Consider the following 288358-nt stretch of genomic DNA (forward strand, 5'->3'; position numbering starts at 1 on the left):
TTCAAATTGTGGCAGTACTGTAATAAACTACAAGTCTCCCAAAAGTCTCTTCAGGATACCCAGATTGTCTCAGGATCTTTGGCACGCTTTCCTGTAAGAGTCCAAATGGAGATGAAGGATTTTTCCTTGAATCCATATTAACTTCTTGTAGAACACAAACTGACAGGGTTTCTACCCACATGGGCTTTTCCTTTGATGATGATGTGTGAGGAATGCATTTAATCCTTTGACCTCCAACCATAATACATAATGGCCACTTGCTTTGAAATTAACATTTTCTGTTAAAGTCCTTAAATACTTCATTAGCATTTCACAAGATTTCCTTGAGTTATTTAGTTACATGGTATACACAATTTAAATTCTATTACATCGTAACATGAACAGATAAGTGAAAACAATGCATGTAACATCCCATTAGTTTTCATGAAGTTTAAACACCCAAACTTTGATCTGTACTAAGACACAAATGAATTTACCTGAATACACTCTGGTCTGCCAGAGTCACGTTTGGGTTCACAGCGCTGCTGAGGAAAGTTTATTTCAACATCATTGAAATTGAAGTCATGGAAATACTGTTATGGATATGAGGTTTAATAGAATTCTTTGAGAATCTAAATTTGGGAAATAAAACTAGTTATGTTCTCCCTTTATTTTCATTGTATGATCTGTGCTGGACTCACCCCTCTCGGAAACGGCTATAAATGAAGTCTCAAATCCATATATGGACAGTTTTGAACTACTTACAACGTTACCTGAATAAGTGTTTGCCTTCTGACACTGGAAAACAAGTCAGTCAGTGATGTATGCATGCGTGTGAGCCAGTGATTCTCAAACTGTGGGTCAGGACCCCAAAGTGAGTCGTGACCCAGTTTTAATGGGGTCACATGGGCTGGCTTAGACTTGATAGGGCTTTGGGCCAAAGCTAAAGCTTCAGCCTCACGGCGAGAGGTGCCACCCCCCAGTGGCTCGGCTGCTGGGGCCCACGATCCCACTTCCGCCTCTCTCCCCGACCTTGCTCCTGACCTCTGCCCTGCCCCTGATGCCAACTCCAGTCCCCTCCCGTGCTGCTACTGCTGCCCCTGGGGCCATCTCCTTCCCCTTCCCGGAAGACGACCTCCAGGGAGCGGCCTTAGTGTTCCCCTGCCTGACTGCCTAGGGCAGGGGATCTCAAACTGGGGGTCAGGACTCTTCAGGGGGTTGTGAGGTTACTACATGGGAGGTTCTGAGCTGTCAGCCTCCACCCCAAACCCTGCTTTGCATCCAAGATTTATAATGGTGTTAAGAATATTAAAAAGTGTTTCTAATTTATAAGGGGGACCGCACTCAGAGGTTTGCTATGTGAAAGGGTCACCAGTACACAAGTTTGAGAATTACTGTCCTAGGGGCTGCTATTTCCCTCTGCCACCCCCTACTGAGCCGGGGTCTGAGGCTGGCTGCGTGGCACGAGCACATCGGGGGCCATGCCAGGGCTTTGACAGGGGCCCATCTAGAGAAAGCCCAGAAGCCTGTAACCCTGCCCCCCCCCCAGTAGGCTGCAAGAGTTTCTCCAGGATGCCTGTGGATCCCAGAGCAAGGTGCAGCTTGCTCTCCAGCTCTGGGGAAACTTTTATCAAATTCTCCGGACCATAAGGGCCATTCGGCCTACCAGCAGGCCCGTGGCTTCCGTGACTCTTTGCTCACCTACAGGGTAGGTCATGGTTTGCTGTGCAGCCCAACAGGGGCCGTAAGTGTCCCTGCTGGTGAGAATTGCCCCAGCCCTCCCCATGGCATCCATCATCTTCGCAACATTAAACACCTGGGGCTGTAGGATGGGTCTCCGAGGTGCCAGGTCCTCTCCTTCCTTTGGGAGGTGAGTACTCTGTGGTTTTCTTGCAGGAGACCCATACGGATCCAGCCGCTGAAGCAAGTTGGCGACTGGAGTGCGGGGCAGGGTCTATTTTAGCCACCTTGCAGTTCGTACGGCTGGAGTGGCTACCCTCTTCTCCCCCGACCTATGACCTGAGGTGCTGCGGGTTGCTGAGGCTGTTTCAGGCCGCCTTCTGCACCTCCGGGTCTGAACAGAGAGGCTAGTGGTCAACCTTATCAACGTTTATACCCTGACATCAGGCCCAGAGAGGCTGTGCTTTTATCAGCAGGCATCTGCCTTCCTCGGCGGGGACTTTAACACCACCCTCGAGGAGTGAGGACCGAGCAGATGTCCTCCGGGAGATTGTTGTCCACCATGGAGTGACGGTCGACAATCTGGCACAATCGCCACCCAGATGATGTCTCGATGTTCACCTTCGTCCAGGTGGAGGCCCATTGGTTGCGCCACTCCCGGTTGGACCGCATTTACTTCTCATGCTGTCACCTTTCACAGGCCCACTCCTCCAGCATCTGGCCAGCCCCATTCTGAGATTACCACTTAGTGACCGTGACAGCCTCTCTCTGCACAGAGAGGCAGGGGCCAGACTATTGGCACTTTAATAACAACTTTTTGGAGGATGTGGACTTCATGGTGTCCTTCTGGGAGTTCTGGCTGGCTGGCGAGGGCAGCAGCATGCCTTTCCCTCGGCGGCGGCGGTGGTGGTGGGACATGGGGAAGGTGCGCGCCTGGCTCTTCTACCACGACTACACCTGGAGCGCCAGCCGATGGAGAGATGTGATAATAGAGCAATTGGAACGGGGAGGTCTTAGACCTGGAGAGGCGCCTGGCTGCCAGCCCCAAGGATCCATCCCTCTGTGGAGCGTGCTGGGAGGAGCTCCTGGACCTCGAGGACCATCAGGCCTGGGGTGCCTTTATTTGATCCCGCATCTGCCTCCTTCGGGAGATGGATCCCACTTCTTCTATGCCCTGGAGAAAAAGAGAGGGGCCAAGACGCACATCACCTGCTTCCTGGAAGAGGATGGCACCCCCCTCACGGATCCAGTGGAGATGTGCGGGAGGGCTGGGGACTTCTACTCGGACCTTTTCTCCCCAGATCTGACTGATCCTGACACTTGCAGAGTGCTCTGGGATGGATTCCTGATGGTCAGCGAGGGCAACTGAGACCAGCTTGAGCTGCCTCTTACTCTGGTCAAGTTCTCGGAAGCCCTCCACCGCATGCCCACCAATAAATCTCCGGGCATGGATAGGCTGACCGTGGAGTTCTACCACATGTTCTGGGACATCCTCGGCCCAGATGGTGACAAGGTCTGGGCCGAGTCCTTGGAGAATGGGGTCCTTCCCCTGTCATGCAGGCGAGCTATGCGAGCCATGCTTCCAAAAAAGGGGGACCCCCGTGACCTTTGGAATTGGCGTCCTGTCTCGCTCCTCAGCATGGGCTACAAAGTCGTAGCAAAGGCCATCTCACTCCAGCTGGGGTCCATGCTGGCGGATGTGATCCACCCTGACCAGGCCTACGCCATCCCGGGACATACCATCTTTGATAATCTGTATTTGGTCCAGGATCTCTTGGAGCTTGGGTGTAGGGATGGTCTGTCGTTCGCCCTTCCTGTTCCTGGATCACGGGTATCTTCTGGGCACTCTGCGAGTATTTGATTTTGGATCCCAGTTTGTGGGTTTTCTCCAGGTGCTGTACACATCTGCGGAGTGTCTGATCAGGCTCAACTGGACCCTGACCGAGCCGGTCAGCTTCGGGCAGGGAGTACGGCAGGGTGCCCCCTCTTGGGCCAGCTGTACACTCTGGTGATTGAGCCCTTCCTCTGTCTCCTCCACTGGAGGCTGATGGGGTTGGCGCTGCGGGAGCCGGAGCTGCAGCTGGTCCTGTCGGTGTACACCGATGACGTGCTCCTTGTGGTACAGGACACTGGTGACTTGGTGCATGTGGAGGCCTGCCAGGCCATCTACTTGGTGGCCTCCTCCACCTGGGTCAAGAGTTCTGGCCTGGTGGTCAGGGATGGGTGGCAGGTGAGCTCCCTCTCACCTGTGCTTTAGGCCATCCAGTGGACCATGGGTCCACTGCTCTATCTTGGCGTTTACCTTTCTGCTACGCATCCGTCTCCATTGGAGACCTGGCAAGGTTTAGAGGGCAAGGTGGTAGAGTGGCTCTGGAGATGGACAGGACTACTCTGGTGCCTCTCCCTCCAAGGGAAGGCACTGATGCTCAATCAGCTAGTCCTGTCCATGCTCTGGCACCGGCTCAACACCCTGGTCCCGGACCCGGATTTCCTGGCCACCCTCCAGACATCAGTTCTGGTGGTCTTCTGGCCAGGACCACACTGGGTCTCTGCAAGGGTCCTCCACCTTCCCCTGGAGGAGGGAAGATAGAGCCTGAAGTGCCTGCGCACTCAGGTCCACATCTTCCACCTCCAGGCCCTGCAGAGGCTTCTCTATGGTGCAGGTAGTCTGGCATGGAGCGTACTGGCGCATGCCTTCCTGCGCCACTTCTAAGGGATCCAATCAAACCCCTGGGTCAAAGTAAGTTAGAGGACTTGCCGGTACACCGGAGTCCTGAGCAGGGGCCATGGCCTCAACCAGAAGAGGTGGGGCCTCAACTGGAAGAGGCAGGGTCTTAAATCCCTGGGCCCTTTAAATCTTGATTTAAAGGGCCAGGGCTCCAGCTGTGGTAATGGTGGCTGGGAGCCCGGGGCCCTTTAAATCACCCCTGAGCTACCAGCTGCAGAGGCGGCTGGGAGCCCCGGGGCTCGGGGGCGATTTAAATGGCCCAGGGCTCCAGCTGCTGCTACTGTGAGGGAGATCCTGGCGCATGTGTACCTGGAGTGCACCAGGTTGCAGCCCGTATTCCAGCTTCTCTTGGATATACCATTACATTTTTGCACTTTTCCCCTCACCTGGTCATCTACGCACTCCCTATCCATGGCCCCACAAAGTTGTAGGACCTCCTTGTCAACCTCCTCTGAGCCCTGGCCAAAATGGCCATCTACAAAACCAGGGAGAGGAGGCTGGCCGATGGGGTTTCCTGTGACTGTTGGGCCTCTTTCCACTCCTCGGTCCATTCATGAATCCAGGCAGAGTTCTTCTGGGCGGCGTCCGCTGGCTCCCTTGACACCTTAAAGAAGCAGTGGACACTGTCCGGGGTTCTCTGCTCGGTGTCCCCATCAGGTTCCCTTCGTTTAGCCCTCTGACCTCACTCCCGTTCTCTCATTAGTTCTCCCCTGCAATTATTTGGAATCCCAGACCTGTGGATCCTCCCCTGGGGGAGGTCCTTTACTAGTGGGCGGGTGAAGCGACCCACCCACTTTGGATCCCAGCAGGACTACTCTGCTGTGCCCAACTGGCCTGTGTCTATCACAATAGTGTTAGGGGATCAAATCTTATCCTTGACATGGCTTGTACAAACATTACTACAATAGCTTGTAGGGTGTGGACACGGGTATATTCATTCACACTTTGCAAACAGGCTTTCTGAGGTATCATTTAAAAACTCATAATATGCTGATCAATAATATGGCAAAATGCGTATAGCAGCAGCATATGCGAAGTTATAAACATAAGCTAAAATCAGGACTAAAATATGTTTTTTTTCCAGGTAAGTCTGGGGAGTGGTCAGACCAGTTTCTCAGAGACAAAGGGTAAATTGATACCTCAGCTGACGGACAATTACCAGGTAAGTGGCCATTCTTTGGCAGGAAAGGAGGCACGGGCAAAAAAATCTACATCTTGCTAAAGAAACAGTTTCCTTTCATGTAGTCTGCTTGCCACCCAGCTGAAAATGCTTCTCAAAGGGGGACAGGACTATAAAAAGAAGCAAATACCTCAATGGACCCCTCTCTCTCTTGCCCTGTCCATCACATTCAGCGCACCTGAAGAGACAAAGGAAACAGCCATTGGAGTTTGGGGGCAGGGTCCTGATCTAAAGCGTTTGGTCAGTAAGACTGCTGAGAGCATGTGGTGAGAACTTTTCTTTGAATCTTAGTTTATATAAAGTTAGGAGCAGTAAGCATTTTATCTTTATTTTTCTTGTATCCATTTCTGACTTATGACTCTTACTTATACTCACTTAACATCTCCCTTTGTAGTTAATTAACTTGTTTTACTGTTTTATCTCATCCAGTGTGTTCAAGTTGAATTGTCCAGGTAACCCTATTTGGGATAGCAAGTTTTGTACATAGTATTCCCTTAAAGGAATAACAGACTCAATAGATCTGTCCTGTCCAGGAGAGGGCTGGGCAGTACAGGACAGTGTTTCTGGTGGGAAATCTGGGAGTGTATTGGGGTCACCCTGTGGTAATTTTTAAGGCTGGTAAGAGCTAAGGTAGTGACTGGCTGGCTGCAGCACACACAGACATAGCTGGAAGTGACTTACACGCTGGAGGCTACAGAAGCAAGGCAACACAAAGGGCATCCCCACGTCACAAGGCAGGGGTGACACAGCTACTCATAGGTCTGAATTGTACCCTGGTATGTCACACTAAGTGGGTTGTGTGTTGAGACTTTTCTTTCCTTCAGGCTGTGAAGCATTTTGCATCTCCTTTGCAGTGCTCTGCACCCTTCTGTATATCCCTTTTCTGGGCAGTAAATCACCAGTGGAACTGTATCTTCTTTTCCTAACTGTCCCCTGACTCCTAAAAAGGTCCCTGAGTACTGCTTTGCAGGGAACCGGGGCAGTGCTGTCCTGTGATCTGCATAGAGTATAAACCAGCGGAATGAGCTTCCTCTCTCTCTACTCCCCATGTCGCAGTGGGTGGACTGCATGTCTGTGACTATAATCTAGGGGATGGCTACTCTAAGTCAGCATAGTTGCACACTGGTGCTGTGTTGATTTACAGCAGCTGAGGATCTGGCTCTTAATCTTTTGCTCTTCTAAAAGGGTAGGAGTCCTCAAGGCTAGGCACCAGAATAATAAAAGCACATATTTAGACTGAAAAGGTGAGCTTATATTCTGCTCTTAGCTGCCTGTCATGTACCTTAGCAAGCTGGAACAAGTTATGCATCAGCAGCCTTTACATCTGGGTGCAAGGATGTGTTTGGCTTTCTTGTAACATCAGCTGATTTGCAGATCCAGGAAACTGCAAAGTCCCAGGTTTGATGTTGACGGTTTGCACCAAACTCTGAAAACCATTCTGTGACACTGGCTGAAACACGATATTCCATGCGTATCACTGATAACCTCAGCAAGAATAATTATAGACATGCAGCCTCTTAAATGTTAGCTAACAGGAAGTTATCTGGCTGCATGGGGTGGTGTTACAAGTAAATAAGAGATTTAAGTATATCAGCCAGAAATTGGGGATATTAAGTGGATTTGTGACACTTCCTGGAGGAATTCTGGGCTAAGACCAATGAATGAATGACACTCATTCATATAATTTCTTATCTATAGTGCATACATTATAATGATTTTAATATTTCATAATGTGAAATTAACAATCACAATATAAACACTAATTGCCACTACAAACACACTATATTCATTTTATGTAATTGTTTCAAAACTCAGTAGAAGAGACATTTCCTGTCCAAGATGACACAATACAATACTGGGTAAGTAAAGGGTAATATTGGGGCTGTGCTTGTGTCACTATAGTATTTGTATTTCCTACATGTGCATGTATTGGTTACCTGGGCCCCTGCAGTTTCGGCTGAAAATTTATTCCTTATCTAATAGCAGCCTCGGTTGCTATAGATTGTAGCTCTGTGTTGTGTCTGATAGATAAATGACTAGGAAGCTCATGTTGGATTATAAAGTCCAAACAAAGCTTGGGAGTTAGGACAGATACCGAGAGAGTGAAATGAATACCCAGAGATAGGCACAAGCAGCATTACACCATAGATATACTACACCCTTAGAGCCTTAAAAAAAAAAAAATCAAAGGGCAGAATCTAGTATAATTTTCTACTGTGGGTTTTTCTGTGTATGAAATTCCCCCCTGTTCAAAAGGGCAGATTTTTAACCACCACTCTGTAAATTTCTGCCTCCATCTTTTATTAGTGATGATTTGCAGAATTGGTCCTACTGAACAATAAGACACTGGAATATGTTCTCCAGTTTAACTGAATCACAAGACCGATTTAGAAGCTCTGGGTTCATTTTGTGGTAAACCACTACTTCCTGTATGACCTTAGGCAGAGAGTTTAATCTCTTGCTCTGCCTCAATTCCCCATTGTTGAAATGGGGATAACTGTTCCTTTCTCCCTCCATTTGTCTCTTTTATCTATTCAGTATATAAGCAGGTGATTATTATCTACAGTACAAATCCAACAACTGAGATCAAATGAATTAATTTGGAGTGGTCCATCTGTGACTGATATGGCCCATAATTGCTGTTCTTTCTAGAGGCCAAACCTGATTTCCTTACCCTGCAAAATGTAAACCATACATAGACTTGTAAGGGGCTCAGATGTCTCAAGGATGGGTACTAAATACATGCACCCATGTTATGCATAATGTGATAAGATTTGATTGAGTCCTGATCTGAAACATGTGGCAGATCCCAGCACCTGTGTGGAACCCCACTGATTTCAGAGATTACACACAAGCATGCATGTAACTTTACTCAAGAACTCACAGGATCAGGGTCATTCCTTTGAACTGAAATGGCAGACAAGCGGGTGAATTCATACTTCAGTTTTATTATCTTTTAGGCATGGATTGAAATATTCTTTTTTTTTTTTTTGCACTGTTGGTTCCCGAATCATGCCTGAAGTGAACGCTGAACAGGGAAAAATCTGTCTCCTGCGGCTGAAGAGTAAAACTGGATGGGAGATGTAGCAGAAATTCAAAAGGTGAGGTTTTTATTCCTTATTCACAATTTTGGATGTAGAAACTGAATGATTACTTTTTAAAATCTTCCTTGTTTTTTTTCAAGTATAGGGAATGGGTCAAAAATATTTACCAATGTCTTATCAGTCTTGAAGATTTCTTCTCAAACTATAGAGAATTACAATAAACTTCTGTCATTTATCACATACTTAAAGCCATTTTTTTCTAGTCACTCCCACTGCATTTCAGTTAGCAGTGGTGTTCTCACACCCCTAAAAAAAAAAATGGTATATAAAGTACTTTTGTGTGTTCACGTTTTATTTTGGAAAACAGGTGTTTAAAAATTTTAGAATTTTTTTAACAAAATTCTAAAAAAAAAAGGAAAAAAATCACAGTATTTACAGAGATAACAATGGCTTAGCCATGCAAAACAAACAACTTTGGTTTTTCCCCCAACCCTTTTACTTTGGTTTAAATGTTGACCAAGATTTTTCTTTCCCCTTTGCTAAATAAAACATTAACAAATCAAAGTTTAGAGGCAAACAACAGGATTTTCCCCTTAATATTTTATACAGCATATAGTTTATAAGACATTTTATGTATTTAATCCATGCCAATGCACTACAGGAAGCTTTTATTAAGACATCAGTCACTACCGCCCAGACATTTAACATTTTACAAATTTACAAGTAAGTGTTTTTTCTAAATAATGTAGAAGTGGCAAAATGTTTCCTAATTTCCATTTCTTTAACTAACTTTTTTGCCTACCAGTCTATAAAAAATTACTTTCCCCCTGGATCATAGATTTAAAAATGGAAACCTGATGTTTTGCTTACTCTATGTACTTATTTTCCTCCCATGATCAGAATTGTCTATTACATTCTCCCAGAAACTACACTTCCGTTTAAGAGTAAAAACTCTGAAGTTCCATCTCAATACAGTTTTCTATTGGCCATCTACCCAAAAAATGTTTCCTTTTACATAATCATTCTAAAAATTTCCTCAAGCATAAAACACGTTTATAAAGTTAAACTTGAATGTAACTAAAGATACATAGGCATTTCATTGTTACAATTATATGCACTGTTTGATAAATTATGTACCAGGTAAAAACACTAAAATTATCTCAAGGTGCATTCAATATCTGTAGCGGAGTTAACAAAAACACACAAAAAATATATATATATATATTCTATTTTTGTGGAAAAATGCAGCTTTGATATGACCACTGTTTTAAAAAAAAATCCAATTCTGACTGTTATCTTGTTGAAACAAAGAAAAGGTACAGTACTTTAAGGCAGTGAATAACCAAAAGGACGTCAAACCAATTCAAAATTAGTGTCGCTCTCTATCTACCATAAGACTGTGAGGACAATCAATAACTTTTTTCCAACCTGTTAATACATTTGTGATTCACTCACTGAGAAAAGGATTAGCAGCAGCAATCTGAACACAGGCTAACAAGAATTTTGTGGTAAATTCTTTGCTAGACTCCCAAGCTTATTTTTGGAAACTGTCTATGCCCTTTTCTGGTCAGTTAGATGTTTGTTTTTATTTTCATGAACCCTTTAGCGCACTTTTGTCATTCCTGGCTCCATCTCGCTCTACTGTGATTTCAAGAATAGAAAAAGGAGCTTGCTCTATCCCCATAACACAACCTTACATTTTAGATCTCTGCTCTACAAAATCAGGGGTTTTACAGATAGCAATCAGAATTAGAAATGTACCTGCTCAAAGGGTGTCCTAAAAACAAAATGAAATAAAAACATTACACCATACATCAGATTAACAGCAACTCCCAGAACAAAGCTTTACAGTGTATAAAAATAGCTACGTAAAAAATTTACATAAAGGCAAACAAAAAGAAATCTTCAGTGCAGACATTTACAAAAACAAACAGAACACAACATGGTGACCTATTATCTTGGCTAATGCCAAATTAGTTTTTTTTTTTAAACTTGAGATAATTGCATCTAAAATCCTTTGAAAACTTGGTAGAATGATCTGTTCAATACTTGAACCATGAATAACTGTCACTTTGTATATGTTTTGAATACAATCCGCGTTCATGCTTCTATATGTATTCTCTGAAAATGTGAAAAATAAAAAGTCAGTTAAACTAGGTAACTGGCACAATTATCATAATTAGACATGTTTTAATAGCCTTTATTTAACTGCAAAATAAATGTCACCAGAAAATATTACAAACTTAAGTTATAAATTACATCACAAAAAGATATGTCCATTGCTGATGAATCAAATTCATTCTCCAAATCATGAATGTAATGATAAGGAGCTCATGTTTATATAACACTTCGGATTTGAAGGCACCCAAAACAATACACAAATATTATCCAGAGCTAATTTCATTCATCACTAACATAGTCACCTCTGTAGATGTGGGAGCTACTACAATGTCCAACACCATTACACAAAACATTAGGGCAGGAAGTGAACCATGTCTTTCCCATGTGAAATTGCAGTGGAAATTTTAGGGATTCAAATTTCACCATTTTACATAATAGCCATAGTGGGTCAAATGGCCTATCTAGCCCACTATCCTGTCTTCCAACAGTGGTCAATGCCAGGTGCTTCAGTGGGAATGAGCAGAACAGGCAGTCATCGAGTGATCCATCCCTTGTCATCCACTCCTGGCAAACTGAAGCTAGGGACACTGGGAGCATTTTCCTAGAAATTTGTAAATTAAGTTTAGGGACTAATTTTTTGACATTTTTACAAGGAAAATGGAGAAATGTCCTTCTTGGACAAAATGAATTCAATTGTGCAAAATTCATTTCACCAGAGCCCTCTCTTCTCTTTTCCCACAAAGTCTAGGCCTGATGAACTTCTAAAACTAAGTATGTCTACACTGCAATCAGGAGGTATGACTGCAGCTGCTGTAGGCATACCTAATCTAGCTAGATGGAAGCTAGCTCAAGATCCTGGGTGGGGTTGTACTGGGGGAGGCCACCTGTACCACTGCTGTGGCTCCAGCCTGAGCTTGCTTTGATCTAGCTCAGGTATGCCTGCAGGAGCTGCAACCATACCTTCTGATTGCAGTGTTAGACATTCTCTAAGGCTGAGGGAAACAGGACCACTCTACCACCTCTGAAGGCCTTAAATCCCTTACACTCAGAATTCTAATGTGTTCTTCTAAAGCCTTCACATCCATAGCAGATTAACAAAGTACCACAGTATCTTTTGGGCTCGCGTTTGCAGCCAGCAAAATGATCACTTAAAATATAACCCCAAGCAATCACTTAACGGAGGGTGGAATGCCACCCTGTGTCATTGTGAGGAATCCATAGAGGGGCTCTCTTCCTTCCCATTTTACTTTGGGTCCAGATATCTGCAATATGAGAGGGCATCTTTCTTAAGACTGTCAGCAGGGCAAAGGTAGGTAGGAGTAATTTTGCAGCTGGGCACTCGGGGGGTGGGGTGAGAGCAGATTTTTCAAGCTAGTTCCGGGGCAGTTGGAAGTGAAGGTGCTTGCTATTTGCAGGTGAAGGCAGGAGAGATCAGTAGCTGGAAGTGGGAAGGAGAGGGTGACTGCTTGTAGTTTTCTCCCATCGCTCAACCTCCTGGTGTTGGACATTCCTTTCCTCCCACCAGTGTACTCTAGGACTGCAGAATTTCAAGGGTATGCACAATTAAAAGGGCAGAGCAATAGTCTTCCCCCGCTTCCCCCCCCACGAAAGTTGAAAGCAACCTCCCATCCCACACACTCCCTACCTGAATGATGAACTCTGGCACAGCAAACTCTATGGAGGACTTTTGCAACATAAACTTTAATTACAATATCAATGACTAGAATACTATTGCACAATAAATAGGGACATTCCTGACAATAATAGTAGTAGAGGTTTATATGGACTGTCTGATCACCCTTCCTTGGTGTGTCTCAGATCTTTGAATTGTTCGGATATTCGTGGCAAGAAAAGTTGTCTGGTGGTTTATGCTAAATTTAGAGGCAAGACTGTATGAATAACAAACATTCAACCCAGACTTTTTCAAGATCTTAGATTTTTTCCTTAAAGTACCTTTCTATCCCCATCTTACTGAAACAAGAAACCTGGTGTAATAAATTTACAATCTCTACACCAAATTTTCAAGTGACCAATGATTTTGTTCCCCCCCCCCCCAATTTTTGGCTTTGCAACTTGACACTTCAAAGAGGGCTGATAAAGGATGGGTGCACAGCACTTTCTGAACCAGGGCTTTCTAAAGTTTCTCAAATTGAAGGCTCAAAAGTGGAGACACAAATTTAAAAAAAATAATTTAGAAACTGAGTAAATTTGATAATTTGATATGAAAGCTTATCTTTTGACTGTTTACATCCATAATTTGAAGAACATTGGAAACTGATTTCTATTCCCTTTAACCCTGGCCTTTCACAATGTGTGTGCTAAATGACATCACTGTTCAAACGGTGTAAGACCCAGCCTGTGACATTAAAAGAAGACAGAGGCAGCAGTGGTGGCTGCATCTGACCACTGGATGATGCTGTTGGTTTGTTGTACCACCACTGTATTCATTGCCATTTGGATTCCATGGGTCCTCCTGCAGCTTCTGTTTTATAAAGAAGAGGAATCTCCACTTCTCTTGCACAGTCATGGCACAATGACTACCTCCAGCATGAGGCTAGTAATAGTATGTGGTTTTACGGTAAGAACTTATCTCATCTCTTGAACATGCATTGTTTTGAGCTCACCAAAAACTTTAATTTTTACTATAGTGAATAAAACTAAACGTTCTCCTTTGAGTATACATCATTAATTATTATTTATAACTAAATTTCCCTAAGTGCATGAGCTCAAATGCATGTGATCATTTATTTCTGAATGTCAGAATCCTTTTGCATTTCTTTTAATTTGTGTACACACGTTCTATTAAAAATCCATAGTTGCCATGGGTCTTGCTCCCCCAAAAAACACAAATAATTCCTATTGTCTTTAGTAAGAGTATTTATATTCTGAAAGGGGAGAACAAGACTTCATAATTTCCCATAGTTTTCACCAGGCCATATCTCAACTCTGAAGTCCTAGGTTGACTAAAAATAAATATTGGATCATCTTACTCCAGAAGCAAAGGCTCTCTAGCTCTTGAACTGAAAGAGAACCTCCTTTTGCTGTACAGGATATATGATACCCAGGTAAACAGTTCTGATTCTATTTTCCAAAGGGTGGACACCCTGGTACTACGCTTTTCAGTTCACATCGCTTACCTGGAATGACTGACATTTGTCTTAAGCTTCAGATTTGTGATTGTTTTCTTCTAGCTTTTTATTTTCCTCTATATTGCCAAGGTCTTTGTCTACGTGTTTTGATGGTGTCCTACAGGAAAAAAGTTATCTGTCTCATTTGCATTGCCTGTAGCATTTTGTTCATATTACTATATAGTGTCTCTCTCCCTCTCTGCAAAGAAAAAAATTCTTAAAAGAGTTCAATTACCAACACTAGAAACATTTGCATAGGACTATGAATATATCAATAAGCACTGCAGTAGGACTACATATGCACACAGTAGTAACAATGAAACTTATACATTGCAAAAGAGCCCAGGAGAATTCTGTTTACTGAGGCTAAGCTGGCTGTACACATGTGTATTTTTTTTTTGACAATTCCCTAAGTTTTCTGCATGTTTCATTAAGGGTTTTGTCTACAGGCACATTAAATGCCGAAGTGTGGCTAAGACATCTTTATCAACACAACAATCTTTGTGTGTGTCCACATAAAATAGCTTTTGGAGCTTGTGCTGAGCAGAAGTCAATGATCACTTCTTAGATTGAAAACCATTTTGGGTACCACCTAGATTCTACTTGTTTCAGTGCCCAAAGCATTTTTTCTGGATCTCTGACCATTTTTGGATAGAGAAGAGACTGTAAATGTTGTTGAGGAGAGTGGCGGGAGAGAAAGAGGTATACTTTTATACCTCAAGTCTGCTTTAATGTAAGTAGTGAAGATGAATTAGAGAGTTAAGTGCTTAGTTTAGTTTAGCAGAATAACCCCACAAGCCATACATTTAATGTGAGAAATCTCACCATCAGCCAAGGTGAAAGATTACTGCAATAGTGTGATAACATTTTAAAAGCCGTGAGCCATTAAATCTCGTGTCAAAGCAGTTTATCATATACACTTTCTCTGTGATAATTTGTTTCCTTGATAGAAGTATCTGTTGTGACAGATTTATGCATATGCTCACCACAGCTTCAGGGTAAAGGACTGAAGTGACATTCACTTGCAAAATACAATGATGGCACAAGTTAGCAGAATAATATGACATGGCACATTGGTGCTAGTCAGCATATAGCCCTCTAAAATCAATGGTTTTATTTTTGCTAGTGAGGTGTGCCTGTGCAAAGACATTAGCTTTATCTAGCAGCGTAGGTAAACACTGCCAACGGCCTTAGTTTAAGTGACCTCAAAGTATAAAGGGCTATGGTTTAGTCAAGTCCTGATCCAAATGAGTCAGGGGGAAACATTTCCCAGGGGCTTACAACTGTATCCCAAATCTCAGCCATGGCTGAAGTGCTACTACTGGAAGTGCCAATTCCCCAGCATGGAAAGTGGGCATCAGGTCAAGCAAGAGGGCCAAAGGATGATGGACCTGAGGTCTAAATAGATGATTGGACATTTGAAATTGCAATAGCTGCCTCTCTGTTTTAAAGTAGAATATTACATTGGCGAGTATATTTTTAATGCTTGAAGTTACTTTAGTCTTTTTACCACTTTCTTTCAACTATGGTTGTTTAATGGTATTGCTGATGTGGCCTCTCTCTGCATGAATTCGCTCTGTTAGTTCAAAGATCCAAGTCTCTGCTTCATGATCACTAGTTATGCTGAAACTGAACAGTTAACCAGCGTGATTAGTACCTGGATCTGAGCATTTCCACAATAAAGCCCTACCCATGTTACTGGGTCCTCACTGTTTCAGCACAAGCCTGTGTGTATCTTGGGGCATATCCCACTGTTTGTTCTCAGATGCTTTAGGGTTCTTTGCTTATCAAGTATGGAAGAACTTGTCAATCCTTGTGGGGTTAGGAGGGGAGGAGGAAGAGCAGTGGAAGAATACTGGAAGACTATCAGTACTTGAGTGATTTTGTCTGGCTTCCAAACCCAGATCAGAGGGTTTTCTTTGTGGATGATACTGAAAGGTAGAAATTAAGGCTAAAATTTAAGATCCTGGGTTAACTATGCAGCATAGACGTACCTGTAGACAACTGTCATTTAAACGGTAGGATTATATCACAAAGTAACTTGTTACACCCATTGTAAGTCTCTGCTGGGCAGTTATTTTCATTCTCTCTTTGAATATCTCAAAGCCAGAGAAGACTGATCCGCACAGAGGAAAATGAGAGAGTGAAAGAAACCAAACGAAGAAAAATCAATATTGACAGTGGTTGAATTTCTCATGTGATCCTAAAATATTTTTGCAAATCTCTCTAAGCCACAGTAAGAGAAAAAAGCCAATTTGTTCTCTTTGGATGGATCATATGGATTTTGCTTGTCATCTGAACAACAACTCATGAGCATGTCTCCTTTCCAAACACTGGGTTACAAAAATAGAGAGACAGAGTAGGGATGAGGGACAAAGAATTTGGAGTCTCATGGGAGAAGAATGTGCTGAGCAATCATTATAGGTGATATCACTGAAAAGGCCCTCAGGGGTTGAGACCAGGCTCTCTCAAAAGGGATACCAACAAATGCAGAGAATGACAAGTTGAAAGGGGATGATAGGGAAACTACTGTTTCTGCCAGGGAATGGGACTGTGACAGAGAGGCCTATTTTTCCATTGGATATTAAAATTTGAACAATTCAAGAGCTGTATTTCAAATGTGATATGTTAGACTTGAGAGAACGAACCACAGCAACAGAGAGAGAGGAGAGATGCATCCGATGAAGTGAGCTGTAGCTCACGAAAGCTTATGCTCAAATAAATGTTAGTCTCTAAGGTGCCACAAGTACTCCTTTTCTTTTTGCGAATACAGACTAACACGGCTGCTACTCTGAAACCAGAATTACTATAAAACCCCTAAACTACTGTCCCTACTTGCACAGAATTTACAGAGCCCAAAACAGATTGGCTCTCCTGTGAGTTGCTACTTAAGGCTGAAGGGCTTTGTATCTGGCATTATCATCTACTTAGGTTAAAGTTGTTCTATTGTAAAAATCACAGAAGTTGCTGTAATGGTCCAACTGGTGTTACACACAAGTTTTAAACAAAATTATCCTATGTAAGGATTGAATATCACAATCCTCTTCCTCAACCCTTCAGGCCTTCTAATTTGGGTGACTATGCCACCTGTACTAGTGGCCAGATTTTCAGAGGGGCTGAGTATCCATCCCCTTCACAGAAGTTAAGATATGGCCCACATCAATGCAATGAGAACTGCATGTGCTCAGCCCCTCTGAGAACCAGGCCACTTAGTTAGATGTTTACACCTGGATTTAGAACACTTAAATTTGAAGACTTAACTATGTTGTTGTAGCCATGTTGGTTCCAGGATATGGTAGACCACAGCGGTCTGTGGAGCTTGAAAGCTTCTCTTTCACCAACAGAAGTTGGTCCAATAAAACATTACCTCACTCACTTTGTCAAGACTTAACTATGACAATGTTGGCAGAGGCTGACTTCTCAGTGGTCTCACTACAACATTTGCTCAACACTAGGGATTTTAGTATAAAATTTCCATTGGTAGCCCTAAAGCAGGCAATGCTTGTGTAACTGCCAGCATTTTTAACACTATTTAAATGACCTTGTTAAAACGCAGGAGCCTTGTTGCACGGAGACTCCCAGCAGTATGATGAGGGTTGGACCTGCAGCCCTAGGAAACTTCTGCATGCTAACCCTCCTAGCCTAGACACAGCATGATTGTATAACCAGTTCATGACACAGTGTACATCTACATGGCAAAAACCAACAACCCAGCAGCAGCCTGCCTGAGAGCAGGTCAACTGATTTAGGCTCATGCTTTGGCCCTGAAATTCAGAGTGTAGCTGTTCCAGGTCAGCCTGGGCTCTGAAATCTGGGAAGGGCATTAGAGCCCAACTGGAACAGCTACACTGCTATTTTCAGTCCTGTAGCACAAAGTAGAATCAGCTGACCCAGAATCTGAGACTCACTACCACAGGTTTTATTTTTCCCCAGTGTAGTTGACATGAAACAATTTATAATCTAGTCAATACTATTAGTCACCATGGTAGCTAACTGCATTGCCTTTGCTAGCTTCCTTGGAGAGCATAAAATTGTCTTTTTTGCAACCATGTTGTACCTCTTATTTTTGCAATGTAGACCGAACCCCTTATAGTAATGTATGTAGAAGACTCGCTAGTCCTCTACAGCGGAGTTTGAGTCTCCATTACCCTAAGTGCTGCTGTCTCCCCCTTCTGGGCAGTCTATCCCCTGCTGGAGCAGTAGGGGACATAGATATGCACACTTTCCCAGAATTAATTCATAACAGTTGAGCAGCATGGATGCACAAATAGAGATGACACGTTAATATATTGTGAAAAAACAGCTGTGACTACTTGTCTGAACCAAACTTGTAACCAAGTCAAGAGTGTCAAATTGGTTATAAAAATACTGTTTTACTTAATTTTATAGATGGTGTGCCTGCCTCCTGTACTTCTCTCTTTCTCCACTCAGAATGTATGTATCCTTTTAATAAAGTTTAATTCCTCATTTGGACATTTCAAGCTTTCTCTTCAGAAGTCCTCAAAGTCCTGCCTTCAAGAAAATGATCATCATAGGGGTTCACGACTCAAAGGCTCTCTAAAATGGTGCTAAAGGATTTACAGGTTCACTTGTTTTTGGCTGGGGGAAGATTGCTTTCAAACTTTTTTAATTTAGAGATCACTGTGGAATAAGTATCAATTAGTGAAAAAATTTCCAATGTTATTCTCTGATTTAGATTATACTGATTAAATATAGAGCACAACCAGCTCACTCCCAGTTTGTCTTCCCCATTTACAATAATGTGAACTTTGTAGTTGTAAGTATATGAGACACATGCACTTGTGAGTGTTCTGTAACATACTGTGCAACTTTTGGTTTTAACATACTAACCATCTACAAAATAGCAAAAAAGTAATTTTTTTTAAATTATTCAATGACATATTTCAGTCTGGGAAGAGGTTAGCAATTAGCTCAGAATGATTGATGATGCTGACTGGTTCCAATAATTGTGCGTGCATCTGATCACTGTAAAAATTGCTGCAGTTTAATTTTCAGCCAAATTTCAGTTTTTTCCCTTCATTTTAAATCAGCAATAAATCAGTGGAAACTCGTTCTAGCATAACATTACCTGGAATTTGTGTATTCCCAATCCCAGATAATGAAAGTAGGACAAAAGATTTAATTAATTAATTTAGAAATGCACATTCTCCATCAGGATTTCTATTTCAGAGTGAAGGGAAACAGAGGTACTACTTGGATTTCTTTTTCTAAATGATACAACATTCCCTAGAGAGTTAAAAAAAATATATGAGAAGACAAGAATATTTAGACTTTGCCTAGCTGAGGGTTGCACTGGCAATTTACTCAGATTGCTAATTAATTTGCATTGAACTGGTGCAGAGGATGTGGCAATAATCAGCTTTTGTATTAAGTGAAGCTGAGGTGATGAATAGCTACAGAAGCTAGTTACTGCGAATACACTCCAAGGCCGCGAGTACAATTCCTACGATCCTGTATCACAAGACAATAGAAAATTCTACAAACCACAACATACATTAATGGGAAAAAAAAACATTTTTCTTGCCTCACGAGGGTTTGAAAGTTCTGTGCTGCTGCCTTCTCAGATTTTCCATTGACGTCACTTTGGGGGCAGAGATTAGGTGAATAACTGTTCGAGGGTGGGTTCAAAAAGTGACTAACTGTTCGAGGGAGTGGCCTGCGTGGAAACGGAGGGTTGTGATTGGACACACACAGTGTCAATAAGTATTGCAATGGTGTTTTTGAGAGGACAGCATTTGAAATTTATGGGCTGTAATTTGTGCTGAAATCCTCTGTTTCACACGTACTGATGCTCTGCGGAAGTACTGCATGCAGAAAACAGGGACACTGATTCCCAAGGGAGAGGAGACCAGGTTAATATAAATGTATACTAAAAGTGAAAGCTTGTCAGTGATATGATTCACTTAATCAGTCTGTCTGACAGTCACTAGTTTCAAACAAATATTTAGTCCCCAATGAACCTATCTACTCACTGCTAATTTAATTTTCTACTTTAAGTATAAATATGATTTTCCCATTTCTCCTATGCCTTTTGTTTCATGTTTAATATTCTGTAATTTCTCCTATTTCTGAAATGGTCAAGTTTGGAAAACAAAGTTTAACACCATAAAGCATAGAAACATCACAGCAAGGGACACACCACATTCTAAGAATCATCACATATTCCCCTCCCCTGCCCCAAATGAGTCATTACCTCATGCTTTGGATTCCCCATTGACAGAGAGAAGAAAAATTCTGGACATTTTGTTATAGTAATAACTGAAGGTGGTGGGCAAGATTAATTTTTTTTAATTTCCTGTAGCTTTATAAATAGCACATGCTTAATATTTCTGTGCTCAGTCATATGTTTATAAAGCTTCCTTATTCAGGAAATTCCAAAAATCCCCTGCACAGCTATGTTTGTGGTATTGTATTAAAGTAAAATCTAAAGACTTCATTGGAACACTTTATAATGCCAGAAAGAGATGAGGGAAGCCCTTGTAAGTATGGCAACTGAATGAGAAAATTCTTCACATCAAAACTCAGAATATGTACATCATATAGCTACTGCAAATCAATGTGCAAAGTTTTAGGGAAATACAAGTAAACTTTAAAACTGCATGTCTGTCTATATAAATATGTATACAACATACATAACTGCCTTCACTTTCAGAACACTTTACAAATGATCTTGGTGCTGTGTAGGCCAGATCCTCAGCTGCTGTAAATCAGATAGCTCCTCTGAATCTCTGAGAAGGCATGGGGGTAGGAAAAGAGTTTAATACTACACTGAGCAGAACCAGATGCAAGCTGGATATGGTTAGGGGACCTGATAACCATGAGGATGAGGGGGAAGATATTTTAAAGACTTCTTTCAGAGAAAGTCCAGTGTATTCCAGATAGTTTCATTAGTACAGAAATACAGCTAACTGAAAATGAGCAGAGCTAATAGGCACAACATACACTCTACCTTCTGGATCTAGATGTTTAGTCAGCCCTGGCAATGTCTAGTTTTCAAGCAATACAACTTCCCTCATTAGTATCTCAAAGCACTATATGAATGATTTAATCGAGTTTCACATACTCCTGTGAAGTTGGCATCTGTTTCAGATAATTATAGAGCTGGCCACCTTCTCCTACACTAAGAACTCACCTGACCATCCATGAAGTTGCAGATGTGACAGCCCATCATTTGACTCAGAAATTGAAATACCACATCCCACTTAAGTCAAATAGGAAAAGCGTCACTAACTTAAATGGAAATGCAATCTGTCACTAAATGACCTGCCTAAGGCCACACAGCTGAATCAGGGGCAGATTTAAGGAGTCCTAGCTCCCAGGCCTGTGCTCTAACCCCCTAGATGATACACTGCCTCCATATTAAGATATCCATTTTAACTTCAGATGCAAGATAAGATTTATAAATGAGGATAACTTCTCACCCCTAGATTTTCAGAATACTGTAGGGAGCTAAACAGGTAGATGCTCTTAACTTTTTAAAATTAAAATAATGTGTAAGCTTCTATATTAAGTCTTACTTTGATTTCTTCATGTATACCCAGTAGATGATACCAGCAACCAGAGCTGCTAGCAGAAGACCAACCACAATTCCTACTATTAGCTTTGCCTGGTCATTAACCTTTTCTCTGTTGTCACCTAAAACAAAGAAGAAAAGTTCTTAAGGTGTCTAACAATAATACACAGCATTAAACGTTTTCTATACAAGTAATCTCCCGAGCAAGAAAGGTGGTCAAAACTATTAGAGCATTGTGATAACATGTACAATTTTATTGCTATTAAGCAAAGTTTTTAACAGGGTCTAATACTTAGTGCCTCTGAGACCTGGCAATTTCAACTGAACTCTGAAGGCAGAGGACTGTGGAAATTACTCATTTAATGACACTTCATAAAGCTAGAGCAGATAGTCAAGAAAGAAGGTTCTGTAGCACTTACATACCATTCCTTTCATCTGGCTCATCATATTCTGGGATACTTACTGAAATAAAAAAAAAACATTTCAATTAAAACCAAAAACTTGATACCTGAAAGTCACCTTCACCCTGACATTATGCTGCAATATTTAACAATATAATGAGCTATTTTACAGCTAGACCTGAAATGCTCATACTTAATGCTGCATCAGCCACACAACAAAATAATTAATCTTATTTTTTTAGGCAGCAATCCTTGCTTTATATCCATAATGCATCATGTAAAAGTGTTTTATTCCAAAAAAGGACAAGTTTAATCTTACGAATACTTCTAAGCATTTATATGTTAGCATTCATGATAGGGTAACTTTTTACCACTTTATCATTACTGTAATCCATTAAATCCTAGCACCTATGAATGGATTCTGTTCTGAAATCACATAAAAAGTTAATAAAAAACCACAAAACTAGAGGCTCAGAAAAGATGATATCTCAATAATAAAGTAATTTTATAATATGTGTATGAATGAGAAGGATAGCATATAGAGAGTCTGAATTACTATCCCCAGAGCAGATGCATCATGAGCCATGGCAGTGCATGGCCTATTTCCCCTTGACAATGTGCCATAACCCTAACCTGCAGAGTTCAAGTATAGGTGTTTGAAGGGGGATTTCTGCTAAAAGAAGGGAGCTAGTTAGCACTGCTGTGATTTTTGTGATATGCACACTGGTCCACTTTGAACTGTATTGAAATCATAACTCATTTTCACATACCGTAGGCCACTGAACAGCCATTCGCTAGTAACAAATTTCTTTCACTACCAACCTCGGCTGGGTTGGAGGACTAAGTCAGTTGTTAATACAGGAGATGTGGAACTTGAGGGAAAAAAACAACCCTCTAATACTACTGCAACTCCGATCAGCATCTCACATTATTTAGAGAGAAAAGCTGGCAAAAGGTATTTGAAACTTTAAGGAAACAGCTTCTCTTGCTCATTTTTGAAATGCTTCTAACTGAAGACACTCACTGGCAGAGACGTTCATCGAGGTGACAGTTCTTTCTAGTTGGTTTTCAGCAATACAAGTTAATGTAACATTCTCTTCAGGAGAAATTACAATTTTACTGGAAAATCTTCCATTAACATAGTTGGTCTCCTCTGTCTGGAAAGGAAAGAAGAAATCAGTCGAACAAAAAAATGTATACTGTAATGTCTTATACTAGAATTGTTCATAAGGAAAGTTCTAGAAGTAAATACCTTTCAAAAATAAATCTTCCAGTTTTGAAAGGGAACCATTTAAAATAATAAACTAAAACTTATAATTCAAATAATTGATTAATATTTTACTTTTAAACATGAAAAGCACTTCATTTATACTTCCACCACTTGACAATCGCTTTCCTTCTTTAGTGTTTGCACTCTTCAGATACGTCTCTCTCCCATCAACCACCATTTGACCAAGCTACATATTTATTTTAATTTTACCTTAAACATCCCAGTCTCATAAAAATTGGTATAGCTGTATCCTGAATTTGGTGCCATTTATCATCTTTCTTCTTCTAAGAGCACCCAAAATTAATAGTCGGTTATTTATATATCTCCAAGACATGATCCACTTCCTGAAGCTGCAAGCTAAGGGACAAATTCTGCCCTTATATACGTCTAGTGCAACCTCCTTTACTTCAGTAAGACTGTGAAGGTATAACTGAAGGTAATATTTGACCATAAGAAATTAATGCAAACTGCTCGTGCATGCTGTCCAACCTATGCTATGCAGAGGACTATCACTGCCAATCTCCGTGCATGCATATTTGTTTTCTTTAATCCCCCAAAGTCAGCCAGGTTTTCCAGACCTCAAACGCTACTACTTGTGCATAAATGAATGAGAAAAATACTTGCTTTATTTATGATGCTTCCACTACCAGTAATTGTCCATTGCACAGCTGGTTTGGGGAAACCCTCCACATGGCAGACTATTGTTTTAGATTTATTTGACTCTGTTTTCTTTGTCATTCTGATCTGAGGTTTTCCTAAAAGATTATATTTAAACATTATGGTAAAATAATTGTGAACTGTACAATTTATAGTATTAACAAAGCATAACTAACTACTCCATTACCTTCCACAATAAGTGTAAGTGTTTTACTTTTCTTTAACCCTTCAACCTCTTGTAGAGTAGTTTCACAGATGTAGTTTCCAGCATCCTGGTACTGTAGACTTGAAAATGATGGACTTGTCTGCATTCTGGTATTGTCCTGAAAGTAAGAAGTTAGTCCACATAATTTCCAATTTAGGCCCCAATCCAAATAAGCATATGCTTAAAGTTAAGTGTGTGAGTCTCTCATCAACGTCATTATAAATAAGCACGGCAATTGATTTCAATGGAACTCCTCACATGCTTTGTGGGATTAGGGCCTTAATCATAGAAACATAAGGCTGAAAGGGTCATCAAGAGATCTAGTCTATCCTCTACACCAAGGCAAGTAAACCTAGACCATCCATGACAGGTGTGTAACCTTTTTTTAAATCTCAAAGACCAGGCATTCCACAACTTCCTCCCTTGGGAACCTATTCCAATACCCAACTATCCTTTATAGTTACAATTTTTTTTCTCCAATACTGAACCTAAATTCCCCTTGCTGCAGATTAAGCAGATTCCTATCTTCAGTGGACATGAGAACAATCGCTCACAGTCTTCTTTACAATAGCCCTTAACATACTTGAAGACTTATCAGGTCCCGCCCCCTTCATAATTTTTTCCTCAAGATTCAGGTTTTCTAAACCTTTTATTTTTGTTGCTCTCCTCTGGACTCTCTCCAAAATTTGTCCACATCTTTCCCAAAGCATGGTGCCCAAAACTAGATACTCCAGCCAAGGCCTCACCATAGAGCTGAATAGAGGGGACAATTACTTCCCTTATCTTAAATACAACACTCCTGTTAATACACCCCAGAATGTTGCTTGCCTTTTTCACAATTGCATCATATTATTGGCTCATATTCAATTTGTGATCTAGTGCAACCCTGAGATCCTTTTCTGCAGTATTACCATCTAGCCAAATAGTTATTCCCTATTTTGTATTTGTGCACTTGATTTTTTCTTCCTAATGTTTAACTGTCCATCCAATAACTAAAACCCAGCATTTGACAATATAATTAGCAACAGCTGTGCCAAGTATGAAAAAAAGAGGTTTCCAATTTCTAAACAGTGCTGCATGGAGAGCTCAGCAGGCTTTAGTGATCTACTTGTATACAAAACAGGGACAGCATGGCAAGCTTACCAATGCCACCTCCCCTTGCCCACCACAATAGGTCCCAGCTTTGAAGGAGAGGATCAGAAGATAGTTTGGTGTCTATAGTCTATTCTGTCCTTGGCCTCCCTAGTAAGATGGCCAACAAGGCTGCCAGTTTTGGTAACAGTGGTGATAAACGGACACTTTCTTTTAACACAAGCCACTGACCAGTCATTAGGTGGTGGTCTATCAATCAGGGTCAGATCTGAACACTCTCTGACAAACTTTCTCACTTACCAATGCCCTGAAACATCCCGTCATCCCCCACCCCCAAACATATGCTGTCCTTTTAGTATGTTTATGGGAAACATGACAAAAACATAATTTCTGAAGATTTAGGCTGTTTAGTGTGTCTGGCACTGAAAATATTGAGGTTACTAAAGTGGGGCATCTTAAAAGGGAATGATTTTCAGGCACTTGCTAAAGTTTTTAAAACTTTGGGGCAAACCAAAAAAGTGACACATCCAAAAATGTACAGTATTAAATGTCCATGTTAATATTTTAGTTGGTCATTGCTTATAAAAGATCAATTTTAAAAAAGATTCTTCCCAAAACACTGAGGGAGAAATCTTAACAGGTAACCAAATAAAGTGAGTAGGCGTTAACAAGAATTACTACTAACCTTTATCCAAACCACAGTTGCATTTCTACTGGAAGAGATGGTGCATGATACCGGCAGATCTTCTCCAATCTGCTTAATAACTTCTCCACTAGGAATAAGTGTCAAATCCAAATCTATGATAAAAGAAACATTGTTAAAAGATAAATACCAGACGAGTGAACCATTCTGAGGGTTTACAGAAAAAAGAAATCAGTGGACTTATTGCACTGCTAAAATGTAGATTTTGTTTGCTCAAAAAAGGAATCTAAATCAGTTCTTTAAGTGAGACAGATAAAAAGAATGATTCTGAAAAAACACAGTGCAGAATATTTGCATATCTACTATAATTATAGTCTAACAAAGTGAAACATGGCACAGATCAGCTAACAAACAGATGTTTTCCCATCTTGTGCAGCTGGAAAAATGATCCAGGAGGGTTCATGAAACTGGAAATGTTGTCCAGGTAGGGGGGAGAGATTTTAGCAAAAGAGAATAGCAGAGTGGAATGAGGAGGATTTTTGTTAGGAGTAGGGTGGAAATCTGATTAGAGGACTTGTCTTGATGGAGAGAGAAGAATTTTAGAAGCTGCTTGTAGGGATATCAGGCAGAGGAGGACAAGGGAGAGAATTCTTGAAATTGGTAGAAAGGACAGGTTGATTCTCTTAAGAGATGTGGAAGAGCCGCCCCAGTTTGGGGAGGTAGGGTGAGGGGATGGTGCAGGAAGGTTTGGCAATTTAGTGGGAGGAGTGGGTTAGGGCCTTTGTCACAGAGATAGGGAGGCAGCATATATTTTGTTAAGAAGAAATCTGGAAAAACAAGAATCAACTAACACACTCATTCATCAACTACTATGTAGCTTTCCAATGCACCATTTGCCTTTTTTACTTCTTATATGATTATATATGCCATAAGGTCTCAGACATTCCAAATGCTAGGCAACTCAGGATGCTACTGTTTGTTTTTTGCATACAGAATCCTATCTTGAGAGAATAGGAAAGTCACCCAATTAAACATCTGCTTTCATCCACACCTCCTAGTATCTTACTATGCAAATCCAAAAACCTAGTCCTCCTAAATATTGCATGTATGGAAATCAGTGGCTGGTGAAGCTCTGAACCACAGTAGATTATAATCCCATCATGGCACAGCATTTTCTGGAAAAGCACTGCAACATATCCTACCATTTTAACAACAGCTGGGGAAAAAAAAGCCAGGCTAGACACAAGAGGGTGAACCTCAAAAGAAGGGTTTAAATGTTTGTTTGTTTTCCTAGGGCCAGAGCCCTAAAGTCTCACTTTGTTCTTTCTAGGGCAGGAGACTCACAAGATGAGAAATATTTTTGCCCAGCTCTGTAGTACTATATAAGTATTCTCATGAAAATGGTGGTATTGAATTTACTGGATTTTGTTGTTATGTTAAAGGGTTTAAAATACCCTACCACATTCAGGCAACTAAAGGAGTTCTAATTAAATTGTCACCTACTTTTTCTTTATCCATTTCCCTATCATTACAGATAATCAAGAAATCTATATAAGAAATGCCCCCTTTATTATCCGCTTGTTTTGCCTTCCTGATCCTAAATCCTCAGACACTACAGCAACAGTCATCTTAGAAATACCTGAGACACAGCTGATGATGCAGATAGAAATTCTCTATCTGTATATTCTCAAGTACTAAAGATCTTAGAATTGCTTAAACCTGTGAAATTGTGGTTCATTGCAAATTCACTCAACAGAAGAGTCAACTTTTCTGCTGCTTTCATTCACCAATTTCACTAGAAAGAGCATTATATAGTAATTAAGGGATGCAGGCATCAAAGAGAAGACTGGGCCCATTTCACAATAATAATGAATATTGTCAAATGTTGTTAATATTGGTATTATTACTAATATAGGCCTAATTTCTACCATCCGTGGTTACATGAACTCTTTCTCTGTTGGTTCATTGCTACTTCAGACAGCAGGCACACCTACAAAGACCTAACCAAAGAGAGACAACTGCCTGATCAGTATCATTTAGTTTCCCTCTTCCAGAGAGCATGTCCCCAAAAGCAAAACCATCAAGATTCAGTAAGATATATCAGGAGATCATCTATTCTCCCCACAATGACTCAGACAAAGATCAATTGCATAGATTGCTGCTTCTCCTGGGTGAGGGAGGATTAGTTCTCACTCAACTTGTTTCCTCCCATTCTCTGAGCACATGCTTAATATAGGGTAGAGAGGCTATGGAATTTTCTTCCTCGGGGTGATTCCCCTTCAATGTCTACTCAAACCTTTATTTCTTTGAAGCAGGATATTGACTCAGACTCAAGAGATCATAGAAGATCACTCAGGAAGGAATCCTGTCACAGGAAGCAAGAACTCATTACATTCTTGGCCTTCATCTCAGGCAAGACTGACACTCTGACCAGAGCAGTTTTTAAACACAGACCTCCTCATGCTAGGTCCTCTCCCTTTTCAGTGAAAGAACTGAGGCCACCACTCTTCTCACATATTGCTATGAATAATTCAAAGTTAGGGGAAAAACTGCAGTGAACATGAGACTTAAGATCTTACTTCTGAACTGCAAAGCCCTGAGAGGTGTTTATAGAATGGGCTGGGAGACAAGCTCACATTTGGCAGAGGATTCTCCCTCGGAAATCATTGTGGGCATCTGGGTAAACAGTTTCTCTGCATACACGAGTTTTCCTTATGTACCATGACACTTACTTTTCATCTGTTGGCACAGATGTTACTGAGCAGGTCAGTATGAAAAAGGTTTGCATACACTTGCCTCTCTAGAGGGGAAAAAATTACTAATACACTATTTTTACACTGACTCGCTTCAGGTTTCTCTTTTCTGCCTTTAAAACTTCCTTCATTAATTTGTCATTAAAAACAAACTCCACAGTAGGCGCCATGTTTAATACACACCAACTTTTAATTTAGTGTAAACTGGAAGACTTGGATCAATAGCAGTACTGGCTTTGCATAGGAAGTAGCATGGTAAAGATGTGAGGATTACATCCCACGTCATTACACCACCATACAGCACCTGAAGATGTAAAAGCCATTTAACTAATGTGGGAAATACTAGAGAGATGTTCCACCGTCACTACAGAATGGGAGACTTCAAGTCAGAAAACTAAGAAGTGCAAGACTAGATTTGAACTCTGTGTGGTAATCAGGCGGGTTAAGTGCAGTACGTCATGTAATTCTGGCATCCTGAATATTTTAACACTCCAATGTGAACTCCTTCTGGTCTACTGGGAATTGAAGGTTGCCATATATCATTTGAAAGATAATTTCCCTTAGATTTTTAATAATGTTTGACTTGGCATCTCTTATAAAAAACTAATGATCTTCTTGCAATCTCGAAGCCTAAGATTGATTATAGATTTCCTAGAATCATGTTGGTTTACAAGGATAAATTCAATTAGCAGAACTCCTTGATTTCTAAAGTTAGATTTAGCTTGAGCACATATTCCACAGCAGAAAAGAGAATCCTTTAAGTCTGACATAAGAGACTGGACAGAGGTAAGCAACCCCAAGAGGAGCGCAGGGATATGTTGTGTTCCAAGTGGGAACAGTGTCTCCTGGAACTCCACAGAGCAGTGAGGACACTTGACTAGCCTGTGACAGGGTACAACATGCACTCTCCGCTGCCCCATTAAGCTGTGTTGGGGACCATGGATCCACAAATTTGCCTTGAGAAGGCAAATACCATTGTTGGTGCTAACTTCATGCAGTCCTTGTGGTCAGTGGGTGAGGAGGCTTCTTCTGTGTTGTCCCCCACTTCCTGGCACACTTACTGTATGGACATAATATACCCCTAAATTTGGTGCGTAACCGAAATTAAGGTGTTTTAATGTCAATATTCAGCTCTATATGGCTCTCAATGTACTTTCCACTTAATGTTTTTGTGTTTGCAGGAAATCATGATTCTCTATGGAAAAGTAGTAATGTAATGTATTTTAGTGTCAGCAAGAAGTTTTCCAAAACCCAGCACCTGCAAGACACCAATACAGTCAAATTACCCAATAAAAAGTGTTTGGCACCCACTATTATGAATGAAATATAGATATATTTAAAAAAACCAAATAATCTGGTGTATTTAGATTCATGGATGGAAATAAAGCATTTTCTACTAATTGTTCCTTAAGATTATAACGTCAAAAGTGAGTAAATAAATCCTTAACCTCAGCAGTAAGACTACTTAAGTATGCCATAATTGAATCACAAAGGAATGCACACCCCTGCAATGACAGGAGAAACAAAAAAAGGTATAGTTGAATGGACAGGTGGAAGAATTTGAGCCATACAAGTATTCTTTAAAAAAATGAAACCAACATTAGAGATTGAAGTGTCAAAAGAATAGATACAGTAATTTAATGTAATCAGTTTGTTCAAGAGGAAAAACAGGACCTGATGCTATACATCCAAGAATTCTGAAGGAAGTGACTGCTGACAACAATACGTGCTCATTAACATCAGCTACTATATTGAAACTCAAAGGTGGTAAATGTTGTGCCTATCTTTAAAGATGATGATCGGGTGATTCTGGGAGTTAGACAAGTAAGCCTTACTAAGTACCAGGAAATTGGATGAAATAATATCTGAACAGCAGCATTATAAAACACCAAGATGAACATTTAATGATAGTAATAAACCAAAATCAGCACAACTTCTCCCATCCATTAGAATTCTTTCAGCCTGTAAACAAAACAGTGGATAAAAAGAACTGGCTGATAAAAATGATTTGGATTTTTAAAAAAAAGCCTTTGGAAAAAAAATCTCTCTTGTAAAAGATTATTGAGGAAATTAAGTAGACACAGAATGAGAAATACTGTCATGGATCAGGAACTCACTAAAAGTCACAAAACAAATTGGTAGTTTTCACCATGGTAAAAGGCTGACAGTGGGTTATACTAAACACCAGCACTGATGTATGTTTAAATAATCTGGAAAAGGGTATGAATAGAGACATGGAAAAAACTGCTGGTGACGAGAAATTTTACACGTTAGACAACCCTTTAATATTTTAGAACTTCAGAGGGACCCTGCAAAGTTCAGTGAATGGACAACATAATGGCAGATACTGAAAGTCCTTCTTAAATGTATGATAATGTTCATCAGAAGAATAGTTTGAATTACTCATACAGATAAGTAATTTCTAAATTAACTGTAGTCTCTCTGGGAAAAGAGCTAGGCATCCCTGGAGGTAATTAATGAAAACCTCTGTCCACTATGCATTAGCACTAAAAAGAAAAAAAAGGCAAAACATATTAAAATACGTAAATAATAGGGATGGAGAAGAATAATGAAATTGTGGCGATGCCATTATATAAATTATTATACCATCTCCTGGAATACGGTGTTCAACTCCAGTTACATTATCTAAAAAAAGATGGAGCAAAAATGGAAGGGATGCAAAGTGTGTGTGGAGAAGGGCGGGAGGAAGAGCACAGGGATACTTTAGCATGAAGACAGATTGAAAATATATGAGACAGTTTAGAGAAGAGACAAATAAGAGTGGTATGACAATAGTATATAAAATAATAAATGTTGTAAAGAATGCAAACTAGGTGCTCCTCTTTATCCTTACACATAATACAAGAACAAGTGGATAGTAAATGAAATTGAAAAGTAACATTTAAAACTAATAAATACTTATTTTTTTTTTAAAAGCCTACTTTGCCAGTATAATTTATTGCCACAAGAATTTGAGGTCAAGTTTACAGGATTCAAAAAAATGGTTACACGTTTTTTATGGATAACGAGAAAATCCACAGGGATATAAACTCTCTTATGCTTTAGGTAATAAGTCAAACACTAAATGACTGCTTTAAGGAGAAATTTCCACTATGGATATAGTTAATCCTTTATTGTCCACCTACAAGTTTCCTAGCACATCCCTCTCAAGTAAGTGGTACTTGCCCTTGTCTGAGATAGGATATTGGACTAGTATGATCTAGAATGGAAATCCCTGTGAATTGTGGTTTTGATTGACATAATAATGGACCAAATGATGTTTCTGTAAATTTAAATAGATTCGGAGACTGTGCCTTCATACAATAATTTGTGTATTAAAATACACAAGACATCACTGATAGCAAACGTATTTTTGACAAGTTGCAGAGTGTCAGCACAGATTGCAGGTCTGTTTTAATCCATTAAATTACAGTGATATTAAAAGGTATCAAGTTAATAAAAATGCACTTCGAAAAAAGTAAGACAAAGGATCAAATAGTGTTTGCAATTATTCCATGCTCAGTTCTGCTGTAGGTGAAAATACAGTATTTTCCACTGAATGCATCCGATGAAGTGAGCTGTAGCTCACGAAAGCTTATGCTCAAATAAATTTGTTAGTCTCTAAGGTGCCACAAGTACTCCTTTTCTTTTTTTAGTTCTAATATGGTCATTAGAACTAATCACATGAGTAAAAGGAAGGAGGGATTAGCCCAGAATTTGTAAGATGTCTGAATCGTTTCTGGAAATGAAAAATACGACTTACAATGAACGGTGATGGTGGTTGAATCCTCCATGCTTCTGTCAATCAGTGAGCATTTGTATTTTCCTGTTGCATTTCGTCTCACATCTGTCATTATGTAAGTATCTGAGCTTCTTATACCTTCGGGTTCTCCCTGTGGGTGGAAGTATTACACTTATGGATTATAGAGAGTTGCTAAAAACAGGACAGTCGCATGTTCTTTGAACAATATTTTACAAAGCAACTTTCATCCTGAAGTGCTTCACAATCTATATACATTCAGCACCAGTGAAATCCAACTACGTTGGAGAACAGTACAGATTTAATTTTGTTGCATGACTGCAGGCATTGCACAGTTGCAAAGTCACTAACAAAAAAAGTTTTACTTTAAACATTCAACTTAAATGATGATTTTCAGAAATATTAGAAAAATACAAAATCTGAGACATTTAACAACAAGATTGGAAGGGAAGATTACATACAGACAGAACAAAATGTATAATAATCATAACATTGCGAAGAGAAACTATGATGGGGGAACAATATCTTATCCAAAATGCTACAAGTTCCAGGAAACATTAACTACTGAAGTGCATCACAAACATTGTTAGATCCATAACACAGGCCGCCTAAGCAAACAGCACTAATTTTAGCTCCCCTCAAACGAGAGAATGCTGTAGATGTAATTAGGAAGCTGAAGTCCATGTCAAGTGGGGCCCTTAGCTCACCCATGTTCATCACAGAACAGGTGGAGTTCTGGTACACTTACGGTTCTTCCCCCAATCCTGGCCCCCTTGCTAAAACTGCTGCTTAGAGTGGCTTAAAAGGGGGTTGATTGGGCTCTCACTCAGCTTCACCTTCAGCTTGAGATAGAGGAGTGGCTTCAGACCCTGCCTCCCCTCACAGTTCTGCAGCAATGCAAGCTGCAAAAGGAGAGGAATCCAAAGTGGCTGCGGGTTATTAAGCAAAGCAACTGGTGGTCTGGAGCTACTTGGAAGCACACAGTCTTCCTGTCCTGAAGGTAAATTGGTTCTTGTGGTGTAGTGTGAGCAGAAAACACAGGAAGAGTGCAAGAAACAAAGAAAGGAGGAATCAAAGGTCAGCCTACAGATAACCACATTTCTATCTGAAAATATTTAATCTATTATTGCAAGATTACTATAACTAATATATACTATAATATAAATGTTGTGAACTTCATTTTCAATTTTTACTTTCTGCATTTGACAGCAGGTTGTTTATGATTTGTTCCACTGTTTCCCTTGTATTGTCAGTCAACCCTTGTTTGTGTTGGTATTTCATACAGCAATAGAGTAAAGATCAAATAAATTCAAGATGATGTGATTGTGAAACCACAAAAAATGGCAGGTGTAATACCTGAAATTACTTTAAACTCATGTGAAAAGAATGTTTGTCCCTTTAACACTTAGTTGTTAATTTTCATATTCTTTATAAATCTTGTTCCCTAATTTAAAAAAAAATTCTATTAATAAATTGTCTATTTTTCACCATATAATTCTAATGTTCTTCTGAAGGCTGTCACTACAGGAATTAATTACTCAATATACTTTACAGAGAAAGGTCTAAATCTTGGATAGGATTTTGCCACCTTAACTGCTACATTTATTTGATTTTTCTCATGGGATTACTCTCTTCATATTTGAGTAAATTAAACTGTTTTCCTCTGGTCCTTTTTCACCATTGCATTTCTATGAACACCACTGCATTATATATTTCATGTAAAAAGATTGTTAATCTGTGAAGAGGGTAAAAAAAAATCTTCACTAAATTTTGACAGATTCTCTGCAGGCTGCAGACTGGTATCCTCTCAGCGAGTTTCCTGAGCTTGCCAAGGTCAGCTTTTCACTTTGTTAATAGCATCAGATGTTCATTTGTTATATAAGCATTTATAAATTCCATCCAGAGATAAACTAGTGTTGAACAGCATCACCCACAGCCATATGCATTTTACGCATGATGCCTACCATTGGCAGGGCTGGAAATAAGGTATAGGCAACCTATGCAGATGCCTAGGGCATCATCTGTTGAGGGGAGGGGCAACCTGAGTTCTGGCTGGACTGATTTGAGTACTGGTGCAGGAGCCATCCCAATAGCATGGACCAGGAGGAGCAGCACTGGCCACACCCACATGGAGCAACACCTGCATGGGCAGTGAGGTGGACCTGCACAGCTCCTCCTGGCCACTGCCATGGGTCCAGCTCCTGAATCCGGGCTCCCTGCGGGGGCGTACCCAGCCTCGCTCCAGTTCCAGCATCTCATGTCTCCTCTACTCTGCTCACAGGACTTGCTCAGCAGCAGCAGCTCATGACCTGCTAGAAGTACGGGGAGCTCCATGAGTGCCTGCATGGGGGAGCTGACTAGGAGAGGGGCAGAGGGGAGGACACGAGGGGGTTTTGCCTAGTGTAAAATAAAGTATGTTTTGGTGTCATGGTAAGGTAAAGTTAGATTGGTTCAGTGTGGGTGCCTCTGGTGTCAAATAATAGGAAGAAATAGTACAGACTATTATAGCTAAGTAACAACAGTAAGGTAATACTTACTGGAATATAAAATAGAAACTCCTGTGGAGGGGGGTTACCATTTCCTGAGCACTTTAGAGTGATGTTATCACCTTCTTTGATGGTATTTCTTTGTGACAGCACTTTAATTGTCACCTTCTCTGTAGGATCTGTGAAAATAATGGACACAAGTTAATAGTTTTTGTCAAGTACCAAGATAACTATGCATACAAGGTAAATGTCCAAAGTATACACAATTTTCTCCAGAAGCAGGTGAGGGTAATTGCATTTTTTTTTTAATAGAAGGAATGAAGTTTACAGGTACTCGTCCATACTGAGTACTAATCCTATTAGAATGAATTACATAGAAACCCGGTATAAAAATCAAGTTTTCCTTAGTAAAATGTCTATAACTGAAGCAGGAGTGACCATAATTATTTCATGTAAAAAAAGACTAGTAGGAACAATTTCACAGTATGATTTCATTACAAGAGACTTAATGGCACTATATGCAGGTTGCTGTTTGAAGGGACTGCAGCATCTACAAAAATAACTAAAGCTATCAGCCCACTGCACTAATTAGATAATAGTATCTTGTATTAAATAAAAAGAAATATTAGCCAAGCAACTATAGCAAGGCTCCTTTATATGCTGATCAGTGTAGTAGGTTGCAGAAAGATTAATTTGGTGAACTTAAGACTCAACACATCAACAAAGCTGTAAATGTAATATTTCTGTCATGTTCAATAGGATTGAGTAACAACATATTGTACTGTGGTCATTTTTTAAAATCTTATCTTTACTTTTTAAGAGTATTCTCTAAAATAGGTTACTCCTCCTATGCAGGATATTAAATATACTTTTCAAAAGCAGAGTAAAATTAATTAAAATTAATTAATTAATTAAAAAATTAAGATTAATGAAAGGAAAATAATGGATAGATAACTTTTTGTATTAATTTAAATAATATTTTGTATTCTAATCTTGTGCCGCACTTGCCTTAGGATAGGCAGACCTCCACTGCCTTCATTAGGACTCCCTAGGGTCCATGCTGGTGGATCTCTTTTCAGCACTGGGGCTGTTGCACCTACCTTTTAGTTGACAAAATTGGAAATGGATTTAGATAAATCGGAGCAATTCCCTTGCAAGGTCCCTTTTTAATTTAGGGGTACCTTGTATCGATTTAGCTAGTTAGGCTGGCAGCAGACAAAAAGATTACTGCTACGTTAAAGTAAGTCCACACAAGGGGATTGCACCAGTTTAACTAAATCTATTTCTCTAACTGATTTAGTTAAATCATTGTGTAGACAAAGCCTAAGATAACATGCAAAGGTGATGTGTAGGTAAATGCTTCCCTCCTTAACAGTAAGGGTAGTTACCCAGCTTACCAAGGGGGCTGAATTGGATTCTCAGTCACTGATAATTTTTAAACCAAGAGTGTATGTTTTTACACAAGGTATGCTTTAGTTCAAATAGGAATTAATTCAGGGAAGTCCTGTATTATACAGGAGGTCAGACTAGATCAGTGGTTCTCAACTTATTCACCATCTTGGGCCGCATATGCACATTTCTCGGTGTTGTGTGGGCTACATCCATACAATATGTGTGTTACCTATATGGCCTTGAGGATGACATATGGGCCACAGCTGTGTGATGATTGAGCCGCAAGCAGACCGCAGATTGAGAACCAATGGATTAGATAATTGCCAATGGTCCCTTCTAAATTATGAATCCTTGACCCTAACTTGCTGGCCACACATTATCCCTCTCACTAGGTCAGGATCCCCTTCTCCCTGTCGTCCTTACCTTGTGCAAGTAACACTCTGCACCTGCATTTGGAAGGTCCAACGTCTGAAAATGGATACTGATAGCCAAACATTTCACACGGCCATTCAGTAACCTATCCTGATCATTCTATCACAAAACCACCCCCCCACCCAACCCTGACACTTTTTTGGTATCTTTAAAAGAGGCCGAGTGAACAGACAGGGAGTCTGAACCACCCTTTCAAACCTAGAGATACAGTTCTTCCATAACAAGTCTGATGGATGCTGGTGAGGCAGTGCAGGAAAGTTTGTATGTCCAACTGGTGAGTCTTCTGTGACTCTCCACTTCTGAGTTCAAGTCAATGTCTATGAAGCCCTAAACTATTTAGTCATCCGAGCGATCACATCTCGACTGCTCTTCTTTTGCGGGAGTTATCATTTAAGTCATTCTTCCTATTGTTTTCTGGAACTTGCTCCCTACAGCAGCAGCACACTGGATACTGAATGTAAAGAACTTCAGAGCTCTGCATTACATTTATCCATATGGTCAGGGCTTTGAAAGATTTGGGGTCTCATTTTAATGGAGGAGTTTTTGTTGGTGGTGGGTTTTTTGACAAAATTGGGTCTTTTTTGTTATGGAGTTGAGTTGGGAGTGGGATTCTTCTTCTGGCATATAGCTTATGGCAGCACGAAGAATGAATCAGATGTCAGGTACATGAGGTAACCACTCTATCACAGCATCAAGTGGAGATGTTGAGCACATCCATCCCACATCAAGATGGTAAAGAGGGCAGTCCATAGCCAGATGGCATGCTGCTTGTTCTTGAAGTCTACAGAGACGGAATGGTGAGATCAAGAAGCCCCAAACAGTAAAGATACAAGTTAAAATACCCATTATCACAACATATCCCGTTGTAACAAAGAAGACTCTTTCATTTCATCTGGTTGTTCTGAGGAGAATGCAAGAGCTCCTCTAAAGAAATAAGTAGATACAGATCTGAGTTGTCTATCTGCCAAGATATCCAAAATATAGTCCCGCACAGTCTGCTGCCCCAATTCCTTAGAAATGTAATTTCTGATGTATTGTCTGAGAGGCTCAACTATTTCAGAAAAGGGGCATCTTGACTTCAGCCAGCATACTTGGTGCAGCTTTGAGATGAAATTGTGAAGTAAGCTGCGCTGTTGGTTTGCTGCATGGCTCATTGCTGGGGGAGCAACGCCAGCCAGGACCAGAAAATTGGAGCCTCGAGTTGTCCAGGCTGCACCAGTGATGATATGAAGGGCAGAGTAGATCACTGAGTCCTACTTGCTGCAGTGACTACTAGAGCCCCAGGCTGCTGCATGGTATTCAGCAGGTGCAATAATTAGGGCATTGGTAGATATCCAGCAGGTTACAGCACTAGTGGCCAATGATAAGCCTGCGGAGGAGTGGATTTTTGCATGTCTTCTCCCTGTGTTGTTGAAAGGACACAGCAGTCAAGCTTTATCACCAAATAAATAGGATACAATTAAAAAACAACTGGCTGATTATTCAGGAGGACCCTGCAGTTGATGAGTGGGATTCATCACTGATTTTAAAGTGAACAGCTGGTATTGTGTTATTTTCTGATTAGTTGTCTTTTAGAAATTTAAGGAATGACAGAGCTTGATGATGCAGCAGAATGCAAATGATTAGTGCAGGTTAAAAAAAAGACAGATTACAGCCCCAAGAAATGTAAATCTATTTTTTACCTAAATTCAGCTAAAGAAATTATTAAGAAGAAGGAGATAGAAACTAATTAAGATTACTGACACATTTGAAAAAACACTTGTATCTCATCATCAACAACTTCACCTAACAGCAGTGGAGAAATCTGTTCAAAGCAATTCTGGACACCTATTCAAATGAGATTATAAGGATGTCGGTTTAGAGATCCATTTGAAAAGAACAAGGGACTGAACTTATGTTAAATGACTAAAGGTATTTTCAGAAGGAAACTAGTAATGCTTCATTCTGAGGGTGATGCGGCTTCATGCCATGTACTCCTCTTCACTAATCAAGGATATGCCCAATTCCCATTGTTAGTTAATTAGCAGTGCAAATGAATGTCTCTATAGGAAGCTAGAGATGGGTGCATGAAGAAGTTATCTTAATTAAATTGTCTGCGGAGAGAACAGGATAAAATATGCTTGCTAGCCATGATTTCTTCAGTGCAGATGTTGTTGCCATTGGGAACAGCACTCTTCTTCACATTGGGCCATAATTGCAACAGGCTGGGGTACATACATTCCAAAAGTCTGGGCAAACCAGATCCACAGTGAGTAGGTTGGCCTGGGGTCTAAGTGGTCATGGCGATGGGGACAGCATAACTGCTTAACCGGCAGTAGCTATGGAGCAATTTGAAGAGACAGATTCATGCAAATTAGCTCACTACCAGACCTCCTTTCAATCAGACTCCACTGTATCCTGGATCCTCCAGTGAGCCTGTGGAGGCAGTGAGAATTACTGCTATCTTGGGGTTGCAGCAATTCCTTTGTCTTGTAGGAGAGTGGGGTGAGAGAGAATGAGATTAGGTCTCCCCTCTTTAGACACCAAAAATTAAAGCAAACTGAATTTTATTGGTATGGAGCGGATGCTTGTGGACATGGGATCTCTTAATGACTTCCAAGAGTAATGGGTGATATTCCCAATGGTCGTCTTCCTTGTCATTTTCTCTGGCTGTTTTGGAAGAGTCAGTCTGTGGAACAGAGCTCTGAATCTCTTACTCAGGTGAGAATCAGAAATAACTCCATTAAAACGCATTGATGCATCGTGAATGGAAGGCAAGAACTGGGTCCCCTTTCTAAATCTCTCCACAGACTTTGCCCCAGCAGGGACTAGAAGCTAGGAAGCCAAGCCAGCCATAGATGGTTGCCTCAGTCGGGGGCTTTCCTCTTCTCTGCATAATGGGTCATTGTCCCTGACAATGTCTCTGCCCCTTTGCTAACAGAATGTTAGGAATAATTTAGGAAAGGGATAGATAAAAAGACAGAAAATATCATAATGCCTCTATATAAATCCACGGTACCCCCACATCTTGAAATACTGCATGCAGATCTAGTTACCCCATCTCAAAAAAGATATACTAGAATTGGAAACGGTACAGAAAAGGGCAACAAAAATGATTAGGGGTATGGAACAGCTCCCATATGAGCAGAGATTAATAGGACTGGGACTTTTCAGCTTAGAAAAGAGACGACTAAGGGGGGGATATGATAGAGGTGTATAAAATCATGAATGGTGTAGAGAAAGTGAATACGGAAGTGTTATTCACTCCTTCTCATAACAAGAACTAGGGGGTCACCCAATGAAATTAACAGGCAGCAAGGAAGTACTTCTTCACAGAATGCACAGTCAACCTGTGGAACTCTTTTTCAGAGGATGTTGTGAAGGCCAAGACTATAACAGGATTCAAAAAAGAACAAGGTAAGTTCATGGAGGATAGGTCCATCAATGGCTATTAGCATTGCTCTGGTTGCCAGAAGCTGGGAGTGAACGACAGGGTATGGATCACTCAATAATTACCTGTTCTGTTCATTCCCTCTGAAGCATCTGGCATTGACCACTACTGGAAGACAGGATACTGGGCTAGATGGACCATTTGTCTGACCCAGTATGGCTGTTCTTATGACTGCAGAGAGCAGCTGTGCATTGCAGCTGCTCTAGGTTTCACATGGTGGAAGTTCTTGTGGCCAGGACTGGACCTCAGCATATGGACAATGATTTGATCCTGGGAAGTGCTGAGCTTCAGCAACATTAAAAGCTTTTAGCACCTTGAATTTTTGGGCCCTAAAGTTGGTACAGAGTTTTAAGTTGCTATCTATATTTTGCAAATTTAGAAAGATCTTAGTATGTTCCAGAAATGCCAGCTGCACAAGGCTGCTTTACCCAGTCTGAAAAGGGAATCCTTATTCGTTGTAGGCCAAGCAACTGAACTTAATCTGTTTTGTATTTCATCTTTTCTTTGTTGCAACATATTCACGAGATGGATTTGAAGAAAAATTTAAGATTTTTATTTTTTCTAGTAGCAGCAAACAGCATCAATATCATACTAAATTATACAGCACCTGAAGAATTCTAGTCAATTTTTTTCTCTTTTTTGGTATTCATTTTACTGGGTTCAGTGATCATTTTCTCTCAGCGGCAGTCATTGTAACTCATGAAAATAATACAAATGCATTCTTCACATAAACTTATGTAGTTGAAGCCACATAAAACAGACAGATGCCTGGACAGAAGAAGCATTCCCAAACCAGAAGGGTTTTATTTAGGACTTGAGCTTTCATTTAAGGTATACAGGAAAAGAGAGTTTTGTCTGTAAATGTTCTTTTCTCCTCAATTCTCTACTAAGATCTGGTACCTTCTATGCTCATTGAGCAGTTTCTCTTCACTTCTTTGACATGGCCTGCCATGCGCTCTACAGTTGCTACCATCTTCCTCACTACTTCCTGGTCTATTGCCTGCTTTCTTTGCTCAATGAGGGTTCTATTGTACCGCAAGATGCAAGTACATTTTGTATTTCGATGAGTTGGATATTATTAGCTATATAAATTTCTCCTTTATTAAAAAAAGCAATAAAAATGCATTTGAAGTGTAAAACTCAATTCAGCATTAACTACAGAGCTGATTGGGCACTGTTATATTAGAAAAGCAATGACATTGCACTGCTTGTTTAGATACATGTTTTTATGCTCAAGAAGTACTCAACATTTGGGTACCTTAATATACCAGTCTTGAGGTGAGCTAGTTTATATTTACTGCATATTTCACTGGGCAGACAGAGATGAGAAGACAATCTTTAATTCTCACACAATATTTTTGAACTCTAGTCAGCTACTACGAAAACTTCTTATTCAGCTTATTTAGTAATAGTTTGTTATGAGGACTTGAAATTCCCATTTCATTATAAGATTCTGTTAGCTGCTACTCTTTTCCTCCTGAAACAGTAATCTTGATATTCAGAAATCTAATGTCACTGAAAAAAGAAAATAAAACTCATAATCCTGAAATGGATACGGTGTATGCTTGACTTAAATCTTTCCACTGCAAATCAACTTTGAAAAAGTATTAATCCTATTATCAAAAAGAGCATCATTCTTCTGATTTATCTCACAGTTTTAGTAAAGGGTTTTGCTACCAATGAAAGTCCGTGACCCTGCAATTTCGCTGGTAAACTGATTTTTTTCCCCAGAAAGATCATATTTATGAACATAGTTCTGCAACCCAGTTTTTCACAACTTACAGTGAACATCAAAGACCATTGGTTCAGATGATATTTTTTCCTGTCCAGATGGTCCGTAATAGGTCATGCTACAGGCAAACTGTGCATTTGCATCTTTCTTTGTCGGCATGTACTGGAGAGAAGATGTCGTGGTGAAGAGTCCAGTTGACTGGTCCACGACCTTTTGTAAGCTCATGACAACAACTGAAAAGAAGACATTGTTTCAGTGTCATTCTCAAGTATATACAACCTTTCCTAATTTGGGTTTTTTTTCTTATTTTGTATATTAATGATTTTTATGCACCTATTGCTCAGCATCTAAGCAGAAGACATGAATTTTAAAGCAAGCAATACAATAAACAAAATTCACCACAGACTGCATCCTCTGGTCCTGACATTTTGGCCCACAAAGAAAAAACACCCCAACAAAGATTCCCGGTCAAATAATACTGTCCTAAAATGCCATAAGCATTTAAAAAAAAAAAAGACAAAAACAAACCAAACACTTTCTAATTAATTTTCTAGTTACTTTTTAAAAAAATCCTTAACTCAGAAAGATACAGCTAACATTTTGGCAATAATAAGACAATATTTAAACCCACAATTTTAAGCCTCAATCCTGCAAACCTTTCCCCATGTGCATAGCTTGTGTCATGGAATAACCCTTTTAAATAGGATTACTCATATGCGTAAAGTTACTGACATGTGCAGGTTGTTATAGGATCAGGTTCATTACTGAAACATACCTCCTTCAACGGGCTGCAAAATATTTCCATTTTTGTACCATGTAATGTTGCCATCTGGATAACTATCTCTTGCAATACATTCCCCGAGCTGCAGAACACATACAATTTATCAAACTATTTTGTTCTGATATTTTGATAGAATTACTTCTTCATTTATGCTTATGTGGTTACTCTTGGTTACATGATTAGTTAAAGTCTCAGGAAAGTACAAACAATCCAAAAATTTTTTTTTTTTGAAGGATAAATGACAAATGATGCTTGGGTATTTTGGGGCGGGGGGGGGGGACACAGAATAGAGCTGGACCCATTCTTCTGGATATGGGGAGGGCTAGTTGTAACTTTCTAGCATGTTGCTGTTATTCCTGATTCAGCTGAAAACTGGTTTTTCGAGAAATGGTTTCAGAAATTCTATAGTCTCATACTAGGTCCTGTGCAATCCTCCCCATATCTCACTATTGCTAGCTCAGAAAAACACACACAGAACATTCCATCTTGCTGACAGCACAGCTCCAAACTCACCTCCAGGTACAAGAGTTTAAATTAAGAAAAACGCTCTTACCAATTTCAACTTTTCCGCTTCTAGGAAGTTTGCTGGATGTATAATTTCTGGTTGAGATGGTTGTTCTATAAACAAAAAATATGTATAAGAGAAAGGAGAGCAGGAATTTCAATTTGTTGTATAAAGGACTAACGTTCTCCAGCAACAAAGACAGAACATTCAGCAACATGGCATCAGCAGCTACATTAGAACTATTTGGTGAGCTGCAGAGTTATGCTTTTCATTTGAAACCTTGTCTGTTGGGGGTTTACACCCTCCTTGGCTGTTAAAAAAAATTGCTCCTAACAAAATATTGACAAATGGACTTTGGAGGGGAAAAAAAATCTCATGAGATTTAACAGGAGAGAGAATCATGTTACTGGTTTCACTTTACATATGTCATTTTACATGATAAATAAAACTAGTGTAAATTCATGCTATACATATTGGCATGCTATATTTTGGCCAGGAATGCTACAACCTAGATTGAGAGAGAGCCTACTGATGAACATGATACATTTCCAGAAGAAGGAAAATATATATGGTATAGAAAATATAGTGGCACAAAAGAAGTTTTAACACAATATTAGTTTAGCTTTAATATTTCAAACTGAGAAACTCAACTTAATCCCACTTCTCATTTTTTCCCCATACTATTGTTATATTTAAGTAACACCTGGGATTAGTATAACAGAAGCAAATGTAGTATCTGAAATTACTTTATTTTTCAAAACTCACTAGATTTTGAATCGATTGCATCTCTTTAAAAGCAAACTTTATATTCAGTAGTAATATACATCATCCTATTTATGGTAGCTGCACCCTTCCCTGTTAGAGTTGAGGCTCCATCAGTGTTTCCATTATAAAACACTATTTTCTAGAGACTATATAACTAGTATGTTAAAATTCATTCTGGCCTAAAGCCTGGAATGCAAATTTTTAATCTCCTACAAGATTAAAAGTTTGAAGGAAACAAAGTCTGTATATTTACAGAGTCAAAGAAAGTCTCTGCACTCCAGCTGTGCTTCTAAATAAGCAGACATTTATATACACATATACAAACTGAAACTTTCTCCAAATTTTCACATTTCAACTTACAGATACTTTTTCAAATCAAATGTATCAAACAATGCTAGTAATCTGGAAAGTTACCAAGTGCCCTGCTATCCTGTTCCAAGTTCTTGTCACACAATTTAAAAATATAAAATAAAGAAAAAACAGAATAAAAAGTTTATTCATTTACATTTGGGTAGTCACACTTGTCATGCCTACTACAGCAGTAGCTAAGTTTGCACAAGTTTCCATTCAAAGTCTCTTTCTTCATATATTGAGACACAATTTCCTGCATTTTAGAAGATTTGTCCAAGCAGACGATCAAAAAGAAAAAAAACAAAAGCAATAAAGTAAACTATTTATTTGGAATTCTCAAACAACTTGCTGGTGGCAAATAAAATACCAAAGCCATGCACCAAAAACCCTGGGCTCAAAAAGCCTCATGTTGTTCTCAAGCAGAAAACAGAACAGAAGAGACTGTATTTTAGAAGCATAAACACTGTTTGTGTGTTGTTTTAAAACAAACAGATTAACCCATTTTCCAAACACACTTGCAGGGACAATAAGTTTTCATGCCTATCACCTGAACCACAATCACTTCTCCTAAACTGCCCTCATCCCATGCAGACAGGTCCCATCAACAAAAATGGCTGTTTTTATATCATTTTGCCAGCCATCTGATAAACTGAACAAATTTGAAGTTTGCTGTGTCTTTCTGTTTTTCCTTTCTTTCTATGTTTTTTCCCCCCATGACTGCACTTGGTTGTTCTTTAAGGAAGGCTATCCACCCCTTATTGAGCTCTCTCCCCTCTGAGTTCAGTAAGAGACAATGAACCATCTATCCTGCTCCCTTTGGGGTTACCCACTATCTGGAATGGGAGCAGTGAGCCAGAGCAAGCGCTCTGTCCACCCACATGTGAGGAGGCGGGAGGCAGCGAAAGGAGGTGCTGCTGAGCAGATGCAGTGGAGAAGGCACAGAAGAGCTGCTTAGAGCTCTCCTGCCCACTCAGGGTACATCTACACCACAGTTAAAAACTTACAGCTGACCCATGCCAGCTGACTTGGGCTCAGACTAAAGAGCTGTTTAATTGCAGTGCAGACATCGAGGCTTGGGCTGGAGCCTGGGCTCTAGGATCTTGTGAGGTGGGAGGATCCCAGAACTCGGGCTGCAGCCTGAGCTGGAATGTCCACACTGCAATTAAACAGCCTCACAGCCCGAGTCTGCTGGCACAGACCAGTTGCAGATGTCTAATTGCAGTGTAGACCATGTTTAATTTGTGCCAGGGCTGAGTCCTGGCACCCCCACGGTTGGCAGTTCAAAGCCCCGGCACCTTTAGGTCTGATGCATCAGTTAAGTAAAAAAATTGCTTGAGCCCCAGCACCTCTCTCATTGCAAATTAAGCAGTGACTGCACACACAGGTTGGTGCAGATGAAGAGGAACAGCAACAGGCTTGAACCTGTGCAAACAGATTAATTTACTGTGCTTACACTTCTTGGGTGCCAGACATCTAGAAGATCATCTGCTGAAGTAGAAGGAAATTTTAAGCTCAAGAGTTTAATAGCATCAGAACATAGGTTGGTGGGGCTTGTAACGTCAGCAAACTGCTTATCTCTGGATGCAGGGTCTTAGAATAGCGACTTTACAGCTCTGTAAGCACATTAACTTCGCTTGCTAGCTGTAGAGTCCAAATCGCTGTGCAAGGAGATAGGAGCTAATGTACGTGGAGCCAGTATGCCCTGGACATTTTGGCTATCTACATCCTGATGAAGATGCTGAAAAGATCCATCAGGAAAGCTGGCAGAGGTTGTTACTTGAACAATCCAATGAGGGCTATTAGCCGGTGTTATCTGAGCAATGAGCCAATACACCTTGTTAGCTGCACCAGCTGATTAAATCAGGATTAAGGATGCAACAAGCTCCACAGAAACTTAACTTCAGTCAAACCTCAAGGGACAGATCCGAGTTTCAGATAACCAAGAATTTTGGTTACTTGGTATTCATACAGCTGCAGTTCAGTCGTTTGAAGAATTTAAAAAAAAAAAAAAAACTTTACTGGCTGAACCTGTGCAACTTGCCAACAAATCTTAATTTTTCCTTAATATAAACCAACCAGGGAAATTAAATGCTAAAATGTGTTAACAGAACTTTAAAATTGTAAAATCACTCAAAATTCTGAAGTAAAGGTTTTTCTGGTAATATTAACTCAGCAACATTACCCATTCAGCATTTTCTATTCTTATTTTCCTTGCTAAATGTAAGCTTAATTAATTAATGCCATAAAACAGGGGAGGGCAAACTACAGCCCGTGGGCCGAATCCGGCCCATCAGGGCTTTCAATCCAGCCTGCGGGATTGCCGGCCCCGTGATGCAGCAGGGCTAAGGCCCTGTGCCGCTCCCAGAAGCGGCAGGCACCACATCCTGCGGGGGTGGGGTGGGCGTGGGGGATGGGGGAAAGAGGGCTCCATGCAATGGGGAACTGTGGCCAATGGGAGCTTCAGGGCTGGTACCTGCAGGCTAGGCCAGCACGCAGCAGAGCCGCCCGCCCCCCCCCAGGAGCCACTGTTGGACATGCTGGCCACTTTCATGAGTGGCGTGGGGCCAGGAGCAGGGAGGCTGCATACCACTGCTCGAGGTAAGTGGCACCAGGCCGGAGGCCACACCCTGTACCCCTACCCCCTGCTGCACCTTGCATCCCAACCCTCTGCCCTGAGCCCCTTCTTGCACACCGTACCCCCTGCCACACCCTGCACTTCCTCCTGCACCGTAACCCCCTGCCCCAGCCTGCAATTTCACCACCAAGATGTGGCCCTCGGGCCAAGAAGTTTGCTCACCCCTGCCATAAAAGGTATAGGATGTGGATCATGGCTGAACAAACATAATTTAGTCTTTAGAAATAGAACTACATACAGTAATTCAACCACTTGGTATTCAACCACTTGGTAACCACTCTATAATACAGTCTTATCTACATATTTACTTCTTCATGATAAATAACCAGGATAATTCTTTATCACTTCATTTCAAGCACTCTGCACACTTATCCCTACTGTCCTTCGTTTAACTGTTCTTGCAGTCAAACAACAAAATTAAACAATGGAAGTCAATTACTGTTGACTTCCAATCTCCCTTCACACTGACTGGGACACTGACACCATTGTGCTACGAAATACCAGGACAACAACAATGAAGACTCTCACACCTTCTTCCTGCTTGAGTTATAAGATCATCATTAAATTTGGTGGATTATGTATTTTCTTTGAGCCAAAATTTAATCTTTGATAACTTTTCAACTTTTCCTGACAACAGAGTTACTTTGTGTAAACTTTATTTAAACATGCATCTTGAGTGCACAAAGGCAAGGAAGCAAAAGAAAATTTTGAGGTTGGGTATGGAGGAGAAACCCACTGTTTTCTGTGGGTCTATTCACAGTAGGAAATGCTATAGACAAGATTTTCAGTAGTGATTAGTCATGCTGACTGTCAAGTTTTATGTGTTTTATGTCAAAAATCCTAAAGGGGCCTTAATTTAACAGATTACCAAGCAACTTGTCTGTGAAAGTCCTGGACTCTGAAAACTTTAGCAACCCAGAATCACTAGTTACTTTTGAAAATCTTAGATAGATGTGTTCAGTAGTAAGGTTTATGGTGTCAAGCCTTAAATCATAATGCTAATACACCTTTGTTGCTGACATTTCAAGAGAGGAGAAAAATATGACTTTTGGCTAGTATCCTGTTTTTAAGCCTTTATTTTAAGTTTTGTTATCTGCGTGCGCCAGGTTCTTGAGGACATTTAAATACATTTCTTTAAACTCACATACTACCATCAAACATTTCCAACATATCACTTAACACTTCCCCCACTCCCAGAAAAGTTCACTAACAGAGTAAGTGAAAATTTTCCCATCAGTCTTATTTTTACATTTTTCATTTTAGGGGCAAAATGATGTAGTTTATGCATACAATTGATTCATTATCAAGCCCTGAAATTCCTCTTTTTCAGAGCTGACATACTAAGACGACAGAGAATCCTGTTACACAAATGCTACAGACAGATTAGGATTTTTTATTGCAGAAAACTGGCTAATGTTAGTCATTGATTCTGCTTAACATTTTTTTACTCTTTTTGCTTTCATCTTTCTTTTAACAGCAATTCCCTAATTGGAGATCCATATTAGTAGCTATGCTAGCTGTTACTTACTGAACACCTTGACTACTGTAGGCTCTTCATACACATTGTCCACGGTTACTAGCATACACACAAATCTTTTTTCATCACTGATCCTTGCATTTTTGATGGATAAGGTATAATTTTCTGAGAGACTCAATCTGCCTTTGTATTCGGGTACGTCATCATATTGTACACCTTTTTTTGTTGTTGACCTGAAGGCAATAAAGACTGGAGAGGTGTCTGCCATTTCCTAAAATAAAGTAAAATAAATAAATAAATAAATAAATAAATGCTTCATCTTCCATAAACACAGACTTATTTAGAAGTGCTCCAAGATCTGCAATGGGTGCCTGCTATTCAGCCAATATGTTAGTTTAAAATGATGCGAACAGACATAATTCAGAGGATTAGGATTTTTGTTTAGATTGGGGGGGGGCAGGGGAAGAGGATAGGGTATTCTCCAGTTACTGTGCAATCAATTGATCCAGTGCTATAGAAGTACATAGAGTGATGATAAGATCTGTCATTTGAAGGGCAGTCTGTTGTGCTACATAGCATACTGGGTGCTGGACTGGATGCTCTGGAATGGATTACCATGATATGGGGTACAATACTGACACGGAATGAGGAAGAACCTTCTCTGACAAAGGCTGGTGGCTGTGGAATAAGCTGCATTTCCGCATACCAGAGGTATATGAAATATCAGAGGCATGCAAATTTAGACTCGATTTCAGTTTCTTTTTTAGTCTCGTTTTTATGTATTTTGTATTGTTTGTCAGGGATGTTCAAATATAATTTAATATGGGATTTAATCAGGCAAAAATGACCATTTTATTCTAAATTAGTTTTTAGTTTCTTTTTGTTAAAGCATCCAGAGGTCTCTAAACATGGGAATACATCAACAATAAAAGATTTGTGCGTTTCAGAATAACCTGCAAAATAGTTTCTAGACATTCTCCTCACTTTAATCAGTATGCAGTTGCTATCAAAAAATGGAAAATATCAAAGGAAAACTTTACATGGAGCTGCCATAGAGAAAGTTAATATTTGTAAGAGGCAGAATTGCAGGCTGTATTTTGCAAGATTTTTTTCCCCTCCCCTCCTTTACATAAAAGCAAAGGGAAAGACTATTCTTCATGTTATGTTCCAGGAAACAGAGATCTCCTTAAATCAAAGAACCAAGAATTGGTAGCATAGTGCTTGTGAGCTTTGTTGTTCCTGTTTGTAATTCACACGTTACAAATATTCTGCCCTAGCATGCACCAAAGTCAATATAAAATCTCCAGTAGATTCTCTGGAGACTCCTCTCTGAGTGTTTCGAAATCTATACCAGGGACCTGGAAGGGCCACCCCGAGAATATTACAGTAGAAACTGAAATCTCCTCTCAGTCTATAAAATAAGAAGTCTATGGCATGACCAGAAACTGACAAGGCTGTTCTTGCTTCCAAAGAAAGGAAATGTCTTACAAACGATGAAAAACAAACAGAAAATCATTGGCATGCTAGGAGGGCAGGAACAGGTGGTTACATGGAATACATTTTGTCTGTACTTAGCAGATTAAAAATCTTAGCTGATTACGGTTGTACAAATTATACACAACGTATGTCACCTCCCCCTGGACCCTTGGTGGTGGTGGTTTAGGAAAGGTGTGACAGATCTACAGCAATCAGCAACTTCTAAATTTTTTTTGCACTGTTGATTAGTAACTATCCCTAGTGCAGTGGGATTGGGCATTGGGGGAAGAGAGCCCGATTTCTCTCTCAAAATAGTTTTGCAAGTTCAAGTGCAGCAACTGCCTTTCTAGAAAAAAGCGCAGAAGGAAGGAAGGAGTTTTCAACAAAATTATGGCCATCTTTTGTAGGCTTATTTGAAGTGTTTTAACCCTCTCTTCTAAGCAAACATGCTCCACAGGACTCTGCAATTTACATCCCAAAATGCAGAGGTGGCTTTGAAAATTCTGGAGCTCTTGAGATCCCTCGCTTCTTCCTGCAAGAATTGTTAACCTCACAGAAATGACGGGATCTTGTACGGAAGATGCAATTTCACAATATTGCAGTTCACTCAAAGTCCTTTTAAATTTTAAAGTGGCAGATTTGTTGCACAAGGATTGGCCGCCACCAAAAGAAGAGAGAATTAGATTAATGAGGAGCAGGCAAAACTTGGAAGTAGAAATTCCCTGCCAGATCAAGAGATAGATTCATAGATACTAAGGTCAGAAGGGACCATTCTGATCATCTAGTCCGACCTCCTGCACAGCGCAGGCCACAGAATCTCACCCACCCACTCCTATGAAAAACCTCACCCATGTCTGAGCTATTGAAGTCCTTAAATCATGGTTCAAAGACTTCAAGGAGCAGAGAAGCCTCCCTCAAGTCAACCATGCCCCATGCTACAGAGGAAGGCGAAAAACCTCCAGGGCCTCTCCAATCTGCCCTGGAGGAAAATTCCTTCCCGACCCCAAATATGGCAATCAGCTAAACCCTGAGCATATGGGCAAGATTCACCAGCCAGATACCCAGGAAAGAATTTTCTATAGTAACTCAGATCCCATCCATCTAATATCCCATCTCAGGGGATTTGGCCTATTTACCTTGAATATTTAAAGATCAATTACTTACCAAAATCCCATTATCCCATCATACCATCTGGGAACCAAGTCAGCCCTCCACTCCTCAAAACAGTTAGCATTTTGGTTTTGAGGAGTGAGAGGACAGCTTTGGAAATGGAGATCATAAATCAGGGGAGATGTTTAAACAGGCTTTTCAGAAATATGGAAAATGTTAATTTTGACTTCACTTAGAGAGAGCTGAAAGGGGATAATGCTTATCATAACTGGTTTGCCCATCCATATTCATTAATTACTGCATACAGTTCCAGTGCTGCTATGTACTCTTGCTGTTTATTTTTTTAAGTTTACAGTGGTGCATGAACTACAAAGTGACATTTACTAATACTGAAGTTCACTGTGTATTCTGCGGTGTTTCCAATAGAAATCCATGGAGTGAGTCAAGGCAGCATTAGTTTTTTTCTACTGTGCCTCTGGCACATTTTTTGCATGCCATTAGCTGCACAGGGAAACAGAACCCGGGTCTCCAGTAAGGCTCACTTTGCCCTCTGCAGCATGGAAAAATACAGTGAAGCATGAAACAGCATGGAGTAGTTGTCAACTTGGGGATCCTTTTCATGAGGATAAAACTTCCTGCTTTAGGAAGATGCAAATGTGTAAAGATTGGCTTTTTAAAACCAATAAGAGTTAGGCAATCTGGTATGTTTTTAATGTGGCTTGACAGAATGCCCTAATTAATAATTATTTCTCTTGCACATTTGAAACTAATTCTACCTACCTTCAACTGTACTTGACAGCAGAATAGTGGAATTATGTACATTTGAATCTGCACTTTTATTCACCAAAAAATCTACTTATACTGGCAATAATTAAGTTCAAGATAAGCCATACTCACATATTTCCATTTTCCAAACATCAGATCATTAGGTACTTCCTGAGGACAAGGCATAACAATGGTATCTCCATATACTGCATTTACTGTGTACAATCCAAGGCCTATGAGAGAGAAAGGAAAGGTAATTGTTTTACTGGAATTCTAAGGTGCTAGTTACTGTTTGGTTTAAGGTTAAAAAAGAGTGCGTCTTACTGCATTGTGCTATTTTCTAGCATAGGGATTCATCCTTGAATGTTTTAAGCAAAATAGGATTCAGTACATTAAGTATGTTTTCTCAGATTTCCTACTGCAGTTAATGGAAGCCATGTGAAAGCTTATGCTCAAATAAATTTGTTAGTCTCTAAGGTGCCACAAGTACTCCTTTTCTTTTTTTTCCACATATTTCAAGGGACCATTCAAGGTAACACCCCTCCAGTCACAAGGAGGAAAGGAGGAAGAAAGCAGCTGGGGCAGGGTTGTTATAGATTGTGAGTAGGTTATGGAGATTGTTGTAATAATCTGGACGGGTAATAATATTACTTCACCCACCCTAGAAATCTCTAGGAGGAGGGGTATGAAAGTTCATCTACTCCAGTTATGCAAGAACTAACCTTTTGAAGCTTTGCCCTGAGGGAGTGACCTTTTGTCTGCTGATCACCTGTTATAAAAGAGGACAGATCTAACCCCCCCCCCCCAAAATGTATATAGAAGGAACTCTCAGATTCATGACTGTTCTTGTTCTGAGCAAAACGAGTTATGAAATTGTAGCCTCAGGAAAACCCCTGGGTGGGGTTTGATAAACTGTTCCCTGGCCATAGTCCTTGTTGGCATCAGGGAGTGTAGTTTTTATTTTTATTATTATTATTATTGTTTAATTAGCTTTTCCCATAAGACTTTTACTTAAGAATAAATGTGATCAGTTAGAAAGAGCACTGTGTAACTTAACTGTGACAATTTCACTATTTAATGTTTCGGAGGAGAATACTAAAGCAGGCCTGCTTAGGTGTATTCCCTTCCTGGGGAATTCACATTATAGGCAGGGAGCTGTGCAGCCGGAAAATATTTTGGTCAAGATGGAGGGAGTCGACAACTGGGGAGGAGGAAGCCTGATCGCAGTTACCCTGGCTGGACCTAGATTCATAGATATTAAGGTCAGAAGGGACCATTCTGATCATCTAGTCGGACCTCCTGCACAACGCAGGCCACAGAATCTCACTCACCCACTCCTATGAAAAACCTCACCTATGTCCTCAGAGGAGTAATACAGGTGCAGTTGCCCTGAAATGTGACATCCACCACACCTATGGATTTGGGGCTTCTGCCAGAGATCACAGCCATTGGAGTATGGTCCTGTGCCTGCACACAGGCCTGGGGGACCCCTTGCTGCCCTTCTCCAAGCCAGCATGGCTTCACAATACAGACTTCCCCCAACTTGCTGCTGAACCAGGAACCTTATTTAAGGAGCAAGAGAGAGTTGATCCGGGGCTGTACAAGAAGGTCATAATCCACCAGCTGCATTAATTTTTCAGTATATTCATCATGCCTCGCCAAAGTCAGATGATGCTCATGGTGTACTTGTCCCTTGACTTACCCTCTCCCAAAGTTCAGCTCTCTGGGCCAAAAAGTACTCTCCAGGGGTCTGGAATGGTACTTGGAATTGGCAGACACACCGTCTGCCATGTGTACATCTTGCTTAGGGATGCCCTCACCTCAGGAAGGTGGATAGTTAGATAAAATAAAATATATATATTCTCAACGGTCAAATACTGAAGTTCTTACCCAGTGTTTACTCAGGCAGACACTGACTGTTTTTATGAGGATTTTGCCTGAGTTTATTACTCCTACTGTTGCTAGTACTGAACATTTATATTTTGGTAACTCCTAAAAGCCAGAGTCAGATTGGACCCCGGTTGTGACAGGTGCATCTCACAGATGTGGTTGAGCTCTCCTTTAGGACACTCACCAGACTGCTCTGAGGGGACCCAAATGCTCAATATCCCAAATGCTTTAGCTTGCTGGGGCTGGGCAGAGTTTAGGCACTGTTCCTGGCTTTGGGCCTCTAGGTGCACACTCCAGGTTCACGCCTCATGTCTGACACCCCTCTTGGCAGCAGGGACATCCTCGATCCAATTGCCTCAGCCCTGAAACAAATGTCTCTCAAGGCTCCTCAGCAGCACTTGCACATTCACCAGAAACCCACCAGAAGTGTGTGCCTTCTGGTTTATAGTGAAAGCCAACACAGACACAGACAAACTTTGCACAGGATTTTAGATACAATATTCTCTTTACTTAGCACGCAGATATGCATACATCTAGATAAATTAACACACACAGTGATGTACGTTTTCCCTACCTCTGTTTCCTCACCATTCTGGAAAGTTCTTCACACATAGGCCAGAATACTCTGTGCAGCCCAATATCCCATCCTCTCCCCACTGTGCACCTGCAGTCTCATCCAGGACATGGAATCTCTGCTCTCTTCTTAACCTCTCTCTGTAAAACGATTGCTGAGGGATCCTCTCTTTTATAACTTCTAGCCCTCTTATCAGGTGATTCCCTTAACAGCCTCATCAGGTGATCAAAATCCCCTACTTGGTGACCAGTTACTGACTTACCAGCCCACCTGGGATGACTGGTTCTTCTGTGCAAGGCTGAGCCTATTGTCTAGGGGGTTCCATTTCAATGGTAGACCATTTATGTTAATTGTTATCCCTATGCTGCTCCCCTTTGGAATTTCTTTCCAAGATGGAGGTAAAAGGACAATGGAGAAAGCAAACCAGCCCATTCAAAATGGAGTCTGGAATCTGACAAAGTGCACCCCTCACTATCCAACAGAATTTAAAAGCTGTACATATATTCCCCACCTCATCACAGTGCTATACAAAAATACTGTATGTGAAAATCCCTTCTCCAAAATGCTTACAATGTAAACAACAAGACATAACAGATTGATTCTATTCTATCAGGCTGGGATTGAAAGCCTGGGGGGAGGAGGAGGGAAGTGTTTAAGATAAATATAATAGGCTGTTATATATTTTCGCATCCTAAGAGTTATAGCTTAACAATATTCCTTTTTAACCAAGCTGTTGCTAATCATCTGTTTCTGTTATATACCTCATACTCAAATACATTGTTTTTTATTTTAAAATATGACCAAACAGTCATCTTAGAGCATGTTGTAATCTGCTATACAGTTTGATTACATTAAAGTGATATTTTTTTAAATTAAGAGAGAGCATTTGATCCACTAGATGGTGCTAAAGAAATGTAAACTTAAAAGTTACAAAAAATATCAAACTCTGTTAATTTACAAACAAGATGACCAATATTTCATGCATTCAGAAATATTGTTGGAAATAATAATCAAAAGTAGAAAGGGGAGGGGACCCTAAATTCCCTTTATCCTGCTCTGAAGAATTGGTTTGGGGGTGGGTGGAAGGATAGTGTAGTTTTAATTTTATATTTATAATTCTAATCCTAGTTTCTGTTAAACAGCAAGAAAACTCCCCTTTAAGTTCTCTTCCTCATGAATAAAAAGGAACAAAAGAGCCTTGCTCTTATGTAAATAAGAAGCAAACTATATGGTATATAAACTAGTTCAAGCTCAAGTCAAACAGGCCTTTTAAATTATTAGACATGACAGCATTTTACACCAGATAGAAAAGATGGAGATTTGCCTGTTCTGCTAATGTATACTTAGTGCCATCATGGGAAAAAAATATCCCTGTGGGACTCTCATTGTTGTTCCTTTTTTGTTCACCCTGAGACAATTATATCAATTTCTTTAAGTTGCTATGGTAACAAGCATATACTATCAAACATTCAACAAGCAGCTTCGGGGTGTGACTGAAAATGGTTATGGAGACTATTTAGGTTTACAAAATTCAGAGTATGTAATCAATGAATGGTCTGCTAAAATGAAAGTTTGGACAATTTTGTCTGAAATCAGAAGCCACATACCAGTTTCCCTTGAGATGGCTAAAATAAGATAGTTTGAAGACTAAGGCAATCTCTTGTACAGCAAATTCAGACTAAACACAAATTATCCAGTTTTGTAGACAATTGTGCATAACAAAAATACATTTGTGTTTAAACACAGAGAAACTGCAATTACACAAAATATAAGAGAACCTCCTGCAAAATTCTCAAACGCCCCCCACACCTCTCCAAAAAAAATTGCAGCAAGGAATCCAGGATGCATAAAAGAAGTCTACACTGCAAACCAGCAAAATCACTACAAACACTCATAACAGGAATTAAAGAATTCCCTGCAAAACTATTTTAGAAAACTACATATGAAAAAAAGACATATTTTGAAGTTTCTCTTCTGTGTTATTGGCTATATTTGTAAGATGCACGGGGGACCAAAAAAACCCCAAACCCTAATAAATATAATCAAATGACACTTTGCAGTATAAAAATCACCCTTACCATTTCTCCAGGGAACTTTCCAGTTTACTTAAGGAGGAAAAAAAAAATCTATCCAAATATGTAGCAAATTGCTCTACAGCCTGGTATGGTGTGGTATGAGGCGTGGCCAAGGCCCTGCCACCGCTTCACCTTCGGGGGGTGGAGGGAGGAGAAGCAAGAGCAAGCAGAAGTAGGATTGTAAGGAGCCTTTTTACAGCCACATAAGGTACTTCTTAAACACCCCTCTGCAGTCATGCAAGGGCTCTACAAGATAACTGGAACGTGTTCTTTAAGTGAGGACTTATATAGTGGAACATTTGGTGACAATGTATACCTTCAAGTCAGCGGCACTGCGATGGGTACCCGCATGGCCCCACAGTATGCCAACGTTTTTATGGCTGACTTAGAACAACGCTTCCTCAGCTCTCGTCCCCTAATGCCCCTACTCTACTTGCGCTACATTGATGACATCTTCATCATCTGGACCCATGGAAAAGAAGCTCTTGAGGAATTCCACCATGATTTCAACAATTTCCATCCCACCATCAACCTCAGCCTGGACCAGTCCACACAAGAGATCCACTTCCTGGACACTACGGTGCTAATAAGCGATGGTCACATAAACACCACCCTATATCGGAAACCTACTGACCGCTATTCCTACCTACATGCCTCTAGCTTTCATCCAGATCATAACACTCGATCCATTGTCTACAGCCAAGCGCTACGATATAACCGCATTTGCTCCAACCCCTCAGACAGAGACAAACACCTACAAGATCTCTATCATGCATTCCTACAACTACAATACCCACTTGCTGAAGTGAAGAAACAGATTGACAGAGCCAGAAGAGTACCCAGAAGTCACCTACTACAGGACAGGCCCAACAAAGAAAACAACAGAACGCCACTAGCCATCACCTTCAGCCCCCAACTAAAACCTCTCCAACGCATCATCAAGGATCTACAACCTATCCTGAAGGACGAGCCATCACTCTCACAGATCTTGGGAGACAGACCAGTCCTTGCTTACAGACAGCCCCCCAATCTGAAGCAAATACTCACCAGCAACCACACACCACACAACAGAACCACTAACCCAGGAACCTATCCTTGCAACAAAGCCCGTTGCCAACTCTGTCCACATATGTATTCAGGGGATACCATCAAAGGGCCTAATCACATCAGCCACACTATCAGAGGCTCGTTCACCTGCGCATCTACCAATGTGATATATGCCATCATGTGCCAGCAATGCCCCTCTGCCATGTACATTGGCCAAACTGGACAGTCTCTACGTAAAAGAATGAATGGACACAAATCAGACGTCAAGAATTATAACATTCAAAAACCAGTTGGAGAACACTTCAATCTCTCTGGTCACTTGATCACAGACCTAAGAGTGGCTATCCTTCAACAAAAAAGCTTCAAAAACAGACTCCAATGAGAGACTGCTGAATTGGAATTAATTTGCAACCTGGATACAATTAACTTAGGCTTGAATAGAGACTGGGAATGGATGAGTCATTACACAAAGTAAAACTATTTCCCCATGGTATTTCTCCCTCCCACCCCACCCCCCACTGTTCCTCTGATATTCTTGTTAACTGCTGGAATTAGCCTACCTTGCTTGTCACCATGAAAGGTTTTCCTCCTTTCCCCCCCCCGCTGCTGGTGATGGCTTATCTTAAGTGATCACTCTCCTTACAGTGTGTATGATAAACCCATTGTTTCATGTTCTCTGTGTGCGTATATCAATCTCCCCTCTGTTTTTTCCACCAAATGCATCCGATGAAGTGAGCTGTAGCTCACGAAAGCTTATGCTCTAATAAATTTGTTAGTCTCTAAGGTGCCACAAGTACTCCTTTTCTTTTTGCGAATACAGACTAACACGGCTGCTACTCTGAAACCTGTCATAGTGGAACTAACATTTAAAAATAATGCAACTGGCATATTCTGATCAGATTTGTTGGTGCAAGTTGGGAGTATCTCCACTGAACTCATGGAGTTATACCTGTACTGTATAACTAAGATCTAAATCTAGCTTAAAGTGCTTACTTAGCCTACTTTGACTAAATCATTACAAGTAGATTTAAACAAACCTAGTGTCTCCTAGGTCAGTTTTTTTCCTCTATGATATCGCAGTGAAGTCACCATGCTTTGGCTGGGACAATACAGTCAGGTTAGTTTGTGTCAGGCTAGTCAGCCTTTCTACACTGGCCTGGATAAGGGAGAAAAGGAGTAGCCTCAGGAGGTATTGTCAGAGGGGTGTCTCAAAGCACAATCTCTTCCCTTCTTCCTGCTTCATAAATAAAGGTGGCAATCAGCTGCCAATTTAACAAGTTATGACACCTTCTGTATCAGCTCGGCTGCACCTGCTAGCATGTGGGAATAGCAGAGCATCTATTCCTTGTCTCTCACCAACTACCAGCTCTAGTGAAAGGCAAGTGGCAACGTGGCACCCATTTATTTCTCTGTGACAGGGGCTGGGAGATTATTACTCTTCTAGTTTCTTGTGTGGACACTAGCACTTGCAAATCTGTCATAAATATAAAGGGAAGGATAAACACCTTTAAAATCCCTCCTGGCCAGAGGAAAAATCCTTTCACCTGTAAAGGGTTAAGAAGTTAGGATAACTTTGCTGGCACCTGACCAAAATGACCAATGAGGAGACAAGATACTTTCAAAGCTGGAGGGGTCGGGGAGAAACAAGGGTTCTCTCTGTCTGTGAGATGCTTTTGCCGGGAACAGAACAGGAATGGAGTCTTAGAACTTAGTAAGTAATCTAGCTAGATATGCGTTAGATTCTGTTTTCTTTAAATGGCTGAGAAAATAAGCTGTGCTGAATGGAATGTAGATTGCTGTTTTTGTGTCTTTTTGTAACTTAAGGTTTTGCCTAGAGGGATTCTCTATGTTTTGAATCCGATTACCTTGTAAGGTATTTACCATCTTGATTTTACAGAGGTGATTCTTTTACCTTTTCTTCTATTAAAATTCTTCTTTTAAGAATCTGATTGCTTTTTCATTGTTCTTAAGATTCAAGGGTTTGGGTCTGTGTTCACCTATGCAAATTGGTAAACATTTTTTATCAAACCTTCCCCAGGAAAGGGGGTGTAGGGTTTGGGAGGATTTTGGGGGGGAAAGACGTTTCCAACGGCTCTTCCCCCGTTATATATCTGTTAGACGTTTGGTGGTGGCAGCGATAAAGTCCAAGGGTAAAAGGTAAAATAGTGTGTACTTGGGGAAGATTTAACCTGAGCTGGTAAAAAGAAGCATAGGAGGTTTTCATGCAGGTCCCCACATCTGTAGCCTAAAGTTCAGAGTGGGGAAGGAACCTTGACAATAGCCCTAGTCAAAATCTAGACTACAGCAATTATGATTTCACAAGTTCAGCAGCGACTTCACTGCAGGTCATGTTGCGGGCACAGTCAGAATGTTAGACTTCAAAAACATATATTTGATACACATTAAAGAAAACTATGGAAAATTATGACAACAGAAATTATGGAAAGCGTGTGAATTGTGGCCATCATTTCCCCCCCTCAGTTTGAAGTCTTGAGTATTTTTGCATCAAAATCCTATTTTTTAGTATCTAAGAGAAACAACTTTTGTGAGGTTTCAGAGTAGCAGCCGTGTTAGTCTGTATCCGCAAAAAGAAAAGGAGTACTTGTGGCACCTTAGAGACTAACAAATTTGAGCATAAGCTTTCATGAGCTACAGCTCACTTTATCGGATGCATGCAGTGGAAAATACAGTGGAGAGATTTATATACACAGAGAACATGAAACAATGGGCGTTACCATACACACTGTAACGAAGATGGGGGACCTTTTGTAGTGATAATCAAGGTGAGCCATTTCTAGCAGTTGACAAGAACATGTGCGGAACAGTTGGGGAGCAGGAAATAAACATGGGGAAATAGTTTTACTTTGTGTAATGACACATCCACTCCCAGTCTTTATTCAAGACTAAGTTAATTGTATCCAATTTGCAAATTAATTCCAATTCAGCAGTCTCTCATTGGAGTCTGTTTTTGAAGTTTGTTTTTTGTTGTTGTTGAAGAATTGCCACTTTTAGGTCTGTAATCAGACATCAAGAATTTTAACATTCAAAAACCAGTCGGAGAACACTTCAATCTTTTTGGTCACTCGATTACAGACCTAAAAGTGGCAATTCAACAAAAAACAGACTCCAAGAGAGACTGCTGAATTGGAATTAATTTGCAAACTGGATACAATTAACTGAGGCTTGAATAGAGACTGGGAGTAGATGGGTCATTACACAAAGTAAAACTATTTCCCCATGTTTATTCCCTCCCGCTGTTCCTCAGGCGTTCTTGTCAACTGCTGGAAATGGCCCATCTTGATTATCACTACAAAAGGTCCCCCCCTCCCTGCTCTCCTGCTGGTAATAGCTCACCTTACCTGATAGCTCTCATTACAGTGTGTATGGTAATGCCCATTGTTTCACGTTCTCTGTGTATATAAATCTCCCCACTGTATTTTCCACTGAATGCATCCGATGAAGTGAGCTTTAGCTCATGAAAGCTTACGCTCAAATAAATTTGTTAGTCTGAGGTGCCACAAGTCCTCAATTTTTGTGAGAAAATTTTAACAGAAATATATCATTTGCATGCATTTTAAAGTGTAACGCGTTCGAAATCACGAATACAGTCATAGATTCATAGATACTAAGGTCAGAAGGGACCATTCTGATCATCTAGTCCGACCTCCTGCACAGCGCAGGCCACAGAATCTCACCCACCCACTCCTATGAAAAACCTCACCCATGTCTGAGCTATTGAAGTCCTCAAATCATGGTTCAAAACTTCAAGGAGCAGAGAAGCCTCCCTCCAGTCAACCATGCCCCATGCTACAGAGGAAGGCAAAAAAGCCTCCAGGGCCTCTCCAACCTGCCCTGGAGGAAAATTCCTTCCCGACCCCAAATATGGCAATCAGCTAAACCCTGAGCACATGGGCAAGATTCACCAGCCAGATACCCAGGAAAGAATTTTCTATAGTAAATCAGATCCCATCCATCTAATATCCCATCTCAGGGGATTTGGCCTATTTACCCTGAATATTTAAAGATCAATTACTTACCAAAATCCCATTATCCCATCATACCATCTCCTCCATAAACTTATCGAGTAGAATCTTAAAACCAGATAGATCTTTTGCCCCCACTGCTTCCCTTGGAAGGTTATTCCAAAACTTCACTCCTCTGATGGTTAAAAACCTTCGTCTGATTTCAAGTCTAAACTTCCTGGTGGCCAGTTTATACCCATTTGTTCTTGTGTCCACAATAACACAGTCAAGTTATTTTGCCTAAAATAGCAACTGCGCAGTGCTCAGGAACACACTCATCAGCATTGCAGGCTCACTACCTCACTTCACAATATTGCTTTAATTGTATGAAGTTAGGGTGATCACATGTCCGGTTTTCGACCGGAATACCTGGTCAAAAAAGGACCCTGGCGGCTCCGGTCGGTGGTGCTGCGGATCTAAGGCAGGCACCACGCTGCACCCACGAAACACAGGTCTGGATCCTAGGCAAGGGGCATGGGACTCCGCATGCTGCCCTCATCCTGAGTACCGGCTCCACACTCCCATTGGCTGGGAGCTGGGGGGAGATGCCTGTTGGCAAGAACAGCACACAGAGCCTCCTGCTCCCCCAGACCTGCTAGCTGCTTCTGGGGTGCACGCAGTGTGGTTCCAGGTCAGGCAGGCTACAGCTCACAGTCTGCACCCCCCGGCCCAAGCCTGAGCCCCCGCCAAACCTGGATGCCCCTCCGGCACACCAAACCCCGCATTCCCTGCCCCACCCCAGAGCCAGCACCCGCAGCCCAGAGCCCTCACCGTCTTCCACAACCCGCAGCCCCCTCCTGCACTCCGAATCCCTCGGCCTCACCTCCAGCCTGGAGCCCCCTCCTGTCCCCTAAACCCCTCATCCCCACCCCCTCCCACACCTCAAGCCTCTGCCCAGTGAAAGTGATGAGGGTGGGAGTAAGCTACTAAGGGAGGGGAAATTTAGTGAGCAGGGCTTGGGGAAGGGGTGGGGCTAGGGAGTTTGGTTTTGTGCAATTAGAAAGTTGGCAGTCCTAACTGAAGCAATGGAAACTTTTGGCAGTGACAGCCTGCCTTAACAATACAAAGTTTACAGATACTATGCTACCACTCAGATTTGCTGTCACAGAGATTTTTTTTTTTTTAAAATACCATGGTACTAAATTAACAAGAAAACCCCATGTTGTGAACCTGAAATAAAGAGAGCACAAGTAACTGGAGGTAGTAGTTATCAGTGGTTCACAGTCAAGCTGGAAGGGCATAATGAGTGGGGGCCCGCAGGGATCAATTCTGAGTTTGGTTCTATTCAATATCTTCATCAGTGATTTAGATAATGGCATAGAGAATACACTTACAGAGTCTGCAGACAATACCAAGTTGGGAGGGGTTGCAAGTGCTTTGGAGGATAGGATTAAAATTCAAAATGATCTGGACAAACTGGAGAAATAGTCTGAAGTAAATAGAATGAAATTCGATAATGACAAATGCAAAGTACTCCACTTAACAAGGAACAATCAGTTTCACACACAGAAAATGGGAAATGACTGCTTAGGAAGGATACTACAGAAAGGGATCTGGGAGTCATAGTGAATCACAAGCTAAATATGAGTGAACAGTTCCAAAAAAAGCAAACATCATTCTGGAATGTATTAGCAGGAGTGTTGTAAGCAAGACACAAGAAGTAATTCTTCTGCTGTACTCCACTCCACTGGAGTACTGTGTCTAGTTCTGGGTGCCACATTTCAGGAAAGATGTGGACAAATTGAAGAAAGTCTGGAGAAGAACAACAAAAATGATTAAAGGTCTAGAAAACATGACCTATGAGGGAATATTGAAAAAATTGGGTTTGTTTAGTCTGGAAAAGAGAAGACAGAGGGGACATAACGGTTTTGAAGTACATAAAAGATAATTACAAGGAGGAGGGAGGAAAATTGTTCTCCTTAACCTCTGAGGACAAGACATGAAGCAATGGGCTTAAATTGAGCAATGGCAGTTTAGTTTGGGCATTAGGAAAAACTTCCTGTCAGGGTGGTTAAACACTGGAATAAATTGCCTGGGGAGGTTGTGGAATCTCCATCACTGGATATTTTTAAGAGCAGGTTAGACAAACACCCGTCGGGGATGGTCTAGATAATACTTAGTCTTGCCATGAGTGCAGGGGACTGAACTAAATGACCTCTTAAGGTCCCTTCCAGACCTACGATTCTATGTATATACACGTCCTCCTACGCCTTCATTTGGTGGTCAGTCTAGAAAATGTGAGTGTTTTAATGATAACAGCTACCTCTTGCTAAGATTGTGAACTCACTTTTTTGTATTAATAGTGTATTTTTAGGGCAAAGCAGCACGAGTGACAGCTGAGTCGGGATTTCCTGATATAATACAAAAAGCGTTGGCACAAATGTAAAAGCTTTCAGCCTATAATACAGAGGGCACTAAATTTAAGGGACTGGGGTCTTTTGGGGGTCACATATTAGGGATTGAGATGTCTGAGGATGATGGGCTTTCTGGTAGTGTTACTACTGAAATGTGCTTATTTAACTGCAAACTATATTCTGAAGCTACTTGAAGGGAAAAAAAAAATCAGTCAGAGAGAGGTGGATTCTCATCTGCAAAATTTCTCTATTATGACTTAATTACTTGACTTTCAATAAGGATGAAACAGTACAATGTGTGTCAGAGGTCCTCACACATTTATCTAGCTCCCAATCTAAAGCTAATTGAAATCAATGGAAAGACTCCCATGTACTTCAGAGGTCTTTAAATCAGGCCCCGGTAGATCACCCTCATTTCCAAACCACACGCTTTGGGGACCCAAGTGTCAGCTTATGCTCCTTTATGCTCCTGGGTCTGCAGGCAGAGGAGATGTGCATCCCCGGACTCCTTACCTTACCGCCCACCAGGTCAATCAGCAAGTCTGCCATAGCTACCCATCCCACCCTGCCAAAAGCAAGCATCTCCTCATTTGAGCCACAACAAGCCACTTTCCAAGCTTTTGGCTCTCAGATACTGTCTATCGTCTTCAGTGTTTGCTTTCCATAGGGTTGTTCCATTCTCTGCTTGCATTGATCTTAACCAATTCAAACAGTCAATCATCAGGCAGATCAAGAGCAATCTGATATTTTCTGATGGTTTGATGTTAATCTTCTGGTATGATACAGAAAACCCTAGACAGTTTTAAGTGTCCAAGGAACAGGCTACCATCTGCATAAAAAAAAGGGGGAGCTCGCAATCAAAATCCATTGACAATTCTATTTTCAATACAGTGGGCATACTTAACTCCTCCTATAAAGAGTATTTACCTGGTTAAAAAAAAAATCAGTTAGGAAGTGACAAAAATAAGGATGAACACACATCCTTAACTATTATCCTTTCTGTACATGCATTACAATAGAAGGCCAAATTCTGCTCTTAAGGTATTTCTAAACAGAAAAGAAAAACCAGTGGCTGGCCTGTGCCAGCTGAATCAGGCTTGCAGGGCTGTTTCATTGTTGTGTAGTCTTCTAAACTTGGGCTGGAACCGGAGCCTGGGGACCCTACAAGCATGCAGGGTCCTAGAGCCTGAGCTTCTTCTTGAGCCCAGAAGTTTATACAGCAATAGAACAGCTCTGAAACCTGAGCCCCTTAAGGCCAAGTCAGCAGGCAAGGGCCAGCTGCGGGTTTTTCTTTGCTGTGTAGACATACCCTTTGTTACTCTGCATTTAAACAAAATGCAAAATTTAGGCCACAGATTGTACTTAAAGGATCACAAGCTATTCCTCACTGCAAAATGCTGACATATGTTTAATGGACTGTATAGACCTTTAAGCATTTACAACAAAAAACAAACCTTAATATGGCCTAATTCTGTATCACCCTGATAATCTAGTATTCCGTGTTCATGTTCATTTACACTCAGATTCTTTGTTTTAATCAAAAGCATTTTTTAAAAAGACTATTTTTAATATTTATGAAGAAGACTGGATTCTATTCATATTTTGCATTCTATTTCACAGAGTTAAAATAATTTGCATATCTTCCTTATCTACTTAATATTAACTGACCTTCCAATACAGTACTGGTTTTGGGTTTTTTTGTTTTTTTAAAGTTAGACATCAAAATAGAAAAAAAATGTGGGAATATTTTAAAACTTGAAAGGTTAAACACCTACATCCATGCTTAGGCATATGAAAGTGCCATAAAACAACTTTCTGGACAAGTGATTTGATAGAGACAGAGATAGGCAATAGAGAGGGTATATCAAATTTATATCTATACCTTGTTTAAAGAAAGAAAACAGTAAATCTATAATTTGGTGATTAACTAGGGACTGATTGTTAAACGATATCTGGGTCATTGTGAATCTATTCAATCATGCACATTTTTTCCTGTTCAACTTGACAAACCAAAAAGAAATGAACTTTGAAGTTGAGGCTGACATGCTGTACTCATCTTATCCTGCTGTGCCAACACAGGTGAATATATAGCATCATGCGCTGATCACAGACATCTGTAAGGTGGTATAATAAGGCTATTTAAGGAGTGTCAACTCAACTTTTTTTTTGTTCTTTGTCAGTTTGTCTGAAGCCAAACATTCCTTCAATTGCTTTTTTAAAAATGGTAATTTCCCTTGTGGCAATTTTTAAGAGTAATCTTAAAAGGAATAAGAAAATACTCTTCATACGTTTTTAAGAACTGATACAATGGACAATGATGATTCCTTTGGAATCTTTACTGATAATATAATAACCTCTTTAAAAGGGCCAAAAGAACTGGTTCCATGTAGACAAAAAGGTCTTTACATGTGGATTCCTTTGCAAGACCCAAACTCAAAATATAGGCTTGACCCTGCAAGGTACTACAGCAAATCCCTCAAGCAACTGCTTAACTTTTAAGCATGTAGGTAGTCTATGTACTTGAAATTAAGTAGGTCTGTAAGTACTTAGCTTGAGTAGGAACATAGTACTCAGCACCTTCCAGGATCAAGCCCCAAGTGACTGTACTTTTTTCTAAACATTCAATAAGAATATGTAATGCAAAAAAGTTAGTTGAAAACAACAAGGCCAAAGAGAATGTGTTAAAACTCAGTAAGGGAAGAAGACAAAGCTGTTATCTCACAAAGCAATAAGCACGAACAAATCATCAGACTTTCTTCTAAATGGAAAAAATGAACCAAACACATTAACAGCTCTGTGAGTATGGAAACAAGTAGAATGGTATTATTATGAAAAAGGAAGTGCTAACCAATACATTGCCATAAAGATACTACACATGGCAGGTCCTGACCCTACAATGAAGCTGGCATCCTTTGCTATGCACCACAGAGTTAATCATACAATGAGGATGTTGTATTGGGAAATAAAAAAACAGCCCAGCATAACTTGTGTAGAAAAATGATGGGGGTAGGGGACATGTAAAAAACAAAGGAAATTTACTCTCCAGGACTCTCAACTACTGCTGCCTTGCAAAAGATTGGCAACAACACATGGAAATTCCATCGTTACTATTATCTATTTACCACCACTGGAATCCCCTGTCCCAAACAGCTTAGAAAATCCCCTCTTCTGTGAAATTTAGGAGTTGTGCAGCTCCTCCCATCTTCCAACTATACAATATGGGCAGCAGTTTCCCCTAATCCCTTTGGATCTTGGACGGAGCCAAAAGCTCTTGTGGCACTCTTCATTCAGCTCCTGTGCACTTTACACAAGGTGTACCTCAGGCCCAGCCTAATTCCTTTATAAATTATGAAGAAGGGCAGGACTGAGTCAAGGCCTCCACAACTAGTGCACATGTCCACTAGGAATTTAATTCTGTAGCTAAGCTATCCATGCACACACATGCAGCACAGCCTTCCCTAGCTGTACACTTTGGCCTAGATCCTCAAATAACTTTGCTCACCTACCTATATCCAACGGGGAGTTCAATGTGAGTACTTTTGGGTAAAGACACTCCTGTGCATAAATGTCTTCAGAATTGGGACCTTTATGAGTTTAGGGAGAGAATTCATACAAAACCTATAGCACATAGGCAACACAATTTCAATGTCTCATAACCTGATAAAATCAAAATTATGTTTTTTATGAGAGAACTCAAATTAAACTTCTCAGTGAGGGCTACCTCTAATTTCAAAATTTTCAAATTTCAAAATTCTACTACTAGCCAGTTCAGCATCAAAGTCGTTAAAAATTAGTTGTAAGAAAGCTTTCATAACTGCATCTCTCACGCCCCCACACTCACAGTTTGTTCTTAAAACAGGTGAACCATTTTTGTGTGAGCCTTTTAGAAAAATTCCCTGTCCTGGAAAATTTCTGCACAAAAGATGAAAGTTTTTGAAAGTTAAGAGGCACTGAAAACAGGAGGCTTAGAATGGAAACCATTATTCAAAATTAATTGCCATGGATTCTTCAGCTATAATTCCATATACATGAAAAAATATATTTCTTCCATGTTAATATAGTCTTCAAATTTAGATTAACTGCTAAGTAACTCTGAGAACATATGAACAGCAAAATAGTCTTTTGGACTAAGCTCAGTTTGAACTTTTCTAAAACAGTGAAGTTATTTCCAGACAATTATGTTTAAAGACTCATTTCAACAGTTTTAATTGTGTGAAGTCCAAAAATGGTTATGTCCCTTGAAATTTTTGATAGAGTGCCAAAGAAGTGGAGTTTTCTTTTTTAAAATTTTGCATAGTATTACCCCTGAAGAATTCACATTTCCTCCATCAACTGAATGTAATAGTTCATTTGGAGTGCAGCAAATTCTGTGCTTTGAATCAAATCAAACTTTCAAGTTACAAAGAAGCTGCTTTGTGTGTTAGCTTCTGCACACTAAATGAGTAGCAAATACTGTCTTAACTCAGGAGTAAATTTTCCAGATACAATGTGCTAATGCAAAAAGAAGAATTAATGCCAACATAGGGTGGGGAGAGGGAGAGTTTCTATCCCTTTTTCATAGGGTACATCAACACAGCAGCGGGGAGCAAGCCTCCCAGCCTAGGTAGACAGACTCACATTAGCTGGGCTCAAGCTAGCATGCTAAAAATAGCAATGTGGACACTGCGGTTTGGGTGGCAGCTCAGGTGCTCAAGCCCACCTGGACCCCTTCGTTTGAGCTCAGGTGGCTAGCCCATATCTCTGCCACAGCCACCACATCCACACTGCTAATTTTTGTGTGTTAGCTCAAGCCCTGCTAGTGTGAGTCATCTACCCAGCCTGGGAAGCTCACTCCCAGCTGCAGTGCAGATATACCCGGAAGGCCCAACTAAAAAAAGATAAAGGAAAATGCCAAGATTGATAGTCCTGAAAACAGATCAGCAACAATTTGTTTGTAGTCATGAGTGCATATCGGTCATTTAATCCACTCCATGTTGACCAGGAATGACAGTGAAACCTACAAAAGCACAGGTGCTGGAACTAGGGGTGCCGGGAGTGTTGCCGCATCCCCTGACTTGAAGTGGTTTCCATTAAATACAAGGTTTCCAGTTTGCTTCAGTGGCTCCCAGCATCCCCACTATACAAGTTGTTCCAGCGCCCCTGTTCAAAAGAGAAAACAGAAGGCAGTCATTGTTGCTATGTCTACACTACGAACTAGGGGCGATTCCCAGCTCATATACACATACTTGCGCAAGCTGGATGACAGCTAGCACAAGTGATGCCACAGACACTTCTGTGCTATTGCAAGTATGTGTATGTGGGCAGGGAATCACAACAGTCACTTGTAGTGTGGTGGTAATTTGTGAAAGACACGAACTTGTGTGTCACATGGGCAGTAAGGTAACAACTTTCAAAGAAAAAACCAAAGGCCACAAGAAGTAAAAATGTTATTCTTAATGGGTTTTTCCCAAAGAACATTGACATCAACGGATAGACTCACCTATGGATTTCAATGAACTTTGGATCAGATCCTATAAAATAGGAAACCTAGTTTATACCCAAACTCTAAAAACCAAACCTCCTGTTCTAGGTTTAGTGGGGACTGGTTACCCAGCTTCAAATTTCTGTATTGCAGCTTTTGTTTTGGAGAGTTAGCTTTCCTCCTCATCAATGGAATATTTACATCTGAGGGGACAGAAGAAAGTTTTGCATTGGAATCTTGATGGCGCTCCTTTAAGAAAAATTTTAATTAAGTTTGCATTTTATACAAAGTCTCCTGGCACTATCATACAATCACACAAAATCTCAAACACATTGCTAGTACAATCTTGTTGCTGTTTGAGCATGTAGATTAGTCTTCATGGAATGAAGGTGAAATTTTAAATTTGAAAGCTCTTCAGGATAGGAACCTTCTTATCTTATGTGTTTTGCAAAGCCCCATATATTTATAGCATTATAGGTAGCAAAGTTTAGTGTAATTCCAAATTATCTGAACTAGTTTACTAAATCAAGGTCTTGAATTTCTGGAAGTCCTGCAAAAACAATGTTCCAGAAGAACTGGGTGGAACTATTTGAAGTGATAGCATTGGAAATTCATGGTCAGTATCATAAAAAGTAATGCATATCTTATAAGAGGTGTGAAATGGAAAAGTTCTCTTTCCCACAATTGACTTTTGAAGATCATTATCAGTAAACGTTTTCCGCTCATCCATTTCTTACTTATCTACTATGTTTCAGAGGAAAGACCAAATTTTTGTTTATGGTATACTTTGAGTAATTTTTCAGAAGCTTTTTCCAAAGAGTGTGTCTATTACTGTTGAAACTATCACAAATATCAAAGATAATAAAGCTCTGTTGGGTCTACTACTCTATCTGCCAAAGGACATATCCTTTGTCAGATTGTTGATGGAAGTAACTGTGCTTTACTTAAAAAAAAATAAACTGTACAGATATTGTATGATTTTACAAGTGTTCCATTTGTAAAATAAGTGAATTTAAATGATCAAATAAAAGTCTGATACAAGCAATAATGGAAGTCTCCTGCCAGGTGGGAAGCAATGGGGAAATGGTGGACGAAGAAAGAGAGACTACTGAGACAATACTGCAATAGAGTTTCAGCTTCAAAATATATCTAATCAGGCAGAATGAAAATTCGCTTTGAAGTCTAGTATGAAGAATTCTGAGGACTGACCTTTTAGAGTTATGCTTCTGACCACAGTAACATCACTCTTTTGCTTTTACAGGGAAGCTGTAAAATCTATTTTTTCCATACACTAACGAACTGTTCCAATTACATTTTCATCTCCTTTCTGCCTCCACCCCACCTTGATGCACTCAGGCATCAGAGTGTGGTTGCTATTTCTGCTTTCTCCTCTTGGCTAAAATGACTCCACAGTTCACCTCCCAGAATATATTTTATTTTTAAGTGACTCAAAATCACTCCCATTTTATTTTTTAAATGACTCAAACTATGAGTAACCAATATTTTAATGTTTTCAAAGGATTGAATATTTTTAAGTTAAATAAAACTTTGTATCTCAGAAATAGTAACTGAAAATCCCTGTAGATTCTTCACTAGATTAGTTTTTGAAAAAATATTCTGTATTACAATAAATAAGAAAAACAATCCTGTATTTGCTTTTTCATAAATTTGATACTGAGATGATTGATCAATACATCCACATGATAGCATTTATGCATAAATGCTATATAAATAGCATATATTTTTCATATTGGACTTGTGAAATTTTATTTTGAAGCCATATGGCTAATTACCCTGTCATCATAGATTTGAAGTCAATATAGAGTTGGCCAGTTTCCAAGAAAATCTAATCTCTTGAAAGAGGTGGAGACCAGACTTCTTGCCAGTTTTTCCACTTTCTGCACATGTACAGAGAAAAGCTTCAGAGATGTGGATGAACCATGATCTTGCTAATGTAGGGATGAGAGGACAGATGGCAGGAGTAGGTGGGGTTTGCTCAGTGCCAGCTGGACTGCTCTTCAGATCAGGCCATTGAATGCAGCTGGGAGAGAGATGTCAGTTTTCCCCAAAGTGAACATCCCTGTTTTTCTCGGGTGACGGAAGGCTGCAGGTTTCTTTTCTCCCAACTCTTGAGTTTTTGTCTTTACTTCACTCTTTGTTGCACTCAACTGTCAAGTCTTCAGAGCTGGTGTCCTGATTTTTGCTGCCCTGGCGACCAAAACATTCAGAAGTGGAGCATAGGAGGAGGATTCAAGAGCGTTATGAGACAAGTCTTTCCACCCCCTAACCCTTAGAGAATGTATTACTCTTAAAGTAAAAACTCCAACCATTGAAAGAATGAGTGAAAACAAAAATCTTTGTTTCTTTCTTTAGTATGTACTGAAACATTTTCAGCACTTTATTAAAAGCTTTCTTTAGTTGATGATTAAAATAGACTTATGAAAATTAAATGTTGCTCCACGAAATGTGCCATTTTGTTGCATGCAAAATAGCATAGCCTCATCATAAGTCCTAATAATTTATAATGCAGTACTGCTTAGGGGCCTCACTCATACTGAGACCCTATTATGCTAAGCATTTCACAAAAAAAACAACAAAAAACAAAGCCATACTAAATGAGAGTCCCTGCCTCAAAGAGCTGTAAGTGAAACAACCGGGAAACGTCTCCTTTCATATATGACAGTTCACACACATTTGTAACATATATAACATGTTGTCTATGTATACGATATAGGTCCCTTCCATATGGATCCTTTGGGATTTTGTTGATTTCTGGAGGTTTTGTGAAGGTCATGGGGGGTAGGGGATGAGAGGTCAAAATACCACTCTGACCTAAAACAATCTTCTCCTGGGAGCTGTGCCATAATCTAGAGAATGCACATCCTGTTGGTCCTAGGTTCCCCTCTTTCATTAAAACATACAAAAGAAAAATATACTAATTCAAAAGGGCTACAGCTTTTGAGATTGGCATAATTTTGTCTTCCAGGAAAGCAGTAAGGATATTGTGGGGGCTAGAATGCATATGGAGCTAGCAATTTTATGGATCCTGGATCCCTAAATCCGCATATTCCCAGCCAAATACATGGAGGGGCTCCTTCTTCATGTTCTCCCAGCCAACAACAGCAACATAGCTATATCCTGTTTTCCCCCGCTCTCTCTGCTTCTTCCATACGCTACGACTGATGTGGAAGAAAAGCATGGGAATTGAATAGGTAAAAAAAGGTTAATATTTATATTCACTGACCTACACGCAAGACATCTCAAATTCTTTCAATAAAGAATATAGTAAAGGTTTCATAATCCCGTAACAAAAAAGAATTTTGAGTTTCAGTGACTGAGTGAGCTATACCTTCAAAAGTGTAGATGCACAAATACTCTAGAAAGGTTAAAACATAAGTAATTGGCACCTCAAATGAGAAGAGAAAGAAAAGAGAAAAGAGTATATTTTTACAATCCCTTTCCTGTAGTTTTATATCAACTGAAAATAAAATAAAAAGAAAAGGAGTACTTGTGGCACCTTAGAAAATTTGTTAGTCTCTAAGGTGCCACAAGTACTCCTTTTCTTTTTGCGAATACAGACTAACACGGCTGCTACTCTGAAACCTGTGAAAATAAAATATATCAGAAAATAAGGGCAAAGGATTATTTTGCCAAACATCTGAAATCACAGAACATTCTCATTAATGAACAAGCACCACAATGGAGGCGAGTGAATTGTAGAAAACAAGATTTAAAAAAAAAAACCCAAACCCCCAAAGAGGTGACAGAAGTTAATTTGTAAAGTCATATGCTGTTGTAGTCTCTAATAAGAGAAGTCTCAACATAAGAATGGCCATATTGGGTCAGACCAATGGTCCATCTAGCCCAGAATCCTGTCTGGTAGTAGCTAGTGCCATATGCTTAAGAGGAAACAAACAGAATAGGGCAATTTATTGAGTGATCCATCCTTTGCCATCCAATCCCAGCTTCTGGCAGTCAGAAGTTTAGGGACATCTAAAGCATGGGGTTGTATCCCAGCCCATCTTGGCTAATAGCCATAGATGGATCTATCCTCCATGAACTTATCTAATTCTTCTTTAAACCCAGTTATACTTTTGGCCTGCACAACAACATCCCCTAGCAATGAGTTCCACAGGTTGATTGTACACTGTGTGAAGCGATACTTCCTTATGTTTGTTTTACACCTGCTGCCTATTAATTTCATTGGATGTTATAATTCTTGATGTCTGATTTGTGTCTATTTATTCTTTTACATAGAGACTGTCCAGTTTGACCAATGTACATGGCAGAGGGGCATTGCTGGCACATGATGGCATACATCACATTGGTAGATGCGCAAGTGAACGAGCCTCTGATAGTGTGGCTGATGTGATTTGGCCCTATGATGGTGTCCCCTGAATAGATATGTGGACAGAGTTGGCAACGGGCTTTGTTGCAAGGATAGGTTCCTGGGTTAGTGGTTCTGTTGTGTGGTTGCTGGTGAGTATTTGCTTCTGATTGGGGGCTGTCTGTAAGCAAGGACTGGCCTGTCTCCCAAGATCTGTGAGAGTGATGGGTCGTCCTTCAGGATAGGTTGTAGATCCTTGATGATGCGTTGGAGAGGTTTTAGTTGGGGGCTGAAGGTGATGGCTAGTGGCATTCTGTTGTTTTCTTTGTTGGGCCTGTCCTGTAATAGGTGACTTCTGGGTACTCTTCTGGCTCTGTCAATCTGTTTCTTCACTTCAGCAGGTGGGTATTGTAGTTGTAGGAATGCATGATAGAGATCTTGTAGGTGTTTGTCTCTATCTGAGGGGGTTGGAGCAAATGCGGTTATATCGTAAAGCTTGGCTGTAGACAATGGATCGTGTGGTGTGATCTGGGTGAAAGCTAGAGGCATGTAGGTAGGAATAGTGGTCAGTAGGTTTCCGATACAAGGTGATGTTTATGTGACCATCGCTTACTAGCACTGTAGTGTCCAGGAAGTGGATCTCTTGTGTACGTAAAAGAATAAATGGACACAAATCAGACATCAAGAATTATAACATTCAAAAACCAGTTGGAGAACACTTCAATCTCTCCAGTCACTCGATTACAGACCTGAGAGTGGCTATCCTTCAACAAAAAAAAGACTTCAAAAACAGACTCCAGCGAGAGACGGCTGAATTGGAATTAATTTGCAAACTGGATACAATTAACTTGGGCTTGAATAGAGACTGGGAGTGGATGAGTCATTACACAAAGTAAAAAACTATTTCCCCACGTTATTTCTCCCCCCCACCCTACCCCCCACTGTTCCTCAGCTGGAAATGGCCCACTTTGCTTGTCACCATGAAAGGTTTTCCTCCTTCCCCCTGCCCTCCTGCTGGTGATGGCTCATCTTAAATGATCACTCTCCTTACAATGTGTATGGTAAAACCCATTCTCTCTCTCTCTCTCTCTCTCTCTCTCTCTCTCTCTCTCTCTCTCTGTGTGTGTGTGTGTGTGTGTGTGTGTGTGTGTGTGTGTGTGTGTGTGTGTGTGTGTGTGTGTGTGTGTGTGTGTGTGTGTGTGTGTGTGTGTGTGTGTGTGTGTGTGTGTAAAAATCTCCACACTGTATTTTCCACCGAATGCATCCGATGAAGTGAGCTGTAGCTCACGAAAGCTTATGCTCAAATAAATTTGTTAGTTAGTCTCTAAGGTGCCACAAGTACTCCTTTTCTTTTTACGAATACAGACTAACACGGCTGCTACTCTGAAACCTCTAAATCAACTGGATCATCCTTGTCGACACAAAAGAATTTTAATAGATCGATGAGGTATGACTTCTCTTTACAAAAGCCGCGTTGTCTCTTCCCCAACATATTGGGCTTATATGTGTGTGTGTGTGTGTGTGTGTTAATTCTGTTCATTACTATAGTTTCAACCAATTTACCTGGCATTTAAATTAGGCTTACTGGCCTGTAATTGCCAGGATCGCCTCTGGAGACTTTTCTCTTAAAAAAAATATCAATGTTATATTAGCTTCCCTGGAGTCATATGGTACAGATGAAACACGAAGTATTTTTCAATATCATTTTTAACATTTTATCACTCACTAAGCTGTGACATGATCTACGTTTTCTATAACTGACTTGTTATCCCCATCAAAAACACACAATTTCTTCCATTAACCACCAATGCAGCCTTGAACCACTGAAAATAAAGTGTGTGTCAAAATACAGAAGGTGTGCAATAATAAATTCCCTGTGAAAACAATATCCCCCAAGATAAAGACGAGTCTGTCAAAGTTAAATAAAAATGCTCACTAAATTACAAGACAACTGGCCAGGTGAAAAGAATGTCACTTAACGGATGGTGATACCATTAACTTTTAGCATTTTAAATCAGTTTTACTAAATATAATATTCAGCTCCATTCTATACTGGCAGTGCACTCCATTTGGCCTAATCTTACCATGAGTTTCACACAGCTGGAACTCCACATCCATGTAGAGTTTACTGTGAGATCAGAGCCTTAGTAGTTACAGAGATGAATCAGTTATAACGCTGTAACTTATAACACTTCCCAATCTGACTCCTTTCCATCCTGTCAAATGTTGTTTAGGCCATGATCAAGGCTCCGTCATCCCTATCTATCCCCTGAGGTGATCTTTGTACATCCTTTATGTTAAGTCACTTAATGAACTGTTTTGTTGTCCACCATGTCCCATTTTTTCCTAGCACTTCCCACTTTCTTGATCCTAGGCCTTTCTTCTTCCAGCTCTTCTGTTGCCTCTCCTTAAGTCCTCCCCAGCTCTCTCAGCCTTTTGGCTGTCTAGGATCCTTTTCCTCATCTTCCTCTTCTGGATGACTATCACTGCTTTTCAATAGGATTATTTTATACCATGCTCATCAGACCTCAGCTACTTCAGATCAACTGACAGACCTGCAAGTTCCCAGAGATCTGAGAATCAGGCAGGACGTTTTTCCTTCTCTATGCAACGCCGCCAAAAACAAAGATGCTGCAGGCCAAATTTGGCCCTCAGTAGAGTTCCACAGTTGTAAGTAGTTGTCCTTGGCAAAAACGAATTGCCCTCAGAGGTCTGCTCCCTTTGTGTGGCAGACATGAGTACAATATGCAGAAAGGACAGATGGTGCCATTTTTATATAGTCTCTTTTCAAAGAAGAACTTTGAAACCTAAAGTTCCAAAAGGTTTATTTTAATATACCATAAATGAGAGTCATCTTTGGTCAACAACCATCAAAAATACCACCTATGAGTAGTATATCTTCTATTCTTGACAAGTGTGCTACTTCCATGAACACTCCAATGGGATTTAATCACCTCAAAGCAAAAGAACACACTCATTCCTATCTACCCTGTCAGCAAGGTAAGAGCAAAAGTAAGAGGTAAGTGTCCTGTCAAGTACATTTCTATCATACATTCCATTCGTTCTACCTATTTCTCACATACACTCCAGTCACACTTATTTCAACTCCCAACCTTAAAAAGGCCCTGAATACCATAGAAATAGGAAACTTGCACCTGCTAAATAAGCAATGTGCAAAGAATATGGTCTTCCAGAAATAAATGCAATTGACTCAGTTAAAAAAGTGAAAAACATGAAATACAGAATAAATTCAAAAAAGCCTTATAAAAAAATCAGAACAGTAAACAGAATGCGTGAAGTATAGATTGAGCTTTCTATCATTCTAAGCAGGCTGAATCAGCTCTATATGCTTTAAATAGAAAATGTTTATCCTCTCTGTGTCCAAGCAAATGGAAATTTCACTTTTCTATGTCATGGGGTGGTTCTGCTAGCAATGGGGGTCAGGCTGATGCTGGCAGGCTTCTGGTTGCTATGACTGTTTTCCAACTACATTTTTTACTGATAAAAGGATATGACACAAAGATGTAGATTATATTAATATAGTCCAATCAGAATAATCAACAGTTCTTTGCTACCTGGAGACCAACCTCATCATTATACTGAGAATATAACAACACAGGTAAAGAGAACGCAAAAAAAGCTCACTGAAAGTATAATGATGCGAGTCAGGCTTGAATCCGTATGATTTTATGTTAAATAAATGACAGATTGTTCCTTTGAGGGCCTCTTTAGATTTAAGGGGCCCTCACAGACAACGTTTTTCAAATTTCACAAATGCCTGGAGCTGGCCTGGTATTGGCAACTGTCTCCAACTGAATGATGATGAACTGAAACAGATGTGTTGTCAGTGATGGGAGAAAAAACACAATTTCACCTTTTATTGCTGAAATTTCTACTTTGCCTTTCTTTTTCAGATCTGAACTAACAAGACGAACAGAGAGGTGTGCTGTGGTTCAGGGCAACTGTATCTGCATTTCCACTCAGTGGTTCAACCGGGGTACCCACTGCCAGTTTCCAGCCTCCCCAGCTGTTACCCTTCTGGGTGGAGACCCGCATCTCGCTCTCATCTGGCCAGGGTATGTCCAGCCTGAACAGTTCCCTGCCTCTACCGTGGTATTCCCAGCAAAGGCAAACTGTCTAAACAGACCTGCTTGCTTTCTCTTCTGAGACTGATAACAGAGTGATTGCCACGGATATAAATTACCACACAGTTCTTTCTAAGCAAACCTGCTTTATTCTTAAGATAAAAGCACTACAAACATGAAACATGAAAAACAATAAAAAGAACCTACGTGCATGCTAACGAGCTTACCAGGCATGTCCCCAACCTGGGGGTTTCTTTGTGATTACAAGTTGCCAGAGCTTCTCTCAGAACCACCACACCGTCTCAAGGCCTCAGTAGACCAAGACCTTCCAATCATCCCCATGGGGCTCTCCATGAACCAGGGATCCTGTCTGTTTGCCGAATCAGGAAGAAAGCCCCGAGTCAGGTTAAAACCCAGGCTTTTATCTAAAAGTCTTTTCTTTTATCTGTTGGCATCTGGAGAATCCAGTTTGAACTAGTATACGCATATTGCCCCGGAAGATGGCTTCAAAGGCTGATAATGGTTGAAGTACATTAGCATCTCCCTGCCCTACTAGAGAAGGTACATACAAAGCCACAACATTTACAATTGCATTTTTAATACAGTGTACCCCAAATGTATTGATCCTAATTCAATAAGGTTTAATTTTATTCAATCAAGTTTATCTTAATTCCATATGGGTTTGTTCAGGATATTGTTGGTCTGTCAGCAGGTGCCAACAGCATATAACTATAGTACTATGATAAAATGGGTTAGGTAAATTATAAGAAGGCACACTTTTGATTTGCTGCTGACCTTTCCTGTGTGTGTGAATTCATTATAAAAAAATTGATAGCAATGAAAAAGGCAAAACAAATAACAAATAAGAACACAATACCAATTATCAGCATGCCAGGAAAAAATAAGCAAAGTTATAGATTATAGCTTCTTATTCATTGTTACTAATGTACTATTTATAGTCTTTAATTAAAACTAATTTTATATCCAATGATACTGCCAGTATCACATCGATAACTAGTATTTTCAAAGTAGATTATAACGGAGATGCATCAATACGAAACAATTTTATTAAGCTGTTCTAAAAGCAATACTATAAGTTATGGGATAGAGTACAGTGATACATAAAGGCATAACAGATAATTTAAAAAAACAAAACAAAACAATCCTGCAAATGTTTATGCACATGCTTAAACTTTCAGCCCGAGTGGTCACATTAACTTCAAGACTGGGGCGTTAGTTTTACTAGCATATGCCATCACACCTTGAAATGGCATGCTTCACAATCTATATTACTCTTATTTGTATGGCTGTAGCTCCGAAGGACTCCAGTCATAGTTCAGGACCCCATTGCATGCCTTGATTCTGTGGATAACTGGAGGGGGCAATTCTCCAGAGCTGTCATTCTGGTACCCTTCAGAAGCACTAAACTAGTAATTTTTTTTAATAAAGTACAAAATACTAGCTTTTAATCTATTTTCAAATATCACTAACACATTCAAGAATATGAATTATGCTGTAACAGCACTGCAGGCCATGAGTCTTGCAGTACAACTATGTATGTCCTCAATACACACCACCACCAATTTCTTATATTATATTACTTAAGGTGATATGCACAAAATTTAATTTACCTGAGAAGCGATACATCCGAGGATCTCATTAATCTGCCCCTTATAACTTACTACTACACTGCTGTCTCTCCCATCAACACCTCAGCTAAGATTTCACAGTACAGCAGTTCTCATATATTACTAATATTTCAGTACTCTTGTGTTGTGCGACCCACATGTTGGCCTCCCTAAAACACCAAGGCTAGGGTATTATTCATATGGACTTTGACCATGTTTGAACAGATCTGGAAATTCTGTACATTTTTATGCCTTGATACTGACAAGCCTTTTTACAGTAATTCAGTGGGAAACCAATGCCATGCAGCCAAGATAAAAATGACTTTCCAAAGTTATACTCCTCAGTTGTCATTTTAAGAGACCAAGATCCTTGTAAAAATTTCAGTACCAGATTGCTTGAAAGAAAAGAATAGAGGGATGGCATGAGGGGCACATGTGCTATTGAATCACGTATATATTCTACTCCTGGGGGAATTCTGCGCCACTGCACATGCACAGAGTTCATGTCTCCTGCAGATTTCTTTGCTTCCCTGCAGAAAAATGACTTACAGGGAAGCAAAGGGACACTGCAAGAGCAGTCACACACCACTCCTTAGCTGCGCAGGTACAGTGTTTCTGGCACACAGAGCATCCAGCAGAGAGGTAAATCACCACAGGGCTGCGGACACCCCAGCCAGTGGCTCCTACCCTGAGCCAGGATCAGCTGTTACTCCTGGCGGGGCTGGAGGCAGGAGAGGACTGACTTCCTCTTTCCTTGCAAGTGGCTGTGTCAGACCCAACCCAGAGATCTCCCCCAGCTGTAGGAAGCTCACCATCCTCCCCTGCTTCCTGCCCCCCTCACTACTCAGCTGCAAGGGACAGGTCACTGTACAGGGAACTGCTCCCCCATCCACCCAAACCCTGTGCATCTGGATCTGCCATATCCAGACACCCCGCCAAGCCTGACCCTCACTCAGGCCCTCTAGCCCGCCATACCCAAACCTCATCTCACTGAACCTCAACCCCGCCCCTTGCCTCCAGACCCCCATGCCTGCACCCAGACCACCCCCCCACCAAGCCCCCCACATCCAGACCCCCATCCCACCAAGACCCACTCCCCCAGAACCCAGACTCCCCTGCTGAGACCCCCATACCCAGGCCCCTTTGTTGAGCCCCAAGCACTTTCACCTGGAAGCCCCTGCAGAGTCCCATTGCCCCTGCACCTGGAACCTCCCCAACGAGCCTCTGTGCATTCAGATCCCCCAACACCTACATTCCCCCCCGTCCCCGCACTGAGCTGCTTGCACCCAGATCGTCCCACACAAAATCCTCTCACCCCTCACTGATGCCCTCCACACTTGATCCTGCCAGATTGAGCCTGCCTGCCCTACACCCCATGCACCTGGGGCAGAGGGGCAGGGCCCCAGGGTGTTTCAGAGGCAGGCCCAGGCCTTATGCTGTGTCAGGGTCAGGTGCAGCCTCACAGAGTCCATGTCCCAGGGCTGGGGAAGCTGCAGGATGATCTCCCACCTTCGTACAGCCAGTGGCCTGTGCTCCCCACCGCCATGCTGGAGCCTCTGCATTTATTTATTGACAAATAAAACTTGCAGAATTTTGAAATATTGTGCACAGAATTTTTAAATTTTTGGTTCAGAATGCACTCGGGAGTAACATTCCCAAACCTAAATATCATTTGTTACAAGACATCTACTTTTTGGTCTGCGTTTAATTGGGCCTCCTTTTTTAACCAATAATTTGGCTGACTTGTTATTTACAGCTGCAATTTAGGCCTTTCAGATATGTAAGTAGTTACAGGTTCAGTCAGGTACATAGATGTCATTGGTCTAAACTGCACCCATAAATATCTGCAAGCACTAAAAGGGAGGCCAGGTTTTGGAAATCTAGCCCCTTAAGCACCAATCTAGAAAAGGTCCTGAGAAGCATCTGTGCTATGACAAGCAACCATGTTGCAGAGTTCTTCGGTTATGCTTCACTGTTGGGTCAGTAATTTGTAGGTAGAACATAAGAATGGCTATACTGGGTCAGATCAAAGGTCCATCCAGCCCAGTGTCCTGTCTACCGACAGTGGCCAATGCCAGGTGCCCTAACAGGTAATGATCAAGTGATCTCTCTCCTGCCATCCATCTCCACCCTCAGACAGACAGAGGCTGGGGACACCATTCCTTACCCATCCTGGCTAATAGCCATTAATGTACTTAACCTCCATGAATTTATCCAGTTCTCTTTTAAATCCTGTTATAGTCCTCGCCGTCACAACCTCCTCAGGCAAGAAGTTCCACAGGTTGACTGTGCGCTGAGTGAAGAACTTCCTTTTATTTGTTTTAAACTTGCTGCCCATTAATTTCATTTGGTGGCCCCTAGTTCTTATATTATGGGAACAAGTAAATAACTTTTCCTTATTCACTTTCTCCACACCACTCATGATTTTATATACCTTTATTATATCCCCCCTTAGTCTCCTCTTTTCCAAGGTATTAAAACATATTTCATTCTCATGACTAAAATGTAATCAAGGCTCAACTAAATAATTCCCTAGCCTTGATCTCTTCAGGAAAGCACCATATGGCTCACATGAATCCCTCAGCAAGAGAGTTCCAGAATTTCAAGACTAATTTGATTTGGGGATTCATCTTTAGAAAAATTAAATTCCCATACACATTTTAAAATTGTATTCTAACAAATATTTTTTCTAGTTATGAATACAAATCAGGCTTTACATTTATTTCATGTGGAATTACAAATCTGTAAAATAAGCCCTTAAGCTCTCAGAACTGGCGTTAGTATTACTTTGAAATAGGCACCTTTGCCCATTATTATTATTTACTTGGATTGCAGTAGTCTTTGGAGGCCCCAGCTGAGATCATTGAGCCCACCATACAAGGTATTGTACAGAGTAAGAAGCAGTCCTTGTCTTGAAGAGTTTACAATGCAAACAGGTAAGATAGGCAAAGGGTGGGAGAAGCAGTATTACTACTTCCATCTTACTGATGAGGATGCTGATGCACAGTTTAAGTGACTTGCCTGATGTCAGACAGTCTATGACAAAATGGGGAATAAGAACTCAGGAGAGCGGAGTTCAAGCCCATCTCCACAAAGACCATATTTCCTCTCTAAAAATAGGACAGTCCTATCAGAGATAAAAAACCAACAATTAAGCCTTTTCTGCAGAAAGAAAGCTATGCATATTCCCATGAAATATGGCAAATACTCCAGTTATTGAATTTCAATGGCAGGGATGAAATAATTTCATAACCTCTATAAGGCGGAGAGATACAAGATCTCTGACTGAAATTGCAATTTAGCTGTACTGTACTACAGAGGTGGTTTCTCTCTGGATAGCTAGTTGTATAACTAGTCAGGGACAATGTTTCTTAAAAAACTGGTATGAGCAGAGGGGCTTTTTTTTTTTTTTAAACCAACCAACCAAACCAAAAAAAAAAACCAAAAAACCTTACTGCACCTCTGTTTCCAGTAATTTCAACTGCAAAATACATTCTTCCACAGATAATGAGAATCTGGTGCACCATGCCTATCATATTGTGGAGGTAGGACTAGAGAGCAATATCTGCACCTAGTAATGAAAAGGTCACAAAGCAGATATTATTACATTAATATTGGTTGGAAACTTGTGACAGTATCCAAAGCTCATGCAAAACCATAGGAAAATGTACCCAGGCTCTTCAGATCAATATAGAGTGACCAGATGTCCTGATAAAATTGGGACTGTCCCGATTTTTAGTTCTTTGTCCTGCGTCCCGACCGATGCCTGGTCGGGATGCCATTTGTCCCGATATTTCAGCTTTGGGGTTTTTTTTGTTTTTGTTTTGTTTTGGATGCTATGGCAACTCTGCTCCGGCTGCCCCCCCCCCTTTTTTTTGGTGCTTCCCCTATGTGTCCCGATATTTTTTCCGTTTCATCTGGTCATCCTAGATCAATATGCCAGAATATCACAAAGATTCATCACACAGCAGGAAGGCACTGAAAAACAGCAGTAAAAGTACTTGGCATCTGAAATTGCACACTATTCAAGGGCTAAATTGGAAGAGTGGTTTGCTAACCATGCTGAGGCACTAAATTGGAAAACTAATCTACTAACCACATAGTTCAACACCAGGTATGCAGGAGTCTCACATAATTACATTGTACCAGCCCAAATGTTACAGACAGACAGTACTTTTTCAAAATAATATATTTTATGCCATGGTACACATCTAACATCTTTAAAAAAAACCCTGAAATTCTAGAGAAAAATGGAACCACGAGCAACAAACAGCATGGATTTAAGAAGAACGACCATGCCAGAGGAACTTGATTGCTTTTTCAAAAGGATATTTTAAAATCAATGGGTGAAAGGAATTCAGTACTTGTAATGACTTTGATATTCAGAACACCCATATAATTTTGAAAAAAATTCAAATTGACCAGTAGATGACCAATGTTACAATGTCTCAAACTGACTGAAAGACATCATACAGAGAGTAGCGATAAATAGTACTGTAGTAACTTCATTGACAATCAGAATTTATTGATCTTATCTATTGGTTTCTTGACCTAATTTTAAAGTTGTTCAAGCAAGAGGCCACAAAATAAAAAAAGATCAATGTTACAAAAAAAAGTGAGTAAACAACTCTAAGCCGAAGTATATGGTGGAGGATTTTAAGAAAAATTGTTTAATTTATAAACTTTACACTTGTGTTAGAGCTGTTCACACTTAAGATGAAAACATAATATTTTCTGTTCTCTTCTGTTACTGGAATAGGCTTCCAAGGGAGGTTGTGGAATCCACATCATTGGAGGCTTTTCAGAACAGCTTAGAGAAACACCCATCAGAAATGGTCTAGGGTTTACTTGGTTCTGACTCGGCGTAGGGGGCTGGACTAGATGACCACTCCAGCCCTACATTTTTATGGCTCTATGTTGTGTGGAGATGCCTAGGGCCTGAGCTTTGGATCATGTCCCTGATTAGCTCTTCTGTTCATTCCTTCTGGGCACCTGGCATTGGCCACTGTCAGAAGACAGGACAGTGGGCTAGATGAACCTTTGGTCTGACCCAGTAAGGCCATTCTTATGAACAGCAAATTACATTTTGTACCCTGGAACTTGCAATGTGGTACAGCATCCACATCACAAAATGAAGACAAATTAGTAGGAATTCAGGGAGATACTCAAAATCATTAAGGAGTTCCTTAGTAGCATACATTATACACATATTCCATGAACTAATGAACATTGCTACTGAGCCCCACCACGGTAAATAGGCTCTTTTGTTCCATTTTGCTTACTCTTCTCTGACCTAGGGAATGGTCAGAGATCAAAGCTGTCAGCATACCAGAGAATATCCTTTTTGTTCCTATTACATCAAACATAAGTACCTGTACAGAATGGTGCAAAGCTTTTCTGCTATGAGGCTGCCCAAGTGAAAAAGATATAGGTGCATACAATTTGAAGTTTCTTGTTTAATTTTTATTGCATATACAAGTGAACATTTTGCTGGCCCATATTAAGTAAATATTCTTGGAAAATGTATTTCAAGAAAGAATTACTGCTTGATTCCATCAGGATATTTTAAAGTGTGATTCTGCTAAAAATGCCTGTAAAAATAACACCACCTTACTCACCAATCCTGCTTCCACTATGCATTTGGAGTCATAGCTGTTCACTTTAGTGACAATATTTTTAATCTTATTTCTTTACTCTTGTTAGCTCTGTAGAGCTAAGGGAGAGGGAGTCGGATTCAAGAATCTGGCTCACATAAAATCAAAAGAATTTTTAACAGTATTTGATTTGCTGGGCCAAAATCTGCCTTCGTTTATACATTTGAAATCTCTGAGCTGCAGAATCTTTCACTGATGATAATCATGGAGTAAGAAAGAATCCAGCTTGATTCTCAGATCCCAGGCTAAGTTTGCAATACTAATAGTTTACAAGTAAAAAGGCAGGGGTTTTGTTAACACAGCAAATTTGATCTGCAAGTCAAATGGTAAATAATCAGTTACCTGCACAAGACAAGTGTAATCTTTCTATTAAATAATTTTAAAGAGATGGAGAAAAACATTAAAACAAAAATCAATCTGAAAGTATACAACTAATAAAATAGCAAAATCAGTAAAAACATGCAGAAGAACCAATAAAGGCAGTGATACACAAGAAGTATATAATAAAAGCATTATGCTTCTGGTTTACAGCCTACAATTGTTAAATAATAGCATAGTTTATGCATTAAGGCTTAATTCCATCAATTCTGACAGAACATCAGTTTGCTTGGCTTTGTATACTTGCTTGGAAGATAATTTTCTGGGGGCCAAAATACTTAACAATCCACTCACTAGCAAAATTCTAGGCAATTAAAGATGTCTACTCCCATCTCTAAAGAACTAATAAAAGATGGTTGCAATATTTATGCTTCCAGTAATGCTGAACTGGTAAGCTGGACATGGTGGAATAATGCAACAGAAAAGCTTTGCAACCCTGCGTACAGGTTCATGTGTTTTGTATAATAGGAATGCTCACTCTCTGAAATCATGAAAATCTTGATCTCAGACAGTGCTCTAGGTAAGAGCAAAAAGGAAGCAATATAGAATAAAATGGGGGTCGGCAACCTTTCAGAAATGGTGTGCCGAGTCTTCATTTATTCACTCTAACTTAAGGTTTTGCGTGCCAGTAATACATTTTAACCTTTTTAGAAGGTCTCTCTCTCTGTCTATATTATATAATTAAACTATTGTTGTATGTAAAGTAAACAAGATTTTTAAAATGTTTAAGAAGCTTCATTTAAAATTAAATTAAAATGCAGATCTGATCAGTTTAGTGCAGTGGTTCTTAACATGGGGTGTAGGCACCCCATGGGTGCGAGACATGAGAGATTTTTTTAGAAGGTAAATCATCAAAAACAAGCACAGGCACACAAGTACAACTACTTTGTTTCATCAAACCTATGTATTTATTAACTTTATATATATTTTTAACGATTACTGTAATGTACAAAGTTTTTAAGTTTTCAAGTTTTTAAGATAATTGTACTGTAATTTTTGATAAGGGCTGCAGAGCCCTGGGCTGGCTGCCGGTACCCAGGCCAGCAGGAGGGCTGAGCAGGACCGGAGGCCCAGACCCCGGCTGGCAGGGGGCCAGATGGCTGGAACTCCAGACCAGCAGCGAGGTGAGTGGGGCCAGCGGCTGGTATCCCAGGCCAGCAGCAGGCTGAGCGAGGCCGATGGCCAGGACCCCGGCGGGGCAGGGGCCGGCAGCCAGAACCCCAGACTGGCAGCAACTCACCTGCTGCCGGTCTGGGGTTCCACCGGCTCCTGTCAGCCGGGGTCCCGGCCGCCAGCCCCGCTCAGCCTGCTGCCGGCTGAGGGTTCCGGCAGCGGGCTGAGCAGGGCCAGCCGCTGGGACCCCGGCTGGCAAGAGGCCAGTGGCCAGAACCCCAGACCGGCAGCGGGCTGGGCTGCTCAGCCTGCTGCCGGTCTGGGGTTCTGGCCGCTGGCTCTTGCCAGCTGGGGTCCCAGCCGCTGTCCCTGCTCAGCCCGCTGTCGGCCAAGGATTCCATTCACTCAGACTGGCAGCGGGCTGAGCAGGGCTGGCGGCTGGGACCCGTGGCTAGCAGCAGCGTGCCAGTAAAAATCCGCTCGCGTTCTGCCTTTGGCATGCATGCCACAGGCGGCCAACCCCTGGTGTATAAGCACTTTTGAAAATCCCACCCATCATTAGGAATCTTCACTTATTGTACTTTCAGAGGGGGATAATATTTACTACTAATGCCTGGTTCTCACGGTATTCCTCCATGCATTTAACATGAACCATATATTATCTTGACCTTCACAACTTCTATAGAATACACTGATCCTTCTACAAAAAGAAAGAAAGAGAAAGAAAGAGAGAGAAAGAAAGGAAGGAAGGAAGGGTCCACTCCCTTGACAGATGTGTTTGCATACATCCTGTATGAATCTTAGTACAGTATGTACAGATCCCCCAGCCAGAGAGATAGCAGAAGAATTATATACTTAATGTACTTAATGTATTTGTTCATTGTAAAAACTACTGAGCTCTGAATCTGCAGACTATAATTTATCTGTTTCAAGCAAGCAGGGCCTTCTAGTAGCCAATATGAAAATGGGAAAGTCAAAAGATAAATAGCAGCAATTGAGTGAAGTAATAGCTATTCCAGATGTATTTTTGGCACACCTTACTCTTGGCACTTAGGTTAACAGAATGGATCATGTCAGACATGTGAAGACTATTGTATCAGGAGTTCTAAATAATATTTTCCTTTATTGATCATGAACAATTGTGCCATAAATTGTAACCTACCACAATGAGAACACATACCTAAGAATTCTGATTAAATAAAAAGCATACACTTTTACATTAATTAACCAAATATTACTTTTGGATTATAATAAAGATGACATGCATATTTATATTAAACTATTACTTAAACCAGCTTCCGTCAGTGAAGACACCCCATCAATAATACAATATTCCTTTTGTCCCCATTATATTTCTTATCTTTATATTTTATTCTGTCAAGGATTCCTGCCCGATTGAAAAAGTGAGGGAAGAGGAATGCAGAGTTAAGATGGCAGAAGCCTTTCAATTTGGTGTCATATCCAAAGCAGCAGCATACCCAAAGCATTTAAATATGTTAACATTAAGTTCCTCTAGTTTTAATGAAACATTTTTGTTTTCTACCTAATAATCCTTTTGTAGTTTTACTGACTAACATGTTACAGAGGTTTCAACTGCCTGAGATTATTGAAGAGCAACAGTGCTTCCCGCTTTCCTCCCAAAAAAGAATCTGTAAACATTCAGCTGTCAAACCCAGTTTCCTGACCAAACTACAGCTCAAAATTACATTTTTTCCCCTCACCAAGGTTTCTGCTTTAGCTTCCACTGAATGTAGAATTCTTTTCTTAACCTAATCCTGTAGTGAGGATACGTGAATATCTTAGACAGCTCCCATATTCCACTTCACCAGTGGTTGTATTTCACAGGTGGGCCGAATGATCTCTTTATACCTGGTTTCATGGGTAAAAAGCTTTGGGATTTTTCCAGTTGAAAGGACCTATATAAATGTAAGATATTATTTAAACAATCATGCTTACTATATTTTGAATGGAAACTGTTTTGCATCTTCAGCTACCTGTTTTCATACACTAACATTCGCTCTGAAATTTCCCATTATTGATTTTTGCCTAAAAAGGTAAATCTTTTTGTTGCAAAAAGATTAAGCATTCAGTCATTTTAGAACTGAGAAGGTAAATTCTCTCCCCGCTCCACATCTTGAAATAAATTCTAACCACTTCTTTTTATGGATAACTTTAAAAACAGCTGAACATTAAAATTTAAATCTGCTACACAAATGGCCTTAATGAGCAATTCATTCTTCATTAAGTTTGAATAAATTGGTTTTAAAATAAAAGTTAAAAAACATTAATGAGTGAAAATTCAAAATTGAGCATGCCCATTAGAAAATGATGCTAAGCGGTTTGCTGATGATTTAGAAATGGTGGTATTACACAGGCTATTCAAATATGCTCCTTCCTACTTGTTTACAGGAATTTAGAAGCTCAGCTGCTGAAATAGGAAGGAACTGCAAGCTTGAAAGACAACAGTTATCAAGTAAGGGGTGATGGATCTTGTAAGTGAAGTCACTTAGCTCCAAACTAAAAAACTTACAGCACTCTTGTCTCCCCTTGAGCCCCTTAGTCACAGAAAAAGGAATTTACAAGCTGCACTGGTGATTAGCTCTGGATTTTTGTTACCCCTCCCCCTCTTTAAAAAAAAAAGACAAAACAGTTGGATTGGGCTCTTTGTTGCAAGAGCTCAAGTGTGACCATTTAAAATTCTGATTTATCCAGAATTCTGGTTCTTCATCTACTACATACAACTAGACTTGCTTAATGCCTACATTTTTGCAGTACTAGTTCTTTAGACACCTATATTTCTGCCTCTGAGCGTGTGAACTGCAGCCCCACACCAGGCAACTGGACGCCTAGGCCCCAGAACGACGCACAAACCAGGAAAAATAGGAGTTCCTCCACCTAACCGACCTGCAGGGTTGCTCTGGTAAGTGTGATTGGAATTCATCTATTGGACTGGGCCTGTATAGGTGAGCTTTAACAAAACAGCAGCATCTCCTGTTAAAGCTGTTCCACTGTGGATAGATAATTTAAAAACAAAAAACAAAAAAGTTATTGGAGCAGGAGGATTGGATTCTGGGTCTTCTACCTCCAAGGTGAGTGCTCTGACCACCAGGCTAGAGTCATTCTCATGCTTGCTCCTCTCTGTCTCTCTGGAACCATGATTCTTTCATTATTTATTCAAAATGAAACTGCTTCAACAGGAGAGATGGAGGCAGCCCCACATCAGAATATCACATAGCCCAGCAACTGAGAGATCCCTGTTCAAACCCCTTCTCCCCATCACGTGGAGGAGGGACTTGAACCGGGGGTCTCCCACATTCCAGATGAGTACCCGAACCACTGGACTAAAAGTGAGAAGGGAGCTCAAGCTCTTCTTCCCCACAAGCTTCTTGCTAAAATGTCATCAGTGCCTAACTCCAAGAGAGGGTTTGCATGTGAGAAACCCCAGCAGAGGCAGGTGCCTCCCTGCAGCCTGGATTTAGCCACTTATCTCGGAGAGAGGAATGGGGTTTAGCACACACCTCTTGGTTTGGCATCTCCCACTGGCTAATTTAGGTGAAGAGCCACCTAAAAAGCTGCCTTTTGTCAATCTCATTTATCTCTCCTCATTCATTGTATCGGGAATGTAAGCGCTCAACTCTGGCTTTGTGAATCCTAGTGATTTTCTAGGCACCTGAAACTTAGGTGTGGCAATGCTCAGTGTCACAATGCCCAAGTTCTGTTGTGAACCTAGCCCCTTGATGGGAAGGTTTCAGAGTAGCAGCCGTGTTAGTCTGTATTCGCAAAAAGAAAAGGAGTACTTGTGGCACCTTAGAGACTAACAAATTTATTTGAGCATAAGCTTTCGTGAGCTACAGATGAAGTGAGCTGTAGCTCACGAAAGCTTATGCTCAAATTTGTTAGTCTCTAAGGTGCCACAAGTACTCCTTTTCTTTTTGATGGGAAGGAAATGTATAAATATATAGTTGTTATAAAATTACTTAAAAAGAGAAATAATGGTGTTATGTTCTGTCTAATTTTAAACTCCGCTATGCAGACAGCTGCAGTTGCATATTCAAAATCAAACTATTGACTAGCAAAGTTCATTCTGTTCTAATGCTCAGTTTACTGACAAAAAAGATTTGCTCTTAATTAGTAATAAAATGCAGTTAACATTTTTAGTTTGATTGAAAGCTGCAATATAAAGGATAGTGCAAGTATTATTAGTATTAAATCATTTAATGTGAGTAGTCCCATTGAAGCCAACATGCAAAAGAACCACACAAGTGTTTTAGAATAATTTAGTTACTGTGATTTGCAAGGAGAGAAACGTTTCAGGCAGTTTTTTGCAACTACAAAATGACTATAGCATATTTGCATGACATACTATATAGCTGATCACTTTTAGTTTAATTTCTTATTTTTTAACTGCATGTTTTATATGAAAGGTTACAGGTAACTACACAGCTACAATTTTAGATGTAGTATTTGCATATACGGATAATTCCATAAGTACTCATCTGGTGAGGACAATGCTAGGTGTATGTACTGTGCCTTTAAGAGCAGAGCATAGGCTAGAGGGAACTGGATTGGGGGAAGTTTAGTGGCAGACTCACGAAAGACACACAGGGAGGAGCTCATGGCTCTTTTAGCTTTTGAAACTGTTTTAGTTCTAATAAAGCCTTACTTCTAAGAATCCAGACTGTTTCTCCTTTTTATGAGTTCACAAGACAACAGGCATTTTCCTTTAAAACCTATGTACTACACCTACATAGTATATATTACCTGCATATATTTCTATGAAAGAACAGCTTAAAAATATTAAGCAATTTAACAGAAACTGAACAAATGTAGATCATGAAGTATTTTTTTAAACAGAACTAAAGAACCAATACCCAGCTACACTGAAAACAGTATCTGTAAAACTTAAGTGAGATTAAAAAAAGACCTTTCTGTAAAACTCCATGCTATTTTATTGCCAATAATTATGTTTTCCTTTGAGATGTATATACACATTTCAGTTTTGCTTCCTATTGTTTTTGCCCTAAAGCCCTAAGCCGCCTGGAACTTGTCCTGCATGTAAACTCTCCCATGCCGTATATCAAGGGCTCCCAACAGTAATGGAGTCAGGTTTTGAGCAGTGGCAGAGCTTGAGGGGGTGGGAGTGCAATGGGGTCATTGGTGGTGTCACCTTCAGTAAGTACTTATTGCCTTGAAAAGGCATTACACATGTGCCTAATGGCCACAGAGGGATGGGGTAGGAGGGATTTTGCCTGCCCTCCTGTTATCTCCATCACTGGCACCCAGAGCTTTGGATGTGCACCCTTTGTTTTGGAGTTTGTATTAGCCTGAAATCTTAAAGTGCCCTGGTAATACCTACAAGCTTCATCTATAAAAGGCTATGCAACTACAACTTCTTAGACCAAATGTCCAAGACTAGAGCCTTATGCATTCTCCATAACCAATTACACATCCACTCAAATCTCTCCCCTGGCCTTTTTCTAAACAGAAAACCTGGAAGAGGAGATACAATTTGCAGTGGTACTTGAAGGTAGTCATTAGATCTAGGAGTAGTATTGAACAGTACAGGAAGTGACTTCAAAAGTTCAGGACCTCTACTGAAAAATTCCTACCCCCAAGTCCTTCACTATTAGACTATTGTACAGTAAGCTGAGTGCCTTGGCTGATCTGAATTGCCATTGCAGTAATGTACAAGGAAAGAGATGGTCTCAAATCTATTTAACCCAACTCATACAGATATTGTAAAATAATCTTTAAATACCTTCGGCTGTTGATGCAAAATTTAGTGATTTCTGAAGAAAAATATAAACTTCTGCTGCCAATACCCCATTGAAATCTTTTAAAACAAAAAGGATCTTCATTTAATTTATGGAGAAATACCAAAAACTGAATAAATGGAGAAACGTTTGAGGAAAAAATGCTTTTTATAAGTCAACTACTACATATGTTAGTTGAAATATTAAATTATAATCTGCCAAGAAATGGTGACCTCTATCTTCATCACTATCAACAAAACAAATGACTACAATTTGCTGTTCCATTTTAAAAGGAGAGAGCACATAACCTTTTTCAGTTCTGGAAAATTAAAAAACACTTTTTTCTTTCTTTCAGCTAATATTTTTCATAAAATAGAAAAAAAGCTTAAATCTGCAGGTTTACATTTGTCACTGAAAGCACAGCTACTTAGTAAATTAAACCCATTATACATTACATTATATATGCATGGTGCAAGTCTCCTAGGTGTTAACCTCACGTTCTAAGGACAATTTAATCTGACTGGACAACCTGTCACGGAACTAGGAAAAGCAAATTCTCATAAGTTTCCTGTGTAACACATTGATCAGTTCTTCTAATGACCGTCTGGTATTCCATATACAAACGGTTTTTTTGTGAATATTAGCAGTCCTGTTTGGTGACTGATTACACTTTCAGCTCAAAATTATGTGAGGGCAAACAGCAGCCAGCTTCTAAGTGTAAAATATACACCTAATCTACTTGACTGTACAAGGACTCCTACATTTTTTATCTATTACAATAAATGAGAGAACACTTGCAAATGATCATACAGCTCAATTAAATGAAAGCAGTACAAACATACTGCATTTCAAAACACGATCAGTACCCTAGCTGCTGTTGTTTTTAGAACTAATGTTACAGTAGTATGAAGAGACTCCAACCAAGATTATAGCTCCACTGTCCTAGCCACTATATCAAAACACATTATATCAAGTCCCTGCTCCAAGGAACTTGCAAGGTAAACAGACAAGAAACAAAGGGTGGAGTAAAATACGTTCCCATTTTTATAGCCAAGGAACTGAAGCACAGCAAGAATGAATGTCTTTCTCAAGCGTACTCAGTAATTATATGGACCTGAAGAAGAATTCAGTGTACCCTGAAAGCTTGTCTCTCTCACCAACAGAAATTGGTCCAACAAAAGATATTACCTCCCCCACTTTGATTCTACAATAATTCCATGGCAGAATCAGAAACTGAACCCAGATCTTCAGTCCCATAAGACCATCTTTCATCTCTAGGATCTAGGTCCACAGTGTGTTTTTCTGAATCATTTGTAACAATCATTTTATTTATTTAGCTTCTGCCCAATTAAAAATGTGCTTGAGTCTCAGTAATACAGAGCAAAAGTAAATACAATTTAAAATACCCTCTAAGAAATTGAAGTGATGGGATCCAAAGGGGAAAAAAAAATTATTGAAAATTAAGGTAAAAGGTCATGTCACTGTATAAGCAGGGAGTAGAGTTTGGTTGTTTTCAAGCGAGGAGGGACAAAATGAGAGGGGTTTCTGAGGGTAGGAAGGAACACCTGGTAGAGACCACTACAGCAATATGCAATTATTCCTGCCTTCAGATACAATGGTGGAAATCCCAAATATCAGCTGGTGTGCAAGTGCAGGTGGCACATGTGGCTCAAAGGGCAGGCCTCATATCCAAGGCCAACATGGTTAAAGGGTTTATAAAATCTATAGTTCTAATATAAGTCAACCTGACTTTTTAGGGTATCAGTGCAAAGAATGCACGAGAGGCATAAGAAGATTGTGTCTCCTTTCCACATTCTCTCCCCTCCGAGTCCTTTTTGTTCCATGCCTCTCATTCTCTTCTCCCAGGCTGTACCCTTGCATGGAACAATATCCTGAAATTCACCACTCCTTGTTAAAGTCTCTCTTAGAAACTCACTTCTATCACATCAACTACAAGTAGCATTTAAAAAAAATACTGATTTAACAGAACTATTAAAATGGATACGTGTGTTATTGAGATGCAACATTCTTACTACACTTTGTCTTTCCTCTGGACGTTCTCACCATTTATTCCAGCATGCCATGCCTGAATTTAGATTTGCAAGCTCTTCAAGGTAGGAACCTTGTTTATGTCAGTAGCTTTGCCTAATTTTGGGCACTCAAAAATTACTCTGAATAATTAAACGGTATGTCAAACAAGTGTGCCGTCATACTGCCACATCCTGAAAAAGCTGCAAGCACTGGAGCAATTTTATTCTATGCTTTACAAACAAAGAATTGCAATAAAAGGGCCTTTTTGTCTCAAGGCCGTACATTGTTATTGTATGGTATTCATGGGACAAAGGTGAAACCATCACAGCACATGCAAATGAAAGAAAAAACAAAAAACACTTTCATGATACCTCCAACTCCACCCTAGAGAGTTTCTATGAAAAGTTTATGGTTACAAGGGATGACAAGATCTTTTACAAGCCTAAGTCATGAGGACATGAAAGCAAGCAAAATACAGATGAACTCTATAAAGTAGAGCCACATCTGTCTTCCCAGAGCTGAGGGAAAGACCCTGTCTAATGCACACAGCTGGCAACATCAAATAAAGTATTGTTCCAGAAAAGGGACTGAACTTCTAGGGTTCACAAGGCAAGAGATGACAAGGCTGATGACACACCGTTGTATATTGGTGACACTCCGTTTACAAGTGAACACACCAAAAGGCCTTTAGACTCAGTAAGTTATGATGATTGACAAGGACATTAGACAGACAAGCTTGTCTCTCTTACAAACAGAAGCTGGTCCAATACAAGTTATTACTTCACCTGCCTTGCCTCTCTAATACCCTGGGACTGACACAGCTACAACTACTCAGCATCTGACAAGGACATTCATCTCCATAATGGAACCTACCCCAGAGATCACTGTTTAAGCATTCAGTCACCTAAAAGCAGGAGGTTTGAGACATGAAGATGGCGCAGACATCTACATCTTCATAGGTATTCAAAGGGAAGGAGACCAATACTATTTTCTCCAATGGAGTTCATGCAATGGGTAGTTTCCCCATCTGTGCCAAGAAACAGCAGTACTCCTTTACAGGGGAAAGCCTCCTTAGAAAGGTGTCTTAGACTGAACTGAGGAAGAGGGAATACTCAAGTTAATCTTTATATACAGTGGCAGCATATTTCCTAGATCAGGGAGCTCTCCACTGAGAACACACTGTCTGCAATCCCAGAGAGTTTTAACAAAGGAACCATCAGCTAGAGTGTGTCTGCAAATCAGACATTCTGTGGAATTGGGGATAGATTGGTTCTAACTCATTAAGGAGTTTGTGTCCTAGTTCTTATCTTTAAATCAATCCAGAATCAGACAGGGACTCAGCGTAAAGTGAACGCATCATAACAGAGGCTTACATCGGCTAGCCCTGCTTAGCTGACAGGCTTCAGCGTGTTGAGTCAGGTATCGCTTTCACGGTCAGCACGTTTCAGTAATCTAGCCCGATAGCAGCATGAGTAGTGAGTATCCTGACTAGCTCCACACCTGAGCAGGGAAGGGGGTGGCAATCCCCTTGGCGACTGAAGTTGAAAGATGACATTCTGGCCATTATTGCTATTAGGCTGTCCAGAGGCAGCGATACAGCTAACAGGACCTAGCATTGTGCACTACCTTGACAATCTAGGAACTGATGCCCCCAATAGACAGTGAGAACATAGCTCCTACTAGTTCATCAACATGGTTTCCTTTTCCCACCATTTTTTGTCCGGTCTTACCCAGATGAAATTTGAGCCAATTTTCCAAGACATTAGGGTATCCGAGAAACAGCACTGTCTGTGCTTATCAAGATTGTGTGCCGCATGTTAATGGGCATTGCAGCCCATAGAGTCACATGATTTCTCCAAGAGATTCACCAAATGTTGAATATGATTAGCAATAGGCGTGAGCCCTGGGGGATTCCACAAGTGAGTGCTTGTTGGGAGATGCAGCAGCTTTCCATCCTGACCATCTGGTATATATCGGAGAGGAATGAGCAAAGCAATTTTTGTGTAACTTAAGGTCTCATGTTAGCAGCACCTCATGGATGACTGTGTCAGAGGTTGTTATAAGATCTATCATCATTAGCATGGATGCCAAGTCTCTGGAATGCATCCATCAGTGTAAAAAGATCAGCCATAAGTAGATTATCTATCAGAGCAACCTGTGTCGTCTCTGTTTTACATCCAGGCCTGTTGCCTCATCCAAAGTATCTATGGTGTTATAAAGGTCAGGTGCAACTAGAGCTGGCTCACCTACCTCTTCAATCAGGAAAGCTCAGAAATAGGTTAATGGTTGGTAAAGCTGGGAGCAGTCAGTGATTATTTTAAAAAAATAGTATATTTTTTAAAAAGATAGAAACATTATAAAAGCAGTTATCCGTGATTATCATTAGAAATGCTTCATCACAATTAAAAAAAAGAAAACTCTCTCAATCAAATGTCTCCTGGGAAAAGTTAGTGAAAGTCTCAATTTCAAAAGATCTTGTCAGAACAGTCTCTGGCCTAACTTTTCAAAAGGTGACTAGTGATTTTGAGCTCCTCCAGTTTTGGATGGCTGAACTGAGATACGTTAGAGTGCTGATTTCCAGAAAGTGTTCAGTACCCCTCCCACCCTCTGAAAATTAGACCCATTTAAAGGTGTGTCAGATGGGGCATCCAAAAATTGAGACATCCCTATCACCAGTCACTTTGACAATTTAGGCTTTTACATTTCACATGCTCACAAAAATTACTTGGCAAAGGAAAGTAGAATTTTGCAAAACTACACTAAACCATTTAATCCCATGGCATCTCTTGCCTCTAAGTATACAGCAGTGGATTTACACACAGTGAAGAAGAAGAAGAAGAAGGGCACCTGCTTGTATATTTGTCACAATTCAGAAAAGTTACATGTTTTCCAAGTGTATTTTTAAGCCATGATTTTGTTACAAATAACTTTTTATATATTCACTGAGGACTTCTCATGTACAGAGAGATTTAACGATTCATAGTGGAAAGGTTTCTCAATCTATAACACCAGCCTTTTAAGTCAAACATTTTAAACAAGGTATTCTTATGTTATTTACGAGTGGCTTAATCTTAGTTGCGGCAAGGTGAAGCTTTCTGCAGCTTGCTTAGAAGATTTGCTATCTTTAGGATTGTGATCTTAACAAGAAAACAGAGAGAACAGCAGAGTACAGGGCACTTTAGTGCACCTGTGCAACACAATGCATTGTAAATTAAGCACCTTCTCCTCAATATTTGCAAGACTAATTCTTTTGCTATAGGTGCTACAGGACAATTGTTAATGTCAACAGTCTCTTACTTTTCCTTATTTCCTGCATTAAATTAACTGGTCAATTGCATAGAATTTTAAAACTATTTTCTCTCTTTTCCCTTATTGTTAATGGAGGCTCTAACCCAGACTGCGTCACCAAAATCTGTCCCCTTTCAACAGAATGAGAAAACACTTTTAACAAAAGTTTGGCTCTGAATGGAAAACTTCAGAAGAGTCGTTTTAGACATTAGGAGAAATACACGAGACTTATAAGCCTCATCCATTTGAGTGCCAAGTCTCTGTTTTACATAGGTACTTGTTTAAATCAAAGGACATAGAAGGAACACCATATAAACTTTTGTCCTGTAAACTACTCTGGCAGTGCTATCTAGCAACTGACACCGTGTTAAGGTCTGAGGATTGTCATGCAAAGCTTAAAGGAGCAAATATGTATATTTATATATCCTACTGCTCTGCTGTACTTGTTTTCTGTTGTCTACCTGTCTGCAGCATCATAATATTCCCAGTGCTCCTTTGATCTACAACCTGTTACCTTCTGGCCTCAGACAACAGTAATGCACCCTCAAAAAAGCTACTTCCTGTCAGTTACAGAAGCAGCATTCAAGGTCTTCTGATGTGTACCCCTAGAAGCATGCAAAATAAAATGCTTGGGAATCTTTTGTGGAAAAATAGGAGATCCAGATTCAAAGGCACTGAAAGATAGGAAAATTCTTTTATGAAAAAGTTATTATGAACAATAGGAAGAAGAAGAGGCATGGACAATTGCTCCAAGTTGCTTCCTAAAAATGAGCATTTTCTTTTAGAAATGGCTGATTTATAGCTAAATAAATTATGCTTATCCTCCTTGTTAGAGATTAAACCTAAGAAACACCTTTAAATAGCGTTCTCTGAAACACCAAATATACTGATACAAGTTGAAAATTTAGAGTAAAACAAATTCATTTACTAGCCTTTTTTATTGCTTAAAAATCTAGTTATTTCAAGACTTGTGTTAAAAATAGTCCCTCTGCCTTGTAGATTTACAATCTCATTTTCCCATTGGTTCAAACCCCACACTAAGATTTTGCCTATTACTTGAAGAGTAGCCGTTAATGGCATTTAGGGTATATCTATACTGCAATTGGAGGAGTGGCTGCAGCTCAGATAGATTAAAGATTGCACTGGTATGGCTAAAAATAGCTGGGAACACACAACAGCAGAGGTTTCAGTGCAAGTTGTACAAGTCTGTCCGGGACCCTAGTATATATTCGTGTTGCAAGTCTGCACCAGGGTCCATGCTCTCACATCTTCACTATTTTTAGCCATAATAGTTAGATTAAAGCTAGCCTGGGTACGCCTACACGAGCCACAATCATCCCTCCAATTGCAGTGTAGACATACCCTAAGAAGCAAGGAATTGCAGTGCTTCTAAAATAGGCGAGCACGTTAGCGGAATAGATTCTGTACAGATTTTTGAATCTGAGCGAAGGCCTCAATAAAGCCCATTAAAATCACAGGAAGACTCCAATAGGTTTTGGACGAGGCCCCAATCTAAGTTTTAATTAAGGGTTTGACAGTCTCCCACTGTTCACGTAGAAGTTACCCTTTTGAAAATGGTTAGAATTTCCTTTTAAGCTTGTAAACCTTTTTCCCTGAAGGACCAAAATAAACTGCTCGGCCTTAATTTCTGGGAAAGATTAAAATAGGTTTTATCTTTTTCTAAAGGGCCAGTGTATACAGTGTACTGTTCTTTGTGTTCTAATTATTGGCAATAAAGAAGGCAGAATATACATTTGATTAATTGAAGAGCAAAAGAACTTTTCAGCTGAATCCTGGAACACTAAAAAGGAAGACCTCAGGAAGAACACCACCAGCCCCCAAGGAATATGAAAAGATCTGAAACTAACTCTCTGAAAACGAATAACTACAAGAAAGACAGTTGGAAAAAGAGGAATTACAACAAACCAAGAGTGGGAAGCTCAAAAAGGTGGTTCCATTAAGGAACTCAGCACCAGATTAAGACTCCAGGAAGGAAAGACTTTCTGAATGTCAATCTTATTAACAGAGGAACACTTTTCAAAAATTGTGATTTAAAAAGTGTTTTTTCCCCCCTGAACTCTGCCCCCAAACTGCTGAAATAGCTGCTATTTGCACTAGAGTCACCTCTAGAGATTTATCAAGTCCATTTATCAAGTCCAATCTAGGATCACCAGCCACTCGTTAGGAGGAATTGTGCCAATGGGTACCAGAGACATGTAGACCGGTCATGTTCACATCATGTGAGCAATGGCTATGGGACCACTTTGTCTGCTGAGTTTGTGATTAACCACTCTGAAGGTAATGCTGGGGCATAAGCAGCTGGAGGACGAGGACTTGTAGTCAGAGGAGTGGAACTCCAAAAATCTGTTACTTAAAAAGAAAACTGTCCCCAATGCATTTGGCATAGTGTTCCAAGAGCAGATAGAGATAAAGAAACCACAAAGATGTTTCTGAAAACAAAGTGCTTAATTAAAATAGACATTTCTTATCCTAATGCTTGCAATCGTGACCATCTTGCTAAAAAGTGGCATGCTTTTCACCATGCTTGACAGATCAATGAAAGTTATAGAGTTTTAAAGAGTAAATCACAAATGAGAAGAATTGTACTAATTTCTATTTAAATAAAATGTTTAAATAGAACCATCAGTGAAACAGGAATGACATGTGTTACTTGGTGATGCCAGGCTCTTCTCTTAAGTATCACTGGAATGAGGGGACATGTCATCAGTGGCAAGAAAAGACCCACATGTGAGATGAAGTAGCAGCAGCAATTACATAATTTCCTCAAATGTAGTACATATGGCAGGATGTCAGATATTGACACACAGAGCAGACCCCATGAGAAGTGTTTCACATTATGAGAAAAATTTTTAGAATGCTGTGCTGAGCAAAATGGATTCTAGATTCTTTTGACTGTATTAAGTCAATATTTAGATTTAAAGCCTCATTCTGGAGAAAGAATGACTATTTGCATACAAAGGAACCTGAGAACTTCCTTCAACAGTAGGCTTCCTTAACACTCCAGTCTGGTTAGGTGTTGATACCATAACATTTGTTTTTGTGAATTCTGGTGCTTTGGGATTTGTTTTTGGGCAGTGATGGTGGTATTTTTTGTTTTAGACAGATCCTTTCTTTTTTTCTTTTAACATGTAGATTATGTTTCATTTATGTAACAACATTAATAGATCTGTTTCCCCATTCAACTGCACACGCAACTTTTGCATGCACTAACATTTGGAGTGAATGGAAGCCAAGACTTAAAATGAAGCAGGACAAATGGTATCTAGTTATTCTACCCTATACATTAACTCTGCCATTTAAACCATTCACTTTTCACTGAACATACACCTTCACTTTTTAAAATAACGTATTCCATAATATTTGAAGAGCTTCACTATGGGAGTGACACAGAGTTAGTTTATCAGTTAGAAAATTTGCTATGAAAACAGACACAGCCACCAAACGAAAACATAAGATACTTACAGTACAGCCATTTTCCATTCCAGTGTAATGGGAATGTTCCCTTTCCTCATCCTACAGCCAACTTTTCACTACAGTTACCCCCCATGACTCCTCTACTCAGAAACCCATACACAAACAAAAACAAAAAAAACCAAAATTCCCTGCCAGAGCAACAGGTCACTTTTCCTATTGTAAACTAATGACATATGTTCTAGGAAGCCAAACATTCTATTCATGCAGGACTCCATTTGCCACAGTAGACAACGTAACAAATCTACATTATGGACTAAAATTTTTTTCGCAGTTATAAAGCTATTTTTGATTTAAAGTAGTGTAAAAAGAGCATCTTAATCCTACTTTGTATGGACTCCTTTAAAAGCACAAACAGATTTTGCGTATTTATTCATTCATAAGAGATCACAAATATATGGATTCAGAACAGTCTTTTTTATAGCTGAGTTATGAATATGAGCTCTTGAAAGAAGAGTTTTCAAGTGAAAATGCTGACAAACTTGCTGCAAGTGTCACCATTACCTTTTAACACTGTACAACTGGAAAAAAATTCTTTGCCAGATCATTTAATAGATCACAGTTGCTTGTACTACTTAGCACAGATAAGGTAACTGATATATCTGATGATTTTTTTAGGGAAGAAATCTTTCACAGGCACTGAAAGTGACAGAAAAGGCTGCACATAGCCTTTGCAATGGTATAATTTGCTGTAGTGAAACCAAATCAATGCATTTTGAAAATTTAATGAAAGATACATGTTCCGAAAACTGAAAATCATCTAAATAAAAAAGTAAAGAGAGTCAGTGAACAACAGCTTTTCCCATTAATTTAATAACTTGAAGCAGAAATTGTACTGTTAAACACAGCAAATAAGATTCACTGAACAATTTTCTTTCTACGGCACTGAAGTCTTGGTGGTAATATTCAGTAAGCTTCATTATATATTCAACCTGGAAAATGCAGAAAATGCGCAGTCTTACTTTTAAGACAGCCAGAATTATTAATATTGGATTCCTTGAAAACAGCATACATCTTTCAAAAGAAAGAAAGAGTCTGGTCTTGTGAGGCAGATGGGACTTATTCAAATAATCCTCTTTTCTGTGATCTGGCCTTCTCAGCACAGAACATGGGTGTCTTCTCCTCTCAAGTTCATAGGCAGATTACTGTCATTGAAGACGACTCTCTATTCCCCCAGCCAGCTCCCTTCCTTCCACTTTCAAAGGAATATCCCCAATTTTCTTCCTATCTTGCGAGACAATGTATCTAAAAAATTATTGACTTTAGTAGTCTGAAGTACATAGCTCAATATTTCTTTGAAGTTTTCACACAACATCCTCATTGCTTCCATTGTAGCCTGCAGGGCTATTCGGGTTCAGCCATGGGTTAGGGATATTTCAAATTATTGCTGTCTTTCCTTTTCAGAGTTGTTCTAGATTCAAACCGTTTGACCTCTTGGAAAAGCCCTCCCCATATTAGCAACTCAGTCCATCTGAAGGCTTCCAACTCCTCCTGGTGTTCTGCCAAGAATTAGTCTTCCTTCTTTACTTGACTAAAGTTCTGTCAACGATAGGACCAATTTCAAAGTGGAAGTGAAATTGTTTTTTTTTTTACTACATCTAATGAGTCCTCCCAGCTCTTCCACACATAGTCTGAATGCACTCTCTCTTCCCCTGGCAGACATGGGTCTGTGTGGAAAGTCACACTGGATTTCCATTATATCGAAGTAATATTTTCTCTCTAGTAAAAAAAGGGATTACTTTATGGAATTCATTCTTTTTTTCAGTCCCCTCAAATGGTAGCACTCCTGTCTAATTGCCAATAAAGGATATCATAGCACACAAATCTCTTCTCTGCCTAAAAAGCAGAACCAGTTTATCAAACAGCAGGAAATTTGAATGGAGATGCTGTCCACTAATGAACAAGATCAGCTGATATCCACTGATCTGAAGAATGGTTACAGTTACTTTATGGTCGCAAGTGTCTGTGCGGATTCATTTGGATAGGTCTGCTGTCTCTGATACTACTGAGCACAGTTTTGTTTACAGGTCCTGTAGTCCCTCGGGGGAGAAATGAACATATCTGCTCTTTTTCTTTAGAAAGATCACAAAAGGGAGATTTAGGATGATTTCTCCTCTTCCCACAGGGAATTATATGACCAACCAGCATCTTCAATCATGGGGAGGATTAGTGAGGGGACATGAGTTTTGGTGTTATTATCTGTGTCTCCATCATATCTGACCCCGTCAACACAATGAAATGAACAACAAGGTCTTCGAGGATTGGGTCTCATCCACTTTGTGAAACCCAGTCCCCAGAATCAAACTCAAAATACTGGTAGGTTGGAGGAAGCAGTTAGACTTGATCAAGATGGTATCAACACACTATATTGAGCAAGTACGCTTGCTATGCACAACAGATTCACAATCTAGGGGTCTTGTTCTCTTATGCAGTCTTTTACACCAGTGCAGAGTGATTGCAAACTGGCTGTAAACCACTCCCATTTTGATTTGGTAGCATTTTACGTCCATTTTGCATGGTATAAAATGTCTGTGCAAGGTGAAGGGCCATGGAGGATTATGCCCCCTGGGTTACACTACATTCTAGGCTGCTGCTGGTTATCAGGTAGCAGCTGTGGCCACCACACACCGCGGCACCTCAAAATTGAAGTATTTATTACAATAAGTTCTACATGGGGCTGTTCCTGGAAGCCATTTGGAATTTGAAGCTAGTGCTGCAAGTGTGGCCACCAGTTTTTAGGCAGAGATTCACACAGATTACACTTTATACTTGTGCTCCATGACCTGTAGAGGCTAACAAATTTTGGAGTTCAAGCTATTCTATATATCCCTCGATAGTTTGGGTCCTAGTTATGAAGTGCCTCTCTCTCTATGCAATATTTCCAGAGTTTAGATCAATGGAAGGGGGTTGAGAGCTAAGAAGGGAGGAGTCTCTACTCAAACTCATTTCTGTCCCTTGGCAGTCAGGGCCAGACTGTTAACCTTCCAACTGTGCTCAATTCCAATGGATTGATAGGTCGATAGATACAATGAGGATTCAGGGCAGCTGTGGGGGAATTTTTTTGGTGGGTTAATTGTAGAACTGGCCATACAACAAGGATATTGAAATTTCATAATTATACATATTTTAGGTTAAGATATGTGCTACAGATTATGAAATAAATAACAACAACCTAGTGCCTAAAAACTGCCCCTTCGATTATCCTCATCTGGAAGGTGCTCTGAAAAACCAGGAGAGTCCGAACATCAGTCATTCTATTCAGTCTTAAATGGCAGAGGCAAATTTGGTACGTCACGCTCTTTACTTCTTTTGGGGAAATTGTTTCCTCCTCCTATCCCCAGATCTCCTGGCTAATGACTCAATTTTACATTCTGATCTAAACCCATTAAATATTTTTGGATGGTTCATGACAATCGTTGCTAAGAGAACTAGGCATCTTTGACAGAGTAGCTAAGATCACACCGCAAGCAAGTAAAAGATAGTGATTCACTGGCTTACTTTTTGAACTGGTCCACATTAATTTTCTAGTGTAAGGGGCCCATTTGGGGGCTATTCTGTGAGATCTTCCCGTCTGGACGACTGCCTTGTACAAAGCTTATCCTGGACCTTTGTGGAGTCTGGTTTCCAAAGAACCTAGAGGCCAACAGGTGCTGCTGCACATGCTGATGTGTTTTAGCACACAGTGCTTTACAAATATTAACAGTCATAATCCTATGTGAAGTAGGCAAGTATTGTCCTCCCTATTTTACAGATGAGAAACACTAAGACAAAGACACATGATATAGCTTGACCAACACCACAGAAGGGTGAGGAGTTGGGATTAGAATGCTTTAGTCCCCTAAACCATGTTGTTTCCCATACTACCCCTTTTGGCCAGAGGTTAACTGCAGACAAATGCCCCTTCAAAAGCACAAATTAATTTAGGGTGCTCCTAACTGTCCAGTGGCCTGTGACTGTCATTTTCATGGACCTAAGTAGTCAGCTATCTGTGGCTATTAAGAGGAGACCATCAATAAACTGCAGTTTATGCAAAATCAGCGACAAACTTTCAACATGAACAGCAGATTTATGTTTTCAAGGCCATGGCTGGAAGGAAAAACAACTAGATGCTTTAAAAAAAAAAAAAAAGCAGAGATTCTCCTTTAGTTGTCTTGGTCTCCCAAAGTCAAAAAGGAACACATGACCATTGGCTCCACCTGATCTAGAAGTTAGCTCTAGGCAGAGATTCATCTTTGATTTGTTGCATCCTGCTTTGTAACTCAGGGGAAATGACATATGATCAGTATTAGTTTCCCCATACCAAGAAAGCAAATTATTCGGGCAAAAGTAAAAATTGTCTTTTCACTACTTTTCCAGTTCAAATTAATTGCAAAATGTATACCAACGTACCATGAAAATGCCAAAATTGATATGTTTTGCATCTGTAAGGACCCCCACAGTATCTGATTTATATATTTGAATCATTTTTGTCAAAAAAAAAAGTTGCCTAATTTTGAAACAGGCCTACTTACAAACACTTTTCACAACATCCATGTGAGCTAGGTAGCCACAAAAGTAATACTATCCCTATTTTAGTGACTGAAAAGCCAAAACAGATCAAACAGCAAAGCAATGGTGAAGCAGAGATTAGAGCTCAAGAAATCTGGACATCCAATTCATTAGACTGAATGGGCAATAGCATATTAGCCATTTAGGGCTAGATTGTGCCTTCAGGTAAAGCTCCCTACAGTCCAGAGTAGTCAAGGCTCTACACACTTCCCTTCCATTTGCTTGCAATAGGAAGTAGCGACTGCATGGACTTTCCCTCACCTGGTGCTGAGAGACTGAGAAGCCACGTGTTAAGTGAAAGCATGTGTGTGTAGGAAACAGGAGGTGCAGACTTTATTCTCCCATACAGGGCTGCATTAGAGCCAGTGATGATATAACCCTAACTTAGTCTTTTTTTAATTAAATAGGTCATTAGTTTTTGTGCTGTAAACAGGCAAAATAGCTAGACCACAATGAAGACCAATATTGTGTGACATTTCATTTAAAAGAAGAAAGGTGATTTTAGAGTAACAGAGGTACAAAAAAAAACCCCCAGCATTTGTAATTCATTGTAGCTGTGGAATGTGATCTGTAGAAGCAATCCCAAGGGATTAGAGTGGCTTGATTGTGTTTACTGCCAATTCTATGTCTTTGAAGACAAGACTGGTAGAAGGCTCTCTTTACAATACGTTTCAGAGTAGCAGCCGTGTTAGTCTGTATTCGCAAAAAGAAAAGGAGTACTTGTGGCACCTTAGAGACTAACAAATTTATTAGAGCTACAGTTCACGAAAGCTTATGCTCTAATAAATTTGTTAGTCTCTAAGGTGCCACAAGTACTCCTTTTCTTTTTACAATATGTATGTGTAGTTTGACAGCAGACCCATGCTTATTTTAGCAGGTTTGGTTTCTCCAATTTAGGAGGCTGACCTTGTAACTGGAACACCTATATGCAGGGCTAGTGATGTACGATGAGAAAACGCAGCTCCAGTTCAAAAATATGCATTTTGACTATATTGAATAACTAGTAGTAATGTGTGAGACTACCTTGTGACAGCATCTTCCGTGTATGCCATTTGCCATAATACAACATATTCCTGCTTCTGTGTTCCTGTGCTCTGGCAATAGGGCAAAATGCTGTGATCATATTAACAGGTCCACTGAGTTGTACTCAATCCTTTATGGTAACATTTCAATCACAAGTGACTGCTCATGAAAATCTCAGAAGTAACAGAAAATCTTCTAAAGTATGAACCTAGCAATTAAATTACAAAAATACTTCACAAACATTAGAAATGACTTATCAGGTTCCCTAGTCCCGAGGTTCCCAAGCTGTGATCTGTGGACCACAGCTGTCAGAAGGCAAGTTGTCTGGTCAGATGTTGGTTTTGCTCCTTAACTGTAGTTAGAAGAAAGAGAACTTATGGGAAGGGGAAATACAATGAAGCACAAGTAGATAGTATGATTCACTTTTTTCCAATAAGGACAAAACATAGGACCTGACTGACTATCTAATGACTGAAACCAGGAGAACTATCTGGATGAATAACTGCTTGCCAGTGAGAACAAGGGGTTTGCAATCTGATCTTTACCATTAAATACACCTAAAAATGCACGTATTTACCCAATATTCCTTTTCCATGTATGCAATTGGTGGAGTTGCCACAGGAATATTTTGTGACTGTGACAGGAGGCATCCATATGAGTAAATATATTTATATTTAAATGTGTCCCATGCTCTAAAAAGCTTGACAAGCCCTGATGTAGCAATGCTCCGCCTGCCAGTGATAGGATTTTATCCTACAATATACTCAAGCGCTTTGTGCAGTCTAGTTTAAAATGTTTCAAGTGATCTAGCTTCAAATCATTCCTCCTTTAAAAATCTCAGTGCTGAGAAATGGCTCCTGATAAACTGAAGAGATTTGAATTTAAGTTGTAGTGCTCTATTTTCTCATTCATAGTAAATAATTCCTTTCACCTTTTTATGAGAGTGGACTTGTTTGTACTGAAAATTATAGACGCCAGTTATGGCACTTCTTATAGAGTGCACTACCCTGAGGTTTGATTTCAAAAGCCAGGCACTGTACAGTATATTCATTGCTGACAAAAAAAATTCATTTAGAGCATATTACATCATTCTTCAAGAAGTCTGCAAGAGAAGTTAGAGTCAATGAAGGGAAACCTGAAGTGATCTCTGATGAATGATTGTGTTAATCATTTTGGCATCAGTATGTCTGGTGTCTAATGCTTATGACATGCAGCTTATCAAACAGCACAGTACTAAATTCCTGATATATTGTGTAAACAAAAGATGTATGCAGCAATACATGCCTTTGTAGTGAATTATGGAAGCAGAAAACTAGTTAAGGCGGGAGGGGGGGGGGAATAAGTCAACTCCTCCTCACCACCCCGACACACACCACATTATAAATACATAAATAAGCCAGAAGGGGGTTCCTGGTGCAATTCAGTGCCCATTCCCAACATTAGAAAGAAGATAAAAGGGTACTGTCATGGCTGTTAGGCTTAACTATAGACCTACTGCACTATACCAGGTTTGTTTGGTGTTCAGACACGATGTACCTGTATGGACGCACATGCATTTAGAGTTGTATTCTCTTCTCAGAGCAGGTTTTATACACATTCAATACCTAGCCTAATGATAAGAATCAAGAAAGGAAGGAAAGCAGAAAGGTAGAACGTGCAGCCGACAAATCTATTCTCTGTGTTTGTTAAGAAGTCACACCTCTGAAAAGCTAGGATTTTATGTATAGTTCATTATCACTTCCATTTTGTGAGGGGGCGGGGAAGGAGAGAGTGGTGAAATAGGACTTTTGAGACCAAAAGTTAAAGAAACTGATGTACTTTACAAGTAAAAAAAACAAATGGTCCCATACCGCATGCAAGACATCCCAACCAGCAATCCTGAATTGCAGGAAACATGGTAAGAGAGAATGGCACAGCTGTAATATGCTGCCCTTCTCTTCAGAACTTGCTGAAGCACCTCTTTGCAGGTGCTTTTTGGGTTCTAGTTCTGTGGGTGGCGAGGTTGTGGACTAGGGCCCCCACCTTGTTCGGTTGCATTCTCCAACTCTCAAAATGTGAGGGACAAACCAGCATAAACGAGTATTAAACTGCATGGCTTCCTCACAACAAAGTAAAGCTCCTCTGGGGGAGTTTGGGGGCACCTACTGGAAGGGCAATCTTTGGGTGCAAAGGCTGGAGACACAAGGTCTCAGATGACCTCCCGAGATATAAACATTATGAAGGATCAAGTCTCTCCTTCCAACAATAGGAGAGTTAAAGAGGAAACAGAATACAAACTACCACCACTAAGTGAGTGATTGTCATGAAGGGGAGCATGGAGCCAAGTGCTTGCTTACAATCATGTGTCAGGACTTGAGGGGGTTGGAGATGATGCCTTATAAATAATTTTGTACAATTTTAGCGAAACTAGAGGCATTAGTTCAAGGATTTATTTTTAATCAACATGAATAAAAAAGGAATAAAACAATAATTGGGAGGGAAAACCCTCCCAGAAAGGTATGCATTAAAACAGGAAAGGACTCATGGTTATCCAAGGCAGCAATCTGCCTGAGATAAGAGCTGTAAGCCACTCTCATAGTGATGAAAGGGAAAATCATCAAAGAAAACACCTAGTCATTATAAGTCCCAAATACCACCTTCTCTCAGGTCACTTTCTGCTAGGATTGTCATGAGCCAGTCATCATATTCCCCTCCCTTTCAATGCATATTCATGGGGGGGGGATTCTACCTGTCCTTTGACATGTGGATAGACAGGAAAACCTCTGCCATGCCAATCTTAGCTGACAAAGAGGCTTAAGCTTCTCAATAGGCTCTTTGATCAATAGCCTTATTCATCTCATATTTAAGGAAGCCTCTGAAGTGCACTCCTGAAATGACTCCAGACCAGCAAGTACTCAGGAAATTTCTAGTAAATAGTGGTAACAGACTATGCCACAGCAAAATTTTTGCTTCTGTCCACATTAAATGTCCCTTGACATTACATTAGTAAAAATTTAATTTTCAATTGACTAATGTATAAAATAGTTTATAAATAACTGTTCAAATACTAAATCTTTGCTGAATGTGAAAATATATATGACGACACTTCAAAGCCTGGAGGAATTTTAAAAAATATTCTAGAAGATTTAAAATATATATTTTAACTACCATTCTGTGAATGGTCAATGTAGACGAGAGATTGCATGTGTAACAAATAGTCATATATACACCCGATTCATGTACGCAACTCCTACTAATAGAAATGGCCACTGTACACGGACACAGTGTAGTAATTAGGCACTTACTGTCTCAAGATTTGACCAAATATTATTAAAATATTTTGTTTAATATTTAAGGGTTAAGTAGTATTTCAGTATTTGATATTCTGAAGCTCACTCCAGTGGTGGTAAAAGGAGGGGAGTTTAAAATATGCTAGAGTTAATCAATATTTCAACTTCTGCATCTTTCTTTTACTCAGTTAACTTAAGCAACCAAGTATGTGCAATGAATAAAAATGCCATCTTTGCAGCATGTGAATGAGTGTTCAAAAAATATATACTTGAATGAAGAATTTAATTATTGGTAGAGGGAATTCCTCTTTTGAGCTTATAGTAGTTTTGTAAACTTTTGAATGATCAAATATAAGGAGGAAAATGCTTTATGCTTGGTAAAATCATTCAATCATCCATGTTAGCGTTTGCAAAAGGTACCAGATTGTGTCTAGAGGGAACAAAGGTACAGCTATGGCAATGCAAACATCTCTGCTCTACTCCACCCCATGTGCCTCAAACCCTGACCTGGAGAGACCTAGGAGTCAGGATGGTCTTCAGACCTATTCAGCTCTTTGCTTTTATGATGAGACGTCCATTTAATGTCAACTGTTATTTAATAATGTCAGTTGTATCTCAAATAGACACCTGTCCATTAAGAATTGGACAGAGGTCACTGCTTTGTGTCAGCTTGAGTTATCTGTGTTGGAGGTTATATCCATCTTACAAGCCCAACATTTCATGCTTTCAATTCAGGATCTGGCACTTACTGTTCATTTGTAAAAAGAAAAGGAGTACTTGTGGCACCTTAGAGACTAACAAATTTATTAGAGCATAAGCTTTCGTGAGCTACAGCTCAAGTGAGCTGTAGCTCACGAAAGCTTATGCTCTAATAAATTTGTTAGTCTCTAAGGTGCCACAAGTACTCCTTTTCTTTTTGCGAATACAGACTAACACGGCTGCTACTCTGAAACCTGTTCATTTGTGTCAGCTCTATCACTTTTTTCTCATTGTTTCTTTTCAGAGTCCCATCCCCAATCCCAAAGCTATACACCAGATGATATCTGGTGACAGTTATACAACGTGCAATTTCCCCTCCACTATTACCTTACAGGATTTTTGTGTAATAATTGATGCGAAATAATCACAACTCATTTGGAAGTTAGTCCGCTTTGAAGTCAGTAATAATTACATTTTTGATTCTTTGGCATACTTTGATATACATTCTTTGACCTTCTTGTAATTTTAATGGGCACTTGGGACCTTGAAAACCCTTAGAAACAAGCCTACATCACCATTATCTTCCAGATATCCCCTAAACAGGGCTGAAAAGCTCCTTTAGAACAGAACGGAACATTGTACTTAAAGCGATCATATATAGAAAATGTTTTAACAGCTGCATTTATGGTAATCACTTGAAGATGAAAGTTCTACATGCTTATCAGTCTTCAGGATCACTTTTCTGCATTAAAGAAAGGTTAAAATGATCCTTACCTTGTCAATGTTAATGGAATATGCAGCACTGTACCTATCATAGTATAAAGGCTCAATTCATATCAATTTAGTCTTTGTATTGCACTAGCATTTCACAAATCATTGTATGCGATACTGAATATGCTCCAAAACGTCCTAGGGATTGAAGGGACATATTATAAACTTAAAGATGCACAACATTTCCAGCATTCACTTGATGTGAACAGTTCCCTCTCCCCCCGGCAATATGCCTCATTAAAAACTGCCTCTAGAACTTGTATCTAAACCCTATAAGGCAGATTACTTTTTCTTCTTTATTAGGCCAATCAAACTAAAGTACATTTCAACCTTCACCTGATATTGACAAAGCCTTTACATGGCATGGTTCCTGGCTTTCTTAGCCGACAGAGTTTTCAACACAACCAGTTAATTGAACACAGTTCTGAAGAGTTACACTGAAGTTTACTGATTAATTTTATTTTGGAGCCATCTAATCAAGTACCTGAGACAATAAATAAATTTCTTCAAAGAAACTATAGCCCAATTAATGCAATTTATATATAGTTACATTTTTAACTCTGACACACCAGGCCTCAACATTTTACTTTGAGATAGTCAGGAATTTTTATCCAAAATGATTTTCTGATTAAAAATGCCCTTGTCGCAAACAAAGTTTTTCCATGAGAAAATTTCAATTTTGCCACAAAAATTCAATGTTTTGTTCACAGCTCCCCAGCTGTCTGCCTGGAAGGGTTCTTTCAGGCAGAAAGCGAAACTGTCATGAACCTTCCAGAAGGGCTACCAAAGCTGAGCTCTCTGCCTCTGCCTCCTTGGCTCTGAGCCTCCCTGCCCAGCCGCCTCCCTGCTCCCTATCCCCTACCGCTTAGACTCCAGGAATGGAGAGGCAGAGATCCCAGGCACTCAACCTTCCCAGCCCCACAGCTGTGGGGAAAGTGGGGAGGCCGAGCAGCCTGACTCTCTTCTTCACTGGCATCCAAAGCTTGGTGCAGGAGGAGGTGCGCTGTGAAAGAGTGTTTCCTGGCACTCTCTTTTCCTTTAAATCCCTTTCTTTAATAAGTTTCATAATTTTCACTTTTTCTCCCAGTTTGGGGAAAAAAATTTTTCCTCCAAAACTGAAATTTTTCACAGGAAGCAAGTTCCATTTTCTGGCTAGCTCCATTTTAAAGCCCATAACTGAAGAAAGAAAAATAGGATCATATACAGCAAATTTTCCTGCTCGACTGTTACGGCTGCTTGTGCTCCCTAAAAATGAAACATACAATTTTTATGTTTATAAAAATGTATTTCTATATAATATACATGCATCACACATGGATGTCTTAATTGAGGCGACATAAAATAAATGCATTTATCATGCACCTTTGACCATCTTATTGCGGCCACTAGTCCATCTCCAATATTTTATCTGACATTTCAAATAGATGCCTTTATTTAAAAAAAGCCACCTAGCAAATAAAAGTATTTCTCTCTTTACACAAATATGGAATTTTCCCACATAATATCTTGACTCAGAATGGGCAAGATTCAGACCTACAACATAGGTGTCACTGTCATGGCTTTAAAGTCTGTTATTTCATGATCCCGTAAAGGATAGAAGTAGGAGTTATATACCATTGGAAAGAAAAAAAAGATTTCCAGCCTCCTAGGGGACCCTTGTATCTAGCTTTGGAAGGGCCCAAGATACTGGACCTTAACATCATGACAGTTTGAGAAGTTTTTATGCGTTCCCCTGAGGAAAGCATGGTGGGACTCCAAATAACTAATCCCTCCATCTGAAGATACAAGTACATGGATACCAAAAATAGTCCCAATAGGTTTTATGTATTCTATGCATGCCACAGGTTACAGAGTGTGCTATTTTTATTAGTCTGAATTCAGGATAGGCTCTTTTAGATGCGATGGGCCTGACTGCCTCTTCACAAGGAAAATACTTGTGGGAGGGGTTCTGGGAGAGGAAAAAAATCAGCATCATCTCATGAGGTTTGTGCTAAATCATGAGAGGAAGAACAGAAGTTTGCTGCCCAAGAGCAGCAATGCCATTCCTAAAATCGCTTTCTCAGGAGGCCAAGGCTGTTCATGTGGAAGCCCGATGCCTCTACCCTAGCTGGAATCTCCTCTGCCTCAGCTCTAATGGAGCCATGTTGCCAGGTGTTCTCATTGTTGTCTGTGGGAGCTCCCAGCCTCTCCTCAGAAGGTATTTCACCAACATAAAGAATCATGGAACAATTAATGCGCCCTAAGATTACATTATTATACTAGGGGCTTTCCCTGCCAGCATCAAGGAGAAAAGAGGTAACAGGAGAAGGAGGAAGAGGATGAAAGGGGTCTGCTAGAATATGTTGACACCCCATTCCACCCTCTGTCACTCATCCACCTTCTCATCCCTTACAGACACTGTACTTCATGAAGAGACAGCAGTTACTGACTGTGACTGATGGGAAAGCTACTTTGGAATGACCCCATAGTGCAACTGTACAACTGTCTAATGGAGAAGAAAAAAAAATAAAACTAATGACTTTTTGAACTATATTTTGGTTTCGCTTAATCTCTCTTGTTGGAGCTGCTCCACTTTGTATTAATAATTAAGTATTCATTGGGTCAGAGATATTGAGAAAGACTTGGTAGTCTGGTGGTTAGGGCAGTCACTTGGGAGACTCAGGTTCATAGAATCATAGACATGTATCGCTGGAAAGGATCTCAAGAGGTCATATAGTTCAGCCTCTGAGCTAAAACAGCAACAAATATCCCCAGACCATCCCGGACACATGTTTAAACTGTTTTTAAAAACCTACAAAGATGGGGATTCCGTACCCTCAGTTGGAAGCCTATTTCAGTGCTTAACAATCTTTAATGTTAGACAGTTTTCCCTAATATCTAACCTAAATTTCCCTTGCTGCAAAATAAACTCATCACTTATCCTACTTCCAGTGGACACAGAACAACTGATCACAAGTTCTCTTTATAATAGCCCTTAACATCACTGAAGACTTATCAGGTGCCCCCCCCACCAACTTCTTTTCTCAAAAATTTTAACTTTTTCCTCATAGGTCAGGTTTTCTAAACCTCTTATCAGGAAAATGCTGCCTCTATGGAACTGTTCACACACCTCCCCCCCCCCCCGACACACATTTGCGAAGTGTGAGGGTCAATGCTTGGGGAACCCTTTAAGGTTTTGATTCTGCTCTTTTTCTACATTATCTTTTTCCGCACCCATATTTTTCCAATCTGGAATGACCTAAGGAATTTGAGAGTATATTTAGTATTATCATTCAAGTGGTTTCCCAAGTGGTAAACACAATACTATGCTATCTGGTTAACTATTGAGCCAGCCCTTGGCTTTTGGAGATCCAGGAACACACTTGCAAATTATCTCAACACTATTCTGTCATCTGTTCTATGAAACAATTAAGATATTACTTGAAAGTGGATGTTTTTGTTCCAGCAGAATTATGTGGGATTCACTCACACAGACCCTATACCAGGGGTGGAAAACTCCCATTGGCAAGTGTAGGAGCTGGAGTGGGGCTATGCTGCAGCTTCCGGGAGCCATGTGGCACGGCCCTGACCTTGTGCCCTAGCCAGAGCACTGAAGCAGGGCCGAGCTGCATGGTGTGGCCCCCAAACCAGCGCTCCGGCCGGAGTGGGACCAAGCTGCATGGTGCAGCTTGCGGGCTGGCTTACAACAGCCCGCGGGCTGTAGTTTGCCCAGCCCTGCCCTATACACTGGTCTGGAGCCCAGATAAAGTCAGTTGGACTCCTGGGCTGGTTCCTTTGCAATATCGATCAGGGCTTTAAATTAGTAAATCTGATTGCAGAATACTGGACAAGTTACTTCATGTTTACCTCATAAGCCAGCACAAATTCTTTTCCCAAAGAACTATTGACAATGATAATTATCAGCATAAAATCTGTGATAAGTAGAAAGTCTTAAATTAAATCCTTGAGATCTGCATATATCCAATGAAATAGCAGCAGCATCTAGATCTGAATATATTTTACTCATAAGGATAATTCATTGATAAAAAACTACATTGTAGACATGGATTCAAAGTTTTATAGCAAAAATGATTACTCACCCTTGTTATGACAACACAGGATGATGTAGCAATTTATGAAGAAGAAAAATTGTCAGTGACTGTTTACCTGCCCTCCACTTCACTCATCCCTTCCCGGAGTGGCACTGATTGTCTGACAGAAGGGCATTGCAATAAACATTGCCTTTCTAAGGAGAAGCATGGAACTACAACGGTTGCACCCAAGTGTTTTGTCAGTTTTGAAAAAAAAAAAATACTATAATGGCATATCAGTTTTTCAGTCTTTTTTAATCTTCATCCTTCAGGTCAAGAATACAATTAATAGGACTAAACGTACTTATGTTTACGCACAGCTCTAGTTTCCTCGCCTACTTTGTTTGGGCTAATATTCTAGAAGACTGAAGAAATAATCTTGTATTGTAAAGGCTAACTGACCCATCTCCATTTCAATTCAGTACATGAAGATAAACCAATCAAAATACTTACTGCTTATTTTTCATGACCACTTTTAAGAATCATATTCAAGCTGGCTGTGCTTTAAACAAGGTTTCATTGTGCCCTCAAATCATCATTGCAAATTTCCATGGTTAGGAATAATTTTTCATAAAAAATGCTGCCAGAAGCCTCTGTTTTTCTGCTGCACCAGCCTGATTTTCATCCTTTGATCCATTGAGTTTGAAGTGGCAGATCTCCAGAAAAAGGGGTGAAGGGTGGCTAAGAGTAAGTGGATTTAGATAATCACACAAGTTGCTTGAAATACCTGAATCACACAGATTTGAATCCCATATCAATATAAATTGCAGGGGATTTAATTCATAACCGTCTACAACTGTCTAGCATAACTGTTATGACTTCATAACTGTCTAGCAAACAGGCAACTGTTTGGATACAATTGGTCAAGTCCCCATTCAAGGTATTAACAAATGAATTAGACGAAGTGTGTTACCAAAATACCAAGTGTTGTACAGGTATTGGCAGAAATTCACAACCGATTTATTTCCTCTATACCCATCGTTGCAAATTTAAAAGCCTGAGACAACGGCTCATTTCAATTTCAAAGTCCTGATGATATTCAAAACTTTCTTTTAGCATCAATATAGTTCATGAAAATAATCTGTAAGCTGTAAGACAATGCCAGTTTTGTGCTAGAGTTAAGAAGTTGTGTGCCACCCCTTAACCATGTATTTATAGAGATGATCCTGTCGACTAACAAATCACAGGAACATGAATAAACTTCAAAGAATGCAACTGCTTGCTGATGTATTCATTTTCAAAAATAGGTAGAGAACCGATTTGGTGTTTAGAAATCAAAATGCAGCACAAAGCATAAGCACACATGCACATGCACCATTTAAGGCTGTTTAAATTTGATATTTGTCTGTCCGCAAAGTCAATGCAATTAAGAGTCCTGAATGCTTTTCAGCATAGCACTTCATTTTAAAATAGCCTTAATGTTAAGGATGCATATAGCTTAAACATCCATCTTGTTTGGAAATACTACATTTGATAAGCCCACAGAATAATGAAATTCACAAGACTCTAGCAGCAGAATCTTGTATAAGATCTGCTCCCCAGATTGTGTTAAAAAAGCCACACACTTGCTTTTGAGGTTGCCATGTAGTAACTTCTGAACAGCAGAACTGAGGATGTTAGTGATGGATTTTGTAATACAACCAGCTGGCAGAAGCTGAGTTCAAGCACTGTTCTTTTAACTGATTAAAAAAAGCAGAAACATCATATGAATTGTGTGATACTGCACTGTAAGCAAACTGTCAATATCCATTGAAGCTTTCTTCTTGTATATTAGACTAGATCTGCTTATATACCCTGCTCTGAAATTTAATTTTTTTAAAAGATTCCGAACATAAAATTAGCTGTTACTACTGTACCATCGTTAAAGGCCACCTGTACATATATGTTTAAATGCACAAATTTTAGGATGATGTGATGAATGCCTCAGTAAGCAAGCTCAACTATATAGGGCTCATTAGGTTGTTTAGGCTGATGAAGGAAATTCAGCACAACTTTAAAACCATACTTCCCCCGCCTATTTGTTTGGTACTAGGTTGCTTAAGTTGCCTACCACTGGCCATTCTGATTTGAGATCACATTAATCTTACAGCTCCCATTAAATCTTGTTACTGGAGCACGAAGTCTGCCTAATAGTCAGATAAATGGCATTGTCCCATATAAAAATGCTAAGAAAAAAATAGCAAAGTATATTTTATAATAGATCATTGGGACTGTATATTATACAGTTATATTTTAGTGGCATGTGGGCAGCCAACTCTCTGGAGACCACCACTGGTCCACAAGTCCACACACTGAGAACCTCTCTATCATACAACAGCATATTTTGGGGCCTTGCTCTGCAGCCAAAGATTGTTATCCATGGCTTCTAAAACAAGAAAAAAAGATTGATGACACATATATACTAAGTGGCTCTTTAAGCTTTCTGTTTGAAGCATTCAGGAAATCACCTTACAATTTGGCTTTAAAAGCCCGTACATTTCTAAAGGTGACAAGTAAGTAAGCTGTAAAAAGTTCAAATGTATTCTTTCCTCACTTGTAATACAATAGTAAGCTAAAATGCTGCACTCTTACAAGGCAACAACATCCTCACAAATTAGCAGCTTGATCTTGCAAACTAGTAGCGAGTCTCCTACTTGCTTTTAAAAATCAGTGGGAGTCCTTACACTGGCTACATTGGGCATTGCATTATACACTAACAGAAAATGAATGAAAGAGGAGGGGACACATCTAACTGGACATATTTATTTGTTCAAACTAAGAATAAAGTGGCATTTTTAGCAACCACAAGTTTTCAGGCACTTTCTTTTATATTTGTATTTTATTAAGACTAAGCTTTACTAGAACAATTTTAAAGTCATTTGCAAAGAAAATTATCTTTTTACTGTTGAATCATAACCAATTAATGCGTTTTGGATATTTAGTTCCATTGGCACAAATCTGAAGAAACAAATTTAAAAGAAAAAAAAAATCAATTGGCTTCATTTGTAAGCTTCCCAAAGACAAAAAATAAGGAGACTAAAAATGGTTACCTACCTTTTCGTAACTGTTCTTCTTCAAGATGTGTTGCTCATGTCCATTCCATTCTAGGTGTGTGCGTGCCCATGTGCATAATTGTTGGAGATTTTTGTGTTAGCAGTATCCGGAGGGTCGGCTGTCATGCCCTCCTGAGTGCCACACTCATGTGTTGGTATATTAAGTGCTGCTGATCATACATCCTCTCAGTTCCTTCTTGCCGGCAACTCCAACAGAGGGGTAGGAGGGCAAGTAATAGAATGCACATGAGCAACACATCTCAAAGAACAACAATTATGAAAAGGTAGGTAACAGTTTTTTTTCCTCTGGGCGCTTGCTCATGTTGATTCCTTTCTAGATGACTCACAAGCAGTATACTCAGCGGTGGGATCAAAATTCACACTCTATCAAAGCCAGCATCGTCCAGGCCTGCTGGATAAGTGCGTAAAGGGACGTGAATGTGTGGACTGACGACCAGGTGGCCACCCTACAGATTTCCTTGATAGGCACCTGGGCTAGGAAAGCTGCCGAAGAGGCTTGTGCCCTGGTTGAGTGTGTGGGGGGGAGGGTCGCAATTGCCGGAGGTGACACCTTCGCCTGATTGTAGCAGCAGCGAATGCAAGCAGTGATCCAAAAAGAAATTGTTTGAGCAGATACTGGATGACCTTTCATCCTGTCTGTCGGCCACTGCAAAGAACAACTGCGGAACAGCTTGGTCCTTTCAACATAGGAGACTAGTAACCTCCTGACATCTAGGAAATGCAATCTAAGCTCCTCCTCCGACTTATGCGGCTTTGGAAAAAAGACGGGCAAGTAAGTATCCTGGCCCTTATGAAACTGTGAGACTACCTTAGGCAGGAAGGCTGGGTGTGACCACAGCTAGACCTTGTCTTTGTAGACCGTATAGTGTGGGTCCGAGGTAAGCACTCTGATCTCAGAGACCTGGTGGGCAGATGTTATCGCAGCTAGGAACACGACCTTTCAGGACAGGAGGAGAGAGCAGGAATCACAGAATCATAGGACTGGAAGGGACCTTGAGAGAGCATCTAGTCCAGTCCCCTGCACTCGCTGCAGGACTAAGCATTATCTAGACCATCTTTGACAGGTGTTTGTCTAACCTGCTCTTAAAAATCTCCAATGATGGAGATTCCACAACCTCCCCCTATGCAATTTATTCCAGTGCTTAACCACTCTGACAGTTAGGAGGTTTTTCCTAATGTCCAACCTAAACCTCCCTTGCTGCAATTTAAGCCCATTGCTTCTTGTCCTATTGTCACAGGTTAAGAATAAAAAAAAAAAAAAGTTTCCCTCCTCCGTGTAACAACCTATGTCATGTCCCCTCTTAGTCTCCTCTTTTCCAGACTAAACAAACACATTTTTCAATCTTTCCTCAGAGAGGTCATATGTTTTATAGACCTTTAATAATTTTTGTTGCTCTTCTCTGGACTTTCTCCTGTTTGTCCACATCTTTCCTGAAATGTGGCGCCCAGAACTGGACACAATACTCCAGCTGAGGCTTAATCAGCGCAGAGTGGAGTGGAAGAATTACTTTTCATGTCTTGCTTACAACACTCCTGCTAATACATCCCAGAATGATATTTGCTTTTTTTTGCAACAGTGTTACACTGTTGACTCGTATTTAGCTCGTGTAAAGCCTGTAGCTCGGGGAAGCCAGAGGCTCGAAGGGAGATCCCTGACATTGATGTATAGGGAGTGATCGTGACTCAACCAATGACCTTACGTGAGGAGATTGCCCAGGTCGTCTTCCACTCCACAAACTGCAGGGTGTGGCCCTAAGGTATTATGTCGAGCACCCAGTGGTCTAAGGTTAGCCACAACCAGGCCGATCAGAAGGGGGATAGGCGATTGAGGAAAGAGCAGGGGAAGTAGATCCTGGGAAGTGACTGGGGCATCGTCCTCGGGGGCATCCTCAAAATGCCTGCTTCCAGCTTCCTTGGCCTCTGGAAGAACCAGACTGGGCAGAGGAATGGGAAGACAAAGTGTGACATCGTTTAAATCCATGTCTTTGTCCTTTTTCCTGTAGGAGCTGGACTGGGGACATCCCAGGGCCCTGTGAACTTCAACTGCTTTTTAGGCACCGGGGAGAGGGAACAGTGCCGGGTGGATTCTGATGCCAGTGTTGCACTGCGTGCCGGTGCTGAGGTGCCAGGCATAGAATCCGATTGAGAGGGCTACAAGGTGGACGACATGCAGGCTCCATAAGGAGGGCCTTCAAGCGGATATCCTGGTCCTTCCGAGTTTGAGGGTGAACATTTTTGCAGACCCTGCACTTGTCCTTTCTATGGGACTCCCCCAAACACTTTAAACAGCTCTTGTGTGGGTCACTAGTGGGCATCGACCGGCTACACAATGAACATATCTTAAAGCTTTGGGAACGGGGCATGCCCCACTCCGAGGCCAAGTCCCTCTAACTAATAAACTACTACTCTAACACTTAAAGGTCTAACTACCTATCAACTAGCAACAAAGGAGACAGAACAATGGTCTGTAAGAATGCTCTTGTGATGCAAGACAAGGCACTCTGACCAACAGTCACAGGTGGTAAGAAGGAACAGAGGGCAGCGCCTAACATACCAATGCATGAAAGTGGCACTCCTGAGCGCACTACAGCCAACCCTATGGATACCGCTAAGATAAAAATCTCTGATGACCATGCACGTGGGTGCACACACACTCTAAGATGATCAATTGTTTCTAGAACTATTAACACTGGTTAATAGTGCAATGGTGTAGTTTTGTCTTCCTAGTCAAAATGTCAATTAGTAGCATCATAAAGGCTTGTTTCAATGCAAAAATAACCTGGTAATAGGAGTTATAGAAAAAACCCAAAATAGGGTAGATAACCTACTTTGCTGAGGACAAAAATATCATTACTTTTGATTAAGCCTGTGCTTAACTCCAGTTAAAGCCAATGGCACGTAAACACATGCTTTAAATGGGACTGAATCACATGCTCATGCATTCCTGCTGCCCTGAATTGTGGCCTTGCCGCTTTACTAAATTTAAATAAAATAATGTAAAAATATTTTGTATTTAAAGTCATTCCAATATTTTAAACATTTTTTTATGATGGAATATAATACTAGCTGACAAAACTATCTGACTGGAACACTGTCCTGGATGGGTATAAACTGTTCAAGAAGGACAGGCAGAGGAGAAAAGGTGGAGGAGTTGCACTGTATGTAAGAGAGCAGTATGATTGCCCAGAGCTTCATTATGAAACTGGAGAAAAGCCCACTGAGAGTCTTTGGGTTAAGTTTAGAGATGAGAGCAACAAGGGTGATGTTGTGGTGGGTGTCTGCTATAGACCACCAGACAAGGAGGATGAGGTAGATGAGGCTTTCTTTGGACAACTAAAAAGTTTCCAGATCACAGACCCTGGTTCTCATGGGGTACTTCAATTACCTTGACACCTGCTGGGAGAGCAAGACAGCAATGCATAGACAATCCAGGAAGTTTTTGGAGAGTGTTGGGGACAACTTTCTGGTGCAAGTCCTGGCGGAACCAACCAGGGGCCATGCTCCTCTTGATCTGCTACTCTCAAACAGGGAAGAATTGCTTGGAGAAGTAGAAGTGGGTAGCAACCTGAGCAGCAGTGACCATGAGATGGTCAAGTTCAGGATCCTGACAAAAGGAAGAAAGGAGAGCAGCAAAATATGGACTCTGGACTTCTGAAAAGCAGACTGACTCCCTCAGGGAATGCGTGGGACGGATCCCCTGGGAGGCTAATATGAGGGGGAAGAGTCCAGGAGAGCTGGCTGTATTTTAAAGAAGTCTTATTGAGGGCACAGGAACAAACCATCCTGACGTGCAGAAATAATAGCAAATATGGCAGGTGACCAGCTTGGCTTAACAGAGAAATCTTCGGTGAGCTTAAACGCAAAAAGGAAATTTACAGGAAGTGGAAACTTGGACAGATGACTAGGGAGGAGTATTAAAATATTGCTCGAGCATGCAGGGGTGTAATCAGGAAGGCCAAAGCACAACTGGAGTTTCAGCTAGCAAGGGATGTGAAGGATAACAAGATACGTTAGGAACAAGGTGGTGGTCAGGGAAAGTGTGCTTCCCCAGTCAGTAAGGGTCCCAATCAAGTGACAGCTGATGTGGAAAAAAAACACTGAAGTACTCAATGCTTTTTTTGCCTCAGTCTTCACAGACAAGGTCAGCTCCCAGAATGCTGCACTGGTAAGCACAGTGTGGGGAGGAGGTGGTGAGCAGCCCTCAGGGGTAAAAGAACAAGTTAAGGACTATTTAGAAAATCTGGACATTCACAAGTCCATGGGTCTGGATCCAATGCATCCAAGGATGCTGAGGGAGGTGGCTGATGTGATTGCAGAGCTATTGGCCATTATCTTAGAAAATGCGTGGCAATCAGGGGAGGTCCCGGATGACTGGAAAAGGGCAAATATAGTGCCCATCTTTAAAAAAGGGAAGAAAGAGAATCCGGGGAACTAAAGACCGGTCAGCCTCACCTCAGCCTCTGGAAAAAATCATGGAGCTGGTCCTCAAGGAATCCATTTTGAAGCACTTGGAGGAGAGAAAGGTGATCAGAAACAGTTGACAGGGATACAACAAGGGCAAGTCATGCCTGACCAACCTGATTGCCTTCTATGATGAGATAACTGGCTCTGTGGATATGGGGAAAGTGGTGCACATGATATACCTTGACTTTAGAAAAGCTTTTGATATGGTCTCCCACAGTATTCTTGCAAGCAAGTTAAAAAAAGTATGGATTGGATGAATGGACTATAAGGTGGCTAGAAAGCTGGCTAGGTCGTCGGGCTCAACAGGTAGCGATCAACGGCTCAATGTCTAGTTGGTAGCCGGTATCAAGTGGAGTGCCCCAGGGGTCGGTCCTGGAGCCAGTTTTGGTTCAACATCTTCATTAATGATCTGGATGATGGGATAGATTGCATCCTCAGCAAGTTCGCAGATGACTCTCAGCTGTGGGGAGAGAAGTAGATATGCTGGTGGGTAGGGATAGGGTCCAGAATGACCTAGGCAAATTGGAGGATTGGGCCAAAAGAAATATGATGAGGTTCAACAAGGACAAGTGCAGCATCTTGCATTTCGGATGGAAGAATCCCATGCACTGCTACAGGCTGGGGACCTACTGGCTAAGTGGCAGTTCTGCAGAAAAGGACCTGGGGATTACAAGAAGAAAAGGAGTACTTGTGGCACCTTACAGACTAACAAATTTATTAGAGCATAAGCTTTCGTGAGCTACAGCTCACTTCATCGGATGCATTCGGTGGAAAAAACAGAGGAGAGATTGATATACACACACACAGAGAACATGAAACAATGGGTTTATCACACACTCTGTAAGGAGAGTGATCACTTAAGATAAGCCATCACCAGCAGCAGGAGGGGGAAAGGAGGAAAACCTTTCATGGTGACAAGCAAGGTAAGCTAATTCCAGCAGTTAACAAGAATATCAGATTTCAGAGTAGCAGCCGTGTTAGTCTGTATTCGCAAAAAGAAAAGGAGTACTTGTGGCACCTTAGAGACTAACAAATTTATTAGAGCATAAGCTTTCGTGAGCTACAGCTCACTTCATCGGATGCATTCGGTGGAAAAAACAGAGGAGAGATTGATATACACACACACAGAGAACATGAAACAATGGGTTTATCACACACTCTGTAAGGAGAGTGATCACTTAAGATAAGCCATCACCAGCAGCAGGAGGGGGAAAGGAGGAAAACCTTTCATGGTGACAAGCAAGGTAAGCTAATTCCAGCAGTTAACAAGAATATCAGATTTCAGAGTAGCAGCCGTGTTAGTCTGTATTCGCAAAAAGAAAAGGAGTACTTGTGGCACCTTAGAGACTAACAAATTTATTAGAGCATAAGCTTTCGTGAGCTACAGCTCACTTCATCGGACGCGTTTTTCCACCAAATGCATCCGATGAAGTGAGCTGTAGCTCACGAAAGCTTATGCTCTAATAAATTTGTTAGTCTCTAAGGTGCCACAAGTACTCCTTTTCTTTTTGCGAATACAGACTAACACGGCTGCTACTCTGAAACCTATCGTTATGCTGGGGATTACAGTGGATGAGAAGCTGTATATGAGTCAGTAGTGTGCCCTTGTTGCCAAGAAGACTAATGGCATATTGGTCTGCATTAATAGGAGCACTGCCAGCAGATCCAGGGAAGTGATTATTTCCAGCTGTTTGGCACTGGTGAGGCCACATCTGGAGTACTGCGTCCAGAAAGGATGTGGACAATTGGAGAGAGTCCAGCGGAGGCAATAAAAATGACTAGGGGGCTGGGACACATGACTTATGAGGAGAGACTGAGGGAACTGGGCTTATTTATTCTTCAGAAGAGGAGTGTGAGAGGGGATTTGATAGCAGCCTTCAACTACCTGAAGGGGGTTCCAAAGAGGATGGAGTTAGGCTGTTCTCAGTGGTGGCAGATGACAGAACAAGAAACAATGGTCTCAAGTTGCGGTGGGGGAGGTCTAGGTTGGATATTAGGAACAACAGGGTGGTGAAGCACTGGAATGCGTTACCTAGGGAGGTGGCGGAATCTCCATCCTTCGAGGTTTTTAAGGCCTGGCTTGACAAAGCCCTGGCTGGGATGATTTAGTTGGGGTTGTTCCTGCTTTGAGCAGGGGGTTGGACTAGATGACCTCCTGAGGTCTCTTCCAACCCTAATCTTCTATGATTCTATGAAAACATTTTGATTTTTTTAAATCTATTCCTTTGCATCATGAAACCCTTACAATGAAGTTTCCCTGCTAAGAATCAAGAGACTTTTCAAACTGTAATATGGTCCATCGTAAATTAATGCCAAGTTATCATGCCATGACAAGCAATATGTATGAACTGACTTTTTTTGTACAACAGAGTAAGACAGATCTTGCCAATACACACAGGAGTAAACTTTACATATGGGAGCCGTCACACTGAAACCAGTGGGATTAATCATGTAAATGAAGTTACTCACACGTGTAAGAATTTGCAGGATGCCACTGTAAACCTCTTTACAACTGAAAAGGTTAATATTTTTGGGGGGAAGAAGGAGATTTTTTTTTTAAACAGACAAAAGAATTCTTCTGGTTGTGTTGCTAGATTTTTAAGTATATTGTACATTTTCAGATACCCTGCAGAGCTTGAGGTTATGCTTTCCTGGATTCCAGTAAAATACATTTTGTATGGCAGCTGTACCAAATTATGTGGTTTATACCAGTCTATATGACAAAAGTAAAAACTCCAACTCCCTTTTACCCCACTCTGCCAAACAGAAGGCCACATAACTCCTGCTCTCCTGCTAAATTTACTGCTTCACAAACTCATCAGTAAAGGGAATTTGCCTTCCCCTCCCACTGCTCCTTTTTAGTTGAGATAGATTAAGTCTGTAATATGAACCCTACGCTGTTCTTCCAATATTTCACAATAAACTTGGTCTTAATTCTCTACTTGCTCACAGTACCAAAATTTACACTAGTGTAATGCTACAGAATTAAATTAATTTCTCCAAATTTAACACCAATTCAGAAATCATTTAAGTGATCGTTAACTTTAAACATATATTTAAGTCACTGAAGTCAGAGAGAAAGAGCAGGATTTCACCTTTTTAGAAAGCAAACTGACTTTCTTTTTTAAAGAAAGTTCCTTTAACCTATAAAATAAAAGATGATGCATCTTAGAATGTGGAAACTGACATTTTCCTGTCTCTTGAGAAGTTTTCACACGACAGAACCGACTCTGCATTAGGGTACTTTGAACACTGTCTTAAGTTCAAACTTTCTTCTATATAGAGCTTTGTTTTTCTTTAGCTTTATCTTTTTTTCATAGGCAGTTGATGAGCAGAAGCTTTTTTTAAAAACAAGAACACAGAACAGACTTGCTATTCTTTAAATCACTCTTCCTATTACTCTCCTTCTCCTTGTGCCAGGTTCTCTACCCAAGTCCTCCCAAGCCCCACCCACCATGCATTCACAGGAATTCACCAGCTTCCTCTCCTTTTCATCAGCCATCCATTCAGAAATTAATGCCACCCCATTCTAACCACTGGCAAGAGCTACACCTTAAGCCTCTGTCTCTCTACAGCCCTCTTATTACCAGTCATGGACCCCCTCCTGATATGAAAGAAAAAAATGCCTAGGGGAGATTTGATAGTGTGTTAGAAGTGTTATTTCCAGGGGAATTCTGCACCAAAAAATTAGAAATTCTGCAAACAATATTTTAAAGTTCTGTAAAATTCTGCACATTTTATTTCTCAAAACAACACAAAACAAACATGCCAGTTTCAATTATTTTGGTAATTTCAAACTGTCAGCAAGCGTGTCTGTAACAATACAGACAAATAAAAAGATTATTAGTTAAAAAACAGATTCCCTACTAGGCATATTAGTACAGAACTCTGAGTAATTCATTTTAATTACAGTACAGAACTGTATTTTCTGCACCCATCAGAAGCAGTGCAATGGCTTGGGGCTATCAGAACTAACAGAGGAACTGAGGGAGAGGGAAGGAACCTGGAGTGAACCTGGAGGGCTGTTGGGTGTGGGCAGGAGAAGTATGAAATAGGCTTTTTGGGGAAAGGGCAGGATTGTTAGGGAGCCTCCCGTATGCAGATCCTGGCTGACCCCAAACCATTCCCATTCAGTCAGACACATCTGCCCGTCCTTGCACCTCCATACCGATGCCTCTCTGCAGCCTCCTCCAACATTGCCATGTGTCCATTGCCCCCCTTCCTGGTCCCCATGTGGCCTTCCACTTCCCCTCCCATTCAGCCCCTGCCTCAACGCTATCACCCCATTAGCTCCTGAGCCCACCCACCCCGTCTGTCCCTCCCACTAGTCATTTTGAACCCCCAGAAGCTCTATGTGCCCCACTCTATCTGTCCTAACCTGGCTCTGCAGACAGGGTGCTGTGATGAACTTCTATTCCTAGGGGAATTCTGTGCCACTGCACGCACAGAGAACACTTCCCCCCACGCCCACTCCCCCCAGAAAATACACTCTGCCCTAGAAATGCTGCAGTTCTGCCTTTTCCCCAGAACAGCCAGCTGCATCCATGCTGTTGGCTATTCTATCACCAGCACTTCTTGGGCAGAATGTATTTTCTGCTGGAAAAAAAAAATTCGGTGGGACACATGAATCCTGTTTCCATTTTTTAAATTTTGATGAAAACATTAAAAATTCACCCCCACCCATTTTCAACCAGCTCTAGAGTGTGGTATGTCGGACTCAGTCAGGTCAGAATCACGTTGAAAACACTTAAAAAGAAAGCATAAAAAGTGATTCTCATTGCATTGTATTGCAGTGAGTGGAACATTAACAAAAGACATGAAAGTGAAGAGTCAGAGGAACTTCGTAAAAAAGAAAATGAATGGTTCTGAAAGCCTCATTAGTTGAGGGTTGTTGTGAATTCTTGTTGGTCTGAACAATTAAAAGATTTCACAATGACCGTCCTTCATCTGAAGGATAGCAGTGGAATCTGGTATACATAACCTTAGCAAAGGCAAAACATGAATGTCTGGCATTTTAAAAACTACTTCTAACCACTTCCCAAAACAACAAATCTAAGAACTCTGAAGTTGTTTAACAAGACCTCTGTTAGTTTGCAGACTCAGATTGATTAGCAAATTATAGGCATAGTGTAAAATATATAGTCTTTGTCCCATCTCTTCATGATGTCAGCATGTCTGAACAGCTTCCAACAAACAACTGGAGGGGAGAGGAACATCACAGTTTATCTAGAAAGTCAAATGCTCTTCCCCATCCTGTCTCATTTGATAAGGAATCAGGGTAGCTTAGTGGTTTAAAGCTTATGGAATCAGGGATATCTAGACTCACTGGAATAAAAGGTTCAAATTCCAGTCGAGTTTCATCCTTCCATGCTAGACTAGTTGAGTTACAAGTGAAACCAAGGGCCTGTTTGCTCAGTATTGACATTGAGGATCCATGGGTATTTTAGCTGAGGTAGATATTTAACTCCAGTGTCCTTGGACAAAATTTCTCTCATGTTTTGCATGGGAAGTTTGCCAAGTATAGCTGTTCTCTCCCACTTCAATAGAGAGGGTGCAGAAATTCCTAAATGAATTTTTTTTAAATGTTTTATGAATCTTGAGGATGAAAGATGCTATATAAATGTGAGACATCATCATCGCAGCCATCCACTTTCAGATGAACATGAAAGAACTGTTGGTTTGGTTCAGATTTTTTTTAAATAGAAAATGAGGATCTGAAATGCAAGAGAGTTGTTAAACTACAGTTTTGTTTTTCTTGTTTGCAAAAGAAAACTGCATATTTTGCTATTACAGATTATTATTTCACATAGTACAACAGTGAAGACTTCTTTAAAGGACTGATTTATCCTTCAAGTATTCACTTAAGCAGGTTTTAAGAAGATTCTAAATTGGGCATAAATTAATGTGGAGAAGATTTAGGAGCTTTAGAGATGTTTCTACTTTACGGACTTGATAATTATTGTACTTCACCTTTAGTACATTTTCATTCACTTAGTTTCTTACGAAGAACTTCAAAAATATTGAAAAGACAACACACTTTATCAGCTGAATTGTACTTGGCAACCTCAGAAAAGAGATGCCATTGAGCACATCCATCAGAAATGCCAAAACATTAACAAGTATGTAAGTTACAAGTAAGGTCACATATGGAACTTGACATCAACCATAACAATCAATTCACGCATTCATACTATTAAAATTAAACGTTTTAAGGTTAAGAAATAAGGTTGTTTGGGTAAAAGTTAAAGATTTTTAGTACTTTAGTATTTTGGTTAGAGGCAGTTAACTACTAAGTCTAAATGATTGAACCAAATGATACTTTGACAACGTAGCTTTCTCTTATAGCAGGGATGGGGAACCTATGGCCACAGGCCGGATCCAGCCTGATGCTTAATTTCATCTGGCCCGCAGCAAGTCTCCATGCTGTGACCCGGAAGCCCCAAGCCTTGGCTCGCTCCGCTGTGGGCGGAAGCTAGGGTTGCCAAGCTGTTAAAGTTCGATCAGCTCTGCATAGTTCCCGGAAGCAATCAGCATGTCCCTGTGGCTCTTAGGTGGAGGGGCAATCAGGGAAATTCTGCATGCTGCCCCTGCCCCCCCCAGCGCCAGCTCTACAGCTCCCATTGGCCACACCAGCCGCCTCTGAGAGCAACGCGGATCCAGCATTAGCCCTGCTGTGCCGCCAACTAGGAGCTGCTTGAGGTAAGTGCCACTGGGCCAGAGCTCACACCTCGAACCCCCTGCCCCAGGTTGGAATCCCCTCCCACACCCTAACTTCCTCCAAAACTCTGCACCCCCATCTGCAACCTCTTGCCCCACCCGACCCCCTCCCTCACCTAAACTCCCTACTGGAGCCCACACCCCAAACCTTCTCCTGCACCCCAACCCTCCTACCCCAACCCTGAGCCTGCTCCCGCACTCCAAGCCCCTTGGCCCTAGCCCCACCCCAGAGGCTGTACCCTCATCTTACACCCCAACCTGGAGCCCCCTCCCAAACCCTGACCTCTCATTTCTGGCCCCACCCCAGAGCCTAGGAGAAGCCCCGAGCCTCCATGCCCCCCCCCCCGCAGGGCTGCGTGTGGCCTGCAATGGATTTTTTTTGTGGGTCAATGGCCCCTGATAGAAAAAAGGCTCCCCACCAGTCTTAGAACTATATGTAAAAACATCCATACTTACTGTTATTTAAACCATACACAAACTACAAAATTAACCAAAATAAAAAGCCCAAAACACACAAAATCATCAGTTCAGCACTAGTTGACTATCTTTTTTCACAAAATAATTTCACATACCTGCAACTAAGCAAGCATCGTTACAGAAAGAACTATGATCTGACTAAACTAGAGATTTATTTACAGATGTATAGCTGAAACTTTTTCTTTACCTTGGTTTCATTATTAGCCATGTTATAATGAAATATTCCTTGTCTTTAGATAGTCTTTGTAAAGATACTTGGAATCCTTCTGGCATGAGCATATTATAAATATGTAATAAAATTATAAGAAATTACCTTTACTATACTATTTATGTAAAGCTGTATATTAAGGAGCATAAGCAGTACTGTCATGTGCAAAATAAAATTTGGACTGTATCCTACATTATAAAATGTAATCCCAAACATTTTTTGCTCTATCCAGCACATAATGTTTTTATTACGATGATAAACATAAAAGGTTCAGTAGAACACAGTTAATCTTCCAGATTTTGCCTACATCTATAAAATGTGTGTTAACAGTTCTTTAGAGTGGGTGACACCACAGCCAGGAAGTAGATCAATATTAAAAACAGACACCAGCTGTTTAAATATATTTTTTTTACAGTGGTTTCTACCTAGTTTAATAAAACAGTCTCTCAGCAGAAAGTCTTCCAGAATATCACCTGCATATGGAGCATTTTAAAATGTTTTTTAAAAATGTGAAGTACAGTTCCTTAATATTCAATAAAAATACTTTAAACATTGAACAGCAGAGTTTCAGGATGTAAAGACAGTATTCTAACACACTGAAACCTGGGTTACAGTCTAACTGGACTTCCATACTTCTAGTGTCACAAATGATATCCCTTTTCAATAAAAGCTTGTTCAAGTCAAATTGACTTAGTGATAGTAAGAAATTTATGACTGGTTAGGGCTTCGCAACAGAGAAGCTACTCCTTATTCCAAGAGGGGATAACCCCATTGGTTATGTCCACATAAGGCCAGCCTCACGATATGAGGCCATCTGGTCATGCCCTGATTTTAGGAGGAGAATGACCCATCGCTCTTTCACTTCCCTATATCACTCGCTCACCACACTGAGCACTCTCCTTCTCCCTCCTATATTGGAAATCATCCTTCTAACAGCTGACTCTGCTGTTCTACATGGTATACATCAGGACAATAAAATGAAACTTTGTGAAGAAAAGAATGGAGCAATATAGAACTACTGATGGAAGGAGTGGATTAGAGGGTGAAATTAGTAGGAAAGGAAACTAATTAGATTAAACATCTATCCATATAATTGGTTTAAAAAACCTGATCTTTTAATCATTTGCTCTGTGAATAAACATGGTTTATTCTTAGGGGTTCTCTTTGGGTTGGGGGGTGGGGGGAAGATGGCATTTGCATAGTCTTAGAGCAATGAAGCTATGAGCAGTTCTCTATAAGTTTCAATTGTTCTTCCTTTTATCATTAAATGTTTTCAAGGTTGTTAACAGCTACTACTGCACATGCTGTTTTTTTTCCTAGAGTTCTGATGGCTTTAGATGCATTTGCTTCTAAATAATTGATGTCAGTTTCTTTATTTCTCTTTTCATCTGCTCCAGATTTGTAAAAAATTTCAAAAATATTAAATAAAGGAATACTGATAGTTGTCAAATGCCTAGCATCAGATGAGTTTTTTTTAAAATGTATATCCAAGATGTTTAGGGCGTAATAGAAAAATCTAGCCATGTTCAAAGTTGTTTGCTTTGTAAAATAGGAGCTAAGATTATGCCAGTCAGAACTCCTTTACTGTATCCAAAGTCACAGCTAGATCCCCAAGGAAACTTCTCTGAAAGAACATACAATGACATCTCACAAGCAGAACGAACAAGAAACTGCTGAGATATGTGAAGGTCTTCTTTGAAACCTTGCTTGCCAGCTGTTATATGCCTTCCCTCATCTCCTGCCAATTCTAAAAGTAATTCAGAAGATACTACAGCGCAATGCAATCACCGTTCAGTCTGATACAGATGTCAAGGGATCAGCTCCATATCCTTTGAAAGGCTTCAAGCATATTAAACAACCTTACTGTTTTCTCTCCTTGATATTGTTCAATCTCCGGATTTTATTAAGACTCCAGGTGTTTTCAGTTACAAAGTAGAAAATGTTTTGTCCATTTCTACAAGAAAATCCATTTTATGTATTCAAAATACATATTTGCTTTTTATACTATAAAACCTGGAAAGCTCCAGTTGTTGGAGGAATGTATTTCAAGCCTTTTCAGTTAAGGATGACTCAGACAAAGACCTAAATCCAATATTGTTTAAAACATCAATGTTTGAGAGATGCTGAGGTAGGGCTCAAAATATGTTTTGTTACATGACTAACGTTCAGCCTTGGAGGAAGAGTGTTTCAATTTAATCTTTTCTGGTATATGAAGCATTTTTACACACACAAAAAATTGTTTAAAACTAGCTGTAAAAAGTTCACATTTAAGTTTCAAGATCCTAACACTCTGGTCTGACATTTTGTTTCATGCCTGGATTATCCCTCAATCTCCATTTTGGGTACGAAAATGGTTGAATTTTTTTTTTTTTTTTTTTAAAGGGGGGAGGAATTCCTTTGACTTTTTAAAGTGAGCTGAGAGATTGTCAAAAAGCCCCAGAAGTTGAAACACTTCACACAACTGGAACCAGGCCAACACACACACACTGCCAGTGCAAGCTTTCCGATCCATCATGTCAATGCGCCTTTACTTGGACAAAAGAGGAAGTAACTAAGTATTGTATTATGTTAAACGGATCATATCCGATCATCGTTTGGACTGGCACAATGTGGTGGGGAGAATTAGCTTTATTATGGATTTTTGTTTATGATATTATATGCACATATACAAAAGTAAAAAGGAAAGGAGTACTTGTGGCACCTTAGACACTAACAAATTTATTTGAGCATAAGCTTTCGTGAGCTACAGCTCACTTATACAGAAGTGTAATTCACCTTCGCGCCAGATAGTGGCAAAAGAGGGGGAAAATTTGCCACTGCCATATAATTTGAGACCTGAGGTTTCTGTAAACCTACTATATGTAATAGAATATCAGGGTTGGACCTCAAGAGGTCATTGAGTCCAACCCGTTGCTCAAAGCGGGACCAATCCCCAGTTTTTGGCCCAGATCCCTAAATGGCCCCCTCAAGCATTGAACTCACAACCCTGGGTTTAGCAGGCCAATGCTCAAGCCACTGAGCTATCCCTCCCCCCTAAACAGTAGTTCTGTGTAGTCAATTATTTGTCTTATTCTCTCATGCATTCCATCCCTACTATAACAACTTCAAAGTAACCACTGTAATATTTTATTATAAGTATATACAAGAATACAAGTATCAGGACTTTAAAATACAAACTAGGCAGCCATAATCCTTTTAAAAATATATCTTTGCACATGTATGAACATTTTGTCCTCTTCGTCTTCATTGGCTAGATAGAATTCTAATATTCACAGTGGTGATTGTGATCTACATCACAAACTGTACCAACTAACAAGCTTTGGTACACTCCCTGATGACTAAAGTGTCATTTTCAGATGATTTCTCCACTCCACAGTTCCAGATATTTTTTTACATCTGCAGAATTTCAAGACTTTAACCGCTTGAGTTTGTTCAAAAGGGTCTAACTTTAAAGATCTAAAATAAGAGAAAACACTGCAAGACAACTTTACATTAAAAAAATCGAGACAATATTTTGCACAAGACTTCTAGTCAAAGCTACCTTAAAATTAGCCTTTGATGTTAAAAGAAAATTAAGTGTAAAGCAAGCAATCACAATACAATGTTTGGGTCCAGGATTTAAAGCCAATGATAGTTATTCTGCAGGTTCTCGTGCTGTGTATCAGAGTACAAGACACTGTATGTTTAAATCCACAGTTAAAAGCATATGAATGAAGTTACTTTATATTCAGATTTCCTAACAAAAAATGTGGAGCTATCATTTACAAATAGAATGTGAGGGAAGCACTCTTACTGACAAACTGCCCTAGCTGCCATTGACTAAATACAGACCTTTGTTCTGAAATGAAAGACACTCCTGGCAGAGAGCACAACACAAACACAGTGTAATAAGTCTTCAGATATACCCGATTAAGATTTTTTGCTGGCAACATTGTAGATAGCATGAATACAAATACAAAAACAATCCTACATATGTGATTTGATATAGTGTACGGTTAAAGAGTCATTCAACACAGACAGGTTCTTAGGTCCCCTAACGTCATTATCGTACCACTACTTGTGTTTGTCCTTCCACTGTAAAGAAATGAGTACAAAAACCAGACTTTATATACAAAGCTTACAGTGATTTGCCATACTGCTTTGTTTTTTTCCTGGCTTAGAGAAAATTAGGAGCTTTATTGCTCACTTCATTCCTTACTTCAAAGTCAAAGAGATCAGATTCTGAGGAATGAAGTGTTCCAATTACTATAATTGTTACTTTAAAAATATGGTAGAATTCTGTTATTTTCTAGATGGTAAAACCTTATAAAATAAGCTAGCATGAATCTTTTACTTTTGAACAATGGCAACCTACAATAGTCCAGCTGTGTGTTACCTCCCAAGGTAAGTTAGCACATTCACTCTTTAAATCTATTAGTGGTTTTTTCCATTTGATCATTCTGTTCCCACTAACTATGAGGGAAGTGGTGAGAACAGATGCCCATAAACAAAGGAAAGCCATTAGGTATCATTTTATAAATTATAAGAGGGCTTGTCCCAGGCTGTTTGAGAATCAGCTCCTCATATTGGTACATGAGAGCACAAAATGAACAAGTTTTTTTCCAGTGAAATGCAAAATAGCAGGGTGTTGCTTTTTTGGTACTCAGAAAATTAACTGACTGCTTATTTTCAGTAATGCTGGGTACAAAGTAGTAGATGAGCAGACAATATTTAGAAACAAAATTTATATACAAGGTCACTGTGCTCATAGGATGCTGTTTTGGAAGTTATTTTCATTGAGTTCCTTTTATACACAATTTTTGAAAATTTATTTAGGAAAATAAAAAGCCACATATTGCAGCTGATATTGTAGCTTCTAACTGATGAAGAAAGAAGTTAAGAAATCACACATCCTTCAATTCTGCCACATGACAGTTTTCATGTGGACAAGCATCTAACCCTCACATTACCCTTGTCAAACCCTCTGTCTCCTGACAGTGATAAGAATTACCCCATCTTACAAAATTTCACAGCTATTACATTTCCCAAAAGCTTAGTGGTGTATGATATTCCAGGGTGCAATCCATACTAGTGAGGGGGTGTGTCACTCCAAGCCTGCAAGGTTGGTGTCTCACAACGCTTTGCTGTTGCCACTTCTAACCTGTGTTGCTCACAAACAGCCTACCAGAATGCAGGTCACACCCCAAGTGTCTGTGTACAGCTTACAGTCATAGATTCATAGATATTAAGGTCAGAAAGGACCATTCTGATCATCTAGTCCAACCTCCTGCACAGCGCAGGCCACAGAATCTCATCCACCCACTCCTATGAAAAATCTCACCCATGTCTGAGCTACTGAAGTCCTTAAATCATGGTTTAAAGTCTTCAAGGAGCAGAGAAGCCTCCCTCAAGTCAACCATGCCCCATGCTACAGAGGAAGGCGAACAACCTCCAGAGCCTCTCCAATCTGCCCTGGAGGAAAATTCCTTCCCGACCCCAAATATGGCAATCAGCTAAACCCTGAGCATATGGGCAAGATTCACCAGCCAGATATTACAGAAAATTCTTTCCTGGGTAACTCAGATCCCATCCATCTAATATCCCATCTCAGGGGATTTGGCCTATTTACCCTGAATATTTAAAGATCAATTACTTACCAAAATCCCATTATCCCATCATACCATCTCCTCCATAAACTTATCGAGTAGAATCTTAAAAGCAGATAGATCTTTTGCCCCCACTGCTTCCCTTGGAAGGCTATTCCAAAACTTAACTCCTCTGATGGTTAAAAACCTTCGTCTAATTTCAAGTCTAAACTTCCTGGTGGCCAGTTTATACCCATTTGTTCTTGTGTCCACATTGGTGCTGAACTTAAATAATTCCTCTCCCTCTCCTGTATTTATCCCTCTGATATCTTTAAAGAGAGCAATCATATCTCCCCTCAACCTTCTTGTAGTTAGGCTAAACAAGCCAAGCTCCTTAAGTCTCCTTTCATAAGACAAGTTTTCCATTCCTCGGATCATCCTAGTAGCCCTTCTCTGTACCTGTTCCAGTTTGAATTCATCCTTCTTTAACATGGGAGACCAGAACTGCACACAGTATTCTAGGTGAGGTCTCACCAGTGCCTTGTATAACGGTACTAAAACCTCTTTATCCCTACTGGAAATATCTCTTCTGATGCATCTCAAGACCACATTAGCTTTTTTCACAACCATATCACGTTGGCAGCTCATAGTCATCCTATGATCAACCAATACTCCAAGGTCCTTCTCCTCCTCCGTTATTTCTAATTGATGCGTCCCCAACTTATAACTAAAATTCTTGTTATTAATCCCTAAATGCTTAACCTTACACTTCTCACTATTAAATTTCATCCTATTACTATTACTCCAGTTTACAAGGTCATCCAGATCCTCCTGTATGATATCCCGGTCCTTCTCTAAATTGGCAATACCTCCCAGCTTTGTATCATCTGCAAACTTTATTAGCACACCCCCACTTTTTGTGCCAAGGTCAGTAATAAAATGATTAAATAAGACTGGTCCCAAAACCGATCCCTGAGGAACTCCACTGGTAACCTCCCTCCAACCTGACAGTTTGCCTTTCAGTAGGACCCGTTGCAGTCTCCCCTTTAACCAATTCCTTATCCACCTTTCAATGTTCATATTGATCCCCATCTTCTCCAATTTAACTAATAATTCCCCATGTGGCACAGTATCAAATGCCTTACTGAAATCTAGGTAAATTAGATCCACTGCATTTCCTTTATCTAAAAAATCTGTTACTTTTTCAAAAAAGGAGATTAGGTTGGTTTGGCACGATCTACCTTTTGTAAAACAATGTTGTATTTTGTCCCATTTACCATTGACTTCAATGTCCTTAACTAATTTCTCCTTCAAAATTTTTTCCAGGACCTTGCATACTACAGATGTCAAACTAACTGGCCTGTAGTTACCCGGATCACTTTTTTTTCCTTTCTTAAAAATAGGAACTATATTAGCAATTCTCCAATCATTCGGTACTACTCCTGAGTTTACAGATTCATTAAAAATTCTTGCTAATGGGCTTGCAATTTCAGGTGCCAATTCCTTTAATATTCTTGGATGAAGATTATCTGGGCCCCCCGATTTAGTCCCATTAAGCTGTTTCAGTTTCGCTTCTACCTCAGATATGGTAATATCTACCTCCATATCCTCATTCCCATTTGTCATGCTACCATTATCCCCAAGATCCTCTTTAGCCTTATTAAAGACTGAGGCAAAAGTATTTGTTTAGATATTGGGCCATGCCTAGATTATCTTTAACCTCCACTCCATCCTCAGTGTTGTTAAGCGGCCCCACTTCTTAGTTTTCTTCTTATTTATATGGCTATAGAACCTTTTACTATTGGTTTTAATTCCCTTTGCAAGGTCCAACTCAACTCGACTTTTAGCCTGTCTCACTTTATCCCTACATGTTCTGACCTCAATTAGGTAGCTTTCCTTGCTGATCCCTCCCATCTTCCACTCCCTGTACGCTTTCTGCTTCTTCTTAATCACCTCTCTAAGATGCTTGCTCATCCAGCTTGGTCTACAACTCTCATTGCTGGTGGAAGCCAGAGTGGCTGATGTGTGCTGACATATGGCTGAGGTCAGAGCTTCTGGACCAGGACTTTGATGACACCTGGCTAGAGTGCCCTTTGTCTTTGAGAAGCAGGTTCATACGCACTTCCCAGACTTGTCTGGTAGACACACAACTGTCAGGATTTATAAAGTTCATAACTTATGAAGTTATTACCTACATTTCACCATGATGCTATTGACTAGCAAGTTATTAATTTTCAAATCATACGCCACAAGTCATATTTTATACAAGGATTACTACAATAGTGTGTAGGGTGTGAATACAGGGATGCATTCCATCATGCATCATGCACTGGAAAGAACATCCACCAATCTTAAAATGCAAATAAAAGTTAGTCTCTACTTTCATTGGGGGGCAGCGGAAAAGTGGCCTAGACCTTTTCTTGTAGTCCTGGAAGATGCTGCAAGACATCGCCATGCCATAACACATTTATTGAGCACCATCGGACATACGCTACTGGATCCTCACTTGATACTACCCTCCACCTCTATAATTTCCTTTCCTTGTGTGTCTCAATCTCTTCTCCAGTTCCATCTTATTCTTCCTTCTCCTCCCCAGTTTACATTACATAAAATCAGTAAGTTTAACTGTTTATCACTATCCAACACAGTCTGACCTATAATTTTCTGTTTTTTTGTTTTGGCCTGAACAATGGATCTATTTCCCCTACTTTTGAAGTGTAGTTCTGCTGTGTAAAGTGACCGAGTGTTAACATTTTTTTTAAATTGTTTAACAATTTCTCTTCCTGTCCAGGTTCTCTTCCTGTCCATCCCTCTCTTTTTCACCTACGATGACAAAAGTAGCCATTAGACCTTGGGGGGCAGATCCTGACCTGAAACTTGGTACGCAAAGCTACTGAAAATCTGTGATAAGAACTCACCTTGAACCAAGTCTAGCTTAAGTTTGGTACTAGGAAGCATTTTCTCTTTATTTTGCTTGTATGCATTTCTGATTTTAATGCCTTAGTACTTGTTAAACAGAGCATAATTGATATGGAGTACAGGTAATTTCCCCACCCTTCTAACTAGCAGGCCTGGAAACGCAGCTCTAATTCTGAGTGCCAAGATTGGTTCATTTAATTATTACAGACATCACCAATAATTTAGGCTGAAAGCCAAACTGTGCCCGCAGGTGTCATGTGTGCAATCTTCATGGTCTTCAATTGGTTTGCGTACACATAACTGATTCAAATTCCAATTTGGTGAGGATACACAAAAAGAAAATAAATCCAACTTAATCCCTATTAGTTGGATTGATTCTGCAGAGGAAAGAAGGAAAAAGCAGTAAAATAAAGTTATTCTGTCACTAAGGTAAGCTGATATGACTGAACACAAACAGGAATACATCTGTTGAGTAGGAATGGCACCATTTTCACTCACTTTACAAAGACCTGCACCTTGGAATTTCTTGATTATTGTTACATATGCATATATTGATTTATACCGACTATCCAATTTGCTCTCTCTGTATATTGTTGTAATGTGTTGGGGAAAAGATAAATAAAGCAGATTTAATTTAAAAAGACGGATGGTCAGATATCCTGAAAGGCATTACTCGTGCTATAAAGTTAAGTGCGGACTACAGGGTTTGTGGCATTCACAAAAACAATAGCTCCTGTAAAGCATTGGAATCATGCCACTATTCATCAGCTAAAGTAATAGCTATTAAGTGAAGTCTTTTAAACTTATAAACTTGTACAAGTGCTTATCTGTGATAAGCAAAGGATGATAAAACACCGGTTGTGTTTGTTTTGCCTTTAAGACCAACTCTAAAATGAATGACAAGGCAAAGCAAGAAAATTTTATCACTCAAAAGCTAAGAGAGTCTTCTTATTAATTTTCCTCATTTTCCTTATTGCAAGACAGGGTCTCTTTGCATGGTATAGTAAGGTACACACCAGTGCATACTGCCAGTGCAGTTCAGCAGGATTTGGTAAAACAAAAACTGCACCACTAGAATTCTAGTGAATTAAGATTTTTAAGAGCAGGGGTTTTTATAACGTATTTTTAAACACATTTTTATTCCAAATCAACTTTTGTCACACACAGAAGAGCACATCTCTTCAAAAACACGTGGTTTTCTTTTTCATTAGTATCACTAAAATTCTTCCCAAAGGAAATTCAATTTATTTATAACTACTTGCTTATGTTGACCACAATATACTATCTAGTCTCAGATTATCAGTAGATATTTTAACTGGAAAAATAAGACTCAGGTGAGACCACTTCCATTTTCTAGCCTACAACAATTTTTAAGAAATTCCCTCTGGGAGACATTTTATTTTTTAATGCCTTCCACCTTATCCTCTACAACAGATTTAACAAAAATTGTTTTGCAGGTCACTGTTCTCTCCCTTGTCGCTAATTTTTTCCTTGCTTAAAATGCCTGTTGGTGCTCTCTAAATTGATCACGTCTACCACAACATGCTCTAGTCTAACGCTACAGGTAGAACCATTAGAGACCATCAGGAGCACATTGCATGTCTTCTACCTCCCATTTCAGAACTCAGTGTTGTGGATTTGTTATCATTCTGAGCAGGTGTGGATTTATTTTAGGTTACCTTTCCATACTTTTCCTTTCCCCCCCTCCACCTCTAATCCCTGTTGTGCTTAAAAAGTTTTCCTTTCAGAGACATCCTGCAATCGATTGGCTTAGTGGTCAGATCTTTTTCTAGCTCCACCATCTGCAATTGGATATTTTAGTGCCACTGCTGCTTTTAGGCAGTGAGGTATCTTTCTAAAATCATCACTGACAATGGCAAAATATTCACAGAACCCATATCTATGCTTAGATTCCACATTTAAAAATATTTTAGCTGTGTATTTTTCTTCTAAACCTCATTAAAATGTAGATTAATGTCCTCTGCTTCTGCTCGGTTGATAATACAATGAATTACATTTATTTTTCCTATATGGATCAGTGCACATCACTATCACCTTCACTTTCAACCTTCACCTGTCCCTACTGTTTTTAATAGTTTTTTCCCCAATGAGAATTCATCACATCATATTACAAAATCGTGCATTATGCAGCTTTTTTTTTTGCACCTAACATGTTCACATATAAGCCTACTACTTTCTGTAGCAATTTTAGAACAAAAAATAATGCACTCTAACTAGGAGAAATCTAACTCCACAATAGTGGAAATTCCAGATCTGAGAGACTGAGGATTTTAATATAAAATTCTTTTGTTCAACATGCAAACTTTAATAAAATCTGCTGATCCTACTATTGGTTGCATAGGTGCCAATCTTTTCTCTTGATGCTGCATGCAAGTGGAATGAAAGTGCAGAACCTTAACTGAATATCAGCTTAAATGACTATCAACTTCAAAGTTTCTTCTGGTGCATTTAAGTGCTAACAGAATTAACTAAAGCACAAATGTCCAGCTTGACAAACAAATTTAATTACAAAACAGGACAGCTGGTGAAGTTTTAATTTGGACTTGTTCTTTCTGTGAAACACCACACATACACCTATGAAAACTACATTCAAATGTTAAAATAATAATTTAAGATAAAACTAGACTAGTTGTTGCTGACATAAATTGTAGATTAAAACAGCCAATCAAAAAGGAAGGTAGGGGAGTGTGTTTGTGTGGGGGAGGTGAAGGAGGGGCAGCAGCAGGGGAAGTTGGGGGCTTTTTTTGTATTTTAAGATTGAAAATAGTCCCAATACCTTTTATGTTTTAAGCAGATAAAAGCTGGGTGTCTTTAAATGTTCATTACCTAGTACAGTTGAGCCCATCAATTTCAAAGGCTCACTGCCGGCACAAAATTGAGCTGCCCCGGCAATGGCCCTTTGAAGAGAAAATGCCACCAGCAGGACAACAGACAATATGACTGTGCTCAAACAGCCCTTAGCGTGCTAGCAAGCAGCTGAGCAAACATAATGGAAAAGGTGAAAGATTATTATTTACCAAAATGAAGCACACACCACCTGAAAAAGTTTCTTATTTAAAATAACAATTTATCATCAATATTTCATTTCAAATAGCCTTCCTCTCAGCACCACTCCTCTTTATTGGATGATCCCAAGCAGGTGCTTCCACAGCTGGTGTCACTGCCACTCTTCTGCTGGTCAGCAGGAGGCACCTCCTCCTTCCGTTTCAATGGGCAGATGATATACCTGTTTGTATTTTACTTGTTCTCTGCTGGTCTGTTTGGAAGCCTAGGTGAGTAACAGACTACATACATCTTTCACAAGTCAATGTCATGTGCAGACAGTCTTGTGATGGGCTTTTATTTCTGAGGTTATTACAGGGCCTTGCTTTTTAGATTTTTAAGGCCAGAAGGAGCCATTGGATCATTTAGTCTGATACCAAGGGCTGATAAATTTCACCTGTTACCGCAGGACAGAGCACAATAATGTGTGTTTGGATAAACCACACCTTCCAGAAAGGCATCCCATCTTGATTTGAAGACATCAAGAGATGGAGAATGCCCTTCTTTCCTTGGTCGTTTTTTTCCCCAACAGTTACTCACCCTCACTGTTTAAAAATGCGTGCCTTACTTCCACTTGTTATGTTATTTGAAGATTAAATTCAAAGATAGATTATTGACATCCTACCTCAACTGATTTCTCTCTCAAAAACAGGCGAGGTTATAGGAAAGAAAAGCTTTCAGGGAACTGGTGTCACACACCACTTTTCCAAACTTCCAAAGCCAACAATAAGGACTATATCCTACTCCGACATACAGGCAATAAATCTGCACTTCAGTCAAATGACAGATACTCATCCTTGCATCCAAAGCCTAAATTCAGCTTTAGACAAGTACCAGCTAGGTAATTCTGGTTATGTTAAACAGTGTTATATATAAGAATTTAACTTGGGCAAGAGGTTGGATTATATTGACATTACAAAGAAAAAAAAAAAAAAGATACTTTCCTCTAAACATTTCTATACGGAATAAGTGCTCCCATGTAAAGACACTTTATTGTAGTCCACAAACTACTTAAAGGTATTCACACTAAATTCATTTTAACAAAACTGGGAATTTCAATATGGGTTGTGAGTCAAGCACATGCTATGGACAAATTCAGGCCTGGCGTAAGCAGAACTCGACACCTGCTTATGCCTGGGCTGAATCTGATCTTACATAGGCCAAATGTTGCCCTTGGATCAGAAGAAACATGGGCTTCTGGATCTTACACACCAGGATGGCCAAACTTACTGACCCTCAGAGCTGCATACGATAATCTTCAGAAGTTTGAGAGCTGGGCATGCCGGCTAGGGCTTGGAGCTTCTGCCCTGCAGTGGGGTGGTGGGGCTAGGGGCTTCTGCCCTGCAGGAGGTGCCTGCCAAGCTCAGGCAGAAGTCCTGAGTTCCAACAGGTGCGTGCTAGAGGACAGAAGCCCAGAGACCCCCCCCCCACCCTGCAGGGCAGAAGCCCTGAGCTGCCCCCTCCCCCACCATGTGCTAGATGGAAATGAGAGGCGTGGGGCTCCACGAGTTTTTTTTTTTTTCCCCCCAGTTTAAAGGAGCCCCATGCAGCTCATGGGACATGGTTTGGCCACCCCTGTTCTACACTGTTCATGTGCTGACAAAGGCAAATATAATTCACAACTTTTGACTTAGTGACAAAACTGCTAATTGTGTTGTAAAATGAATACTGCTTGAAATACTACGATACTCTTTTCCTCTCCATATTTTACTTACAAACTCACATCTACAGTATGGAATTGGATAATAAAGAAAAATATCTAAGTCTCATGTCATCTTCCCTATTTGTGGGATTTCACAAATCTTCACACAAATATTGTTGCCACATGTTATCTACCCAAACAATTCATTTTCCTTTTGAAGAAGACCCACAACTTGCCACCACCACCTTTTAAAAGAAAATTAAAAATAGGAGAAAGGTCTCAGATGCCCTGGTATATGTAATTTTAAAGAGAAAACAACACAAAGATGAAGTAATCCACAAGAGTTCAATGCATTATATCTTCTGCTTTGGGTGTTATTTGATAAATTAAGATGCATAAGCTAACTTGTACATAACATTTCTGAAAGGATACAATTATTTATGAGATTTCTAGCTGTAACATTATTTGAAGTTTTCTTCTAATTATGCCTGCCATAGCTTGTAAACATCAATAAAGAATGTGCATTAATAAAACACAGCATTTAGGGCTGGAAATCATGCCCTGCATGAGTGGCAATACAGCACTTTAAGAATTAGCATGGTAGAATTTATCAAACACAAAACTAGAACAAGTTCGCAGGAATGCACAAGTGCCAGCTGATAAAAGTGTGGCTATCAGTCTTGTGAAAATATACTGTCGCTGAAACGTTTATCATAAAGGTATTAGAGCAAATTGTTTTTAACTCTCAGCACTAAAACTTCAGTGCTTAGATACAATGGGGACAGGTGCTACATAAAACCTCAGACAGGACAAATTATAGTGCATTTCACACTTTGAAAATGGTGGTTAAAACAGCCGTACCGATATAAACCAAGGATATGGATCATGTACGTAAACAATATTTGACAAAAAAAAGTTTCAGTAATTTGCTGGTTTAATAATTTTGGTAGAATAGTCACACATGACATGCAGGATACCATTTTATCATAGTAATTTCATGGCAATGAAGTGTTGACAGTTAGTCCTCCACCACATTAGCTCATTGGGCTTCCGTGTTTGTTTAGAATCTGATGTGATAAAGAAAGTTTTTGTTTTTTGTTTTTTTTGTTTTTTTAAAAAGAAGCATTTCTAAAGGTGAAACTTAATTCACTGTATGTCAGCATCAATGTAAAGAAGATTTTCAATGAACTGAAGAAGATTCAATTAGAAATCAGAACGTTTCAAAATTTAGCTCCTCAAGCCAGGGTGAAAAATGTATTTATATATGTAACACTGCAGATAGGCACTTCTTATAAATCCCATTGGGTGCCTAAGTAGGTTACGTACTTAACTTCCATTGAAGTCAATGGACATTAAGAGCTGTACATTTTTAACTGTATTATTTAAAGTGCCACCAACAAAAACTGCAATTTTATTTCGGTGAATATTTATGAAGAAAATTATATTAAGGAAACTTACTATTTCTATTCTATTTCTTTGAATTTTAGAAAGTTCAGGATGACTCAGATTATAGACGGATAACCTGAAACTAAAATTCTTTCATAAAAATAATAAAAATCGTTATTATATACTGAAAAGACCCCACATTTCCCATTTTATTGAGAGAGACAGTTGTTAATTGGAAGGGGCTGATGAGTCAAAAATATCTCCCAACACTTGCTGGGACTTCTTCCCTTCGAATGTGGTGTTTTACTGGGGGCCATTTTTATAAACATAATGGGGAAAGTTTAAAAAACAGCAACAAAATTTTACTCCTAAAAGTCAAAACATAATTTACCTAAAAATAAAAAGTGAAAGTTAGAACCAACACCTAAAACTATGCACCTTACACCGTTTTACACAATTCACCATATACCACTTTGAGTACCCAGGCTCTTTCTGTGTAGCGGTTGCAAGAAATACTGTAGCAGTTGTAAAAAGAAAAGGAGTACTTGTGACACCTTAGAGACTAACAAATTTATTAGAGCATAAGCTTTCGTGAGCTACAGCTCACTTCATCGGATGCATTTGGTGGAAAAAACAGAGGGGAGATTGATATACACACACAGAGAACATGAAACAATGGGTTTATCATACACACTATAAGGAGAGTGATCACTTAAGATAAGCCATCACCAGCAGCGGGGGTGGGGGGAGGAGGAAAACCTTTCATGGTGACAAGCAAGGTAGGCTATTTCCAGCAGTTAACAAGAATATCCGAGGAACAGTGGGGGGTGCGGTGGGGGGGGAGAAATAACATGGGGAAATAGTTTTACTTTGTGTAATGACTCATCCATTCCCAGTCTCTATTCAAGCCTAAGTTAATTGTATCCAGTTTGCAAATTAATTCCAATTCAGCAGTCTCTCGTTGGAGTCTGTTTTTGAAGCTTTTTTGTTGAAGGATAGCCACTCTTAGGTCTGTGATCAAGTGACCAGAGAGATTGAAGTGTTCTCCAACTGGTTTTTGAATGTTATAATTCTTGACATCTGATTTGTGTCCATTCATTCTTTTATGTAGAGACTGTCCAGTTTGACCAATGTACATGGCAGAGGGGCATTGCTGGCACATGATGGCATATATCACATTGGTAGATGCGCAGGTGAACAAGCCTCTGATAGTGTGGCTGATGTGATTAGGCCCTATGATGGTGTCCCCTGAATAGATATAGGAATCCTATTTTCGACGTCTCCGACTCAAGGAATATTTCCAACACACCTCTGACCAACATATTAACCCACAGAGACCTTCCTACCAACACTACAAAAAGAAGGATTCTGGGTGGACTCCTCCTGAAGGTCGAAACAGCAGCCTGGACTTTTTCGCCGACGTGCACGAGCTGAAATTGTGGAAAAGCAGCATCACTTGCCCCATAACCTCAGCCATGCAGAACACAATGCCATCCACAGCCTCAGAAACAACTCTGACATCATAATCAAAAAGGCTGACAAAGGAGGTGCTGTCGTCATCATGAATAGGTCGGAGTATGAACAAGAAGCTACTAGGCAGCTCTCCAACACCACTTTCTACAAGCCATTACCCTCTGATCCCACTGAGAGTTACCAAAAGAAACTACAGCATTTGCTCAAGAAACTCCCTGAAAAAGCACAAGAACAAATCCGCACAGACACACCCCTAGAACCCCGACCTGGGGTATTCTGCTACCCAAGATCCACAAACCTGGAAGTCCTGGACGCCCCATCATCTCAGGCATTGGCACCGTGACAGCAGGATTGTCTGGCTATGTAGACTCCCTCCTCAGGCCCTACGTTACCAGCATCCCAGCTATCTTCGAGACACCACTGACTTCCTGAGGAAACTACAGTCCATCGGTGATCTTCTTGAAAACACCATCCTGGCTACTATGGATGTAGAAGCCCTCTACACCAACATTCCACACAAAGATGGACTACAAGCCGTCAGGAATAATATCCCCGATAATGTCACTGCTAACCTGGTGGCTGAACTTTGTGACTTTGTCCTCGCCCATAACTATTTCACATTTGGGGACAATGTATACCTTCAAATCAGCGGCACTGTGATGGGTACCCGCATGGCCCCACAGTATGCCAACATTTTTATGGCTGACTTAGAACAACGCTTCCTCAGCTCTCGTCCCCTAATGCCCCTACTCTACTTGCGCTACATTGATAAGATCTTCATCATCTGGACCCATGGAAAAGAAGCCCTTGAGGAATTCCACCATGATTTCAACAATTTCCATCCCACCATCAACCTCAGCCTGGACCAGTCCACACAAGAGATCCACTTCCTGGACACTACAGTGCTAATAAGCGATGGTCACATAAACACCACCCTATATCGGAAACCTACTAACCGCTATTCCTACCTACATGCCTCTAGCTTTCATCCAGATCATACCACTCGATCCATTGTCTACAGCCAAGCTCTGCGATATAACCGCATTTGCTCCAACCCCTCAGACAGAGACAAACACCTACAAGATCTCTATCATGCATTCCTACAACTACAATACCCACCTGCTGAAGTGAAGAAACAGACTGACAGAGCCAGAAGAGTACCCAGAAGTCACCTACTACAGGACAGGCCCAACAAAGAAAATAACAGAACGCCACTACACATCACCTTCAGCCCCCAACTAAAACCTCTCCAATGCATCATCAAGGATCTACAACCTATCCTGAAGGACGATCCATCACTCTCACAGATCTTGGGAGACAGGCCAGTCCTTGCATACAGACAGCCCCCCAATCAGAAGCAAATACTCACCAGCAACCACACACCACACAACAGAACCACTAACCCAGGAACCTATCCTTGCAACAAAGCCCGTTGCCAACTCTGTCCACATATCTATTCAGGGGACACCATCATAGGGCCTAATCACATCAGCCACACTATCAGAGGCTCGTTCACCTGCGCATCTACCAATGTGATATATGCCATCATGTGCCAGCAATGCCCCTCTGCCATGTACATTGGCCAAACTGGACAGTCTCTACGTAAAAGAATGAATGGACACAAATCAGACGTCAAGAATTATAACATTCAAAAACCAGTTGGAGAACACTTCAATCTCTTTGGTCCCTCGCTTACAGACCTAAAAGTGGCTATCCTTCAACAAAAAAGCTTCAAAAACAGACTCCAACAAGAGACTGCTGAATTGGAATTAATTTGCAAACTGGATACAATTAACTTAGGCTTGTATAGAGACTGGGAATGGATGGGTCATTACAAAAAAGAAACTATTTCCCCATGTTTATCCTCCCTCCCCCCACTGTTCCTCAGACGTTCTTGTCAACTGCTGGAAATGGCCCACCTTGATCATCATTACAAAAGGTCCCCCCGCCCCCCCCGCACTCTCCTGCTGGTAATAGCTCACCTTAAGCGATCACTCTGGTTACAGTGTGTATGGGAATACCCATTGTTTCATGTTCTCTGTGTATATAAATCTCCCCACTGTATTTTCCACTGAATGCATCCGATGAAGTGAGCTATAGTTCACGAAAGCTTATGCTCAAATAAATTTGTTAGTCTCTACGGTGCCACAAGTACTCCTTTTCTTTTTGCGAATACAGACTAATACGGCTGCTACTCTGAAACCTGGATACTTTTATCTTATTCATTCAAATGGAGAGAAGACTCCTGGTGACACTGATTATGATTTTTTTTCCTAAGCAATACCAATTGTAACTCAGGCCTGTAAGAGTGATAGATTACATTAATATGGCAAGGGCATATTGCCTATGCCCCATTAAAGCTTGTGAAAGTATTAGATTGTCAATATGGGGGAAAGGTCACTTACTTTATGTTGATGTTTTGTGACTAAACTTGAATAGCAGCCCATAATCAAATACTTTCCAGAGTAACATGACACGATCCATTAGATGGCAATATGAACAGCAAAAATTAATATATTTTCAACTGCCCACCCGGTATACATTTATGGAAAATTTCTTAATTAAAATCCAGTAATTACAACTGTTGTCTTCAATTTTCTTTACCCCAAGTGAGAAAAGTGCGAGTGAAAGATTACCTCTGCTATGCACGTAAAAGGTACATGCATAGTTAAAATCTGAAATACAGCTGAGGCCCTTTTGCTGGCTTCTGATGGAAAGATTCAATCTGGGATGTTTTTCTGTACTTAACAGCCCACGACAAATGAGTACCAAATTTCAAGATTCCAGCTCAATGGGAAAATTGGGTCCGCCAGTCATTTGTTACAAGCGTCTGCAATATTCAGATGCAAAGAGATGATCACGATGACAAATAACTTTAGATGCTTAAAAAGCTCTCCCAACCTAATCAAATGAATTTCTGTATCCAGAAGGTTAAAGCTCCCACAAAACACTAACTCCAGTAGCTGCACAAGGCTTCTCCCTCATCCCCCGTCAAAAAAAATGAAACCCAAGAATTAGAAATCTAATAAGATTTTCTTCAAAGTATCCTTGAAAGAGTATACACCTCTGGGTTTTGCTTTAGCCCAGAAATGTGTAGAATTCTTTAATCACCAATTAAAAATGTTCATACATTCACAAATTAAACAAGACCCCATACGTATAGCATCTAAAATGTAGAGAAAGTATTTTCTGCATTGTTGACATGACATTAAGAAATATTTGAGGTCTATACTGAATGTGTTCTCATCAGATACTTGATAGCCTTCAATGACAGTCAAAACAGGAGTTTGGTCTTACTTTGCCTTAAGTTTGCTTAAGGGTCTCAGATGAGATTGTAGTTGGGGCTAGTCTGTCCTGCCACTTGTACCACCGTAGCTATACTTCTATTTTTACACCTTCCAGCTTCAATGTAGACATATCCTCAGTCAAAAAGACAATCTTTTATCCAGGCAAGGGTCCATTACCACACCACACCAAACATGAAAGACACCACAACAACTTTGGCTGAGAGTGCTGTGTCTGCGTAAAGGAAAGGACAGTAAAACCACACAGTCTCCTACTTTTCCATATCAAGGTGTAGGGTGACCTGATTGACTGGATTTCAGTCAATTAGATAATGCCAAGCATTACTGAGTTGTTCATTTTGTCCAAAGATGACCAGTAAGCCACTGAGATCTTCCAAGAGCCCAGCTTCATTCCACAGACTTGCCACTTGCTTCTGACCAACTTGTTAGACAATGAATGGCTGTCCTACTTAACTACTGCGAAGAGTCCATTTATGTAAGAATCATTTTACTTTTTGTGAGCTACCCTGACACAAGCTATTAGAAAATAAGGACTAAGAGAAAGCTAGAGTGAGACTGGACCTAAAGAAACCTAAGGCGAGGTCTACACTACAGACTTTACAGTGGCACAGCTGTAAGGTCTCCCGTGTAGCCATCTGTGCTAATAGGAGAGAGCTCTCCTGCCGGCATAATTAAACCACCCCCACGGAGCGGTGTTTGCTATTTTGCAGGAGAGCCTCTCCTGCTGACATATTGCTGTCCACACCAGCACTTTTGTAGGTGAAACTTATGTCAGTCAGGGTTCCCCCCCCCACACCCTTGACCAACAAAAGTGCTAGTGTAGACAAAACTTAAAAATCAGACAAGAAAAGATGTTGCCAGATAGGTCACATCCAATCTATGGTCTTGTCCATACAAGGAAGAGGTTATGGATATAGCTAAACCAGTAAACCCTCCTAGTGGTTTGTACAGGCACTACACCAGCAAAGGGGCTTTTTTGATGGTGTAACAGCAACTACGCTAGGGCTTTTATAGCATAGCTATGTCTGGTAAGGGTGTAATTTTTCCTACAGTCCTAATGGATACAGCTCTGCTGGCAAAACTTTAATGCACAGACCAGGCCTACAAGTAGAACACAGCGAGTGTGACCAGAACACTCAGGAGTGCTGAATAGGTTTAAGGGTAAAGTTTTGTGTTGTAACATGTTAATATCTACAACTGACCCCATCTACCAAGCACACCTTGTCCCTTGCTGTAACTGGAGAGCTATTTCAGCACAAATTACAATGGAAATTTACACCGAAACCTTTTAAATTATATGTAAAATCACTTATACTGCAGTAGTGCCCAAAAAGCCCAGCCAGGATCAGGGCTGCAACGTGCCAAAAAAACTTGAACACAGCTAGCTGCGAGAATTAATGTGAATTGCAGGACACATTGATCATCAACACTTTGAATGCCTGTCTGAGTGACGCTTGAAGGTCAATCGTTCCCGCAGATGCAGCCCTCCTCCCGTGGTGGTGGTGGTGGGGCCTGTGACACCCCATCTGCTGGAGGTGCGGCTGGGGTGTCACAGGCACTGGGATCAGTCTGTCACCCCACTTTCCGGCCTTGGGAAGGGGATCCCATGGCTCTCCCCAACATCTTCGTCCCCCTAAGGTCAGACCCAATGCCCCGGAGCTTCGGGAAGCTTGTCCCTTTCGTGGAGGAGCGGTGTCATAGCAGGTGGTCCCGGACGCCCCATCCACTCATACAGTCCCTGCCCAGGGAATTCCTACCACTACTTATTTGCACCTTCTTTCTGTAATTGTTGTAGCTTTCACAGCAGTGTGGTTTAGAAAGAAACAAATGAACAAAAGGTGTTAGCTTGATTATTGCTGCCAGACCACAAGCCTATTTCTCTTGTCAAGAGAGTGGATATTTTCCTAGTAATCTGAAAACAGTTATACTTCAGAAACCTGTCCCATAAACTCAAAAAATAAGAGAAATTATTGTAAGGAAAAAACGTGGACCCCAAATGGTATTGTTAAAGTAAATTCAGTAATTCATGTCCTCCTATGTATGAGGGCAAAGAAAGGCCAGAATTAGCTGGAAAACTCTGTACTAATGGCCAGAGTTTCTACTGAATCATCCCAATAAGAGTGGATAAGTTTGTCTCCCCCTGCAGCAGGGTTGTCCCTCCAAAATGCATGGACATCATGAAAATGGGATCTCAGAGCATCCATCAGGAGATATGCTTCAATGGATTCCCCAGATACAACTAGGCTACACCTATTCCCAAAGAGGGCTGGGGTTAACATTTCATGTTGATGTCTGGATAAACTCACAGTTAGTATTAACTTATGCAAACTCCCAGCAAATCTGGAGGGGGAATAATTCCACAGAAAGTGGTTCTGACCCATCTCTACTTTTTCCTGGTCCTATTTTACCCTTCAAAAGCTATGGAGTCCCAAATGCATATTCATCCTGCTCAACCCAACTTTTAAGTAAAGAACTGTGGTTTTTCCCTCTTTTTACCTTACTGCTGCAAACAGAGGGGAAGATATAGGATTTGGGAACATCATCATATACATTACATTATTCTCTCATCTCTGAATTCTGAATAAATTGAACTGCCAATAAAATATTTTATGCCATCGATTTTAAATTAAAAATAGCTTGCATAACTGATCAGTAGCAGAAATTCATAAAGAAAAAATGAATTTAATAATATTGACTACACATTGAACCACATAAGGTTTACTAGTAATAAAACACCTAATTATCACTGGACATAACTGTACTTCATTTTTATGCTATTTTTGTAAGCAGTGCAAAACAAACTGCTTACAAAAGCGAAGAAAGCACTGACATTTTTCACTTCCTCTAGAGATGGCCTCTGGAACCCCCCAAAGAGAAACTTTGACTTCTAATTTAAAACCCCAAGTTTCAGACATAAGCCTAGAACAATATGCTTTTGCTACTTTACTGGCCTTGGACACCTCACTGTTATCAGTTATCTTATTTCATGAAGATTCTCTCAAAGCTTTATTTTTATGTAAATTTCTAGATCTTTCATTTTGAATTTGTTATTCAGTGTCCCCGTCATACTCTCTCAATAGATAGATCAAGACTGTTGTGGTTATATTAATACTAAATATTTATAGAGTGATGTTTATCATCAAAGTGCTTTGAGAACAATAAGTAATCCAAAACTCTGTGAGGGTCTCATCCCCATTTCACAGATGGGGAAACAGAGGCAAAGACTTGCCTGTGGCCAAAGAGATACATTGGGTACGAGATCACAACTTGTGAGCTACCACTCCTGTGCTAAATCATTGGACTAAATTCTTATGAATTATGCTGGACTAACCAAAAATTCTTACTTTTATGTACTTACATGAGCCAATGAATCATGTAAGTGTCCTGAAGAACAGAGTAATGGGTGCTTTTATGAATTATTTAAGCCAGTGATTTTCAACCTCTCTCATTTGAGGACCTCTAAAAAATTTTGAATGGAGGCGCAGGCCCCTTTGGAAATCTTAGGCATACAGTTGAACCTCAAGAGTTATGAACACCAGCGTTACGAATTGACCAGTCAACCACACACCTCATTTGGAACGGGAAGTATGCAATCAGGCAGCGGCAGAGATTAAAAAAAGGAGGGGGGGGCAAATACAGTACAGAACTGTGTTAAATGTAAACTATTGAAAAAATAAGGAAAAGCTTGTTTAAAAAAGATCTGACAAGGTAAGGAAACTGTTTCAGGGCTTATTTCATTTAAATTAAGACAGTTAAAAGCATTTTTTTCTGCACAGTAAAGTTTCAAATCTGTTTTAAGTCAATGTTCAATTGTGAACTTTTGAAAGAACATACATAACGTTTTGTTCAGAGTTACGAACCACCCTTATTCCCGAGGTGTTCGGAACTGAGGTTCTACTGTAGTCTGCAGACCCCCAGCTTGAAAACCACTGATTAGCACCAAGAAAAATGAATCTGGATAGCTCATTCGCTTAAACTGAGCTTGTCTAACACAACTTGGAGACTGTGCTACATACAAGAAGTGAGAATATTCAAGACTTTAATATAGGTTATTGGAAAGAGAGAGAAAGTAGATCCAATATATCAGTATGTTCCTCTGTCCCAGCCGGTTTCCCCTCTTCCATTCTACATCTTTCCTCCCACATTTGACATATCATGTCCTCCATTTCTTCACCCTCATGCATCCAACAGTTATCAACATAGTCACTGCTACATTTTTTCCCCACTGAGTAACAAGTTCCTTGGCCTTTCCCCCATTCCTTCCAGTAAATCAGCAACACCTACTTCGGTCTTATCCTCACTGGCAGAAGTTGGGGGGAAGGGAGAATCTTGCCCTTTCCAAGAAGTATGCTCCCTTCCCTGCAAGGCCTTTTTCTCCTCTGCTAAAAACTACCCAGCTATTCAAATAACTCCCTCTCATAACACTGCTGATGTAGTAATAGTGAGAGGCAGCTCTGAGCAGTGATTGCAGAGGCACTGAATAGAAGATTGGTTGAGCTGGCAGGAGAGGGAGTTTACTCCCTGTAAAGGCCAGACAGCCTCCCACAGAATGCAAGGAATTCACAGGGGCCACGTCATCAAGAGAATCTCTCCATCTACATGGACTCTCTGAAGGAGGGAGAGTCTCAAAAGAGACTCTCCCCAGGCCTCAAAGGGGCCACCAGCGGAAGTGAAGATTTTTTTTTTCCCCTCCCCACACACAGTAATGACGTTGCCAATGCAGCAATACAGAACAGAATTTCTCCACACGTGGTTTGAAGAACACATGGTGACAATCTGAGAAGTGCCTGACCCCTGAGAGTGAATAAAAATAGTGGTCTAAATACCCTTCAGATAGTTTGGCTGAAGCTAATTTTGAATCCTGAATGAGATTCAAGCCAGACTGTTATAAAGTAAAGTAACTAACTATTTTTCATTGTTAAATTAAGATATCAAACATACCCAGAAAAATACTTTCATTTTCACTTCTGTTATAGTCTGCTGCAGTGCGATTTAAGAATGGGAACCACAAACTTGAAATGAATGACTAATCATTGCTGTACAGATCAAAATACAAGCCTGCACCAGAAAATGAAGTTCTGTTTAGGAAACAGAATGAGAATGTCATTTAAGGCTTGTGAGAGAATAAGGTCAGCAAAAGAGAAGAACATAATGTTAGCCAAAGTGCCTCAGGTGAATGAGAAGGGCTTTTACAAAAATATCAAGGGGTATAATAATAGGAAGTAGTAAGCTTGCCCTTTAAAAATCAGTCTTTAAAAAGAAAAAAATTATGTTTATAATTATGGAATAATATAAAAGGTGACAATATAACTGTTGATCAAAAGCATATAACAGCAAAAAAAAACTTGGAAGAGATTAACACTAAATTATCAGGCCTGAATAATATTCACCCTAGGATCTTAGGGTAATGAGCTAATAAACATTACCGAATCGCTATTTATCAAAATCACGGTAAAAGAACTGGGAAAAAAAGCACAAATATAAATTAGTCACTTTCTTTTTAGTAGAGATCAATATCCTGCCATATCTGGCAAGTAACGTAGCTGAATATATATAAATAAATATGATACAGGATCCTGGAGAAATAAGCAGCATGGGCTTATAAAGCACAAATATGCAGACTTTTCAGAATGTAAATACAAAAATCACTGGATGATGGAATGCGTTAGATGGATGCATTACTTGGAACTTTTGAAATTTTTCACAAAGTATTACTTGAAAAGTTAATTCAAAATAGAACAGATAATATGAAATGTCACATGAAACAGGGACTGGAGGACTGCAAACATACTTATTTAAGATAGCTGTCAACATGATACATCAGGGATCAGCTTTCATCTGGTTTTATGTGGCATCTTTATTTAAAGACCACACTAAAGAATGATACCAAAGATACTAACCTTGGCATAGGACTGCAATCATTAACAAGGACAGAAGCAATGTGAAAGAGCCTAAAAATGTCAGAAAATTCATCAAGAAATAAAGAATCAACTAGAGGAAAATTATGCTAAGATTCCCAAACAAAAACAAAACAGATTCTATAGGAAGGAGATACTTCAGAAATAAGGCCGATAAAGACTGAGTGACAGTGAATAGAAAATTAGATATGATCCTACAGTGTGATAGTCAGGGTAGGAAGACCTACATTTTTCTGGTTTCAGAGTAGCAGCCGTGTTAGTCTGTATTCGCAAAAAGAAAAGGAGTACTTGGGGCACCTTAGAGACTAACGAATTTGAGCATAAGCTTTTGTGAGCTACAGCTCACTTCATCGGATGCATCTGGTGGAAAAAACAGAGGAGAGATTTATATACACACACACAGAGAACATGAAACAATGGGTTTATCATACACACTGTAAGGAGAGTGATCACTTAAGATAAGCCATCACCAGCAGCAGGGGGGAAGGAGGAAAACCTTTCATGGTGACAAGCAAGGTAGGCTAATTCCAGCAGTTAACAAGAATATCAGAGGAACAGTGGGAGGGAGAAATACCATGGGGAAATAGTTTTACTTTGTGTAATGACTCATCCATTCCCAGTCTCTATTCAAGCCTAAGTTAATTGTATCCAGTTTGCAAATTAATTCCAATTCAGCAGTCTCTTGTTGGAGTCTGTTTTTGAAGCTTTTTTGTTGAAGGATAGCCACTCTTAGGTCTGTGATCGAGTGACCAGAGAGATTGAAGTGTTCTCCAACTGGTTTTTGAATGTTATAATTCTTGACGTCTGATTTGTGTCCATTCATTCTTTTACGTAGAGACTGTCCAGTTTGGCCAATGTACATGGCAGAGGGGCATTGCTGGCACATGATGGCATATATCACATTGGTAGATGCGCAGGTGAACGAGCCTCTGATTGTGTGGCTGATGTGATTAGGCCCTATGATGGTATCCCCTGAATAGATATGTGGACAGAGTTGGCAACGGGCTTTGTTGCAAGGATAGGTTCCTGGGTTACAGAGTAGCAGCCGTGTTAGTCTGTATTCGCAAAAAGAAAAGGAGTACTTGTGGCACCTTAGAGACTAAAATTTATTAGAGCATAAGCTTTCGTGAGCTACAGCTCACTTCATCTAATACCATATCTAATACCAAATGCATCCGATGAAGCGAGCTGTAGCTCACGAAAGCTTATGCTCTAATAAATTTGTTAGTCTCTAAGGTGCCACAAGTACTCCGTTCCTGGGTTAGTGGTTCTGTTGTGTGGTGTGTGGTTGCTGGTGAGTATTTGCTTCTGATTGGGGGGCTGTCTGTAAGCAAGGACTGGCCTGTCTCCCAAGATCTGTGAGAGTGATGGGTCGTCCTTCAGGATAGGTTGTAGATCCTTGATGATGCGTTGGAGAGGTTTTAGTTGAGGGCTGAAGGTGATGGGTAGTGGCGTTCTGTTGTTTTCTTTGTTGGGCCTGTGCTGTGGTAGGTGACTTCTGGGTACTCTTCTGGCTCTGTCAATCTGTTTCTTCACTTCAGCAGGTGGGTACTGTAGTTGTAGGAATGCATGATAGAGATCTTGTAGGTGTTTGTCTCTGTCTGAGGGGTTGGAGCAAATGCGGTTATATCGTAGAGCTTGGCTGTAGACAATGGATCGAGTGGTATGATCTGGATGAAAGCTAGAGGCATGTAGGTAGGAATAGCGGTCAGTAGGTTTCCTCGCTTACCCCATAACCTCAGCCATGCAGAACACAGTGCCATCCACAGCCTCAGAAACAACTCTGACATCATAATCAAAAAGGCTGACAAAGGAGGTGCTGTCGTCATCATGAATAGTTCGGAGTATGAACAAGACGCAACTAGGCAGCTCTCTAACACCACTTTCTACAAGCCATTACCCTCTGATCCCACTGAGAGTTACCAAAATAAACTACAGCATTTGCTCAAGAAACTCCCTGGATACAATTAACTTAGGCTTGAATAGAGACTGGGAATGGATGAGTCATTACACAAAGTAAAACTATTTCCCCATGGTATTTCTCCCCCCCACCCCACCCCCACTGTTCCTCTGATATTCTTGTTAACTGCTGGAATTAGCCTACCTTGCTTGTCACCATGAAAGGTTTTCCTCCTTCCCCCCCCCTGCTGCTGGTGATGGCTTATCTTAAGTGATCATTCTCCTTACAGTGTGTATGATAAACCCATTGTTTCATGTTCTGTGTGTGTATATAAATCTCCCCTCTGTTTTTTCCACCAAATGCATCCGATGAAGTGAGCTGTAGCTCACGAAAGCTTATGCTCTAATAAATTTGTTAGTCTCTAAGGTGCCACAAGTACTCCTTTTCTTTCTACATTTTTCTGATGCAGACACATCAGCCTAGTCCATGGAGGCTACTGTCACCAGCAATGCAGAAACAAGACCTCCCACCTATAGTCACTAGTGAATTCCAGGACCCCAATGAGAAAAATTGTGGTAATAGGAGGATGACTTTTTCCTCCCTCTTTCTTGTCAAACCTGCTATGTCTATGCGGGTGTGGATGAAGGAATTTTGGGGAGGCGGGGTGAGCAGCAAGATCATGCAGCTGAAAGGGAGCTATTGTGGTGAGCAAACATATATTTAATTCATGAGAAAATAGCCCAGAATGAATATGATGGGTGCGACCAAAGAGCATACTGGAAATTAAGGGCTCAATCCTGACCGCATGAAAGTCAGTTTTGACAGACTTTGAAGACTCAGACTCATAGATTTTAAGGCCAGAAGGGACCATCATGATCTAGTTTGACCTGCACATTCCAGGCCACAGAGCCTCACCCATCCACTCCTGTAATAGATCCCTAACCTCTGGCTGAGTTACTGAAGTTCTCAAATCATGATTTAAAGATTTCAAGTTACAGAGAATCCATCATTTACACTAGTTTAAATCTGCAAGTGTCCCCTGTCCCATGCTACAGAGAAAGGTGAAAACCCACCAGGGTCTCTGCCAATCTGATTCAGGGGAAAATTTCTTCCCAACCCCAAATATGGCTATCAGTTAGACCCTGAGCATGAGGGCAAGACCCAGACATCTGGGAAAGAATTGTCCCATCACCAGCCATTGGAAATATAAAAAGAGCAGGATAATGCCCCAATAGAGAATCCTAGAGCACCACACTAAATCACTGCAAGTATTTACCAAGAATTATAATAGCTTATACTCTGTGGTAATAAATTGTAAGATTGGACATCTGATTAGAAAAAGTAAATTCAATTTGCCATTTGCTAACTTCTGATAATAGATGGCTATAATTGATTCATGATATTACCATGCATCCAACTGCATTGTTATTAAAGGCTATATATAAAACATAGATGTTTTATCTGTTGTATCTGTTTCACTGGCTACTTGCTTTTTGAATGAAAAATGGACTAAACATTGAAAGATAACCTTACTGTTATTTACTTTTTATGGTCTCTTTCCTTCACCCACTTATTCCCTAAAAGTCTCAATCTTTAATATCCTCACACATTCCCCCGCTCTGCCCCCCAAAAAACCCCAAAGCCCCACCTCTCAATTTTAACTCTCCTTTTCTCCTCTAGTTAAAAAAAAAAAAACCCACCAAGGACAGCAGTTCCAGCCACTCTAGGCAATGCTCTTTACAGGAGGGGAGGAATAGACTCCTGTGCTCTCTGGTTTCCCTTTCCTTCCTGTGTGAAGGAATACAGCTCTGAGGCCTAATCTACCAGTTCCCTGAAAGAAATAAGATACAGCAACAAAAGCACATTTTTGCCATTATAACTGTGCTTACACTAAAGCTTTCGCAGCATAGAAATGTCATAATAAAGTCACACTCCAACTAACATTACTATACTGGCAAAAGTTTCTAGGATAGACCTGATCCAAGTTACTCTGCTAACTACTTTGCAGATGCATAAAGGAGCCCTACCAGTTTTGCATATTCAGCAGAAAGAAAACAAGCTTTCTGTTTCTTTCTGGGCTTATCTACACTACGGAATTGGGTCAACTAAAATTCGGTGGCTGTAGGTCAACCTAACTGTTGGTGTCTATACTGTCCTCTTTCTGCCAGTGGTGCATTTCCTCACTAGGAGCACTTGCACTGACTGAAGTGGGGCCTTATGAGACTGACAGCCCGAGTGCAGAGTATCAACAGCTACGCAGGCTCACAGCAGGTGCCCACTCTCCCTCTCTCTCCCGCCCTGCCCCCGGCCTCTAAGCCAGAGCACCCAGCCCTGGGGTTGACAGAGAGAGCCAAAAATGTGAAATAATAGCAGCCATGAAACTGACAAGAATGTCAATTTTACTGCTGGTAGGCTCCCTGCTGTGAAATTGAGCTCTGTGCCAGGCTGAGAGCTCCTGCTGTCAGTCCTTGGAAAGGTGTATGTGTGGGGGTGTCCAGCTGTGAGCTCCTTGTGGGGCTGACAGCCAACAGACAAGTAAGTAATGCAGTGTCTACATGAACACTGCATCACCCTAATCACGTTGACCTAAGCACTATACCTCTCACAGAGGTGGAGTTATTAAGCTGATGTAGTGGACAACTTACATCGGTGGGAGCACCATTGTGGTGTAGATAATGACAGTCAGGTCAATATAAGGCAGCTTATGCAGTGTAGACCAGGCCTCTGTGAGGTTATACGTGGTATAATACACACATAGAAGAAGATCTTGTTTTACACAATCAAGATGCTACCATGGCACAGAGAAGAATGATGCTTTTTGTCAAAGGTCAGAACTGAGTCAGAAACACACCTCACTTCTTAACAGCAACACACCTCCTTTTTGATATAAAGCAGGTCACTTAACTTCTTTAGGTATGTCTACACTGCAGCTGGGAGTGAGCCACCCAGCTCACCCTAGCACACTAAGAAGTAGCGGTGTGGACATTGCAGCTCAGGCAAGCTCACTTGATCCCCATGGCTTGAGAGTCTAAGCTTCAGCCTGAGCGCAACGTCCACATTGCTATTTCTTGCACAGCAGTTTGAGCGTCACTGTCATGAGTCGTTCTGCACAGGCTGGGAGCTGCAGTGTAGATATATCCTTTGGTGTCCCAGTTTTTATGGAACTAGAAAACCTGCAAACAGTATTGTTTGAGGTGACCAACTACATCCTATCAGTATTATCAAAGTTTAAACACAACATATTGGTGGTTAGAACAAGCACAAAAATCAACTATTTGCTTCAAATAAAAAAAAAACAAAAAAAAGTTTAACCTAGTATGGATCTTTGCTTTCATTCTTCCATTCCAACTGAGCAAGACCTCACAAGTATAAGGTACCACATCTAACTCTAGCCAAACCTTGAATCTTTTCTTGGCCAAATGTAACACCCTTTTAATGTCCAAGACCATTACACCAAGAATAGAGGTGACACTATTCATTGACACTTGCAACAATGCATCATTTTTAGTTAGTTCCATTTTCCCTAGTAAATTTTGCAGAGATCATGCTTCCTATCACAATTTCACTCCATGTGAGCCAAGATTTTATAGTTTTCCCCAGATAAATTTGTGATTTAAATCTCCTTTAGCTACTCATGGTAATCTCTCATTATCTTGTATTCTGTAGATTTACAGTCCCTGTGTCTGAAAAGGACTCCCAAAAAAAGGTGGAACATACATGATAGTTACTCACAGCAAGCTAACAAAAAATATGCTTCACTGAAAATTAGTCACCAAGAATAAATTTCAATGAAAATAAACTCCCAGGATAGGTTTTAGTGCTTAGTCTTTAGTACACAAAAGAAACACAACTACCTCACTTCGGGTGGAAAACAGGCATGCAGCACATATGAACGGGACCATAACTGTATTAATTATAACTGCAGCCACAAATGGACAAACATACATTTCTGGATTTAATAGCCATACATTTAATTAAATATATCCTGATCTCAAAACTAATAAAGAAGAATATCTATAAAGATAGATCTTTCACTAAGTCTCATTAAAATAGTTACGAGAGCAAAAATCTGTTTTAAAGGATTTCCTTGCCTTTTAGTTAGCAATCAGAAAAACTGTGATAGATAATTGAAGGGTGTGGTATTTTAGTACCTACATGGTATTTTAGTTCTCACCAGAGGGATGTAAATTCCAGTGCACACTAGTGTGTCACACATTAACTGGCCCATGTGGGCCCTGGCTGGAGCACACTAAAAGTTTCCTAGTGAACATTAATGTAATTCCATTTCAAACAGTACTACATGAACACACACTAGGGAACTTTCAGTGTGTCCATCTGGCCGATTAGTGCATAGCATGCTAGCATGCACTAGAATTTACACCCCTCTGGTGAAGAGCAACGAACCATGTAGACAAACCCTTAGAAGTCTGTATAGACCCATTTTCTCTCCAAGTTACGTTCACAGCCAAAACCTTAATAAACTCTCCCTACTCCTGGCTGATAGAGTCAAAGCGTGATTGTCCCTGTATCTTGCATATTATATTGCCACATGCGCAAGTGCGAATGCAATATAAAAAATACTCTGAAAACCTCAACTGATGAAATGAACCACTGCTTGCAACATGCATTGAGAATATGTCAGAGTCCGAATGGAAACTGATGAGAATCCTATGCCTGAAATTCTTATTAAAGGCACCCACAAAGGGAGCAGAGGGACAGTACAACTCATTATACAACATGCCCATGATCCCAACAGCAACCTGAATTTATTTTTATTTCCTACACAGGTCATCAGCTGCAAGACTACTTCAGCCCTCACTGATATAGTGAACACGATCAATGGGAGAGGAGATATACACTAAACAAATAAGTTTAAGGTGATGATCAAATGTGAAATCCAATAATCGACCATTAAATTTATAAACCAAGACAACAATTACGCAATGTACATAAGCACCTGGAGTAGACCCGTTGAAGTCACATGCCCAAGTACCTGCTGGAACAGGGCTGAAAATTGTTACAAGTTAAAAATTGACACCAAAATGCAAGTACGTCATGTGACTTCTCTCCTACAATTACATTTTATTTTAAAATAAACTTTTGTGTCATATCAAGCTAATATAGCCAAAGGGGTTTGTAATGTTCATTTTTGCAGTGATTTGACAAGGTGCAAGTTAAGGAAGGAAGACTGGTTAACCCTGATAAGTGAATTACTTTTGCATTAGTGGGACAGACAGTTATATATTTACACTAATGTTTGTATTAAACTACTCCTACAAAAAAAATCTATTTAAAAGTTACTATACAATCATAGGTTTATTTACCCAAGAGACTAAAGCTTGAAACTCATGTTGCTAATTAAGAAAAAATTAAGATGTATGTTGCTTCAGAGAAAGTTTGACGCTCGGATAAATATTTAATTACATATTTTTGTTAAAATGAGCGATTATGCTCAGCGTATTGCCTTTCCCACTGCCGCCTCACCTCATACACACTTACATAAATGAAGTAAATGAAACAATTATAGGTCTCTAGAAAAATGCATAGAATAGTATATAGGCAATTTTTAAGTTATCTGTAATGGTGACCCAAGAACATGAAAGAAAAGTTTCTTCAGATAAATTATTCTGAGTAAATGGTAACACAAATTGAAGACCAATGATGAAAGACAATATAGTTGAAACATAGGAGCAGTGCAACCTTGAGGCAGCACTTCAAGAAGGTGGATGACTTGCTGTGGCAGTCAAGAAAACTGACACATTTGATGTGGTGGAGGAGAGTAAAAAAACTGAAGCTGTTGTAGCGTGGCGGTAAATAGAGCAGTGACAAAATCAGGTAGTTATTGTAATTCTAGAGATGAGGTAAGAATGGGGACACCTAGATAGAAAGTGAGAGTGGTAGCCTGATTATCCAGTGAGATTGAGAATGCATGTGATCACATGGGAAGATAAGATATAAATAGTGCCCTCTACTTTATCTCTTGACTTTCAGTACTCCCTTCTCTGTTCTTCTCCAGTGCCTCTCATTGCTCCATCAGCATGTCCTTTGAAGGGTCCTTCTCATTCTCTCCCCGCCTCCCCTTCTGCAGGGATTCCAGAGAGCTATGTACTTGGTCACTTCTCTTCTCCCGCTATACCATCATTTCATTCTCAACCTTTCCCCAGAGTCCCCTCTCCTTTCTTGATCACTGTGGACAACACCACAATCCTGTCTTGTCACTCAGATCTGTGACCTGGGAGTCGTCGTCGACTCGGATCTCTCTCTCTAGACCCTCACGTCCAGGAGTGTCTACATCTTGCAGATCATTTCTGCATAACACCTTTAAGGTGAGCCTTTCCTATGCATCCACACTGCTAAAAAACTCTGGTCAAACTCTCATGTCAACATCCTCCTTCCTAGCTTGACAAATACAGTCCAGACCACTCATATCTCATGCTGCTGCAAAGATCATTTTCCTACTCCTTTGCTTTGACCACATCACCCCTCTTCTTCTATGTATCCATTGGCTTCCCTTTCTCTATTGCATCAAACAAACTGCTTGTCTTTGCTGCTTTCAAGGCCCTCCACAGCTTAACATCTCTCAATCACTACGGAGATGTTGATTCCTGCCTTTGATTGGTTCATGATGCCAACCTTCAACATACACTTGTTAAATTTCCAAACAAACAATTATCCTCCTTCAGAGCCCTCCTTCAAAAAAAAAAAAGTCACTCTTATTATATATAAATAAATAAGAGAGAGGTTAGACTGCTGGTGTGCTGATACTGCTATCTATCATGCTGACTCACCAATACTGCCACATCATTTCTTTGAGCTCCCCCCATCTCTCTGTATTCATTTGTCTTTTACTCAGATTGTGAGCCCTTTTAGGTAAGGACTCTCTTTGTTCTGTTTGTCCTAGTCCATAATTAGGAATCCTACACACTACAGCAGGGGTGGCCCAGATCCAGCCTGCCAGCCATTTTAAGCCAGCCCTTGAGCTCCCACAGGGGAGCGGGATCTGGGGCTTGCCCTGCTCTGGCGCTCCAGCCAGGGAGCAGGGTTGGGGGCTGCTCCACGCAGCTCCCGGAAACCGCGGCATGGCCTCACTCTGGCTCCTACGCTCTCTAATGCCCTCGCTCCAATTGTCCCCTCTGGTACTCCAATGGGAGCTGCAGGGGCGGTGCCTGCAGACGGGGCAGCGTGCAGAGCTGCCTGGCTGCACCTCCGCGTAGGACCTGGAGAAGGGACATGCTGCTGCTTCTGGGAGCCTCTTGAGGTAAGCACCGCCCAGGGCCTGCACCCCTGAACCTCTCCCCCACACCCCAACCCTCTGCCCCAGCCCTGATCCCACTCCCATGCTCTGAGCCCCTCAATCCTAGCCCAGAGCACTCTCCTACACCCCAAACTCATCCCCAGCCCCACCCCAAAGGCTGCACCCCCAGCTGAAGCCTTTACCCCACCCCACCCCACCCCAGCCCGGAGCCCCCTCCCACACCCTGAACTCATTTCTGGCCCCACCCTCTAGCCCACTCCCCCAACCAGAGCCCTCACCCCCTCCCACACCCCAATTCCAATTTTGTGAGCATTCATGGCCCACCATACAATTTCTATTCCCAGACGTGATCCTCAGGTCAAGAAGTTTGCCCACCCCTGAGCTACAGTAATACAAGTAAGTTGAGTACTGCATTCCCGTATTTATGGAGAGGATGAACTAGATTTTTACTAGTGCTTGTAAATTTTCTTAATTTTTCAAGACTGATTTAAAGAAAATTATCTGCATGTGCACCATAAACTATTTCAGGGTCTTAAATAGTTATTTCTCCTTGCGTGTCCACATTTCTTTGGTTTCGTCATACCTCTAAGAGAGATATTTGGCAAATTCTTACCTCAAATGCACAAGTGTAACAAAATAGGATCTCTCCACCCCCATCTTAGGCGTTTCACAACAAAACTGATATACTAAACGCTGGGGCAAAAGCCACTTTTGTCCCTTGTGCTGACGAAGAATTACTCTGAGTGGTTATGCTACTGTAAATTGTACTTTGAGATATTTACACTTTCTTCCCTAATCTTGCCTCCTTTCCACATACCTCTACATAGCAGCAGCACATTTCAATATGTAGAGATTTCCCAAAGGGTGAATAGTTTGCATATTCTGAGTGAGCAGCAATGGTTTTAAGTGTCTGTCTCATTTAAATTACATGAATGTCACAGATACATGGTGTGGAGTTGGGAGAAGGAATGCATAATCTTTAGCCAGAATTAACCAAAGCTTTCTGTCCTAGAAAGGGGTCAATTGAGACAGAGTAGCTGCAATTCCAAGTTTCCAGAGCACAGCGAAGTGGATGCTAGCTAACTTTGTAGACTACCTAGTTTTAGAGAAAGGTTAACGGGCCCTTTTTTATTCCAGCTAGTCTACAAAGCCAACCACTGTCCACTTCAGTATGTTTTGAGCTTTGCAGGACCCAGAGGGCCCCTTAACTCCTCCAATTTTCCAAACTTCCATTTAACCAAATGTTTTGAATGTCTTCATCCCTGAAACAAAGGTATCTTTTTTTCTTATACTTAGGTGTCTGTAAAAGTTATTCATATTTTGAACTTGCCATTGAACATAATTCACTGAAGCACCACCCAACAAGTGATACTATTGAAAAAACCTAGGAAACCACATCCAACTTTTAAACACAAAGCCATCTTTCCTTATTTTGTTTAAATGTGCCTTGTCACAAAAGAAAACAGAAAAACATTCATGACACTGGAGTGTACACAACAGATATTTTTGTAGTTTCCAAGTTCCTCAGTTTTGCTTAATCATGTAATTCCCTACATGGCACTTTTGCCTCTATTGTTCTTTAAGATTACAAAAAAATGGATACAGATTATGACATTGCTCATTTGTTAAATTTCACTAGTTAATAAGGAATATTTTATCTTCTATTCTCCTACAATAAAAGGAAATGTTGAGGATGAGGTTTAACCCACATTTTACAAGTTAAATTACAGTACATAGGTAGCTTGAAAAAAAAAAAAAGCCTTATATTTTAGGATTTCTCAGTTGCCAACTCTTGCAATTTTATCACAACTCTTGCAATATTTGGTGTATTTTTCTTACCACACAAGCTCCTGAAGTCAAATAATGAGGTGAAAATTTCAGCTTTCATTTTAAAAAAAATGTTTTGTCCTTCTTATGATTGTGGTTGAAAATGTGATCCAAGTGTACCCTAAATACTCAAAAAAAAAATCAAATAAAAAGAACCTGACATTCTTTTTAAGGTCTCATGATATTGAGGGACCCAACTCATTTTTAAATACTTGTGGTTGGTAATACCATGTTTTGAAGTTTGTTACTAAGCTTGCTGGAATAATATAGACAAGCCCTAGTGGCAACAGCAAAGAGCACACAGACTACTCATTAGGACTCAATGCAACTAAAGTTATCTGCATTTTCAGATAGTCTGCCTCCAGTGGCAACTACCAGAGACAGGTACATCCGATGCAGAAGCAGCACACCTAGTCCTTTGCCATTTGCATGGCTTGAAAGGTTGCAAGCATTTTTAGCAGCACTGGGGCCTGAAAAGTTCTCTGTATGCTGTCTCTCACTCTATACCAGGAATGTTCCATTCTGTATTCTAACAAGTCTGATGAAATGAGAAGCCTGATTATTTTTTTAGTTACCTGGTAATGCAGTTTGCAATTTAGACTGTTCAAATATACTCAGTAGATGTTTATGGCTCTTGAGGAAATCTCCATCCTCACCCCAGCTTCATGATTGGGAGTTTCTGATCTGCTAGAGGGAAAAACAAAATGACCTCCACACCCCTGCATCAGTCTTGATTCTCAAGAGTTTTCTATCTATGAACAGCCACTGATGGGAAATGGGATTGGCTCTGGGACTGGCCTCCGCATAGAAGGGCTACAAATATGCTACTGTTACTTCATAGATAGACATAGCCTTTTACTCTTCCTTCTCCCTTCAAACAACATCCAGCCGCCACTCTTCCCCGAGCAGAGGCGAGTAAATGAACTCAGACATCTCAGAATCTGCTATGTTGCTAGGGCATTGGGGAACTCATTTGGGGACCGAACTGCTGAAGGGTTTAAGTATTTCATTGGGAATTGTAGAAATGGGACTAGAACCCATGTCTTCCAAGTGATGTGCTGTGCATCTTTGGACAAATCTTTTAACCTCCCTGTGCCTCAGTGACCACCTCTGTAAAGTAAATGATGCCTACCTCACTGAGGGTGGAGGAGGATTAGGGTGTGTGTGTGTTAAGTATTATGGAGTTTTTTCATTTTATCTGGTGTTTATCCAGAATTTTAAGTATCTCTAAAAATTTAACATAATTAGAAAATCTGATGTTTACAATGCAGTTGTCTTGATTATTAATTGGAAAAAACTTTTAAATGGACACTTGGAGACTACCACAAAAACAGAAGGCAATACCCACGTCACAAAACATGCTCCAAATCCTCCTTCAAATGCCAGGCCTCATTCGATGAATCCCTGACATCCCTCAAGGTCTTAAGAAAAGTTGGGTTGCGTGGTATGTCCTGAAGGTTAACAAATGCAGATTCTGGCAGATCAAGGAGGGAACAGAATTCTAGAGAACAGGAACCCTCATGGAGAACATCCTGCCCCCTTGCCTCTAACTGAAAGAGCATCCACCTTGAGCATCTCTGCTATTAAAACTGGCAGCGTCTCACAGGATGAGAAGCAACCATTCAGGTGACCACCTCAAACTATTTAGGGCTTTATAAGATAAAACAAACAACTTAAATTTCATTCAGCCATCAACAGCCTGCATAGTGGCAGGAGTGCTGGTGTTATCTGCTCTTTTCTAATGTACTGCTCAATAACCAGGTGACCACTTTCTGCACAAACTTTACCTTGTATGTGGTCTTAATGTGCAGCCCATACAAAACATATTACAAAAGTATAGTCTCAACAGCCAAATGTACACATGATGGTAGCAAGAATCACTTCTAACCAGACAGACTGAAAAAACAAGCCTTCTGGTTACATTTAAAGCAGCCCTGAATCTAATAAAACAAGATTGTGAAGCTGAGTTGCCAATGATGGATGCTCTTCATCTACTAGGGGTGCAGATATCACCCTTGATAGCATTCCTGGATACTTTCCCCAACAAACCAACCAACACTTCAGTCCTGACTGAATTAAGACTCTGCCAGATCACTCATTTCATGGGGGGGGGGGGGGGGGGAAATCACAGTGGGTTATTCTTTCCACTGCAACAGCCGGCTCTGATGTAATGGAAACAGGGAGCTGTGTATCATCAGCATACTACTATGCTGCAACCCATGCTTACTAACTCTAGCAACCTCATGTACACAAACAGGAAGGGTGACAAGAGGATCCCTGCAGCACTCCATGTAACACCCCCCTTCGGACAGAAGAGCAATTGCTCAGAAATCACCTTTGGAAACTTCCAGAGAAGGATGTACGCTGCTCAAAAAAGCCCTCCAATAGTCCCAGGAGCTGTACTGCAAGAATACTTCAGAGAATCACTAACTCCCTCCACTAGAAAGGGTGCATTGGTCAAAATGCAACATTCCATGGAGACTACAGATGGAAAATTTCCTTTCACAATCCTCTCTATGGCAGCACAGGACTCTCTAGAACTCACACGACTGTCAGAGGAAGAGGCAATCATGATATGGAGACCATTTTCTTTTAGAGCAGATAGATATTATTAGTTTTTGAAGTTTGTTCTCCCTCTCTTAAGTGGGAAAATTTTAAATAATCATAGGATGAAAGGAACACAGAGGGATCTCACGTCTAAAATCATCTATATAAACACTGACATTTTTACTTTGTTACTTAACTTCAATCCTGCATACACAAAAGCTCCAAGTCAAACCAGCTCTGCATGGGCATGGAGTCTGCTAGTGCAGAGTACTGTACACTGTCTGACTCGGGGCTAGATGTCTATAGGAAAGCGAGGACTGTCATTTCCTATCATTCAAGGCTACCAGAGTGAGTGAAGTTAAGGTAAATCAGCTGGCAGTTATCCTAAAGAAAATAATGGCCTCTGTAACAGGGGCTATTATGAGAACTTGGTAAGTAATTCCTATTGAATCTTTAAACCACTTGAAAGAAAAAGGAAGGGGGAAAAAAGGCAACCTATATAAAATAGTAAAAAGAAAAGCAGTACTTGTGGCACCTTAGAGACTAACAAATTTATTAGAGCATAAGCTTTCGTGAGCTACAGCTCACTTATATATCCGATGAAGTGAGCTGTAGCTCACGAAAGCTTATGCTCTAATAAATTTGTTAGTCTCTAAGGTGCCACAAGTACTCCTTTTCTTTTTATAAAATAGTGTGTTAGGTAACCTAAATATCCATAATGGAAGAATGTATTTCTGCTAATTTAATGCTCAAATAAACTAGTACATATTCTTTGCTTAGATAACAATGTATATTTAAACTGTAAAGAGTACCTGCAGAATAAACTTTATATTCCAGAAAATTTCTTCTATTATTTATGCAACAAAACTATGGTTTGGAACGTGGCTAGATGGTACAAACTGGTACTGTCATGAGTCAATATTATGGTAGCTACTGTATCACCCCAGACAGTCTAAGATTAAAAACTATTATGCAATAGTCTGAGAACTGAACATTTCAGTCAAATAGAAAAAACCTCAGTAGTGCACACAAATTTGAGAGATTATTCCCCTTGTATGATTTGCAAGCTATCACCTGGGAGTGGCAAATGTTTTTCATTCTCTCTTCCAGCCTGCCTGTTCTTTTGTCTTCACCAACGAAGTGGGACAATGTTAGCAGGGACTGAATGAAGACTCCAGTTTAGTAACGGGGAAGCAAGTTGCATAATATTGTATTCAGATTCATTTGAACTTAAACAGTAGATAGGCTAACTGTTTTATCTTACCACTTTTCTTCATATATGCATGCAGTTATTCAACTTAAAAAGCTGGCATTCAGCATCAAGACTGAGGAATCCAAGGATTTAAAGTTGCTCATTTGGGATCCACCTCATGGATTCAACTGTAAAAAAGCTGGTGTAAATAGTCAGTGTGTTTTCTCCAATTATAAAATGACAGACTGTACGCCCATTGGTAAAGGCCATTAAGATTCTCTCTAGTCTCAAAATCAATTAGAATTTACCAATAGAAAATTCTATCTTCATTTGGAATAACTGATATAGAGCCCAGAAGAAGAAAAAAAAAATGCTGTTTCTGGCTACCATGAAAGTCTATAAAAAGCTTTCTGACACGGCAAGGCATTTTGTTCATTGGGAATAATGTAAAAAAAGATCAACCAAAACCAAACACTGGGGTGGGGGTGGGGAGCAACCCACCACCCAACCCCACACTTCGATCTTGATTTTGGATCTTCAGATATCAGAATGAGACATCTTCTCTAAACAACAAAAATCCCAAATGCTTTTTCTAATATGAATTATTACCTAACCATTAGTTTTTACTAGGCTGAACTGCACCACCTAACCTCCTTTTTCATTTCTCAAGGTCTCAAGCTTCATGCAGTCCTGGAGCCTTAGAATTTCACCTGCCCTGCAGGATGAATTCTAACACTGTCTTCCTGGAAAATAATAAATCACTTGTTGCCTATGGGATAGATGGAATTTTAAGTCTCCACACCCACATATTTCCAGCTTTAAAATTCTAAAAGTCTTGGAAGCAATGGTGCTTTACACTTTCCCATCCTTATTTAAGCATTCCAAGCACCGAAAGGAATAAGTATTTAATATGATATGGTTATATACATGAAAAATGATTTAATTCTAGTTGTCTGTAGGTTACAGGAAGTTATAATATTTTAAACACAAATACAGTTACTTCCATTTTTGTTCAATTGAAAAATTAAAAAACACAGCAAATTATTATTGAATAACTGGAAAAGACACTTGGCCAGCATTCACTAATAGCATGCTATTCTTAGAACACAAACAGAGAAACATTGAGTTCACTAGTGAATTTACTCCAAATACACAATTTAATAAGACACCCTGAATTAAAAGAAAATTTTATTAAAGAGGGGTGATCCCTAACAACTCTCCATAATTAGCCCAAAGATGCTATGGTGATGAACACTCTAAAAATCTCTTGTACAGAAGTTCTTCTTAGCTCCTATATCTGGATTTGCAGGGTAATTACCTGTTTCTTGTATTTAATACAAGACTTTAGAATACATATCTATTTCCAAATTAAACAGGCAGATCTTATTAGTATGAAAAACAAAGTAAAATTTTGCCTAATCACTTCTTAAACAGAATTGGGATTCTCAATAGCATATCCATTTTAATTTCCCTTTGTAATCTAAAAGAAGTAACTGCAAAATTGTTAAAAAGTTAAAACTTTGTTTGATAAAGCAGAACAAGCTTATTTCTAATCTCTTTGTGCCCCAACAAAAAATCCTGTGTAATCACTCCCATGTTATTCTTCAACCACCAATACTCTTTGTACCTTACTTCTTGCAACAACCTGCACCTGGTGTTCCATTTCCATTCTAGTGTAGAGGGAACCACCACTTCTTCAATGAAATCCCTCCTTAAAACTCTTTTCATCCATAAAGTCCACTCAGGCAGATCCAATTCAGTAAAAAGGGCCACTTCCTATCCATCAAGAAAAAAAAAAAAAACACACATTCTCTGCATCTCTCAGAGGACTGGGTTTGTTTCTCAGTTTAGACTGCACTGGTAAACTCCTTGACGTGGAGATTATCGTCTTCCTCTGTGTCTTGTACCGCGCACCAGGCAAACTGTTGATGCCTACCAATACTGCTGGCCGTCCAAGCAGTATCTTGAAGCATGAATTTGCTCCCATAAAACTTTTCACTCTTAAAAAAAATTGTGGATGTTTAATGTAATTTTCACATGGAAACTAGAGGTCTGATGCAGAAGTACAAACATACAAATAATGCAGCTTTTAACAATAAGGTAGTGGAGCTCCCTCTATTGAATTAACTGGCAAAAATCTCATGTTTAAAAATCATGTTGTTGTCAGAACCACTGTATATATGTTTTATAAAACTTTCTAATCAAGATTTCTCAGGTTATTCCTGATTATTAGAGGTATGAGCGCCCATAGCTTTTGCTGAAACTAATGGAAGTAGCAGGTATTCAGAGCTATGATGCTCTCTAGAATTCCTGTGATAATTCTTTAAAGACCTGATTCAGGAAAGGTTCTGTATTCAGGAAAGTTTTCAAGCCACTGGGAGCTAAATACATGTTTAAGTGCTTTTCATAGTAAGGGCCAAACTTAAGTAACATCCTTATTTAGCTAGCAAAAACTACAAATTGAATTAAAACAATGCAGTTTACAAAACTCATTTGTAGTTAGTAAGGGTTTTCCTTATGCAAAAATATTTACCGTATTAGTATGAACAAACTGAGAATAGTTAACATGGATATAAAGATTGTTTCAGCAATCCTTGACTGTTTAATGAAATGAAGTAAACAAAATACAAGTTTTTACTTGTTAACATGAGAGCAGTTTACTATTCTTTTAGCTAAATCTACTGAAGACATTTCAAATACTTTTAAACTAAACATTACAGAATGTTATAAAACTATGATAACCCCCAAATCAGACCCTGCAGCTCCACCAGTCTCTTCACCAATATATCACTTCCTTTACAAAAAAGGAGGCATGTTTCTTATCAGTGAAGGAAATACCAGCTGCACAGATGTGGGGCTTGTTTAAATAAATAGATATCGATGTGCTGTTCTGGAAACTTATATGTATGATAAGAAAAGCAACTTAATCTCAGACTAGGCGGACATTCCTCAAAGAACCACCACATCAGAGTACTAGATCCATCCAACCAAAGTAGAGTTGAGTGTGGATTAAGCCACTCTCAGTGAAATTAACATTCATTATTATCTGGTTGTTGGTATGTGTGCTAATAGTACGGCTATGTATTCAGGATAGCCAATTTACTACCATCCCTTGTCCCAGGGAAGCATCAAACTCATTTGCAAGTTTATACTATACATTTCAGAAAGATTTTACCATTAAAATACATATTTTTTAAATACAAGTAGTGTGACAAGTTAGAATATTTAAAAAAGTTGAAGCCTGATTTTCAGAGGCACTAAGTGCCCAATAATTCACCGGGAGTTAATAGGAGGCACAGGTGCTCGCTCACCCGTCCACATGACGAAGCCCTTTTTTTTTTTTGACTTAAAGGGCTCTTAAAATCGATTTCCTTACTCCACCCCCGACAAGGGGATTAGCGCTGAAATCGGTTTTGCTGGGTCGAATTTGGGGTACTGTGGACGCAATTAGACGGTATTGGCCTCCGGGAGCTATCCCAGAGTGCTCTGTTGCGACCGTTCTGGACAGCGCTCTCAACTCAGATGCACTGACCAGGTAGACAGGAAAAGGCCCGCGAACTTCTGAATTTCAATTTCCTGTTTGGCCATGTGGCAAGCTGCAGTGACCATGCAGAGCTCATCAGCAGAGGTGACCATGATGGAGTCCCAGAATCACAAAAGAGCTCCAGAATGGACCGAACGGGAGGTACGGGATCCGATCGCTGTATGGGGAGAGGATCCGTGCTACCAGAACTACATTCCAGTTTTCGAAATGCCAAAACATTTGTGAAAATCTCCCAGGGCATGAAGGACAGAGGCCGTAACAGGGACCCGAAGCAGTGCCATGTGAAACTTAAGGATCTGAGGCAAGCCTACCAGAAAACCAGAGAGGTGAACGGCCGCTCCGGGTCAGAGCCCCAAACATGCTGCTTCTATGATGAGCTGCATGCCATTTTAGGGGGTTTAGCCACCACTACCCCAGCTGTGTTGTTTGACTCCTTCAATGGAGATGGAAGCAACGTGGAAGCAGGTTTTGGGGACGAGGAAGACGATGATGAGGTTGTAGACAGCTCACAGCAAACAAGCGGAGAAACCGGTTTTCCCGACAGCCAGGAACTGTTTCTCACCCTGGACCTGGAGCTAGTACCCCCCGAACCCACCCAAGGCTGCCTCCCGGACCCGCCAGGTGAAGAAGGGACCTCTGGTGAGTGTACCTTTTAAAATACTATACAAGGTTTAAAAGCCAGCATGTTTAATGATTAATTTGCCCTGGCATTCATTGCTCTCCTGGATATACTGCCAAAGCCTTTGCAAAAGGTTTCTGGGGAGGGCAGCCTTATTCCACATCCACCATGGTAGGACGCTTTACCACTCCAGGCCAATAGCACGTACTCAGGAATCATTGTAGAACAAAGCATTGCAGTTTATGTTTGCTGGCGTTCAAACAATATCCGTTCTTTCTCTCTCAGTGTTATCCTCAGGAGAGTGATATCATTCATAGTCACCTGGATGAAATAGGGTGCTTTTCTTAAGGGGACATTCAGAGGTGCCCATTCCTGCTGGGCTGTTTGCCTATGGCTGAACAGAAATGTTCCTCACTGTTAGTCACGCGGTGGGGGGAGGCAAAATGCGACCTTGTAACGAAAGCACATGTGCTACGTATGTAATGTTAACAGCAAGGTTTACCGTGAAAGAGTGTACCCATTGTTCTATAAAAATGTGTCTTTAAATACCACTGTCCCTTTTTTTTTTCGTCCAAATGCACTTTCTGCCACCATTCTGCACTTGCTCAGCCTGTAGTTGAACAGCTCCTGACTACTCTCCAGGCTGCCTATGTATGGCTTCATGAGCCATGGCATTAAGGAGTAGGCTGGGTCCCCAAGGATAACTATAGGCATTTCAACATCCCCAACGGTTATTTTCTGGTCTGGGAAGAAAGTTACTTCCTGCAGCTTTTGAAACAGACCAGAGTTCCTGAAGATGCGAGCATCATGTACCTTTCCTGGCCATCCCACGTTGATGTTGGTGGGACGTCCCTTGTGATCCACCAGTGCTTGAAGCACTATTGAAAAGTACTCCTTGCGGTTTATGTACTCGCTGGCTTGGTGCTCTGGTGCCAAGATAGGGATATGGGTTCCGTCTATAGCCCCACCACAGTTAAGGAATCCCATTGCAGCAAAGCCATCCACTATGACTTGCACATTTCCCAGGGTCACTACCCTTGATATCAGCAGATCTTTGATTGCATTGGCTACTTGCATCACAGCAGCCCCCACAGTAGATTTGCCCACTCCAAATTGATTCCTGACTTACCGGTAGCTGTCTGGCGTTGCAAGCTTCCACAGGGCTATTGCCACTCGCCACTCAACTGTGAGGGCTGCTTTCATCTTGGAATGCTTGCGCCTCAGGGCAGGGGAAAGCAAGTCACAAAGTTCCATGAAAGTGCCTTTACGCATGCAAAAGTTTCGCAGCCACTGGGAATCGTCCCAGACCTGCAACACTATGCGGTCCCACCAGTCTGTGCTTGTTTCCCGGGCCCAGAATCGGCGTTCCACCGCATGAGCCTGCCCCATTAGCACCATGATGCCCACATTGGTAGGGCCTGTGCTTTGAGAGAAGTCTGTGTCCATGTCTTCATAACTCTCGTAACCGTGCTGATGTCACCTATTCGCCCGGTTTCGCTTTGACAGGTTCTGGTGCTGCATATACTGCTAGATAATGCGTGTGGTGTTTAACGTGCTCTTAATTGTCAAAGTGATCTGAGCGGGCTCCACACTTGCCGTAGTATTGCGTCTGCACAGAAAAAAGATGCGGAACAATTGTCTGCTGTTGCCCTGAAGGAGGGAGGGGCGACTGACGACATGGCTTACAGGGTTGGCTTATAGGGAATTAAAATCAACAAAGGGGGTGGCTTTGCGAGACACTGAATGGCTGCCTCAAGGCTAGAGCTCAAAACCTCAAGGATAGAACTCAAAACTGGGTTTAGCAGGCCGTTGATTTCACAGAGGGAGGAGAAAACGAATACAAAACAAATCTGGTCTATTTCTTGTTTTGAGCCACTTCATCTATCTTTATACATCTTGCTGGCAGCAGACTGTGCAGTACGACCGCTAGCCATCGTCACCTCCTGGGTGCTCGGCAGAAGACGGTGCAGTATGACTGCTGGTCATCATCTTCTGCTGGCTGCAGATTAAAAAAAAAAAAAAAAAGACACTGCACTGCCAGTAGGACTCAATCGCCATGAGACGAAACAAGAGAAATGACCTGGCTGAGTCACTCCCATGTTTGCCCAGGTGCCCGGTTAAAAGAGCGCCCAGGACTACAACGACGACGGCTACCAGTCATACTGCACTGTCTGCTGCCAAAAGGCAATAAACTGCTGCTGTGTAGCAATGCAGTACCACGTCTGCCAGCACCCAGGAGACATTCAGTGACTGTTAGCTGAACGGGCTTCCATGCTTGCCATGGTATGGCATCTGCACAGGTAACTCAAGAAAAAGGGCGTAAAACGATTGTCTGCCCTTGCTTTTACGGAGGGAGGGAGGGAGGGAACGGGGGCCTGATGATATGTTCACAGAACCACCCGCAACAATGTTTTAGCCCCATCAGGCACTGGGATTTTTACCCAGAATTCAAGTGGACGGTGGTGACTGCGGGAACTGTGGGATAGCTACCCACAGTGCAGAGCTCCGGAAGTCGACGGTTGCCTCAGTGCTGTAGACACAATCCGCCGACTACATGCACTTAGAGCATTTGTGTGGTGACACACACACTCGACTGTATAAAAACACTTTCTACAAAACCAACGTCTATAAATTCGACCCAATTTTGTAGTGTAGACATACCCAAAGAGAGGTAAGGACACTTGGCAACTCACTTGTGATGCTCAGTTTTCTCACAGGATTGGGCTCATGGTTTACATATACACTACAATTTGTTAAAAATAGTCCTATCACCACAATAAATACCCCGTGTTAACCCTGATGATGAAGATTCAAAACAGTATGTTTCTAGAAACAATGTTGGTACCTTTCTAATCCCACTAAAGACAGGAGTTAGCCATACAATAAAATGGCTGCAATATGATTTATAAAACTATAGAAGATGCAAGATACCACATACACAAAAAAGGCTATATGTTAGGGAATCCAATCACAACATTTTAGCTTCTAACACAATTAACACTATTCAATCTGGTAATGTTGATGGGACTTAAGTGCTGTTTAACTGTGTGCCTGGATTGTGCACTAGTATGATTGGTGAGCAAAACTAACTTTTTTTCAGTGCTGTCTACACTACAAGAACAAGATTTATTTTAACCATGTTGGAAACTTCTGTTCTATATTGTAACCAGATCTGGCAACATGGTCACTTCTTGCAGCATCTAACACAGGTGAGCTGCAAAAACCATTCAACCCATATTAAGACATTGTTTTTGAAAATGTTTCATCTTCATGATAAAATAGAAAGGATATAAATCACTCTTGAAACACTGTCGCCTATGTAAGGTGCAAAATATTTAAATTGTTTTTCCTTTCATATATATCATGTTAAAGTGTTCAGAGGTTTCTCCCAAATTTTAGGATGAGAAAAGCCAATCAATACTCTTGATGCAAACCACAGACAGCTTATGGTATTACTGTGGACCAAGTTTAAATGTGAGTGAAGACTTTCGGGCAAAAGGAATATGAGGTGTTAAAAAATAAAAGCTGCTATTCTTTAGGGGATTTGGGGGGGAGGGGAGAAATTATGTACCCTGGAAGTAGCTGAGATGTGTCAAGAAAATTATTAATATGGATATAATGTAGTTTTTCCTGCAATAGAACAAAAGCAAAGGTTGGGTCTGAAATGCCATACACAACGGAAAGAGGTACTTTGTTTTCCCCTCAATCACAAAGTTCATAGATGAAGTGAGCTGTAGCTCACGAAAGCTTATGCTCTAATAAATTTGTTAGTCTCTAAGGTGCCACAAGTACTCCTTTTCTTTTTGCAAAGTTCATAGGTTGCTCTGATTAAATGAGTGATTTCTATTGTCATCTCCTATCCTATCAAACAAAAACCCTCAAAAGGAGAATCCCCAAAGTTACTGCCAAACCCTTCTAAAAAGAGCCTCCCAAGATTTTTATCAAGAGATTTTCTAGCTTGCTCTTCTTGTCATCCCAAAGCATAAAAATAATTATGAGTTTTTAAGCCAGGCAAACAGTTTCCAAATTTAATGAGCAACTGCTAATTTTTGATGAGCTAGTTAGATGTGTGTATTCAGCTAAAATAAAAATAAATACACCCCCCACCCCACACACACACACTCACACACACAGTGCATAAAACTGAATCTCTACAGCACTGGGAGTTTGTGACTTCAGTCCTAAAATCTGAAGTTCATACTGGCCTAGTAAAAGAAAAGGAAAATACACTGTAGAAGAATAAGATCAGCAATTAATTTTGGAATAATCATATGAGCAGGAACTCATACAATGTAATAATATCAAACGCATTTTGTTAACAGACCATAATTTCTACAGAATCCAGCCTTAAACAAACCAACCACATTATCATCTGCCAGAAAAAAAAAGAAAGGACTGTGAAGACTGAAGTGAACTCAAATTATGGGACCTATGTCACTTAAAAAAAAAACAAACAAACAAAAACAAAAAGAGCCCACATCCCAATATTTTCATTTAAATTGCAACACAAAAATGCCATTTCAGATTAGAAAACTTACTCTAACAAACATCAGGTAGACAGGACCAAGCAGAAATATTAATTTAAATAATTAGTGTTTGGTAAAGAAGGAAGCAGTCTGTCCCATAACACAGTTTATTCCATAAAGAATGAAGTTTAAATACTGATAAGGATCAGCATTAAGTTTAAAATATTCATGGAAGGTTTATAAACACCACGTATACCAGATAGGGTTTTTTAATCTTACACATCCGCATATTTACACTAATGCATGTGCCAACTTGATTTGGGAGCTTTCAAGAGTCAGATTACTTTGAGGGTGCAGTACACAATAACTGAACCATGCAGGGTAATTTTTTGTTGGGAATAGTAAAACAATAAAATGGTTGAGGATAACAAATAGAAATACCAAAATGCTAGCAACAATGGCAAAGCAATTTTACAGTTATAACAGCTTTTTAAAAAAAAAAAAGTGTTCAAACTAAGTTACTGTTTTAAAAATAAACTAGAAATTAAATACATTTACTAGGTTTTTCCTCCCTGTATTTCAATCCTGAAAGAAGGGGAGCTAAGCTTTTTCCTACCAATTTTGATCCCATCTCCCCCCCACCACAAACCCACATGTATCTACTTGTGTTTCAAACTGAGTTAAAGTGAACTGGGGGGGGGGGGGAGAAAGAGAGGCAGAAAAGCACAGCAAACTAGAGAAGTGGATAACAGCTTTAACCTGTTTAGACAGCACTTGGTCATTTTCCATCCAGCATTAGTATAATTCTGCAGGTACCGTATCTGCAGGTTAATTGACGTTATGAGACAAGAGAAGAGGGAATAAGAATAGCACAAAGTATTATTAGGGCAATTTAAAAAATTCTTACTGATGGCATGATGTACTTTTTCTTAAAACACCAGAAAAGACCATTCTGAACTAAAAGTTTTCCCAACAGGATGATATGAAGCACCTCCATGTTAGGGACAAACACCTGTCTCTGTCCCTTTCAGAGAGTTTTAGCCTACTCTCCAATAAAGCACAAGAGACAAGGTGAGCATCATTCTCAATCATGCCTGGAGAGTCTCTCTTAATCAAAGAGTAATTGGTTTCCCAGTAAGCTTTATACCATTGCTACTTAAAGACTGGCAATCATTAAATACAGTGTTTAATGATTTACTAAGGCAGAAAACTGCAATATAGTTCAAGATTTTGTTTTCGAAGGATAGCTTGCTACACTCGTTTAAAAACAGAACTTCTACTAAGATTATACATTGCTGCCTCTGTTTAGCTACTTGTTTCACCTTAGGAAATTAACAGTAGACAAATATGAAAATAATGCAAGAGAAATAATATTATACTGAAGTGTATTATTCTTGTTTTCCACTTCCTGTATGGAGTAGTAGGCGTAAATAGGTAACTAGAGAGCGAAGCGTAGAGCCAAAGTGTAGAGCCTAGTCCTGAAAACACAGTGATTCCACGGCAACGCTTCCCTAATCTCTTGACTGCTGTAAATGCAAGTACACAAAAGAAAGACTGTTTCTTAAAGCAATACAAAATGTGACCACAGGCTGACGCTCTTTCTACAAGAATAATGAGACACTCTCTACCTTTCAGGTTTCAGAGTAGCAGCCGTGTTAGTTTGTATCCGCAAAACGAAAAGGAGTACTCACAAACGCTTATGCTCAAATAAATCTGTTAGTCTCCTAGATGCCACAAGTCCTCCTTTTCTTTTTACGCGCTATCTTGAATGCGGAACACACACTTGACAGCTTTTCCTTAGACTTCAGTTTTCATGTTTAATATTGACAAAAAAAAGAACAAACACCTCCCAGCCAAGACAGTTAAAGCGAATCTTAATGTTTCCCATGTGTTCCTACTTCCCTAATGCCTAAAAAAAAAAAAAAAAAAAAGCGCTCAGAAGGGAAATTTACACACATGAAACTGATTTGTCATCTCAATCTAATCAAACACCTGTTAAACACTACCCAGCCGGAATACCCGGACTTTGAACTGACTCTACTGTGGCAGTCCCTCAACCTCATTCACACAGCCAGGTCCGATCAAAGTATTTAGCTGCTATGGAAGTTTAGATCCGGACTCTGACACTGGACTATCCTCCTGGGTTTCGATCGCGCCTTTGAAAAAAAGAGATGCAAAGAACAGACCGCATACAATGTATCCCCCTGTATAATCGCGTCCCTTGTTTCCCTATTTCAAGCCGGCAACATTTAAAGAGAAGCCATCCGAAGGCGACGGCGGGTTACTCGCTGGTGGCCTATTTGTTAATGTTGATATTATTAATCAGTGGCATTCGTTCGGAGTTGCATATTCTGCTACTAATGCATCCCCTCCTAAGAGGAGGAAACAGACCCAATGACACGTTGTTTTTTAAGGGGCGAGCTACCGCGGTTGGAAAGTTTAAGGCTGTCGCTCAGGCAGACGTGCAATGAAAACGGAAAGCGTAACCCGCTACACGCCAAGCCCGACGGTTTTTCTTTTGCATTCTTCCCCATCCGACTGCATCTCTCGCTTTTAGGAAGACGTAATGGTGTGGACAGAATGGCACCGGCCTCCCCCCCCCGCCAAGAAACCGGCTCGTCGCCGTTTACCCTCATCTCTTTAGCCTCCCTTATAACTGCCGGCGAGGTCACCTCCTCCCACTAGCTCAGGCGCGACCAGAAACGCGACTTCGCAAGGAAGGTGGGAGCCCACCCCAGTCACCGCCTCCCTTCTCCCCCGGGGGGCTTCTCATGCAGCTACCCCGGGCCGAGGGCTCGCTCTGGAGTGGCGCGGGCTGGGCTGCTCCTCACGGGACAACCCACCGGACCATGCTCCGCGAGGGCCCAGCGTTAGAGAAGCCGGGGGGGCGAGGGGGGGGGGGCCCGCTCTTTGTCATCGCTTTCCTCCCCCCGGGCACCGACGCGCGCGGCTGTCACCGCGGAAGGGGCAGATGTAACGCTCGCAAGCCAAGAGAGCCGACGTGACAAGAGCCAGGGGGCACACGTGCGCCGGGGCGGGGGGGGAACAGCCCTACACAGCCATTTGGTAAAGAGGGGACAACGCAACAGACACTGTAAAAAGGCCAGTGATCGCCCCCCCCCCCCCCGCCCAGGCAGGAGAGGGGGAGGACACACCGACACCTCCCCCACCCCCCTTCCCTACGCCAGCACCCCACGCCCTCCCCCGAGGAGGAGGGGGGGGGGCTGGAAAAGAGGAAGAAGCAGCGGGACAGAGCCGCGCCGGGGGGAAGCGCTGCGCTCACCCTCCCCGGCTGCTCCCTAAAGTTGGGCGCGATGAGGGCAGCGCTGCACCCCGGGAGAGGCGGGCGGGCGGGTGACTGACAGCCGCCCGGCCCCGGCCCCCGGCCCCCGGCCCCGGCGCGCCCTCCCCCGCCTTGCGCGCCGCGCTCACCTGGCCGCAGGCAGAGGGCAGCGAGCAGCAGCAGGCAGAGCAGCGGGAGGCCGGAGCCGGAGGCCACCGGGGTCTCCATCATCCCGCCTGGCCGCGGGGCTCTGCTCCTCCCGGCGGCGGCGGGTTCCCCGCGCGGGCGGCTCGGTAACTTTCCAGGCAGGCGCGCGCGGCGGCTCGGCGAGCAGCTCTGCGCCGGGCAGGTGGCTGCTTCCCTCTGGCAGCCGAGCGGCGCTCCAGGACTGAGAGCGGGGAGGGGGCGGGGCCGGGCCAGAAGACACGCCCCCCCCCCGTCTACTCACCCTTCCCCCCCCCTTCCGCCTCGCGCGCTGTGGCCGTTAGAACCCGGGAGCGGCGCGTGTCGCGGGGGAGGGGGAGCTCGTTTAGCACCTGCGCCCGGCGGGGGCTCGTTCTGCGCGGGGCTTTAGACCCTGAGCCCGGGAGCGGCGCGTGCTCCGGCGGGAGTGTCAATCCCGTAGAAGCTGAGCGGGGCTGGGAGCTCTCTGTGCATTACGATACAGATCCAGAATAGGCCCCTGCAACTGAACTTGTGTTGGGGAACCTTGCACCAAATATCTGTCTAAACATCGACTCCCGCGGCATAGGCCCTGAAACGAATTAAAATCATGGATTTTTTTTTTTAATGATTAGGATTATTTTTAAAAAGGAAAGAAAATGACAGGTACCTAAAACCACCTTCGGGGCTACTTCACAATGCCAGTGGCAGACCTATTCCAGCTAGCCTCTTGCAAACGCTCATAGTTACTTACAGCTTCCCTTTGTGTCAGTTTGTTTATAAGTGAAAAATGTAATGTAAATACTTCTCAAAGTAAATAAACAATCCCCAGAGGAGGAATTGCCTGTTCTGTCAACCACCGGTTTTCAAACAGTAATAGGTCAACGTTAACCCTCTCCCCCCAAACAAAATTAAAGCAAAAAAGTATACAAAAATCACTCAAAATAATGTAGGGGTGACTCTGCAAGGGACTCCACACATTTTCATTGCAAAAAGTGACAAAGAAAGTATTACCATCATTTCTGATGAGTCAGCTGACCTGAATCTAAAGTTAAAAAAAAAAAGACTCCTGTTCAAAGTTATGAAATGCAAGAAGAGCGATTTCTGCTATGTCCTTTTTAATGGACTAAGCAAGCAGTGATTCTGTTTCACAATGGGAAACATAAACCTACATTATTATTGCAGGGCTCATGATAAACATGATCATCATCATAGTTCAAAACAAGCCTCTTTAATTCCTTCAAAATAAAAGTTTGCATAATTCACACCATGTGCTTACCCCAGTGGGACTTTCTAATAGTGAAATATAAACCAGCAACGGTCATATATATCTTTTCATCACAAGGAAGTGATCAGCAAAAATTGAACTCTACAAAAACTCCCACAACCAATATACACAGACTCATCCAATTTATTCCATAAATGCTTTCAATATCCACAGAACAATTTTCACAGTGACAAAATAAGGTAGACATATTTAAAATATAGTTACCACATACAGAGACGCCTTGAATTTCAAGTAGGATAAAATTGATGCCTCTTGTTTTTTTCTTTCCAAACTGCAGGACGCTGAGACACCCTGGATTGTGAAAAAGAAATGTATAACCAGTGATTTCAGTCAAACCACAGAAACACAGGTTGAGGAACTTTACATCTTGTCCTTGAGGTATTCTGTAGCTATTTTATTCTGAAGTCTATGCAACTTGTGTCATAGAATCATAGAATATCAGGGTTGGAAGGGACCTCAGGAGGTCCTCTAGTCCAACCCCCTGCTCAAAGCAGGATCAATCCCCAACTAAATCATCCCAGCCAGGGCTTTGTCAAGCCTGACCTTAAAAACTTCTAAGGAAGGAGATTCCACCACCTCCCTAGGTAACGCATTCCAGTGTTTCACCACCCTCCTAATGAAAAAGTTTTTCCTAATATCCAACCTAAACCTCCCCCACTGCAATTTGAGACCATTACTCCTCATTCTGTCATCTGCTACCACTGAAAACAGTCTAGATCCATCCTCTTTGGAACCTCCTTTCAGGTAGTTGAAAGCAGCTATCAAATCCCCCCTCATTCTTCTCTTCCGCAGACTAAACAATCCCAGTTCCCTCATCCTCTCCTCATAAGTCATGTGTTCCAGTCCCCTAATCATTTTTGTTGCTCTCCGCTGGACGTTTTCAAATTTTTCCACATCCTTCTTGTAGCGTGGGGCCCAAAACCTGACCCGGTACTCCAGATGAGGCCTCACCAATGTCAAATAGAGTGGAACGATCACGTCCCTTGATCTGCTGGCAATGCTCCTACTTATACAGCCCAAAATGCCATTGGCCGTCTTGACAACAAGGGCACACTGTTGACTCATATCCAGCTTCTCGTCCACTGTAACCCCAGGTCCTTTTCTGCAGAACTGCTGCCTAGCCATTTGGTCCCTAGTCTGTAGCGGTGCATGGGATTCTTCTGTTCTAAATGCAGGTCTCTGCACTTGTCCTTGTTGAACCTCATCAGATTTCTTTTGGCCCAATCCTCTAACTTGCCTAGATCCCTCTGTGTCGTATCCCTACCCAGCATATCTACCACTCCTCCCAGTTTAGTGTCATCTGCAAACTTGCTGAAGGTGCAGTCCACGCCATCCTCCAGATCATTAATGAAGATATTGAACAAAACTGGCCCGAGGACCGACCCTGGGGGCACTCCGCTTGATACCGGCTGCCAACTAGACATGGAGCCATTGATCACTACCTGTCAAAAATACTCAAGATATGTAATCACTTATGGTTATGATTTTTATTAAGGGCCCAAAATTTAATACAGAAGCATGCTTTGTTCTGGATTTCCCTCACTATTTGGGCTTTTCTCTTCAAAGGTCATTGTGTGTTTTCAACTTTCATGTGAAAGAAGTTGTTATAGGTTTGAGTAAATAGAAAATGACTCAAAGTGGGATTACTCAAATGTTTTTATACCTTAAAAGAAACTTAAATGTGATTAAATGTTGTCAAGATTATGCTTAGAAATATCTTTATTTGGTTTGATATTCTAAATATCCTTGATTTTTGTGGTTGATAATGAATTCCTATATTGAATACAGTGGTGGCAGATAATAGACTTGTGAAAAAATAAGTTATATACTTGGGGCATACTCCTGTTCCCATTGAAGTTAATGGAAGCAGAATTGAATCCTTGATCTAGTGAAAAAATAGCAAACTGCATGTTTTAATGTTCTCAAATAAAATCTGTCCAAAACCAGACTAATTACTATTTTAAAATTTTTCTGTTGTGAGAAATAGTTATATGTAGAACAAACAGAGAAAATTCTTTGATAGATATTTAATCTGATCAAACCATGCCTTTTGCAGTTATGTGATGAAACGGATTAATGATGTAATCCATTCATGATGAATTATGCAACATAAAGTAGTTTGTTAATCTGAAATATCACTTTCAGTTTATAAGTGAATAAAACACTGACTTTTGACAAGCAAATTTCTAGTAATAATAATAGAGAATATTGTTGGGGAGAGCACCACACAACCCTATTAATCCATTAAATTCTAATCAAGTCCATTGTCTACACTGTTTTTAGTGGGAATAAACTTTAGGACTCTATAATAAATGTAATGTCAGTGAAACAGTGCATGCCATTATGGTTCAGTATTCCCAAAGGTGGTATGCAGAATATGTTTTCCATTGCTAAGACTGTAAGTAGATTATAGGGCAAATATTTAATTTTCAGTACTGTAGAACATTGTTATGTTTATTTTTCACTATGCATTGAGTAATCATGTTGGATTTTACTTTTACAAGTTAAGGATTTAATTGTTTCTAGATGCCTTTTTGTACATCTACCTCAGCTACTTTATCTAAAGGTGATAATTCAGGAGGTTCATGAAATATTATTGTAAATACTCAGTATGAAATTCTCCATAGCAAGGGTTAACATAAATGGGATCCATGATGGCTGATTATAGCAGCTGCACTCACAAGGCCCTTAGGGGGGTTGTGTGGGTTAAACACTTTGTTTTGTTTGGATAAGGACTAGGGGGCAGATTTTAAAAGGTATTGGGAGTTTGGCACCCAGGCTGTCTTGAAAATGCCACTAGGCACCTGCCTGAATCTTTAGGTGCCTACATACCTTTAAAAAATTGGCCTTAGGAGCCTGACCCACAGCACACTATAATCAATGGAAGTCTTTCCATTCTCTTCAATGGGTTTTGGATCAAACCCAGGCAGAAGGGAGCCAGCTGCACTGAACACTGAGTATATAGTCAGATTAATCTGAGATTGCTTTGCGCTGAATAGCAGCTGCACAAAGGGGAGAGTTAATGCCCAGGTCTGCCTGAATTAGTCCATTAGATATAGGAATACAAGTTGTGTGTGACCAAGGGAGAGTGACTGTGGGTTAAAGGATATCTCAGGTGAAAAGTATTGAACTCAAGCAGGAGAGAGATGAACAGACAACTTGCTAAAAACAGAGACTGGGCCAAGTGTGAGAGAGAATGGAGCGGTTTCTTGGCAACAGGACTGACTCACTGGTATCTTAGCTGGAGTTTCTGCAAGTGCCTGCGGTTCTGGCTACCCTTGTTCAAAGTAAATGGGACACTTACATACATTTGGCAAATAATTAAATCACACTAGAAAATACCCTGAGTCTCTGTTACCAATTTCTCCTCCAATGAAGAAAGTGACCTACTAAAAATCCTCAGCAGAAGGATGACGGTATTTATACTAAACTCATCAATATGGTATCTGAGCTCCTAAAACAAATTTATTTTCTTGTCAGTCATGTCCAATACACTTTTTTTTTGATGAGTTAAATGAAGAACCTATGCTTTACAACTGTCTCTTGAAAATGACATGACATTTGCATTATATTCAAAATATGCAGAATGCCTCCAGATGAGAGTAAGTTTACACAAAGCATGAGGGGGGGAGGAAGGAGGATACCCAAAGATAAATTGCGGACGACTAAAAGAGTTTGCAACTTACCTCAGAAAAGGAAGATACAAGAGTACAAGTACATACTGCAATAGAAAATAACCCAATGGGGCCTGGTGTGGATAAACATCTTAACAAAGAAGTATGCAAAAGCAAAGTGCCAAGCCTAGCAAACTCTTCTTTTAGGCTCTGCTGTGAATTTGCCTGTCTTGTTAGCCACCTGTCAATCATTTGTCAAATCTCAAATGTAATTTCCCTGAATTTCTGTAAAGCAATTGCCAAAGAGGTAAAACATAAGCAGAGTTTCTAGAGCTGATACATATGACTTTGTCTAAATGTCTTCTTCCATTATCTAGGGGGTATACAAGGAAGGGGGCAGCTATTTTTTTTATATAAAAGCCTATGTGATGCAAGAGGGCAGAGATGAAAGAAGGAATTGGCTATAAGAAAAGGAGTACTTGTGGCACCTTAGAGACTAACAAATTTATTAGAGCATAAGCTTTCGTGAGCTACAGCTCACTTCATCGGATGCATTTGGTGGAAAAAACAGAGGAGAGATTTATATACACACACACAGAGAACATGAAACAATGGGTTTATCCAATGGAAACCCATTGTTTCATGTTCTCTGTGTGTGTATATAAATCTCTCCTCTGTTTTTTCCACCAAATGCATCCGATGACGTGAGCTGTAGCTCACGAAAGCTTATGCTCTAATAAATTTGTTAGTCTCTAAGGTGCCACAAGTACTCCTTTTCTTTTTGCGAATACAGACTAACACGGCTGCTACTCTGAAACCTGGAATTGGCTATATATTGCTTTCCCAAATCAAAGATTTTGGGGATACAAAGGATAAGATACCTGGCTTAGTAATGTTAAACCATTGTGATTTTACATCTAAATAATACCATTTTTCCCCTCAATCAATCTGACCTTGTCCTGCATTGCTAAATGTGATTCATAACTAATGAATTACATTTGGATAGATTTAAATAACTGTTTCCTTTTAAATCACTCTGTTAAACTTATTTTAAAGAACTTTTTGACAGAGGCTACTCCAGATTTTGGTCTAAAGTTTGACTTATATCTCTGATTTCTCTTCTGGTGAGGAAAAACATGTTGGTTGTCACGCTTTAAAGGTAACAGTGTGGTACACATACCTTCAGTGATGACCACTGTAATTTTAAAAATCTCCTTCATCAACTCTAATCAGAATACTTGTATAGCAACTGACCCAGGGTGACTGGCCCCTGTAATTAAAGTCAGTCCAGTGCCCCTGTGCAGAGCCGGTGCTCACAGTTGGGCCAATTAAGGGGGCAGGGCTGCACCTGGGCTATAAAGGCTTCAAAGGCATTTCAAGGAGGGACAGAACTAACTTGGAGAAGGCTAGGAAGCTGTAGGAGTAGTAGAATTGCTAAAGCCCTTGGGGGCGGGGGGGAGACAGTGGGAGCCTAAAATGTAAAGGGTTAGCTGAGGAACATTTTTGTTTGCATGTTTGGACAAAAACCTTGCCTAGAAGAAATTCTGCATGTAGCAGTGGATCATTTTCAAGTTTGGGAGAAGCCCTGCCTTGTGATAGCAAACTTTTGTCTAACAGAATCCAGAGTTCCTGACTCTGTCTTCTGCTCTAATGACTTAATATGCTGCTTGATAATGTGTCTAAACTTTATTAGCAAGACAGAGGTAATGAAGAACGGGAATATTATAGACTGAGGTGGCATGGGGGGGCTGTGTATGGGGTCAGGTCCCCCCTTAGATTTGCTGCTTGGCTTATACTGCCGAAGCCAGCAGCCCTCACTCAGCCCTCTCCCCACCATTAGCAGGCATGGGTCATCTGTAGTTCTAGAGTAAGGGTATGTCTGGACTATGTAGGCAGAGCTAGGTCAATGTACCTATGCCACCATAACTCTCTCTTATAGCTGTAGCCTATGCTGATGGAAGGGGCTTTCCTTTCAGTGTAGGAAAACTACCTCCCCAAGCAATGGTAGCAGCATCAATGGAAGCATTCTTCTGTCTGTACAGCTGTGTCTACAATGGGTGTTAGGTTGGTATTGCTAAGGCACTCAGAGGGTGTAGACTAGATATAAGTTGTATACAGGGGTTAGTACAAAATCACTGGTACTTAGTGCCCTCATTATTAATTTTAGAAACTAATCGGGGGTTCATGCAGAAAAAGCCAGGTATCCATGTGATGTAGACATTGCATTTAGCATTGTGAAAAGACACAGGGAATGAGAGAGAGGATGGATTGGAGGAGGGGGGCTGTAAAGTACAGGACATGGAGAGTAAGGCAAGGGAATAGGGTGTGGTTCATAGCCCACAGAAGTCAATAGAAAGACTCTCACCAAGTCCACAGAGGAAAGCAGGAGAAGCATTAAAACAAAGACTACATGAAAGGACAGGAAATGTGAATTGTGAATAAAGAGGAAACTGAAGATAGAAGATAAAATTGGAAGATTAGGATTAGAAGTACAAAATGGCAACCAGGAAAATGAAGCGGGGACAAGAAGAAGGAAAGGGCAGGTTGTAAAAAGGAAATAAAAATGTTCAGGGCAATATTCTGTCACCTTTTCTCATGTTGTTCCCTTGCTTTACTTAAACCAATGGGACTACTTATGGAATAAGGGATTATACCATGTAAGGGCGGCAGAAGCCACTTGGGCCAAATCCTCATGTGCACCGAGCTCATACGTTGGATTGCTGAGGAGAGGAGTTGGTGGCTTTAAGCCTGGGATTGCTGAAGGCTGAAATGCCCTTTTGTTTAATTTAGAGCATCTTAAGGGCTGCAAAAACCAAAGATAAGGTGAAACTCTGGGTTCTGCTCTCCTCCCACTTTTCATGCCAATGCATCCTATGTGGAGTGTGGCACACATACCTTAAGTGATGACCACTGTAATTATAATAATGTCCTTCATCAACTCTAATCAGAATACTTAGAGCAACTGACATAAGGAGGCTGGTCCCTTTAATTAAAGTAGGTCCAGTGCCCCTGTGCCAGAGCACCTATTTGGAGGAGGTGGAGCCAATTATACCTATTGTACACCACTTGAGGCTTCCCCTGTGTCAGGGGGAGTCCATGGTGGCACCTTTAGAACAGATTTCTGACCTTTGCATTGCCTGAGTGACACAAAGTAGTTGGGCTAGAGATCCAAGATTGAGCCCTTAGTGTTTAATACCACCGGTATCTTGGCTGTACCACAGTGCAGAGTTCAGCTTCTTTGAAGAGAAGAATTTCCTGTCAGTGATTGAAAGAAGGTCCTTCTTCTGATGCAGCACAATAAGAACTAATAGGCTGAGGCTTAGTCTACACATAGAACTTAAATTGGCATAGCTACGTTGGTCAGGGGTGTGAAAAAATCCACACGCCTGACAGATGTGGTTATGCTGAAAATCTCTCCAGTGTAAATGCAGCTATGCTGAGAGTTATGATGGCATAAGCTAATGTCCTCCACCGGGTCAGCCCTAGACCAAATGGTGCCCCAAGCAAGGAGCGTCTTGAGTGCCCCCCCTCCATTTGTTAAACTTTTGAATACCGTTTTTTATTGTATTTGTAGCCCATTTCACGACTTTGATGCATGATTTGCATGCATGCATGATCTCTGTCATATAAGATAAATTTGCATGCTAGGATCTGTAAATCTGTATTTATTCCTACCATATATAAACAAATAAAATTCATTTCCTCTAAGCTTATAGAAACTTTTTAATATTAAGAATAACTGAAACATATTAACATCAAGAAATTGAACTGTGCACCAACATTGGGTGGACCAGTATTAAATGGTGTTACAGCAGGAGACAGCCTTCAAATGTTAACCACAGTCCTTTAGATCAAAAGGTCGCTTTTCTCACCTTTGCTCTTATGAACGGAAGCACAGCGTCGGAGAGATCCAAAGACTAGCCAGTGGCATTTTCAAGTGATAAAATAGCAAGTGATGTCAGTCTCTCATCAGCCATCATCGATGGAAGATGAGCCTGAGCTTCAAAAAGCTGCACTCACCACTCGCAACTGTGACTGGCAGCATGAACTATCCACACGTTAGGAAAAGTGTCCTTAAGCTCTGCATCATGAATGAATTGGAGAGCTTGGAGTTGAGAGTGCTTCCTGTGTAGCAAAATGTGATGAATGTTGTCCAATTCAACATAGAGGTCTTTATCACTGATGTCCAAACATTCCCCAGGGTGTCAGTGTCCGGTGAAGGGCCGTATAATTGTTCAAGAATGTTTTCCTGTCTGACTGCAATTTATTAATGTCATGCAAAAGCCCCCAGGTCTTTTCATGGTGCTTCGTATGTCTGAACCTTTCTTCGATGGACACTCAAGCAATAACAGCAAGCGAGCAAAAAAAAAACCTCCCTCTTGAATTTTTCTTCCAAGCTGCCCATCTCCTCATCTCTGCCCTTGTAACCAAACTATCTCTTCTCCTGATGAATACGAATTTTCTTGAAGACAGACTCAACTCCTAAGTTTTCCCCCGTTTCTTTGGCAGCAGTGATGGCATCTTCAAATCCGTTGTTTCTGTGGGCCACAAAGAAATCAAGGCAGCTTCTCATCAAAGTAGTAGCGGTCGCGATGATTGAGTTTGTAATGCCTTGCTTACAACATTTACTTGGAACAGGATATTGTGCCAAACCACAATTGAGACCAGAAATTTGAAGTCAGTGATCTGGTTTGCAAGTCTTTGCACCTTGTGTTTTATTCCAGCCTAGCTATACTTGATTGCGCCAGTTCCATCAGAGTGTTGTGAACCTCAGTCACTTGGAACCTCACTGGCCTGATGCTGTGAATGCAGCTCTCCCAGCAAGTGTCACTTAGCAAATTCGTGGTCAGATTTGTAACATTATCCATGAGGCTCTTCCAATGGATACTTGATGCTGACAACTGGATGTACCTCCTTTGCAGTGCTCCAAAGAGAGATACTGAATCTAAAGAAGATGATGCTGCATCTGACACAACCAGGTTGAGGCAATGGGAGCCACAAGGCATGAAAGAAGTTCTTAGATTCAGCACAAGAATCCTTGCCTGGACACCGTTTCTTCTCTTCATGTTTGTGCCATTTTCGTAGCTTTGGCCACATCAATCCTGAAGCTTTATTTTATTCTCATTGAAAACTTTCATAAACAGTTCTGTTCGGACTTTTCCAGTAGAGTCATCCACAGACCAGAAACAAATAAAGTGTTCCTTTACTTGGATACAGCCATCCTCGTTGTCACCAAATCTTACTATAAATGTCCTCTTTTCACTGTGATTAATGTCAGGAGTGCAGCCCATTATTATGGCGTAGTACTTCGCTTTGCCAAGTTGCATCAATATGTTGTCATATTGGTCAATCAATTTGTTTTGAATTGTTTTGTGTTTTCCTTGCCATAAGGTCAATCAATTTGTTTTGAATTGTTTTGTGCAGTAATGATCCATAGCTTCTTTACAAACTACTTGACTTCGTCATGTTTCCCAAGGAGTTCTACCAAACTGAGGAAATTACTGTTAGGTTCAGTGAACAACTTAATGAATGACCCCGGAAAGCCAAATTATTCTTTGCAAGGAAGGGGGTAATTGAGATCAGACGCTTGAGCAGCTTCCTCCAATACTGGGTTTCTACATTAATAATGAGTTGGATTTCTGCATCTATGCATTTATTGAGTTTGAGCGTTGACTCGTCCTCCATCCATTTGGAGTAGGCCGTAAAATGGCTGGGTGACTTTTCCTGTTGCTTCTGAGCATCAACTAAATTGTGCCAATAATTGTACCCAGAAAGCACAAGCAATGATTTGACATTCTTGTCAAATATTTTGCAACAAAAACAGAACATTTTGTCAGTTGATTTTGAGTAAACTAGCCAATATCAATTCAGTTTCTCACCATTATTAAGTACTCTTTCACAGTATGACTTTGAGAAGTATCACTTTTTTGCTCATTTAGTGGAAATGTCACATCCTCAACTTTGCCTGGTCCATTCAAAATTGTATGATCAATATCGGCAGAGTTCAGGATTGCTGGCCATAAAGCAGCATCTGATGTATCAATCTGTGGTGTGCAATTTTTCTCACTGCTGTTTCTGTCATCATGCAAGGCTGATTCCTCTTTATCATTTCTCTCTCTTTCATGTAAACCAGATTTTTTTCTTTGTCATCACTCTCCTTTACTCCACCATGAAAACTGGATGATTCTCTATCACTTTCCTCACATTTCCATTCCTTGTCTTCAGGTAAATCTGCTAATTCCTTAGTAATAAGACTACCATACACTTACACTTGTCTCCTCAGTTTCTTCTACACTGTAACAGTTGCTATTGCCTATGGCCCGGTCTATGTTACTCTGTTTCAGATATTTTTCCATCAGATTCACCTCTTGCTGTAAACTAGATTGCAACTGATCTTTTTGCTTTCTATACTGAGCTCCTGAAGTCTTCTTCGTTGGCATCTTTTATTTCTACAGGGAAAACAGACCGTATGAGAGAGAGAGCAAAAGTCTATGTTCTGCAGTCTTAGAAAGTCATCAAACATTACACGTCAAGTATGGCAAAAGAAGTAACTATTTCTTTTATATTGTTGGGTAGATAGGGGTAAATATCTCCACTGTCTCATTAAATATGTCCTTTATTAGTCATTAATTACAGTCTTCAAGTCTTAAAACACAAGTACACTTTCACAATTATACAATAAAACAAGATTCACAATATCGCAGCTGGGCTCTCACTTCACTTCACTTTGTTCTTATATCTCACTGACTGACTGGCACCATCCCACCCCTTATACCCGCAAGGGCATGGCTAACAACATTCTAGGAGGTTTGAGGAAAATGTAATTCTCAGAAAGTCTGGAAAATTCCACAAGATTCTACAAAAGTCCAGAACATTCTAGGAGGTTAGTGAAAAATGAATCCACATGCGGAATACCTGAAACACTTCAAACATTCTGTTTTCCCTTTTGTCGCTAACAACAAAAACAGCACCTTGAAATAAGCGCCTCCCAAGCCCGGCTCCCAAGGTGGCCACCTGCCCCTAAATCCAGCCCTGATCATCTACCTGCTGGCATAGGCTCTGTAGTGTAGACATATCCTAAGTAGTGTCATCAATGCTAATAGGGAGCATTAAGAAAAAGGTATGACACCAGATTTCCACTAATATGTAGTGCTACTAGCATAAATTTGATACTATACATCCTAAATCAGTATGGTTGGCAATTATGATTGGAGTCACCTCAAATCCTGCCATTTGTCCTGCTTAGCAGTTTCTTCCCTGCTACACTGATGGAAAAAGCAAATCTTTTGATGCAGCCATTTCTTTTAAGATGAGGAGATTTAATTCATTAACTGGGGGGGGAGGGGAATCAGCAGGAAAGCAATGTTGCTTTTTCAATCTAGCCTCATGCAGAACTATGTAAATGAATCCAGTGACTAATGTTCCAGCATTATAATTTCTGCCTTACAAACTTTGTTGTAGATCTGTCTACCCCTGACTCTGCTACATTAGCACTTTCAGATTAGAAAGACCTGCTGCTATCTACGTAAAAGGAGCTGCTTATTTCCAATGTGTCCATTATATCCAAGGTGAGAGGAGGCCTGCTAGAAGGGGCCAGCAGTACGCATGACCAGTTGGGGCATCAGATAGATAGAGGCACCTTCCTAAACAACTATCATACTCCTCATTGAAAAATGTACAAGATCTTTCATTGTTTAACTGGTTTTTTGTGCCCATGCTGAAGTTATAACCCAAATCTAAATTCTGAATGCTTGGAAACTGAAAGGTTTCTAAGGGAAAGTATTGGAACATACCTCTTGTTTTTCTGGAGTGGACTTCTCTGAAGCTACAACTAGACCTTGATAAGAAGGATATATTTATTAGAAATGTTGAAAATGTAGGTTTTATTATTAAATAAATGGCAATGTGCCAATAGGATTGAAGGCAAAATGGGATGTGGTTAAGGATTTTGAGAGAGCAATTATATTGTATTACAGTAGCACATTAGCAACCACAAAAGTGATTGTGATCCCATTGTACGAGGCTCTGTGGGAATGTACAGTGAGAGAAACACCCTGCCTTGAAGAGCTTACAATCTAAATAGACAAGGCAGACAAAGGATGGTTGAAATAATTATCCTAATTTTACAGATGGGTAACTGAAGCAGAGAGAGATTGATGTGATTTAGGTAGAGATGGGAATTCTTGACCTTAAACTGCTTTACACTGTGTTTTTACCTATGTCAAGAATCATAGGGATTATACTTTATAAATAAGAATTTGCTGAATAATTCTGTGAATTAAGTAAGAAAAACAAAATCTTTAGGATACATCTGAAAGGATTATTTAATCTGTGCCATTCCAGTTGTGGTAATATTTCAATATATTATTTTTAAAATGTATCTACATTAAAGAGTCAGCCAATAAAATAGAATCCCAGTTCATACTGTTAGGTTACAGTATTCTGCAGCTGAGATTTCAGGTGTGAAATTTATTAAAATAAATAAAATACTGTAGGAGGAGTAAAATCAAAGTAGCTGAAAATTTTATTTGCAATACTAAAAGTAGGTTTGAAGGAGATGAATTCCAGTGAAAATGGCCCTTTCGTTACATTCAGGCAGCTATCATGACTCTTGTGGAAAGTACTGGAAAGGAGATTTCACATGCTAGATATATTGGCAGAACATGTTGACATGACCTCTTGGTTGGTGGACTAGTGATAGTTTGAGAGAGAATATCATAGAGAATGATAATCCATGGGTGGCTCATCTTTACTAAATAGGTAGGCAGACTGGGTTGGTAGCAGTGTCATATGTTCGCAGTGGTCAAAATGTTCATCCCAATAAAAGGAGCAGTGCTGAAGCAGCATTCATCTCACAGAGGACTGAGAATGACACAATTGATGAATATAGAGATAAAGGAATAACTGACTCCACTGCATGGTATCATCATAAGTGTTGTGATACCCAGTCCCTTCTGGTAGCACTCTGTATACCAGAGGCAAGTGCTGTAAACTCTCCAAGGCCTAGGTTCTATGGTCTGTAGCCAGCTGCAGTTAAAATTCGTGACTGACATACAGATTTATCTCATTTACATCCAGCCCATACAGGGTGTATCTACACCGCACAAATCTTATGCCAGGGTGTAAAGAAAATATATTGCACACCCACCAGCAGTGTAGATAGGGAGGCACTGCTTAGGCAAGTTAAAATACACTAGAAACTTATGATATATATCCTACAGGGATCTCTACACATCCAAGCCAGGTCTCCCTGATCTATGCTATTTTTAGTAGCATAGTGTCCTTCTTCCTTCCCACTGCTGGAGTCTTTCCCTGCCACAGAAAAGGCTCTGGCATCAAGGAAGCAGAGGAGAAAGGATCTTGCAGCAGAGAGCCACCAGAGCCTTTCCACGCTGCTTTTCTCCTGCCAGAGCCTTTCACTGACACATGTAACTATGCACCACTGTGTGGAGATAGTCTGGCTTTTACTGCGGCGTCTGGCTATGCATATAGGGCTTGTACCCTGTACGCCACCGCAGGTGTAGACAAGGCTTAAATGTGGTCGTTCTCCTATCTCAGTGCCTACCAAAGAGGTGGGATCTGAATGATGGTGAACTGTCTGAAGCTCATTCCAGTTAAGACAGCGATAATGTGAATATGTTTGAAGAAGCACCTCTAGTGTGGATGGTTCATTACTCCATCATTAAGGATGTCTTACCCCTTGTCCTTATTTGTCAAAGTGGTACACAATTTGGAGAGGCAATTTAGTGTCTTAGGTAGTACTGGTGGTTAAATATAACTTTTTAATTTGAGTCTGGTTAAAATTTATTGTTTCTTTAAGATAAGGACCTTATCACAATTATACTTGTCTTTGTTGCCTCCAGAGTGGATTATTGCAAAACATATGAGCAAGGCTAAGTGGAAGTCACAGGTAGGGCAGAATGATACAGACAATTTATTTGATAGTTTCACCATCATATTCAGATATTAGCTAACTGAATAATAAGTGGTATGCATTATAATTATATTATCTAGCACATCTCGTCAGTAGATCTCAGAGTGCCTTTCAAATGAGGTCAACATCATTATGCACATTTTACAGATGGGAAAATTGTGCTGGTTTCTGAGTACAATTAAAGTTGCTTACATTGTTCCATAATTAAGTTTGGATTCTAGCTATGTGAAAGACTACCTCTTTCTCCAAGCAGAGCAATTGCTAGTGTTGAGGTCAGCTGGACTTTGAATGTATGGGACTGTAGTGGCAAAATTTATAATGACAGGGTGGGGGAGAGAGGAAATTTTAACTTTGGAACCCCCTCCCCTACTGGTTGATGGAAGAAGAACTATGAACTTCAATACAAAAATGATCAGTTATTAATAAAAACAATGATTTATTTAGAATTGATATCATCCCATTTATTGCCTTCACCTCTAATGAGTTTTAAGAGGAGCACACATTCATATATTCTTACATCTTATGCTCATGTGTTTTGTTCGCTGATGTTCTTTTTTCGGGGGAGGGAGTATATTTAATTAAATAAAATTACATTCAAAAAGGGCAAATCCTGCTATTAAACATCAGGCTTCAATTGGTGAGATAAAGTTTAGCATAAACTCTGCTAGGGGTTAGGTTAATTGAAATTGACTCCAATGGTATATTGAAATGTTATTGTAATTTAAGGCTTATTAACATTCCTGGAGAGCAAATGGAAACCGATTATGGTGAAACAGAGATATAGTGGGATATACTTTGAAATGAAGATTTTTAATTTTCATTAATCTGCCTATATCAAAACACTCTTTAAGGGAATTCGGTGCTCAAAGACAAGCTGCAATTTTGTATACAGATAGACCCTGATTCAACAAAGCATTTAATCACACTCTTAATTTAAGAACTGTGCTTAAATCCATCCCATTCATCTTAAATTTAACATATGCTTAAATGCTTAGCTGAATCCAGGGACATTTTCTTTGAGAGGCTTCTTTAAGTAATCAAATTAAAACTCTCCTCCTTTTACTGAATTTTATAAGGCTTACAAGATCACTTACAATTGTTCATTTATAAACTGTTTTTAGTTTATCTATAATAGGAAAACCAGGATTCACCTACCTTAAATAAACTTCCCTTTACCATTAGTAAGTGTCTGCAGTGGCCATGAAGTTATTCAGCAGGTTCTAGATTACCTCAGATCTGGATTACATGGTTACCAAGGTGTTATATTAATAATACATAGTGGGACAAATGCTGTGGTCCTTACCCAAGCAAAACTCCCATTAAATGAGACTATTGCTCAATTAAGGATCACAACATTTGGCCCAATATTTATTTTCATAGCATCGTTGCTTTCCTATCATGTCCACTTTTGCGACATGTTTGAAATAAGGTAATACAAAGAAAGTAAAGCAAAAGTAAAGACTAAGATTCTCTAATAATGTACATCTCTGTAATTGGATAAAATCTTAAATTTCCATTCAGACTGAAACTTTATTTGAACTCTTCACTGTCTCTAAATCCATAGTTATCAAACTGTGCTACTTTACTGTGGGCGTGGATGAGGCAACTATGTTTTTGAGATATTGCTTATATTACTGGAAGATATAAGAATATTAGTACCAATATTCATATGATTTGTAGCTCCTTGCTAGTGCATGGTGAAGAAAGTGCTGAGAGTTCTCTGTTATGAGGTCTATGAATTAATATAGTCATCCATAATTTATTATTCTTTCCTATGCTTCTACTCTACATTTAGGGTGTGTTTACACTACTGCGCTACATTGGCACAGTTGCACCGATTCAACTGCACTGCTGTAGTGTGTCTGGTGAAGACGCGCTATGCCGATGGGAGAATGTCTCCTGCCGACATAGCATGGTGTGAATAGCACTTTAAGTGGATGTAACTTATGTCTCTTGGGGGGTGTTTTTTTCACTCCCATGAGTGACGTAAGTGACATCTACTTAGGCAGTAGTGCAGATAAGCCCTAAGTTGATAAAAAGTTGAAAGGTGTAGAGACAAAGAGGAAGATGGAATAACAGTGAAATTATAAGACTTGATTCATATAATTATAATCCTCTCCACACCAACTGAAAACAAATACTAGGTTCTTTTGTTATTTAAATGCTATTTTGCTGTCTTGTTTTAAAAAGTGACCACTCATTAGCTAAAATATAAAAATTCCAATAGCTCTATCTTACTATTTCTCCTGCACCCAAAGTGGGACTCCAGTGGGAGAGAGTTCAAAAGGCTGGATACAACTGTTAGTTTAAGGTGGTTACTTTCCCATCTTTTTACCATGTGTTTACATGCATTTTTCAGGAAAAACAATCTTCAGATTTGCTAGTATTTGTCAGCATTTGGTTCTATATGCATCCATTAACCATTACTTTAAATACAATATTCACACTTATTTAAAATCTATTAGATATGATCAACTGTTAAAAATTGAGGCAGATATTATTGGTTTACTAAATATAACTTTTCCAGCAAAGCAGTAGCATATTTGACTTATTAATTTACATTTTTTAAAAAGCTGTTGCAGCACTTTGAAGATGTAAATCCACTCACACCCACACACAAAGTATTATTACTGTATTCTAGGTTGGGCCTGGGGAAAAGAACTTTAAAAAAAACCCTAAACTGAGTTCATGTGAAGTTCGTGAACTTGACTAGCAGATGATTAACTGAAGTTCACCCCACTTGGGGCTCAATCCTGTAGATATTATTCTAGGCAAACTCCAACTGAATGCAAATACCCCTCTTATTTCCCCAAATTTTGCATCTGAGGAGTGATTTTTCTGACCAAGAGAGAAGTTTCTTTCCTATGTCTGTCTTTTCATTCATGTTCCCAAATCAGTTTCTGGGCACCTATAAATATAACCTAAGGGTCCAATCCTGCAAATACTTATACACATGAGTAATTTTATTCACATGCATACATATTTAACAGATCAGGCCTTAATTTTGTTGGTGATCAAGATTTCAATAGATTATGATGTTTCATTAGAGTCCGCCTGTTCCAAATGAGCCTTGACATTTTTATAAATACACATAAAATAATCATGATTTGATATTTTATGAGCGGGAAATATTTTGGTTGATATGTGTTTCTTATTTATTCATTCTTTAGATTTATCAAATAACAAGAGGTGCCTATCTAAACAGGAGGCACCTGCCTTAGACAAACACCTAAAAATGCAATAAATGTGAGAAAGAAACAGCAGCCCCATAATACATAACACTAAAAACCAGGCAGTCCCCAAATAAACCAAATGACTCATTTTTCTTTAAGTATTATTCCCAGCAATGTCTGGTTCAGCAACTCTTCTAACAAGATGTGCTTTGCAGCATGCCCTGAAGAACAGCAGTTAGGGGCTGTTTCAAGGATGGTGGTGGTGATCTCTTTTCAAAGCAGAGCCTGCCAACCACCCACTCTCTTGTATACCAAGGGTTGTCCCCCTATAAATATAATTACCTGGGTAAATCTCAGCTGTTTCACAGTATGCCATAGGAAGAGAGGCGGTCTCTCAGATAGGAATGCCTTACGCCATTTAGGACTTTATAGATCAATGCCAACACTTTAAACTCCATCCAGAAACCCACCTGCAGTTAGGCAGATCACAGAGCACTGGCTGGATATGCTTACAGTGAAACATTTCGTTGACCAAGTGGCCTGCCACATTCTGCCCTAACTTTGGGTTCCAAATAAATTTAAGGTGTAACCCTAATTAGACGCAATCAGTGTAATCTCAAGGTAACAAAGGATCAGAATAGTGATAACCACATCAGGTCCACCCTCCAAGCTGGGTACAAATAATAAAAAGTAGTTCTGTTACTGCTGAGACATAATCATCCAGCAACAGCTGGGAATTATATATCATACTAATCATATATCTCCATAAAAGGACAAGCCGCTACAGGACACTGTGCATTGTCTTTGTTGTCATATGTGACTCTTTCCAACCTGCCAGATCTGACAACTCCCAGGTCTGAGGATATGTCTGATGCAGAGGTGGACTTTCAGGGTTAAAACAATAACCTCTTTGAAAACATCAGTCCCCTTTAAAATGAATGAATAAAACAAGAGGTGTTACAATAGATTATTTTTTTCAGTCTTTCTGGTTGCAGAGAAAAGCAAGACAGCCGTGCTCATTACAAACACTAAGAGAAGAAAAACTGGGTTATGAGGGCTTTTATCTAATTAATAAATTTTTAGATTTGGAAGAACATAACAAAACCTGTGGAAAGGCAGGAAGTTTCTGTAAGATAATATCTTGATACATTATTTGAAAAAAGGGCTTCTAATTTATAAGACATTATGTACTGATGTCTTTTTGACATCTTGCGATTTTTATAAATATTAAAAAAAGCATTCTTCATAGTGAAGGCCAGAAAAATAAATTGTATTAATTAGTACAATATGATGTATGTTTATATTACACCTTCACAATAGTCTGCTTCCACTTTGCAACCCAAAACATGAACCAAACCCCACAAACCTGCATGTTTTTGATCAACATTTTAAAATGAGAATAGATACATAGTTTTTTGAATTTGAACAGAAGCCGATTCTACAGCTGTAGAGAATAATTATTATAAAGACTTTAGCCCCAGTTGTTTTTGAGTTGATATTGAAACGATACTGGAACAGATATTCAACAGATGCAGTCCTAAGTGAGTGACTAGGAACATACGGTGAGACAGAATCTGAAAGCTGTGCTAGATAGCTATCATTAAAGCATTTGTAAGTGAGGGGAAAAAATCTTTAAATCAGCATGGACTTTTAAAGGAAGACAGAAAAGAGATTATGGAATAGAGAAGATAGAGTGATACTATTTGGAATTACTGAAAATATGACCTGCTGCATTTTGTCCTAATTAAAGGATGTTTATGGTGAACTTTGCTAGACCTTCAAATAAGACTATACAATAGTGGAGCCTTAAGATTGTTATGCTCTGACGAAAGATTCCATGTCTTTCTCACGATAGCAATATTTCCAAGAAGGCAGAATGAAGCTCCAAATGGTGGAACTCCAAAAAAGATATATTATTAACCCAGCATGCCATGACACAGTTTCTGCCTTTTGAAAATTAATTAACTCCATTCCATTTCAGGAAATTATTCTTTGGGGGAAATAACTCACCCTTAGCCACCTTGTCTGATTGGAACTGTCAATATCTCATTTCTAGGAATATATTATTGAAATATAATCATCCATCTATTTTATTGTAAACATCACAGTGCAAAAGTTGTAAAGATTATCATATGGATCTTCGAAATGCTGTAAGGAATTATACTTTTAAAAATAAAATGATAAACCACCTTCTATATGCATCATGCCTTAGTTTAAACTGATAACATTTTTATATGACTGAAACAAGTGTTTAGATCTCCAACGATAAGATACATCCCAATCAAAGACATTTCACATTGAAAAAATAATTTGTTGTCAGATGGGGAACTATTAGATATTAGGGATGACAAAAATGGCTCCATCTATCTTCTAACTGAGCAGAGGAAAAGAACAGAACACAGTAGAGAATGCTAATATGGAATGCCAGAAATGATTACAACATTCTGTGAATGCATGTAATTGAAGTGAAAGGCACATCACACCTGCCATTCAGTTGAGGGATATGCCACCAGATAGCAATGACATGGCAGAGCTTGATGGCACACCACAGCTGAAAAGCAGTCATGTGACATGCTTTTACTTCAGAATGCTGCAGTCCCTACTGCTCTCTCTGTAACCTCTTGGTGACAGAAAACACAAGCTGATACAGGAATTACATAACCTTTAACATGCTTGAGTTATGTGACATTTTCTGGAGGATCTTGGAGGAATCACTCAGATATCCTGTTAAGATCCTGTGTTTTTCAGCTGAAATACAAATGTACTTCAGCAAATTCTGTTTCAGTTAGGAAGAGATGATCATTACAATTTTAGGTAATAAAACGATTAAGGACCTGTTCTGTATTTAATGGAATCAAGACAAGACAGTTTGGGCTAAGTAAAAATGCTTAAATACTTATAATTCATTTATTTAAAGCCCCCTTCATGTGTATCTGGGTGCTGTACGATCTCAATTTCAAAATGAAGCACGCAGTACGGAATGAAAAGTAGCCAAAGAAAAGAAACTGGTTTCCCCTAAAAAGAAAAGGAGTACTTGTGGCAATTTAGAGACTAACAAATTTATTTGAGCATAAGCTTTCGTGAGGTACAGCTCACTCCACTGAATGCATCTGATGAAGTGAGCTATAGCTCACGAAAGCTTATGCTCAAATAAATGTGTTAGTCTCTAAGGTGCCACAAGTACTCCTTTTCTTTTTGCGAATACAGACTAACACAGCTGCTACCTTGAAACCTGGTTTCCCCTAGTTTGAGACAGGTCAGAGGAAATCCTGGACATGGAAGTTCCACAGTATACAGATGCCATGTCCAGAGAAGAATCAAGTCCAGTGCATAAACTTACACATGAAACTGGATCAAGTCAGACTGGAAATTGTTGCTCTAGACATTGCACTTGCTGTGATTAAAAACTGACTAGATATGGGCTAACGGCAAAAACCTGAATAGAAGCGTTTCCCAATGTTGGGCCTTTGAAATCTACATCTGGAGCTGAATTTGAGCTATGAGTGCACCTCCAGCCTTAGTGATGTGTTTCTGAAGTGCTGATTTGTATCCTTCTTCTGCATTCCAGTTACAGATACATCATCAGTAGAAAGAAGGTGCTTTCCAATAGGCCTAAGGCCCCAATCCTGCAAACGCTCATTAATTTTATGTACATCTGGGCCTGATCCATGGACCATTTAAGTACATGGAAAGACTCTCATTGACTTCAGTGGGTTTTTGGGTAATGCCCAGGAGTAGTCCCACTGAAGTAATATTAAGCACTTATATAAATGTTTGAAGGATTAGTGCAGAAACCTGTTAGGTGCTGTGCTCATGTAGACATTATATGAAAATTCAGAGTTAAGAGTGGAGTCAACTTTTCTCTGAAAACTCTGCATTCAGACTGGCTTAGAGAACAACCTTCTTCTGGATGTCAGCCAATCATAAATGAAGTTATTATTTGATATTGAATAAATAAACTGTTATATTATAAATACATGAAACAATACATTTCAGCCAATCTGCTTTCAAGTGAACAGGATCTTTTTCATTTACATATAAGTTATTTATTTGTTAATTGTGCTATTGACCTCATTCGGATCAAGAAGATATAGCCTGGTAGCCTAGGCCTCATTCACACTGAAAAAGTTCTTACATTCTTTGTAACATTATACTTCAAGTAAACAACATACCTTGCAATATTACTAGTTCAGGGATTGTGAAGTTCATAAATCATCCAAAGATGGTGGCAAAAAGTCTTGAATTTTCTAAAGGGAAACATTGCTTAGAAGAATAATGATTAAGTGAGATGAAAGTAGAAAAGGAGTACTTGTGGCACCTTAGAGACTAACAAATTTATTTGAGCATAAGCTTTCATGTGAGTCTCCAAGGTGCCACAAGTACTCCTTCTCTTTTTGCAAATACAGACTAACATGGCTGCTACTCTGAAACCTGAGATGAAAATGTTATTCTTAACAAAACAATTTACTGAACCACTTGGTAAATGGAAATGCCCGCAGGCAATTTGTTTTGTTTTGAAGGGTTTCAATATTGCCTTCCACCAGCTTGATGGGGATAAATATATATATATCATACATGTGTGAGAGAGAGAGTAATGTTTTAGTTTGTAGTACTGAATAATTGCTTTAATTTCATAAATTTCACACTCCTATTAACATCTCTGTATTAATGTTTCTTGCTAATTGATTAATGGAAGTAAATAAGGTACCTGTTAGAAAAATGGTAAAAAGTAAAAATATACATGAAGAGCCTTCAGTATTAATGAGAGGTCATTATCTGCTTGCAAAAAAAAAGTAACATTTTTACTACATACAGAGAAGATCAAGCAAATAGCAACAACAAACAAAAAAATTTTTTAGCACAGATTGGATTGTAGTGATTATTCTGGATTTGAGTAAAAAAAATCTAATGAATTCATTAATGGTTGGGGGGACAGGACAGGACAGGGAGAGGGAATGAAAACCATACAGCATTTTCATGGAATACTTGGAGTTTCAGATGGAAAATACCAGTTATGTAGTCTGTATCACTGTTAGGACAGGATTATTCTCTACAGTTTTTTGACTCAGTTAATTTATTATAGAGAACTAGTAGTGGGGTACTCTCATGCTTCAAATGTCTTCCTAGCCTGACAGATTATATACAATATGGCAGTTGGGCTCTTGAGAAACACAGCATGAATAATATATACCCCACACTTTCTAAATTCTAAAGGGTTCTCCATGGGACCAGATCTTCTGTCCTCTTCCAGAAAAGTTGGTAAAAATATGTTCACTGGTAAGTCTAAGTATCATCTAGATAAGGTACTTACATGGTCTCCATTTCCATAGCATCTGAGTACTTCCCTGTGTGACGGGTTGGATCACAGAAACCCCCTTGGGGTTGCACCTGATGTACCAAAACTACTTCTGCCCCTGCTTTTCCTGCCAGCTTGGGACTCCAGCACCTTGTCTTGTTGAGCCAGACACACCCGTCTGCTCCAACACAGACCCAGGGTCTGAACCACATGCCCCAAAGTTGCAGACTTAACTGAAAGAAATTTACAGAAGTGTCCCTGTCTTTAACACTCAGATGCCCAACTCCCAGTGGGGTCCAAACCCTAAATAAATCTGTTTTACTCTGTATAAAGCTTATACAGGGTAAACTCATAAATTGTTCACCCTCTATAACACTGATAGAGAGGTATGCACAGCTGATTACCCCCTCCCAGGTATTAATACATACTCTGGGTTAATTAATAAGTAGAAAGTGATTTTATTAAATACGGAAAGTAGGATTTAAGTGGTTCCAAGTAGTAATAGACAGAACAAAGTGAATTACCAAGCAAAATAAAATAAAACACCCAAGTCTATGTCTAATCAAACTGAATACAGATAAAACCTCACCCTTAGAGATGTTTCAATAAGTTTCTTTCACAGATTGGACACCTTCCTAGTCTGGGCACAATCCTTTCCCCTGGAACAGCCCTTGTTCAAGCTCTAATGGTAGCTAGGGGAATTCTCATGATGGCTCCCATCTTTGGTCTGTTCCACCTACTTATTTATCTTTTGCATAAGGTGGGAATCCTTTGTCCCTCCGGGTTCCCACCTCTCCTTCTCAATGGAAAAACACTAGCTTAAAGATGGATTCCAGTTCAGGTGACATGATTACATGTCCTGTGAGACCCCAAGCCTTTATTCATCCCAGCCTGACTTACAGGAAGGCCTGCCTGCAAACAGAGCCATCCACAGTCAATTGTCCTGGTTGATGGGAGCCATCAAGATTCCAAACTACCATTAGTGGCCCACACTTTGCATAATTACAATAGGCCCTGAGTTATATTTCATATTTCTAGTTTCACATACAAGAGTGATACATTTATACAAATAGGATGATCACACTCAGTAGATTATAAGCTTTGTAATGATACCTGACAAGAGACCTTTTGCATGAAGCATATTGTAGTTACATTATATTCACATTCATCAGCATACTTTCATAAAATCATATCAAGTGCAACATCACACCCTGCCTCACAGGGATGTTATCAAGTGTTTTCATTCCACTGAGGCACAGATAGGAAATCATTTGAGCAAGGTTACACAGGAAGACTGTGGTAGAGCATAGACTTGAACCCATATCTCCCCGTCCTTGGCTGCTGGTTTAACTCCTGAACCTATCCGTCTCTTTAACAAAGAGTTATAATTAAGTCACTTCTTCAATAGGGGTAACTGTTACCAATCAGGAAGTTTACCTAAAAGGACATGAGAAATATGGCAGAGAAAAACGTATACTCTGGGCTAGAGAGAAAGCAAAATTGTGTGCACAAAGCCTTAAATACATCTGAAGAAGTGGCTTTTTTACCCACGAAAGCTTATGCCCAAATAAATCTGTTAGTGTTTAAGGTGCCACCAGACTCCTCGTTGTTTTTGTGGATACAGACTAACATGGCTACCCCTGTGATACTTAACTATTAATAACATTTCAAAAACCATTTCTATCACCTAAATAATCCTCAGATACTTTTATCACCAGAAAAATCAATAGCATTTATATTTGTCTACTATTTGTAAATAAATATTGCAGAATACTTGGTGACTAATAATTTAAGATTTGGTTCTCATTTACACTATGGCTCCTTTATACTGGTCTTGTAGTGTAAAAGGGCCTTTAAAAGGATGTACATTATGTTTACTCCCTTTTAAAGGCCACTTTACATTGCCAGAGTGGTAATGTAAATGAGAATCAGGCCCCTATGGACATATCAAACAAAATCTATACTAGACAATGATATATCCTCAGATGTAATAATAAATTATACCATATTGAAATACATGGTGAGCACTGACTTCTGTAAGTGGAAAAGAATATATTAAAAACTTCATTGCTTATTCAGAAAAGAAGACACATTTTGTTTCTAGATTAGTGGAAGCTCTGAGGGCTTGATCCAAAGCCCATGGAAGTCTTCGGAAAGACTTTCATTGACATTAATGTGCTTTGTATTAGATCTTTTGACTATCCTTATTCATAGGCGCCGACTTTCAAAAGTGCCGGGTGTGCTTGATCCCTGGCTCTGCCCAGACCCCACCCCCCACTCCACCCCTTCCCCTAAGGCCCCACCCTGCCTCTTCCTGCCCCCGCTCCACCCTTGCCCTGCCTATTCTTTCCCAGTTCCGCCCCTCTCCTGAGCATGCCGCATCCTCACTCTTCCCCTGCCATCCTCCTGTACTCCATGAAACAGCTGTTCGCAGTGGGCGGGAGGCATGGGTAGGGAGGAGGAGGCACTGATCTGTGGGGCCTGCTGGCAGGCAGGAGGCACTTGGGGGAAGGGGAGGTTCTGATGGGGGGGGCTGCCCTGGAGCACCCACGGATTCGGGGCCTATGTCCTTATCTTAATCGGTGTGAACACTGAGGCCAAGATAGTGGATGCCCCAATCTTACCTGATTTTCAGAAAATGCAGCTCAGTTTGGTGACTAAAAAATTGAAACAAAACCTCCATAAATCCATTGTGAAAATATTGGCTGAAACTCTTGTTTACAGTAGCACTCTAGGGGAAATCTCCTCATTTACTGCATAATCAGGGCAGCTCCACTGGCAGTAGCAATGGTGGGAGCACTAGCATGGACAGGACACAAATATTTTACTTGGTCTATGCTAATGTTCCCACGGTTTGTATAACTGGTGGAGAAGCCCCAGGTACCATGCAATAGCAGGTGATTCCCTCAAAAATTCTAGGATAGACAAGAATTTAATATACCCATTGATTAAGATAAAAGGTTACATCAACTGCACTAAAGCAAGGAACTACAGTTGTCTGAGCCACTTACTAAAAATCTGTGGAGACTCCGTTACTTATAGGAGAGTTAAAGCAAGTTATGAATAAAAAATACTTATTATCTAGGTAGCTCTTTACATCTTCAAAGGATTTGAAAAACATCCATTAAATTTCACTGCACGTCTGGGAGGTGGATAGGTAAATGTTATCCTTACTTTACAGAGGGAAAGTTTGGGGCAGAGAAATTAAGGGCCAGGCTGCTCCCCCCCACCACCACCCTCCCATAGTCAAGCCGAATATTGCCTTTCTGCAGCTGTGCCTGGTAAAATCAGTAGAACTACTTGTGGAGTAAGAAACTACTCAACATGAGTCCAGGTGGCAGTGGTGGATTAATGCATGGGCCCCCAGGGCCCATGCCCAGGAGCCCCAGCCAATTTGGGGGCCCCCAGAAAAAAATCTCATGATGCTAGGACAGCATGGTTTAGCTATTGCACCCTCTGCTCTGCTGGCTGTTCTGGCCATGCTTGGGGCAAGGTATCTTGGATGAGCCGGTGGGGGGATCAGCCGGTGAGTGCAGCTGGAGGGAGCAGCAGCTGCTGCCACCTCTTCCTCTCCTGCTTGTTGTTTTCTTTGATGCTGCCCATGGCTTCTCACCACTGCTGGTGTCAAGCTCCCCCCTGCATCCTCCCATGCCTAGCCAGGGCTAGGCCATGAAGGAAGATGGGGAACACAACCCCCTTCTGCGTCTCTTCCAGTGCTAAGCTGCGCAGGAATGTCCACTCCCAGCTTGAGTCCTACCGCCCCAAGCCTGAGATGAGCCACAAGGACATGGGGTGCAACCTGCAGCATATCAGCCCCCAGGGAAATGCAACCCCCACAAGCACACAGGAGCCAAGGTGAGGGAACTCTTTCCTATCCTGCTCAAGGAGGGAAACAGGGAAACCCACAACCCCTCTCCCCACACACAACATGGGAGCCCCCATTGCCTCTTCCTTGCCTCCCAATATTCAATCATTTTTCTCCCCCAGGCATGACCTATTCTCTCCCATCTCTTCCAGTTTTTTCCTGTGTCTTTTGGTGAGGATAAAATATATGCTGAGACAAAGGCTGTGTTTGGGTTTTTATGCCTCCATCCACATTTTCAAGGCTTTTGGATTCCCCTATCCCTGGGTCTCACAATGCATTATACTTCATCCTAATATGTCATGATTTCCCCCCACCTGCGCTCCTGAGACTTTTCTGTATGTCACCTCCCCATGCATGTGGTTCAGAGCCTTGGCATCTTAGTGTGGACTCTTGCCATATACATTGTGATATATGGCATTATTTAAGATCTTTGTGTGTATTTCCCTCTCACCCAGCATGGACTGACGTGGCACTGCTTATATGGTCCACAGCTTCCAGACCCAGCTCACTCAACTATGAATTTCACAAATGAATTGTGGCCTACCCAAATTTACTTAACAAAGATGATCAGTGGAATCAACTGTTGTCATGGGCTAATGGTCATATGTTGCTATGTGAATGTCAAAGCCAAGACTGGTTGGGGGATAAAACATAAAGAATAAACCCAGATAGTTATAGAAGTGGAAGACATTTATCTTGTGAGATCTTCAGTTCCAGTGACTTTTTTCCCTCCATTAAACTGATGATAAGGCATTGGTATAAAGAAGTGATGAATATTCTCTCTCTGCAGTGTTACTGGAAAAACTATATTCTCATTGGCTTAGTAATGACCAAACAGCCTGTTGTGTGCTCTAGCTAATCAGAATCTGAAAAGTGCAATTTAATGTAAACATATAAACTAGTTTCTGATCAGCTGAAATAGTTAGTTCTAAAACTTAATAGATAAAATGTCAACTTTCTCCTGGTTTGACATGAATTGTCTTTGGCAGAAAGCCAAAAAAATCACTGGCACACATCAGATTCTTGCAACATTTTTTCATAGCATATGTGATCAATTGCAAAGTTTGTTTGAAACCAGTTCTCACCGTCAGCTGAAACTTAAAATTCTTAATAATTTTACCACAGGTTGGGATTATTTCTTTTAATTAAGTTACTTTCTGGAATTGTGACTGTTGTCTTTCAGATATTTTTGCTTCCACAGCAGAAAAACTGGACTGTAACAAGATCAATAGGTGGGCGGGTGGAAGGGGGGGAAGCATAAGGGTCAGGTTTAAGAAAATTGAGGGAGATGAAAGAACCACTTGTTGACCTGTGAATGACTGATTCTTGTAACACCAGTGTTGTCCAGATTAGCAGTGAACACCTTTGTGTAATATTCATTTTCTATATCGAAAAATTGAGCAGTTAATTTAGGCATAATGAACTGGGATATGATTTATTTTATTATTATCGCAGTGTGTAAACACTGGATGGAGTTTTTGTATTAATGCATTTTGATACATTTGTGTTTTTAATAGGTTGCGGGAGCTCCAACAAATCTTAATCCATCTCTACCAGGTGGCACAAGCCACTGGTATTGCTTGACTTACCAAATGGCACAGAGGGAGTCAGAGTCAGGACTGGAATTCAGGCATGTCTGTTTCCCACTGAAGTATTAATTCTTGAGCTTTGAAGCAAGACTGATCAGTAACTTCCTGATCTAAATCCACCTATCTTAGAAGAGAGGTGAAGGGAACAGACCTGAGAAAATAGATCTTTTTTCCTGTCAAAAATGTCACGGGGATATTCAACTGCACTCTATGATATTTCCAGAAGCACTAACAAGAATTTCTTTCATTATTTTTAGCTCAACTTTCTGAAGATTTTACAAAAGCTCATTAGAGAGAGAATGTAATATCTATGGGCCCCATCCTGCAAACCTCACTACTGTACATAATGCTTACCTCGGTGGGTGGTCCCACTTACCTCCTCTAAAGTTTTGTTCTCTCAAATTCAGACAAAACCTACAGAATGTGCAATTCACGCCAGCACTGACCAAGAATTCATTTTGTTTCTCTGACATGCTCTGTCACATTTCATCCTTTATTAGCAATAACTTGGAGATGCAGTTCTCTCTAATTATGGCAGTTAGTGGCCAGTAAAGATAAGAATATCTGATATGTAATCATTATACTAGGAAAAGTTTCTTCTATGCCACAGTCTCTGATCTTTTCTTAGATATAGTGTCCATGCACACTGCCTGTTTGGACTCACCCCAAAATTCAGCAAATTGAGCAAACTCCTAAACTAACGCAATTTCCAGATTCAGATTTGGGGAGGGAAGGGACTGCTTATGGTACCGTGTCCCTGAAATTAGAACAGTGATGCTTCTTGGGAACCCAGGGTTTCTCACTGACAATGCTGTAAGTAGCTGGGTGTTTTGAGAATTCTACCCACAGCTTCTTAATAATAGGAAAAATGTAAAAAAAACATGATTACTGGGACCACAAGCATCTGTCTGAATCTCATATCTGCAGCTGCTTCTGATAGAGATGATATATTCTGCTTCGGAGAGTGATGTTCTTGTCAGTACACAGACAACTTGTTCCAGCTTTTTGAATTTATGGAAAATTCAGAAACTCATACAAAGAGGTGAGCTGTATTGATGCTCTATTCAAGGCAATAATTGGGCTCTGCAGCTGCGTGTTCATTATATGGTATTGAAACAGTGAAACATCCTATGTGATAGACTTAAAAGCTATTCCTGGATTTTTTCCTACTGCTTTGTTAACACCTTGACATGAGTTTCTGTTGAAGTGTGGGATGAATTATCATCTTCCTCTTCTTTCCAAAGAGTCATAATTGTTGTCTCCAGTTAGATTTGGAAGCTCTCCATGTCATGAGCACAGGAAGAACACACAGTATGTGAGAGTCTTTTGGCAGTTCCATCACTAGCGACATCCAGAGTAGAACAGACATCAAAAAGAAGGTGAAGAGTATCTGTGTGAACCGAAAATATGATATCTTTTCCATATAACATGCTTTCACATCACAGTGAAGGTTTAATTTGCATGTAGACTGCTTTGTCATTAAATTATAAGATGCTTGCATGAACATCACTGTAGCACTTAGATATATTGCTTGTACTCTTATTATATATTTCCCCTCTGATATCTCAAAGGGTAGTATCTAATTCTTCCAAAATAAGGAGACAGTGTGACTGAGAGACTAATGTGAGCATACAGACACCAGACTGGCTCCATTAAGACAATGAGAGTTCTGCCATTGATTTCAATTGGATCACAATTTCATCCCATATGCTTTGGTAGAGATCTAAAGGATAATCTCATATCCAGAAGTCCCTCATTTTATTAAGTCCCTCCTACAACTTATCCTGGTCCACTGTGGTATGTCGAGGATTAAGAACTCTCTGTAAGATTACGTTTTCCCACACAAACTGACATCAGGTATCAATTTTTTGTCAATTCTCATGATTTTATAGCTTTGGGGTTTTTTGGTGCTATTTAATGTTTTACTTAGAGATCCAGTTCCTGAAGTCATATGGTTAAGTGAGAATTTCAGTTTTTTTTTAAATAAAATATCTAGCTCTTGTAGTTGTGGGAAAAAGCTTGAAAAGTGACCCCCAATGTGTCCTAAAGCTTGTAAACACAAAAAAATAAAAGAGGCAAATAAAAAAGAGCCCAATATTTATTATTGTGTTTAAATATCAAGGTTTTTAAGCAACTCTCATGATTTTTTGGTGACTCACATTTTTAAACACTTGGAGTTAGTAATATGGAGTAACATTAGGAGAGACGGAGGCAGGGTGTAGTAGTCTGAGCACAGAACTGAGAAACAGAAATTTGGAGTCTTAATTCAGTCTTATACTTCTCCAATTTTTGAAGTTTGGGAAGTTTTCATCTCTTTCTCTGGTTTCCCTATCTATAGAAAAGGCAAACATTTCATCTCTTTCTCTGGTTTCCCTATCTATAGAAAAACATCATTTGCCTGCCTTACAGCCGATCTTCCAGGAAATAATTGATTTAGATGTGTAAACTGCTTTTTGAGGATTGAAAGTACTATATGAAGTTATTAATATGAACCTATCTCTATCCACCATTGTGGTTATACAAGAGCAACAGCTTCCCATCCACAAATACCCCAAGAAACGCCAAAGTACTTTACATGACCATCATAAGCAGCTGCAACCGTCAAGGAATGACCTAGTTTTTGTTCATTTTTAAATAAAATACCATTTGCTGGTTTACCCTAAAACAGCCTCCTTTGCCTCAGAGATGATTTGATTAGATAAAAGACATATGGCTAGATTGCACCTGGGATCCGCGTGGCTGCTCCCTACCAACTCAGTTTAAGGAGCTGGCACGGTTGTGGTCCTTATACTCCACTGCATGCAAGGACTACTCAAGTCCAATGTTGATATTTATGGTAGACTTTCCAAGGGTGCCTGGAGTAGGTGAGTCATTCCCTTGCCCCCTTACATTGGCCATCAGAGCAGGAGTGCACATTGCTATTTTTAGTAGTGGTGCACAGCTGTGCTTCCTAGGGGCACTGTGTCTAGCTAAAGGCCTCCGTTCACACACCACTATTCAACCAGCCCTTTGGAAATAGCAATTCCTCTTGATAGTTCTGATTCACTGTGCTTTAGCGGGGGTTGTTACTACTTAATCACGTGGCTTCACTTCATACTCATACCTCTCTGACTTCTAACTCACATTAGCACAGGAAGAATATATTTCTGTGCCTTGTTCATCGTCCACTGTGTCCAGATATAGTGCATGGAATTAGAACCATGTTTTCTATCACCTCAAGCAGTTTTAGTGGTGTGTGGTCTTTGTTGTTGTTGTTGATCTCTTTCCTTTTGCTTCAAAGCTCCACAGCTCTACTTTGTTGGACAATTCGTATTCTATGAAAAGTTAAAGAAAGAAATAAGATATTGAGAAAAGGTGTCTTTTATACAAAGCCCATTGACTACTGTATCTCGAGAGCATATTGCTTTGGCTCTCTGAAAACTTTCTGGTTGAGTGGGTCAAGAATTTTCTAGTGGAACATTTTCCAATCAAAAAATGATTATTTGAATAAATTGAAATGTTTTGTGGGGATTTATCAAATTCATCAAAAATTTGGACAAAAATACTGAAATATTTAATTTTGATAAGGTTGAAGAGCTTTGTTTTGACTATATCTTTTTGAGATTTTTATTATTTTAAAGTCAAAATGAAATGCTGAGATAAGCTTAAAATTAAATATTTTGACCACAGGCACTGACTTTCTGATTTTCCTGGGGTGCTCTGCCCAGGGCCCCGCTCCCACTCCACCCCTTTCCCCAAGAACCCATCTCCACCCTGCCTGTTCCAGGTCCCCAGCACCCGAGTTGGAGTGAGGAGCAGAAGCCGCCTCCTCCCCAACCAGTCTCTCTCAGGCAGCCACCAGCCCACCATGCTGCAGAGCAGCGTCCCAGTGGCTAGAAGGGGTGGGTCCCAGGCAGATCCCACCTCTTTCACCCCTAGCCCTGCCCCTTCCACTCCCCGCCGGTGGGTGCTGAGCACCCACTATTTTTTTCCATGGGTGTTCAAGCCCTGGAGCACTCACGGAGTCGGCACCCTCTGATTTTGACCTTATGAAAACAAAATGTTTCAATAAAGTCATTTTGATAGTCTCTCAATGATTTTTTAAATTTCATCTTGTGGGAATAAAGTTTGACCTTGATGAGAGATGAAAGGAAATGTTGAAATGTCAGAATTTCCCACATTTCGAGTAGCACAATTTAAAGCGTCCAGCCTTTGCCAGTCATAGTTTTTGTCAGACATTGCTAGGGGGATGTTCTAGATTGCAGTGTTACATGACTTGAAAATGTCATGAAATTTCAGATCTATTTTCCCATTAACTGATGGTTTATATACAATTCAAGAATACTACAGAAAATGCTAGAAAAGACTGTGGTACAGTATAATATTTAACATAAACACTTTACACATTGTTTAATAATGTATTGGCTTCGGGAAAAATAGATTACCTAATACATCTTGGCCATCTTTAGTCTGATATTCTGACATTCTATTAAATTAAAATGCAGATAATATTGTGTATATTGCAGCATATAGTCCACTGTCCAAATTGAGAGCTCCTTTATGGAATCCCCTTATGCTGTAAACCCACAGATCCAGATTAAGATATATGATTTAATCTGCAGTGTTTTATCCTCACTTGTTGAGGGCAAAAAAAAAAAAAGGCCATGGGATGAAAAAAAATCTCACTTATTAGCAGATTTCCCTGGGAGAAAAAATCACTCATCATTTCACTCTTGCAATATATGACTATAAAACTGATCCCAAAATCAGAGGGGATAGACACAGGAAACCTTTTAAAAACATTTTTGTATTTGCAATTATAACCTCTAAAATCTAAAGGGAAATGAATCCCAGTGAGAAACTTAATTTTTGACCTTTTCTCGAGAAGGACAATCTCTGGCGTGGTCCACACATACAGCTACGTCAGTTTAACCAATGTAAATTTTGCACTAGTTTAGTTAAATGGGTGGAACTTTGTATATGGACACTCTTACATTAGTTTAAACCTAATTGACATCAGTTTAACTTGCCTCTGTTATTTAATTGAATAATCAGATATATTTTCACCCCTTCTTTTATATATTATCTTCCATCCTGCCTACTTTGGCACTTAAAGGTTAACCTCTTTGCTAAGGAAATCCAGGGAATTCTTGAATACTTATGAACTCTAGGATGGATCATCTGATGGGGGACAATGTGATTGAGGGATGAAAATACTCATTGTGACATCTTGATTGCACCTCAGAATCCCATGGAGTTTGAAGACAGAGATCTGTAGAATCTCACAATGATATTGACGTAGTGTTGCACTTGCTATTTTTGTTAACTAACACGCACATTTTTATCACATGTATTGGAGGTTCATCTGATCTTGACTTCCATTTTAATGAATGACCATATTGCTTTCTAGGTGATTTTAATAAGGACCTGAGAAATTTGTTTTATTCTTCTGTTATGTTAGGTTTTTTTTAATCTGAGATTTCTTGAAACCCATTTTTACACATAATAAACACTGTATTCTATTGACCTTTGACTATTAACTCAGAAATATAGGGAAAAGAGAAGGATGGTATTCTCAAACTGAGTCTCTTACGTTTTTGTTATAAACATTATCTGTGTACCACATGTAGGTCTTAGTACTCAGCAGCAATTTTTACTCCCATCTGATTTAAACAGGACCATGTTTCTATGGCACCAATGGTGTGCCGTAAAAATAAAGGGAAGGGTAAACACCTTTAAAATCCCTCCTGGCCAGAGGAAAAACCCTTTCACCTGTAAAGGATTAAGAAGCTAGGATAACCTCGCTAGGATGACCAAAATGACCAATGAAGAGACAAGATACTTTCAAAAGCTGGAGGGAGGGAGAAACAAAGGGTGTCTGTTTGGGTGATGTTTTTTCTGGGGACAGAACAGGAATGGAGTCTTAGAATTTAGTAAAAAGAAAAGGAGTACTTGTGGCACCTTAGAGACTAACAAATTTAGAATTTAGTAAGTAATCTAGCTAGATATGCGTTAGATTATGATTTCTTTAAATGGCTGAGAAAATAAGCTGTGCTGAATGGAATGGATATTCCTGTCTTTGTGTCTTTTTGTAACTTAAGGTTTTGCCTAGCGGGATTCTCTATGTTTTGAATCTAATTACCCTGTAAGGCATTTACCATCCTGATTTTACAGAAGTGATTCTTTTTACCTTTTCTTAAAATTCTTCTTGTAAGAAATTGAATGCTTTTTTCATTGTTCTTAAGATCCAAGGGTTTGGGTCAGTGGTCACCTATGCAAATTGGTGAGGATTTTTATCAAGCCTTCCCCAGATAGGGGGGTGCAAGATTTTGTTGAGGATTTTGGGGGGAAAGACGTTTCCAAACAACTCTTTTCCAGTAACCAGTTAAATGTTTGGTGGTGGCAGTGGAAGTCCAAGGGCAAAGGGTAAAATAGTTTGTACCTTGGGGAAGTTTTAACCGAAGCTGGTAAAAGTAAGCTTAGGAGGTTTTTATGCAGGTCCCCTCATCCGTACCCTAGAGTTCAGAGTGGGGAAGGTTCCTTGACAGAGCCGATAGTGACTACTTGGCGGGGAGGGAAGCACTAGCTGAGGTGGGACTTGACAGTGTCTGGTCAGGTGCAGTAACCCAATCTGCCACTGCAGGGTGGGAAGAGGAGAGGAGAGGAGGGGAGAGGAGAGGAGAGAAGAGGTAGTGGCTTGGTTCCAGAGGAGAGGTAGGGATCCTGACCCTGCCATGCCCCATTGCCTCCAGCCAGCTCCTCGCTCTGGGGAACAACCCCCCTCACTCCTTGTCCCAATACCCCTGGCCAACCTCTCTCTCCAGCAACCTGCACCCCCGTGCCAATGGAGGCTCACAAATTTGTTTGGCACTGTGCCCACAAAATGTTAATCTGGCCCTGATTAAATACTCACTCAGGTTGCATGTTGGGTGCCTGCAAGGTTAATGATGCAATATATATTGTTTCCAGCACAGATGAAAATGAAGATGAGATCGGAATTATACATTTTTGATGTAAGATATTAAGTATTGATAATTCGTATAACTATGGTTTGTTTTAAAAGAAAATGGCCCAGAACATTTTGTCTGGGAATCTAAAAATGCTTTAAACATATTAATTAATTTTATTCAAACTACTAAAAAGTTATTATTATCTCTATCTCATACATGGAGGAATGGAACCACAAAGGAATGGAACCACAAACCCCATCACCTGTAAGGCAAGGGAAAGAAGCTAATTAGTCATGCTTTGCACCTGGGCGGAGATTCACTAATTGCCTCCTGGACAGAGGCAGTGGAGCTAGGCTGTAAAAGGAGCTGAGGGAGGGGCATTGATGGGTTGAGACCTAGGAGAGGGGAGCTAGTGACAGTTTTCTCTCCCAAGGAAGACCTGGAAGAAATTTGGGATTGGCTGTAGCCAGAAAGCAGACTACAGGTGTAGCATTAAGTCCTGCAGTGGGACCCTCGAGTGGAGAGGAGCCCTGAGTTAGGGTCGATGTGCACCAGGGAATGAGACAGAAGCCCATAAGAGGTGGAAGGCTAGTTTTAGTCATACTTTGACTTGCTTGAGGGAAAAACCTTGGGGGTCAGTATCCCGACAAAGGACAATTGAAGTTGAGTCTAAGAGGGGCAAAGGACCTTTGGTTTAAAACTGAATCCTGAAAGGGACTGAAATGTGTTTGACTTGGATAGAGGGCTAAGCCACAGAAGACCAGGACTGGTCAGTGTGGTCCAGAAAGTGGCCCCCAAAGGGGTGTAAGAAGCAAATGCTGTGTCTGGGCAGGAGGGGGTCCCTAAAGGTAAGGACAGACTTTGACAGACCCTAATTCAGGAATATAGTTAAGCACATGCTTAACTTGAATCATGTCCCATTGAAATCAAATTAAGCTATGCACATGCTGTTGCATGTCCCTGAATAATAGGGCCTAAGGGCAGGATTTTCAAGGTATTCAGACACCTAAAGATGCAGGTAGGTACCTAGTGGGATTTTCAGAACACCTAAACAGGTTAGGTTCCTAAATTGTATTGATTTCAGAGGGAGTTAAGCACTAGGGCCTCTTGAAAATCCCACGAGCTGTCTACTGCATCTTTAGGTATCTAAATACCTTTTGCCATATGTGACTTACCTAAGGGTGTTCATTGAGTCAGGAGCAGAGCCAGAAAGAGATTTTAAATTTCCAAGTCCCCTGCTCTAAGCACTAGATAATACTATCTCTATTCTTTCTTTTTGTAATCTTGGTCTATGGTCCAGTCCTACAAATGCTTTGTTCTCATAATTAGTCCCATTAGTCCCATGGAACTGCTCACATGAGTAAAGTTATTCATATATGTAAAGCTTTGCAGGATCAGGCCTATTAATTACAGGCCTTCCTTTCTTCGTTTTGCTAAAGTTCTCATTTTTGGGGGTTAGCAGTGGGCAGGTGTTCTTACATTGATAACAGAACCCTGGAGAAAGAAATTACCTGACCACCCATGGGATAATCAGAGGAGGTGAAATTACAGTAAAGCTGAGCTTCAGCTGTGCATCTAGGACAAAATGAATGTATATTTTTTGCCAGACAACTGTGTTTGTCCTGAGGAAAGCCTTAGAATGAAACTCTGGCATTTTTCCACGTGGAATGACTGCATCTATGGAAAAAGCATGAGTACTCAGCTTGCTTTCTGCTTATGTGCATTGTTTCGTGTCCCAGGTTACTGTGAACTTCTTTGTAAAATCAAAGCACTGAGGCTTCACTCACAGCTACTAGCTTTTTTAAGCATATGGGCTCCGTTGAGTTCACCAAGTACTGTCCCCACCTTTTAACATTGATCTCAGTGCATGCTGGAAATTCTCAGTCTTTTCCTTGGTTGTTTTCCAACTACTGGCTGGGAAGCTAGAGGGTATATCCCCATGGCGTTAGACACTGAAGCATTTACACTCCAGTGCAGTTATAATGGGGAAGACTGTCCAAGTTTTCAGTGAATTGTATAATTCTTTAAAATGCTACTACAGTTTGATGTGATATCATTTATACAAATTTATTTGTAATTGGGCATTTTTGCTTCTAATCCTCCAGAGCTATCATCATTCTGTTAAAGGTGACCTGAAAAAGGATGGACTTGTGCCCCTTTTTTAAATATTAGAAATCCAAGTCATATCGTACCTGAAATACTTTATGGATGATTAAAGACCCAATAAAACTATGACAACAAAGATAATGAGGGGAAGTGATTCTTTTTGGAGGGTACTTTTATTTGTTTTTTCTAGCACCTATTTAACTTAAAACGTGGGAGAAAAGTTCTCTTAGCTCCTTCTGTTAACAGCTGGGGGAGCTCCCAATCCACATCTCTGTATTATCGAAGTGAGAGTGTTAGTAAAAAGGGCACAAACTCATTTTTTTCTTTTTGTAGGTCACCTTTAATTTCCTACTTATATCAATGGAATTTTGAGCCCTAGCTGATGCAATGTGTCTGGACACACCTGGAATAAATATTTTAGACATCTGTCAAAGAATATCTATGCTCTGTAGAGTAACCAAAGTAAAAAATGTTAAACATGCCAAACCTAGACTGAACTCATGCCCACACAGAACCAAAGATCTGGAAGACAAAGAAACAAATGACTCAGTGAAAACTATCCCCAAGGACAAAAGGGACCAATTCCCACAGTATACAAAAAGATAGTGGGGAAAGGGCAGAGGAAGACAAAGTGGTTAAGATTACGCTAACCTGAATAGATGGGACTTGTGGCAAGTCCTAAAAGCAGCTGGCAAGGGACTTCAATAAATCCTGTCGGGGGGAAGCAGCACAATAGGTGTGTTATTATCTGGATTCATCTGAAATGGTAAACAGCAGCCAAGGGGTTAGTGTACCCTTAAGAATTTCTATTCAAGATGAACTCTGAGCAATCAGATCTGCTTGTATCATCAGGGTCTAATTCCCTTCTCTTTCTTACATGTTCTCTGACAGTCACTTTATTTTCAGTCTGTTTTGGAGACTGTTTCATGTCATGTTAATGGATCAGCCTCCTGTCTAGGTGCTATCAGTGTAAAGATATTGCCCCGAATTGTGAGCACTTGCTGCAGCGGGACTTCAGGGATATAAACAGGCTGTATTTTAGGTCTGAGTTTATGAAACATTACAGAGTGCAATTGTTTGAAAGGTGAGGCAGAGGATTTTCAGAGTCCCAGTCATGGAATCCCATTAAACAGGGTTTCCAATACAGCACTGGTTCCCAAACTTGTTCCGCCGCTTGTGCGGGGAATGCCCCTGGTGGGCCGGGCTGGTTTGTTTACCTGCCGCGTCCGCAGGTTCGGCCGATCGCGGCTCCCAGTGGCCACGGTTCACCGCTCCAGGCCAATTGGGGCTGCAGGAAGTGGCGGTCAGTACATCCCTCGGCCCACGCCGCTTCCAACAGCCCCCATCGGCCGGGAGCAGCGAACCGCGGCCACTGGGAGCCGTGATCGGCTGAACCTGTGGATGCGGCAGGTAAACAAACCGGCCCGGCCCACCAGGGGCTTTCCCTGCACAAGCGGTGGAACAAGTTTGGGAACCACTGCAATACAGCTATCTGAATACCTTTTTAAGTGCACCAATTGTCCCAGTGGGAAGTGCCGAGGACCTTTAGAATTGCTCATGTCTCAAGATTTCTCAACTTCTTTTCTGTAAGATCTCAGTCTAACCACACATCTAAAGTGAGGGAACTATAGGATTCAATTTTTAAACTGCATTGGTACAATTTAATAGCCAGTGTCCCGGATTATTAAATTGATAGTAAAGGAGAGTTGCAAAACCAACCTATTGGCAATGTAAACAGTTGTAACTGTTTATTTCATATTCTCCAGTTATAAAGTATCATGCCTAAAACCTATTAGTTTATTTTATAAGAAGTCCTTAATAAAAAGAGGGATTGTAATGGAATATTATATTTCAGAAACAATTACCTACACCTTAATCCTGCAAAGACTCGATGACTCTCAGGGTCCCTTCGAAACTTATGATTCTGTGTACGCAACTTCACATAAAGTGAGTAGATCCACTGAAGTCCCTTTCTACCCTGAACTCAGTAGGACTACCCACGGCACGCAAAGTTGGAAGCATATGCACAAGTCTTCTCAGGACTGGAGCCTAAAATAGGTGGTGAGGGTAGATGCTCAGGATCCCAGTGGGCAGCAGAATTGTTGGCATGGGTGATCACAAATTTTAAGAATCTGGGCTCACTTGTGCTGACTTCTGTGTTTGTTACACAACACAAGACCACGAAAGCTGCCTGGTGTTCATCACAACAGTTTTGCTCAGCTGTGTTGGCAGGGATGGGGAGGGAAGGGGTGCTGCAATGTTGCTGTTGGAGAATTTAGTATCAGGATGGGTAGGTCAGCTGGATAGGTAGGAAGGAAGAAAAATGAATGTGAAGGCAAGAGACTCTAGGCAGAGCTTAGCAGGGAGTGGGGAAGGAAGGAAATGGATGACAGTGCATATAAATGCAGAAAGATAATTGGCTAGATTCTCAGGCTGGTGTAAATCTGCAAAGCTTCACTGACTTCAGTGGAGCGACGTCCATTTACACCACCTAAGAACCTGACCCTGAGCATCGTCTAGCTCCCACTAACATCAATGGGATTCTTTCAGTGACTTTAGTGGGAGTTGGATCAGGATTAAACTGCTAAAGACTGTCCTCAACAACAGCGAAGATTGAGAAACGTAAAGAATATTTAGGACTGAACTTGCACATCTCCTGAATCTGAACTCAATGAGTGGGTTTGGTCAACCTTTAAGCATGCACAAAATAGGGAACTGCACACCTAAGTTTTGTAGTTCTAAGTGTGGCTTTTACTTACCTAAGTGCAAGATTTTGGCCAAGTTCTTTTCTCAGTTGCATCAGTGTAAACTTGGACTAATTTATCTGTCTTCAGTGTAGGATTCGATCCAATGCAAAATGTATGGCTGCTATTTGGGTGCCACTTCTGAAAAGGTGACTCTTAAATGTTATTGTTAAAATATTTAATTAAACTAAAGCTATTAACAGGAAAACCATTTTTCCTGACCCTTTTTAGAAAATTGATGAGATTGAATCTTGTAAGAAATTTATGATTAGAAACAATTTTGCCTAAAATATTAACTTTGCTTGATGAGAGAATTTACACACATCATTAAAATATACATATCTTGAAAAAAGCATATTTTTGTAGTAGTTATGGAGGGTTGCATGATGTGGACTTATTTCATTATTAAATAACATTAACAATTTATTAGGCTGGAATAAAAATACCAAGCCACTTACATTGGAAGCAGAAATTTTGGAATATGAAATATTGTTCAAGTCAGCATTAGAAACCAATTAAAAGTATAGAGGTAGGAGAATGCAAAAAAAGTGGGGGGGAAGTTAGGATGAGACTCATGTGAAAACAGATGAGACGAGATGGACAAAGAACATTGATTAGAAAGTATTATTGTGTTGTTTCTTTTGATCTACTAAAGATGCCCAGCCAATCTATCAGCACCTGTACTGTGCTGAAAATACAACACAGAGAACCAGACTGAGCTTGTGGCTAGTGCACTAGACTGGGACTTAGGGGTCCTGAATTCTGTTCTTGTCTCTACCATTGATTTGGGTGAATCACTTAATCTCTCTGTGCTTCTGTTTACCCCAGACCTTAGTCTGTCAATTAGACTGTAAGTTCTTCAAAACAAGGAGTGGTTCTAACTATGTGCTAGTACTGTGCATAACACAGTGGGGTCTAATCTTGACTTTATTATAGTAGCACTAGGATGCCTCAGTCTTGATCTTGAGGCACTTTTTCAATATTACTAATAATGCAACTGAGAATAATAATCATGAATTTTAAAAACTTTACTGGCCAAAACTGTTTTCTGGCAGAGCCCATTATTATCATCATTAACTATTCCGCAACCAATTGCCCCAAATTCCTCAAGCCACAGCTCCCCGAGAAAGTAGATTAACTAGGACCTGATTTGCAGAGGTTCTGAACATTCCACACTCCAACTAAAGTCTAGAAGGCAATGCTCCTGAAAATCAAGTGCCACACCTTACAGCATGTCCTGCAGGTCAACAAAACCAGGGTTTGTTGGACAGGGAGAGGAAATGAATTCCAAAGTCAGGGCCCCGCACTGAAAACCCCCCGACTAGCAGCCAAGAGCCTCCACAGATTGAAAGGGCTGTGATATCAAATGGCATTCTCTCAAGTAGCCAGATTAGAGAAACTACTGTAACAATATGTATGAGAGCTGGAGAGCATTTGTTCTATTAAAACAAAGGAAATTAACTTAGATGCCTTGCTCAGATGACAGCTCTGTGGCTGAAACCCAATGCAATGCTTTGAAAATGGCAGAGTTTGTTGTCTTATTGAAAACTCTCCAAAGCCAGACATTTAGAATTAAGGCTAAAAATCTGTCTAAAACTCTGTGTTATCTATGTGTTTGCACATCAGATACGTTGTGCAAAACAGAGTTTTTGTTTACCTTTGAATGTCCTTGCATTTTTTAAAAAATATAATAATATACTACATTTCAGTACAACCTCTTTATTAATCTGTTTTGATAAACCATGCTAATCTCCTGTTTTATGGAGTACTTGTAACTAAATACATAGGCTTATTATCAGAACTACTTTAGCATCCCAGCAGAAAACTATTAAAAACCCATATTACATACATATTACCTAAAGTCACAATCGTGCAGTAAGGCAGATGTTATTGGTTGGGCTGGTGGTCAGCAAATGAATCATTGAAAAAACAGGTTGTTATTTGAAGTTACACACAGTGGTTTTTTAATAAGATCCTACTATTTATAGGTCAGGTCACATTTATAGTAAAAAAGCTTAATCTGTTTATTCACTTTTCACTGGACAAAGCACTACTTTAATGCCACTCTGCTGAGTTTGGCAGAAGCACAATTACATCATTAGAGCAGAAGTGCCAAAAGCAATGTCCAGTTCTTTCAGATCCCTGGCTCTTCAATCCCTTTTATGTCAGCAGGCTATACTAATTAAATACTCTAAAACCTAACTTGCTCAGTTTAAATTATACCAGCAGTGTTAAAAGTGTGGTGATAGTAATGAAGTAACTACTGGTCTGAGCACAGGACTGGGTGCATGGAAATCATGAAGTCTAACACTGACTCCTTTATGGTCTCAGCAAGGCCCTTAACATCCCTGACTCCACTTTCTCATCTATAAAATGGGGATAATACTTACCTAGTTCATGACAGGGGTGTTCTGAGGAGTATTTGTTGGGAGGAGGACAGCTTCCCCCATGCACCTCTATACAGGGACTGGCCAGCATTCTGTTGTGGAGTGCGGTAGGGTTCATGCTGCGCTCTCTCCAAGAGTGGGGACGGGGGAAGGAGAAGATAGTAATGCATCTTGTACATGCTACTTGGGGCTCGAGCTGCCATGTGGCCCCCCGTCACACATGGCAGAAACTTGCCCTTAATCTTTGCAAAGTGCTTTGAAGAGGAGTAGTGCTAGGTGTTAATATTATATTTTAAAACTTATTGCTCTTCACCCTTCAGGATGACTGCACAGTTTGCTGCTGGTCTTGAGGATGTGATTAATCAAGACTGAATGAGCGCTCATTGGTTTAGTAGATTTGTCCATCCGTTGTCACTGTAACATCTGATGTGCAGTTACATGTATTACATAGCAATGGTTCGCAAAAAGAAAAGGAGTACTTGTGGCACCTTACAGACTAACAAATTTATTTGAGCATAAGCTTTCGTGAGCTACAGCTCACTTCATCGGATGCGTTCAGTGGAAAATACAGTGGGGAGATTTATATACATAGAGAACATGAAACAATGGGTGTTACCATACACACTGTAACAAGAGTGATCACTTAAGGTGAGCTATTACCAGAGCAGGCGGGGGGGACCTTTTGTAGTGATAATCAAGATGGGCCATTTCCAGCAGTTGACAAGAACATCTGAGGAACAGTGGTGGGGGGGGGTAAACATGGGGAAATAGTTTTACTTTGTGTAATGACCCATCCACTCCCCGTCTTTATTCAAGCCTAAGTTAATTGTATCCAGTTTGCAAATTAATTCCAATTCAGCAGTCTCTCATTGGAGTCTGTTTTTGAAGTTTTTTTGTTGAAGTATTGCCACTTTTAGGTCTGTAATCAAGTGACCAGAGAGATTGAAGTGTTCTCCAACTGGTTTTTGAATGTTATAATTCTTGACGTCTGATTTGTGTCCATTTATTCTTTTACATAGAGGCTGTCCAGTTTGACCAATGTACATGGCAGAGGGGCATTGCTGGCACATGATGGCATATATCACATTGATAGATGTGCAGGTGAATGAGCCTCTGATAGTGTGGCTGATGTGATTAGGCCCTATGATAGTGTCCCTTGAATAGATATGTGGACACAGTTGGCTTTGTTGCAAGGATAGGTTCCTGGGTTAATGGTTCTGTTGTGTGGTGTGTGGTTGCTGGTGAGTATTTGCTTCAGGTTGGGGGGCTGTCTGTAAGCAAGGACTGGCCTGTCTCCCAAGATCGGTGAGAGTGATGGGTCGTCCTTCAGGATAGGTTGTAGATCCTTGATGATGCGTTGGATAGGTTTTAGTTGGGGGTTGAAGGTGATGGCTAGTGGCGTTCTGTTATTTTCTTTGTTGGGCCTGTGCTGTGGTAGGTGACTTCTGGGTACTCTTCTGGCTCTGTCAGTCTGTTTCTTCACTTCAGCAGGTGGGTATTGTAGTTGTAAGAATGCTTGATAGAGATCTTATAGGTGTTTGTCTCTGTCTGAGGGGTGGGAGCAAATGTGATTGTATCGTAGAGCTTGGCTGTAGACAATGGATCGTGTGGTGTGGTCTGGATGAAAGCTGGAGGCATGTACGTAGGCATACCAGTCAGTAGGTTTCCGGTATAGGGTGGTGATTATGTGACCATCGCTGATTAGCACTGTAGTGTCCAGGAAGTGGATCTCTTGTGTTGACTGGTCCAGGCTGAGGTTGGTGGTGGGATGGAAATTGTTGAAATCATGGTGGAATTCCTCAAGGGCTTCTTTTCCATGGGTCCAAATATGCTCAGATAAATTTGTTAGTCTCTAAGGTACCACTAGTCCTCCTTTTCTTTTTGCGAATACAGACTAACACGGCTGCTACTCTGAAACTCGCATAGCAGTGGTTGCAAGCCTAGGAGGATATACTTGCAAGGCTCATCATCCCTTTGATGTATCACCTCTTCACCCACAGTCAAGGTACTGATTTTACCTGGCCAAGATAGGGAGTCTGAGTTGGCTTGAGGAGTAAAAAAATTATTGGTAGTATTAGAATAGCATCTGGAGGCTCCAACTGAGATCAGGGCCCAGTTGTGCAAGGCGCTCTACAAACACAGTTAAAGACTGAGAAAGGTTGGAAGGAGAAACGAGAAGCACAGAGAGGTGAAGTGACTTGTCTAAAGTCACCCAGCAGATAGGTCGCAGAATTGGGAACAAAACCCAAGCCTTTTGATTCCCAGTTCAGTGCTCTATCCCTTAGACTGCATTGCTTGTTTAATACTGAGATACCATAACATTAGAATTAAGGGAACAATCCTTAGGGTATGTAAATTGGCATAGCTCCATTGAAGCCAATGGCATTCTGTTGGTTTAATTTAGCTGAGAATCTGGCCATAAGTCTATAGTAACATTAGTATTTTTACAGTCCTTTGAAGATAGAGATGCTATAGAGATGCTAACGCCAATATTTCAAACTTTTCTGCCTAAAATTAGGCACCAAAATCAGTATTTAGGACCAGAAATATGTGGCCTGATTTTGAAGAGTGACTTCAGTGGCCATGGTGGTTGCTTACACCCTCTGAAAGTCAGATCACTTATCTAAGTGCCTAAATAGGGATTCACGTGCTTAATTTTAGGCACCGTAGTTTGAGAAAAATTGGGCTAAGAATTGCTGTTAGCTTTTTTGCTCTAACAGAACATTTTCATTTACTTTGGCCCATCCAGCCATTTCACTGATCTCCATTTTTAAGTACAAATGCCTGGAATTTTGGGTAAACAGCACCTGTGCTAATTCAACCCTAGTGCAGTTATGCAGTTCATTGGACTCTCACTTGTTTACGACAGGGCTGAATTGGGTTCTGCATTGAGGGCTCAATCCTATTTCCATGTAAATCAATGACCAAAATGTCATTGGCTTCAATGGAGCAGGATCAGGCCCTAATAAAGGTAACATCCTTATTGAACTATGGTAGAATAATGACCTGAGGCTAGTTTAAACTCTCCAGTTCACTGACCTGCCCACTTCTGAAGCAGGTGTATTTCTTGCACTGCTAGGGACAGTTACTTCTAGTTCCATAGAAAACACATTTTACTCTTTAACAGGTGTTTTAAAATGAGCTCACAAGGTGATCTACAGCTTTTTTCCCAAGGAGATCTAGAGACTGTAGGAACATGTTGAATTGATATTTAATTTACATTTTGATATACTGTATAATGTATTAATGCTGCAGACACATCTGCTATTCCTAAGGGGCTGAGCAAACTTCAGAATCTTGGGCACATTCAGTACCTTGGGCTGACAGAGAAGACATGGAAATATCACAATTTAGTAAAGCAGGTGAAAGATGGAGGCAGGTGAATCGAACAGGGCTTATGATGGTGCAGTGTGTTGTGCAAGGTAACATAAATCACATGGTTACATTTTGTGACTTTAGTCTAAAGGGCATTAGGTGTTATTTCTATAAAGCAATACATAACATGCTAGGAAATCATGGATGGAAAGCTGTAACTGTTAATGATTTAATTGCTTGCTAGCCAGGGAGTCTCTTTGCAGCTAAGGGTATGTCTACACTACAAAATTAGGTCGGTTTTATAGAAGTCGATCTTTAGAAAGCGATTTTATACAGTCGATTGTGTATGTCCCCACTAAGCGCATTAAGTTGGCGGAGTGCGTCCTCAATACCGTGGCTAGCATCGACTCACGGAGCAGTGCACTGTGGGTAGCTATCCCACAGTCCCTGCAGTCTCTGCTGCCCACTGGAATTCTGGGTTAAGCACCCGATGCCTGATGGGACAAAAAAATTGTCGCGGATGGTTTTTTGGGTACATGTCACCAGTCTCCCCTCCTTCCCTCTGTCCCTCCCTGAAAGCAACGGCAGACAATCGTTTTGCGCCTTTTTTCCTGGGTTGACCATGCAGACACCATACCATGGCAAGCATGGAGCCCACTTAGCTCACCGCTGCTGTTGTGAGCATTGTAAACACCTTGTGCATTATCCTGCAGTATGTGCAGAACCTGGCTAGTAGACACTGGCACGAGGACGATTGTGAGGAGGACATGGACACAGACATTCCTGAAAGCATGGGATGTGGCAATTGGGACATCATGGCGGCCTTGGGGCAGGTTGATACAGTGGAACACTGATTCTGGGCCCAGCAAACAAGCACAGACTGGTGGGACCGCATAGTGTTGCAAGTATGGGAAGATTCCCAGTGGCTGTGAAATTTTCGCATGTGTAAGGCCACTTTCCTGGAATTTGTGAATTTGTGAATTCCTTGGAATGTGACTTGCTTTCCCCTGCCCTGAAGCACAGGAATACCAAGATGAGAGGTGCCCTGACAGTTGAGAAGTGAGTGGCGATAGCCCTGTGGAAGCTTGCAACGCCTGACTGCTACCAGTGAGTTGGGAATCAATTTGGAGTGGGCAAATCTACTGTGGGGGCTGCTGTGATCCAAGTAGCCAGTGCAATCACTGAGCTGCTGCTAACAAGGGTAGTGACTCTGGGAAATGTGCAGATCATAGTGGATGGCTTTGCTGCAATGGGGTTCCCTAACTGTGGTGGGGCGATAGATGGAACGCATATCCCTATCTTGGCACCAGACCACCTTGTCAACCAGTACATAAACTGCAAGGGATACTTTTCAATGATGCTGCAAGCACTGGTGGATCACAAGGGATATTTCACTGACATCAATGTGAGATGGCTGGGAAAAGTACATGATACTCGCATCTTTAGGAACTCTGGACTGTTTGAACAGCTGCAAAAAGGGTCTTAGTTCCCAGACCAGAAAAGTAACATTGGGGATGTTGAAATGCCAATAGTTATCCTTGGGGCCCCAGCCTACCCCTTGCTCCCATGGCTCATGAAGCCATACACAGGCATCCTGGACAGTAGTAAGGAACAGTTCAATTATAGGCTGAGCAAGTGGAGAATGTGGTGGTAGAATGTGCCTTTGGATGTTTAAAAACTCGCTGGAGCTGTTTGCTGACTAGGTTAGACCTCAGCGCAGCCAATATTCCCACTGTTATTGCTGCTTGCTGTGTGCTCCATAATATCTGTGAGAGTAAGGGGGAGACATTTATGGCAGGGTGGGAAGTTGAGGCAAATCGCCTGGCAGCCAGTTTTGAGCAGCCAGACACCAGGGCGATTAAAAGAGCACAGGTAGGCGCACTGCTCATCAGAGAGGCTTTGAAAACCAGTTTCATGAGTGGCCAGGCTACAGTGTGACAGTTGTGTGTGTTTCTCCTTGCTGCAAACCCGCCCTCTTTGTTGATTTTAAGTCCCTGTAAGCCAACCACCCTCCTCCCTTTGATCACAGCTGGCAAAGGAAATAAAGTCACTATTGTTTTGAAACCATGCATTCTTTCTTTATTAATTAAAAAAAAAATGAGATAACTGACAAGGTAGCCTGGGTGGGCTGGGGGAGGAGGGAAGAACAAGGCCACAGTGCTTATTGTAGCCACAATACAATTCAAAGCTGTTTGAATGACAGCCTTCTGTTGTTTGGCCATCCTCTGGAGTGGAGTGGCTGGGAGCTGGAGCCTCCCCCGCCCCACATGCTTGGGCGTCTGGGTGAGGAGGATATGGAACTTGGGGAGGAGGGCAGGTGGTTATACAGTGGATGCAGTGGCGGTCTGTGTTCTTGATGCCTTTCTTGCAACTCCACCAGATGCCTGAGCATGTCCATTTGCTCCCTCATTAGCCTCAGCATCGCCTCCTGCCTCTTCTCATAGCGCTCACCTAATGCTTTCCTGGCCTCTGACACTGAATGCCTCCATGCATTCAGCTGTGCCCTATCAGTGTGGGAGGACTGCAAGAGCTTGGAAAACATGTCATCACGAGTGCATTTTTTTCGCCTTCTAATCTGCGATAACCTCATGGACGGAGATGATAGGGGGAGCATAGAAACATTTGCACCTCCAGGGGGGATAAAAAGGGAGAGTAGACTTTTAAGAAGATATATTTCTGAGAACAAAAGGGAGACTCTTTCACAGTGAATCAAGCAATTCACAGCAGACAGCACATGTGCTTTAGGTACAAGGTCGCATTTTGCCTTTTATATTAAGCGTCTGCCGGTATGGTGACACATCACACATGGCTGGGCAACAGAATTCGGTTTCCAGGCAGCCATGGTAAGCCAACGGGTACGCGGGGTTGGTTGCTTACGCTTTCATAACGTGGGAATGGTTTCAAACTGCAGCGTCCTCCTTTTCCATAGCAAGTAATGCTGATTGGTTTGCCATTTAAAAGGAGGGGCTGAGGTTTTCGGGTGGAAGTGCAGCAGACCCCTGCCCCCACCCCACTATTGGCTATTCTCTGGGATGATCCCTTTTAGCCAAACACAAACAGCCCAGCATGAACGGGGTCCTTTTACTGTTCCCTTACAAAAAATTTTTTATTTCAACCAGGTGACCATGAATGATATCACTCTCCTGAGGCTATCACAGAAAGATAAAGACCGAATGTTTCTTGAATACGACGAAAACCCCGGACCATTCACTGTCATGCTTTGTGCTACAATGATTCCAGACTACTTGCTACTGGCTTGGTGTGGTAAAGTGTCCTACTGTGGAGGACAAAATAAGGCAGCGCTCCCCAGAAACCTTCTGCAAAAGCTTTCAGGGTATTTCCAGGAGAGCTTCATGGAGATGTCCCTGGAGGATTCCCGCTCCATCCCCAGACACGTTAACAGAGTTTTCCAGTAGCTGTACTGGCTGCAAATGCATCCCAGTTCTTCAGGGGGAAAATCAAACATTAAACACAATTGCTTTTAAACCCTGTACTGTAATTACAAATCTGCACTCACCAGAGGTGCCTTCACCTGCTTCAGGGTCTGGGAACCCGCCTTGGGAGGGTATTGGCTCCAGGGTGATGGAAAGGTCCTGGCTGCTGGGGAGAAGAGATTCTCCACTTGCCTGCTGCACATTCTCCTCCTCCTCTTTCTCACCCCCCAAATCCTCCTCCCTGTTGCTTGAGACTTCCCCCTTGCAGGTGTCCATGAACAGTGGTGGGGTAGTAGTAGGGTCCCCCACTAGAATGCCATGTAGTTGATCACAGAAGTGGCATGTCTGGGGCTCTAAACCGGAGTGACCATTTGCCTCCTTTGTCTTTTGCTAGGTTTGCCTGAGCTCCTTAACTTTCACGCAGCTCTGCTGTGTGTCCCTGTTGTAGCCTCTGTCCACCATGCCCTATGCGATTTTGGCATATATATCAGCATTTCTTCTTTTTGATTGGAGTTTGGTCTGCACAGATTCTTCTCCCCATACAGCAATCAGATCCAGTGTCTCCCATTTGCTCCAGGCTGGAGTTCGTTTGTGATTCTGGGGGAACTGCATGGTCACCTGTGCTGCTGAGCTTGCCATGCTGACCAAACAGGAAATGAAATTCAAAATTTCCCAGGGCTTTTCCTGTGTACCTGGCTAGTACATCGGAGTTGAAAGTGCTGTCCAGAACGGTCACATTGGAACACTCTGGGATAGCTCCCGGAGGCCAATACTGTTGAATTGCATCTGCACTACCATAAATTCAACCCAGCAAGGTCGATTTTAGCGCTACTCCCCTCATTGACAGAACGTGGTTTGTTGTGTAGACGCATTGCTTATAAAATTGACCAAATGTGCCTAAATTCGACCTAACCTCATAGTGTAGACCAGGGCTAAGGTACTTATATGGCCCCATTACTGTAGTACCTGAGCACCTCACAGACTTTAATGCACTTGTTGTCTTAACATTTGTGAGGTAGGGAAATTCTACTATTAGAACTGAAGCACAGAAAGACTTCATGCCCTAGATCACATACGAAGTCTATGGCAGAACAGGTAACTGAACCCAGATCTGCCACATTCTGGGGTAGCTCCCTATCCACTGGGCCATCTTTTATGCTGTACCTTAGTACTCTTACCTTCCCACAAAATCTCTTCCCTCCCCCCACCCACACCAAAAAAAATTGGTTCTCAAAATCTTCAGTCCTGCAGACCACCAGAAGGGAATGCATGGGCCACTGTGACAGCCTATTGACCAACCACCAAACTGCTTCTGAAGGGGTTCAGAATGAGATCTCCTACACTTTCATTTACACAAGAGATCAAGATCAGGCAGCGGCACAGACAGCTGTAGCAGCACAGGAGCCAGCAAACAGAGCTGTAAATGGGGGAGTTTCAGTGGGAGTATGCAAGGGGAGTTTGTATTGTGGTGCTTGTTTGGGGGTTGTTTTTGCTGTGGGTGGTGGTGCTTTGGTGTGGTTTGTGTTTCCCAGATTAACAGGATTTAGGGGGGGAAGGCTGTGACAGACACAGAGGCAGCAGTGGGAGTGACCCATGTAGTAGAAGACACAATGAGGATGACTGGATGTGGAAGCTGTGGCATGTACATGATCCCGGAGCGGGGACCTGGTAAGAGTTTTGTCTGCATGAAGTGCCGTCTGATAGAGCTGATGGAGGAAAAGATCCGAGGTTTGGAGATGCAGGTGGAAAGTCTGGTTGAGTTTAGGAAGGGGTTTGAGCGGATTATGGAGCAAAGACATGAGGTATCTGAAGGGAAAAGCTCAGACTTACAGATGGAAACAGGCTGGGGAATTTTGAGGGGAGACTGGGTGAGGAAAGTGGTCAGTGGAAGCATGTGACTAAAAAAACCAGGCAGAGGAAAAGACGGGCTAGTGAAGGAGAAATAGAGCTCAGGAACAGGTTTGCAGAGTTGGAAAATGAAGAAGGGACTCAGCAGGTAATCGCTGAAGGTGGAAGGGCAAGGAAGAAGAGAAAAGCAGCTAGTCTTATAGGAAAAGGGGAAGAGTCAATGGAGACTACACCAAATATGAGCCCCAGGAGGATACAGAATGGGTTGAAGAGGATTATAAGGGAGAATAGGAATGGAAAGAACTTGCAGCCAGAGGGAACAGTATATAGACTGGAGAATAGCACCGTCACCAGGAAAAGGCAGGTCTATGTGATCGGGGACTCTTTATTGAGAAGAATAGACAGGCCTGTAACCAGAGTTGATATAGAGAATAGAAGAGTGTGCTGTCTTCCAGGTACTAAGATACGGGATATAGACCTGAGGTTGAAAAGGATCCTAAAGGGATCAGGAAAGAATCCCCTAATTATCCTTCATGTGGAAACAAATGATATGGCTAGATTCTCGCTGGAAAGTATTTAGGGAGACTATGCTAGGCTGGGGAAGACGCTTAAGGAAATCGAGGCTTAGGTGATCTTTAGTGGGATTCTGCCTGTTCCTAGAGAAGGGCAACAAAGGTGTGACAAGATTATGACTATCAACATATGGCTTAGGCAGTGGTGCTATAAGGAGGGCTTTGGGATATATGGCCACTGGGAGGCATTCATGGTAAGAGGACACTTCTCTTGGGATGGACTTCATCTGAGTAGGGAAGGAAATAGACTTTTAGGATGGAGGCTGATACAACTGATTAAGAGAGCTTTAAACTAGGAATTTGGGGAGATGGTTGGGAGATGTCCAGATAAACTCCACGCCGGATTTTAGCATTGAGAGGGAAGAAATAGAAGTAAGAAAGGATACAGCTGTGGGTAGGAGAATGTATATAAGGAGCAAGGGCAGTGTGGATACTAGTCTAATAGGTCATACTGGCTGTAGAATGACCGTGCCTAATAGGGTACAAAATGTGAGCGAGGCCAAACAGCAAAAATTAAGATGTTTGTACACCAATGCGAGGAGCCTAGGTAACAAAATGGAAGAACTAGATCTATTGGTGCAGGAAGTGAAACCAGATATTCTAGGGATAACAGAAACATGGTGGAATAGTAGTCATGACTGGATTACAGGTATTGAAAGGTATGTCCAGTTTAGGAAAGACAGAAATAAAGGTGAAGGTGGTGGAGTAGCATTGTATATCAATGATGAGGTAGAATGTAAAGAAATAAGAAGCGATGCAATGGATAAGACAGAGTCCGTCTGGGCAAAAATTATATTGGGGAAAAAAACTAGTAGAGCCTCCCCTAGGATAGTGCTTGGGGTGTGCTATAGACTGCCGGGATCTAATTTGGATATGGCTAGAGCCCTTTTTAATGTTTTTAATAATACTAATGGAAACTGCATGATCATGGGAGACTTTAACTTCCCAGATATAGACTGGAGGACCAGTACTAGTAATAATAATAGGGCTCAGATTTTCCTAGATGCGATAGCTGATGGATTCCTTCATCAAGTAGTTGCTGAACCGACTAGAGGGGATGCCATTTAAGATTTGATTTTGGTGAGTATTGAGGACCTCATAGAAGAAATGGTTGTAGAGGATAATCTTGGTTCAAGTGATCATGAGCTAATTCAGTTCAAATTGAATGGAAGGATTAACAAAAATAAATCTGCAACTAGGGTTTTTGATTTCAAAAGGGCTGACTTTCAAAAATTAAGGAAATTAGTTAGGGAAGTGGATTGAATTTATGGATCTAAAGGTAGAGGAGGCCTAGGATTACTTTAAATCAAAGCTGCAGAAGATATCGGAAGCCTGCATCCCAAGAAAGGGGAAAAAATTCATAGGCAGGAGTTGTAGACCAAGCTGGATGAGCAAGTATCTCAGACAGGTGATTAAGAAGAAGCAGAAAGCATACAGGGAGTGGAAGATGGGAGGGATCAGCAAGGAAAGCTACCTTATTGAGGTCAGAACATGAAGGGATAAAGTGAGACAGGCTAAAAGTCAAGTAGAGTTGGACCTTGCAAAGGGAATTAAAACCAATAGTAAAAGGTTCTATAGCCATATAAATAAGAAGAAAACAAAGAAAGAAGAAGTGGGACCGCTAAACACTGAGGATGGAGTGGAGGTTAAGGACAATCTAGGCATGGCCCAATATCTAAACAAATACTTTGCCTCAGTCTTTAATAAGGCTAAAGAGGATCTTAGGGATAATGGTAGCATGACAAAAGGAAATGAGGATATGGAGGTAGATATTACCATATCTGAGGTAGAAGCAAAACTCAAACAGCTTAATGGGACTAAATCAGGGGGCCCAGATAATCTTCATCCAAGAATATTAAAGGAATTGGCACCCGAAATTGCAAGCCCATTAGCAAGAATTTTTAATGAATCTGTAAATTCAGGAGTTGTACCGTATGACTGGAGAATTGCTAATATAATTCCTATTTTTAAGAAAGGAAAAAAAAAGTGATCTGGGTAACTACAGACCTGTTAGTTGGACATCTGTAGTATGCAAGGTCTTGGAAAAAATTTTGAAGGAGAAATTAGTTAAGGACATTGAAGTCAATGGTAAATGGGACAAAAAACAACATGGTTTTACAAAAGGTAGATAGTGTCAAACCAACCTGATCTCCTTCTTTGAGAAAGTAACAGATTTTTTAGATAAAGGAAATGCAGTGGATCTAATTTACCTAGATTTCAGTAAGGCATTTGATACCGTGCCACAGGGGGAATTATTAATTAAATTGGAAAAGATGGGGATCAATATGAACATTGAAAGGTGGATAAGGAATTGGTTAAAGGGGAGACTACAACGGGTCCTACTGAAAGGTGAACTGTCAGGCTGGAGGGAGGTTACTAGTGGAGTTCCTCAGGGATCAGTTTTGGGACCAATCTTATTTAATCTTTTTATTACTGACCTCGGCACAAAAAGTGGGAGTGTGCTAATAAAGTTTGCAGATGATACAAAGCTGGGAGGTATTGCCAATTTAGAGAAGGACCGGGATATCATACAGGAGGATCTGGATGACCTTGTAAACTGGAGTAATAGTAATAGGATGAAATTTAATAGTGAGAAGTGTAGGGTTAAGCATTTAGGGATTAATAACAAGAATTTTAGTTATAAGTTGGGGACGCATCAATTAGAAATAACGGAGGAGGAGAAGGACCTTGGAGTATTGGTTGATCATAGGATGACTATGAGCTGCCAACGTGATATGGTTGTGAAAAAAGCTAATCCGGTCTTGGGATGCATCAGAAGAGATATTTCCAGTAGGGATAAAGAGGTTTTAGTACCGTTATACAAGGCACTGGTGAGACCTCACCTGAAACACTGTGTGCAGTTCTGGTCTCCCATGTTTAAGAAGGATGAATTCAAACTGGAACAGGTACAGAGAAGGGCTACTAGGATGATCCGAGGAATGGAAAACTTGTCTTATGAAAGGAGACTCAAGGAGCTTGGCTTGTTTAGCCTAACTACAAGAAGGTTGAGGGGACATATGATTGCTCTCTATAAATATATCACAGGGATAAATACCAGAGAGGGAGAGGAATTATTTAAGCTCAGTACCAATGTGGACAGAAGAACAAGTGGATATAAACTGGCCACCAGGAAGTTTAGACTTGAAATTAGACGAAGGTTTCTAACCATCAGAGAAGTGAAGTTTTGGAATAGCCTTCTAAGGGAAGCAGTGGGGGCAAAAGATCTATCTGGCTTTAAGATTAAACTCGATAAGTTTATGGAGGAGATGGTATGATGGCATAACGTGATTTTGGTAATTAATTGATCTGTAAATATTCATGGTAAATAGGCCTAATGGCCTGTGATGGGATATTAGATGGGTGGGATCTGAGTTACCCAAGAAAGAATTTTCTGTAGTATCTGGCTGGTGAATCTTGCCCATAAGCTCAGGGTTTAGCTGATCGCCATATTTGGGGTCAGGAAGGAATTTTCCTCCAGGGCAGATTGGAAGAGGCCCTGGAGGTTTTTCACCTTCCTCTGTAGCATGGAGCTCGGGTCACTTGATGGAGGATTCTCTGCTCCTTGAAGTCTTTAAAGCACAATTTGAGGACTTCAATAGCTCAGATAAAGGTGAGATTTTTTGCAGGAGTGGGTGGATGAGATTCTGTGGCCTGCGTTGTACAGGAGGTCAGACTCGATGATCAGAATGGTCCCTTCTGACCTTAGTATCTATGAATCTATAAGATAAAACAATTTAACATAAAGCATTTCCTATAATGATAATGCACTGGGGAATTCATAAAAACTGATTGCCATCACACTCTAATTTCTATCTTTGAGATGATGGCTGAGAGCTCACTATTGATCTTAGATATATATAACAGCAAAGATTGTAAAACAGGCTTGTAAGCAGTATTTGGATTTGTATGGTGGATGTGTGCAAACCCTTATTTCACAATTAAGGCCAATGTTAGTACCTCCATGTATGAATACCATGAGCTGCCATAAAGACTTCGTAAGAACATGGTCAGGTTCTAGTTCTGTGAAAGATTTTGTTTCTCATATCATTTGTGTTTATTTGATGGACAGTAGTAGGTATGTTTCCATACTTTGGATTTATAGGAAGGCTCATAATCATCCAGGACTGGCACTCATTCATATACTATAGCCTTATCTCAGAGATGGAGGAATTGTCAATAGAACTTGATATGTAATCTGGAGATTTCACTGTATATCTATAAATGGAATATTTGTGTGTAGAAGGGAGGGAGTGGGGGAGTATATGAGTGGTAATGGTAGGAAGTGGCCTTCTAGAAAGGAATTCTTTTGTTCCCAGAAGGATCAACTAATGTGCTCAACCCAGGTCTAATTCTGGCTCTTTGGAGTTGCACAGGTAAACCTACTCTGAAGTCAGTCCTGTAAATGAAATCAAAGGAGTTTCATGGCTGCAAACAAGGACAGAATTTGGCTCACTGATTCTAATAATTCTGAAGAAGTGGTGTTCTTCCATGATTTCTTCTCTCCTGAAGAATGGTTACATACAGATATCTGACCTGGCAATGTTTGAAAGTATCAGCTGCAGAGTCATGAAAATGTTTTTTTAATGGCTATTTCCCAAGCCAGGTAGCTAAGAAGTATCGGTGGCATTAGCTGGTAGTGTGTAACTTCCTCCAGCTTCTTTTTCTTTAGGATTTTTGTTTTCAATTTCTTCTTCTTCTTCTCTTTTTGATATTGAGTCAGATTCTCATTATTTTGTATCACCTGGTTGTGATTTTTCTTGGTCATTACTTGTGTTATTTATTTTGAGCATTCTCTTTATACCATGCTCTGACTTGATTTGTCTTTTACTTCAAAACTCCATAAAATGGAATTAGAAATGAGAGGAAAGACAATTAACAATGAAAAAGTATTATCACAGCAAAATTAATTGTTTAGTCAGACACTGATATGGTATCACTTTTTATTGTTCATTGATTCAACCCCTCTCTGTGAAACTTATTTGGTTAATTCCACAGCCCACACCTGGATGGAACATTTCAGGGGGAATTTTTCAAAAGCACCTAAGAAATGTAGGGGCATAAATCCCACTGATTCTTCACGGAACTCGTTTTTCTAAATCTCTTGAGTGCTTTTCAAAATATTCCCCTTAATGTACAAGTTCAGTGATTAACCCAATACCGCACAGATTTTGGATTTGCTCAGTTGAATCATAAAATCCAATAATTGTTGATGACGTTGTTCTGTTGAAGTCAACAAAAGCTCACAGACGAGTGGCTGCAGGATGGGGCCCATAATCTGTTTGCTTGTGAAATACTTAGGGTACAAAGATTGAATGAGTTTTCAAAAGTGATCAGCACTGGTCTAACTCTACTCCCATTGAAATCAAGGTAAAACTCCCAGTGAGTTTGATAGGAACAGACTCAGGTCAATCCTGTTCAATTTTGAAAATATTACCCTAAATATATACAAAGGATCCTAGACCCTAAAGGCTAAATTACTCCTTCTTTGAACTGATAGGCCTCAGAGGGGAAGAAGATACAGGGAACCCTTTTTCTCCCAACAGTCTCATGAATTGTGGGTTTCCCAGCACTTGGCAGTGCAAGAGAGTGGGGGCTGCCTGCAGCACTAATGTGACCCAGAGAGGTCATTTCTGGCAGGGCATGTGTGAGATCAAAGTCCAGCCCCTCACCTGTGCCAACAGAGCAGTGCTGGGGGAAGTGCTTGCTACAGGTATCGTAAGATCTGTTCTGCTTGGAGTCATTCCACACCAGCATCCCTCCTCATGCTGGTATTTGGGCAGTCTTCTGTCCCCTAAAGAGGCTTAGCCTCAGACTCTACAAAGGATCTGGGTGGCTCAGAGAACTGATAATACATTATGGAGCATTTCACTGTTAGGGTTGCTATCCAACTCAGGCTGGTAGTGACCCAAAGGTTTTATCATCTGGATGGCTGGTGGCCTATGTGAAATTAAATTAGTGGTCTCATTTTAGCTCCTCATAAATAGGTGTACCCGTTGCCACAATCACCACTACAGCTGGATGGAGGCAGACACCAAAATACTCTCTCAGACGAAAGGTACTCCATGCAGGTTGGAATTGGGGAACATTGGCAGAGCAGCATAGGAAAGCTTGCACTACCATTGCCCATGCTGCATCAGTTTTATCTAGGGACGAGGACTTCATTCTCCAGGGCTGTCAGTCTGGCACATTTTAAAAGTAGTAAATTCACACACAAAAATGAAAAAGAACTAAAAATTTTCACTGGAACCCATTTTTTGACAGGCAGTTTTTCTTTTTCTTTGTGCAATGTTTTAAATGATCTCTAATAAGGTGTATCAATGTGAACTGTAGAGTGTACAGGACAGTAGTTAATTGTACATGACTTTTCAGATATACTGTGTGTTACAATTTCGATAAAGAAAAGTGAGTAGCAAGGGAATAGTGGGTGAAATTAGGCTCTAGTGAATACAGGCAACAATGTGGCATTTAATATCCTAAACTGTAAAGGAATTGAGTCAGCTCACTTTAAAAAAAAAAGACAGGAAGGGAATAATTTTCACTTTTCATTTAAATTACAGATAAGGTTGATCAATTAGTTTACTGGCACTCAGGTAACTTTTAATGATGCTAGACAGAGAGAAGGTGGCATCTCTCTCAATACAACTCCCTGGGGAGTGTTGTCCAATAACAGATTCAAAACATCTTTAAATCTTAGGCTCTAGAGACTGATTTTGCTCCATGACCATTTATAATCCAATTAAAATGAAATAAATAAATTATGCCCCTAAGCCCCTCTAAATTGTCAACATGAGCAAAACAAAAGCACATGAAAGTTTACAGTGCTCTTTAATGAAGAGGAGGCAGATAAATAAATGTCAGAATTAGCTTGTTTTGGCAAATGTGAGTTCTAGGATTTTTAGGGGGTTGTATTTTATTTATTTATTTCAGAGAAACGGTTTCAATAGCACCCAACCTGTTTCTTTAATCAGCTCTCTACTATTATCTTCCTGCTTCCTTGGCAAAGCAAAAATAATGAAATGAAAAGCTTTCTCGTATTTATAACAGTTCATCACAAGCAGCAGGGCATGAAGCCACTGGGAAGGAATTACAACTCATTACACCTTGGAATAAAGCCATCTTCCCTGAAAAAGCTCCAAGTGATAGAGTGCAGCATCCTGCCTACTTACCAACACCAGCCCCCATGAGCAATCTCCCCTGCTGCTCAATTATTCACTGGCTCCTTGTTGTATCCAGAGTCAAATTAAAGATTTCTGCCTTATACTCAAAGTCTTACAAGGGACTAGTTTTTCTTTCTTAGGCAATGTCTACACTACAGACCTTAAAGTGGCACAGCTAAACCACTGCAGCTTCACCGCTGTAAGATCTCCCCTGTAGCTGCTCTATGCTGGAGGGAGAGAGCTCTCCCGTTGGCATAATTAACCCCCCCTCACAATGAGCAGTGGTAGCCGTGTTGGCAGGACAGTAATCCCACCGACATAGTACTGGCCATACCAGCGCTTCTGTCTGTGAAACTTATGTCCATCGGAGGGGGTGTGTGTTTTTTTCCTTACACCTGACCGACAAAAATTTTACAGACAAAAGTGCTAGTGTGGACATAGCCCAAGTTGTATCAGGGATCCATTGTAGTAGGCACTATACAAATGCATAGTATAAGGACAGCCTTCCTCCTCCAAATGGTTCACAATCTAAACAAAGACAAGATTGACAAAGAGTGGGAGGTGGAACAGAGGCACAGAGAGATGATGTGACTTGCCCAAAATCACCCAACAGGCCAGTAGCAGAGCCAGTAATAGGACCCACATCTCCTGAATCTCATATCAGTGGCCTGTTGAATAGGCCATGCTGTCTGGACAAAGCTACTTGAGACCACCTATTGCTTCATAAACATAGCCTCCCATACCAGCTACATTCTACAGGAACAATGGAACCATTTACCACAAGAGTGAGTCTTCAAAGAGCAGGAGACAGAATTGTCTCAGAAGCTGTACCTAGACTGTGGAACTCATTTCAGCAAGGGATTACAATGATAACCTCAGACATGCTCAGAACAAAACCCATTCCTTTGATTTAGCATTCCCACAGTCCATATTATTTTTTTTAAAAATATCCATCAAACCTGGAGGGGGAAGAGAGATGGACTAAAACAATCTTGCCCTTTTACTTAAAAATCAGAAAGTGCCCAGATACCACAGCATTGGGGGGCCTAGAGATACCTATGCAAAGAGGAATAAAACTGTAGTTCATGTGGTTGGTCACACTTGGGATCAAATATTTAACACTGTCACTCCTAAAATGTGGAGTTGGTTTCTCTTGAACATTTATCTCACCCCATTCTTCCCCATTTAAAAATGAAATCTGAAAACCTGTTCATTGTCCTTGTACAGATGACTCTCACCCCTTTGGTTTGGGGTTTATATGTTTTTGACACTTACATGTTTTTCAACAGGTGTGCAGCAGACCAAGTCTGGGCATGCATCCCCCCTGCATGTAAACACGGAGGACCAGATCCTTACCTGATGTAAATAGGCATAGCTCCATTGACATTAATAGAACTATGCTGATTTACAGTAGCTGAGACTCTGGCCCGACAAGTTTTACAGGATCCTGCAAGTATATGCACAAGGGTGCCCTTATGTGCACCCTTGTATGAAAATTTCATCCTAATTATTATTTCTCATTTTTTTTAAATTTTAATTATCTGCACAGCAGCCCAGATACCTTGGCTGGCTAGTGCTCTAAAAATAAAATGACTAGATTATTTATATTGTTATTAACAATAAACATGTAGGCCTTCAGACTTGGCTTACGTGAATACAATTTAAATGTAATAGATCTGCCAAATGGTTTAGATTAAAGGATTATAAACAGGAAATGAAAGGATTCATTAAAGGATTACATACACGAGCTGAAAATTGCCCAAAGGATTCATGTACCAGTTACTACAGGGCAAGGACCCAATACTGCTAATGCTTCTGTATCCCCGTAACTTTATTCACACTGTGTAATCAATGGGAAATCAATTGTGCTATTCATATGTGTACAATTACTCTGATACATAAGTGTGTGCAGGTCTCTGGACCAAAATTTCTCTGAAAAAACCTGAAACCAGTAAAGACTCCGGGCCTGATCCTGCAGAATGACATGCATGAGGCTGCTTGCATGAATGTTTATAGTATACATATGTAAATAAGGACTACTCATGTGAGTAGGAGTTGTATAATAGGACCTCAGTTTGCAGAGCATTGGGGTGATCCTTAGCCCAGTGTGAGATGAGCCTGAGCCAGTTTAATATGGTTTAGAGTGCAAACCATGGAAAACTTTATGGGTTTGCTTGGAGATTCTGGCTAAGTTTGGCATCAGAGTAAAATTCCAAGGCCTGTCAGCCACTGTAAAATGAACCCACCAAGTTTAGTACAATTTTCAGCAAGAGTGCATTTCTTCAGGCAGGAGTTGAGAAAGATTGTGTAGTTTTGTCAGGAACAATTATAGCTTATCTGTTAGTCAGTATATAAGTGTAGCCAGGTACTGAGACTCCTTTTAGAGCTCGATTATGATAAGCAGCCTCTCGGTAGCCATGAAAAGGCCACTCACAGTGGCAGTCCCTATGTTCCCTGCACTCTTGGGAGCACAACTCTGAACAGAAGACAAGGAGCAGTTGGTCTCCATTTTCATTGGCCCATGGAGCATGACTGGTGCACCAGGGAAAGTGATCAGCTTCAGTCTGTTAAACACAGTGGACTGCCGACTCCCATGTCCAATAAGTAGCCTCAACAAACTGGGCAGCTTGGCACTGCTCCCTACCACAGTTTTTACCTTAAAAGTTACAATCAAGTTAGTAGATATAACTGTGACAAAGTATTTAAATATATGCATAAATGAAAAACACAGGCATGATTCTCCATTGCTCCGCACATTGTGTTGTCTTCTCCACCTACTTTGCAATGGAGAAAGCTAACAAGCTATTACTTTAAAATGCTACTACCATCTCTTCAGTTTAGTTATTGTAAAATATACTACCTGCACGTTTATATGGTTAACTCAATAGGATTAGAACATTTACAAATAAATTGGGTAAAAAATGCCACATAGAAATTACCATTGAAAGAAACATACTATACTTCTGTTCTAATGCAGCTAATAAAGCTCACAAGCTGGGAGTTTGGGGGCAGTGGTAACGGTGGGGAAGCATTAAAGAGCATCCCTGTAAACTAAAGAAGAGCTTTTATTCTTGTCAGTCACTAACTGATGTTTTACAACATATATTTATATATTTGAAACCTTGCTATAGCCCCTAATAAGTTTTGTGAAGCACTTGCCATGTTCTGAAGAAAGATCTACATTTTTGGTCTCAGATCTGACTCCTCTGTGTATTAGAAGGAGAAGGGAGGATTTGTTTTTATTTCTTCTTTTTCTGAAGACATAGACTTCTGATAATTTGGTAACCATCCCATTACATTCCTCATTTGACTTCCTAATTTATTTTCATAGTATTTTATACCTTTTTTTCTCACCAAATTAGTAATGTTTCACATTCGTCTTCCTGCCTCCTGTCAGTAATAGTGATCTGTACTCCATTCTAGATAGTGAGCAGGTTGAGAGGTACATTTTAAGAGGATTTTGTACAATCAATTTATATATCAAACAAACAAACAAAAACAATTAAAGGGAAGGTGGAACAATTTCCTGTTTTCCTTTAACTACATGTAGGCAAGCAGGTGTATGTATCCATTTATTTATTACCTTTTGCATATTTCAGCAGAATTTCCTATTTGTTTCCTATTTCCTCCCTGTTGCTGGGATAAGAAAACAACAACAACAACAAAGCAATAGGTGCAACCTATACATAGTAGATTTGAGATCAATCTTTAATGCCTAAACATCCCACCACTAGAAAGAGAACAGTACATAAATAATTGTTCTCCTTAACTGTATCTGTATTGGAAACCTTTATATGTTTTATTTTGTTTTTCCAACTCATAGACCCATTGCAGCAGTGAGCATGTGGAATATTTTCTGGACTGTGATCAATAGTAAACTAAGATGGAATGTTCTGATGGCAAGACTGTTTAATCAGGAAAAGAGAGGGTCATGTGACTTCTTTTTAGGCCTCCATACAGAGCTGAGTGAATGTTGTTATTGTTGTTTGTGGTTGATAATCATTTATGTTTCTGTCTGGCTGTAGCACCCATGTGTCCCAGTCAGGGTGGGAATTTATGCTAGGCTGTACAACACACAGAAAGACACAGGCCCTGTTCCAAATTGCTTAAGCTTTAGGAACTATGGTTGGATAGCAGGAACATTTTGTCAACTCTAAAGTGAAGTTTGATGCAAATATTTTCACACCCTTTCCTACTCATTCTTCTGTGAAGTGTCATACCAACAAATTTTGTTCATGGCCTTGTGTTTGTCTTGGAGTGGGCCACTGAAAGTACATCACCCCTCTTCTAGAATACTTCCAGTGGCTCCCAGTGCACTTCTGTTAATCATGTCAAGGTCTTGGTTGCAATATGTAACACTATCAATAGGTCAAGATCCAGCTACTTCAGTGAGTTCAGACATTTTTCTTGCTGACAATGGCTAGGTCTTCCAATCAGGAAAGAGAAAGAGTAGCATGTGACTTAGGTGACCAGTTCCACAGATCATATAGCAAATTCTGAATATTAATCAAAATATCAAAATCAAAACTTACAGCAAACAATATCTTAGCAGTCCATATGCCGAAATATGTTTGGGCTAAACAGCCTGTCAAGGTTCCTTCCCCACTCTGAACTAGGGTACAGATGTGGGGACCAGCATGAAAGACCCCTAAGCTTATTCTTATCAACTTAGGTTAAAAACTTCCCCAAAGTACAAACTTTGCCTTGTCTTTGAACTGTATTCTGCCACCACCAAGTTGTAAACAAAGAACAGGGAAAGAACCCGCTTGGAGACTTCTTCCCCCCCAAAATATCCCCCCAAGCTCTACGCCCCCTTTCCTGGGGAAGACTTGATAAGAATCCTCACCAATTGGTACAGGTGAACACAGACTCAAACCCTTGGATCTTAAGAACAATGAAAAATCAATCAGGTTCTTAAAAGAAGAATTTTAATTAAAGAAAAGGTAAAATAATCACCTCTGTAAAATCAGGATGGTAAATACCTTACAGGGTAATCAGATTCAAAACATAGAGAATCCCTCTAGGCAAAACCTTAAGTTACAAAAAGACACAAAAACAGGAATATACATTCCTTCCAGCACAACTTATTTTACTAGCCATTAAACAAAAGAAAATCTAATGCATTTTCTAGTTAGATTTACTAACTTAACAGGAGTTGGGAGACTTGCATTTCTGATCTGTTCCCGGCAAAAGCATCATACAGACAGACAGAACCCTTTGTCCCCCCCCTTTCCCCCAGATTTGAAAGTATCTTGTCCCCTCATTGGTCATTTTGGGTCAGGTGCCAACAAGGTTACCTTAGCTTCTTAACCTTTACAGGTGGAAGGGTTTTGTCTCTGGCCAGGAGGGTTTTTATAGCACTGTATACAGAAGGGTGGTTACCCTTCCCTTTACATTTATGACACAGCCATTGAACAATTTTCAAATAACAAACAGATCATCAAAATTGTCAGCAGCTAGTGGACAACCCACCTGCAAAAAAAATGTCATAAATAATTTGATTAAATTCTCTGTGTTGCTACAAGCTCTACATCAATCAATGAAGTTTTGTGGTTTGACTGATAGTCTTGGTAATCTTTAATATGCGCTCAGAGCCAGCTTATCATTTTCGCAAGGTGCATCTATGGAGTACAGCAAGGCATACATCAAAGGCTGCTTCCAAACTGGTGGTTGTCATTTTCCAGTACAATGCTATATAGGTATGTCATGAAACTAATGAACTGAATTTTCATCAGTTAAACTTCTTATCCTTTCCCAGCGTCTATTCTCTATTTGTGGAGCCTCCTGATTTTCTTCACAGTATTTCCCTTAAGGACCTCTCTTCTGTTGTGAATAAAGATCCTCAAGAAAGTTTGGGAGATCACCCATCTTCTGAGAGACTAAGCAAGTTTTTTCTTTCACATAGTGATCTGCATTGCACAAACTTAGGCACCATAAGTCGCAAGGCCTCTTCAAACCCATGTCACTTACAGGTAAGTTTGAAGTGCTGCCTCCTGTCATAAATATAAAGGGAAGGATAAACACCTTTAAAATCCCTCCTGGCCACAGGAAAAATCCTTTCACCTGTAAAGGGTTAAGAAGCTAGGATAACCTCGCTGGCACCCGACCTCAATGACCAATGAGGAGACAAGATACTTTCAAAACTGGAGGGAGGGAGAAACAAAGGGTCTGTCTGTGTGATGCTTTTGCTGGGGCCAGAACAGGAATGGAGTCTTAGAACTTAGTAAGTAATCTAGCTAGATATGCATTAGATTATGATTTCTTTAAATGGCTGAGAAATTAGACTGTGCTGAATAGAATGAATATTCTTATCTTTGTGTCTTTCTTGTAACATAAGGTTTTGCCTAGAGGGATTCTCTATGTTTTGAATCTAATTACCCTGTAAGGTATTTACCATCCTGATTTTACAGAGGTGATTCTTTTACCTTTTCTTATATTAAAATTCTTCTTGTAAGAAATTGAATGCTTTTTTCATTGTTCTTAAGATCCAAGGGTTTGGGTCTGTGGTCACCTATGCAAATTGGTGAGGATTTTTATCAAGCCTTCCCCAGGCGGGGGGTGCAAGATTTTGTTGAGGATTTTGGGGGGAAAGATGTTTCCAAACAACGTTTTCCCAGTAAACCCGGATGTTTGGTGGTGGCAGTGGAAGTCCAAGGGCAAAAGGTAAAATAGTTTGTACCTTGAGGAAGTTTTAACCTAAGCTGGTAAAAGTAAGCTTAGGAGGTTTTCATGCAGGTCCCCACATCTATATCCTAGAGTTCAGAGTGGGGAAGGAACCTTGACACCTCCTAACATAGTATGTATTTTGAAGCATTCCAAAGCCAAGGACACTGTGAATCATCTGGGAGCCTGTAAACATGCAATGTTTATGATGGGATGTGTTGTACAGTCATTGGTGTCCTTTTACAGAGCTGTAGCTCATGCCTCAGGATGCACAAGGGGTTAAAGAACAGAAAGTTTTATGCCAGTGGTAGTATTAAAAAAACAAACAAATGGCCTACTATATTTATAGGGAAAATATTTTATTATGCATTACATGACCCAAATGCATATCCTGCCCATACAGAGAAGAACTGTCATGATTTCATTGTGTAGGTCTGGATATACGTCAGGACCTCTCTGTGATGCTTCCTTTGGGTGCCAAGAACTGTGAGTCACCTTGTTACCCCTCTGCTGCCAACTAGAGGAAGAATTGCTTGTGCTTAACTGGCTGTCAGCTCCCTGACACCACCAATCCATTAGCCAACCAATCTCATCAGGACTATGCAAGCTCTCATTTTGCTTTGCAGGTTAACTGTAGGTGCACCCCAAGCCCTTCTGAAATATTTCCTGGTGATATCCAGTCCCTGTCACTGACAACTCACAGAGATACTAGGTTTTCTATCCCAAGCGTGACAGTGTACACACCAGTTTGTTTGATCGAATGGAGGATCAGTTCCTGTATAACATCACAGCACTGAGATATACAGCAGCGTCTCAGAGTTACGAAGACCTCGGGAAAGGAGATTGTTTGTAACTCTGAAATGTTCGTAACTCTGAACAAACATTATGGTGGTTCTTTCAAAAGTTTACAACTGAACAGTGACTTCATACAGCTTTGAAACTTTACTATGCAGAAGAAAAAATGCTGCTTTTATTCATAGATATTCATAGAATATCAGGGTTGGAAGGGACCTCAGGAGGTCATCTAGTCCAACCCCCTGCTCAAAGCAGGACCAATCCCCAATTTTTGCCGTGGATCCCTAAATGGCACCCTCAAGGATTGAACTCACAACCCTGTGTTTAGCAGGCCAATGCTCATCTTACTTTAAATGAAACAAGCACAGAAACAGTTTCCTTACCTTGTCATATCTTTTTTAAACTTGCCCCCTTTTTTTTTCACTAGTTTACGTTTAACACAGTACTGTACTATACCGTATTTGTCTTTTTTTTTTCTTTTTCTTTTTTTTTTGTCTCTGCTGCCTGATTGCATACTTTGGGTTCCAAATGAGATGGGTGCTTGACCGGTCGGTTCTTAACTCTGGTGTTCATAAAAGATTAAGATTTAAGAGATAGTGAGTAAGGATAATGGAAACAGAAAGATTACATACAAAATAAAATACATACATGCATGCTAGGGACTAAACTTAACTTTAATAGGCTAACCATCTGTCTAAAGCAGTCTATTCTCACCCAAGGCCTTCTTGCAGCATTTCCAACCAAGTCTGGCTGGGATCCTTTTATGATGAATTTAATGGCACATCCTGATTACTTCCTTGGCTGCAGGAACAAGAGGTTCCTTTTTCCTTCTCCTTATATCCCCGAAATCCATTGTTTGTCCCCAGAGTCAGGGTGACTCCCCCGGGTTTATTCCCTGATGTGGTGATTTCATATTGACTTCACATCCTCTTGTTGACTTTGTATGCAAATGGAGCTTCAGTTAGAGTCCCTTACAATGCTCAATTTACATGAGAAAGAGGCAGACAGGGGAATATACATCCTTTGTCTGGCAGACACCTGCTGTTTGTGAACCATGCCTTGATTTAGACTTTTTTAGGAGCATATATATGGAACGTCTTACTTTGGTATTTGTACATACATTTCACCATAATATTAGTGACCAGTCTGACCTGGCTTTTATTGAAGACCTCACATGACATTTTCTATGGATAAATACTATGAAAGTATTGTGCTAGGTGAGGTGAGTTTTTCAGACCTGTCAGGAGTTACTGTTACAGAACAATGAACCCTCTGCCAGTTGGCATGGAGGAATCCTCAGGGTCACACCCCTACAAGATGTCTGTTCTCTTTGTACGCCATGGAACCCAATCTGAAAGGGTTTCCAGCACTGCTGACAAAGCAGTCCTTTGGACATTGTGATACATTGAAAGGCATTAAATTTACAAACTGTCACTTTAAGTGATAAGGGGTTTCCTAGTTCAGCTTACTGGCTAGGGAGCTCTGCAGGGAAGTGTATAGTTTAGGTCTCATACAGTCAGTCTGCAAAGAGCCAGCCTAGACCAAGTTGGGGTGAGTTGTGCCTCTTTGCCTTATGGAGCAGCCTGCTTTGTTTTAGGTTCTTGTGTGTTAGGGTTCTGGATTCTAAGAAATAAAGTAGTGTTATTTGCAGCCTTCCAGAAGGAGCATTATATGTTTTTATCTCATTTCTCTGTATGTATTCAATGAACATAACAGACATGTGAGGGGTAAGAGAAGGGGCTGGAAAACCTGACACTAAATGGTGCCTTTGGTCTCATTCCACACAGAAATGTGGCACAAGAGCCATGGAGGCTGCCTCAGCCCCTTAGATTGGAATAACAGCTGCTGAATGGCTCTGTGGCTTCTCCACAGATGATGAGTCCTTCCCACTTGCCCTCATGGCGCTCCTCCATGCCCAGCTGGTTCCTGAGGCCATGGGCAGGATTTTGGCCTAAGAGCACCAAAGGTCTTTGTGCAGTGTGCATACTTCAGGAGAAGCAATGTGTGTCCTTGATTCCTGTTTATCTTGCAGTAATACTTTTGGATACACATAAATATCTGCAAGAAGTATTTATGGGATGTAGAAAGCTCTGCCCCTAGCTTTCATGCTCACTCATCCTTAACCCCGCTAGAATTAAGAGATATACATAATAAATGATTCATTATGAGCGATTATCTCTGGAGGTTTTTTTTAATCTTATCAAAGCGTAGTCTATGTCAATCATATGCTAAATCCCAAATGGAATTACTTCTTATAATCAACCTCTCTTAAGTTGTGTATCTCATTCCTACCACATAGTTTTAAAAGAGGATCTCTGATTCTCAGTGCTTCCATTTCAAATTAAAGGTGGAAAATTATATATATTTATATATAGATATCTGTCTTCAGAACTTCTAGCTATCAACAGAATAACTACCTGAGTATTAGGCTTTCTAATAAACTTTCATCAAGAGAAGATCAATCACCTCTGAAAAAAGATAGCTGGATCCCAGTGGTTGTATACAAACATTAGAGAGGTGACACGTATTAAATGAGATGTCTGATCATGTGGCAGAATGGGCATGGTGTTAATATACATGTCCCATTGAAACAGTGGCTTGTGGCAAAGCAAATCAAAGAATTAATATTGGAAGATAAAATAATATATATTTTTAATGTATAGGGTACTACATGTTTAATGGCCTTTGACAAAATATAACTAAATACCTATCTTATGAAAGAGAAAAGACATCCAATAAATATCAGTGCTTTTGCAGATATGGTCTGAAATTACCTATTATGAATTCATAACATACATGTAGCCACTCTATCATTAAAAACTCAAAGAAAATTAGACAAAAAGGGTATTCTAAAGAAACTTTAGGAGGTAACTGTTCGGCATGAACTGTGCGGCTTCCATTAAGGTTAATGGGTGTTTCAAGGCAAATTCCCTGCATTGAAAATGTATCATTAATAGTCTCACATAAATCTTCCCAAAAGCAAGGAAACTTAAATTTCAAGCAGGAATGTACTAAATATCCTCCAGTCCCTAAAAACAACTGGACATAATCTTAGTTTTCTTATTCTGCTCAATTTTACCTTTATAACTAAAGCTTGAATTTTCATGCTTTTCCTGTGACTTAAGAAATATGCACAGCTTTTGACATTTTGGGATTTGTGTGTCAATAGATAGCTGAGCAAATGGACTGGTGCATATTGTGAAGAATGTGGGCGCTATCATTATTAATTTTTATGGATATTGTGGGATCCTCCATTTGTTTGATTAAAAGTGGGTAATGTCATAAGGAAGCCTAAGGGTTAACTCAGTCCTATAAGGTTCTGTAGAACTATAGGCTGATGGACAATGGGTGTAATTAGCCCCAGTCTCTGATACTTGACACACAATACAGGTGTCATTTCCTTTGCAGGTTCAACCCCCTTTATGTTCTGATCAGCAGGCTGGCTGATGGCTCCAAACTGGAACTGCCAAGTGAACAAAAGGCAGCTAACCTGAGCAGATGGGGGGGATTGGACTGTCAGATAGGCAGTAGATGCAGACGTACAACTTGTTTTGCCCAGCCCTAAAGCTTGAAGGGCTAGGGGAACACCTGGGTTAAGCAGAACTTACTTAAACTGTCAAGAAAAGGCTAAGTTTAGGTAAAACAATATGCATTTAGGCTTTTGTTGTTTTCAACCCTCTTCTCTCTGCTTGTTATGTTCCTATGGATAAGTAAATTGAACACTGTTTAGAATAAGCTGCTTTCTGTCACTGCTTTTACCAGTTAGTCGCAGCTCCCTGGGAAGATTCCATATCAGGGGCCAAATCCAGCTGGACCAGTTGGAGGTAAATATGGTTGGTAAATAGGGAAGCTGTAAGCTAGCGGTACAGTCAGTAGTGGGGTGAACGCTGAGATTCCACCTGGAGAACTTATAGGTGTAGGCCTGTCACTTGGAAGAACTACCCACAGAAAGTCTGAGGGAGAGACGTCACAGCTGCAAAACTATACAAATAGTAATGAGTTTAACACAATTCCTTCTGAGAGATGTAAAGTTAGGTCCTGTGAAAACAATGGGAAAACTCCCATTGACTTCAATGGTGTAAGATTAATCTGATAGAGATGTTTGAAAGGATGAAGGACATTTTATAGGATCCACTGGGGGTTTAGCCCTTTTGAAAACCTAACCATTTTTAAGGCACTTAGGAGACCAACGTTAAGCACTCATTTTTTAGAAACTTAGCCTTACTGTTTCAGCGAACATCAGGATTTATTGTCCTTTAAGATTCTGTCTCTGTTTGATTAATAAAATCTATTCTCATTATGGTATAAATCAATATATTTATTGTACCCAGTTTAGAGGAGAGTAAACTGATTTGCTCAAGGTCACACAGGAAAATCAGTAACACAGCCAGAAACCACAAACCCAGAGCCCTGACTCTGAGATCCGTAAGAACTCCTGAAGCTCAGGACTTTTGAAAATCAGGCTACTTAATTAGATGCCTAAACATGGTCTGAGCAGCCTAAATTTAAGTGCTTATTTTAAAAAATCTTAGCCTGTCAACATATTATTGTTACATATGTTCTGACCGTCTACAATAGAAATATATGGAAAAGTCTCCATTCGAGCCATGGATTAGAAAATGTGACAGTGTTTCCATTTCAACTAACATTTTAATGGGAAGATGAAGTTAGAGGGAATGATTGTTATTCACCTCTGATGAGTCATTAAGGAATTAGAGATTTGCATATGCTCTTTGACTGACTTTTCAAAAGGTGAATAATAGTGTACACATAAAGAGCCATTATCCTCCTTTCACCAGCAGGGAGAAGAGCTAGTGCAATAGCACAGGTGATCAGGAAGGATGGAAAGCCCCTTTGGATGTCTACAGGAGAGATACCACCTGCAAACCTTAGGTACTGCGCAGTTTTTGCCTTACACTTTTGGTCTGATCCATAGCCCCTTAAATCAATAGAAATTCTCCCATTGATTTTAATGGGCTTTGGATCAGGCCCTTTAAGAGCAGAGCAAGAAAACTCCATGCAAATTATAGGGGGCATACACAGCATTCAATTTCCAACAGTTCCTAACCAAAGCAAGATAAATTTTCATTGGAACATGCAAAGGCTCTTCTCCTCAATGACAGCTTGTGCCAAATGTCAGCATTATACCCTCAGCTGCTTTGGTGGAACTGGTGAAAAAACATGGCAAGAACATTTTTTTACAATGTGGAAAATTTGTTCCCTCACCACATCCCACTCCAGTGAAAAATGGTTGAAGTATTTTTGTTTATACTTTCCAAAAGAATCATCTGTGGGTGGAGACCAAACTTGGAAAATTCCAGCCCAAAACACACTCATTTCAGAAAGTTATGAGTGAATCAAAACAGTGTCAGAATGAAAATGTCTATGTGACCTTAATTTTCAGTATAGCAATTACTATTCCACCTAGTATAATATCTCATTTTTCAGTAGTTCATTTAAAGCCTTTAAAACCTGGCATAAGGGCACCTTAAATAATTAAACCACTGCAGTGGTTGTGACTTTGACCTATATTTTAAAAATCCAATTTGTTTTACAGTGCACAAGTACGCCCATGATCAATCAGATATACACTGTACAATCTATTCTCCCCTCAATGCACAGAGGATGTTCATACCTGCAGCAAGAACAAACTAGAACTCTGCATCTCATTAGTAGATATGGTTGGGAGCCAAAATACTGAGTAATTCAAATGCGGCCAATGTATCTGATGATGTTGCCACATGCATATTGGTTATCAGAACCCAATACCAGCAAGAGAAAAAAAGAGAGGTTGGAATTCCTTTTTAAATGTGCTAACACACCTGCATCCAGCATGTGTGATGGGTGAAGCTCCTCTACTGATTGACGATTACAAGTGCAGTGTCAATTTAATATCTGATATGTCCTTTGTTTGCAGACTTCACATTGTCCTTGCAGAAGGATGGAATCCTTGAACCTTTCCCTCCATCTGTTCCACCCCCTAACTCCATGCGGGTAAAGAGAGCATACAAGTGAATGGGAGGCACCAGAAAGCTGTTACAACTAAGTTCTTAGGTCCCAATCCTGCAAACACTTAGGCATGTGCTTAACTTCATGCACCACTGAAGCGACTATGCACATCCTTACAGATAGCATATGCATGAGTGTTTGCAGGATTGGGGCCACAATTTGGTAAATGGCACAGTTATCCCAAAAGATTAGAAGCCAATATTTCAAGGTGCCCTGAAGCATTTTTTCATAATAGCAGCATGTAACTGATAGCACTGGGTATTGGAGCAAGTGAAAGATTGGACATTTGCTAAACTGAATAACATAAAAACCAAGGTCCTGATGATTTGCACTCATTAAGGGCCAGATTGTGTAGGGAAGGAAAGGGTACATACAGGGATTTGTTTTCATGCTGGATCATATATAATCAAAATGATTAGATGTTTTGTAGTTTATTTTTCAGAATTTCCATCTGTGAAATTTTTTTAAAATTTCAATTGCTCTCTCTCTCTAAAAAATTGAAATTTCAAAAAAATTTGCAGAGTGGAAATTCTTAAAAGAATTAAATTAGAAAACATCTAATCATTTTGTTTGGATAAGGTTGAAATATCAGAATATAAAATATCATATATAAAAATATAATATAATACACATATATAAAATTTAAAATTATATACGTTAAAAATAAACAAAGTGGTAACATTGAAACAAACATTTCAACCTTATCATAATGAAATGTTTCAGCATTATTAAAACAAAAGGAATAAGTAAAAATGACCACCCCGCACCTTTAACTGGGGGGAGGGAGGGAAGAGGGGAAGGAGATTTGGCTGGCTGGCCAAATGAAGGGAACTGTTCTTTATGGCAGGGGTAGGTTGGGGGTGGGAGATGAAAACTTCTGCAAAAGGGTCAACGTAGTTGCTGACTCATCCCCTGGGAATGAAGAGTTTAAAAGGGGCAGCCCTGTGACTAAAGCGTCCCTTTTACACAGAGCATATTTTTCCTGTGCCCATGAGCTTTGCTTATTGTATGTATTTTAACATTTTCTGTCTTTTTGTAAAATGATTGCATTAACAGACTGCACTACCATCTCCTGCACCATGAGTGCCAATATTGTTATTGTATTTCACAGTCATATTCAGCATGACTGTCAGAATGGTGGGACTTAGCAACACACTTCATTTAATTCCACGTATTAAAGTGATAGTATTTTTAAACCAATAAAGTGAACCCCTAATGGTCAAATACTACAAAACAGTGTGTGTAATTGTTTATTTGAACATTGCAGAGTGAGCATTGGTTCACTCTGAATGGCTGTCTGGTTGCCTGCCTGCCTTGCAATGCAAGTCCTCTCTCCTAGACCTCACTCCTCCATCTTAGCCTTCCCTTCCTGTTCTGCTCAGTGAGAGAGAGCTGCTCAGAGCAGACCTGGTTCTCATAATTTCCTGTCCCCTGTGCCATCTGATTAGGCTTGGCAGAATCTGATTTTTTAAAATATAATTTCAGTGGATAATATTGTTTTTAAAGCAGTTTTTATTTTTGTATCAGTTTAAATGTTCATACTTGCAGTAAATTATGGGATGTGCAGGGGTCAGACAATAATTATTTAATGACAGTAGACACTGAGATTTAAAAAGTTAAAGCTTTATAACTTAAAACACAAATTGTCCACATCACATGTCAAAATATACAAAGTAAATAGCCTTAAATCAAACTCTAAGAAGTTCTCAAGCAGTATTTTTCTTACTTTGCCCAGCTGTAAATGTCTATTGTAAATTAAAATATTTTTTGTCCGTTTGCATGTTTACAGTGAAATCGACATTTCCCGAAGTTTACTGAGTAAATCTGATCCTTCCTAGCCTACATATGACCCTTCTGATTAGCCTCAAAATCCTCCCCCTCTACAGGTGGTTTGTTGCTTGGTTACCACTCACCTGGAGTCTAGACCTGAAAAATTATTTTACTTCAGCCACTTTTACTCTACAAACTTTGGTTGATGCAAGTTACATCAGCATACAGCCATGAGATTTGTATATTGCTTGTACATATGTATACTTGGCTGCTTTCATCTGTTCTGTATGTACTTACCAGGAGTGCTTGTGTCAGTGAAAAGTGTGTTGCACCATGGGTAGTGATCCCAATGTCCTGTGTGCCTTTGTCCTGTGTGCAATGGCTTTTTGCTATATATTGTGGGATAAAAATGACTAGCTGTGACCTAATGCATCCCTGTATTCACACTTTTCACACTATTGTCATAATCTTTGTACAAAATATGCCTTGTGAGGTATCATTTGAAAACTATTAATTCATTGGTCAATAATATCATGATGAAATGAGTGTAGTAACATTATATGTAAAGTTATGACTATAAGATGAACTCATGACTGACATCTTATCCAGACAAATCTGGGGGCTGGATAAATCTATTTCTCAAAAAACAAAGGACAAGCTGATGCCTCTAGACAGGTGTCATCAAACCTGATAGGCCATCACCGATCAAGAGGCCATTTTTTGGCAAGGAAGGGGGGCAGGAAAAAACAGATCTGCATCTTAGCAAACAACAGCATGAAACCTCCTAACCCAACAGGGGAATGAAAAGCAGATGCCAACTCTACCGCTGCTTGTTGTACCTCTACCTCTTCTCGTGCGAGTAAAACAATGAAAAGTCTATATTTGTGTCTTGTTAACTTGGGGATGGGCTGAGGGCCTTTTTAAAATATAAAGATGGTAAGGAAAAATGCATGCACACACTTCCCAGATATCCCTTCCCCTTTATCAAGCTCATCCGTGCTTGGCTGATGGGACAGACTAAACTGTGGTGGAGTCTTGACAGATCTTGGCTCATGGCTTGGATCTTGGCTCATGGCATGGCTGGAGCCCCGCAGAAGTGTCCCCCTCCTGCTTTACTGTTCAAAGCAGGAAGTTCTGTCTTGGGCTCCTCTGAGGTATCCATGATGGTCTGCAGGGTGCTGGTGGGATCTCTGCCACGTATGGCATGCGGCTCCTTGTAATGTGGCAGGTCTGCGGTGAAGCACCAGATCTATTGTTGGCCTCCCTAGACTTGTGGCATGCCTGGCAGAGTTCTTTTGCTTTCATACTGCCCTGCCATTGATCCCTGTCATGTTCCTTTGCCTGCATCCCCTATGCACTCTGTTTATAGATGCCCACATTTCTCTGGCTGGTCAGAGCTGTGCATGCACAGCCTCTTCTCCGCACAGTCCCAGGAGATCCGATACCTCTTGCCTACTCCAGGCAGGAGTGCGTCCGGTGCATGGAGATGGCATGGTTGGTTGGGCAGTTGCACATGACAAGGCTGAGCAGCTAGGTGTGCTCACCCAGATGGGCAATCAGGTATAGGCATTTCAAAAAACACACACAGAGTTTTAAAGGGTGATTGCTTCCAGTATCTGTGACCCCTGGGCAATGGAGTTCACAACTGTGACCAGAGCAGTCACTGTCACAGGGCATGGGGTATCGTGGGACAGCTGCTGGAGGACTGTTGAGGTTGACACAGGTCACACTGTGTCTACACTCACACTGGGCGGACCTCAGTAGGTTGACCATGGCTCCATGCCAGTCGGAGACGAAGTTTTACTTGGCTCTGTAACAGGGCACTTATATTGACCAGAGACAAATTTGCGTGTAGAGACATGTACAAATAGGTCAATAAAGGTTGACCTACAGTGACCTAACTTTGTAATGTAGACCAGACCTTAGGTTGCAGCCGTCTCATTGTTCTTCTAAGAAATGATTTATTCAGTTATTAATAGTCCTGAACTGTCCCATCAGAGGCAGACAGCAGGTACCAGTCCCCAACTCCATAATACAAGAAGTATAATGCAAAACTGCAGCAAAAGACAAACATACAGCAAGTTCATCATATCAGACAGAATTCATAAGTTGCATGAAGGCAGATCCCTCAAATTATCACAACATAATTTATTTGTTGAATAATTAGGAATAGATTCAAAATCTGTCCATGAATGATTCACAAAGAGTTAAAACACACCAAGTTTGCAAGAAGCATATCATGTGCAACAAATAATTCAACCTCCTGTACAGTTGAGATGACTATGCTTGGCTGAGCCATATCCTCAGATGGCATAAATCAGTGTGACTCCAGTGAAGATCCATCTCTTTAGTCCTGGTGTGCATCACCAGATGTAGGTGGACTGCAATGGAGTGACTCTGATTTACACCAGTTGAGGATCTGGCCTGTTATATTTAACTAAGTGATTCACCACTTCTTTTTAAAGAGCAATATGCAATCTAACAGGTTTACTGCTCTACAAAGTTTAGAGCTACACCAAATACACAAATTCCATCCATTTCCTATAATCATAGATATTTTTTACCTGGGTCTTGTTTCTTAAAATGTTAGGAACCAATGCCACTATGCATGTGTGGTTCTCATAAAGTAGGTCCATGCTGCAAGGAGGAGGTTAACCATTCATGTGAATAGGCAGGCATAACAGCCATAATGGACTTAAGTCTCATCAAAACTTTTACAAACTACACCATGATGTTTTATCAGTAATGCTTTATTTTAGGTGAACAATGATGACCACACTATCACATTGCATTTATGTATTTGCTGTGATTTTATTTGATAATAGAGGATGGGTGGAATTTTCAAAAGCACTCAGCACTGACATTACTATGCACCCATTGCAGTCAATAGTAGAACTCACATTGACTTAAAATGAGAGCTGAGACCCTGAGGATTTTTGAAAACCCCCACCACTATATCACTTAGGTAGGAGGAGAAGAGGGATGGGCCAATCCAAAGTAATAAAGAAAAGGGTTGATAGGCTGCTTAGACAGTCCTTGTGGGCACTACCAATATGCTGCAAACCCAGGATGAAACATGGATACTGTCTAGCCTAACATCTTCTGAACTTTTCTGATGCGTTTCCAACATATGGTGTAATATCTGTTCTTTAGTCTTAATGGACAGTATGCACCTTATAAAAGGAAACTCAACAGGGTAGAAAGCTAATTAATGTGAAGCATGGTGTGTGGATTTGTTAGGCCAATGCCATGTGTCTGATTCACATTGTCATCCTGGTTGCAAGGTTTTTTAGCTCTATTGCTGTGTGCCTGGAAATTGAATATTTGTTTAATACTAACAGCAACAAAAATTTCCGCCAGCAGCTACAGAGACAAATGGACAGTTTACACTGAAATATCAAGGTTTGAGAGAAGCCCTTTTGCTGGGTTATTCTGATCTTGGTACCATTTGTGTTTAAAGGAAAGAAACCTAGATTTTGCAACAAGCATTTGAACAAAATGCATTACCTATCCACAGTGAAATGGATATACGAGTCTGGCTGGGCTGCTGCTGCTGATTTTAATAAAGTGTGTATTTTCATGACAGATCAACAGAGCATAATTTGTACAATGCATCACACTAGAAAGGTCACACAAGTACATATATAATGCTAACTGCAGTCCCTCTAGATAGACTTTCCTGCTTAGAAAACCTTTACAGAAGGTCCACTTTTCAATAGCTTCTAGTCGCTTATGCTATATTTCCCAATCCTTTAGCACATAAAGAACAAGAGTGAATTTTTCAGCAGAGAGGATCTCAGTACCAGTTGCTTTTCCCCCAGAGGCCTATTTCTCCCCAGGATACAAATAATTCTTATTTAAATAAACAGGAGTTACTTATCCCTCTGAAGAGAAAAATCAGGCCTTGTATTAATTAGGGAAAGTTAGGTGGTCTCCAAAAGCCATCAGATCTTGAAGGACTTCTTAACCATGCTGTGGTAACAGCCACCATGAATTGACATGGTTGTTGTTAGCAAATTTCTACTATGTTTTCCCTGAGCATTATGCAGAGAAGTTACTCTTAACAGCTGGTTGAAAAATGGGTTACCATTACAGTGAAAATTTCCCACACAAATTTCATCCCTTTTTGTTGTTGCTGAAATTTCAACAAAAAATACATTCCAGTTTAGAATTTTGAAGATCTTTAACCAAATCTATAGCTGGTTGTGGTTTTGTGCCCTGTTGAGGTGGGTTCAGGTGATTTACCTATGGCTATCAGAAAGTGAGAAGTGTTAAAAGATTTGTGCTAGTGTCACTGGGGCAAAGGACTTCTTGTCATTTTGTGAACTCATTGAAGGGGGAAAATGAGGGGAACAACCACAGCAAAATAACTGTGCTCACTATGTCGACTCTGCGGTCTTAAATACCAAGAATATGCCCAAAGTATCAGACAATGCAATAGAGCTGTGCCAAACTGTCTGACAATAATTTGACTAGTCAGCAAGCTATAGTATGTTCTGCTCCATTTGTCAAATTTGTGAAGTGAGGGCACTTTTCTGCATTCCCTCTGCCGCTATCCATTATCATAAATTTGGATTGCATGTCAATTATCCGAATTTATTACTATCCGCCTTTCAATTCTAAATGTATGTGATTTGTAATTTAAGACTTTTATATTGTACATTTATTATCACTTCTCTGTTTTAACCAGCATTGAGATAACCACTACTTTCCACTCTTCAAATGTCTTCTCTTTTCAAGGTCAGCAGTTTCACAACATAGCTGAAAATGAAGTGGGACGTATGGTTCTGTTTAATCAAATTTCATGCTCTGTTGCCTCCTTCTTATGGCCTCTCTGCTAATTGATCAAGTTTTCAATTAAAGTCCTCCATCTTTGTTTTAATTCTTTGTTAAGGTTTTTATTCCATTACATGGTTTCATGAGATCTAAGTTGCTACAAGTGCAAACTGTCTCTGTCTATTCTATCCACTGTCTAGTTATGTGGCTGTGTAGTACACCACTTCCCTCCCCCACCCTCCTGGTTAAAGCCCTTGGTAGACTAGTTTCATCTATTGGATTTAGGCTTAAATTCTAAAAATCTGATCTATCTGTCAAGGAGGAATTTGTTTACCTCATGAGATATTATAAATAAAAATCTCTCTGTGTTTCAGCACTTTTCAGTCATCTTGTCCAACAAAAAGTTAAGCTAATTACAGTTTCTAAAGAAATGTTAAAAATGACTGTCATTAAGAAATGGAGGCATGTCAAGTGTGCACCCAATGCACTGCTTCTTTGAGAGGTTTTCCTAACAAACTGTAACAATGGTTACAAGACACGTTTTATCATGTTTATATGGATCTAGGTAGGTATTCATACAGCAAATATGTGTCAATGAACAATGCTGATTATTCACTTCTCTGCGGTATAACTTCATGTTTCATTCCCAGAGTGTCAGTATATCAAGTTTGCTTTGAAATCCATGAACATGTTAGTTTATTAAAATCAAATAGTTATTAAAATCAATATTTTTGAAAGGACCTAAGTGGCTGGGTTGACAGAATCAATGTAAATATATTGTATACAGGGTGCCTTTGTTGGTGTAATTCTTAATTTTAAAATGTCACTTTGATGCTGATACTTTCAACTCAACGGAAAATACAGACCAGATAATTCCTTGAAAATATTGCGATGAATGTCAGGCAGCCTTATAGGTTTACTGTTTAGAGCCTTTGCAATATGAAAATTCTCACTTTATGCTAATCTTCAAATAAACCATGAAAGCCTATAAAACACTTTTCATTTCCCTGCTTAAGATGCAAAAGCAGGTTTACTTTCTAACCTCAGTTATCTGAATGTTAAAACAGAACTGATGCATTGATCAGAATGATTGCAGTACAGTACAATTCCATCATGGTTCTGCTTATGCATTTTGGTATACTGCTAAAGTATTAAGTTCCTGCAGCTTTTAACAATTCTATATTTATATATCTAAGAATATGCTACAAGTTGCTGATTTCAGATAATCTCTTTTATATTTTCATAACATTTTATATTTGTCCACCAAAGGCAATCTCTCATTTAGAAGAATCCTCACATAACAGAGGACATAGATCTGGGAATCAGGACCCACTGGGTGAAAACATGGCCTCATTGAAATGAGTGGCAGATTTGTTTGTATATTGTACCCAGCTCTGACACTGAGTTACTATGTGACTTTGTACAAGTCACTTAAGCTCATATGTTCAAGAGTGTCCATTTATTTTTGGGTGTCCAATCTGAGGTATCTACGGCCTCATTTTCTGCGGTGCTAAGCACCCACAATTCCATTTGAAATTTATGGTGCGATAAGACTGACTTCCTCAGCAGCCTGCAGAATTATCAATCACACCAAAATTAGATTTTAGCCCTTGGTTCTGACCTGAATTTATTATCGAAATGACCACAAACTTTACAAAAAGAAAAGAAAATTTCTAGCTGGGATTTCCTACACAACCACAATTCCAGGAGCTCACTGCCCTTTCTTTCTTTTTCTTTTTCTTTCTTTTTCTACTGCAAGAAACTCCCCCTTCCTGCAACTTCAGGACTTGTCTACTCTACAAAGTTTTGTCGGCAAAAGTTATGCTGCTTTAATTAAAGCGCTTTAATTAAAACTGCTGTTGCATGTCCACACTAGCTCCTTGTGTTGGCATCCACACTCCTGCAGCTCTTGCATTGACACAGAGAGCGGTGCACTGTGGGTAGCTATCCCACGGTGTAACTGGCCACAGGGTGCTTTGGGAAGCGTTTTCAGTGCCTCATGGGACAGGTACAGTGTCACATGATGCAGGTTTCTCAATCCCAATGTTCCAAGGGCATCCTAGTAGACTGTCAGCCCCTTTTCAACTGAAGTGTGTGGGGGGGGGGAGGGAGAGGAGAGTGGTGTGTTTGGAATGGGGGAGACAGCAGACTGACCAAGCTATCCTGAGGCAAGGGGATGGGGACGCCACCTCCTGACGTCAGCCCCCGGCTCTGCTCAGCACAGCAGTCTCTCCTGGACAGGGCCGGTGTTTGGGGCGGCAATGAGAACGGGGCAGCAGTCCGTGTCCCGCAGCGGTGATTCGGCAGCAGCTCCGCCACTCTTCCCCCCACGGCAGCGGCTTTTGTGCGGCACCTCTGCTGCTCTTCTGGGGGCGGCTGCAATTTGGCGGCGACTAATCGGGGTGGCAAAATTGGTAGAGCCGCCCCTGCTCCCAGAGCAGCCTGCTCCGCCTGCCTGCCCATGTTCCGTGATTCCCTCCGAGTTCTCCCACAGCCTCCACAGCTGCCTGGAGCAGCTCTGTGAACAATTTGTGCTGTGAACAATCTCAAAGCAGCACAGCAGCCCCATTCCCCCCCCAATCCCTCCCCCAGTCCCCCACACCCGCTCCCTGCAGCAGCAGTCTGCCTGCAGCTGTGTTCCTAGTGCAGGGCAGGACAGGAGCATTCCACCTTAATGATTGGCTCTTTGTTCCCCATGCTCAGCTGTCAGATACTTCCTAGAGCCTTGAAAGGGGAGGGGTGCATGTCTGCCAGGCAGCAGAGATCAAAATAGTGAGCAGAGCAGAGTTTTGCCACCAAAAGTAGCTTTGTAGTGTGTATACCTCCCCTGTTTTGTCGGCCAAAGGCAGCTTTTGCCAACAAAATTTTGTAGTGTAGACAAGACGTCACTCTGCAGACCCCCACCCACTTGCTGGCTTTTATAATCACATACTCCTTTTCCAGATGAGTCTGATAATTGACCAGGGTGGCTGGACCTGGGACTCTGGCCCTTAAAGGGGCCCTGTTACAAATGGGAATTACAAGTACTCAAACGTCGGAAAAGCTGACACTAAGGCTTTGTCTACGCTGGCAAGTGAACAACAAAACTTTTGTCATTCAGAGGTGTTAAAAAAAAGACACATACCCTCGAAAGACAAATGTGTTGTCAAGGAAAAGCGCCGGTGTGAACTGTGCTCCTGCCAACAAAGCTACCGCCGCTCATTTTAGCGTGTTGCTAAAAGCTGTGTAAATATAGCCTGTAGTATAGACATAGCCTGAAATGGGCACCTAAAATTAGTGGATGCTATTGGCCTTCAATTCTCTGTGCCTAAGTTTTCCCTTCTGGGGGTGATGATATTTACTCTCCTTTGTAAATTACTTTGAGATCTTTTGATGCAAAGAACTATATAAGTGGTAGGTATCATTTTGAACCAGTGTCTCGCTATGAAGATATCTATTTCATTCCTTAGTTCAGCAAAGACGCTATGGGGTAAATGTTTAAATGGGTGCATAGACAGGGCACAAGCTGTTGTTTATCTAAGTGTGACCAGTAGTGATAATAATTAATTAAAAGCATACAGTGTAGGTTTGAAACATTATGCTAGTGCAGTGGAAGAACTCTTGGATATGCGGGTGCAGTTTTTAAAATAAATATTCTTCCTCTTTTTCTAAAGATATGCTTTGGTATATATAATTGCATGAGTGGGCAAGTCAAGAACAGCAAAAAAGCATATGCTGTAGTTAGTATGTTTGAGATTTAAATAAAATAGCTGCATAAGTATATCATTTTTTGAAAAAGGTACAGCAAACTCTGATATTCTTCTCATGAGCATTCCCACTGCCTGCCAAAACAAAACAAAACAAAACAAAACAAAACACCCTTTTGGTCCAATGGTTGATTATCTCCAAAAAATCCTTTTTGTTTTTAAAATTTATGATGTGTTCTGTCTTGTCACAGTGAGCCACAACATGTAATAAATTTAAAACCAATGTTGCCTGCAAATGCATGCTATCGATTTAAATGGCACTTCTTTGTTTTAAAGGGACCGCAGCTCAGCAAATGGGGAAGTGTTTGAGAATTTTCTTGTTAACAAGTAAATGGCAGATCATTAAAAGCTGGACTAGTGCCTTGTAATCCAGCCTGAATAAGGGGCACTGTGTCGCTGCACTTTCCCAGGAGCAAGACAGCAGCCAGACTGATCTGAGAGTCACAGTCTGGACCCTGTTTCCCATTCACTCCCTGCCCACCTGCCTGGGAACAGCAATAGCAGCTGAGCAGCAGTGCAAGGTGTAACATGTAGGGAGCTCAAGCAGGGCACACAAGTGAGCAGAAAAGTTGCTTCTTCTATTTTGGTCCATCGTCTTACAAACTTTGTGCCATTTTCTTCCCTTGAACTTTTTGCCTAACTCCCATTGACAGTGACAGTTCTGTTCCAGAATCTTACCTTTTTGTCTTCATTCCTAACTCTGCCACACCTCTATATTCTCTATGATCTAAATTCTTCTAGACTCAGCATTCTGCTGTGTGTTGGCTTTAATGATGGGAAATGTCTAATTGTGTACCCCCCCTCCAAGATTAGTAATGTAAGCTCATCCCAGCATCAACAGATTTTTATCACCCAATCCACTCATTGATCAACGGTGGAGATAAATTCATTCATCCAGCAATGCATGCATCAGTTTCTTTAGAGTCACTTTTCCAGGAAGTTTTTTAATAAGCAGCTCAATTCACTATGGACCAGATTGTACCTCCAGGGTAATGAGCCTTGTACAGAGCTGCACTGTCCCCACAGGGAGCTGAGGAAAGCACAGTCCCCCTCCATGATGCCTATTTCATGGTGAGGAGTATGCAAGTTTTACCTCCTCCAGGGCAATGCTTCCTGCTCCCCTTTCCACATCCAGTCACTCAGGTCTGGGGCCCCCCTTCCCCTTTTGGGTGATTCGTGATGCTACAAGTGCACAGAGAGAAAGTTCCTATACTCTGAAAGGGGAGAATCTCATTCCTTCCCTCCCCTGCCATTCCCCATACACTCACAGTGGGCCAATGACACTCTGGTCTTTAGCTGAATTTCACACCCTTTTGTGAAAGGATTATTGATATACAGCCATTGCCTTTTTTTCTTTCCCTTATCCTCTTTGTCTTAAGTTTTGGGATGAACATAAAGTAATAGCTTGTATTTCCCATTGGGGAATCTCTATCCTTATGTCAAGTGTAAACCTTCCCTGCAGGTGAACTGGGGACAAGCCAGTATCTAATGCTTCTGCCCTGGAAGTGGAGCTCTGTCTCCCCTATGGAAGTTTTATAGGGGTTAATCAATGAACTTAGTACCTGTGAAGGGAACTAGCTGATTTAAATCCCACCCACCTCGTGGAAGGCTGCTGCCTCAGATGCTGGAAGGGCCATGAGACCAGAATTTAATTAAATACAGTGACCAAAAGAAGAACAAATAGGGATAGGGTGAAAGTCACAGGGTGAAAGTGAGGGAAGCAGAAGGGGACATTGAGCAGAGAAACCTGGACAATGCCCACTGCTCCCAGAAGGAGTGTGAGTATCAGGGGACGACACCTAAGGGAACTCTGCTCAGATGTGTGCACAGTGAAAGGAGCAGGTAAATTTACCCATAGTTGCAGAGCACGGCCTCTACCCTCCCATGCTCAGCTTCCTCTTTCTGGATTGATGGGTGGTCATCTTGGCCAGTGCCGGGAAAAATTCCACAAGGAGGTCTCATTACTTTTGTGGGGGTTGTGCGCACGGATGTGGAGTTCATAGAGGAACAAGATGCAGGGAGAAGTGCAGTCAAAACCTCAACAAGAGGTTTTGGAGGAGGCAAAAGAGGGGCTGCCACTTGGCACACTGATGAAGGGAACCAGCCTGTCTGAAATTCTGGAAGGTTGGGCAGAGCACACAGAACAAAAGACCCATTCACTCAAATAGGGGAGGAGCTACAGATCAAGGAAGCAACCAAACACAGAGGACAACAAATGTTAAAAGGGGAATGGGAGCGGGGGTCAAAGATGGTAAACAAGACGACACTGAGCAGAGAACCATGGACCATCACCCACTGCTGCCCAGAGGAATCCAAGGAGTCAGTCGATGCAGCCCAGGGTAACTCTGCCCATAATCATGAAACGATCATGGAAACCAGCCTATTTGAATCCTGGGGGAGGTGGATCTAAGGTCACCCAAAAGTAGAGGCCCATCTTCTCAACTGAGAGTTGGAGTTACTCAGACCAGAATGCAACTGAGTCCTTGGGACAAATAATGAAAAAAAAATCCCAACTGGGATGGAGGAGAGGGAAGGGAACAGGTTAAAAACAAGGGAACTGGATGGAGACACCAAGTGGACACTACCCACTACTCCATGAAGGAGTCCAAGGAGTCAGTGGATGTCTCCTAGAGGAACTATGAACCAGATTGAAAGACCTAAAAACGGAAGTTCTCTATCCACAGAACAGGTACAATGGCAGTACAAGCCTCTCAATACAGCTCTATCAGTGTGATTCAGTTCTTACCCATCTATAAGGACAGTTCATTTCGTACACATTGTGCCAGATCCTCAGTGTATGTTCTGGGATTCTGTCCCCTTCCATTGTAAGAGTGACAATGCCATTTGTGATGCGGTTTTGTTGTAATGTGGACAACAATACTTTATTAACCTATCTTGAACCACTACGGGCCAGGAAACTGATTCTTCATTTAGGACAGATCCTGTAATCCTGACTCGAACAAAACTCATTCAAAATTGCACCCAATGTCCTCCATTTGAGACTGAGCCTGTAGTCCTTATTGCAGTTAAACTTCCATTGTGTTCAACAGAATTTAGGATTATAGGCCTTAATTTAAGACTCTTCCAACCTACATCAGATTCTAACCAATGAACTAAAACTGAACGGCTCAGAATCTCATTATCAATCCACTGAACCATGTAGTTTACAGCCTAATTTTCTGAAAGCTGCTGTCTGTTAGCAGCCCAATGGTTTGCTTTTTCTTCAGCCAGTCAGCTGATATGTGCTAAACTTGTGGCTGCTATAGTAAAAGATCTAGAATTGTTTTTCTTAAATATAGGTTTTATTGAGTTTAATTACTTTATTTTAAAAACCATACCACAGTTAAAAAGATCCATATTCATGTCCAAACTAAATACATGTTAAAAATAAAATAGATACTGCTATTTTCACATAAAACTTAGTGAATCTGTTATGAATTTTAGGTAGTTTCAATTGGAATATCAGCTAAAGAAAAAGACATTCCCTGTTCCTGTAATAAAGGGGAATGCTGATTATGTCAGGGGAATAACGACACAACACGCCTGATTCTGGTTTTATTTTCTCTTCACAAGTGTAAATCAAGAGTAACCTCCATTGATGTCAATGGAATAACAGACTAGTTTAAAATCAGTATGAGATCAGAAACAGATTCACCATTTCCCCATGTTTTTGTATATTAACCTTCCCCATTAAGATATATCAGATGAAGGCTCACGCCAAGATGTTGTGCTGCTCCTTTATATAGAGAGTTTACCTCCCATCAGTGACCGATTTTAGAACCAGGTGCAACCACAAAAGACTTGGATACCTGGGATACACATTTTTAAACATACAGAGAAATCTTCAGGTGCACTGGAGGAATACTCAGCAGGTTTGTGGAGTGGAAGGCAAAATTTACTTTTTCTCACCTTTTCATCCCCTTTCCCCTCCTAATCCTGGTCCCTAGAGCAAGTTGGAGTAGTCTGAGGGCTGCTTTATTTTGTGCTGGTTGCAGTAATGGTCCCCAAAGGGATGTAGGGTTGGTCTCAGATCTATTTATCAGGGAATCAGGGGCAGGGGCATACAGCTAGCTACACTGGCTTTTGGAAGCTGGGCATTCTCCCATGCCACAGGAATTGCCATCCAGCTGTGTAAGACCCCTTTCATTTAAAATAATATGCAGTAGGGCTGAGGATCAGGGAATAAAACATCTTTATTCCCCTTAACAGAATTACGTAAGATCAAAGTTCATCCATTTGTATATGATTTTATTTCTACCCTGGGGTTATAACGCTGAGTACCTGAGACTTGCAGCTGCCAAGTTTGGAGGTGAGTGAAATGTATTGTACAACCCTCCGCTTTTTTTGGCAAAAAATGCAGTTTCAGGCTGACTGAAATATTTCACAAGTTTGGTTCAAATTCACTGAATTGTTTCCGTTTCAAAAAAAAAACAGGAAAAAAAGTTCTGAAAATATCAAAAGATTTTGTTTTGACACTTTAAAAAGGGAATGTTTTGACTTTTCAATTCAAAATGCATTTTCAATTTGAATTTTACTGAAGTTTTATTAAAAATGGAATGTGAACCCCCTCCATTCAAACAAAAGAAAACAAACCCCCCAAAAATACAACCATAAAATGTTTAATTTTGAGTCATACAAAATGTTTTTTTGCAATTTGCAAAAAGCATTTTTTTGCTTCCCAATTATTTTTAAGATTTTTTTTTTGTTTCAGGTCCAAACTGAATTTATTTTTTATTTAATTCAGACTCCGAAGCAAAATTAATTATTTACATAGTTCTGTGTACTTGTCTGCAGAAGAAAGTCTCCAGTAGTGTTTAGCTAAGGCTGTTTTTGGATGCAGGTATCTATGTGGAGGTGTCTTATTATTTCTTACCTGCCATAAACGCAGCTAGAGCCTAATTTGACTGCAGCTATACTAGGAAACTGATCAATTATGAGTGACAGATCCCTCCAAATTAGTGTTGAAAACTATTTCATTTCTAATTAGACTTTTATAAGAATATACACTTGTCATGGAGGATGTTAGCTAAAGGCTTTCATGGTGGACCTAATGAGTATGGAGGAATTTGCTGTTGTAACAAAGAAGGTATCCATACTAAGCTTCTTGTCTGCAGATGCATTAATATATTTTTCCAGCAAGAACAAATGCAGACTTCTGTATCTTGCCTGCCTGCAACAATAATGTGGTGTAAAGTTACCATCTAATTAAGTTCTAGACTTCCCAGAATGGAGAAATCCAGAACTTCTTAGGTGCTTTCTTTTCCAACCCTGATTCAGTTTTGGAAGAGCCAGTTCTCAGACCCTGCTGGACCAACATAAAGGTATAGAACATGCCAGTTTAGCAAGTAAATCTCTGAGTGTTGCACCTGGAGTTATCAATTCAATGTAGATTATTTAACAATACGCTAGGGTCTCAAGGGGAGTCATGTTGCGGTTCAGTAGGTTTTGGCAAGGGTGGCAGTTCTGAGCAGAGCTCCAAACTCCCTGTTTCTGCTTAGTCCTGGGAAAGACTGGCTAGAACAGATGTTTGAACAGCAGCATTGGATTTACCCTCGATTACCTTATTCACTAGATAATTAATGATTACTTAACTCTTTGTGTGTGTATATAAATCTCTCCTCTGTTTTTTCCACCAAATGCATCCGATGAAGTGAGCTGTAGCTCACGAAAGCTTATGCTCTAATAAATTTGTTAGTCTCTAAGGTGCCACAAGTACTCCTTTTCTTTTAACTTAACTCTTGAAAAGGAATTTTTATTTCCTGAATCTGGTTTTGCTTACAGGACAAAAAGCCTATGAACTCTGTTGTATGATGTATTGATTTTATGTTTCTCAGCCTGCAGACTGGAGCTGAACAGTTTGTTCCTTAAATCTTGCATTTTTCAAAGATGCTCTTTCAGCAAACATTCGCCAATCAGGGAGTTTTTGACTGCAGAACAGTCCCTTTGCTGCATTTCTCTCTTGGTCACTGTTCCACTTCGCACAGGACCACAGAGATCTCTGTGAGCAATTGCAGATTTGAGTGGAACCATGATCAACAGGATAGGATCAGAAGCTATCTCTATGCTTTTCTCTTCTCAACATTGCCAGTACCTTTCATAGTACCTGGAAAACAGGAACAAGTCCAGGGACTCAGGGGATGTCCACAGGATAAAGTATCCCTGCTCTGTGCAGACTTACATAGGAAGCTCATGACAAATTTCTGACTGGTTCTACTGTATGCATGGCTTCATGTTTTCTGGGATTCTGCAATTGCTGCAGAATTGGCTTTAGAATCAACAACTGTTGCAAAATTTAGCTTCAGAATCTAAGCTTTCATTGATGTGACTAGAGAAACTTCACGCTGCTCTTAAAGCTGTCAGTTTGCAGACTCAGGAGGATAATACTGCATTGGGTTATACAAGGGTCAGAGACTAAGTAACAATTGGGGCTGGAAACGTGTTTCAAATAAGAAGTTTAGATTCTGAAGCTAAATTTTGCAACAGTTGTTGATTCTAAAGCCAATTCTGCAGCAATTGCTGCATGTAAAGCTCATTATTAACACTTTCACTCCCACTATTCTTAGCAGGTGTATCCAGCTAATGTAATTCTCCATTGTTGTTAGATCCAGTGACAGACCTTGAGAGGTTGGAAGAAGGACAGCAGGTTGCTACCAATGGCTGCTGGGGCAGAGGGTAGGAAATTAAGCCTGTTTAATAATATAAAAGACACCTCTGCCTCTGCTCATAAGAGGAGAAGATGCAGTCACTCAACAGCTTGCACTGGGCACGAAAAGGCCCATGCCACCTCCCACCTTTTCCTGGGTACCAAGAACTTCAGCCCAAACCTTTCAGCTTTCCTCAAATGGCTTCTACGATGGCATTCTCTGTGACCACCCAAAATTCTGCAACACTGTGACAACTGAAAACGGAAGGGGGGCATGGAATATGTCACCAACCATAAATGCTTTGAGAACAGTAGTCTATTTAACATCAAAATAAACAAGAAAAGGAATGCTCTACTTAGTGCTGTATTTAGTTAAACTATCTTTAAAAATGTACTGGAAGATGCCATAGGATTCAGTATTGCAATCAGTGAGTTGTGTCATGGAATTTATGTCCAGTGTGCTACAGGGTGTATGAGGTCAGACTGTATTTTCTGCTGTAACGTAACTTGTACATTTTTAAGGCCAGATTGGGCATCATCTTGGTTTCTCCAACTCTGATGAGAGAGGGTCTATGATACTGTTGTCTGGCTGATCCCCAAGATGAGTGTATTCTGTTAGCTATAATCTGATGAAAGCCTCCAAGAAACTCTAATCTGTTTATGTTTGGTGCTGCCGATGACAAGACACGTACTGCCATACACTCTTTTATAAGTGAAGGAAGAAACTAATTTTGATGTTTCCATCTCTAGACTTTCTGGAGTAGGCAAATACAGGAAGGGGTGTAATTTTAAGTCCATTAGGAACATGAGAACATAAGAACGGCCATATTGGGCCAGACCAAAGGTTCATCTAGCCCAGTATACTGTCTTCTGATAGTGGCCAATACCAGGTGCCCCAGAGGGAATGAACAGAACACGTAAAGATCAGGTGATCCATCCCCTGTTCCCCATTCCCAGCTTCTGGAAAACAGAAGCTATGGACACCATCCATGCCCATCCTGGCTAATAGCCATTAATGGAGCTATCCTCTATGAACTTTTCTAGTTCTTTTATGAACCCTGTTATAGCCTTGGCCTTCACAACATCTTCTGGATAAGAGTTCTAAGACTGACTGTGCATTGTGTGAAAAAATACTTCCTTTTGTTTGTTTTAAACCTGTTGTCTGTTAATTTCATTTGGTGACCCCTAGTTCTTATGCTATGAGATGGAGTAAATAACACTTCCTTATTTACCTTTTTCACACCAGTCAAGATTTTATAGACCTCAACCATATCCCTCCTTAGTTGTCTCTTTGCAAAGCTGAAAAGTCCCATTCTTATTAATCTCTCCTCATAAGGAAGCTGTTCCATACCCCAAATCATTTTTGTTGTCCTTTTCTGAACTTTTTCCAATTCCAATATATCTTTTTTGAGATGGGGCAACCAGATCTGAATGCAGTATTCAAGATGTGGGTGTACCATGGATTTATACAGAGGCAATATGATATTTTCTATCTTATTATCTATCCCTTTCTTAATGATGACCAACATTCTGTTCGCTTTTTGACTGCCACTGCACATTGTGTAGCTGTTTTCAAAGAACTATCCACAATGACTCCAAGATCTCTTTCTTGAGTGGTAACAGCTAATTTAGACCCCATCATTTTAAATGTATAGTTGGAATTATGTTTTCCAGTGTGCATTACTTTGCATTTATCAACATTGAATTTCATTTGCCATTTTGTTGCTCAATCACCCAGTTTTATGAGATCCTTTTGTAGCTCTTTGCAGTCTGCCTGGGACTTAACTATCTTGAGTAGTTTTGAATCACATGCAAATGTTGCCACCTCACTGTTTATCCCTTTTACCAGTTCATTTATGAATATGTTGAATAGGACTGGTTCCAGTACAGACCCCTGGGGGACACCACTATTTTCCTCTCTCCATTCTGAAAATTGACCATTTATTCCTACCATTTATTTCCTATCTTTTAACCAGTTACCGATGCATGAGAAGACCTTCCCTCTTATCCTGTGACAGCTTACTTTGCGTAAGAGCCTTTGGTGAGGGACCTTGTAAAAGGCTTTCTGAAAATCTAAGTACACCATATCCACTGGATCCTCCGTGTCCACATGTTTTTTGACCCCCTCAAAAAATTCTAATAGATTGGTGAGGCATGATTTCCCTTTACAAAAAACATGTTGACTCTTCCACAACAAATTATGTTCATCTATATGTCTGAAAATTTTGTTCTTTACTATAGTTTCAACCAGTTTCCTGGCTTACCAGCCAAGATCACCTCTGGAGCCCTCTTTAAAAATCACCTTCATATTAGCTATCCTCCAGCCATTTGGTACAGAAGCTGATTTAAATGATAGGTTACAGACTACAGTTAATAGTTCTGCAATTTCACATCTGAGTTTCTTCAGAGGTCCCAACTTCATCATATGGGTAGCAGCCAAGTGTGCTGAGACATGAAGATACTTGCTTTTTAGTTGGATTCTGTTTCTTTGTATTCATTAAATACTTCTGGATGCCCCTATAATTGAGAATAGTTATATGAAAAATAGGAAGAAGAGCTACTGGAGACCTCAGCTTCCTTGCTAAATGCTTCTGGGTAATGGAAGAAATAGATATCATGACCTGACATACTTTTTTTTTATGGATTCCCTTTTAAACTGGGGAATATTTAGGTTTACTATTTATTATTTACATAGCACCAACAGCTTGCTATGCATTTATAGAGTGGTATGACGACAAAGTCCCTGTCTTGCAGTCTAGACAGTAGACATAAATAGACAATGTACCAATACAGAAGGGGAGATGAGAAGTGACAAAAGCATTATGACTGCAGTGGAATTGAACATGTATTTTAGTGGGCTCATATTTTTGTTTAGACTTTTTTCTTTGTTTTAAGAGTTGAGTCATTTACAGTAAATTCCCAAATGTCCAAACTGGAAGAAAGGGTTAAAATAGACTTTTTTTTTTTTTTTTTTTTGCTTACCAGAAACCTGAAGGCTTTTAGCCAATCCATTCTGTCTGAACTATGTAGTCTTCAGAGATCATCTGACTCTGCTGAAATCAAAATGTTGTCTAAGTAAATACAGTAATTTTTACTCCTGAAGACCTTAGCAGATGAATTTGATCTCATCACCACTGTAAATACCTTACAGGCAATGTGCAAGGCTATTATATTGCTTCTTCCACTGAGACAATACTCCTTTTGAAGAGAATGTGAAGAATATATATTTTACTGCGTGTTATTTATTTTGTGATTTGGATGAATGGGAACGCTGAGCACACCTTTGCTTAGGTCTATTCTTGCCGGGAAATGCCTTTGTAATCAGTGACTCACTTTCAATGACTGCAATGGGAGCAAAACAAGCCCAAGAAGCAGAAGCTGGGACTCTTGAAGGTCAAGTAGACAAATGATTATTGGAGAAACAGGAGAGAATAAGGATGGGCTGACGCAAGCTATAGAGGCAGGGCCAGGAGAGTATCCTATATGGGAGGTTGCATCAGCCTGGACCAGCTCCTCCATGCTATCTGCATTTATGGGCATGAAGGGAAAAAGTCAGGAAGCTCTGCTGATAGAGAAGGGGCTTCAAGCCCTTTGGCCCAAACATCTGAGGAAACCTTATGCCCTCCAAAAGGGAAAGGAAAATACCCAAAGCAGGAATGATAATCTGGCTTCATATTGCAGTTCATACAGATATTTTCAGATTCTGAAAATACTCTCAAGCATTTTATAACCAGCTAGAATGTCCTTGTAAAGAACTGATACAGCCATGCATCAGGTTAGTGTATTTATCTATATATGATATTGACACAATAGCAACTGTGGGGGTGAAACCAGACAATCACTACGCTCTTGAATGAACTCACACAGAAAAAGACAAGTTTCAGAGTAGCAGCCGTGTTAGTCTGTATTCGAAAAAAGAAAAGGTGTACTTGTGGCACCTTAGAGACTAATTTATTAGAGCATAAGCTTTCGTGAGCTACAGCTCACTTCATCGGATGCATTTGGTGGAAAATACAGAGGGGAGATTTATATACACACACAGAGAACATGAAACAATGGGTTTATCATACACACTGTAAGGAGAGTGATCACTTAAGATAAGCCATCACCAGCAGCGGGGGGGGGGAAAGGAGGAAAACCTTTCATGGTGACAAGCAAGGTAGGCTAATTAGCTAATTTCCTTCCCCCCCCCCGCTGCTGGTGATGGCTTATCTTAAGTGATCACTCTCCTTACAGTGTGTATGATAAACCCATTGTTTCATGTTCTCTGTGTGTGTATATAAATCTCCCCTCTGTATTTTCCACCAAAGGCATCCGATGAAGTGAGCTGTAGCTCACGAAAGCTTATGCTCTAATAAATTTGTTAGTCTCTAAGGTGCCACAAGTACTCCTTTTCTTTTTGAGAAAAAGACAAAAACCCCAGATCACCTGTGCACTTTTCACAAAGTGATGGCTCTATATCTGACCAATCAGCATGGGCAGCAGGTATCATAGGCCAGGAGAGGCTCAGCCACCCCTAAGCCAAGCCATGGCCTGGCCCATGCTGTGTCCCAAGGCCCCACCCTCACTCCCCGTCTTCTCCAAGGGCAGTGGGGGCTCAGCTTGGACCAGCGGCTGGAGCTCAGGGTTCAGGGCAGCCTGGGGCGGCTTGAGCCAGCAGGCAGCTCAGGCCAGCCAGCGCCCAGGGGGTCGGCTTGGGCTGACCCAAGGATTGGGCCAATAATTGGGGCCAGCTAGCAGCCCAGAGATCAGGCTTGTACATAGGGCAGACCATCTAATGGTCCGGGACTGAGGCAGTTTGGCTGGCACTACTCCGGCTGCAGTGTGGGGTGGGGGGTCGGGGCTCTGGCAGGCAAGGGGGGGTGTTGGAAGGGGCAGGGTAAGGGCGGGGCCTCAGGTGGAAGGGGTGGGGCTAGGGGATAGCCTCCCTGAGGGGAGGGAGTTTCACATGCCGCCCATGCCAATCAATCCTCATCCTCAAAGGAAACCTGTACCACATCTTCAAAAGAGGAGCCGGGGTCCTTATATTTGTAACTTTGCTACACTCTAAAAATAGAGACACTGGCTGTATGGCTTATTACAACAATTTGTAACCCTTGACAATGCTGCCTCCAGTTGCTTCCCTCCCCATCTCCTCCCTATGACTGGAAGGGTGTTAATGGGCCACTTTACCTTGAATGGTCCCTTGAAATATGTGTTAACTAAGTATGATAAATAATCTGTTCAAACCTTGCAATTAGCACGTAACACTTTTTGTGTTAGGGCTTGTACACACTACCACTTATGTTGGTATGATTTATGTCGCTCAGGGTGTGAATAAATTACACAGACCTAAGTGCCAATGTGGACAGTACTATGTCGATGGAAGAGCTTCTCCTGCTGACATAGCTACTGCCTCTCCCATCTGCATAAAGCATCTTCACCAGATGTGCTACGGAAGCACAGCTTCATCAGTGCAGCTGTAGCGCTTCTATTGTAGACTAGTCTTTAGTTTCTCAGACCTGAAGGAGCGTGCCAGGTAAGCTCGAAAGCTTGTCTCTCTCACCAACAAAAGTTGGTCCAATAAAAGATATTTTACCAGCCTTTATTTCTCACAGATACACACACACACATACATGTTAGCTATATGTCAGCTTTTGTTGTGCTATAAATGGCCAAGCAAATATATCATTATTATTGGTGTTATTTTTATTGTTTTTTATTTTAGGTCATTATTGGATGACCATGAATTTTCAAAGGAAACAACTGGCACTAGAAATTAAATGATCTAACAATTTATAGGTTTCAGAGTAGCAGCCGTGTTAGTCTGTATTCGCAAAAAGAAAAGGAGTACTTGGGGCACCTTAGAGACTAACAAATTTATTTGAGTATAAGCTTTCGTGAGCTACAGCTCACTTCTTTGTTAGTCTCTAAGGTGCCACAAGTACTCCTTTTCTTTTAACAATTTATAGTAATGAGTACTACATTTGTAAATACTGTACATTTTATAGTCTGGCATTTGGGACTATCTACATCAGTGGTCCCAAACTTGTTCCACCACTTTTGCAGAGAAAGCCCCTGGGGGGCCGGGCCAGTTTGTTTACCTGACGCGTCCGCAGGTTTGGCCAATCACGGCTCCCAGTGGGAGCCGCTGGAAGTGGCGGGGGCCGAGGGACATACTGGCCACCACTTTCAGCAGCCCCCATTGGCCTGGAGCAGCGAACCGCGGCCTGTGGGAGCTGTGATCGGCTGAACCTGCAGACACGGCAGGTAAACAAACTGGCCTGGCTCACCGGGGGCTTTCCCTGCACAAGCAGCAGAACAAGTTGGGGAACCACTGATCTACATGTTTTATAGGAAAATAAATAACCATCTGTGATTTCAAAATGAAACAATTTACTGGGGGCAGGGGAAATGAAAGCTGTTTCACAAGGGAGATCCTGTACCAACTTGCTATAATTTTAGCAAGAAGAAATCTGTTGAAAGTGTGCACTGTATATATAATAGGCAGTTAATATGAATACTGATTTTTTTTTAAATTTGATTTTGAGTCATCTATAGAGCTAATGGGAAATTAGTGAAAGTTTTGCAAAATTTCAGGGCTTTTTAAAATTCCTTTTGTCACGCAATTAGAAAGTTCTTTAATTTTTTATAAAGTTTATCCCTTGCTTTGGTTTTTAAAACATAGTGCTGGATGTACTTTCACATAGCTCACTTCTGAAATGCACAATCTGACATATTGTTATAAAGTATGGGCCAGATTGGGATTGATTTTTTCATGTTGAATAGTACCCATCATGAGTTTGTTCTACTGAAGTTAACTGAACTACTTGTGGAACAAGGTACCGCCACTGAATAGGAGTGAAGGTATCAACATTAGAGCTAGGTGAATAATAGATCTTTTGGTTCAGTGACAATTTTGAAAAATGGAGGGAAAAATCATCTTGGATTTAATCAAAACAATTTTTAAATTTTTTTGGTGGGGGAATTGAAAAGTTGAAAAAAATGGGGTCAACAAAACATTCTGTTTTGATTTTGAACAATAAATTTTAATTAACATTATTTTAATTTTTATTTCAATGGTTTTGTTTAGAAAATTGCAAAATAAAATATATTGATTTTTTTCAGGTTTTTTACCTCAATAATTTCGCGAATGAAATCTGAATTTAGAAAATGTTGCAGTGTCGCCAAATCTGCCCCGCCTCGCCATTTGCTGCTTGGCTCATACTGAGCATGCTCACATGGACTGAGCATGCTAGGTAACACTGCCGAAAACAGCTGCCCTCATTCTGCCCCCCACTATCGGCAGGCATGGGTTGGCTCTGATTCTACCAGTATTCCCCATTTTGGGTAGAGGGAAATTGACTCAAACTGTAGCATATTTCAAAATGGAAGAAATGGTTTCAGTGAGATCCCTGTAGATATATATAATATTTGGCTGGATTTGTAAGTGTTCCTATTAGCTTTAGTTAGGGCCAGATTGTGAGGATCCTACATGAATTGGCGAGGGTTAATGTGCATGAATAGGCAATGGGATGCCTTGTTGAGTAATTGCTCATGAAAGGGATCAAGAGGTTTGACCTTAATTATGGGCTATATCATACAATTGAATTTTAAGCAGAATTTCTCATTGAATTCAGTGAAGAGTTCTGCTTAAAGATTGATGCCATGATATACAGCTATTGAATCAATGTAACTGCTTCTACAAGATATGATTACAAATATAGTGGACTACAAATAGGTTATTCTGATTAGTCCTGGGGCTGCAAAGTCCTACCTGTTTTGGTGAAGATATCTCGCCCTGCAGGGTGAGCTCCACACTGACGGTTGGATTCTCTGAGCTGCTAAGGTCAACTTGTGCTGTGTAAAAAGTGGCTTTAAAAACTGGCCATAGGTTCATAGCAGTAAATTCCTACCCGGTTGTTGGATTCTCTGCTCGTGTATGGCTGGTCCAGTGTGAGGAGGAGGAAGGCGCAGGGTAGTGATGGGGTGGGGGGGAGCCCCAAGGTGGTGAGGCTGACCTCCACTAGTACTCCAGTCATGAAAGTTAGAGTGATCCCCTGCTGTTTTAAATTTTGCCAGGGCTGAGCTGCTGAGGACCAGGGAGCTACAACCAATTCCCTGTAACTGCTGTTTTCCCCTATGTCTAAGCTGCATTTGGATGTAGTGGAGAGCTGAGGCCTGAGTTCCTGAAAAAGACAAACTTCCTAGCAGGACATGAGGAATATTCAAGCTCCAGGACTGTGTATGTGGATATCACAATAATATTTCTGCCACAAGGCCCTGTAGTTGGGTAATATATGCCCCAGGTAAAAGCGGAGTTGTAAATGCCAGCATAGATCTCTCACTCTCTCTGAAGGGTAATAATTCAGAAGCAGGAAACTGGGAATCATCTTTTTCTGCTCTAGTAATTTTCCCATCTGCACTGACCACATTCAGAAAGGTGTTCTGGATGAGATCCACATTAGGAGCAAGGTTAGAACTGATGGCGCTTCAAGCAATATTAGATTATAGCACTCCAGATGGGAGAATATTTTAGCAAGGATTCTCAAACACCATGTGAGTTTTAGGATTTCGGTTCACTGGAGAAAAACTGCAGACAAAAGCATGTTGTTTCCTTGTCATGCTGGTACACAGAGGCCTCATTAACAACTGACAAGTGGATGAGAGAATCCACTGTCTTATAACCCTGCCTTTGTGTGGTTTAATTATAGGTGTTTTGCCAGTGCCAGTGGGCAGGAGCTATTCTCTATTTAGGAGGAGACTAATATAAATGACATTGTGGGGGAGACTGACAAATCCACTGCTTAATGTCCTTGTGAATGTCCTCCCCACTTTGGAATTTCTTGTAGGTGGTTAGTTCCCATATTCCTGAGTGTTATGTCACTATTTGAAACACTAGGCCTAACAGAAGCTGGAGGATGCAGTTTAGTGATGATGTTTTTATGATTCTAGGCTGCAAAGAGAGAGAAAGAGATAGAGAGTGCTGTCATTTGCTGTCAGTACATCTTACAAGCTGTTGAGTGGAAAGGCAGCAATGGAAATTCTGAAGGGAACAGTGTACCTACTCTATGCTGGAGGTAAAGTGATTCTGTGGCAGCCTCTGACAAAAGTGAAATAGTCCCTTCCCTTAAATTATACTGGAGCCTTTGACTCACTCCAGATGTCCAGAGGACAAGGGAATTATTGAAGCTGCATATCACAAGGCAAGAGACAATGGGCTAAATTCACCTACTTAAATCCAGAGTAATTCCATTGTCTCCAATATAGAATGATTGCATATTTTTATTGGTGTAACTAATAGCAGTTTAGCCCATGGCTGTGTGTAGTGTTTTGTGATACTCAGTGTGATTATCTTATTCGTATGTAGAAGCGGCATTTCTTATGTTTCTTTTCCCCTTCCCTCAAAAACATGGCCAGGAAGCCAAGAGGAATGAATATAAAAGTGATTTTTAGTGGTTTACATTAGTGATCCATACAGATCTAACACAGACTCATCCAGAAACTCTTGCCAGGACCCTGAAATGCACTTCCTAGATGAGTGGCTTCTTGCAGCTAAATCAATGTGTGGTCACATTACAACATAAGGATGAATTCCTACAAACCCTTACTTATTTAAGCTGTCCCAGTGAAGCCAAAGTTATGAAGGAGAATAAAACTGAAATGACAACATTCCTTTCCAGTACAAAGTATCCTCAAAAGTTAATGGGTTAAGGCATCATGAGGATGTACTTTTCCCTACACATTTTCCATCTTCTGTATCAAATATGAAATGAAGAGAATTAATTTAAAAGCTGCTAATGCCTGTAAGCAAAAATAAGTCCTGAAAATCTAGCCCTGCCTGTGCTGCTGATTCATTCCGCAGTTCATAGAGGAGAGAGAGAAGATATTCCAGCAATCTCAGTAATTTTGAGAGACTTGTAAACAATCCCTTAACGAATAGTGGTTTATATAGATGAATAATTTACAAAGTACTCACCTGAAGCCTTTCCTTGGGTACACTCTATATTTTATTGTTTCATTTTTAATTTACAATGAAGTATACTTGTAATTAGTCCTTATCACCATCATTATTCCTAGTTCAGCATAATGGAATGTAAGCAAAAAAATCATGCATCAAAATACATAGTATTGGACAAATGACAAAATGCATGTAGGAATAGTTGCAGTGAAGTCAGCAATTCATTTCCAGAATTGCTTGTTTCATGAATTCAGCAAAGCACTTAAGAATTTGTGCTTAACTTAAAGTATCTGCTTAAGTCCATCCCTATTCTGCAAAGTGCTTAAACATGTGCTTAACTTTAAGTATGTGGTTAAGTCTCATCGAAGTAATTGATTAAGGCTAAGCACATGGGACTTGATCCAATGCTTACTGAACTGAACATTGAAATGGAAGAAGACTTTGATTTCAATGAGCTGTAGATCAGGTCGACGCCTAAATGCTTTGGTGAACTGGAAACTCATCCTTTATTCTACAACGAGGGCTAAGATGTACCATTTAGACACTGCCCATAGTAATGGGTGGTGTGCAGCTATACAACAGGGGAGCACTGGCAGGCATTCTTCATTCTGTCCATCCATACAAAGACAGCAGAACCCTGTGAAGGAGATACCAGAAGGTTACCTGCAGACATCCTCACAGATGGTTGCTTGCACAGTTTTCCCAAAATAGTTCACTTGCGGATGGCAGGGTTTGTCTCCCTGCAGAATGGGCATAGTACCATCCCAAAATCCCACGGATATCTGGGATCCACAGGAGGGTCAATGCTTTCTGCTGCTTTTCATGGCTCCTTGAGAGCACAACTCCTTTGAAGCCATGCTTCTGAAGCTCTTCCCAGATGCTGTCGCCCTGGGATCATCCCTTGAATGGGGGTTCTCCAGTGCAGAGAGAACTGCAGAGGAGTTGTGGTCCCTTGGAACACAAAAGCATGTCAGAAATCTTGAGGCATTTGAAAAATATTGTACAATTAAATTTGCGGGTTTTAAGATCGATTCCTTCACTGGTAAATAATTTACATGCAAGCTTACGAAGATTTGATTTCAATCCTTAAGAGCCCGATCCAGACCCTAATGGGGTTGAAAGGAATTTTGCCATTGACTTCAGGGCAAGTAAGATTTGGTCCTAACTTCTGGTCACTATCTCTTCATCCTGGAAACTGAACAGGAGTAATCCCCATTGGTAACAAACATGGAGAGTGAGTGGGCCAAGAGAGCGGCGAGCGTGTCTGGAGGCCTGCATTATCTCACTACTGGCTCAGGGTGGAAAGATAACACAGCCCCACAGTAGATTATCCTTCTGTTATCCCAGTCTCTCTGTACTGGGGGAAGGGGTTCTCTTTAAAGAGAGATGCCACTGGCTGTGGTAGCCTTTTCAGCATGGACGCACTGGAGTCCTGTTATCAGGAGTAAGGGGGAATGCAAGAGACTCAGAGGTGTGGTGCCTCTGCATGGATGGTTTCCCACTGATCTGAGTACAAAGAGTTAAACCTCAGCAGTCCATTTAAAGTGACCACATATCCTGCAGGAGCCCGTGGAGTGCACCATTACCTGGTGACTCTCTCAGAACTTCTCACACACACACAGGCAAGTACCAGGCACAGAGACCGAAAGAGAGAGCACGCAGCCGGGCTCGATTACCGCAGTGTCAGCACTGGGTTTATACATGTTTGCTCATTTCTGTGAAATAGGTTATCCTAAAGCTTCAGGAATCACTGAAATGCTACAATCCCCTGAGATCCCCACCCACTGATGGAAAGAAAGGAGAGAAAATTCAATGGTGAAAACTTCACAGTAATATACTCTTCCTTATGCCTATGCAATTTTCCATCATTGCCCGACAAACATGCTGCTGGAAAGCTCAAGCAGAGATTATTCAGTGCTGAGTTCAATCAAATATAGTAGTCTTGACCCAGGAAATTCATTCAGCTGTTTATAATGGAAAGCCGTGAATCCATGGCACTTTCTCATTAGCAGAGAGGTTTTGTCTTCTGTCTCGCAATTCATACTCTTTCATTGCTCAGGCCTGAATAGCAATGTAGACAAATGGTTATTGTCATAGCACCCAGACTTTATATGCTCAGCACAGTGATGGCTTAGGGAAATTAATACAGAGGAAACAACCTGATGAAGCAGCTGTAACAATATCTTTATTTGCGATCTGCTGTATTCCAAAATGTTTTTCATGAAATAATTAGAATCCTGCACATCTATAGCAAAATGCGAGAGAGATTCTCTTTATCTTTTTGCCTTGAATTTCTTGTTTACTGTATAGTTTTAGCTATTCTACAGCCTTGAAATATCTTAAAGTATTGGAAAGTGCTCTGTGTTTTAATGAGCAGAAGTTAATGTATTCTCAGTTTAGAAAAGTAAAAACCACCTCAGCCTTCTAGAGTTTCTAATTTCCCATCTTGTTTTCACCTCTGAAAAAAAATATGCAGATGAAAATTAAGCAAGTGGGGCAGAGAAAAAAATAGGTTCCTGATATGTTTTGGGGGAGATGGAAATTGTCAGCTTTTTGTGAGATATCTGTCCAGACTGAATTTTGGCATTAGTTATCCAAATTATCTCCTGTTTTTATCTAACATAAAAAATACTGCCAAGCTGTTAACTAACGTTCCAATATGTTTTGTGAGTGCAGTATCAGATACTTAATTTGTTCAATATTTATTTATGTATTCATATGAACTTCTTGATGTGCATTGGTGGGTCATTAATTACAGTATATAATTATCACTGATATTAACATTTTTTGTGCATCAGCGATCCACCTGAAAAAAATTAAATTTCACATAAATTTCCAGTGAAATTTAACATTTGTTCTGTATTTTCTCTTCAGTATTAGCTGTCACAGCACTGCACATATATAAAAAAGCTTGAGTTAATATTGAAAGACAAGAGAAGTACCCAATCCTGCAGTTCTTCCTCAGGCAAAACTCCGATTACATTCCAGTCTTGAGTAAGGATGACGTGATTGGGTTCTACATTTCTAAAATACTGGTATCTGAAATTTGCTAATTTCATGCCCTTCTGTTTGATTTGCAACAGGGAAATCAGTGCATACAGTACACCTTTTGTGTTTTTGTTATAAAAACCTACAAGTTCTCTTAGAGACAAACTAATTTTATGTGAGATCATTGCTTTTTGCTTTAGAAATTAAAATAGATAGCACTGGATTCCACAACTGAAATTCTCTTTTTGTTAGGAAGTTTATTTTTAATGTTTGTAAGTGAGATGCAAATTTTGTATTTCACTTTAGAAACTCAAAACACAAAATGTTTCATCAAGCTTCAGAATAAAACATTTGTTACTTCTAGGTGTTTTGGAAATAGCTTTCTTGACTAACCCTCTCATTTTGCGTATGTGTGTAAATAATGCATTATACATATATATAATGTATAATGCATTATTCACACTCATTCATTTTGTGTCTCTGTATATATATCTATAGATACAGTATAATAGAAAACTAAATGAAGGAACTACGTTAATGCAATGTTGGCTTCACAGTTACACACTCAGAAGTTATAAAATTCCGGTTAAAATTGAACATGTAATTATAAATTTGCTCCTATGTATTACTATACTCCCTTTAATTAAATGATTACATACTATTTCTCAAGTAATACAACATCATGCACCTTTATCTATGTTCCTAGAGCATGAGTAATGTAGAGGTAGAAGTCTCTAAAGCCTCTCTCCCAGGGCATGATCCCACGTACACTGAAGTCAATGGCAAAGCTCCTATAATACAAGATCAGGGTCTCAATTCCCTGAAGCAGCCAGATACCTACAATAGTGTAAATTAATAATTATATTTAAGACAGCCAAATTCTCAAGCTTTCCTTACTTTGCTTCACAGGTAAAATAGCATCTACATCAATATTTTTTGCTATAATTATCCTTTTTTAAAAATTAAAATTGAATAAGACAATTTTCAAGGAAGATTATAAAAAACATGTAATTAACCTGGGCTGAACAAGTAATTTATTTGTTTTGATCCTACAAAGACTTCTATAGGCATTTATTGAACTTTATGTACTGTGAGTAGTCCTGTTGGCTGGGACTGGTCGAAAATTTTCCATTGACACTATTTTGGGGGTTTGGGGACTAAAGATTTTTCACTAAAAGTTACCACTTTCTGAGGAAAATTTTAATTTTTTTTACTGAAAAACCAAATGCCCCAGAATTGAAATATTTCAATTGGGATTTTGCACCGCAGTGCTTCATGGTTTCTTTTCATGTTCTCATTTTCCTGTATGGGCTGGACATTCTAGCCAGATTACATCTCAAATGATTCATCATAGCCACCTGTGTTTCACCAGGAGGTGAGACCATGGGGCATCATGAGTGATGCAGTCCCACCACCAAGTCTGACCTACAGAGGAGAATGGGAGCATGAGGCACCTGACCAACAACTCCCATTTTTTAAAAATTGTCATTGAAATTTTCCATGGGGGGCGGATCCCATTTTCCAACCATCTCTGCTACTTACTTCAATGGGATTACTCAGAATTCCGATGATTACGTACCCGCTTAAATCTTTGAAGTATTGAAACAACAGATAGTAAGAGTCACATCCTAGCCACCTCTTCCTCTTACATATTCCTGAGATAAGAGGGGGCCAAAGGGAACAGAGGTGGCACCACTGTCTGCTGCAAAGAACTAGGAACAAAAATCTATTCTCAGTGACATATATTTAGATCAACATTTCAGGGATTCAATCAGTGTTTAATTTATAATGAAATAGGTGCTAGGGCTCAAGTAATTAGCTTCCGGAGCTCAAGCAATTTTTTCGCTTTCATAACTGATGCAGCAAGCCCAGAAGTGCTGGGGCAAGCTTAGAGGTGTCAGGGATGAGCCCTGGCAAGCCCTGGTATGAATTAAGCATGGGGTTCAGAGTAATTTCAATTAATTTGAGGGAAAGGAAAAGCCAGACACAGAAGGAAAGAGAGAGAGAGAGGGTCTAGATTCTAATTTGGATTCCTAACACCCAGCTAGGATCCAGATGTTTTACTTCAGGCCGACCACTGACAGGGAATAAAAAAGGAGTGAACCAAGAGAGTGTGTGAGAGAGAGCAAGAGAGAGCAGGAAGAAGAAACAAGTAAAAACTAGACAAAGCCAAACTATAATTATTTAATATTTAAATTAGGTTAGTACTTAGAGGTCACAATCTGGATCAAGGCCTCATTATGCTAGGCTATGTATATACTGTCCCTAATAATAGAGATAGTGAGCTTTGTAAACTAGTTCTGTTAGTTCTATACAAAGTTGGCTGCTGAAATATCATGGTGCCAATCCTGCAACACTTAGGCACATACTTAACTTTACAGCCATGTGTAGTTCCGTAGCAGTCCAAATTAAAAGGAATAGTTACATGAGTAAAATTAAGCATGTGCGTAAGAATCTAGATCCAAATTTTCAAATGGCGTTTTTCCTAATGGCCCAAACCATAACCATGGATCTAGACAGTGTCAAATATTGGAATCTTTGTAAACCAGATCTTAATTTTGCAATCCGGGCTAAACTGGTGCCGCTCAAGATTCGATAAGTCAACGGGAGAGCCCACTCCTGTCAACTTAATTAAAAAACCTCAAAGAGAGGTGGAAGTTATGTCAATGGAAAGCATCTCCCATTGACACAGTGCAGTGCAGACACCGCTTTAAGTCAATAGAAGCTACACTGACTTAAGTTACATAATTTACATAACTTAAGCAGCATAACTTAGATCAACTTACAGCATTAGTGTAGACAAGGCCTAAGTGTTTGCAGGAAGAGGGTCTATATAAGAAAATGTATACACTACAGATTATGTATATATCCTGTATAGACACACAAAATACATGGCGTGAAATCCTGGTCCCAGTGAAGTCAATGACCAAACTCTCATTGAGTTCAGTGGGGCCAGGATTTCACCCATAGAGAACATATTAATTGTATAATGGGTGATGAAAAATACCACAGCACCTGTTTGTCACAAGATATACTAATTTGTCATTTTGGGGGGAGGGAGGGAGAGGGTGTTTTAAAGACATCGGAAATCTGGAAGAAGAAGAGCAAAGAATTTGTTCTGTTTGATTCACTGTGAAAGAGCAGAGCAAGTGAGGGAGTAACCTGCAGGAGGCTTGAAGCCTGGAGCAGGTTTGCTAAATGAACTAACCAGAGACATGTGGCACAGGGAGGGACCCTCAAGCGTTTGGTTCCTTATAAGACGGCTGAATAATTTGTTTGAGGGGGATTACTCTGGGGGGTCTACAAAGGAGTCAGCTCTGAGCAGAACAGCTGTAAGCCAAACCCCAGGATGGGTCTCTCTCTAAAAACTCATAAAAAATGACTCTACGAAGGAACCTGGGATCTGAGTGTCTCTATGAAGAAACCTGGGCTCTGCCTTAGGACAGATTTTTGGGACTTTGAGTTTTACTTTTGAGTCATTTGTCTGAATAAACCCACACCCCAAGAAGAGTGGTGATTGGAAGAGCAAGGGTGTGGAGTCTCTGTAAAAGGGCCTGTCAGAGGAAGAATAAAGGGCAAGGCAGAGGCACCCCAGGCATGCGAGGATGCACGAACAACCAACTCATGTGTACACATGCACACACACGCACACACACGGAATTTTGTTCTCTTACTTTTATAAACAATAAGATTGTAACATTTCTTTTGCCTTTATTGCCAGCTTTCTTA

General features: G+C 40.5%; 1 protein-coding gene and 2 long non-coding RNA genes across 6 annotated transcripts; 2 read left to right on the forward strand and 1 right to left on the reverse strand.

Annotated features, from left to right (window-relative positions):
• Nucleotides 1-8495: 8495 nt before the first annotated feature.
• Nucleotides 8496-182261, reverse strand: ALCAM (activated leukocyte cell adhesion molecule). Of its 4 annotated transcripts, none has more exons than XM_038373457.2 (17): nt 182036-182261; nt 51645-51745; nt 48213-48432; nt 42982-43046; nt 42423-42510; nt 41698-41880; nt 34713-34840; nt 32179-32308; nt 25705-25817; nt 23910-24045; nt 23690-23820; nt 22820-22952; nt 21818-21856; nt 21399-21516; nt 19406-19537; nt 13870-13978; nt 8496-10732 (listed from the first exon to the last, which is right to left on the reverse strand). In XM_038373457.2, the coding sequence occupies exons 1-16, from the start codon at nt 182115-182117 to the stop codon at nt 13891-13893; spliced, it is 1887 nt and encodes a 628-aa protein (XP_038229385.1). In that variant the 5' UTR covers nt 182118-182261; the 3' UTR covers nt 8496-10732; nt 13870-13890. The 4 variants fall into 4 exon arrangements, with proteins under 4 accessions (XP_038229385.1, XP_038229404.1, XP_043366821.1 ...); XM_043510886.1 differs by lacking the exon at nt 8496-10732 and adding an exon at nt 10760-12269; XM_038373476.2 differs by lacking the exon at nt 19406-19537 and having other exon boundaries at nt 182036-182259.
• LOC122459338 lies at nt 54695-59388 on the forward strand. Its single transcript, XR_006279954.1, has 3 exons — nt 54695-54708; nt 56228-56231; nt 59242-59388. It is a non-coding gene; the product is annotated as an uncharacterized LOC122459338 (long non-coding RNA).
• Nucleotides 103908-126561, forward strand: LOC122459340. The gene is made up of 3 exons (XR_006279958.1): nt 103908-103920; nt 115258-115263; nt 126429-126561. It is a non-coding gene; the product is annotated as an uncharacterized LOC122459340 (long non-coding RNA).
• Nucleotides 182262-288358: the final 106097 nt, after the last annotated feature.

Source organism: Dermochelys coriacea, chromosome 1, assembly GCF_009764565.3.
Source record: "Dermochelys coriacea isolate rDerCor1 chromosome 1, rDerCor1.pri.v4, whole genome shotgun sequence".
In the NCBI taxonomy this organism is placed as follows: domain Eukaryota; kingdom Metazoa; phylum Chordata; order Testudines; family Dermochelyidae; genus Dermochelys; species Dermochelys coriacea.

What these genes read in the sequence shown, in the direction of transcription:
- ALCAM (XM_038373457.2), bottom strand. Translation starts at nt 182,117, where the DNA reads ATGATGGAGACCCCGGTGGCCTCCGGCTCCGGCCTCCCGCTGCTCTGC. An exon ending in TTTGCAGCCCGTTGAAGGAG is followed by an intron (nt 41,881 to 42,422) that starts GTATGTTTCAGT and finishes TCTTCTTTTCAG; the next exon opens with TTGTTGTCATGAGCTTACAA. An exon ending in AATGGTCTTTGATGTTCACT is followed by an intron (nt 34,841 to 41,697) that starts GTAAGTTGTGAA and finishes TTATTTTCACAG; the next exon opens with ATCCTACAGAGAAGGTGACA.